At 39.2% G+C, this 261221-nt stretch overlaps 9 protein-coding genes across 9 annotated transcripts; 5 read left to right on the forward strand and 4 right to left on the reverse strand.

The window, feature by feature from the left end:
- Window positions 1–1515: 1515 nt before the first annotated feature.
- On the reverse strand, window positions 1516–5188 carry LOC135469282 (homeobox protein unc-4 homolog). The gene is made up of 3 exons (XM_064747898.1): window positions 4620–5188; window positions 3429–3631; window positions 1516–1981 (listed from the first exon to the last, which is right to left on the reverse strand). The coding sequence occupies exons 1-3, from the start codon at window positions 5062–5064 to the stop codon at window positions 1598–1600; spliced, it is 1032 nt and encodes a 343-aa protein (XP_064603968.1). The 5' UTR covers window positions 5065–5188; the 3' UTR covers window positions 1516–1597.
- A 10169-nt stretch (window positions 5189–15357) lies between these two features.
- On the forward strand, window positions 15358–36828 carry LOC135466535 (N-acetylgalactosaminyltransferase 7-like). The gene is made up of 13 exons (XM_064744075.1): window positions 15358–15487; window positions 16353–16548; window positions 19514–19706; window positions 20738–20876; window positions 22116–22282; window positions 22795–23002; window positions 24001–24174; window positions 25289–25406; window positions 25737–25856; window positions 26281–26502; window positions 26968–27069; window positions 29887–30012; window positions 30646–36828. The coding sequence occupies exons 2-13, from the start codon at window positions 16411–16413 to the stop codon at window positions 30781–30783; spliced, it is 1845 nt and encodes a 614-aa protein (XP_064600145.1). The 5' UTR covers window positions 15358–15487; window positions 16353–16410; the 3' UTR covers window positions 30784–36828.
- Window positions 36829–42905: 6077 nt separating this feature from the next.
- On the reverse strand, window positions 42906–51396 carry LOC135469396 (deubiquitinase DESI2-like). Its single transcript, XM_064748033.1, has 5 exons — window positions 51053–51396; window positions 50228–50300; window positions 47902–47995; window positions 47116–47257; window positions 42906–46366 (listed from the first exon to the last, which is right to left on the reverse strand). Exons 1-5 carry the CDS (start codon window positions 51089–51091, stop codon window positions 46175–46177), a joined length of 540 nt encoding a protein of 179 aa, XP_064604103.1. The 5' UTR covers window positions 51092–51396; the 3' UTR covers window positions 42906–46174.
- A 5-nt stretch (window positions 51397–51401) lies between these two features.
- Window positions 51402–61854, forward strand: LOC135469395 (2-oxoisovalerate dehydrogenase subunit alpha, mitochondrial-like). The gene is made up of 9 exons (XM_064748032.1): window positions 51402–51582; window positions 54578–54769; window positions 55321–55516; window positions 55832–55993; window positions 56300–56444; window positions 57457–57518; window positions 58422–58563; window positions 60102–60273; window positions 61131–61854. The coding sequence occupies exons 1-9, from the start codon at window positions 51496–51498 to the stop codon at window positions 61305–61307; spliced, it is 1335 nt and encodes a 444-aa protein (XP_064604102.1). The 5' UTR covers window positions 51402–51495; the 3' UTR covers window positions 61308–61854.
- A 4930-nt stretch (window positions 61855–66784) lies between these two features.
- LOC135466806 (adipocyte plasma membrane-associated protein-like) lies at window positions 66785–73573 on the reverse strand. The gene is made up of 8 exons (XM_064744508.1): window positions 73398–73573; window positions 72637–72735; window positions 71489–71604; window positions 71105–71197; window positions 70300–70588; window positions 69549–69683; window positions 68552–68744; window positions 66785–67912 (listed from the first exon to the last, which is right to left on the reverse strand). The coding sequence occupies exons 1-8, from the start codon at window positions 73505–73507 to the stop codon at window positions 67694–67696; spliced, it is 1254 nt and encodes a 417-aa protein (XP_064600578.1). The 5' UTR covers window positions 73508–73573; the 3' UTR covers window positions 66785–67693.
- Window positions 73574–73773: 200 nt separating this feature from the next.
- LOC135467749 (CDK-activating kinase assembly factor MAT1-like) lies at window positions 73774–81345 on the forward strand. Its single transcript, XM_064745582.1, is given in 9 exon segments — window positions 73774–73942; window positions 73945–73984; window positions 74350–74502; window positions 74881–74954; window positions 77028–77131; window positions 77479–77619; window positions 78424–78552; window positions 79085–79215; window positions 79785–81345. Coding segments are annotated over 9 exon segments (981 nt in total). The 5' UTR covers window positions 73774–73905; the 3' UTR covers window positions 79957–81345.
- A 6791-nt stretch (window positions 81346–88136) lies between these two features.
- LOC135468890 (potassium channel subfamily K member 1-like) lies at window positions 88137–113400 on the reverse strand. The gene is made up of 4 exons (XM_064747352.1): window positions 112702–113400; window positions 90797–90940; window positions 89072–89470; window positions 88137–88562 (listed from the first exon to the last, which is right to left on the reverse strand). Exons 1-4 carry the CDS (start codon window positions 112922–112924, stop codon window positions 88351–88353), a joined length of 978 nt encoding a protein of 325 aa, XP_064603422.1. The 5' UTR covers window positions 112925–113400; the 3' UTR covers window positions 88137–88350.
- A 9605-nt stretch (window positions 113401–123005) lies between these two features.
- LOC135468947 (leucine-rich repeat protein 1-like) lies at window positions 123006–128214 on the forward strand. The gene is made up of 5 exons (XM_064747438.1): window positions 123006–123120; window positions 124574–124777; window positions 125334–125432; window positions 126059–126783; window positions 127540–128214. The coding sequence occupies exons 2-5, from the start codon at window positions 124595–124597 to the stop codon at window positions 127793–127795; spliced, it is 1263 nt and encodes a 420-aa protein (XP_064603508.1). The 5' UTR covers window positions 123006–123120; window positions 124574–124594; the 3' UTR covers window positions 127796–128214.
- Window positions 128215–168462: 40248 nt separating this feature from the next.
- LOC135468883 (potassium channel subfamily K member 12-like) lies at window positions 168463–219896 on the forward strand. The gene is made up of 2 exons (XM_064747344.1): window positions 168463–168820; window positions 219005–219896. Exons 1-2 carry the CDS (start codon window positions 168484–168486, stop codon window positions 219889–219891), a joined length of 1224 nt encoding a protein of 407 aa, XP_064603414.1. The 5' UTR covers window positions 168463–168483; the 3' UTR covers window positions 219892–219896.
- The last annotated feature ends 41325 nt before the right edge of the window (window positions 219897–261221 follow it).

Below are 261221 nucleotides of genomic sequence, written 5' to 3' on the forward strand. Positions count from 1 at the left end.
ATTCTGGCCGCCTTCGTATAAGTCATATACTCTTCTGTACGGCGTAAAACACCAATCAATCAAATAAATAAATAAATCTTTAACTTGAACAATACAATCCAGCTATCAACTATGCTTCATACTAATACATATGGGAGCCACGTGAAAGTTGAAGAACCAAAGCCAAAGACCCATTTGACTAAAAGAAGGCGTTGTTCAAGTTGAAATGTGTTCAACGTGTATAATGACCGGTACTGGTTGGCTTACGGTAAATCACATCTAATGGTTATCCTAGAACAGATTTTTATGTCAAGAAAAGGGAAAAGGGACATCCATACTTGCAGATTGAACTAGGTGATATTTCAGATTAGTTAAGAGTGTTCAAAGTCGATCATTTCATAATTATTGATATACGACATGGGGATATATAGGACGAATAAAGATGGGCTGGTAATAAAGTGGCGATTACCACAGATAATAATTATGCAGAGGGTGTTTAAGGATTTTACAAAATTTTACTGTTACAGAGAGTATGCAAATGACAATCATCACCGTCATCATCGCCGTGTTTGTCCTCACTGTTGCCGATAACAGCCGCGGTAAGTGAGTTATGTATCTATCAGCTGTCAGTGGTCACACAACAGTTTCTGGTCACAAAACCGCATACTGTACATGTAAAGACCCAGTCTGTCACCAATGCAATCGTTGTGACTTCAAGTCCATCCCAGGCTTCCTCTCCCCATACCCATTATGAGCTATATAGTAAATAGGGTAGTGTATTAAGCACTGTTCTGGTCAGGGATAAACCTCACAACAATACAGGGAGCGGTTCGGCCCAGTTTGTTGAGAAGCTTGCCTATCAATCGCCATAGGTCAAATTCACGAGCCTTGGATTCAATGCCATTTTTCGAAAAGGGGATTTTCAAGAATCCCATGCTTCAGTTCATGTAGCCTTACATGAATTTCGCTGGAGACAACTTGCTATCAACCAACGTGGCAAGTTCACGCTTGAAAACTTCTCCGGCATATATAACTTGCTAATAATGTCCTATGAGTTGCTTCGGAAACTTCTGATTCCTATATGATATATGAAATATTCGTGAGTATGGTGTTAAATCAGCATGCAAATAAAGCAAATTTAAAATGTGCAAAGACGTAACCACAATTGCGGAACAGGACAACTTTGTTTGAATTGAATATATTATTTTTTATAATTATTAAACAATAAATATATACATGGGAATGCACTAACAAATGATATTTGAGTGCCTTTAAATACTACGGTGATTATGGAAATGATTGGTATACAAATCATGACGATAATGATATAACAAAACTTTGTCAGTCTGTTTCAACATAAAATTGAAATTTCCCTTAAGTATATGTCTATCTACAATATTTACAATATCTTCATACTTTAAATCTATATATTAATAGATGCTTGTCTAAAATTTGAGCACTCTTCATACTTTGGGTGGATGACGAAAGGCAAAGTCACTTAACATCGTCACTTACGTGACTTTTATATTTCCCTATAGTTACACAATATCATACAAAAATGTAACAGAATCAGTCACTATATGAGTTTTGTTTCAAATAAACCTGCAAAGCAGTTCCACTATATGGCGTTGCGTAAATCGTTTGTAGTAATTTTGTCACGATGGTCAGTTTGACCATTCGACTCCACTGCTGAATGTGGTTGTCTGTGGATATTCGGGTAACTCTGACTTTGTTCTGATGTCCTTATATGGGCGTCCGTGGAATCACGAGAATCAGACGACGACAGCGATTGGTTGTCTGAGTCACTGGCGAAGGACTGGTTTGGTGTGTCCGCATGAGGAGCAAAGTTTAACCTCTGTCGTTTTGATTCACGAGGTTCTTCTTCGTCCGAGACATCAATCTGGGCGGTTTTGGAGAACGAACATTTGTCAGCATCTCGGGAGATGGAGGTTGTGTCTTTCTTCTGTTTCCTCCATTTAGCCCGTCTGTTTTTGAACCATACCTATTAAAATAACAAAGTGACATAGATGTTACAAACGAGATTGACTATAAGACAATGTATTTGTAACTGAAGAAAAATAAGTTTATATTCCCAAGCATGAGGTTGTCACACTCAATGGCAAATGCAAACTAATTTCTTAGAAGCCATAAATAAAAACAAGAACAGAAAACCTTTAATTCTTTTGCAGGAGACTGGGAAAGTTTAATTATATTTTTCTTACACATTGCAAACGCACTAAAAATCACCTGCTGAGCCACTCCAGGTACACAGAGGCTGGCTGTGTTTTCTTAATTGGCAGGTGATAAGTTTGAGTGTTTTTCAGTAACAGGTGGGTCGTTATATATACTAACGGTGTGTCTTTTACCCAAATATACAAAATGAACCATTCCTGTTTCCCACGATTTCATTGGGATTTACACAAGTCAAAAGTTGTTGCTGTTACTGACAGGCGATAATTTTGCGCAAATTTCCTGCATACTAAAATCCTCTTCATAAAATTATTTGTCAGACGACAAATGAAAACACGTTTGCATTAGATTCCACGTCCGATAGAAAGGCACATGCATGATCAACGATGATTTAGGGTTATCACGACCAATGTGCAGTGCATGTGTCCAAAAATTGCAGAAAATAAAGAGTTGATATAAATCGGACAGGAGTAAATGAAAAGCTATCTGGATGTAATATGAAACAAATAGGGGTCAAATTTAACGTATACTTTAGTGGTTAATGACAGAGCGTTAACGGAACTGTAGCCACGTGAAATCTGACGACGGGAACTTGACATCGAACCTGGATGATCCCTATTTAACGCCTCTCATTTTACGTTTATCGACGGGTCTCCTTTCAAACCAAAGCCTTAAAAAGTTGTGAATCCATAGCTGAATTGGCCATTAAAAGCAAGGTGGCAGAAAGTGTCGGGTTTTTGGGTATAAGGTAATTAGTCAGCCGACCACGTGTCTGGTAAGGAATGACATTGCCGTTCCGATTAACGCCTCCAATCAAAGACTGTTGACAATCAGGGGTTTAAACTCAGAAACCCCGAACTGTTCACACGGGTTCACTTTTTTTAGTTTAGCATTTTTTTCTACACAGAAAGCTCGTTTCTTTCAAAATCTGTTTTCAGAATGAAACAACCGCAATGCATATGCTTGGAGAAATATTTTGAGTATGACTGGATGATAAGGGTATAGAGTGGGCGATTTTCAGGCAAACTATTACACACGAAAAAAATTGCTGTTTTTTTTTTTGGGGAGGTGGGGGCTGATGTTAAGAAGATGTATAAGATCAGTCGTTTCATCGTTGTATTATAAATGCAGTTTCGAACTTTCAGTCTTTTCAGGGAAACTGAGGCATTTTTATTACTGCCATTTAGACCTATTAAGAATTAATAACCTATTAAGAATTAATAACCTATTAAGAAAGATATAAATGCTATTAATCTTACCTCTACTCGTTCCTCTGCCAGATCTACTTTAGCAGCGATTTCTTCTCTCATCATAACGTCTGGATAGTGAGTTTCCTGGAAAGTTTTCTCCAGAACGTCCAATTGGTCCTCGGTGAAAATTGTCCGATGGCGGCGTTTCCTCTTCTGGGATCCTGGTGTCATATCCACGGGGTAGCTGAAGCCAGCGAATGGCGGGTACCAGGCTGATATGATAGACAAATCACACTGCTTAAATTCAGCGCTAAAATCTCATGGTTTACGAACAATTGTTGTCATACAAATCAGGAAGTCATTTTTTTTTCTTTCCCCCACCCTGCCGACCCAGGAATACTTTGCTTTAATCACAGAAAAAAGCAACTCGTTTGCGGGTATTCGAAAATCAAAATTGAATTTCGCTTACAAACAAGAAGGTTTTAAATGTTATTTGCATTTAATATTCCAGCAGAATCTTGATGTATACTACCCATTTGCCTCCCAAACCACTAAGGTAACCTTTTGGTCAAACAAAATGACGACTACTCCATATACTGATGCTCATTAAAAAAACCACATGTAGTAACAGGTGGAATTAAATAATTTAAGTACAGAAATCGCAACCCCACTAAGCAGTATTCAAACATCAGTCTTGTGGGGGCACGTGGGTTTAAAAGGGCAACTGTTTGGTTAAGTTGAGGATTGCTTTCCAGGAATTGCCTTAAATGGATTCGGTGTATTACGCTGTGGGAATTCTGCGGGTTTAACCCGACACCCCGCTAGGCAGTTGTATGGCATTGCCTTCGCTCAATTTAGGCCATAATTCCAATGGTGTCTTGTAATTTAGATCAGGGGCCAACTTTTCGATACGAACAGGCGAAAAGGAAGCTGACAAAAATCCGAGATGAGAAAATGGGCGAAGAACTTCCGTGAAGTAATAATGCCTCATTATCAGCTCCATTTACTGCATTAAGTTCCAATCTCGAAAGTAATTATCTTTTCATCGGCGAGGCAAATTTTCGGAAGACTTAGAAAGTCTATGGATTGATTAAAGTTCTAAATTTACCGAATTCATTTAAAACAGATTAATTTTCCGAATTCTGATGATTCTGGAAATGGCCATACTTTACTGATTTAGTCTTTAAAAAAATGTCTTTGTTAACTTTCTTCTTTATAACACTAAATGCTTGAAACATCCAAGAAAAAGAGATAACTTACCTCTCAAAGCTGGATATCCATGACTCGGAATTATCCCGTAGGGTATTAATGACGGAGCTGCAGACGGATACATCTGTGGTCTACGAGCTAATATACTGTCGATGGAGAAAGCGGAAGATGGTGAACTGCTGGTGGCAGAGGCAGAATGCCGAGTGCTCCCGAGTTCAGAGGGTGACGATGCACCTCGAGATGAATAGTAGGCCATCAGATCAAATCTCTGTTGCATTGGAGTCTTTGGTGGCTCTGGATACCGCACGTAATACGGGAATGGTGGCATTCCGTAGAATTGGGGCATGTATTGATGGGTTCCGTACGCAGCGTAAGGTGAGTTTCGATAGTCCGCCAATTGACCCTCCTCCATTTCGTCCTCAGACGCCGATCGCTTTTCAACTCTGCTTGTTGCATGATGGACCTGTTGAGTCGTATATTCCACTTTTGCTGACATTTTTTTTTCTCTTAAATACAACTTAGTAACGGTAGTGAGTCAAATGTTTTGACCTACAAGTTCTTGGTTACTACTTCAGGTTAGAAATGCTTAATGCTGGTTGATGTGAATACCTGAGCTGATAACGATGTCAATGACACACCTGACAAGCCAGCTTTATATACAGGTATAATCCGCAATCTGGTGCCCGCTGTCATCCTATCTGGGCAGCACGTGGGTCGCCCGGCAATCCACATGGGGGCGTAAAACACAGGGTATTTCAACCAATCAGGAATTGGCTTTGAAAGCGCCGGGTACTCTTGAGGCGGTCTGGCTGACTGTTCTCTTTAGGTGTGCCATTTCAAGCATGGCTTATTCATTGGATTGTTTAGGTTTGGGGTTTCAGATCGACCCCCCTGCGGAGGCACGGTGCTCCCGGGGCGGGAAACCCATAAACAGATGCGCGTGGCAAACAAGACCCGTTACCGTCAACCCATTCCATAGCCCTGCCTTGTTTTGACATTTGTTTGAAAGTAAACAATCTGTAACCGCTGTTGCAGCCCGGAATCGGTGGATGATTCGGAGCGTAAGTTAAAATAATACCCGTAACACTCAGACGAACTCCATGCTAACTCGTCCTTTGCCGCGCATGAAAGTAATCATAATATTTTTTCTATAACATCAAACCGCACAGACTGCGAGAAAAACATACTAATTTACAAGCAACGGCGTCAGCGTCGCTAAAAGCGCTTTAGTCATCGATCGGCTTGGTCATCTGTCATAATACATCAGCATGATCGGCCAACAGTTGGTGCTCACAAATATTTTATCAAATATATACGAAAATAAATCTTTTCGGAACAAAGACACCCGTCATATAACTCCGTTGTAAGAAAAACAGTCGGAACAACATGTGGAACACAAAATTCAACATTTTTGTAACTCATGAACTTTGTTCTTCGGCAGATAGGGTCAATGCAAACATTGTCGATTTGCTCTACTGCATGCAGTCGTCTGTATTTCTGCCATCCACATATAGCGAGACCTAAGGTTAAGCTACATAATCGAACGTAGGCTATATTCAGAAAACACTTTTCAAATTGGAAATTGGATTACCAGTCAGAACTTGACGAATAAGTATTCAATCCATGCGCTTGTGACGTTCGTGTTCGCAGTGGGATGCAATAAACCCTGAATGTTATCACTCCGATACACGCATCTAGGCATGTTAGACCACACAATATAGTTATAACGTGCATGTCTTACTGAGCATGCGTGTTCGTGAAAGAAGGGAAAAAAGGAAACCGGTCTGAATTCGATTTTTACACAACGAAATAAAATGCAACTGGTTAGAAATATGCCTCTATTGCAGGTGTTCATATGTATACCAATATTTAAAGTTTCAACGAATATCATTATTAATTGCGAAGTGTATGCCAGCAACCTGCGGATAGTGTTGATCGAGTTTCCCCTGGCTTTGTTCGGTTTCTTTCATACGTAATTAATGCCAGCCGCCGATATATAAGTGAAATACTTTTGAGTTCGGCGTAAAACACAAATCAAATAGATAAATTTATTGCGAAATTCACGCTAAATATATCCATAAGATTTAATCATATAGCGATGAAATTATGCCACAATCGACTTCTGACACAGGCATATATATGCATATATCGCAAAAAATGTGATGATAATTTATTTTACGAAAATTATTTCCAGTGTCTAATTTTTATAATCTGTCTGATATGTTCTTTTTGTTGGTTTTGACACATTTTGTAACTCGTTACTGAAGAAAAATATTCAGGTACACAATGAAAACAATTTTAACATGTTATAAACCATGGAGGGGATTAACTGGTTTAAAATTACTGATTGCCAAAAAGGGTATAATTATTGCGTCTCTTTTACAGGGGATTTACTCAGTGAAGGTGAACACTGAAAAATTAAGACGTAAAGAAACTATAAAGTCAACGTTTATGATCATAATACATTACATATAAAGAAATAGTATATTCAGATTATAATTAAAATAATCCCATTCAAAACTCATCATAACCTTTGTCAATTTTAAGTACACTATTATCCAAACATTACTGAGTTATTCTCATTTCAGTTCTATTTCTACAGAGATGTAGATTTTGTAAAATCCGCGTGACCTTTACTCCACTGAAAACCCAAGCCGAAATACTCTCAGTGAATATCCACAACTGTTATTGTTCGCAATATATGACATATCTCAAGATATGCAATATAACAACACTCTATTTGATAATAATCAATAGTGGCATTTTTTTTATTCATCTTGTTTTTTTGGGTTTTTTTTTTTTTTTTTTTTCTTCGCCTTTTGACTTTAATACAACGTCTACGTCACACGTGGGTAATCATACATTCAGAGAATAATTTCCTTAATGTAGTTCAATTTATTGGTGGATCAAAAACATGCATTTCCATGTAAAGTGGACACCCCTTGTGATTACAGTCGATAACTACACCAAATTGTTAAATGCTGTGGATCGAGGTGTGTGAATGTGTAACAATATCTAAATTAAAAGGTTATAATAATAACAATATTAAAGTAACAAAATCAGTCTAACTGCCAAAAGTGATCAGATTCGTTTTCAGATTTTCGTTGACATTTTCAACATATTTCACTGAGGGCGTCTCCAGAACATTGACGGTCACAACTGGGCTGATGGGTAATCGATAATACACTGATTGGAAATCACTGATCACCTTAATCAAGTGAAGTAACGCCCCTTAATAGCGAACGGCTAGAGTGGTATGGGAATAAGCCCCTCCTCTACCCTGCCTTTTTTTCTGTACAGACGGTGTAACAGGTGCGTGAAACAGATTACGACCGTGTCCACAAGCGCTGCTAATATCGTCCTATAGGCGTTGGTTGCTTGGTCTGGCCTCCATTTAGGCGATGCGACTATTGTAAGGTCTTTCTTCAGAAGCAATGGAACAAACAGTTTACATGAACTGATTAGACTGTCACCGATTCATATCGAAAAACACAAGGACCATATAACTTCAAATATGTCAGAAAGAGATAGGCATGAGTACTTTCTGCAGACGATTAACGCAAAGCAAATGTGTAAACTTTAGCGATCCATAAGCAATAATATACACACTTTTGAAATTTAGTATTTTTCAGAAAGTAGTATATACAACCTTCAAAGAGGAATATAGCGAATATGGCAAAAGTCCCATTGATTATCTAGGCATGTCTAACAAATTAGAAAAACTATAGTTATTAGCATATGTTATGTTGATTCAAAACACCGCGAGGTGCCGATAAATTTCGCACATCTTTGTGTAACAGTATATGCAAAATACAGCTAAATCTCGAAAACCCCTTTTTTTGGAAAACAATGAATGAATGGTTATTGTAAAGATTAGATTGCCGTTGGTAGATTTAACCTTGCACTGATTTGCTTAACCTTGAAAGTATGGCATACCGCATGTGCTTTGCGCTTGAATGTCACTTTCATTACTATTCCAACACGATAATTAAAATATTTTTGTTCCATTTAATACCAACTGAACCGATCAAAAATTAAGATGTTTTATATATGTTATGTGATAATTATGACAACCATGGCTTTATTCATTGCACGAAATGACGGGATTGTAACAGGTGCGAGTGTCGTCCATGCTGCTCTCACGTGCGCAACGAGAAAGGCGTGCCCAGTAACTTCTACGTCATCTGCTCTCGTGCAGTGTTAAGCCAACCAGGCACGTGTGCATAATCATGACAGCTAATTGGCTTGATTCACCCATTGTCCTCCCCTCTAGAGGTGTGTGCGAATTACTGGCTTCACTATGGTACTCTTTATTGATAGCTACACGCCAAAGTAATACAACACACAAGGTGCTGGTTCAATTCCAGCCTGCAACAATTTTATGAATATTCGAGGAGTCCTTCAGTCACAGGCCCTCGATGTTCTCAGGATTCAGAAGGCAATAGGTCAACAGGAGGATAGTTGGGAATCGTTAACATTCCACAAATAACACGCCGGCTTACACGTGGGCCTATACACACTGAATTTGTCCTGCGAGCGAGTTTTCCACATGTGGAAACATATTGAAGGTTATCAATTACTTCTCCCATGCATACAACCTTGCATGAAACTAACACCCTCCGATATATAGGTGTAATATTATTTTAAGATGGTGTTAAATACCAATCAATCAAATCAAATCAAAAGAATGAACGTATATGTAAAATAAAAATAGAAGTCTAAAAATATATGTTGCATATACATTGTATAACGCAGTGATTTAAAACAAATAAATAAATTTGCAACAGAGCTCGCGAGCTATTTCGCTATTTCGGGTATGTACACGCAATACGCTTTGAGTAGTATTTTCATGGAAAACTTCACTTCAAAGTTCATGAACTAAAGCTACAATAGACATGAGCAAACATTTAACAGTTATTCCGAAGCCACTGCATTCATAACAATCAAACTAAGATCTACATTTATGCACAAAGCATGATGTTTTCTTTACATTTTGGTGTATACAAATATAATACCAAAATAATCTGTTTATTTTTAATCGGTCATCCCAAGCTATTGGTTTTAATCTATTTTTGAAACAATAAATGAAGGATATACTTTTGGAACAACACTATGCGCTAAATGTTGATGTGGCTAAAATCTAATTGTTGTTCATACAATAGAATGTTTGATTGTCAAACAGGTGCGCCATTCTATACATACGTAAAAGTTGTGCTCGCAAACATAATTATGTAAATTTATGCCATGTAGTATCGAGATATTCCGTACCTTCAAAAAAAATAAACTGTCAATTTAAAAAAAAATTCTGTTGTGTGCTTGGAGTTTAAATGTTTTCTGTTATTATAACATATATATTGTGTTATATTCAACATAATATCTTGTTAATCCAATACTACCTTTATGTTATATTAATGGAATATGTGTGCTACATGTAAGACAACAATCTGCTGAAATAAACGAATGCATTCTAGCATCATTCATGAAACTCAGACTTTCTGTTAAATTTAACATTATTTTTAGAGTAAAATCCATCATTCTGTAATGTAAGGGGCAGGTAAATTAGACACCGTCATAACAAATTTGCTCTGTTACATCACCCGAGCACACGTAAGTATGCGTGTACAGCTATACAAAGAGATAGCGCTGTGTTGTGGATGGATGGGCGTGTTCATGTAGCTGCCATGAAGGAATACTGATAAGTGACACACCCCTGTAACATATTGGCTGCAACATGTATGACGCGTGAACGGATCAATACTGAATCCCTGTAATTGGTGCAAAACCCACCCCTTAATTTCTGACAGATATATCATCATCCGATCATCATCTACACACAGTAGCATCTCATCTGTTTTTCATGGAGTTTCAAAATCAAAGTTTAGTCTGTTATACTGATAAATATATATGTTATACTCACATAAAAAGTATATCCATGTAGGCACACACTTTGAAAGGTTATGCAGTATTTATTTATTTATTTATTCATTCATTCATTCATTCATTCATTCATTTATTTATTCATTTATAAGTAACAAATAGATAATAACTACTAGATAATCCCACTGAATTATAGACAGGCCCCTTTTCACGATCATTGTGAAATATGGTGCATTGTGCAATTCGTATGATCCCTATAGAGATATGATTTTTTTTTTTTAAATATTAACAAGAGTATATATGCACAGACTCAATAGATGATTTATTTATTTATTTGATTGTTGTTTTACTCAATATATTACTCAAGAATATTTCACTTATACGACGGCGACCAGCATTATGGTGGGAGGAAACCGGGCACAGCCCGTGGGAAACCCACGACCATCCGCAGGTTGCCACAATAGATGACGATTCACTATCGTATAATTCGATTGTAATCTAAACACCAATCATCTGTTTCAGATGGCTGTCTACATATGCCACCGTAGTCAGGTTTATGAGGTGGGTTATTTATTTATTTATGTATTTATTTCATCTGGTAAAAACGGTCCCACACGCAGTCTCGTAATGAATGAACGTAAAACACCCACATAAGCATGACTCACAACCCTATTCACGATGTTGTTAAGCTCCGTAGGCAGTGACCTTACTGTAAGTGAAGAACCATGGTTTATTGCCACTTGTACAGATGCATATGTTGAACGTCTAAAATGTATGGAAACAGACGTCCAACAAATCTGTCAATTACGGCAAATATCCCAGTTGACAAATCCCAAGAATTATTATAACCTGGGATATCTTATTTATTTGTTTGACTGGTGCTAACACTGTATGCTCAACGTTTATGAGTGAGGAGAACCTAAGTGCCGAGAGTACACCACCGCCCATTGAGAGGTACATGATAAACCTCCTGACTTAATTTAAGCCGAAGCGAGAGCTGGATTCGAACATCTGCAGCACGATCTCATAGAGCTTGAGCCTGCACAACAGCGACAGCTGGACACATACGAGAGGCTGAGTAAAAGATCAAGTCAACACACAACTGAATGAGTTCCAAATAATGTACACGTATATGTATTTATAGGACATATATACTCAGATGAACATTATGCGTTTCCTTTTACAGTTGTGACCAACCACGGCCCATAATCACTTATTTCATTGATGTTTTTCACCTTGCACAATTATTTTCATTCAAGTACATTGGATTTACATAAGTAACAAAAATTTTACAATATCTTAAACAGTTTGACAAAACGTCCCCAAATGTCACGAAATATATAGCTGAAAATGCGTTACTGATTAGAGTTGTGTTAATTAAATTTATTATTTTGTAAAGCCTTCTAACATTACCTTTCTAGTTATCATTTATTCATTGCACATTTTTATCCAAAAGGTTAACAAAAACCTACTGTACATAGATGTTTCATTCGACACCTAAAACAAATGAAGCAGCCAGTGAAATGGTTGTGAAACATTTTTTTTTTCATGGCATATAAATGCCTCCTGACTTGGTCCGTGTGCATTTAATATAGACAGGTTTATGAAGAGTCGCGTATTTAAACATCATATTTAAACGGCACTTATAGCAAACACCGACCCTCGCGTTTGAATTAATGGGAAACAACTCTTATGGCAAGAGCCAAAATGGTTTCTGCAATGGTTAACTCCCTTTACTTGCATGGTTTAGATTTGTTTGTTTGCTTTCCGGTGGTCGTTAAATGCGATCAACATTATTTCGGTCATGAATCCACGGCTTAAATATTGCTTCGAGAATTGTTTTGACGTCATTAATAGTAAGATAATGGAATTCTGTTGAAATGACAGATTAGAGGTCCACGCACGTTGTTGATCAAAACAAAAGTATTGATAATTTGAGTGACTCATATCTATGAGAGCATGTCGAAAATCGGTTTGTCATGTGGCGCGGATAACCAAGAGTAAACACCATCATAAAAAAAATCATTCGATAACAAGAGTATGTTGATACACAGTATACTATTACAATCTATTTATAATAACAGTCTGATCATTGATGCTGCCTCTCTACAAACTCAACTGTAGCCTATAACATCTAACTTATTTAGCTACACATTTGTAGGCCTACTGAGCAATAAAAGTACTTAACCGATACCCTGAGTTTATTTCTTGGAGGGGAAAAAAAGCATCTCGGCATTCATTTGTACGAGAAATTTTAGCTGGTTACCGAGATAATTAACCAATGGTAACGGGCTTCTTGTTTTGGAGCCGTGTTTGAAAACAGATAGGGGAGTCTATAATCTGTAACAGTGGTTGGCCACTAAACTCAAACCCAAACTTATTTACTAGTATCTCTGGATCGTAAACAGCCAATCATAACTTGCATAGAATTGCAGAACTGAACCCAAAGTTAACATTTTAAGTAACCGTGCCCACACCTGGATAGTTAAGTCAAGGTTCGAAATAAACCACGAGTCGTAAATCCCATTGTTTTGTTTTGTTGTTTTTTTTGTTTTTTTCGAGCAGAGTGCTGAATGTTTTTTTTACACATTTTCCTTTTTCGAGCAGAGTGCTGAATGTTTTTTACACATTTTCCTTTATCGGCTCCTTACACATGTCTGAGTTGTTTGATACAATAGAGAATATATAAAGTATCTGATATATATTAGAAATAAATTAATAGGCCTAAACACAAAAAATGAACACCATGAAGGACAATGCGTATTGCAGTTTCCAAGAAATGTAGGATATGCAAACTGCAGCCAGGCGACTTAAGGCGAAATTAAGGGAAAAACATCTATATCAGTTATACCAGGCGACATAGGACGAAATTAAGGGAAGAAAATCTATATGTCATAGCATTCAAACAGCACTCAAAAAATTCATCTGCCAGTTTTAACAGAAAGTCTGCTGTCTGGGTGATGCCAGAATGTATTCTGTTATTATGACACAATGCTGTGTTATATTCAACATTAATAACATTCTGTTAATCCAATCGTTATGTTGAATGAATAGAATTTGTGCAACATTTAACAGAATAAGATCTGCTGCAATAACAGAATATATTCTAGCATCACACGTTCATTGGTTCACTATGTTCATGTGAGATGTATGCCGCGGGTCTATATATATATACCTGACACTGACGGTATCCGAGATTCGCGTATACTTTATATAGCGTCATACCTGTACAAGTATATTGGTGTAGACCTACGTCCTGAGATTGAATTAACAGTCCCTGAAATTCATATTGCTTTATCTGTCTATACCGGAATGTTCGAATAACCACTCCCTGGCATAATAAGTATAGGCTTCTATATAGATGTATATATGAAGAGATCGACCCTCATTGATTTTTGTCCAGCGCAATATATATTCCTGTTAATGAATGGTGAATATTAACACTGTTGTGAATGTATGTTATGTAGGTATATATTTGTGTATGTAGTCTTGTCATATTGATGTATTTATTTGATCGATGTTTTACGCCGCACTCAAGAATGTTTCACTTATACAAGGGCGCCCAGCTTTACAGTGGGAGGAAACCGAACAGAGCCCAGAAAAAAGCCACGACCATCTGCAGGTTGCTGAAAGACCTCCCCCACTACGGCCGGTGAGGAAGCCAGCATGATCTGGACTTGAAACCACAGCGACCACATTTGGCCGAGAAGCTCCCGTGTTATTGCGCCAGGCTATATAAACACCTCGGCCACGGAGACCCCCTAGTCCTATCATAGAAATGTACACATGAATACACATACGCGTACATAGGCCTGTATATAGTGTGTATGTTTGGTGTTTTATGACGACGAGGAGTCATTAGGCATGTGTACATGTAGCTAACTGTACGTGTCTTCTTGTGGCAGGGCGAGTACATGTCGCCAAAGTGCTGCCGCCAGTGAAGTAGGCCTATGTCATGCCGAAGACACCAGACATGACACTACCTCTCCCATGCAGTCACATTACACTGATACCGGGCCAACAGTAGTCGTGTTTTATAATTACTTTTACCTAGTGGCATGCGACACAGCAACAAGTAGCCCACCATTTTTAATCAAGTCTTTGAGGCGCACTATATTGTGAATAGTCACGAACAATACATCTGTAGCTTACACGCCAAGTCACTCTAGATTATAAGCCTACGTCTCGACCAGGTTATCTAATAAAATGCTTTACCTACTTCTGTTTAAACCACATATGGTGCTATCGGAGGCGTGTAATTTGCTACCATGCAGCTTAGTATGAGGGATATCGACTGTCCAATATGCGAAAACTGTGCATTTCCACGGACAAGATTTTCTACATAGGCCTACCGATAGATTACAGCATCAGGCCCCAAATGGAAGATATAGGCCTACTTTTCTACACCATACAAAATTTTAATGCTTAAATAAATTTTTTTTCCCTCTATAGATAATCTAGACCTGCTTTCAAAGAATATTGCTATGGGTTGTGTGTTATTTTTTCGCGCAGGGATCGCTTTCGTTGCCCAATGGTTAGAGAGTCCGTTTCGAAGTCGGGAGAACCGCGATCAAACTCGGGTCGGGTACATCATAACAAAGACATTAGTTTCAAACTTCATGTTATTTTCAAGGAACATATTCCTTGAAAATAACATGAAGTTTGAAACTGCAGTTGGAATATAACAGAACGTAGAAAGTTACATATATATATATATATATGGCGGCATGGACTCGCCCTGCCACGAGAAGACACAGTAACACCCAAAGCATACATGCATACGTTTAAGCGTAGGATTAAGACTGGGTTAAATTTTTTAGGTACAATCGCCGGTGTGCCTAAACCAATCAACACGCCCTCTGTCTAAACGAAAGGGGAGATAATCCGCACAGGAAGAAATTGACGTGTGTGAGGAACCACTGTGGACACGGCGACAGCGTTAGAGCTTGTTTCTTCATGAAAGAAAAAATAGTGAGCCTGTACCCGCAGCCATACTCGGTGAGAGTTGTACAAACTCTGATGCCTGTTGAAAATTTTCTCCGGTATGTTGAAAAGTGCAGAACTAACTTTACGCCTACTCGTTGGCAGACGGTCATGTTCCCACGACACAAGTTATTTGTGGTGTCGTTGTTGTTGTTTTGCTGTATATCTAGTATTTGTACAGGTGTTGTGAAAGGATGCATCCAGTGATCAGGTTCATTTTTGGGCTGTTGTAAAGACCAGGGTTCCCCTATTGATACTCAGTGAGGTCCTTCTCAGATGTTCTTTTTTTTTTCACCAGGAAAAGTTAGTAGGCCTACGGGTGCTTGCAACTGCGAGTTAGTCCTATAGTGTACATGTAGCAGTCTGACCGTTTTCCATACTTCTGATTTGACAAGAACGATATAACTCAGAATCACGTAACTACTTCCAAGTAGGCCTATACTTGAGAGTGAGAGAGATTTTTTTTTCAACGAACCAAGTATCTTTTGATATACATGTAACATGCATCAATTTTTATTTAGCCACTCATCTTTCAGCTCTGTTGTTGTAAGAGGGATTCATAAACACTGTTTTTATGTAGCAATGGGATACCAGCAGAAGGCCTAAGTGGGATGTATTACGTCATTTCAGTGACGCTAGACATTCCACTGCAGCGTCAACAGAGCGACATCACAATGGGTAGACCAAGTACGTCATAGATGAAACTGCAGCATGCAACATGTTTTGCTTTGTGCTACAAAAGATTTGTGACATGCAAGTCCTGTGTCACACTAGCGCCACCTGCTGTGAGAGGAAAATCTGCCTGCACCCCTTTGTAAAATTGAGTTTAAAATTTATTGTTGGAATTGTACATGGAAACAATATTTCCAGTAAACTTGATTTTTTATATGCTGCCTAATTGTTTAAATTTCATTATGTGTCCAGTTTTCAGGTGACCACTGTATGAGTACAGTACTCACTGGCTGCCTTACAAACACCCACAATGAGGCTTCGTAAGGGGTTGATCCTCAAGGTTGGTGTTGTGGCGGTGTTTCTTATATTCGTCATACCATACCTGATTAGTTTGTTTGGTAGTCCAGAAGACCAACCAAAATCTCGGCGTAAAAGGATCAACTTTCAGGTATGCTTAACTTATTCCCGTACCTTTGTTTATAAGGATTTTAGGCCTCCGTGGTGTAGTGTTTATGTGCTGGGTTAATGTGCCATTATTCTGGGTGCTATCGTATAAGCCAAATATTCTTGAGTAAAGAGATAGGGACCAATTAAAAAAATAAGTAAACAAAATTAAAGTGATTGCAGTTATCAGACTTCAATCATTTCATGACATAAATGACTGGTCATGTTGATTTACTTTGTAATCTTGGGTTCCCTTGGTTTCTGCTCCCTTGGTTGCCCACTAAAGTGCATTTTTAAAGGTAAATAAATATCAGAAAATATTGTTTTTTATGCTGAAATTTACAATTTTCCTGTAGAATATTATTCCATGTTCCAAGCATATCTCAAAGCAGCATTCTAAACTCAGGATAACTCTCTGAATCAGGAAATAGGCAAGTTAGTCATGAACAAAGTTTATTGTCATGTAGAGTACTTGTAGGTTGTCAAGTCTCCACTATCAACCTCAACCAGTGAGAGTTAATTCTGGTTAATTGTTACTCCGAAAACTCTTCTCTTGTTGACACCCAGAGTACAGTCATCATTAAAGGTTGTGAGATGTCAGTATTAAGTGAACGTGATAAGCACACATGTGTACATGTACGTACATTTAATATTTCATAGAGTAAAGTACAAACACCTGGCATGTCTGGTGTGAGGCTCGACTTGGTACAGTAACACGTAGACAGGTTGCAGTGATGTGTTTACCTGTTGGAGAATCCTGACATGCCTGTCTAGTACTAGCTGAAACGCTCATTGTAACCAGTTGATAAATCCTTAGGTAAATGTTAGATAGCATTCCCCTAATGTTTTCACTGCTCTCCCAATCTGGGTACATGTACATATATGGTGTAAAATATTCATTAGATTTTGTAATCTATAATATACATCAACGTGTACAATTACACTATGACAACATATGCAATGTATAGCTCAGTTCACAGTTTCTCATGTACATCTACAGATACAGTAAATTCTGTTATTTTTGTATTAAAGTTTATGTGTGAATTAGATAGCCATTCACACCAGTGTGTTTAGCTTAAACTTTATAGTAATTTGCAATGCTCATTGTGGAGCACAATTTTGCTTTGAGCAGGGAAATCCATGGAGAAGCTGTAAACATCAGTATTAATCTACCTGACATCTGGCATACTAGTGACATATATATTAGATTTGTGAATTTCACAGTGTGGTAAGAGAAAGTTACAAAAGTAAAAAAATTTTTGATCTTAATTTTTCACCCCTGGCTTTCCATGCTCAAACAGACAAGCTGGGAGGGAAATTTAAGTGTTCTGGTAATTTGGAAATAGTTCATATTGTTCTACATTGTATGGTTAAATATGAAACATGTAAAACACATAAAAGGTATTGTTGTTGCATTCAATTTTTTTTTTTGGCTTTTTCTGTTAGTTTCAACATTTGTATTTGAAAGAACTGATGTGTTAAAAAAATGATGAGTAAAATTCTTTGAATTCTATAGTGGAAACTTACAAAGTAAACTCATAAACCATCTGTGAGTGTCTATGTTTTATGTGTCAGAATTTATTTGAACAGCATATTGATTTTGACTAACATAAAACTAACATAAATACACCTGGACAGGTAATAAAAACAGCTGTTATATTTATGAGCTATGCCAGATTCTGAAAGGAAAATCATTAAAAATATTGTCTTGGCATTGCGGTTTTTATGTACTGTCCAGATTTTCAGATTTCTATGCATTATGCGTGTATTTTCAGTGGGTAATACTGCACATATACGGATTATTCATCATTGAAAGAAAATGTCTGTCAAAATGCTAACAATACAAAGTGTATGTAGGTACATGATATAGATCTACATGTATAAATGGCATTAACAATATTGCTGACCCTTTCTCTGCTTGTTTGTCTCAAGCATATTTATTTCTCTAGGGTACATGTATATGGCATTAAATTCAGCTCCCACATGTGTACTTACATGTATTTAGTTGATTTTTATGATTGGTGTTTTACGCTGACCTCAGGGATGTTTCTTTCACTTATACCACAATGACCAGCATAGTGGTGGGAGGAAACCGGGCAGAGCCTGGAGAAATTCTCGACCGTCCGCTGACAGACTCCCACACACAGCTGGAGAGGAAGCCAACATGAGCTGAACTAGAAGTGAAGATGAAAGGGCTCTATATCATTGTGCCAGTTGAGCACGTTAACCACTTGGTTACAGAGTATATAGTTGGCTTGGCATTGATGGTTTGTCCATGTTTTGGTCTGAATCCAAGCAGGTTTGAGTGTACATGTACATGTAGTCATGATATCTTGATTTAAAATCACCAACATATGGTAACAGAGCATTCCATAGCAATGTTTAAGAAAAAGGTGGTTAGCGTGTCAGCACGGCACAGTGACCCATAGACCTCTCACCAATGTGGTCAGTGTGTTAAGTCCAGCTCATGCTGGCTTCCTCTCCGGTTTTACGTAGGAAGATCAAGGGTTTACCCATGGCCTTGCATTGCTTGGTTTATTCTCATCATAATGCTGGCGGCTGTCGTATGAGTGAAATATTCTTGACTGAATATTCTTCTGTACTGAGTACTGAGGAAATGCTGTTTTATGTCAGGCCATTAAAAGGGTGTTCTTTTATGTTTATGGGGCATTGGTAGCAATAAGCAGTTGATGTCTCTGTGACCACTCACAGTTTGTTAGATAAAAACCTCTTGTCTCGATATGGGATGCATATCAGGATGTCACACGTGTGAAAGTATGTCAGTAACATGCCATATTTTGGTGGTTTGTACAGGTAACACTCATTTCCTCCGTCTTTAACTATTGTAAAGGTGGAAAATTCAGGAGCGTGGCATTAAACAACAGCCAAATAAATAAATCTGACTACAGCATAAAACAACAATCATGTACTTGTAAAATATATAAATGTGTGTTTTCTTTCTCCTCCAGAATGAAGGCAATGTGCTGAGGTTTGACTCTCATGGAGCCGAGAATGTGATGCATCAGCCACTTCATGCACCATTTGCTGATGACAACCAGCCTGTGGGATTTGGAGAGAAAGTCTATGGACCACAAACAGTCTTCAAAACTGGTGTCCTGGGAAAGTATGAACTACGCGAAGTGAAGAAAGGCAGTGGACCAGGTAATTCTTCTATACTTATCCGATGTATTTGACGTAAAAAAATCCCCCCCCCCCCCCCCCCCCCCCAAATGCATTTTAGGTGCATTCATTACAAGAATTTTACAATGGATCATGACAACAGTTAATTTATACATTTCGTCATTGATTAATTTCACCTGGAAGATGTTCCTTGGTGCTGGGTTATGCCTTCACTCCTTTTGGGTAATACTGGGTATGGGAGAAGTTAAGTATGTTCGTCACTCAATTTGGACTTATATCTCTAGAGTAGCGAGTGATTTGCACATCAAAGCCAACATCTTCTGGTTTGGCGTTTTTCTCACGGCAAGGCCTGACTGGCATTAAGTTAATAAAAGAGCAGTGTGTTCATGTCATTGTGTTTCGAGGTAAGAAAATTGTGCCGATGTAAATTATTGTATTTATTTATTTGATTGGTGTTTTATGCTGTACTCAAGAATATTTCACTTATACGACGACGGCCAGCATTATGGTTGGAGGAAACGGGCGGAAACCCATGATCATCTGCAGATTGCTGGCAGACCTTCCCACATACAGCCGGAGGGGAAGCCAGCATAAGCTGGACGAACTCACGGTGACGGCATTGGTGAGAGGCACCTGGTTTGTTATGCTGTGCTAGTATTCTAACCAACTGAGCCACGGAGGCCCCGCCGATGTAAATTACACTTCTCAGCTAATTTAGGAGTGCATTTTGGTTCAGTTTTCAAGAATGACAGACTGTAACATATTACATTTGGTGCTGAAACTCGTTCAGGTTTCAGCAAACCTCAAAGACCTTGTAGAACTCTCAGAACTACTAAAAAAGAGTAGCTTGGTCAAGGATGAAATTTTAGGTCAGATAAAATTATGTACAGTATTAATCGGTTTGTCTAAATTGCAGACGGGATAGGAGAATCATAAAACTCACGGGTAACATTTAATATGCCAGTCCTCAAATGCAAAATCTCTCCTACTCTGCACTAAACATGCTAAATGGTTAGTGAATTTTGCTGATTCTCCTTTTTATCATCCTTCAGGTGAAAATGGTGAACCAGTTTACACAACGATGGAGGAGAAAGCAGCAGCTGATAAGTCCATCCGAGACTATGGCTTTAACATGGTGGCCAGTGATAAGGTGTCCTTGGACCGTGTGGTTCCTGATACACGAATGGAAGAGTAAGTTCAAGCTGGTGGTACCAGCCTGGATAGCACAGTTGGTTGAGCGTCCGCTTCTGGAGCGGTAGATCCAGGATCAATCCTGGGTCGAGTCACACCTAAGACTTTGAAAGAGGAAGTTGTAACTTCCTCGCTTGGCCTTCAGCATGAAGGGGATAGTGCGACGACTGGGTGACCCATATCAGTATAATGGCTCGGGTGGGTCAGCTTACTTGCCTTCGGGGGGCCTCCGTGGCTCATTTGATTAGCGCGCTAGCACAGTGTAATGACTCAGGAGCCTCTCACCAATGCGGTCGCTGTGAGTTCAAGTCCAGCTCATGCTGGCTTCCTCTCTGGCCGTAAGTGGGAAGGTCTGCCAGCAACCTGCGGATGGTCGTGGGTTTCCCCCGGGCTCTGCCTGTTTTCCACCCACCATAATGCTGGCTGCCATCGTATAAGTGAAATATTCTTGAGTATGGCGTAAAACACCAATCAAATAAATCAAATCAAATACTTGCCTTCGGTAAATCATCTCAGTGAAGCAGCACTAGATAAAAGAGGGGTGGAAATTTGTCCTGCAACAAGAACACATTACATACACCCTAAGGATTCCTTCGTCGTCATATGACTGAAAAATTGTTGAGTACGACGTCAAACCCCAAGCACTCACTCACTCACTCATTCAAGCTGGTGGTAGTCTTCATACTGAAGAACCTGGCACTCATCTCCTATAATACGATTCTTTTTCAGGCATGAAGAAAAAATTCAATTTTGCTACTTGTTACCACAACTCCACAGCCTCTATTAAACATGGCTTCCATACCCAGTGAAAGTGATTTGTTTTGGCACTAATTGTTGTGTTAACTTCAAGGTTTGTAAATATGTGCCCCACTACCTAGAATGGTGTAGTCTTCTGTACTTTGGCAATCCCAGATGTTAAGTGTGATTCTTTCAGGTGTAAATACTGGCAGTAACCTGTAAAGCTGATGTAGCTTGGAAATCTCTACTGTGGATGTGATACCTGTGATTGTTTCTGGTGTAAATAGTGGCACTACTAATTAAGTACCTGTCATTATTTCAGTTGTAAATAGTGGCACTACTAATTAAATGCCTGTGATTATTCGGGTGTAAATACCGACACTACTAATCAGGTACCTGTGATTATTTCAGGTGTAAGTACTGGCACTATCAATGAAGTACCTGTGATGATTTCAGGTCCAAATACTAACACTATTAATTAAGCACCTGTGATTATTTCAGGTGTAAATACTGGCACTACCCAGAGAAACTTCCGAAGGCGAGTGTAATCCTTGTGTTTCACAATGAAGGCTGGTCTACCTTAATCCGCACAGTTCACAGCGTTATTAACATGTCACCTCCAGAGCTTTTACATGAAATAGTCATGGTGGATGATTACAGTGATAAAGGTAGGCCTTAGGTTTATCACACTGCAGCTTATCCAGCTGGTAATAATACTGGATGTCTAGGACCATACATGTATGATATAATTACATTTGATTTTATGTACAAATTTCATATCTGACTATTGCCATTGTAACTTCTGCAATGGGAGCTTGTTTAATGATACGTCCAGTTCAGACAGAGACTCTGGCTGTTAACAGCACTTAATAAGTTAGCTGTGAAAATTCAGGTTTAGGTGTTCTCATGTAGCATGTCTAGGACACCTGCCATGTTATACTATGTGCATGTATGCTGTAACTTCCCATTACAGTCCATAAAAAAGACTGTTTTCCAAGTGTTATGTTTCAGAGGATTAAACCCATCACATAGGCATAAATATTGACATACTCTCATAGTTTTACAAAGTTGCATGTAGTGTCAACTGATCAGTTATAAGTCTGAAAAGTTGTTCCTTGATATTTTTTGCCAACCTTACCATCATGCCTGTTTTACTTATTTTACTACTTTTTCCTTTCAGAGCACTTAAAACTCAAACTGAAAAATTATTTAAAAAGATTCAAAGGGAAAGTGAAACTTTTCCGCAATGAGAAACGCGAGGGTTTGATTAGAACAAGAACTCTTGGAGCTCAATATTCTACAGGGGAAGTAATCATCTTCCTTGATGCCCACTGTGAGTGCAATTACAACTGGTTACCTCCCTTGTTGGCAAGAATTGCCTATGACAGGTATGTGGATTCAGGTCAAGAAGGTATTATCTTTAGGACACACCAATTTGAATTGTTGCTTTATGAGCAGAATAAATCTTTTTTTCATTTTAGATGGAAGGTATAAAAATCAAAGTTGAAAATCTTCTAATTTGTGGAAAATTTTGACTATCCTGGCAATTTTTCCTGTTGAAGACACATTTACATGCTGGGGAAGCTTAGAAGAACAGGAAAATATAAAAGAAAGCAGGGAGATGCAACAAAATAGAAAGGATTTTTAGTTCTATTTTTGTTGCATTTTTGGATTTTCTTTAGAGTTGGCTCGCCCATAAAACATGAAATAAACACCCAGAAAGATTATATTGAAAGTATATACATGTGTTCTTGCATCTTTAAGATCAGAATTCTTCTTTCTTTGTGCTGGCTTAACTCTTCATTATCAAAGAAATGTAAAATCTAATGGTTGACTGGAAAGTAAATGCAAGAGGGCTCTGTTTTTTTAATATTTCAGAGGAATGCAGAGAAAAAAATATGAAACTTGTCAATAATTGGTGTTGTGCTATCATTGATAGCATATGTCCCCGAAAAACTTTCTTCAGTTATTATGCATTAATAGTATGCTTGTTAACACATGCACATATACACTCAAACAGCTCTCAGCATGAACAGTATTTTTGTTATGCTCATCAGGTTTATGAAGGACATACAATTACCTTGTTAAAGACGGGTCATATGTTATGGCATTGATTATCCATCCGTCGCTAAAGTTTATATCTAAAAGAACTGCATCAGTTGGAGTTATAAAATTGTCGCATTAAAATTTCACATACTTATGTCCCTCATTTTGATGAATTGGTTTTCCTGTTGATTGTGTATTTGAATAACTCATTCGCGTAAGAACTTATTCACATTGGAGTTTAAAATCTGATGATCCTGTATATTTTGATCATTCACAAGCCTGATGGCATTCTCTATTATTCACTGATCACATGTCAAGGTTTTTCAACTCTGTATTTCAGGACAATTATGGCTGTTCCTATTGTGGAAGGTATCCACTGGGATAACTTCCGCTACGCGCCTGTCTACACCACAGACCATCACCGGGGCATCTTTGAGTGGGGATTCCTGTACAAGGAGTCCAGAGTGCCATCACAAGAGCTACAGAAGAGAGGACACCACAGTGCTCCATACTGGTCAGTATACAACCATTACTTTCATTCCTGTGCTGTGTCTTTGGGCTAGGTAATAGGGAGCTCATCCAGCTAGCATAAGCCTTTCACCAACTGGGTCAAAACATGTAGACATGAGCACCAGTTTATGTCTTATGATTTGAACATCTGTGTGCTTGTCTGTACAGGAATACTTGTACAACCTCTCTAAATGTATGTAGCACTGTACTTCAAGTGAGACGTTTTCATTTTGATGGATTCATAAGATTAATTTCTTATCAGAAAAACTTAAATATTGGAATAAAACATCATTTCAAGGCCTTATTGTACATGTAAAAGTGAATTTAGCTGAAATACAGTATCATATTTCCTAAGATATTTGAGGTTGTATCTAAGGGTAGAGGTGTGGTTAAGGTGCCTGTCTTTCAATTACTCTTGCACCTGAGTTGTGCACTATTTCCAAGGAGATGAGAAGAAAACACTAACATGAAGTGTATGTCAAACAAAAGACAATTAAACCCAGAAAAATAGTAATTTTTTTTTTTTAAACCGAGTAAAATTCATTTAAAAATTTTTTTCTGACCATATTGGGACCATCTAAGTCACATCAGGTTTTTGTTAACGTACGTAGACTAGCAGATTTCATCATTCAAAACGCATATATGTGTAGATCTATGTATGCATTTGCTGAATATACCTTAAAACGAACTATTTCAAACAAAACATATGGAAGTGATGCCAATGATACTGTCTATACACATAATACTAGAATCTAATGTATTTTATTCAAGATTTTTTTTAAAAATGTTCTTTTATCTGATGCATAGTATACTTCATTTTTTGTGTTTTCTTGGCCTTCCTGGGCCTTGACAGCATTAAGCCGTTGACAGCACTCAAACATGTCCTAGGATCACTATAAACCTTCCACCAACATGGAATACAGGTGGAGTGTGTCTCATGTGAGAAAATCCACATATTACCAACAAAAGACTGGTACATGGTTTACTCTGGCCCTCCTGGCTCTTTGGTTTCATATATTCATGAAGATGACCACCATTGAATACATAAATATTATTGATTATGGAATTAAGTATGAAATGTTGTTCAAGCAGCTTGTCTTGTCTCCATGTCATTTCAGGTCGCCCACCCATGCTGGAGGCCTGTTTGCCATGGACAGGAAGTATTTCTTTCAGCTAGGTGGTTATGACCCAGGTTTACAGATCTGGGGAGGAGAAAACTTTGAACTCTCTTTTAAGGTTTGTATGTTCTCATGCTAAGTTTGCATATGTATTTTCCAGCTGTACTCAAGAGCTGTTAATTCATGTGATGTTGGTTTGGAGAAAGTAGAAATGGAGTCAAACTTGAGGAAAACCAACAATCAAACCTAAAAAAAAATGGCCATGTTAAATGATGGCTCATTCAGAATAAAAACCAACCATATCACTTGAAAAAAAGTCAACTTTAGGTGAAATATAGCACATGTATATGAAGGGCTTGTAAACATGGTAAATTGTGACATTTTGTCTGACAGTGCTTATTGTTAAATGATGTTTGTGGTGCATTGCACAGTATTATCTCTGTTCCAGATTTGGCAGTGTGGCGGAAGTATAGAATGGGTACCATGTTCCAGGGTAGGACATGTCTACAGAAATCACATGCCTTACGGGTTTGGCAATATTAATTCAAAAGTACCAGTGGTTTTATTGGTAAGTTTCTTTTTTAAAATAGGCTGTACAACACTCATAAAAGCTGAAATGCTGCAGGTTTCACCAAAGTCTGTACAGCAAAGTAATGTATTATCAATATTGTACTTTTAATCTGAATAATCCATTCAGGCCCTTTTGAATTTTGTACTAAGGAATAGTCTTTCCAGACAGTGTACTACTTTGGGAAATTGCATTGTTAAAACTGGTTTTATGTGATTGATTTAAAAACCAAGAACCATTTGTCAGGTAAATTTCATTTTAACATCTTAATTGTAAGATTCCTCCTAATTATAAAGTGTATGCCTGTTATATATCATACTGACAAATAGCATAATTTAACCCCCATTTTGTGGATGGTTTCTTCAGGCAAAGTCATGCAAATAAAGAAAATGAAAAAACAAGCAGAAATATGTTATCTCTTTAGAATTATTTGCGAGTCGTTGAAGTATGGCTGGATGATGAGTTCAAAGAGTACTACTACAGAAGGGAGCCAACGATACGAGGCTACCCACCAGGCAACATCACTGCTCAGCTCAAGTTCAAGAAAGACCACAAGTGTCACAGCTTTAAGTGGTTTATGGACAACATAGCGTATGAGGTGTATGACAGGTTCCCACCACCACCAGCCAATCTGGCCTGGGGAGAGGTAGGGTATAAACACTTACCACCCACTTTTCCTACATGTTCACAACGATTGTATTGTTAAATGGCTAGTAAAGCAGTCATATTAACATCATCCAGCATGCACAAATCTACAGAAAGAGTTTAATGTCTAATCAAAATGTTTGGCATTATTAAACTTGTTGCTGTTGAAAAAGCAGTTTATCCTTTGTAAATGACAATTCATTGTTTTTCAGTCTTGAAGTTTTTGAGTTGATTCAGACAACTTAATCGAGTGACCACCAAATTCAATATCTGGTCAGAGAATAAAAATACCAGTTTGAAAGGAATTCCATGTATAGTATCATTTGAAGTTACATGTATGCTGAAAACTTTTTTTATTGAAAACAGAAATAAATTTTAACAAATCATGTGCTAAGTTTCTATCTTCACTTTTATTGTGCTATTTCTCTTGATATCACATTCTACATGTATGTACTTGTGCTTTTAGATCAAGCTGAAGGGTGGCAGCAAATGTTGGGACACTCTGGGTCAAGGTGTTGGGGGAGGTTCTATAGGTACAAGCGTGTGTCATCATTATGGTGGTAACCAGGTGAGTTTGATATCGGGTGAGAGACCTCTCATTCAGACTTCAGCTAATGACTTGTAGTGCTGGTTTTAAAGCCAAGCTTATACTCCACTGAAAGCAGTGTTTGACCCCAGGTCTCAGTGGTTTGTGGGCCTTGGTGATAGTAAGGGGTTGATGATGCTCGTGTGACTGCACAGGCTAACGTTCATTGAAGACCACCCATCTTCCATGACTGTGGTGTTCATATCTCTGTAATTAAATTTCCTTTGTGTTCAAGTGATAACAAACTTTTGGATGGGTCAATTTTTTGCGTTCATACCTCGAACCCAAAAAATATTTACGCTCCGCCCCTTCTGGACTACTTTTTACTAAAAAAAAAAAAACAGGACTATGCCCATGTAAAACATGCATTCCCCATCTGCTGTAGATGGATTTTCAACATAAAAATGATTTCAAACCACCTGCAATCTTCATCCAACATAAATTTTCACGCAAGTAAATTGACAACCATAAGTGGAAAACTCTCGGAATATCCAAAATATTGACACAAATAAATAGTTATTTTTAATCATATTTCCTTTATTTTTTAATTTACAATGGAACTCTGTGGGAGAAGGGAAATAGGTTGATTACAAACAATTCCACGGCTTCAGTTGAACAACAAAACTCAATGAAAACATCCCGATAAAACATCCACTGTCAGACAAAAATTTTGTCTGAGTACCGATGTTATAAACATTGGTAAAAATGTCAGGTGAAAACTAAAATTTAATATCAGAGTGGGATTGCCTCGTGTACGATAACGAGGAAATTATTCAACATTGCATGCTTGTAAATATCAGTTCCTATCTGGCTGCAAGGGATACGCGTACTGTGCTTCAAAGATTTAAGGTGTGCTGTGAACTCTCCATCCATTTTAAATGTTTTGGTCCCTCACGTGGCTGGGCTGGGATTTTCTTTGTTTTTACATACATGAAAACGAAGTAGAGTCTCAGTATGCCTTGATCCATAAACAGCATCAGGTTGTTTGCACGTTTCAGACAACATCATGCTGTAAAGTGCAATAAAACCTACACCCCATCTACAATGTAGGCTACAAACTGTCTGCACTCTACATGCATTCATATGGCTACAAAATTGCCAGTGGGGCGTTAAGCCATAATCATTCATTCTACAATGCTTTCAAGCAAGGTGTTACACAAGTTTACAGTTTCGACACAGATTGCTTATAAGTGGAAGTTCCTTGCGAAGTTATACAGGTGGAAATTTTCCACAGATCAGGAGAACATTATTTATTCCCAGCTTAGTGAGAGTCACACACATTCACATCTGGCCCCAAAGCGACAAACACTGCATACGAAACCCGTGAACATTTGTACATCATGAGCCTTCCCCGTCATTCACTCCTTGCATCACTCCAAACCCATCATCGTCTTCTATTCTAAACACAACAATTAAGCCTCTCCGCTATCAGGTAGCTACACAGAAAGTAAATTCCACTATTTCTACATCATCTTGATTCATCTTTAACTTAACAATAAAATAAAACAAAATCATCTCTACAACTCATGCAGTCGGTCAAACTTCAGCATGTCGCCGATAAAACTTCCAGCTGGTGACTAACTATGCTTGTGACGTTATGGAAGAACATTGTAGCGTTCCATTTGTTCTTGCATTTTATTGATAAAATTGTATTCTTGCATCTACTTCAGACAACAAACGCACCTTTAGGACAGACTGAGATGAAGTCATTGTACATGAACAAACGCACCCATAGGACAGACTGAGATATAGTCGTTTGTACATCATGAACAAACGCGCCCTTAGGACAGACTGAGATATAGTCACTTGTACATCATGAACAAACACGCCCTTAGGACAGACTGAGATATAGTCGTTTGTACATCATGAACAAATGCGCCCATAGGACAGACTGAGATATAGTCGTTTGTACATCGTGAACAAACGCACCCTTAGGACAGACTGAGATATAGTCGTTTGTACATCATGAACAAACGTGCCCTTAGGACAGACTGAGATATAGTCATTTGTACATCATGAACAAACGTGCCCTTAGGACAGACTGAGATATAGTCACTTGTACATCATGAACAAACGCGTCCGTAGGACAGACTGAGATGTAGTCACTTGTACATCATAAACGAACGCGCCCTTAGGACAGACTGAGATATAGTCACTTGTACATCATGAACAAACGCGCCCTTAGGACAGACTGAGATATAGTCATTTGTACATCATGAACGAACGCGCCCTTAGGACAGACTGAGATATAGTCGTTTGTACATCATGAACAAACGCGCCCTGAGGACAAACTAAGATATAGTTGCTTGTACATCATGAACAAACGTGCCCTTAGGACAGACTGAGATATAGTCATTTGTACATCATGAACAAACGTACCCTTAGGACAGACTGAGATATCGTCGTTTGTACATCATGAACAAATGTGCCCGTAGGACAGATTGAGATATGTCGCGAATCAGTTCACACAACAGTTTACACAGATGTTTTTTTTTTGTTCATACCCCAATGAACGGAAAAAAAGTTGCAGTCAATCCTTAAATTATATCACATGTGGAAGAGTTTGTCAGTAACTTGCCAAAGGTTGGTGGTTTACCATTGACACACCATGGTGGTTTCCTGCACCCATAAACTGATCATGAGAGTGGAAAATCCAATAAATAAGTACTTAAATAAACAACAGTTAATACTGCATGATCAGAAATAATTCCTGTGCCATTGTGTCGAGTAAAGGTAGAAATGAATGTATAACACTGAAACTCACTGAAACTCATCAAGATCTCATCATGTTATTTTCAGCTGTTCCGTCTCAATGTGAAGGGTCAGTTTGCTGTGGGGGAAAGGTGTTTACTGCAGCGGGGTGGAGACACCATCTCTGTACATGTCTGTGATGCGGAGCCCACAGGACCATGGGATTTCAACAAGGTAACGAGATCCACTTTTTGGCATGTTAAATGTACACAATCTGCATTGAATGCTTGTAAGAAAACATACAGAGAAAAAGCTGTTCACAGTGTTTTAATCATATTACTTTAGTTGATTTTGAAAAGAGGAAACATACTCGTGCTGAGAAAACGCAGCCTTTTTGTCAAACATGTAGATTTGAGGACCTTAATATAAAGAGGACTTGTCACTAGTCAGTAAAGTTGTTCGTTCATACATGTGTCTCTACTGTTTCCCCACGTGTAAATCTCCTTTCATTTAAAAACTGCAGGTGCAAACCTGACTTGTGACTTGTGAATAATTGTAGGTAATTTAATAAAAACAGACGTTATTGTTTGTGTGGCCATTCTTCAGCAATTTAGTGTGCATCAAATTACAGCCAATGGCAGCCTAATAGGATAAGCCATTGTATAAGTGGAAAGTTCTTGAGTATGACTTTAAAACGAAAATCAAATAAATAAATGTATAGGAGAATTGTTTCTAATAGTCAAGATTTTAACTGAATTATTTTGTGGAACATGTTGAAAATGTTTAGATTATCCACAGTATTGAAAAGTGTAAATCCTAAAGAACAGCTGTGCCTTAATATTTAAAAATCATGATTTATGTTGGTAGAAAACTGGGCAAATCCAAGAGACAAAACTCAACAGGTGTGCTGAAGTGGATGACACGAACCATTTGCGTTTAAAGATCTGCAACGAGGATGAGCCTAACCAGCAGTGGGAGATAAACCCCATTGTACCATGGCGGTAGCCCAAACATTCAAGGAATAGTTTTTTGTTTTTTTCCAAATGAGTGCTGGACATTACATCAGGAATTCATTTCAGTAGTGTGAAGAAGACAACTGAATCTAATTATTCCTAGTGTACATTAGTTGACTGATTATACAGCAAGTTTAAATGATGTTTACCAAAATTGTCAACATCTGATAATATTAAAGAGGCTGCAGTGTCTTGATTCTAAATTTCAGTGTGAATACTATTGTCACTGTAGTGGCAGTTTAAAGGGATTTCACACAACTCTTAACACATACTTACAATAGGGGAGATTTGAGATCAGACTCTTTTGCTGCCAAAGGGCTTGTCAAAAATGTTATGCAACTTTTTTTGACCTTAAGTTAGTGATCACCTGACTTGGCATGTTCCAGAGGCAGAAATGACATTCTTCAGTAAGTTATGAAGTTCACAAAGACTCAGCACCTCAGTTTTCTCCAACATTCTTTTAACCAAGCAACTCTGTGAAACTTTATTTAGACTCCCATGTTATTGTACATGCAATTTAATATAGTAGCCTAACATTTCTGACTGATCACATGTTACTATAGATTTTTTTTTTTTTGGGGATAAAAGCATTAGGGTGCAAGAGAACTTTGTTAGCTACCTACCTAGCTGTGGTAAGGGGAAAAAGCCAACATTAATAAATTACACTATGAAAAGTGTGACAAATTGTACTGGCCATTTGTGTTACTGTGATCCCTGTGAGAATGGCATGTTTTATCACACATGTAACTGCTGACAGAACTGTCTTGTAAACTTCTGTTGCGGTGAATTTCTGGCTATGTGATGTGACGACCTGAGATCAGGTGAAAGTTGATGGCAAAATGCTGACTTCAAAGTCTTGTGCCAATGTGTGATAAATGTATATAGGTAAATTTTAGATTTATGCTAACCTAATAAATGAAATCTTGCTTGTTTTTCTTACATTATGCAAAACTAGATTACTGTTTCATTGCCCATACCCATGTCTTTTGCTAGTATATATTTTAGGGTTATTTTTTTTAGATTTGTGTTAAAAAGATGTACATTTTACATTTTCTTGAGGCTGAAATATTTGATGTGCTGCAGTGGTTTTAAAGTAAAGTATGCAAGTCACTCCGAGAAAAGAGTCATAATCCTGATGATGGCCAAGTGAAGGATGAAATATCAATGTTTGCCAGCGATGCCTTTTACATCCTTTCTCAGAGTAACTTGGGGATCTAATGGAATGTAGTGGTTTATGTGTGCCAGTTTTATGCAAGTTCTGTAGTTTATTGGGAATTTAGTTATGCTGGCACAAATGTTGCGGACGCTGAACATGAAGTGACAGTATTCTTGTTTGATACTATATATATGTCAAAGATGTTTCTTTACTGCTGGTATGAAATATGTGTAGAAGCTGAATTTCAACTTCAAGTAAAGCTTTCAATGTAACCATAAACAAAACAAAACTAAACTTAAAACTGTGAATAATTTTAATATATTTCAGTTTAAACAAACATAAGTGTAAAGAGAAGTCTCAGAAGGGACTGTGTATTCACATATTTTTTCATGTCTTATGTCCGTCAGATTTGTTAAAATTTTCATCTCACTTCAGTGTAAGTTATTAAATACCAAGATTTCACCAGGAGCTGATATTCAAATGACAACATTTGAAATATGATTTAACTTGCATCTATTTTGTGAATGAATTAATATAAATCCAGATCGATGTGAAATTCCAGACCAAAGCATTCAAATACTTCTAACATTTTTTTTGATTGTGTAACTTGTGCATGTTGATTACATGCATCATTACTGCAGCCGGCCATCATTTAATGTTTGTTATTATTCACGGGAGAGGTTTTAATGTACAGTTATATATGTATATCATCATTATGGAAGCACTTGTTAAGGTTCAGCTCTCTGTCTTAAAAACTGATTTCATCGCTCTCATCACCTTGGCTTAAATGATAACGACTATAGTACACAGTTCATTTAACTTGCCATGGTGGTGGTTGAATTGGTCATGAAGATGAAGTCACTTTTTTGTAACAGTTCACTGAACATTTCACTTCAATATGTTACTGGTAGATTGGTGTAGCTCCAATATTTGTTCGAGATAATTCCATTTTATTTAGCATGGTTCAGGTATGCATCTTTATCTAGTCAATATTGTAGCAAAGGATAATCCCAATCCGTCAACAAGTATATATGGGATGGACTTGTCCTAAAAGTATATATGGGTGTTTATGAAGTAAGAAATCTGGTAGGAATTGAAAGTCTTTAATGTCTCTATTTTCATTGAATTTTCAACTTTTAGTATTTAAATCCCAATTCGTGCTTTCTTGTATAAGGGTTGTGCTTGGATTGAACTTGTTGTAAATACACTGCACATCAAAGTGATGATGGCATGTGTCTCTTGCTCACTGAATACACTGAAAAATTATTATATTTCCTGTATACTTGTATTTGTAACTGTACCAAAGGTTGAATTTCATCACTAAAATCTCATAGGTATAATATGCTTTTATAGGAATAATCTTTTTACTAATTACATTAAAATATGTACAAATACCCTAAATGGCCTCAAATTTGCCAACATTTTTAATAAATGTCACAAAAAATTATTTTTGGTGCTGAAACTTACAATTTTCCAGTAGAATATTATCCCATGTTCCAAGCAAACCTCAAAACACCTTTCTAAAATCAATCGAACTCTCAGAATCGGGGGAAAATGAGCAACTTAGTCATGGACGAAATTTATGGTCATTTAGGGTAATACTTTTTATGAAGATTGTGAGAAAATGAGATGAAATCAATTTTCTCCATATTCCTACACACACTGGTCAACTATACACTAACATGTCATGTAACAGTGAAGGACTTCTGTTGCAATTTTGCAGGCTTGCATAGCAAACAAGGTTTGTCCTTAAAACAAACTTTCCTGAATGTGGTCGTTAAACATTAATGGAATAAAATGAAACTGTCCACGATCGTATAAGTGAAAATTTCTTATGTGTGATGTTGAAGATTAATCTGTCCATTAATCATTCAGTACTTAAGCTGGGTGCTAATCCTTTGTCACTTGAAGTTGTACGTAGATAGCCAGTTTTCCCTAAACTGTTGTGGTTTAAGTTCAAACAGCATCAAATAGAACTTCTGTGTGGTCAATGGAAAGAGTGTTAGGCCTTATTCTAACAACTATTTACAATCCTTCAACGACTTTTTGAGGAATGGCTGACAAATTTCAGAACTCATTCAGTCCAGCTAGTGTGTGAATATTCCATATGTTATTTGCCCCTGAAGGTTGTATGTATGTATGTATATACATTACAGCCGGATCTTAACCATCAATCCTATGCCCATTGTGACCAGAGGATACGCTGACGATGCACCGTCATAATCGTACCGTGACACCATTGAACCCTCGGCCGACCGTCAGCAGACCGTCGGCCAATGCTCATTAAATGTTTTAATGCTAAATGCGGACCGATTTCCTGTGAACCATCATGTCTATTATGAACACCTTGATGGTTTGGAGCATATGTACTTGCTCACAAATTTCTCCGAAAATTTGAGTTTTATTAGCTAACTGTTTGGGACCTTAACTGTTTTGGTCTGCCACCCATACACAAGGTTCACTTCATTATAGGGGATTCAAGTTTATAACAGGCCCCTCAGGTATACCATATTTTGTTTTATTATAAATTACTTTACTAATTATTAAATAACCAGCCCTCTTAGAGGCATTTATGGCAGAGTTATGTGACGACAAATATATGTATATGCAACACATTGCTTTCTCTAAAGTCCAGCCAGGTTCAGTGTATAGTGGGTGCATGATATTCAAACCTCCTGACGTAGGGGCATAGGATTGATGGTAAGGACGGGCTGTACTGTATGTATGTATGTATGTATGTATTGAGGTTTAACGTCGTACACGTGAAGTTTGTCAGGCATGACTAGTTACGGTACTTAAATGTATTCAGTTGAGAATTGATGCCTGACAACATCCTTCTTAGACTTCTTATTTGAAGGAACACTGACAAGAAAAGCACTCATAAATGGTCTATAAATGTCATCTATCTGTTGTAATGTACTAGCTAATAATTCACAGTACATGTAGTAATGACCCAGGCGGGTGGTGAATACTAAATTTAGTCTACAGTAGTTGATTACTAGTTGCTTGTATTTAGTTCCATTATTTTGATATTAAAGTTCAACACCTAATCGTGATATATCAAGCCAAATTTAATTATTGCTTCATAAAGTTTGTCATTTTAAAGTTTGAAAATTACCCTTCTGAAGTCATCAGAGTGGGAAAATTGATTTAAGGTACATTTTGGATCATAAATCTACTGATTGTGTGGAGCTTGTGGTATTCAGCCAAATTCTCTCAACATGAACATTACAGAAATGTTACATATTCTACATGTAACACATACTAGTAGCTTTTTATTTTCATTTTGGCTTTCATTTAAATGTTAATGTTACATTCCAGTCACGGCTGTCAGATGATGAAACATTTTATATTCAGTGTTTTCGGTGTCTTATTAATTGGCAATTTACCACTAGTGGTCAAGGTCAATTTACCACTAATGGTCAAGGTCAAATTTAACATGCTAATTATATATGACTCATTTCAATGTTTCATTCTCTTAAATTTATAGAGGAAACTTTTGAATTTAAATGTTAAGTATTTTCTCTCTCTTTTTTTTTTAAATACATTTTATAAAGTTACAGGGATTCCATGACAAACACGAGGATGATTAAGAAGTGATTTATAGCACTGCTATTTTAACACCACCAGATCCCATTATGTAAAATGTTGTGCAGCTAATCGACTTGTGCAATGATGATCATCAAAGACTTTCTCGAACAACATGTAAGAAAGAACATCATGAGCCTATAAAATTTCAGCCTGAAGACATGATTTACCTCAGTGTCTGAAAGAAGTGCTAGCTCAAACATGCTTAAAGATCATCATTCAGAAAAGAAAAAAATAACATGTATTTAATATTTTCATAATACATTTATTCATTGATGTTCATTACATTTATCTGAGTATGTAAGCTTGGCAGGTAGGCGTTTACTTCACAGGACTAAACATGGGCGCAAATATGGTGAGATGTATTTTTCAGAAGTATGTAGCACACAGGTATGGAATGTCTTCAACTTTTCTTGCATTGGGTCCAGCAAGGGATGATCTTAACTTTGTATTGTCTGAATGCCTTTTAATACATGACGTAGGACGGCAAATTAGCAGGCCTCATCTGGTTTTATAGTCATTGTGGAATGGAGATCCTCCAGTTCTCCCCGGTTAGGAATCACACTCTAGTTGGTTTCGCTTCAGCTTTAAGTCAGAAGGTTTATATTAGAAAGTTCAGGGACTCTAATTTCTTCTAGCAAAAGACATTCTTGAGTACAAAGCTATCTTAGACCTAAGTCAAAGTTTCACCCTGAGTTTCTGAGTCTTACTCTGAATTTACATCGTCAGACAATCTTTTGACTTTGTTACATCAGGCATGTCAGAAACAACACTTTTAAAGTGATTTGAAATGAAACACCGTGCAGTGAAATAAACAAATACACGATATTAAATGGCATAACAAAATATATTTTTTATGCTATGTTTGACCATGCACAAATTCTATGGATCCTATTATATTGAACAAGATGATGTGATGCATCAGTCTGTTCTGTGTACTCTGTTTTAAAAAAAAAGAAAGCTCAATATGATGTAGATTTTAGGAGTGTAACTTGATGAATACCGACATGAGTAGCATGCTTATTCCTGGAATACATTAAATAAGTTTGTTTATAAACATGGTATGGATTGTTACATAGCTGTACTAGCTGGGATCTTGTAGTATAATGTGTGCAGGTCCTGGTTGGATACGTCTACCATTTGTGTTGATTTACATTATAGATTAATTGTTACTATGGTGGCTGATCATTATCATTATTAAAACATCGTCAGGGTGATGAGGTATTTTTATGTATTAAAATGTCAAACTCATTTCTGTGTGGGCGTTAGTACAATATGTTGATTGCGGTTCAAAAGCAACTGAAGTAGAAGTGTGTTACAAATAGTCCTTTAATCAATTTTGTTTTTATGAATACTTTGTTAAAGTAGAGTTGTATTAAGAGGCTCTGCTATATGAGGTGCTCATGGGATAGCTGAGACGCAGGCAACTGGCTGGTATCATGTTTATGTAAATTAAAATGTCAGTTTCTCCCTTAACAACTTCACTGCGTGCATGTTTTGGTTTTTTGGCTGTTTTAAAGTTTAAAACATGAACTAAGGTGCTTGCCTTTCACTGGCTGTAAGAACACACAAGATACAGGTTCAAAACCAGCCTTGGACAGAGAATTTGATGACACCAGTGTGACTGTTTATGTTGTCTAACTTGCATTAAACCTGCTTGTCTTCCGCCAGTGTGGAATGCATATTTGTAAGTCACACAAGTAAAACGCTTTTTGTGACATCACTATTCAGGAACCATAATTTCTCCCTCAGGAAATTGCGGCAGTCATACTTTCTTAAATTTGTCTGCCAGATTAGGCATGTGAAATTGTCTTGGTCATCTTGGTCATGTCGTCATACATAAAGTATCAGAACTAAAACATAGCCCCTGTGCTATCTGCTCACTTCGTATCCCCACTCCCTCCCACCGCTAAACACAGAAATCGTTTATTATGTAACACTAATGCAGCCGTTTAAGTAGGAGAAAGACCTTGTAACTGTAGATTCCTGGATAACAGTGTATACGTACAGTTACTCGCCCTTTCTAAACACCAAAATGTTTTCTCATCAGCAACTTGCCAAAAGTCTGTGCTTTATGCCACTGGTTTCCTATACCTATAAAACTGACCACAGTTATTTACTGAAAATTTGTGAGTAGGCATATGACATTAAACAACATTTAGACAATAAATGGTCCTGCAGTAACTTAGATCACTTTTGATATTGCTATCTTTACCAGGACTTGGATGATTTCAAAGGAAATTTATTATTTCACGTTATAAGATTCAAATTCATTGCTTATTCTTATGCCTATAACATGGTTTCATGTTTTAAACTGTCATGTCTGTTGAAAGCCGCAGTCAGAGCCAGGTGAATAAACCTTTCTCACATGTCAAGGACCGGCCCCGATAGCACAGTTGGTGGATCCAGGGTCAATCCTAGGTTGAGTCACACCTAAGACCTTAAAAGAAGTTGTAACTTCCACGCTTGGGGTTTAGCATGAAGAGGATAGCGCAACGACTGGTTGACCCGTGTCAGTATAATGCCTCAGGCGGGACGGCTTACTTGCCTTCAGTAAAGCGTCCCAGTGAAGTAGCACTAGATAAAAGAGCGGTGGACATCCATCCTGCAACAAGGAGGCACATTACATGCAGGATTCATGCAGGATCAGGCATCATATGACTGAAAAATTGTTAAGTACCACGTTAAACCCCAAGCACTCACTCACATGTCAAGGACAGCCTTTATTTCATTATGAATAGCATCTGCTGAAGTCCACATGCTCAACTGGCCCTTGAACAATGAAGATACAGACTAAATACAGCTCCTCTTTGCCTCCTTTCCTGGACCGGCACCGAAAGCACAGTTGTTAGAGCATCTGCTTTGGGAGTGGTAAATTCGGGGTCAATCATGGGTCGAGTCACACCTGAGACCTTAAAAGAGGAAGTTGAACCTTCCTCACATGGCGTTCAGCATGAAGGGGATAGTGAAACGAATGGTTGACCTGTATCAGTATAATGGCTTGGGCGGAGCACCTAACTTGCCTTCGGTGAGGCATCTCAGTGATAAAAGAGCAACAAGGAGGCACATTGCATGCACTCTAAGAATTCCTTTGTCATTTATACGACTGAAAAATTGTTTAGTACGATGTTAAGCCCCAAGCACTCACTCACCCCTTTCCTGACCTTGCCAGTTTCTCCACTGATGACCTCACCAAGTTTACTCCACTTAAGTCTTGTGACCTTGCTAATTTTCCGACACTCGTAACCTTCCCCGTTCCTTCACTCCTGACCTTGCCATTTTCCTCCATTAATGACCTCGCCAGTTTTACTCCAATAATTAATGACCTTGACATTTTTATTCCACTAATGACCTCACCAGTTTTCCTCCATTGATAACCTCACCAATTTTACTCCTCTAGAGTCTCACAACCTTTCCTCCACTCATGACCTTGTCATTTTTCCTCCACAACTGACCTTGCCAGTTTTACTTCACTTATGACCTGGCTAGTTTTAGTCCAGTTATGAATATTCAGCCATTTATCCAGCCCGCTAATGACCATGCCAATTTTCCTCCATTAATGACCTCACCAGATTTCCTTCACTCATAACCACGCCAACTCAATAACGGCACCATTTTATCACATTCATTGAAGATCACATATGTCACACACAAGAATGTTTGTACCCTAAATAACCATAAATTTCGTCCATGACTAACATGCCCATTTTTCCTGATTCTGAGAGTTCTATGGATTTTGGAAAGGTGTTTTAAGGTTTGTCTGGAACAAGGGATGATATCCAGCTAGAAAATTGTAAGTTTCAGCACCAAAAATAATATTTTGTGACATTTATTTGCCTCTAAAAATGCACTTTTGTAGGCCAAATTTTAGGTCATTTTTAGGGTGATTTGCCAAAGCTCACTGGAATACTCTGGGCTCTAGCTTTGGACTACTCCCCCCAAAAACTGACCTCCGCTGTTTAAGTGAAACATTTTCAGTATGACGAATTCAACAATAATCAAATAAATCATACATATGCCTCATTCTGGGAATAAATGCATACTGATTACCCTAAATCAATCTTCAACCTTTCCCACCCCTGCTGCAACCAATATTTTGAAACGTTTTAAGTGAACTATGGGGTGGAGAAAAATAATTGGCACAGATTTATGAAACTTGCATCTTTAATGATACAAAATTATCATTTTGAGGGTCATTTTCATATTAATTGTATGCATCAATTCCACTGAAAGAAATTGTTTTAGTGGTTGAAAAGGTTTGCAACAATCATGAAACTTATGTTTACTTAATGGCTGATATTGTGACTACAATTCTTAAGAATTAAAAGACAAATAAGACATTTCTCGGTACAACTACTTTTATTAACATAATCTTACATGTCATTCAGACACTACATGCAGGTTACAAGTATAAACAGTGATAATTTAGCCTTCCCCCAAACAGTTCTGCACAGAAATGACAAAATGTCTCTTATTGCACAAGTCAATATTGGATCAAACAAAAATCATGATTTACATGATGGCTGAAAACACTGTGTGTGCATTTTCATAATAAGTCTCTTCAGCATGTCCAGTACAGTAATAATGTCCTCCAAACTAATGCTTTTCACTGATTTTTGTTCTTCTACACTCCATATTTAGAATTGACTAGTCAGCTCTTGGTAGGACAATGAAGTTTGACTTATGAGAGTCACCACCATGATCACTTATAATTAATCTACATACAAGCACAATGCCGTATCATTAAAACTTTAAAAACAAAAAAAAAATGGAAGAGTGAAAACATTTACAAAATTTCAAGAAAGTTAAAATTAAAAAATTTGGCCAATACTATTTAAATGGATAATAAACATACCACATGTATGTATTATGCACAAAAAAACTTAAAGAATAAGACACTAACCAAGTGGAGATGACAGCATAATTGTAATTTTTAAAGACTAACAGAGAAATTCTTTTGTTATAGAAGTGAATGTTTGGCTTTCCAATGTTTGGAAGTTTACAAAAATCCACCGATCAAACTGGCTAGTCTAGCATTTTGAATGATCTGCATGTTGTCACACTGGTTTGACTATTTCAATATGCTGTTGTAGGCCTACATCTTCTCAATCACCTCGTTACAGATATTTGAATTACTCAATGTAAGTGTTACATCAAACAAATTTCAGTGATGCAGAGTAAATCAGTGATACATAAGACCGTATAAGAAGCATAGTATAAATCACTGCATGAGTATTTGAATTTGTATCATTTATCAAAACAAAACAAACATTACAGACTTACATTGTAAAAACCTGATATGTTGACACAACTATGCTATTATTACATGTATGTATTTTATTTACACAACACAGAAAAAACCCTGGACTTTTTCATAAAACATGTTCAACTGATCAGTAAAATATAACTTGGTAATCCTGGTACAATTCCATCAATATTGACAGGTAACAAATGTAGATTCACCATGCCAAAATTATTCTCAAGCCTCTAAAAAGCTAAAACATAAAAGCTTAGGCACAATGTATAACATTAACACGCCTATTTCAGCAAAGTTCCAAAAATCATGATGACATAAATATTATTCATTAGCCAGAGCCTTGGTTCATTCGCCTTGAGTTTCCAAGCGAACCTTTATGCTTCAGATAGTTGACAAATCCATGAGTTTACATGTACTTATACATGTAACTGGGGTCTAAACACATCATTCTGAGATCCAGCAACATACAATATTTCACAATTTTAAGTTAGCTGCATGTAACATTTTAACCCAATTTCAGCATAATACGTGTATTACCAGAGCTATTACATTGTAGAACACTGTAAAATTTGATTGGTGATTGACTGATGGATGTTACAATTAAGATAACTTTTTCACTAACGCGTACATGCATATGCTGACTGGCTGTCAGGTTTAAATGAGGTACCTTTTCTTGCACTATTGTGAATAGGACCCCAGCTGAACCAACTGTTGTTCTCTTGTTGTACAGGAGTACTGCATTACCATTGATCCCAGAAATGCAAAAGCAAGAATCAAGACTATACTACCCTAATTCTTCTAATTTTTAGGACAGGTATTAGTAGTGCTGAAAGCAAAGATTGGATTACATTTCTCTCCCAGTTTATTGGAAAAGTAAAAATATGAATATGTTGTTCATTAGATAGATGAACCATATGAAAAAATGAAACTAAACACTCCTTTCTGCTACAATTATATGTACATGTATATTGGCTAAAAACAGCAGATCAGATGTCTCAAAAATTAGAAGAATTATGGTACAGACATGTAGCTTATGGCTGACGTACTATAGGCTGAAAAAACATGGCCAAGGGAAGACCATAGGAGTGAAAAAAAAAAGCATACACAGCCACAAGTGAATATAACTCTGAGTGAAGCTGCAGGCAAAGATCACAGGAGAGTTTCACATGGGTATGATGTAAAACTGAATGACCTGATCAAGCTCTGTTCATGCGGCCATAACAATGATTTAACTAAATAGATCATGCATGAAGTAAAAGATATCAACAGCAATTAAGCATATGTGGATACACCGTACATGTACAGTAGACAGAAATTGGTACAAAACCAGCAGAGTAGGTCACAGTAATGATAAAAAAATTATACATGAACTAAAAGATATCAAGGGCAATTAAAACATATGTGGATACACTGTACATGTATAGCAGACAGAAATTGGTACAAAACCAGCAGAGTAGGTCACAGTAATGATAAAAAAATCATACATGAACTAAAAGATATCAAGGGCAATTAAAACATATGTGGATACACTGTACATGTACAGTAGACAGAAATTGGTACAAAACCAGCAGAGTACGTCACAGTAATGATAAACAGATCTGACAGTCAAATAACCGATATCATGAACCTGACATCAATGTGTATAAAGTAAAGGCTTCTAGCACTGTTATTACAAAGACTATAATGGACATATGAATTGTTTCATTCATATTTTTCAACAAAATTTATTGTGTACATATACATTGTGTATTAGAAATGAAAGTAATTTTAAGCTATATACACACACGCATATACTTACACTCATTAGCTTTTGTGCAAAATTGCCATCACAGAGGCTCATCGATGAAGGTGTATGTGAAAGCTTCTAGGTTGATCATTAGGCACCAGTGCAGAAATAGTTGAATTTATTGTTCATAGCAGACTACAAGCAAATCTGATAACCTGGCAGGGTTCGGATAGTGAACTACAGAACTACAGTATTGTGTGGCAAAAACACAAACACATGCTGCGGCAGTATAAAGAAAGCCAGATAGTTAGAAGCATACAAGACATAAAAGTAGTTTTATAACTCCAAAATATTGGTCAAATTGTCATGCTAACACCCATAATGTCCTTGAAGCAGATCAATACAAAGGTATACACACTAGTGCATGTAGGTCTACATGAAGATGATATTTGGACATTGCTCAGTTCATAACTCTTTGAAAATGTTTTGTAAATATTTTCATACAGCTTATAAATGTTATTAATGCCATTAGTATGTTTATAGCTAACATATATATGAGCTTAGAAGATTCCACGCTTTCAGAATGTTAACTTATACAATGCGACTTGTGGCTATATACAGAAAAAGCCAAAGATTGTTCATTCCGTTTCCACATTTAGACATCGCTGTGACGCGTGATGTATATAGCAGTACATGTATTTGCTGCTTAACTTTTCATTAATTCCAATAAATTTTAACTTGAAACAGGATAACAATTAGGCTTAACAGTCCCCTGAGTAGAGCTCAGTATTTTGGCACACAATAATCACACTGTTATCAGCGCATAAACTCTCCAGTAATACATCCAATTGGAATTACCATGTGACTCATGTCACTAAAGGTAGAAAAGTCCCCCTACTGTAGACCATGTGACCTGTCCAAAATGTTAAGCAACTATTTTTGATCACATTTACTATAAGATGGGCATCTAAAAAAGTTTCACAAAATGTAATTTAGAGTAGACCACCAATGGAGAAAGCTGAGGAACTGAATGTCTGTGAACTTGAGAACCTCCCATAGGAAAGAAGATTCATCCTGCCTCTGGATTACAGTGTGACAGTTAATCAGTAAATTAACGTCAACAGAGGTATCCTACCATTTTCACAAGTCACATGATTCAGTTGGACTGTTTTTACCTATAACGATAAGAGTTTGGACTCGAAACTTCCCTGTGTGTAACATCCCTATAGTCTCATGGGTCTCGCATTGTGTTATATGGCATGTATAGTGTCCAGCAGACAGTGTGGTAGCTTAACCAGTATTAACAATATCCACGTTACCATTGCTTTGAAAACAATGTCAGGCAATCCTCACTGGCTTAATAATACATTTTACAGAATGTCAATTTATACAATGCCTTGCAGTCATAATTTATACCTCACATGCCTCCTATGCACTCCATTAATGTGGTTTTATAATTTCACCCAAATTGGCAATATTTTATTCTACTGCAAGGTCCTCTACATTCATACCACTACACTTTTTAATTTTCCAGAATCAAATTACTGTTACAGTAATAACTTTCATGCCTGCTTATATATTGGCACCATTAGGCCTACATGTATATGATAAGGATATAAGATTGTGAGCATATGTAAATTGCCCCCCAAGCTTATCGATTTCAATCCGTATGTTTATATGTGACAAACAGGGTCAGGCAGGCACTGTACATGTATACTTTTACTATATTTAAATACATGCATATATGTGAAAGACCATAAACCAAACATCGACTTTGTAAGTAGGTATGCCCGATAAACGCCATAGATTCCCTGAGTTTGTCTATTGAGAGACTTAATATTGTAATTATGAAACTGATCACACTAGAATTACGAGAGAGATTTATTTGCTCAAAATTTCTTAAAAAGGATAAATAGACTTGGCTCTATTAGGTGAAGTGGAAGTTTATCCTTGCACATATGCAATGTTGGAATGGTTAGTCCCTCCAAGCACACATATATGTAGGTGCATATGAACAAGCTCAGTCGGGTTTCACTTTTGCCCATTCATGCATAGAACTATAGACAAATATCAACAGCACCCATGAGAAGTTTAAGGGCACCTCTTAGGCTGAGTTGTCAGGCTGAATCCATAAAGTCAGTTGTGAAGGGTTGCAGTCAAAATTCAAAATATGATTTTAACGACCATGGCGTCTAAAATGGGAATCCTAAAACCTGGTTATATTAAAACAATTTTTTTTCTAACATCATAAACTATTACATAAAAAAGAAGGCTTAAATTTTTACTTCAGTCAAAAATGGCACTGTGGAATAAGCTGGTCTAATGACTAAATGGTTCAATGCCCAGATTACAAAACTGACAGGAAACTACCCATTTAAACTATGTCATAAAGCTGGAATGTTTTCACACAGTATTTGGTTTTTGATATCATAGTGTAATTATTATACATCTGTATCATGATAAGATCCATAAATGAAACCGAAGTTTCACAGGCTAAGTACATGTATGTACAAAGTCTACACTCCACTCAATACACAATGATTAATTGTAGGGTGGTCCTGAAAAAATAGTTCTGATGATACCTTTTCTTTTTACAAAAAAAATGCGCGATCGTAAACCCATCTATTTGTTATTAAGATCATGAGGCCAAAGTTCTTGTGACCCAAATGTATGGAAGCAGTTACAACATTCCTACTGCCCTAATGCAATGTAAGTGACACAGGAGGCTGAAATTGAGTATGTGTACCCTATTCTTTGAATCCCCTCTGCTTGTAAGTCACCACACAAAGGAAACCAGAGTTTGCTCTAGTTCACAGCATTTGCTCCATGTGTCAGTTTTCTGCATGACTTTCCACGTATCCAGCTTGGCTTGATGCCAGTATTTTCCCTTTTAAACTGATACAAGTAGTTTTTATTTGGGATAAGCCAGTGGGTCACAAGAAATCATTCTTGAAATTATTCATGAAAAGCTCTGTATTATCAGATTAGTTTAGAAGTTACAATGTATAAAGTATACTGGTAAGCAGTTTTCCAATTTTTGATCATGTTTACAGAAATATTGAGCTGTATAATTATTTATGCTTCTTTTGTTGTTCTTTCTTTTTTTTTCTTCTGTTTTTGTCTTTTTTTGTCAATACTGATAATTAAATATTATTTTAGCAAAGTTTCAGGATTTACTTCTGCCAGAGTGCTTTTATCGATTCTACGAGTGGACACTTTCATACATCCAGAGATAATCTTGATAATGATAAATAGATGAAACTATACCGACACTATGATTCCACTCATAATAAAGATAGCTAGGCCAAGAGACAGAATTATCCCTTATACTGATGTTCTTTGTAAATTTGCATCAGGCTCATAAAGACAGCAGTTAACACTACACTGTGTACACGCGTAGTTTCAACATTAAAACTAACCCTAAAGATCTGATAAAATATAAAGATCACTGACAATCACCATCATCATCATAAAATGAGCCATCCTCAGACATTATTGCTGGTTTAAAATGCAAACCTTATGCCGGACAACCTGATTCCTAAACATCGTGCTGTCCAATGTTCCCAGCTGCCTTTTTGTTTCAACTTGGTCCTGTAGCCATGCCCACAGTCTCTGAGTGTGGTCTGGATAGAGGGACTACAGGTGTGACGGAGTGGTCAGTGATGAGTGTTATGAAGGTGAGGGGGGCGGTGATCATCGTCAGAGTCTATACTGGGGTCATGGATGACAGCTTGGAGGGCTACAGGTGTCAGCCATTCCTTCGGTAAGGCCTTCTCGAGGAATGGTATACAAGAGCTGACATAGGCCAGGCGATTTACCCAGCTAGGTAACTCCTTCCCACATAATGTCTGGTAGAAATTAAAAATTAAAAAAGTGTAAATTTTACAAACTAAACTTTTCTGTACCTACAAATCCATACCATGAAGACAATCGTGTGAAATACATGTACATTTATAGTCACCATACCATTTCAATAAAGGAAAGTTATAAACTGCAGTTTGTATGTCTGTATTTCTTGTTTCCCAGAGACAAAATATGGACTACTAATGCAATGAAAAAAAGTAACTGCTTTCAGTATGTTCAGTGCTTAGCAGACAGTCAAGAAACAAAAGTGTCAAATGAAAGGCTACTTTCCTCTAGTTGGTTAAATTTTTATGAACAAATTAAATGCGGTGAAATATAATATCCTAATTATGAATTCTAAGATGGACTGTATAGGCAATTTACAAATTGATAATGTAACAAACGTTTTTTTTTCCTTAAACAAACTATTTATTATTGGAATAGCTCTGTTATATTCATGGGTAGATAATACGCTAGCCATGGTAATAATCCTCACTACAATTCTTCAAAAGTTAAAAATAAAATTTGAAAAACCGAACTTGAGATCACTAGGTCTAGCCTAGAGAACTATAGAATTCAAAAAAAAAAAGTTAGAAAAACCAGAAAAAGTAGTTTCTGATGTAGTATTCTGTGGTTTTTCACCAACATTAAATTTTTTTATTTTTCTAAATTTAGGAGCATGGAAATTTCCTTCAGAAACAGCCACAAAATTAACTGCAAAAAACCTGTAAGACTTGAAAAAATCTTAGCAAACCTGAATGAGACTGGAGGTGAAATGGTTACAGTTCTTGTTCAGTAAGTGGTACTGGTCTCCCTTGTACTCCTTGCCCATCTGATCAACAATCTTCTTCACTTCATCCGGGGCAAAGTCTGTCGTACCCAGCTTTATCGTCTCTCTAGAAAAATGAAGAAAAAAACTGAATTAAAATCCAGAAGCCTTAAAAGCATTTTTATTTACTTGATTGACTGTTGTTATTTAAGGTGAAACTTAACAATTTTTCCCCTACACAATGCTGGTCAGTTTTGGGTGGAGAAAAATTAAGTGCCCAAAGAAAAGCATCTACTGATGGCAACTGACTGACAAAATTACTCACACGTAATATAAAGACTTGCATGTTAAATTGATGGAAGACAAAGGGTACTGTAATTCTTCAACCTTTTTGCCTGTGGTGTTTTTTGTTTCATTTGTGCGAAGCCCTGAAACTTTCCAATCCAACCAATGCAGTTTTGTCTCCAAAATCAAAATACTAATGTGCACGACTTGCACTGAAAGTTGCTCTTTCACATGCAAAGAGGTTAAGGAATTAGCTTGTTCAATGAACACAAGGCTGCATTAAACTGTTAGTCTAAGGCTAGGAATGAACTCTGTGAGCCTCATGGTTATGTGTTGTGTATCTTACTGACTGAGCTACATCCCACTGCGATTTATTTATTTGATTGGGGCTTTTAATTGTCGAAAGTACAGAATATTTTCAGGATTGGTTAATACCAGTAAGGTATGTAAGATTAGAGCCCTGAATGTTTGTATTGTAACACTTACTTGTACTTAAACTGGTCCCCTAAATCTTCAGCATCTTTTGGCACTATCTCAAACACACCACTCACTGGGAAAGGGTGGCCTCCATAGGCATACTCTGCAGAAAAGACAATAAAAAATTCACTGACATTAAAGGATTAGTGTCCAGATTGCTTATTTATTCATAATTAGCTACCCCTGTTTATATTGTTAAATTGAGTGTAAAAAAATATTGAAAAAAAGTACATTAATCTGAGTAATATGGCATTAAAATCACTAGATAATGAAACTGGGTTGATGCATTTTTTCCGTCAACGCTCGGTAGTCTCCTCCATATGACGTCATACATGTACAAGTCCAAGCTTTATGAGCTGTCAGAGCTTCCCCATTTAGTTCAGTGTTAAAAAGCCACAAAAGTGACAACAAGCATATCGAATTTCTCCATGAAATAGTTTGCTGTTCTGCATACGGCTGTAAACACAGGTCATTGAACAACACTGGAGTTAGTTTTTTCAAGTTTCCAGATGATTGTGCCCTCAGGAAGCGTGCATTTACAGCAGAAGACGAAAGTGTTTTACAACCACCAAACACAGCCAAATCTTTGTCAGGCAGGCAGGAGTTGGGATAAGAAATCCTGATTGGCAGCTAAATTTTAACAGCAGGGAGGAAAAATTAGGCTTTAAATATATGTATGTAAACTCTGTTGATAGGGCTTGGTGGGTTTAAAACAAAGCAGGAGTTCATTTGTCATTATTTTGATCAATTTTCGGTAGTGAAAGATACAATCACATGATGGCTTCAATTGAATGTCACTTTGATACACCCTATCCCATTGGGTATGTCTCTCCTGCGGACCAATGAGTGAGCTTCTAACAAATTGAGAACTGTGTACCACAACGCAATGGCCATTTGATACCTACAGCTATGCTATATATAATGGTTTCTGGTCAGCCACAGAGGACGATTAAAACCAAAACCAATCCAAAACTAATCATGCTGCTATACTGTGTTAATCAAGAATTAATGACTGGGGTTGAAATACTGGTTGTTGATTAAACTGACTTATCAAAGGTGCAAAAACAAGTGACATCTCTTTGAATACTGCTCAGGGTAGGTGTGAAAGCAATCTTACACAGTGATAATCCATCCCCCATCATTTTAATCTCTGATCCTGACTACGAGGGTTAGCAACTCCGCAGGAAATTAAAAGAGGATTAAAGCCACCCTTCATAATACCTGCTTGACGTGCTTAAGTAATTCTGGCCATAACATAACTAGGAAAATTAAACAGTTGTAAGACTATTTGTTCGGTATTGCCTTGATTAAATGCACGAACATCAATCCCTACGAACCCATATTTGAAGTATATCTACTCATGGAATAGAATGATATTTATTGTGAGGCGGACAAAAGGAAAGACAAGTAAATATTAAATCTGGTACACACATGAAATGTAGACCTACAGTGTAACACAGGATAGCTATACATGTAGCTTACCAGCCTGTATTGCCAGTGCAGTTGGAAATGCCTAGACAAAGATCAAACTCAACCTCTGAAAACTCAGAATCTAAAGTGTGACCAGAGATGTCCATGTCATAAATCGGAACTTTAACATTGTCCACTATGGGTTCAAATTGACTCAGCAGTATATTTGCTTCTGTGTAGCTAGAATCCATCTCGAAAATGACATCGTTTAGATACAAATTCCCAGGTTATATAGGCCAGCTAGATTTAGGATGGCCTTCTATCATCCGCTGAGCTTTACCATGTGGCCGGCTGGAGATTGGCTAGGGCAGTAAATTTATTGTTTTTGGTGGAATTAAAGTCATAATTATGTTTCTCAAAAGCCTTCCTGGTAACATACTCTTAAACAGGTTCTAATCTTTATACTTAGTACAAACAGCTAAATCTGGACACTAATCCTTTAACTGCGGTAGAGGCACTCAGTGAAGTATGATAAAGTAAAATTGTGCTTAATTACAGGGAAGTGTTTGACTCTGAGCTGACATATCTACATATCTCAAAGTCAAGGTTATGTAAAATCATTTGACAACTTAAAATTTTCCGATGATTTTATGTTCATTCATATTCCCCATAATTAACTTTAATAGTAATAGTTTAATATGACAGCAACCAGCATTATGGTAGGAAGAAATCAGGCAGAGCATGCAGGAAACCCACAACCATCTGCAGGTTGCTGAGAGACCTTCCCATGTATGGACGGATAGGAAGTCAGCAAAACTCACAGCAACCGCATAGGTGACAGGCTCCTGGATCATTCTGCCACGTTGACACGCTACCCACCTTGGTCACGGAGGCACAGTTAAGAGTTTAAATGCACCATACTTACCAACCCCATACACCTCTACACCAGAGTGAAAAACTCCAATTCCAAAGGCAGATGTGTATTCATTTATCCAGTACTGGAAAACAAGATCATATAATCCACTATTAGCCTTTCGTATCAATTCTTATTATTTCTAGAATTTTTAGCTCACAAATATATACTGATTGATTAACTGCAATCATATGATTTATGCATGACTAAGTAGATGTGGTATAGCTGTAACATGCAAAACTTAGATTTGGTAGCAACGGTACCAAACATCTTGACTGTAGGAGACACATGAGTGCAAAACTTCAGCTCAATACATTATGCACTGAAGCTGTAGATTTCGTAATTTAATCCAATAAATATGCACACAGTGATAATAAAGGGCTTATTTTCATTAATGCACGCCAGCAATCGGTGCATGCCAGAGTACTGGCGTGGATTTAACTTCATTCCACAAAATTCCCCTAACGGAGTTTTTAATTCAACGATTAAATGTTGAAGCAGGTAAGTATCAGAAATTGTTAAAAATAGACCTTGACGTTTTTTTTTTAATTGAACTACCCATCTCCGAGGTAATGCCTATACATAAATGTAAACAATAATTATATACCATACGTGTGCGTATTAATCATATTACCCTATTTGGTCTTTTTGAACACTGACTTTGTGAACAACATGCCATTTTCATTGTATTTCGGAAACATCTGTTTTCCTTTGGATAAGACAAGACATGCAGACATCAACAACAGAAGAGCAACAAGGGGTCGCTGTCAAGCAAACTACTATCTTTACTATGGCAGAGGTTCACTTATTTCATCTACTAAAGCATATTTAACTTACCATATCGTACACATTAACAATAACAGGTTCTCTTGCCATCGTGCCCAGCGATCACAAATCCAAGTGAGCACAAAACCTCCAAACACCGTTTTGACAGACGAACAACTCAAAACCAGATGAGCTACACCTCCGCCTTTAAAGGCAACAAAAGGATTCCACTGTATCTCTGTCACCTTTCCTCGATTTCTTGCGCGTGTAAGTCATTCTAACGCATTCCGTTGTTCCATTATTACCCAGCCATGACACTAATTTTTCCAAAATCCACCCGAATTTGACAGTTCCCACAGTTTCAGTTCTCTTAAACCTACACGTACAAATGACACAGCTACCACAGCTAAGGTACCTGTGAAATACGTCACTTCCGGAAATCATATGCCAAAACCCGATGACGTTTTGCGCACCTGCTGTAGAACAGTCGTGTGTTCTTGCAGAGGATAAGCGTCATGTCGCTTCTGAGTCAACGGTGTTTTCGACATTGTTGTCGCACATTTTTTCATCTGGGACGTGCAAGGCCGCCAAAGACATGGGTTGTAAGTAAAACTCGCAAAATATATGAAACTGACTTGCTCAGTGTCAAATGAGACTAACAAATGTTTTTACGTCGACCTGTTTTGCCGTTGACCTTTTGTAACCCGAAAAAATGGGAATTTGAAAGTAAGGTTACTATGAAGGGTAAAGTAAAGAGCCAACTAGTTTGTGACAACGAGTAGCTGAGAAGGGGCTCATTGACTAACAATAGGATCAACGTAGTCTTTGCATTTGCCCGAAAAATTCAGATGGTTGCAAGTAGGTCTGTAGGTTAGTTCAAGTAAATTATACGTTGAGGTCTTTTTTCGACAATTTCAGATATTTATCTGCCTCAACGTTCAGTTGTTGAATTAAAAAATGCGGTAGGTCCATTCCACAAGGCACTTTGTAGAACGAAGTTGACCTTTAAATCCACTCCAAAACGGCAGCATATGCCGATTTCTGATGTTCATTATAAAAGAGAATAGGACCTTTATTACTGCAAGTGTAAATCCATTTCCGAGTCGAAATGTTGTTGAAATCCACAGAAATATTTCCTTCTCACCCGTCAAAATAACTTTGTGCTGTCATGTTCTAAAATCTCAAAACTGCAAGCCAAAATATACGGAAATCAACCTAACATGACAAGAACAAGCAACCAGTTTCAAATGACAACTTTAGTGATGATTTCATCAGTCTTCATAGATGTAGAATGGAAATAATAATTTGCCCGATCAGTCTAGTGGAAAAAATGTTCCAGTCAAGGCTTGTGGCTGTCATGTGTGCATCTGCTTTGTTATCCATGTTTCCTTCCCACTGATACAATCCGAATTTTGGATGTATTTGATGCGTCATGCGTGCACACTGTGATTTTAAAGAGAGAAAAGTTAACACTTTATCAGATTTTCTGCATAGGTAGTCTGAAATTGATTTAAACGTGTATGAGTGATTGAAAGCAGCATTTTCTCTTCAATCCTCAGCAGAAATTGATGTGTTCTGCTGTTTTACAGTGTATTTACAGGCCCACTTGGTTCCGCAAAGTGTCTTGCGGAATTGACCTACCAGGCTTTAGAATTCAACAATTAAACATTCAGTCAGGTAAAAGTCAGAAATTGTTGAAAATAGACCTCAACATTTAATTTAATTGAATTAATCTGTAGGCCTACTTTTGTGGCATCTTCAAATAACAAAAAATAAAAATTAAAAAAAAATGATAAATGACACATATTAAATTTCGGTTGTTGACAGCTAGGTTGGCAGTCCACTAGTCCAAGATTGCTATGATGTTAGGTTTGGCAAAAATTTTGTTTATCCAGGGATGTCCCCAAGCCAATTAATGCCAGTGCACACTCCATTTAAACACCTGATGCACATGTCAAATATTTCCAGGCTGTCAGTACAGTGAGAGGCATTGAGCATCATAAGGAATCTCAGAACACACACTGCCAAGGAAATAACCGATCGACATTGTGCTTGCGATAAGCCAACAGACAGAAAGATAAAGAACATGAGTGTCTGCAAACTTCAGGCAGTAGAGATGTATTTGAAGGGTAGTTTTGAAGACTCACTGGCATAGCATATGCTTCAGGTTTTTAACTGGAGCGCACTGTGACTTCAGTTTGGGACCAGCCTTGGCATCACAAAATTTTGTCAAACCTAATGTCAGAGCACTTGAGGACTGGCTGTGCAATGGTCCTATATAATATGTTTTATTTTCTAACTTGACACAGCGTGATATTACCATGTTATTATTCCTGGGTGAAAAATATCTACCTGTCAACAACAAAAATGTGATCAGGATATCGAACAAATTTGGTATTGGGGTAAAGCCAAATACCCAAATCATCAATCCCAGTCAGCCTTTTCATCCATCATGGCAAACCGCCACTGTTTTAAGCTTAAGTTTTGAACCAGTCAAAACTGCTATTTTCACCTGATCACAAACTACATCCCAACATGGGCATTTCCTTGCCATTTTCTTGGAACGTGAATTTACGTAAATGTTTGTCAGCAGGAAAGGTAAGGATAAAACCATTCAGATATTAAACTGCATTGAAACAGCATGTAAATGTCAAGTCATCGTGCTGATCCACTTACCTGTTGAAATGCGAGTTTTTGGACTAGTGCAGTAAACTGATGACAATGACAATTTTGACTATTTCAAAATATCGGCTTGAAACCCTGGCTGTTTGCCATGATGAAAGAAAATGCCAACTGGGATTGGTGCCTTTGCCATTTGGCTTTACCCCAGAGTTTTACAGTATTATGGGTGATGCCCTGGGTACATATGGGTGCATGGAAAGAGCATATGTGGGGCTACAAGTTGGTACAATTTACAAATTTGTAACTTTCATAGTTTTTGACTTACAGGCCATGAACTTGCCTTACTTCAGAACCTTAAAATTAGTTTTTTAACTTCGTCTTAAAAGTTACAAACATAAACAAAAAACAAAAGCAGATTCGGAATCACTGGCCTGAATTACAGCAAAGTTATGTAAAAGTGAAAACTTAATATGAGGTCATATATCCTAAATGACTTTATGTTTCAGGACCTAAAATAGTGAGGGTTTTTTTTTTTTACATATATTTGCATTTAAAAATGCTCTTTTGGGGGCGGAATTTTGTCATTTAGGATATTCAACCATTGGCGAGCTCCTGAAGTTTTTAAGAGATTATAACGTCTGCTTGAAATTTTAAATAACTGGACAGTATCGCTCTACATGCATATCATATTATGGATTGATCCGTGTCTTGGCTCTAGAGGAGATGTTTAAAGGCTTTGCTTGAAATACATTATATGGAATATACTTCAAAACTGTAATAGATCATGTCTTTGAGAATTTTGCAGCCAAATTTCAGATACATGTAGATCTGCGCGATTTTTGCGTTTTTTTTTTTGTTTAGAAAAATACTGCAAAAGGAATTTATTGATAGACCAAGGAAAAGCCATGTTTGTCAACACATGCATTCTGTGATAAATTTTTGCAATGATCTCTATGTACATGTATTAACATGCAGGTACCAGTTGCATTCATACACGAGGACTCATTGAGTTCAAGGTTAAGTGAGGACAAACCAGTTTTTCCAGGGTCCAGGTCAAGTTGGACAGAAAAGTTGGAATTTTTGGAGCCTAATCGTTATGAGGGAATCCCTGTTTACAGAGTAATGAACACAAAAGGGGAGGTAATTGATCCCTCCCAAGACCCAAAGGTAAGAAAACAGTAATTCTGTTTCTGTAAGATGTTGGATCATTTCTCGTTCATTTATTACTGTGCTCTACTTACTACATTTTAAAAGATCCATGTTCAAGCTGGAATATTTTATCGAAATATATGCTCTGAAACTTGTGATTTTATTGGAGAGAATGAAAAGAAAAGTTTACATGTAACTTTCCCCAAAACTGTTTCAAATGTTTTATTTTCATTACTATATCAGACTTCATGGTACAGTAAATGTGCAGATCCAACATGGTCAGATGTATAATTATTTCATAGGCTTATTCTGTGATTGACTTTTGCACTCATTGTTTATACATGTGTTATTTCAATACACGTGACGGGCCTCCATAGCAGGTTCGTGTATCCGCGTGGCACAGTGGCTCAGAATCCTCTCATCAATATGGTCGCTGTGAGTTCATGCTGGCTTCCTCTAGGGTCGTACAGGACAATGTCTCCAAACCTGTGGATGGTTGTGGGTTTTTGAGTACGTTGTAGAGCACAAATCAAAGAGATAAATAAATCGTTACACATGTTTTGCTTCAGCTTGACAAAGACATGGTACTGAAGATGTATGAGAGGATGACACTGCTGAATACAATGGACAAGATTTTGTACGAATGTCAGAGACAAGGACGCATATCATTTTACATGACCAATTATGGCGAGGAGGGAACTCATATCGGGTCAGCAGCAGCCCTCGACCCCAAGGATTTGATCTTTGGGCAGTACAGGGAAGCAGGTAACCGCAGAAAACTAACAATTTCAATTCCGACCTGACGCAGATTTATCAGAACAGGAGCTCTGGAAACCCATGTCACAGTATTGTGGCAACCATGGAAAACTGAGATCAAGGACATGTAGCATTCTGTATGGGTCCCTATATATGTGTTTTGGTTTGTCTAAGTATTGAAAAGCTCTTCAAGTTTTTCAGACTTGATGCTGATGCAGTCCTTTTAATAAACTAAGGGTAATTCTTTGAATATCTTTAATTTTTTTGTTAATTCAGTTGTTTAACATGGTTCTTAATAATGATTCCATTTTTTTTTTGTTTCAGGGGTGTTGATGTGGCGAGGATTTAGCCTGGAAAGTTTTATGAACCAGTGCTACTCTAACGCTGATGATATAGGGAAGGGACGACAGATGCCTGTTCACTATGGCAGTAAAGAGCTGAACTTTGTCACTATTTCCTCGACTTTAGCCACTCAGATGCCTCAGGGTAAGTATGTATTGTGTATCAAAGTTGGCTTCTCTGTGGAATAAAGTCTCGTACCCTTGCTTTCATTTCCTCCCGTGACTTTGAGGTTGTCAAGCACGCCAACCATGATCAACTTCATACAATTTGTGTGAATTTTTGAAGTCAGATCTGAATCCTGCTCAAAGAGCAAAAATAAAAAACACTGGAATATTCAAGCAAGGAGGAATAATTCTGATAGCACTTGTTTAAATCACTAATCTCATTGTGTCTTGCACCTAAAGCTTAACAAACTGCTATATGAATATTTGCTTGTGTTTTTTTCTTTAGCCAGTGGAGCAGCATATGCCATAAAGCGGTCACACACAGACAAGTGTGTGATGTGCTATTTTGGAGAAGGTGCAGCATCTGAGGGGGATGCCCATGCCGCATTAAATTTTGCAGCTGTCTTAGACTGTCCTGTCTTATTTTTCTGGTAAGGTTTAGAACTGAGATTAAATTAATTCCTTACATATCAGCAGAAATTCTATGGGGTGGAGATGAGGGGGAATCTTGAAAGGCTGGCCTACAGAACCAACCAGAGGTACTGACTTCAGTATGCGAACACTATAATAGACGGAAATTTGTTTTATACTTGAAATTGCTCAATTTCTTGCTGTGTTTGTGTAACTAAGAGAAAGTTTGGTAATTAATTAATGCCATTTTACAATGCCCCAGGCTTTGTGTTCATGTAGAATATTTATTCCAAGGAGGCAGAAAAATTATGGATTTTGAGCCTTGAAAAGCATTGAAAAAGCCTGGAATTTTGAAATCAGGCTTGCTGAAATAGTTGTTTAAATGTCAAACAAGTTTTTTCCCTATGGTTGATGGGTTGTCTAGTACTGATTTTGAGCAGAAGGGAGCTAAATAAATGCATGGAATCACCTGGTTTAAATTTATGATATATGTGTTGACAGTTAATAGCTGTAGATTTAAATTTGTTTCAGTAATGTTGCTAAATTTCCTTGAGTTATTTTCATGCTTATTTTGCACTCTGTGCTTTATTTTATTGTTTCTGTCTGTTACAAATGAACTGATCTAGGAGAACATGTTGTGCTACAAGGATTAGAAATACTTTTTTAAATGATTAAAATTAGCACAATGTTAAATGTATCTGATTAGAACAGTTTAATAAAAACTGTTTGATCTCCACAACCTTACAAGGTATTGCATGACACCTGACAAGTCTCAAATTTTATAGCCCAGTTCCTTCACCCATACACCTTACATGTAAAACCCTCATTTATGTAAAATGACCATAAATATGGTTTAAAAAATGATCAAAAGAAATTCATTGTTGTCATGGCAAACTTGGTCAGGTTGTCCCCTTTGCCTGATTTCCTCTCACCGTAATCCTGTCCACTGTCATCTAAGTGAAATATTCTTCTATCAAATAAATGAATAAATCAGGTAGTCCCATCTTTAAATGAAAGTTCTTTGTTTCATAGCAGAAACAATGGTTATGCCATTTCGACTCCTACCCAGGACCAGTATAAAGGAGATGGTATAGGTAGGTATTTCTGGCTGGTTGATCATAATTATTATTAAATGAAGATGGTCTACAAAAATGGTTTAAAGCACATGCTTGTCAGGACCTTGACCAGTGAGGTTGCGTGTTTGGGTACTGCTCTCACTGGTTCAGCTGCAGTCAGGTGCCGGGCCAGCGGGTTATGTCAGGTGCCAGGCAGAAGTTGATGTTTTATCCTGGTCACTCATCTTTCCTCCACCGGTAATCCTGTAATCCACTCCACTCAGCAAAAAAATTCTTGACAATTACATTAAAACCGGATCAAAAAAATAAATAAACTATCTAGTGAAAAAATTGTCGAAGATTTTATAGTCATACAGCTTTGTCATTCGTCTACCTGTATTCAGGTGAGACAACCATTATTCTTGAACATTTTTGCAGGTTTATTCAAGCATATTCTGAAGGTATTATTCTGGGTTGACTGATAAAATTATACTTTTTGTGAGGCCCTGAAAATGGTCAATGCAACCAATGAAGTTTTATCTCCAAAATGAAATTAAGAGTGTGCTGAAATTGCTCTGAAATTTGCTCTTTCATTGCGAAACTGTTTAGGAATTTGGGGATAAATGTAGGTTTATAACGCATCTGTCAGTTCATCATGAAACAGTCTTCCTGATAATAAACTTTCTATGTGACTTAACGTGAAACAGTTACGCATCAGGTTTGATTGAATAGCTACTAGAATGTCTCAGCCCTCTGCTTATCTTAAACCTGTGATTTTTGGTCCACTTTTTCTAAGATACTTATTGTGCCCCTCAGAAATAACTTGTTCTTTGTCAGTCCAAACAAGACATAATTTCTTAATGTGAAATTTAAAGTAAAAAGGATTTACTCTGTGTATATGTCTTTATGAATATCACTTTAATATCTTCTTGCTTCACCCAGCCTCTCGTGGATCAGGGTACGGCATGACAACAGCGCGTGTGGATGGTAATGATGTATTTGCTGTGTACAACGTGGTGAAGGCTGCCCGGGAGATCGCAGTCAGGGAGAGCAGGCCTGTGTTGATAGAAGCCATGACATACAGGTGAGTAATCAGCGGACTTCGTGTAAGATCAGACTGCAGCAGTGGCCTAATGGTTAGAGCATCCACCTCAAACTTGGGTAATCTTGGATCAAACCTGGGTCGGGTTGTACCAAGGACTTTAAAAAATGGTTCATGTACTTGTTGCTGCCTCGCTTGGGCAGGTCGAAGATTTATAGTCCTGTAATGTAATGTCCTGTAATGTAATGGGGGCCTCCGTGGCTCAGTCGTTTAGCGCAGCGTAATGACCCAGGAGCCTCTCACCAATGCGGTCGCTGTGAGTTCAAGTCCAGCTCATGCTGGCTTCCTCTCTGGCCGTATGTGGGAAGGTCTGTCAGCCACCTGTGGATGGTCGTGGGTTTCCCCCGGGCTGTGCCCGGTTTCCACCCACCATATTGCTGGCCGCCGTCGTATAAGTGAAATATTCTTGAGTACGGCAAGGACACCAATCAAATAAATAAATAAATAAATAAATGTAATGTAATGTGACTGGGTGGGGTGTCATGTCTGGTGCCTTTGGCACGATGCTTCAGTGACAGCATGAAATCACCCTGCCACAAGAAGACAGTATATTTATACACACCTAACAAATCCTCCTTGTGATATGACTGAAAAATTGTCAAGTACAACATTAAACTCATCATTCATCTAAGACGGCTTACATGATTTAAAGTGACCCTGCCAGTGCTTTAGATCACTTATTGTCATATAAGCTCCGAGAAAGGGGCAGGAGGGGGAATCTTAGAGGATCTAGTCCCTGTCTGAGAAGTTTATGCACAATCTAGAATCTGAAGCTTATACACAATCTACTGTACTGGAGAATTTGTGTATCATGACTTGTACATATTTTTAATGAATATGCTAGTAGTACTTCTGCATGCTGTTGGCTTAGACAAATGTCTGCATGCTGTTGGCTTAGACACATGTCTGCATGCTGTTGGCTTAGACACATGTCTGCATGCTGTTGGCTTAGACACATGTATTTGAAGATGAATCAGAGTGTAGGTTAGAAAATAGCGTGTCTCTAAATTTTTGTGCGTCATGTACAAATGCTTGTGTCATGCCATCAGGACTTGTAAATAGCCAACCATAGTGAGGACTACAACCATAGTGAGCTACTACGTCGAGATCACTCATGACTAACCATAATCGATGTTGTCACCTGGCTGTCCCACATATTGGTAACATGTTGAATCTTGCGACATCACAATTGCTTTCAGTGAGAGGTAAACAGTAAGCGTCCAAATTAAGCAAATTTTTATATCTATAAATGGCAGTGCTCATTGGTTTTCATGCATATATCAATTTGGAAGTACATGGACTTAAAAAATTAATTACTGCATAAAAATAGGAAATCACAAGATACCAGTGGTGGCAAGGTTAAATTGCAAAGCTTTCATTTTATGTTCCGTGATGATGCACAAAGGAGTTTAGATTTCCGAGTTGTCAGTATTTGTGTTTTAAGTGTTCAGCACTTTATTGTACACACCCTAGAGATATTTTAGAGTTTAACCACCTATTACTGATCCTTCCTTTGCTAGGATTGGCCATCACAGCACATCTGATGACAGCTCAGCTTATCGCTCTCTGGATGAGGTGAGCTACTGGGACAAGCAGGACCATCCCATCTCCAGGCTGAGGAGCTACATGTTCAAGCAGGGCTGGTGGAGTGAAGACCAGGAGAAGGCCTGGATGAAGGAGTCCAGGAAACAGGTGAGTGAGAGTGGGGGTGATGGCAGGATGAGTAGTATAGGGAGGGGGTGACTTGTAGGTACCTGTAAGTGTCTCCAGACTGATGAGCCACATGTTCAGGCAGGGCTGGTGGAGTGAAGACCAGGAGAAGGCCTGGGTGAAGGAGTCCAGGAAACAAGTGAGTGAGGGTGGGGGTGATTGCAGGATGAGTAGTATAGGGAGGGGGTGACTTGTAGGTACCTGTAAGTGTCTCCAGACTGATGAGCCACATGTTCAGGCAGGTCTGGTGGAGTGAAGACCAGGAGAAGGCCTGGATGAATGGGTCCAGTAGGAGACAGGTGAGTAGGGGTGGGGGTGAGGATGATGGCAGGATGAGTAGAAGTGGGGGGGGGGGGGGGGGGGGTGACAGTAGGTACCTGTAAGTGACTCCAGACTGATGAGCCACATGTTCAAGTAGGGCTGGTGGAGTGAAGACAAGGAGAAGGCCTGGATGAATGGGTCCAGGAGGAGACAGGTGAGTTGGGGGTGGGGGTGATGGCAAGATGGGAAGTAAAGGGAGGACAAAGAGAAGAACTGTATGAAGGAGTCCAGCATGTGTAGGAGACAAGTGAGTGTTGGGGGGGAGGCGGGGAGCTGAGGTATTGAGGGAAACATGTGGGTTTGCAGGGTGGCGATGGGAGTGACTGGTACTAGTTCTTACTAATCACAATTATGTAGATAAAAGGAATAGGGGCTAGGAGTCCAAATGTATTTCAAACCTTTGCATGAGTGTCATTTACATGTTACAGTATATACCGTAAAGCTCTCTACCTGGTTCTTTTTCACTCTCCAAATGACAGCTTGATGTTTCCTATATTTCCAAGCTTCTATTTGCACAGGTTATGGAGGCGTTTTCAAAAGCAGAGAAGAGGAAGAAGCCTAACCCTGATTTGTTGTTCACTGATGTTTACGACACAATACCTGCGCAATTAAAGAAGCAACACCAAGAAATGAGAGAGCATGTGAACTTGTACAAAGAGCATTATCCTCTGAACAATCATGAGAGTATGTCTTAATGGGAGCTGATCTACAGTGTCCAGTGTACAGTAGACGTGTATTTATGAGCCCGTGAGATTGTGTATGTTGACATACTTCAGCTGGCAAGTCTTTGTAGACAAAATGCTGTGTACATACCTACAACTAAAATGTGCATACATGTTTTATGTTTGAGAAAGTGATCTTATAGTCTCATTGAATGAGATAACATGTATGTATAAGTGACAGACATGTTCAAATACATGTGCTAGTCTTAATTCCACAGATAACCATATGGAGTAACACATGGAAATGCCACTCACATGGGGCTTCTGGAATCTTTCTTGCTTTCTTGGGTCCAGATCTCAATGTATTCCATCAGTATTTTATTTGTTTACTTGATTGGTGTTTTATGCCGTACTCAAGAATATTTCACTTATACGACGGCGGCCAGCATTATGGTGGGTGGAAACCGGGCACAGCCTGAGAAAAACCCACGACCTTCCGCAGGTTGCTGAAAGACCTTCCCACGTATGGCCGGAGAGGAAGCCAGCATGAGCTGGACTTCAACTCACAGCGACCACATTGGTGAGACTCCTGGGTCATTACAGGACTCCTGGGTCATTACATTAGTGCTAGCGCGCTAACCAACTGAGCCACGGAGGCCCCTTATTCCATCAGTAGAATGTGCCCATGTTAAATTATGTAGCACATCATTGTATTTGATTAACAACCCTATGTTCAGTCAGAATTTTTAAAAGCAAAAGAACTGATTTTTTGGTTTCGATCAGCTGAGGTGCTCACCGCAAGAATCCTAGAAAACATATGGTTTTCACATTTGAGGAGTGGTGATAGGAGAAAAAGCTAAGTGTGAATATTATTTGTACAAGCATATGGAAGGGAATTTTGAGTTTGACCTCTTTTTGTACCATCTGTTCATAATGTTAGGCATCAGTTTTTGGTTTCATTTACTAAAACAGGGACATCTGGAAAAGTTACACAAAATGTTATTTAGAGTAGACGAATGATGGAGAAAATTGAGAAGCCAAATGTTTAGGGAGTTCCTGAACCAAACATGTGCCATTTACGCCTCCAGAAGAAAGCAGGATAGGTGACCAGTAAATCATTGTCAGTGAAATTTGCCTAACATTTTTCAGAAGTAACATCATACAGTAGGACTCTCTTTGCCTTTACTGATGAAAGAGTTTGAAGTGGGAACTCCCCTGTTCAAACTACAATACAGTTTTGTTTCTGTACTATAGTGCTATAGAGGAATTTGGCTAATGAGCAAGGAACAGTGTGCCCATTGGACATTCTGAAACGTGTTTGATTACATTACCTCACTCAGGGCATGTATTTGATGGACAAAACTGTGTGTATTTGACACAGAAAGACTTTGATATGAGTACGTATTCCCTCGTATAATTATCCTTTTTTTCCCTTTGAATTGATGACCATAAAAATGCATTATGTAAAACTTTTCATTTTAAGTGTTCTCTAATGATGTTAAGACATCATACTGACTTGCCAAACTACATGCACATGTAATAGAGAAATACAGGATGCATACGTACACTGACCAGCATTAAAATTGTGAATTGCTTGTACATTTACTGAAAAATGTACATTATTTCTGAAATTTGAGTCCGATGTTTATTTACACGTACATGCATTAGACATGACATTACAGCAAATGAAAACTTGTATGTGCTAGATTTACATGCATGCTTTTGTTTGTATCTGTTTGACAAATTGTCAGTTTATAACAGAGCTCTGTTTAAAAGGGCATCCTCAACAATCAGGTCACACAAGAGATTACATATCAGGGGTTGTATCCCTTTATTATTAGTGGTTATGTGGAAAAACTGTATTGGTTGTGTCGTGTAAGTACACTTATGGTTAATTTTGTTCTTTTCCATATGGAAGAGATATAATACCATACATGTGTATAAATGTATTAAGTAAGTTTTCAAGGAAAGTGGAATTCAGTAAAAACTTCAGAAAGGAAAAGTATGCATCTCTGGAAATATTTCCACTATTTTTCATTTTATAGGTTGGAAAGCATGGTGCTTTGGGTTTCATGGTGATGTTTTATTGGTCGGTAATGGTTCTCAGGACTTTCCCTTCTGGTATGTCTGGAAAATACTAGTAATGATAAGAAAATTTGGCATGAAATTTGCTCCAATTCTTTGAGAATTGATGTCCACCACTCTTTATGTGATTACAATTACTATGAAGCCTGGGTGGTACAGAATATATTTGTATAAACTGGACACGAGGACAATTTTGGATAAAAGAAAACCAACCATTCTGTAGATAATGTAACCATTTGTATTTTGAAGTTATTCCCTGTTATATTGAGACTGAGAGGGGTGGCGTCTTTGCTGTGTTTTGTACAGAGATTTCATACGTTGTTGTAAATAAAAGCATAGTGCATGCACCATGTGTATGTGTATAAAATATAAGTGTGCAATTTTTGGTGTGACTGACTGTTTTCAACAGTTGTAATTAAATGGGTTATGTGTATCTCTCAAGATATAAATTGATTATTTCTGTATTGATAGAGCTGACTTGTCCTTGTACCATAATCATTGCATCACAAGGATTTTGAAATATGTATAAAAGTTATTTCATTGGTGCAATTCAACAAACATGTACTGGTGCCCAAGAACATGGTGATACAGCTTATGACTTCTGAGCATGTAATTTCGTCAAAGATGACTCTTGTTTTATATGTGCCAGTCCTGTCCGATTGCAAGCAAATCTGACTAAAGTATGATTTCTCCTTACATTAATTTCACCTCACATTAATTTCACCTCGGAATATTTCTGTTCATTGTGGGCTGTCGGGCTCACAGGCTCACAGGGGGAGGACGCCCCGAGTGCCTATAGAATATCAGACTACCCTTTATTGGCACTTGTACCTTCTGTACTGGACAAGCCACCTGGCTTACAACCACATCTAAACCAGTACCATATGTACTGGACAAGCCCCCTGACTTACAACCACATCTGAGCCAGTACCATCTGTACTGCACAAGCCACCTGGCTTACAACCACATCTGAGCCAGTACCATATGTACTGGACAAGCCACCTGGCTTACAACCACATCTGAACTAGCAAAGATGTTCCAGCATTTTTAGTCAAGGCCTGTTGTAAAGACATTTTAATTCAGCCAGGCTTCATTTTGCTGCAGCTTAATACTGAGATGTTTTGTCAGCCACTTTGATAAGTTTGCCAGTGGTTGTGATTCTTGGGTTCTTATGTTAAAGCTGGCAGAGAGTTACTGTGGTGTGTTGTGGACAGAACTTTACATCACACACTTGCTGGTATTGGCAAACAACAATAAAATAGAAAACTTAGGTGTTTGGGGGGAACACATAATCTATGTGCATTTAGCAAGCATGAATATTGTCCTTTAAACACAGTAAATTAAATTTGCTGTGTGAGGTGAGTCATTACATTGACTCAGCACTGAGCACTTCACTATGGAAAGAGATGAGTATTCCACTGCAAACAAAAATAAAACCAGTTAGCATTGCTAGTATTTGATTATTTAAAATGCATTTGGATGGAAAATGAAATAACTATAAAAATTGTTCTGCCCCCAAACCTACATGTACAGCATGTAACAAACACAACATAAAAAAACAGTTATATATATACATATATATATATATATTATGAACTTTGTTTGATTAAAAATGTCCAAATAAGTGAGTTATATATGTCCTCTAAAAGGAGTATATGATTGAAGTAGTCTGCTGTACCTGAAAAAACAGCCTTATTCATTATCCTTTGATCTTAGGATAATGATCACACAAGGACTTAACATTGACTGGACATGCTGGAGGCAGAGGACAATAGCTGTCTCCATCAAGGTGGCCAGATTACTGACTCACCTCTTGACATTAGTATACACTGGCTTGATCAGGTAGAGCGTCTGCTTCAGGGGTGATGGATCCAGGGCCAATCCTGGGTCGGGTCACATTTAAGACCTTAAAAGAAGATGTAATTTCCTCGCTTGACGTTCAGCATTAAGGGGATAGGGCAACGACTGGTTAACCCTTCTAAGTATAAGTGCTCGGACAGGGCGGCTTACTTGCCTTACTTACTTACATAGCCCCTGGCTTACATATACATATGGATGAATTTTACCCACAAAAATGGTAAACTTGCATTTTCTGGCCTTGTATAGTTGTAACACATACATAAGTCCTCAACAAACCAAAACGATAACATGTTAATGTTGTTCACATCCCAAAAAGTCACACCTTGTGTACAATTTTCACACACCAAAAAATTTAAACCTGCATGTTTGGACTTGTACACAGAAGTCTTAAGTAAAACACAAACAAAGATGACATGATTTATAAGAAAAATTACACATAAAAGTGGACTTTGTTTAAAAGTTTGAGACCCTGACATGAGAAGTACATGTAAGCGTGTATTAACGATATAATCTGGATTACAACATAATACATTGTACTGGTAAATACTGTACATGCCGTGGGTAAAACTCCATACAATTTCATAATATCTGTCTTGTAGGATACAATGTGTGCTTCTGAACCAAAAACAAAACATTAATGAAATAAGAGAAAAATTACATGAATTTCCCCCCAAAGATGAGAAGCTCTTTCAAAACCATACAAATGAAGTAACCACCCTGATATCTTTTCAGCCAAGTTCACGTTTCATCAAGCATTAAAGACACTGAAGAATATGCATGTTAATGATACATGTATGTAACAAGTTAACACATCCAGTAAAAATAACTTCCTACAGATGTTTTCACACCAAGACTTCACAGATGTGAAGATTCTTGATAAAAAGTGTATCCTCTTTGCACATCATGCATCTATCCTTGTTACCTGTATCTGCCCATGTTACCTGTATCTACCCTTGTTACCTGCATCTATCCTTTTTACCTGTATCTACCCTTGTTACCTGTATCTATCCTTGTTACCTGTATCTGCCCATGTTACCTGTATCTGCCCATGTTACCTGTATCTATCATTATTACCTGTATCTACCCTTGTTACTTGTATCTATCCTTGTTACCTGTATCTGCCCATGTTACCTGTATCTGCCCTTGTTACCTGCATCTATCCTTTTTACCTGTATCTATCCTTGTTACCTGTATCTGCCCATGTTACCTGTATCTACCCATGTTACCTGTATCTATCATTATTACCTGTATCTACCCTTGTTACTTGTATCTATCCTTGTTACCTGTATCTATCTACCTGTATCTACCCATGTTACCTGTATCTATCCTTGTTACCTGTATCTGCCCATGTTACCTGTATCTGCCCATGTTACCTGTATCTAACCATGTTAACTGTATCTGCCAAGTCAGGATTCTTCGAGCAATGTACATGTAAAAGATAAAAACACTAATGATGGCTGCATGACTGTGGCCATCTTGAACTGAGCATACAGTATAATCCGCATCTGTATTGCATGTATGTACAGCACCGCCTACCAGTACATATAACAAATGTTTCCAGTCCTTAACCACTTTTACATACCCACACACAGTCTTACAGCCTTATCCTGTATAAATCATGTCCAGATGCATGTATGTAATTATATGTATAAAAATGTATTGATTGTATACAATATATTTCTCTCTTGTAACTGCCTTAGAAACATGTAAACACGCTTCGTAAACAACAGACTCATCGCCACATTATATTGTTTTACACACAACATCTGTTTAGATACAATACTTGTCAGGCTTGTTCGCAAGAACCATCTGATGTTCCCCATGCATGTTTTCATGAGACAGGCTGCTCGTGAAGGAATAAATGAATGATTAGGGTTCTACTAATGCCAGAGAATGGCAGTATGTCAGCCATTTTGTGACTAGAAGACGTTAACAGCCAGTATTAAAGGCAGCTTGTGAATTAGTGTGAGCATCATATTATGTGCCACCCATCTGATAACTGGGAAACACCCACTATAGCTGAGCTGCTCTTGATTCAGTTAACAGAAGTAATGAGCTCATTTAACAAGGCTTTGAACCCTGGTCTTTAATGAACTTTAACACATGTATTGAAAAATTTCTTCCTGCTCCTTATCAGTTTCACTTCAGTTTGACTACCCAGTACCTAGTTTATAAAAATTGGAGAGAATGTAAATCAATTGGCTGGCTACAGTTTTCCATTAAAAAAGAAAGACGAATCGGCAAGTTAGGTCTCGCACGAGTTCACACATATTTGCACGAAACAGGGTGGGGGGTGGGGGGTGGTCTCGCAATCTAAAGCAGGTGATTTTACAGTATTGGCTAGGTTGAATATACATGTACATCCCACAGTTGGGCCTGTCAGCTCAATGACGCCGTTAGCAGCTATCATACCGTAAAATCACCTCTCTTAGCTACGTTAGTTTGCAAGAGCCACCAATGTCACTAATCTGAAACTATGACTTTTTTGTTTGCTGCGTCAAATACACTTTGCCCATATAAGGTGAATAATATGAGCCTAGATATAGCACTCCGTCCTTGTCAGCCAAGTCACATGTACTTCCCACCTTCTCTCCTGTAGGGTCGTGTAAACTCCGTATGATTTTTCCAGACTGGTCAATCTCCAAAGCAAGGCCATACTTTGGCAACATCTTCATCATTACTTCCTGGGGGAGCTGAGAGAAAATAAAATAAGAAACACAGTGCCAGTTTCAAATACAATCAAATCAAAATTATTAAACCTGTTGTACTTTTCCTTTAAAGACAATATCTTTCCAAGTAAAACTTCCTATACTGTAAAAGTGCCATATGCCATACTGACAGACCACACTTTTAACAATCTGTGATAACCACATGTTAACTCTTATGCCAACTGCTCACAGGGATCATGGTAAGGTATGTGTGCATGCAGTTCATCAAATAGACATTATCAGAAAATAATAGCATCTGCTCCACAAAAAAACTCCACCTACTTTGCAGGATGACAAACAACAAAGCTTATACTTACTTCATATCACTGAATGACACCCACTTAGTCCCATTATACTTACACTGTTTCAATCAGCACCACCATACTTCATAAACAATTAGCTATAACACTGGTGCAACAGCATTTCTGCACCTTTACATACATAAATGTTTTTCTAAACCTGGCATCCAAGACATATATCTAAGCCTCAATCTTTGTAAACATAATGTAAACATTCAAACAGTCAGTCTCATTGGCTAATAACACAGTATAAGAAATGCTGTAGGTACAGTGCCTAGAACTTAGAACCTTGCTCTTCATCAAGCCATGCTTAATTCACGGGTACCTTGGCCATTAGACTTCTCATCCAGGGATAAGGGGCAGTGAACTCCAACATGGAAAATCTGTCCCTTGATCTTACTGCTGCCAGTCCTACCCAGAACCCGCCAGAACTACTCTTCTGTATGTTGTCTGGAAATCCAGGTAGGTTATTGTTGACAATCTCCATGGCACCTTTGTTGGCACCTGACAGGTGATACCTATAGAATCACAACAACACTAATAAAAAGCCCGAAAATAGTCTGTGTATTACTTAATACCGCCATGAACAGGGTTGTTACAGTCATGAACAAAACCACATTGTAATATTAAATTACTGAATAAATGTCCCATTCATGAACTGTCATCAAAAGCCATAAATTCCTAAAATTTGAACAAAGTCATAAACAAGTCTTGAATTTTCTATGAGCATCTGCATGTGGACATGTGCAGTATGTAGTGATGTTATTTAAATGACATATTCATTATGATATTGAAATAAAGGTATCTGAATTACTGTTCAATTATGCAATACTGTTTGTCAGATTTTATTTTTGACTTGGTAGAACTCCTGTATTATTTTAAGATCTGGTTATGAAAAGTCATGAATTGGAGTCAAATTTGGTCATGAAAAGTCATGAATTGGAGTCAAATTTGGTCATGAAAAGTCATGAATTCTTGTTTTGAAAAATCTGTGGCAGCCCTGAAATATGCGAAAGCACTGAAATACCAAAAAGGATTATACATGTAAAAGATAACAAATCACCACTTTGACATCAACATTTCAAATAAAGTTTTCATGAATATTAATGTATGCCATACATAAAATGCAACACTAATTACACATTTTAAACACACAGAAAAACAGCCGTGTGTCATAGCCCTCTTTCCAAACCTGAAACCAGAAAAAGTAAAATTTTTGGATAATATTAAAAACATACAAAAGAAAATCTACACAAAATGATCAAGCAATTAAGAATTAACAAAAAAAGCATTTCAAAAAAAACACATTTCAGACAACTCACTTCCACAGCCTAGCCTTTGTTGTTTCTGCCATTATCAAGAAGTCTTCACCCCTGGAGAGTTCCAAACCATTAGGAAAACTCAGCCCTGAGGCAAGTACAGTTGTGGTGTTATGGACTGGGTCATACTGTATCAACCTGTTCAAAATAAGACATTCACTGAAAATCACATATAAATATAACATGCAATTTTTTATTTATTACAACCCGGCACAAAATATGTCTACGCTTTAAGACATGTTGGTGTTTACGCTTAGACATAACTAATAATCCAACAGAATCCATTGTGAAGATGTCACTCCACAAGGGGACATCACTCTGTCGTTATAATGTCATATCTGGAAATATATTTCATGAATACTACATTATAAATGCATGAGATACAGTATAATTTATTTGAAATTTCAGTAAATCATCGAATTGCTGTTATCATTATAAATAAAGTGTGGACTGATCATCAGTCCAAAAGTATGGTTTGATTAAAACTTACATATGTGGGAGTAAGAACTCTATACAATATTAAAAAGAAAAAAAAAAGGTATACGAGACACACTGAGAGAGTTACTTCCCTTTCTATTGGACACTCAAAACCAAACTGACATGATTGATGTAGAACAGGAAGCAGACACTACTGGATACACATATTTTAAATGAAATGAATTAAAACTGCAAAACAGCAACTTAAAAAGCACAGCAATAGTCATTTTTTTCTAGGAACACCTAAGACAAAAAGGTTAGTTTATCCACAAAGTACCTGCCAGTCATATCTGCCTCTAAGATACTGAATCTGAAATGCCTCCTATCCCATCTGGTACTAGAATGTGTGAAGTAAATCATGCCACTGCTGGCAATGACCACAGCATTGAACAGTTTGGCCAATTCTCCATCAATGGGAGCTGTGTGTGGCCATAAAACATGGACATCTCCTGTGGCAACATTGACTTTGTGAAGGCCCAGATAAGCATCACAGACAATCAGGTAGCCATCATTGTCAAACCTCATCCCTAATGGCCGACCACATGTGGGCTCATTTTCAAAACCTCCTGAAACATAGATTAAGCATGCATTTTACTTAGCAGGCATATGACTGGTTTATGCAAGTAATGGAATGTGGAATACTTAGCATATACCATGCTAATATATTGCCAAGGTTTCTGGATGGAGAAAACATGGCTTTAGAAAAGCTTTGTCAACTAGTAGAACTTGTTAAATTCAAACACCTACATATACTTGGTTTTGGGACTTTTTGGTCCAATCTTCCTGAAGAGCTCTATCAAAAAAAATTCAATAACTTTTACAGTAAGTTGAAGATCTTCAACTTCAATAATTTCCATGAATTCTTTGTTCCTGTGAAATTAGAAACATTTTCTGCCCAACCTTACAACTGAAGAATTAAACTGGTACATATGCTTTATTTCTAATTGTAGATAGACATATTTTTCCTAAGAAATATCATTTCATAAAATACACAGCCCAACAAGAAAAGAAAATCAAATCAAATATACTTGTACAATTTCATATCACACAAATTTACATGTACACAAAAAAAGTGGAATTACCACATGGTTCTTGTCCAAACCTAGCCAAAACACGTATTTCTCCCTTGTGTATATCCAGTATCTTCCCATCAGCTGTGCCTGTGTACATGTGATCTGTGCAAATAAAATGTCAAGAGTTGTTCACTTCTAAATATATTGGTACTCAGGTTTATGGGTGGAGGAAACTTCAATTGAGGCAGTTCCCAGGGTATTCTCAGAAAGAGGGCCATGACAACAATCACACTGAATTGACACAAAATGTATAAGTCTCCTCAATATACAGGACTATCTCTCAACTAAATTAAAACTGAAAATTAACACAGAATGTTACCCTAGAAACAATTTTATTACATGGTAACTTTTCAATACATCCTATGAATCTACTGTGAACAAGTGATTTATTACCTCCCTTTATGACGATGGACTCCGGACCTAACACCTCATTTTGATACAGGTGCTGGGCTTTAGACAAAATGTCATTAGGTTTCAGAACACCCTCTAAAGCTGGAGCCTCTGGGAACCTGTTATAGATACACAATATAATCATGTTAGTATTGCTTAAATATAAGTTGCAAAGGAAAACAATTCAGTATTTCAACGAATCCCTTGTCTCTGGCCGGGTTTGATCCTCCGCCTTGCGCATTCTAGTGATTGAAAGGCATGTGCCCATAATCATTACACTACTACTTAGATAGCAAGTAACACAAAATCCATACTGCAATACTAAAATTACATATCTGTATCATTTTCGTAGTTAAATAGTAGAGGATTATAACTTGATCCCCAGAGGAAACTACAAACATTTTTAGAAATGATTTATAACCAGATACGATGTTACTTCACTTTTGACTGATTTCAATATGATGCGAAACCACAACCGTAACAGTTTACTGCAATCTCTTATGAATCAACAATTGCTCATACAATATAGACAATTCCCATTTATAAACACAAAAACAACATAGCAGGGCATCTCGTGGAAAATATACATTTTGTCCTTATTTATTTAATTATTTATTTAGTTATATAAAAATATATATAATATATAATAATATATAAAAATTTATACAACTTAAGTGATTGCATTGGTGAGAGGCTTCTGGGTCTTTGCACCATGCTGGCTTGCTAACCATCTTGGTTCCAGAGGTTCCCTGTTGTCCTTGGAAAGAACCTGCTAGCAATAATTATTTATTTTATTTATTTGATTGGTGTTTTACGCCTACTCAAAATATTTCACCTACACGATGGCAGCCAGCATTATAGCGGGAGGAAAGTGGGCAGAGCCCAGGGGAAGCTCACGACCATCCGCAGGTTGCTGCCAGAACTTCCCACTTAAGAAGAGGAAGCCAGCATGAACTGGATTTGAATTCACAGCGCCCACATTGCTGAGAGAATTCTGGGTCATTTACACTGTGCTAGCGCGCTAACCAACTAAGCCCTGCTGGCAATATGCCAATGTGGTTTGCATTCACACTTGTCGGTGCGGTTATAATAAGCCTTGAGGCTCTGCGTATTACATGTATATTTTAATTACTGAATTAATTCAATCTCACCTATGTGAAATGGGATCGATTGGAGAGGGTAGTAGAATGAGGATGAGAAAGGATGCAAACAGCACCAGCACAAAGATTTTGAGAATGGTCCATGTGCAGCTGTAAGAAAATCAAACAAACCACAAAATCATAATAATAATTATCCCTTCACAATTAATGTAATAAGTTGGGCTACAGAATATCATTATGATTAAGCTTATAATAACAGCTAAAACTATAATATACATGTAATGCATGCTAAAATTCACTATATACGAGAAGGAAAATCAGACCATGTAAGTGAGTTATAATTCACTTTTACGAAATCACTTAAATGTTAATTATTACTAAACATGGCTATCACGATTTAAGGAGCACATGTTAATTCAGGTATGAATCACTCTCATGAACACAAAGTGTAGAAGGCGAAGGCACGCAGATGTCTGGTTTTACCAAACTATTAGGCAAACTGACAATCGTCTACTGAGTTATCATATCAATGTACATGACCCAGGATATATTCCACAAACCAAGTTTTGACTCAAATGTCATGAATGTATTAAGCTACAATAAATTCAACTGGTTGGCTACTGCACAGTACTCATAGATATTCAAATTATTTGTCTTCGCTTAAGACGCCTTCAGAGTTCCAAACTAGCTTTGTGGAATCCTGTACGTGACAGTGACAGTGATAGCGGCAGCAAAAGACACTTGCACATGCTAGTTGTCACTGGCTGGAGTAGCAGTATACATTGTACTGTACACATTCAAAAATCCAGCACCTGTGAGATTCCACCTCAAATTCGTCCTCCTCTATGAATGGACTTGTGGATTTGTTCCCTCGTTGTGAAGAACCTTTACTTTTTCTATGTCTAGCTTCCTGGCCAGCCATCACACTGCCACTCTAAACTACAACTTGTTGTAGTTTGAAGGCACTTCATGTACAATGCGACACAAACAGTTGTACAAGCCTACTAGGGTCACATTGACCGCACACAGAATACTATATTCTTGTTTAAAAATTGTACCCACATTGTATACATAGATGGCGCTTCTGTTTATACAGTCGACAGTTTCCATCCAGTTATGTTGTTGTGTAAGGTACCAAAAATGCCTTTTGTTTGGCTAAGAGTCTTGTAAACTCTTATTAATTTACGAAATAGTGTCATTTGAGAGCTGGATTGGTCCTCGACAGATGAGTCGAGAATCGGTTGTCTGCTGAACAAGACGTGGGGATTTCCATTTTCCACTTTTAGTTTCTGGTGTTTATGCCGGTTCAGTGCTAAAACAATGGATGACCAGGGGTGTCCGAGATGTAAAACGACAAAAACAGAAATCCATCGCTGGTATTGATGGTAAATGTGTGCGGGTCACACGCTGTAAGTATACCCATGGTATATTAGGGTGTAAGTCACCGAGACCCCAGTAATCGTAATTCCAACACTAAACTTAATGGACGGCCATCGCAAAAGCAAAATCATTTTTAGCACGGCCATGCAAATAAATAAAAGTAAATATACATCACGTAAATTTACCAGTAATAGCAACCAGTGTTGTATCATTAGCTGGCCATGAGTATTATGTCACATGAGAAAGTGAGAATTCGCACTTGAGATGGACGGCCCTTCGTATCGGACATGTACAGTGTGTGTACAACGTATGTATTGGCAATATTGTAAGTCAATAAGCTCTGGAACATTATCTCTTACTGCAATGTAATTTTCAATTATGCAGATGTGAAAATTGTGTGGATCTACTATTTTTGCGAGGGACTGGAGCATGTCCAGTATGCAACACACCTCTCCGAAGAAATGATTTTCGTGTACAGCAGTTTGAGGATTCTGCAGTGGAGAAGGAAATAGACATCAGACGGAAGATTCTCAGAGAGTAAGACCCCCTCCCAAGCATTTCTGTAGCATAGATGCTTTATACCATACTTCAGAATATTTCACTTATACGACAGCAGCCAGATGGTGGAAGAAAACTTGGCAGAGTGCAAGGGATTCCCATGACCATCTGCAGGTTGAATTTTAAACTTAGGAAATAGGAATCATCATTTTTTATTAGCTTACTCATTACATTTGGAATTTCATGGAAAAGGTTTTTTTTTTAAATATATTCATTCAACAGATTGAGTGTATGGTTGATGTAATTACACATTTTAGAGAAGGGTAAAAAAATAATTTGTTGGTCTGCCGGTAATTTCTTTATCATCATCTGCATGCATCCGTCCTCATCTGTGTCTTTGTTTTTGTTTTTTTTCAGTTTCAATAAGAAAGAAGAGGACTTCGCTAGTGAGAGAGAATATGATGATTATTTAGAAATGATAGAAAATATCAGTAAGTTGAAAGAACCAGTGCTCTGATAGGAGACATTTTGCTGCAAAAAAATTTCAGTCTTGTAACAAAAAGTTGTTTCTTAAGAAAATCAAGCACTTTGAAGAGTGAGGAAACAGAAGATGGCAGCTTTCAAGAGTTTAAAGCTTTCAGTAATTTCAAAACGTCACAGCAGTAAATCTGATGTGGAATGAACACAGCTTTCATGTCGCCATTTTAAGGTAGGCTAGCCACATAGGTTAAGACACCCTTAAAGAGCTATTTCGGCCAAGGTTGTTCTGTTGATGAATGGAAGAAAAAAGGTATCCTGTCCAGTACAAAATGCGTCCATTCATTTACTATGCATGAATTTTCTCAGACCTTCAAATAATCCTACTTATATCAAGTGCTTACAGAAACAAAATTTTCGTGCAAATTCCTTGAACGACATCATTTTCCCAGGGCGACGTCATTTTTCGTGGAGTGATGTAATCTGCAGCTCATTCACAGATGACATGTTCTTCTGAGCTATACAGTCATGGTAGTGTCACATAGTTTAATATGATGTCACACCAGGAATTTGTATGGAAATGCCCGAATTTTATTTTTTGCACTGAATTGTGCTACATGGCCTTTGAATTGCCCAAGAAGCTTAACATGCCTAGATGTGATAACCATACTATGTACCCATGTCGTGTACTAGCAATTTTTGTCTGACATGTTTATGCATTGGAATGGTTCTTTAAGTATTTTGTTGAAAGTAAACAAGAGAAAGATAGGGAACAGAAAACAAGTGCATTTAGGACACCATGATTTCAGTCTAGCTAAGTCTATGCTTCCGCAAAGATATAGTGTTCCCAGGTTAGGTTTCTATAAGTATAACTTATGGCAACCAGTCTGTTTTGATTACATGTTTAAGAAGATATGCACTTAAGCATTCTGGCCAGTTGAAGAGTACTTGGCCTCAGGCCATTCTTCAGAGTTTCTTTGTTCAACTAGGTATAACCCGGCCCTGTCAGAAAAAAATAGGGTTGGTCAAGTTGGACTTTCTTTACTTTTTTATTCTGGCTAATTTAAAAGGTAGAAGCTTTAATGAATTTAACATTGTGAGAAAAAAAATAACTTTTATCGTATTCCGAATACAATCTGTGTAGCCGAGCCCTGTTTTCTAGAGTGGGTTAGGTTAGCCCCAGGAAACATATTTTTACTGATGGCGTTAATGCAGTGTTCACTATGCAGCACTATTGTGATTTTGTTTGCAGTGTAGCACAGCTAAAAGATGATGATTGCATCTAACAGTTCACCTCTCATAACACTTCCCTAGGTTTTCTGCATCACTGGGTACAATCTTAAGTTCTGAAAACTCATAAATATCATCAGTTTGCTCTTCTGGGCAAAGTCATCTGTTTACGGTAACAACAGATGAACATTTTAATTTAGGCTTCTGGCTGAACATCTGGCATTAGAGTTGCCTTAACTCCACTTTATTATTTTATTAGTCTTTTATGCTGTTTGCAAGAATATTCAGAAAGAACCATGATCATGTTTATGGAACCCTAGCTAGGCTGTTTTGGAAGAGTGCGGCATCCCGCCATGGAAATGCGCACCCTGCCCCTTGAGTGGAGAGTACCTTTGCTTCATGCTCCTTTTGATTTCTAGCTATAGGTGTCTGTGTGGAGGAAGCCATCTTAAACCCATTGTTGGCATGCAAACCGCAGCAGCTCCACAGGTACATGACAGCTCTCATGACTAAATGCTGTGCCTAAACAGACAGGGAGGGTTTCAAGCAACATTGTTTGTCATGAGCTAGTGAAATGTCACAATACATGATAATGTTTGTACATAATGATTTATAGTTGTATTCACATAGATTGTGCCATTGACATTTGTGAAACGTCTAAGATGAAGTTCAGTGCATGTCCACTTAATAGTGGTAAAGGTTATATTGAATAAATTAGATGCTTGGGAAGACCGAAAGTTGGTTTTTAATTTATTTACATCTAACATTGTATACCTAATGGCCATATTTTTATGCTCTATTGCTATGGCACTGCACATGCCTTATGTAAAAACGAAAGATTTTTGTGTGCATTCCAGTTTACAATTTAAATAATAACATTGATGTGGAGGCCACAAAGAGAATGGTAGAACAGTACAAGAAGGAGAACAAAAAGCAAATAGCCCAGAATAGACCCAAAATGGTAAGTTCACAAAAATTACATTCTACTTGTATTACACTCAATTATCGTAAAATATCATTTGATTTTGTATAATGATCTTATTGGGTATATATTTTGTTTTCAAAAGCAAGACAGATTACTAGTGATTTTATTCACGTCTAACCCTGGTCCGATGACAAGATATTATCCAAAAATTGAATCTGGTACTGTTGTTTCCACCACTCAGGGACTGCCGTTGTTAAAGTGAAACATTCTTGAGTACGGTACAGACCTAAACACTATTCAGATTAATTAAATTAAATTAATTTTATTCCACTGAAGAATTTTGCTTGACCAGTTTTATTGATGTGAACTCTTTTCATCGACAGAGTAAAGATGATGAACTGTTAGAAATGTTGATTGAGGAAGAGAAGCAGTTAGCCAACATGAGATATGAGGAGACGAAGCAGGAGGCCATCCAGGAGAGGCAGATGAAGAAGAAGAACAAGGAAGCTCTGATAGATGAATTGGTGAGTGTGGTTTCGTTGATGAATTGGTGAGTTTGTTCTGATAGATGAATTGGTGACTGTGGTTTGGTGGATGAATGGGCAAGTTTGTTCAGATAGATGAATAGATAACTAGTTTGGCGGTTGAATTGGTGAGTTCGTTCATGAGATGAATGGGTGAGTTTGTTCTGAAGGATGAATTGGTGAGTTTGTTCTGGTGGGTGAATTGGTGAGTTTGTTCTGATGGTGAATTGATGAGTTTGTGCTGATGGGTGAATTGGTGAATGTGCTTTGCTGGAAGATTTGGCAAGTGTGCATGGGTGGATGAATTGGTGTGTGCTCTTCTAGATGAATTGGTGGGTGTTCTCTTGACAGAAAAATTGATGAGTGTGCTCTGTTAGGTTGATTTGTGGGTGTACTTTAATAGATTTGTTTTCTGTGCTCCGATATTTGAATTTGTGACTGTACCCTAATAGATCTTTTGTGGGTGTCCTCTGTTAGACGAATTGGTGTGTAATGTAATAGTTTAATCGGTGAGTGTACCTGAAATATATGGTCATTGAGTCATCAGACATCACATGTTTTTACTAGGGTATGATACATGTAAATTTAAGCTACACATATCACTTGTCACTGACTCATGAAGTAATTTATCACCTATCTGTTACACAGGATGAACCTGCACGATTGAATGGGAAAATAACTACAAGTAATACAGTTTAGTGCCATGTTCTAGTTACATCTTTATTCTTGTGAAACATGACATATCTATATATATCAGCCCTTTATTCAGTAGTGTTTTGGTTCATACCACATATTTCCTTCCAGATGTTCTCTGAGAGTTCGGCCTCCTCTATTCTGGATCGTCACAAGGCAGAACTAGACCGGCAGGCAGAAACAAAGGCTGCGGCAGCCACAAAAAAAGCAGCTACCAAGTTCTCTACAGGAATTTCATTTGTGAGTGCATGCACATGTGAATCACGGGGAGACTAATATGTTAGAGACAAGAAGTAAATGACCTCAAATTTCACCCATAAAAATGCATTTTTATAGGCAAATATGTCAGAAAATGTCACTTTTGGTGCTAAAACTTACGGGTTTCCAATCGAATATCTTCCCATGTTCCAAGCAAACCCCAAAAATTTTAAACTCAGTAGAGCTCTCAGAATCAGGAAAAATGGGCAAGTTTGACATGGATGAAATTTATGGCCTTACATCTATATATCTGACAGATGTCTCCAATAAATAAATCTAGCATTATTTGTTTACCTGGCTTCTGGTGGTGTTGTTAATATGTTGCCAAAGTGTAGCAGCAGTATAGTAAAGGATTCATGTTCTGTAGATGTATATTCTGTTGTCTTGGATGTGCATTTTAATTTTATTAATAAAAAATATTTTGCACTTTACGTACTGTAGATGTATATTCTGAGGTTTTGGTTAGACATTTTAATTCTGTTTGAAATGTCTTTGATCTGTTTATTGTTGACAGTTTTCACAGTCCTCTGGTGGAGACTTCATTCAACCTAAGAGAGAGGAGGCCCCACTGTTCTCACACACACCTGTGGACTTTGAAATACTGGGACCAAGACTACCTGAAGAGGACGAACTGGAAACCATGGGGTACGTTAGCAGTAGGCAGAATACAACACACACATGTATAATCAAGGAATTCAGCAAATGTGTTCAGCAACCATATTTGGAAACTGGCCAATTTTAGAGCAGCAATTTGCAGATGTCTCTTAATATCAGTTCGTCTGCATGGCATATATATTATAGGGAATGATCAATTTTACGAATACAGCACATAATGGGAACGTTTGCCAGTAACTTACCGAAGGAAGGTGGTTTACCTTTGGCACTCCATCCATTGAACAGGCTTTCATGAGTAAGGTGTTTAACAACAATCAAATATTTATTTATTTATTTATTTATTTATTTATTTATTGGGAGAAAATTGAGCAGACAACAAATAATATATGAGCACATGTCTGTTCACACATGTCTGCACAAGTTTATTGTTGGGGTTTTGTCACAATGTGAAGAAAGCCTTACAACCCATGAAGGTAACTTTGGGAATTGATTTAACTTGTCATTATGTATTTTCATGACTTATTCATGATTTCATCTGATTGTCCCATGGAAATTTCTGTCTGATTATGTATCCTGTGTTTTATTTCTTCCTTTCCCAGGTACTTGTCAAATATTCGCAAGGCTACGGGCTCTGACATGGGTGGTGGCTATGAGGCCCGGTATGCCTGTGGTAGGGCACTGCAAGATGCTTTGTCTGGACTGTTCTTCATGTTGGACAAGTCACAGAAACCAGGCCCATCAGGAGACACAACTGTGCCTGGCACGGGGTAATTGTGGTCTGCAGACAAGCTCCAAGTGCATCAGAAGATACAGTTGTGGACGCAGACAAGCTCCAAGTGCATCAGCAGATGCAGTTGTGGATGCAGACAAGCTCCAAGTGCATCAGGAGACGCAGTTGTGTCTGCAGACGAGCTCCAGGTGCATCAGGAGACACAGTTGTGGCCACTGACAGGCTCCAAATCCATCAGGAGACACAACTGTGTCTACAAACTCTTCGGATAACTCTGCCGATGAGTTGTTCTTTAACCTACAGGTCTGGGAAGAGAGCACAGGTGTAGTAATCACATCTTTGTCCAGCTTAAACACAACTATTGTTCAAACTCATTATCCAGGGTTAAGCCCAAGAACATTGATCTTTTTAAAATTTGTGACAGGATCCAATCACATGGGAGAACTGTACAATGCCACCCAAAGCTGAACTGTGTGGAGTTTCTCTCCAGTTAGAAGGCATGATGCCGCATCGTACTTTGTTATCAATGATGGATATTGCCATCACCATTGCATTGTCACAAGTTAAGACCTTGTCAACACAACATTGCCAACAAGTGACAAATGTCTACATGCATAGATGGATCTTCTCAAATGATATGGAGAGAACCTGGGCCCAGTTTCACAAAGAAGTATGCGATATTTATTTATCGTACATTTGTTGTACGATATTTTGTACGTCACTGTAAACATACCATTGTCTTATATGTGCGATATCGTACAAATGCGACATCTTTGTGAAAGTGGCCCCTGGTGAAAGGTTCCTCTAGGTCCCATGCTGTGTGCTGTTTTGTCTGCTATATTGTTGCTGTATTGCTGTACTGTTTTTGTACATGTATGTTTTGCAGTTTGTGTATTGTTCAGTTTGCTATTTTGCTACTTCAGTACAGCTTTACTGTTTCCAGGATGATTTTCCGTTTCTGTATTCTTTCTGTATCTGTTATATTTCACAGTTCTATAGTGCACATGTCTTGCACTATCACACTTCATTTGGAGAATAATACATACCTCAGCTTGAGACTGAGGCGTTACCATACACACACAGTGTATTCATGAAGGTGCATATTTAATGCAGGTGCGTGTTTCGTGTGATCCTTCCGTAGATAATATATATACCAAATTCAGATCGTCCTTCATGTGTATTAAAAAAGGATACCAGCTTTGCTTACTTATCAACAAATAGAAGGTATATATGTCATTCCTGTCACCAGTATAGCATTTATTTGAATCAGTCTTTTTGATCATTAACCAAATAATGTGTAAAAACCATTTCTGTCACTAAAAGTTCTTAATTTAACCACATTAGCCACATTTGAACTACATGTGTTTGGAGAACATTTTCCACTGTCTGTGATAGTTTGATACATACATGGACATATTTTCATATTAAATATGTGGTAAAAAAATATTGACATGGGGTTGTTGTGTTCTCTTGTAACCTGTCTCCCATAATTGTTATTGCTGGCAGACTGGACAAATGAGATATTGTAGTAGGCTGCTAGCCCATGATCACTTTTGATGATGTTGTCACTTGTTGAGCTATGGCCAGGCTTGTCAGAAAGTTTATCAGTAATTGCTTACCTTTTGTACTGGTTTTTCTACCCCATGCCTTCATCTACGGCCGACTGGCCCCGATAGCACAGTTGGTAGAGCGTCCGCATTGGGAGCGGTAGGTCCAGGGTCAATCATGGGTCGAGTCAAACCTAAGACCTTAAAAGAGGAAGTTGTAACTTCCTCGCTTGGCGTTCAGCATGAAGGGGATAGTGCAACGACTGATTGACCCGTATCAGTATAATGGCTCGGGCGGGGCGGCTTACTTGCCTTCTGTAGGGCGTCTCAGTGAAGCAGCACTAGATAAAAGAGCGTGATAAAAGAGCACTGGACGGAAATTCGTCTTGCAACAAGGAGGCACATTACATACACTCTAAGGATTCCTTCGTCGTCATATGACTAAAAAATTGTGGAGTACGACGTTAAACCCCAAGCACTCACTCACCACTCACACATTACTCACTCATCTACCGGCGAGTATCACACATTTGGTATAGGCAAAATAATCTGTAGTAACCAAGATATTGTAATTGTAATTGTTTATTTGTTTACTGAGGATTTCCCACAGCTCTATAGCCACGGGAGGATCTCCTCAACATAAAATCAACGTATATACATAAAATAACATAGAAAACAAAGAGAACAAATGACATGTACATGTACAGAATAAGGTGATGGGAACAAAGAAAGATCAAAATCAAATCATATTACTGCTGGGCTTGGATGGTGAATCTATTGCACATGCTGATAACATTATGTACAGATTTTAACATCAATTGATTATTATTCAAGTTTAGTTCAGGTGAACCAAATAAGGGTAAGGTACAAATGTGTTTAGAACAACAACAAAAAATCTCACTTTCTATATGAATAGAGTATGGTCAGGCTGCAGAGTAGCAAAGTGAATGTGGTCTTAAATTCAGGGAAGAGGATGGATTTCTCAAGATTATGCAGCTGGTTCAACAAATATCACTGACAGAGTTGGTAAGAGAAAGTATATGGCTTACTAGACATGCTAAAAACATGGAGTGTCTTCTTGTATAACCTTTGCATACTGTGCCATGAATCCTATTTTATAATCCTTGAAAAGGCTACAAGTATGTATGCGAGTAACACACGCAAGCTCAATAGAAACCCTGGGTTCTAGTGACTAGCAATAACTGCTCGCCCTGGTTTATCTGAAAGTCTTTTTTACCCATAGCATTCATAATTCAGCAAGGTTTCTCTTACGCTACACAAAAAAACAAAACCAAAAAAACGTAAAAAGAGACATGCAGGTGACCTCCCACAGTATGCCACACAGAGTTTTCATGGAATATTTAAGCATAGTTCACGTCAGAGAATCTTGTTGTATTGACAATGAATCACTTCACACTAAAGAGACCGAAATGTTGGTGTTTTTGCTCCACACACTGAACGCCAATTTACCGCTGGTCTGACCACAGGTCTGAGATCTGTTTTATTCTTCCCAGCTTAGCTTTCAGATATGCATTTAAATGGCCTATAAAAATGGCTTCAAAAGTACTTTTCTATGAAAACAGGCCCACCTGACAACTTAATGTGGAAGGTAAACAAGGAAAATGGCCAACCTGTCTCAGAGCTAGTCTGACCATATTGTCGTAATTACGAGAGTGGGACGACGGCAAAAGCTGCGCTATACGAATAGTACACGAGCAAAACCGACCTGTATCAGCCTGCCACCTGTTAACCTGAAAAACAAAATGTAGGACTATAGCAAGGCTCTTTTCAATTTCAGTCGATTGCAAAACCGATTCTCGTAACATTGTACCAAACGTGTAAGGCAAGGCTGGTTTTATGTGATGCAGATGCCATGATGCAGGCTGCAATGGAGCCATGGATGTGCTTTGTTGGAGGTAAACGTTGTTTTCCAGAGTATTTCGGTTACTTGGTGACGCAGTATCCTTGGAGCAGGCTATTACCATGTTGTAGTCTGACCCAAGCTATAAAATACGATATTTGATGATTTTGGACCTTCATGGGTAGGCTAATAATGATGTATACATCCATTGCCTAGTGAAAGTGCCGCTACTTTGTAATATACCATTCCTGACACCAGATAGTGGCGAGATGGCCGAGATGGTTAACGTGTTTTTTACGTCATGCTTAACAATTTTGCAGTGATATGACGACGAGGAGTCATAAGATGTGAGTACATATACTGAGTCTTCTTTTCGCAGGGCGAGTCCATGTCGCCAAAGTGGCCGTCATCCGGTGCAGTCCATGTAGGCTTACAGTTCTAACTTTCCTACGAAATAACGCCAAATGAAATCCAAAGTTCTATACAAAACATTTAACTTCAGTAATTCCTGTAAGAATTCAGTATATAGCTGTTGCAGAAAAGCTTTAGAAATCGAAATATCCCCTTTTGAGAAAAAACTGAAGTCATTGTCGTTTTTGTACAACGGTTTAATTAACTACAAGATGGACGTTCTAAAGATCTGCTTTATCCCCTTTGGTTCCAACGAAGGTGCACATATTTGCCTCACTGTCTTGGTTATATATAGGTTGTTGTCGTAAAATGGCAAGGGCTTTGAAAGTGATCATTCATGTACACTGGGGTTCGGGAAAGGACACAGCATTACGGTATCTGTATTGTCAAATTTCAATGGCTTATGGCAAGAACCATGGCAATTTCATTTTGATTTTTCGTACTTATTCTGCATATGTTGTTCTACCAAGTATATGTATAGAAAATGTACCATTAACTAAAATTGTGCTGCCCCAGTATAAGTCACCGAAGAATACCAGTTCGCGTGGTTTCATGGTATTTGTCGTTAAGATTAGCCTACTGACAAGTATTTTTAGCAACTCATTAAACATAGAATCATCCGTGCAGAGTTGTTAATTTATTACATATTGATTTTTGGCACCATGGCCTTTTAAGCCGTATCGGTAAACAAAATATTATTTATTGGGGAAGAACATAGAGGCTCAGCGCTGTTTTCCAAGTCAGCGTTAGGTGGATTTGAAAACGCGATCTTGGTCATGCACATGTGGTCAGAACCGAAACACAGGGCATATAAACTTCCCGGGCAGTGAGGCATTATAGCTTCTAACGTCAATGGAGGAAGAAGTATGTCAATAGTGGTACAAAGACTAAAGAAAGCATAAGTTAACATGTCTCGTTAATTTAATTAATTAAAATTATTTGATAGTTGTTTAAAGTCATTCTCAAGAATTGGTAAGATTTATTGGTGGACGAAACCGACATAAACCACCGACCTCTGACAAACTTTCCTGCAAAGCAGAAGTAGATAATCAGCAGAAACACAGACAGAAAAAAAATGCCGACAATGTTTTGTTTCACATAATATATTTTATTGATTTTGAAGGTAACAAGTATATTCATAGGACATAATAATGTAAACATATTTATAGATATAAGACCGAAGATAATCCATTGTTTCAGAATAATTTCAAAAGTCATTCGGTATTGTTTACCTCTTCACATGGTATATAACACCTGGTACAGTAAGTGTTATGGTAATGTATACACAACATATTATTCACAACATATATCACACAACACTTGAATGTAAAGGCAAGAAAGTATACAACGGTATATTGAGATACAGTATCACATCGAATAACATGATTTACATTGTTTCAGCTTAGAAGATTTATCCTGTGAAATATATTCTTAAATTAAAGTTGTGAATCGCGAAATTACTCAAACATAACAACTGGGTTGTGTATGCAGCAAGAGTAAATATATCCGTGTTATGCTAAAATTCAAACACATGTTTTAGAGCCTACATATAAGACGACGCGAATGGGTTGTATAACATGGCCCAACGGCATAGATATACATTAATTTCCCTACTTTCAGTATCACATATAATGCGTCACAGTATATTAAATTAAAGAACAATACATATATGTAAAGCTGGGAAAAGCGTTATAAATGTGAAGCTTTTCAAGCTTTTTTTTCATGAGTACAATGTGCGTGAAAACACATGAACGAAGTATTGGATTGTTGGGCGGCCTAACATGGCCGACTGGAACACTTTCTGTGATATGACGCGTCGATTGCCTCTGTGTTCCTTTACATAACGTGTTGGCCTTTAACTGCTGTTATTACCGGTATCAAAATGTCATAATGCTGTACAATCCTTCATTTTTAAATACTAGTGGCCATACTAAATATCGTCCAAATAAGAGTCCGCTTGGTTTAAAAACAACACTGTGTCGGAAGGGAGGTTCATCGGGGCCTAAATATTTCAATGTCTAATTAATACCAAAGAAGAATTAAATAAACCGACATATTAGTTGTTTGAACTGGATAAAAGAGAAAAACACTCTCTAAATGCTTATAGGATCTTGAACCAGCCTTGGACATACATGAAAACAAGTTATCAACATAAATATTAAGTTAAAACATGTATAGCTAAGATTAGGCTCATTAAACAGTCCTCGCGGTCGTTATCGCTGATTAATTGAGGGTAATTTGATGTTAATGTTGATCGAAATGTCAATAAAAATGTTTGTAATATTCTGCACAAAGTTTCCATTCATTACTTGGATAAGGACAACTCTGTGGCTATGATTTTGTCACGCGCCTCATAAAAAAGGACACATTCTGACGCATGATAATGGGTTAAAGTTAATTCGGTGTAACACTGCAGCTATACCTTCACGACAATTTCTGACAAAGTCCAAATATTAAGATTGTTTAAATTAAGTGAGCTAACTTCTAGCAGTGGAAATATTAGATGATTAGCTCGATAACGGTTTATCGAAATAATGATATTTTTACATGCAATTTGGGCGAAGGTGGTTTAATATTCAATACATGTGGTAAGCAATTGATCTCCATTTCATATACACAATATATGGCCCTATAATTTGGCGTTATCACTTCATGGCCTGTAAATCTCCTGAACAGACCGGAATTCAACTGAAGTTTACCAAAATAATTCCAAGTTTTAATTAATAGTTATTTTTATATTGGACATGCATTTTTTGCGGAGAAAAAATTAATTTTGCCAAAAATGTTTATGCTTATAAGAGATCCTCCTGTCTTACTGGCACAGGTGTACATTACACAAGGAAATCGATCGATTGCAGGACTGCTCGTCTCGCTATTCTTTTTTCTTTTTTTCTTTTTGTTTATTTTAATAATTTTTTGCAACAAATTTATTTATTTCATTGTTGTTTACACCATACTCAGAACTTTTCCCTTTAACGATGGCAGTCAGTTTCGTGGGTGGAGGAAGCCGAAGTGCACAGAGGAAACAGGAGTGCACGGAGGAAGCCAACCGTAAGTTGCTGCCAAACTCTCCCACCTGTGACACATCGCATATTAGTGACACATGGCATATTGGTGACACATGGTATATTGATGACAAAGCAAGTTGTTTCCAGTGAACTTTATAAGACTTCACCGTCGACTGCTTCTTGCCCCCATGGCCCCCAGAACAACGGTAGCAGGGAAATCTCTAAAATTCCATGTCATCTAGTGCGACACAGCCACCTTCTTCAACAAACAGAATGTATATATATATATATATATATATATATATATATATATATATATATATATATATATATACATGGGTATACGTAAACATATAAATACGGCTGCTGTGGACATTTACACTGAAAGTGATATACGAACTACATGTACCAAGACACAAAAATGAGTTGGTCAAAAAATAGGAAACGGAACTACTACATGTTTCATATCAGTATGTATGAAATACTACTTAGTTCATAAATACTGTCTGTGTTCATTTATATAGCTTTTCAGCCATAAAACGAAATTTAGCTACGTACAGTCTCTAGAACAACACCAAGTACCTGTATAGCGCAACGACAACAAGATGGTCTAATTACACTCAGCGGCAAACAGGTATACCGAGTTGTCAGCTTATGTCATCTTAGAGCTCATAAACATTGATACATTCATTAACAACAACATGTATATGTAAATATAATGCCAATGAAAAATTAAATAAAAGGACATATTAGTTGTAAACCAAACTGAGTATCCACCTAAAGGGAATGTCTATATCCTTTACGATATTTAAATTGGATAAGAAAAAAGCACTCACGAGATGCCTCGGATCTCAGCATTGGACACAAATAAAAAAATAAAAACAAGTTTAAACGTTCGGGAAACCTAAATTTCTAAGTTTGTGTTTGTGTTTACCAAAAGTCTTCTGACAATTTCTTCCTTCTGGTCAGAAACGGTGAATACCATAAACTATATAATGACACAAAACATTTCTCCGGAAAAAATGACTTCTCACTTGCATGACATTATTGTGTCATATATCCATTCCAGTAAAAAAAATAATAGAATCCTGATCGATACATGCGTCTAGAGCCATGACATTTGTAAATCAAAAACATGCAGTCTTTAACAACTGTAAGCGAGCAATCTGCTCATTTAAGTCATGTGAACAAATATAAATTGGACGCATACAACAGACGAAATAATCCGCCTTGTAAGTAAAGGTAATATGCCAAATAATTTAAATAAGATAGGATGAGCAAAAACCAATTATATGAAATTTATGCGAATTTAGGAAGGAATGTTTTGGCAATATTTTATCGGTGTTTTTTTTTTTTTTTTTTTGCTTTTTTTGCTGGATGGATAAAATGTTCTCATAATGCTTTTGTATCACACAATGCGATGGTCTGCCAAAAACGTTTTTTTCCAAACCTACTTCCACCAAAACGTCTTGCCGATGACAACTAAAATCCAAATCCGAATCCTAATCCAAACGTTTAAACATCTCAATGCTCGTCTTAGTCGCAGAGTCATGCTCCTGGAGCCTGTACTCTGACGACATTTCGAGCTGCGTGGAGATTACTTCCTGTTCACGGCTGGTCGCCAGGGTAACCAGCGTTAGACACTTCGTTGACCTGCTGCGTGTATTTTGGACCGGAAGTGTCGCTGGCACGCAGTCGCATTCTCTCGTCGTCCTCGTTTTCATTTTTCAGGTAGAAATGAAAACCTATATTTAGCTCCGGTATTTCATAGATAACCGCAAGTAGAAGCATCATCATGATCAACCCAAATATCAAATAACCTGATAAAACAGAGAATCAAAACCAAAATGAACACCAATTAATCCATTCGTGATTGGAATCATGATGGAGAGACTGATTATATGATAAATCGGTTCAATGACTGTTTCACATACCTACTAATAGATCTGCATGGGTTATGCCAAATATTATAGACAAAGCTAGAAATCACCAGCAAGTTTTCGATGGGGTATTAAGTTTCTTCATCTAAGGAAATTCCACAAATGTTTCAATTTGGGAATTATTAGCAAGGTTAATATGCCTGTTAATCACCTATCTGGCATGTGTTTTTTTTAGTAATGGATTAGTTAATCCTGCAGATTACAGAACATCTGAAAAGATTATATCCCAATTAAATTACTGATCATATCTTAGGCCTAGGCCTATGTGTATTTACTCTCAACTGGTATAAGTATTTCATATATCTAACTCTGAAGAATTAAAGCACCTTATGTTTATATACAAAATGAATGGAAATGTAAAGAAATGTTATTTTTGATAGTTTTCTCACCTGTTGTAGCCACTTTGTATAATGGTCGGTAGGGCTGATAAGGATTATCACCAGGTATGTAATCCCCCAGGCCGATGGTTGTCATGGAGATGAAGCAATAGTAAAACGAGTCCAGGTAATTCCAGGTAGGTTCTAAAGCAGCGTAAATTCCAGCAGGAATAAGGAACACGAAAATGAGCACAATGACGAAGATCAAGAAGAGATGCAGCAGACGAATGTGGAAAACCTTGTACAAATGGCCTAGTTTCCGGAGCAGCAGATCCAATAATTTAGTGACCGGTATCATAATCCTCTCAACTATAGCAGTGAACATGATTAGAGTCAGCGGTATTCCTATTATAGCATACACTATACAAAACCCTTTACCGGCATCAGACAAGGGCGTTACTCGACCGTACCCTGAAAAAAATGAATATAATCAAAAGTTTGCTTTATTATTTTTTTTTTATTTTGTTTATCCATTTTTATAAATACATGTGGTATGGAATCGTCATATTTATAAATGTTTTTACTAAACTCATCCAGAGACTCAGGAATCGAGATGTGATCGTGATGTATAAGCGTAAGGCTATGTGGTGGAAACAATAAGAGAATTTAAGCCCAATATTTCCTCATTGGAATGACGGTTAGCCGGAGAAGACATGATGCTGCTGTTTGGGAATAACTCAGAACTTTTTTTGTTCTGGTGCAATATGGTAAATTAACAAGAAACAAAAACACGCTATCCACAAAGAGCAGAAGTAGAGAGGTGCGAAATGCGAACACGATATCTGATTGCTATATATTTCAATGAAAAAACTCTAAAAGCTGTAAATTTCACAAGCATATAGAAAATGATCTAAATTGCTACTACTTGCACAAATTAAATAATCCCAGATCGTGAAATAATTGAGTATTACATAACAGCAAAAGATTTTCCAATTGGTGTTCTAAAACTGGAATGCACAGATTACGAGAGAAACGGGAATATTTTTTTTTGACACAAGCCTCAAGCAGTGTTCTGCTGAAATCTCTGTTTCCAACAGCTACTTGTGCATGTCGAGTAGAAGAAACGGGCTGATCGATGAACTAGTCTTACAACGGTGTGTTGAAGAAAGCAAACGATTGCTAAGGATATGCAAATGGCAGGCATCTTCACTAACCAATTCTATTACAATGGACAACACACATTTTAAACACAGATGAAATAAATCAGTCCATTGCCTAACACTGTAATGGGCCTTAGGAATGTCAAAGCTCCTCTATTACGGTCTCTATTAGCCACACTCCTCCGAGCTTTTCCAACCAACATGGATTATTACGGTTATCGCACGTAGGAACTTTCTTTTGAAGGAAAGGGTTTTATGGATGTCCAATAATTTTTGAATTCATAATTTCCATTATCACCAAGGAAACAACACCCACACAGATATTAATGTAACGGCTGATTAACGCGGAATTATACAGACGACATGGTGAATTGTTCATTAAAACTCATGCCAACTCACGCAGACACCCAGATTCGGTAGGCTTCTAGTACTGATTTTCTATTATCATTATTATCACGATATCGTCACTTTGTTCATTATACTGCCATTTATTGTTCATTATATACCGCCAATTCACTGTTCGTTACATACTACCATTGAAAACTACCCTTCATTGTTACTTATATGATACTATTTATTGTTCGTTATATAGTATCATTTGATGTTCATTACATGATACCATTGGTCGTTCACTCACCTATCGTAGTGAGGATAGTTGTGGCAAAGAACATGGCTTGTCCAAAGCTCCAGTTGGACTCGGACATGGTCACGTTCCTAACAGCGGACACTCCCCGGTTAGCTCCCCTGACCACTTCAATGATAAAGTTCTCCAGTTCTTCATCTGCAAACATAAAAATGATAGTATTAGTGATAGCGTTCGAATATACACAATTGAAAGTACGTCATCTGAAAAAGTAAAATACATGTGTGAACTCTCAGTGGTATATACGTTACGTTTATATAATCGTTACGCTTTAAATGATGTGTATAAGTACTTTGTTTGTACCGGTTATAATTAGCCCGCCCTGAATCATTTAAAGATGGTGATTTTACCAAGTCGAACAATGCCTTTGTGAAACCTACAAAGAGTCAAAGTGACATGTGCTCCTACAGGTGCTGATCCCGTATCTTTCATCTTGAAATGATATAAACTTTCTACAGCAAAAAACAACATTCATTTGATGGATGGTCTTATTTATGGATTCGAAGTGACGTAAGTTGGACTGTAATAATGAAAATTTACTGCCAACCTGGAAGCCCTTGAACAGTCAAGTTACGTTTATTCATGATGTTTTCAAAAATAGGCTAATGCCATAAAAGCGAATTTGGGTGACTTATGTCAGCCTGGAATGATGAGTAATGTCCCACAAGTGTTTTTATCCAAGATCACCTGACAGTATGTCACCGGAAGCTGTAGAGTTTCAAACGCCGATACATCAGTACTGTTATGTAATAGGCCCATATATGTGCGTATTCATTATTCATAACTTGTAGCGGGATTCAGATATACATCATAACATTATGGCTTCTGAAGGTACCCATGTATAGACATGAAGACATAACACAGTGCGCAATTTATCAAAACTTTTGTCTTTCTTTTGTTTGGCTATATGTTTGGCGGACGTGGCATTTGGACACATATGGCAATGTGACAGCTAGTGGGGTGGGGTGGGGGGTAAAAATAATCACTGGTATGGACAGGCTGGATTTTACTGATGTATGAAAATGCTGTACACCCGATATCTCATGCCTACATTTCTAACTACCAACAGGATGCATTCTACTTTATGTGTTGGACACGCTAGTTTAGCTATCGATAATGTAACATATTTTATGCTCGTGTGGAGCACGTAAACAAGGTATGAAACCAGAATATCTCATCCTATTTTACTACTGATCGTAAACTATAACGTTTGAAACCTAACTGGTTTACTGTGAGTTCCACAACAGTTGTTGCCTAAGTGCATGGACCATAATGTCATTCTAGATGGCCACATTAGATCAGCTTTCTGATGATGTCATAGCAATAAATAAGACTGTCAACCACGACATTAGCAACACCAAGTAGTTTTAACTTATTCAGTTACGCAGCTGGAAAACGTCAATGGGAACCGGGAAAAACTACTCGAACGGATCCCGACAAAAGCGCAAATGGATGCTAAAAATGTAATTATTTCAATTTGGCAGTATTCCGGTGGGCGTGAGAGTGTAGGCCTATCACCATCACCGTTGTTGTTTTTCCCAGCCATGAAGCTTCTATCTCTATAAAAACCAGGTTCACGTGGGCAATGATCTTTTGGTATTTATGTGGATGTTCCGTCGCTGAGTTTCCTTAGTCATTCAAGGCTCGCGTCGAAGCTTAAGAAAACTTAAGACGTGGAGTACCCGAGTACACCGCAACAAAAGGCATTGTATTTTTATAATGAAATATGCTAGTAGTTTTGGCTTCAGTGCATTTTTCTCTAGACAAACGGCTCTCTCTCTCTTGACTCTAAATATACAACCAACAGAGCTGTCACCTAAGAAAAGAGCTGTAATTGTAAAAATACATTGTCTCCTGTTTTTTCGCTGCCAAAATGCTGTAACTAAACAAATGCCAATGAAATAGAACGTAACAGCTCAAATAAGTATTCGCAATTCAATGGTAACTTAATGTTGTATACGTGGAGCAGATACTTGTGTTTGCACAGCATTTTTTGTAGATCTACGACTTTGTCTTTGTAAAGTATTCACAAGGCATTGTACTCATGTATCGGGAGAATCCAGACAGTGTGTGATACGATAAGATCCGTGTTTCTTCTTAGGGAGACAGGGAACAGTAAAGCAAACGACCATGAGGAAGAGAGAGAAGATGGATAATAGAGCGTGAGAAACTGGCCTGTCATAAGCTGGACGGGTTCTCACAGAATACAGGAAAGATGCCATATCTATATCTCAGGGCAATGTTTTGATGCATATTAATGGTCTAGTCAGATCCAAGGCTCTTTCAATAAGTCTATAAAAAATCATTTTAAATACCTTTGTATAAGAGAGAACATTACATGCCCCTTATGCGCGGGTTTCGCATCAAATTGGCAGCGCAAGTTCCTCTTGAGCACGATATATGTCAATCATTCCCTGTTTTGAATTGGTCGCTATAGCTTGATCTGAAGTAAAACCCATACCCAGCGAGTCCGATGACCCATCTTCAAATCAACGGGGAGATCACACTTAAATAGTATCCATCAAAAAATTCGTTTCAAGACGCAATTCCTGAAATTAAACGAACTGAAAGGCCCAGTTATCTCCCAAATCAGAATTTGATTGCAAGAAAATCGGGCGTGTTGTAATTAGTTTTACTTGAAGATCTAAATAAAAGGACTCTTCATTACACGGCCATACTATAGATTGATTATACTGAGTATGGTGAGGGCCTAATTTTACTGACTGTACGCTTCAGACAAAGAACTGTATTACGGCTTTTTATAACATTTGTGTAAGTGGGAAGGTCTGGCAACAACCTGCGGATGGTCGTGGGTTTCCCCCGGGCTCCGCCGGGTTTCCACCCACCATAATGCTGACCGCCGTCGTATAAGTAAAATATTCTTGAGTACGGCGTAAAACACCAGTCAAATAAAATAAATAAATAAATATAACGTTTGTTCCAATATGTCTTCTCTCATTATTGCTTTTCATATTTCCTTTCACCAGCACTTTTTCTCACTTATTGTTTTGGTGCTACGGAGAAAGACAGTTCTGAATTTATGTTAACCTTCATTAAGTAATAAGGATTCACCCGGATTAATAATAATGTTAAAATTTTAAAGAAACGTTTGCCCTATCCAGTCTGAGAGTAAGGCATCGTAGATGCTTATGTACTTCTTTTCGGAAAACATAACATAATTTCGTAGCCAGACCGGCGGGTGGTGGAATCAAGTAGCGATGTCGTACGACCTCGAATGTATATTTATATACCCATCAGCACAAACGGAAAATTCATCACTGGTCATTTACCATAGCCATTTACAGTTCTTACCACAACAGAAGCATTCACTAAAAATAATGTGCATTGGCGTGTTTTTCTTTACCCAGGCCAGGTCGATAATTACTTAACTCTGCTAACGCAGATAAAATACACCGGGGAATGCGAAGGCGTATGCGGTGTTTGCCCAGAGGCATAAGCCTTCCACAGGATACATTTCAAACAGTCATACATCTTTCCATTTCTAAGTAAAATGGATTAATAAAACATTCAGTGTTGATTTAAAGGTTTCTAATCTGACACACAGAGAATGGAGGTTTGCTTTAGGGCCACCAGAGCAAACGGTACGGTGCACGGCGTCTTCCTGTGAGCTCTACAGATCATAAATTCATTGCTGCTCCCGAAAGCTTAACACACGATTTTCACGAAAAATTCCTGTTTGCTTCATATTTTTTCTACTCCTTTTTTCACATTTCACTTTACCTTAGATGCATGTTTTTTGCTTGCTGCATGAATGGGCAATTCTTCCATAGACATTCGAGCACACTATTTTTGTAATAAGCAGAAAAAATATAAAAAGGCAATCTGACAAGCATTCATAATGCACCTATGTACAACAGAACTGTGTGAAGACTGGCAAAGGCCAGCTCACTTTGGTTGATGACTGTCAAAAGGTGTTGTGTGTTCTAAGGCAAAACGTAGGTCATATATACCATGTATAAATATGATGTTCGCTCCTTATTATGACTAACCCTACAACATCTACACTAAAAATAATCTGTTAATTTTAACAGAAAGCCTGTTGTCTGAGTGATGCTACAATGTAGTCTGTTGTTGCAGCAAATTGTTATATTAAATATAACACACATATTTTATTAATTTAACATAAAGATTCTATTAGACTAACAGGATATTATGTTGAATACGACATCATCCTATAATAACAGAATACATTCTATCATCACGCAGACAACAGATTTTCTGTTAAAAGAAAAAGATTAATTTTTTGAGTGTATTATGTTTACAGGGCTTCATTTTGTTGATCTCTTCCATAATTAATGTCTTCATGTCTTTGACAAATCATATTATGTAATTTGGACAAGAATGCATCCAGGAAGGCACAAATACTACTTTTAAAATTAATGCAGCCTTATGTCTGTGACAAATCTCTCCAATCAATTTAGAAGACAATACATTCAGGAAAGTGCAAGTAATCCTCAGTGTGAAAGCGGACAAATCGTTTTCACTACAAAGCCAATATCAGCTTTACCGGAAACAGCATTAGCTTATTGCTTTTTTCATTGAGATTTGAAATCCTGGTAATCCCAATGTGACATTTTGTAATCTCTAAACGTCAAACAAAAAGCGCTTATATCATAAAATGGCGCTGTCCTTATTAATATAACTTGCAAACTTCCACACGACGAATAACTTGCGTTTTCATGCATCAATTTTCACTTGAGAGTGAGAAAACTCACTCTGGGCATACTCTAAGCAATGCTTTTGCGCATAGTTTTTTCTGCAAGAATGCCTAAACACCAGTAATATTAACTTTAAGAGCCTATACCATTTAACGCGCAACCATGAACATATAAACTGAACCAGATTAATTCTGTAACTATAGTGCTATAAAGTACTATTTTTTAACAGAAAGAAAAAAAATCGGAATACGCACTGAATGTGATTTAGGAGTAACAGATGAAGACTGAGGCGCATTATCTGTACGTAGGAAACATTAATTTCACTCGATTTATTTATTTGATTCGTGTTTTACGCCGTACTCAAAAATATTTCACTTATACAACGGCAACCACCATTATGGCGGGGAAACTCACGACCATCCACCGGTCGCCAAAAGAGTTTCCCACTTACGGCCGGAGAGGACTTGATCTCTCAACGGCCGCACTGGTGAGAGGCTCCTGGGTCATTTCGTCGCGCTAGCACAACAATGTCACCCAGGTGGAATTAATGTCAATATTGCATTTACTATGCCCCTTGCAATAATCTGGTAATTGTGTGTCAGCCTACTGATAGGTCTTCCGATGAGCCACATGATTTGGCTTGGACAAGTAGGCCTATTGTTCAATAATCCCACAGCTTGCGCCGGTAGGCGTTTTGATAAGACGTTAAGATCCCGTAACTTCCTTTCACCTTCCTGTCTAGCAAGTCAGAGCGTGTCAGGTACTTGTCAAGTGGGTGAGAGAACAGGTTCTAATTAGATGTTTGATTTAATATAAAAGGCCTTACCTCAACTTGGTAAGGCAGATAGGAACTTACTGTCACATTGGTAGGTTTGTGTACTCCTACACTGCAAATCCAGAGTAAGTTTTGGTTGGCATTAGGGAGCCTATTTCATGTCGTTCAATTGGTTGTATTAGAATGTTTCTACCATTAATAAATTGTACATAGTTGTTGTTGCGTTACAACACTGTCTCCTGGATTTATTTTTGTGATCATTGAGCCACATCCCCGCTAGTTACCGAAACAGGAAAGCGGCTCGGTGATAACTACCTCGGCTACGAGGAACATTGAATTCATTTAACTTATGTTCCTGGGAAGCATATCTGTAAAACTAAATGACGATGAGAATTTTCCAAAGTAGGTAGCAGAATTTAACATGGAGATTACTTCATGCTATCATAGCATACTTCCAGCCCATCTCTCTACTTGATTATAACATTGTTCCCACCCATCTCTCTACTTGTAAAGAAATGCTCCGCCAATCAAACAAATTACAAGAGAAAACCAAATTTAGCAATAAACACATCCCAAGATAATTAGAGACCAATGAATATTCATTAACGCTTCTGGAGTTTGAGCTTACGGTGTGTGTACTTCCTATAACTTTCTTACACGTGTCACCGTTTATCGTCTCTTTACCATCGTGTTGTCTCTGCAAGACATCCATAACGTCATTCCATCGTCAGTAATTCAAGATATATTCCTTTCGCTGGCGAAAATGGAATTAAACGGGACGGTCTGAAACGATATTCCAGCGATGTATTAAAACGTCAATAGTTCAGCTGACAATAAAGGATCAACGTCGGTGAGATACATTCCAGAGTCTTCAGATGCCGTGACAACCCTAACGATCAGCCGCAGCACCTGTGACTGACGAGGGACAAGGGAGATGAGAATATGACCGAGGTAGTCCTTAACCGACTGGATCAATGAGATCAGATAAATCTACCAACAACGGACACAGAGTTTTCTATTATAAATCGTAAGGCCTGGGAGACTCAGTTATACTGTGGATATTAGCATACCTATCTACGTCTACTTTTAGAGTTGCTACAAATACACTAATCAGGTTCTAACTGGACTTACAGCCTTCAAAGGCTACAAGAGATCGTAGTGATCAGCTATTAACAGAATAATTGATTTTATGTAGATTAAATACTGCGTTGTATTTCGGATTCATACTAGAGATGTAAGTTTGCAAACTCATTCAAGTGATTTATGTAGACTGAATACTGCGTTGTATTTTGGATTCTTACTAGAGTTGTAAGTCCGCAAAATCATTCAAGTGATTTTATGTAGATTAAATACTGCGTTGTATTTTGGATTGTAATGTACTTCTGCGAGCTCTAGTTGTATTTTACAGTCACACGTTGGTGTCACTCCTTCAAGGATAGGCTACTCATCATGGCGGCTCATCATATGAACGCACTTCTCATAGCTAACCTAGGAAGAATGATGTAACAGGACATGTTCTTAGACAAAGGCAACTAATCGACCAGGAAAGTATAATGGAATGCGTTTTTCGTGGTTATACATCCCAGAAGATCTAACCCGCCAGATTACATTGCTTCATGCCTTTATACATCATAAGTGCAACCATTCCCTTAAACAGAACGCGGAAGCAAAACCTCACATCTAGATGTAACAGTTCACGTTTAGCTTTATGTCCAGTACTTATTCTTTTAACTACATTGAAGCCATGGAAAAGCAAAACAACCATCGGTTTATTGCAAATACCGCTAATAAAAGCCATGTCACAGACAACCAAATGTCACCTAACATGCACGCCAGGTACAATAGCTTGAGGATCTATAAGATCTATCTATATGGATTTATAAGTTTCCAAGTGGAGATCAAGTATATGACAATTCACTTAATAGACTGCCTGTTATACTGTTGTCCTCAGAAAACCATGAAAACAGACTTTGTAGTGACCATTTGCCAACAGTCACACTGACAGTCTTCGTGACTCTCTATGCTCTAAGTCTTTCTATGTAGTTTCTTAAGCATACACATGAACGATCATAATAAAACCATGAGGTGAACTGAAGAGTGGCCGAAACTTACCGGTAATATGTGTAACCGTTTGTCAACTATTACACTGTCGTCACTGCTTCGATTTATTCTCTGCTGTAGTCTTTTGTATTATGGTAAGGGACGCACATGAAAATTACGCTTGACACGTTCGTAAGCCTTGGCTTACAGCACCATGACGCGTGATTCTCTATATCAACCTCTACATCACCCTGACTTGAACTCCCTATTTTACACATCTATCAAACAATGTAAACACCTCATGTTTATCTAGCACAAATGTTGGTTAAATGCATGTCCAACATATGTAGGTCAGTGACCTTATAGAGTAGTACTTAGGGCAACACCTGTGCATAAATGTATGTAATATATGGCCTATTGAGATCACTGCGCCGCAATGCGCAATCACAATGAACTCTCTGTACAGGTATCACTACAGGCATTAGCCAAAAGTTTCATGTATATTAACCCAAATCCATTTGCCAACGAACTGGTCATGGTTAACATATTATTAACAATTAAAATGTACAAAAGCTTTTATCCCTGATTATTAACATTCTTGTATTTATAGAAATAGAGATATATCACATAGCATCCGTTAGGAACATCTAGGTCGCGTGTTCGAATCCCGCTTCCAGTGGCTCGATTACCACGACACATCTGGGGTTCAGGCAAATACGTGGCGAATTACGAGGAGTGCTTCCAACCCCTTTCCGATTTGCTAACCCATCCCGATCTGGCCGTTGTCAAATCGGTGGAATATTTTTGAGAACGACTAAACCTTCAAATAAATCACTAATGAAAAAAAAAATAATGATTCATTGCGCATTTGGCAAGTCTATTTTAGTACGTTATAGGTTTTGCATTGTTCTGTACACAGTAAAATAAATATGCACAGATGGTTCACTAGTCATCTGATCAATACAAGCGATATGCTCAATCATAGGGTAAATCAGCGAATGGAGGCATATATACTATAGGAAATCAGATCCTTTGAAATAGATAATTTAAGCTGGACGCACAGCTTAAAAATTATGTAGTTCGTGAAAGTCAGAAAATTGTAAAGCATTACATAAGGCCATACCAAACCTCAATTTCCTACTCATGCCTAGACAGAAATTCCTTTGTGCAGCTTCGTATATACCTGGGCATTGTATCTGCCTTAATGCTAAACCAGCCAGACAGGAGTTGTGGTTTAAATCTAGGAGTTACGACAATATATATCTCTATGGGCACAGTTAGAAGCGATTTAATCTGGCGGAAGAAAAAATAATTCCATTTTCCATTACAATATCTTTCTTGGGTCTACTGGGACTTCTCCTCAAAATACAGAGAACAGACAGCACTTCCCGCCTCTTATTAAACCGTTACATTACCACAAGGATCAAAGTGACTGGGCAGGTAATATGGTAACTCCACCCTCAAACCTAGTGTCATATATATTTACATGCCCATTACTGTGGCATCTGGAAACATCGCCCGGAGCTTTGCCAGACTGCATGACTGTTAAATGCACTTATTTACGTAGTGTCTTTAGGTGCCATCATAAAACACTTAATGCCCTTTTACACTTAATTATTTAACCTCACACACATGGTAGTAAAGTCCGATTCGCGCAAGCCGTATTAGGCTCAGGAGAAAAAAAAAGTAGCCCACAGTTCGACAGTAAAACTTTTCCCCTTGTACAGTCAAAATCTTTACATCGACACAATGCAAACTAATTAATCCGATGTTAGGTGAAATGACTCCGACTAACATCTGTCGCCAGTGTCCACTAACTGCAGCAATATCTGCTGGGTGGTGGGGTGAGATACACGTAAGTGGTACTGCTCAATCTAAGCTAGTGAGTCCAGCCAGCGATTTATAAATCATTCTGGCGCCAAATGTCAATATTTGAAAAACGGAAGATAAAGGACTGTCTACCAGTCAAGTCGAAGAAGCCCGTACGATATAGAGAGCTTCCTATACTTTTGAACTCATTAATTTGATCAGTATTTATAATTCATCTATACATAGATTGGCTTATTCAAGTCAAGAACCACGAAGACATTTTACTTTTGTATTTTGATACATGTGTATCAATTAATGCTGCCTATGCACAGATGCAATATACTATCCTCGAGTAATAAGAGGACAAAAGAATAACTTTTTTGAGGCAAAATAATTAGGGTACAGCTATGTCTTGTTAGCGACAGTCATCAGTTAAGCAATAAATCCAAACAGATGCGTGTTTCATGATACCCTATTTACTCTTCCAGCTACAGCCAACATAAAAGGCTCTCTGTGTTATCATTGTTTGACACCATACTTAAGCAATACTTCCGCTAAACGTTAATAGTGAACTTCTATTAATGCTTGGTTTCTATCAGACGCTCTTGGTATCGTGGAATTTCAGCAAAGTGATAAAATGTCCGTATTTAAAATGACGATGTCTTTATCTTGAGAGAAGGATCCCCGTTATGGCTACCACAAGGCGCCTGAATCTAATGCAGCGGAAAACACATTTATGGTAAAGAGCTTGGTTCACATGAACATGGACACTCAGGAAATTAGCGTCCAATTTCTCAGTGAGTGGGCGTCAAGAGATCGGCCCAAAACGGACGACATAAAATCAAAGGCAGCTGACAAACACAAAAACGCTCAAGTCAATCGTAGGGTATTAAATCCAGTCTCCGGAACACGATCAAGATGGTCCGAGTGATTTTAATACCGATCGGGTTGTCACTTGGCAACACAAGGTCAGCTTTAGACAGGTTATACAGCTTTAAGTAATTTACTTATAAGGCCTCGGTACTGTGAGCTTTAGTCTAAGAGGGCCAGATTGGTAATTTAGGCATAATCTACACATATGCTTCAGGAAAATGTTTGAAGCATGATGAAACTATGCTGGTAAATCAGCACCACTATGTGTTAATGTTACGTGCGACTTTAAAAGACAGCGAATAATCGAATCGCACTGGAACTCAATGCTTACAAGTCATAAGTGCGCACGTTTGCCTGTGTCAGTATAGCTAGCAGTTTCAACCACATTATCGTGATTTATGTGTTCAGCATATCTAGTTGATTGAGTTTTGCGGCGAATGCGAGAAAGTTTCATATAAACCAGAAAACGCTCATCTAAAAAGAAATCCGGCCAACCCCTGAAGGACAGACATTTTTTGATGTCTGAAAATGGCGCGGGTCGCACTAGGAAGAATTTCTTCATCGATTAGTTAGCCGAAGCATACATTGGATATAGCGGGCAAACTCGTTCGGTGGCTTGATAACCGTTGTCATTTTACAATCCTACTGTCAGCTCAGTTCTTCGTCTCTTTGAGCAATTCGTCGCCAGAAACGTCTAATAAATTGCAGTTATCACCAACAATTTTTGGTTTTAACTAAGTCTGCAGTAATGATGCTACATGGGCGTTTGGGTTGCTACGATTTAAGCACTTACATGGAAGTATTAAGACGTCGTGGTAGGGGGTAAGCCTTCCATTTTGGTGGAGAATTCAAGCAGTTTAACTCTGGATCTAGGAGTTAGCTATACATAAGCTGTGTAGAAGATAGGATGATGAAGGCAAATCCAGCCAAAAATACTTATTGTCGGTTTTTTACTTTTCTAAAAAATCTAAATCATAACTATTTTCCATTCTTCACGCATTTTTTTTTTGTTTGCCAAAAACCACCAACGTACAAATAAGATCTGCTCATATATCTGCTTACAAAGAAAATCTGAAAAACACATTTATATTATAAACACGTTCATTAATTATATAAAGGTGAAATGTCAGGATAATACAAGTTCAGTCAACTTCAACTTTACGTTACACAATAAGACACGACGTCATACAAGATGTCATATGCGTCGTCATGCTATATACATAAGTCTGTGAAGGCCTACAGCTAAAAACATTGCTTAAAGTTGTTCAAATACTCAAAATCATGACATTGTCAAAATATAAATAATAAATAGCACATTGCACAGTGAAGGTTGAATATCATAAATACTTTTTTCGTGAAAGGTGGAAATGATAACCTACTCGGCGCTTTGCGTCTCGAGGATTATCATTTTCACCTCTCACTCGAAAAACATTTATGATATTCAACCTTCAATGAGCAATATCCTCTATATATTATTAAAATATCATGGTCTTAATTTATGGTATATCTGATTGTCTTTAATCATTTCTGGTCTTAAATTGAGAATCTTTGCATTAATATCCGGCAAAGACGGGATCAAATTCAGACGAGTCTTTATTATCTGAGATCAATGTTGAGATAAAACAGTGATGACTTTGATTTCGTTTCTCTTCCAATACTGAACTCAACAGTAGCAGTTATGTGTACGTTTCAAAATGCTGCCGCCTCTGAATTATCATGCCAAATACACCTGATATGACATTACATGACACCCAATTCAGTCACATTATACTGACACCTGACAACCAGTTCCGTTTCCTCGCTCTAATTTCTCAATACTGTGTGCCAAGCGAGCAGCAACAAGTAACCCGGACTGACCGGGTTATAGCTGTCCTAACGGTTATACTTCATTCAAACAAAACACATATGATATACCTGTGACGCAGCCCTGGATATCCAGGCTAAACTTCTCACGTACTTCCTGGAGGAGGTAAATATCCCGGTCCTGTTCTGGATCTTCCAAAAACTTGATAATCCAAGCCCCGCAGCACACGTATGCGAAAAAACAGACGGCAAGATAGTAGAGCCGTATTTTTCGGTGCATCAGAAGTTCAGACATATTCGGGCGGGGATCCTTCTCGGCCATGGTAAAACATGTATAGCTACACTACCACCAGCAAACCTTCAAAGTTACAATCGTACGACTTAGCTACCTTGATCAAGCAGTAGTCTAATGAATGAAATGTAGTCTATTTTTGTATTGTCGTTCGCTAAAAGACCACGAGCACTTCTAGAAATCAATTAGGTTGACTTGTACCCAGGTCGTCTTCCATGAAGGCGTAAGGGCGAACAGTCCGGATTGCCTCACTCAACGAGTGCCTGCTTTGGCAGTGGGACACTAACTTCAATGCGCTAAATGGTGCCATTTATCTGTCTGAATGTTATCAGCTGACACCATTGCAGGTCAGGCACACAGACTTAATGTGTCTGATTCACTGATGTTCATACAGCATCTGCGGTGACAGATTGAGGTATGATGACTGTTAAAGATACAGTCATGCAAATTAAGTCACACATTTAGGTATGTTGTACAGGTCGAGGAAAGTGGGGCGGGTACGTTTGACTCAATCAGGCTAAAATACATACAACTATAGCACATACGATGAAAATGTTTTTCTAGCCCTTATACTGAAATTTATATTTGTTACTCCACAGAGTGTTGTCTGGGGGACTAATATATTCCACACATGACTAATGAGGTCACGTATAACAACAGACTGTAGCATGAAGAGTAAAATCAGAGCAGTGACGACAATATGCTCGTTTGCAAATGGTCACAGGCAACCGGTGAAATACGGCCTGGTGTAAATTTATTTCAGTTAGAGTTTTATTCTAACTGTTCTTGTAAATAATTAAATAGCAGAAAATCACGTACCCGAATCTTGCTCTCATTGTTTTTTGGCTGAGGTTTCATGTCAGGAGATATATTAGATATTTGGCGAAGGGCGCTGGTTTCCATCGGGTTCTTAACATGATGGATGGTTTTGATCTTGACATTGGTAATTATCCTCATATTCAGATAGTAATATACCGAACCTCCCTGCATACGATGTGTTCATATCCCGTTCGTAGCATTTGTACAGATATTGTGACTCTCCAGATGTTACATTTTACCTGGACCTATATTTGTACAAAGACCAAAACGATTTCCTCTCTCGCAGACTTTACGACAGAGGGATAGTTTCAATCTTGACATTGTCAGTTACCCTTACATGGACAGCAATATACCCTTTGGATATATGAACAGTTGCATTCAAAAAGCAACTGAGATACGTATTTTGTTTTCGACAACTGATATTCTAGCATGGTACACAATTTGAATACTGATTTCATCCAATCTCCTAGGACACAACTTGCGTCTTTCCAACATCATTAAAAGCTTTTGACGGCTTCTCTTTGCATGATTCCGCCCAATTTTCGGACTTTATATACTTTCTAAATTCTTTGGTGGTTTGTGTCATACGTCGTCTTGGGAATTGGCCTTGCGGTTGTTGACCTGGGAAGTCTTTATTGGTTGACGGCTGGTACTCGAATGTCTGTTTCCACGCCTCGATTTTTATTGTATGCTAAATTGTGAAATGTGATGAACACAGCACTTTGACCAATTCCAAACTAGTAACATCTAATAAAATGCGGTTAAGATCACTTACTTTTTTTATCCTATTTCTACTTTAGGCATGGTGCTAAGGAGAGTGTAATTTGCTACCGTTTAAGCATTTACCTGAACAGTTAGAACGAAACACTAACTGAGGTGAACAGACAAGAGGCCGTTTATCACCGGTTACGTGTGACCGTTTGCAAATATCACACCGTCTTCGCTTCTCTAGTTTTACTCTGTGCTGTGAGTCTTGTATTACATTATATAACGATTCCAGTCAACTTCACAAGATATAACTACAAAAACTAGTGCGTCAACAATATTCCATCACAAGTATAAGTTTATTAGATTTTATAATTAGGACAACATAAAAGACCACATCATATGAAGCGAAAGCATTGTGATAGTTTGTAAATGGTCACATATGGAATCCATGAAATCCGGTCTATTGACTGTTCATTTAGATGATTAAATAGTAGCAACTTATTTGATTGGTGTTTTACGCCGTATCAAGAATATTTCACTTATACGACGGCGGCCAGAATTATGGTGGGAGGAAACCGGGTAGAGCCCGGGGGAAACCCACGACCTTCCGCAGGTTTCTGACAGACCTTCCCACTTACGGCCGGAGAGGAAGCCAGCATGAGCTGGACTTGAACTCACAGCGACCGCATTGTTGAGAGTCTTCTGGGTCATTACGCTGCGCTAGCGCGCTAACCGACTGAGCCACGGAGCGCCCCCCCCCCCCCCCCCACCCCATTTAATAAGACGTCACTGTTCGAGAATTTTTCAAAATACTGTTGTCACATTTAGGAAACAGTAACACGGAAACAATGCTAAAGGAGTAGTCCTCGGTGATTCTTAGTCTACAATCAGAATCAGGTTACGCAGGCAAACAATATAAAATATCACCACATTTGCATTATTTCTTGAGAGCCTCGAAGGAGCAAATATGGGTGGTGTGTCGAGAATCTATGGGGCTCTGCCAACAAAAGTAGTGTCACTCCAAAAAGGAAAACATCATTTTTACTCAATATTTCAGCATTTTATTGTTCCATCATCACAGTAATTTCATAGTTATATGTATGATGGCGTAATAAAATGCTGAAATATGAATCAAAATGAAACTTTCGTTTTTCAGAGTTTACCCTGCCTGTGTGTAACGTAAAACGTGGATCTATTCTGGATTCTGCTTCACAACTGTGTCTAACAATGCTTAACCCAAAGGACAGGTATATGCATCGTTTTGAATAAAATCGTTATATTGGCTATATAACAGTTACAATAACTTAAAACGCGGTAATAAAGTACTGGTGAACCTTTCAAGTGTTAGTAGGCGAACTGTCGATAAGGTTTATAACACTGGGGTAACTTTTGCAACACAGACCTGTGTTTATTTGCGTTAACTCCATGACCTGCAGAGGCTGACCCTCGATATCAATGGTGAATGACGTAATCTATGCACGTGTGAGTGACATAATCTATGCATGTGTTAGTGACATAATCTACATGTCACGCGGGCCCGCTTAAGCTCTTTTCTCAATACGTTATGCAACAAAGAAAATAATGGTCAAACAAATCAGGTCCTGCCGTGGGTGAACGCGTTTGAGATAGACTGAACCTAACATTAGTGCTTAGTTTATTGTATTACTATAACTCAGCCAACATGATTTCCACGCAGCCCTTATGCACAGTGGGTGGTAAATGAAAGAAACATGAAATACATCTATATAGTCTCTTTAAAATATGTATCCATTCCACAAACACTTTTAAACTCTAGTTCCAACTTATGACGCGATTAAACCGCTTGTTTTTTCCATCTTAAACACTACAAATTGGAATAAGTAATGATAACACAAATCCATCCAACGTTTAACGTCGAGGATCTAGAGCTAGGCATTAAATGTGAGCTACAAAAATCCAGATTCATATAAAATCCTCATTTAGACTCAAATTAAGTATCTTTCAAACACGAAAAACCGATGTTCAACGAAAAACGGAAAAGTACAACGAAAAATTACACATAGACGATTAACCAAAGTATATGAGAAAGAGTTCAACTTATCCATGATGTCCGTGCTGTATTAAACCAGACTTCGCGCGTCATGAATCGTTTAAACATCCTCACCTGAGACACAAGACTGGACATCTCTGATGAACTTCTCACGAACAGCTTGTAGTCTGCGAATCTCCCTTTCTTCTAAAGGAAGCTCGTAATGTCTCATCATCGTTGCACCGAATATCACGAAAGATGCAGCAAAAGACAGGAAAAAGTAAAACCTGCTTCCAGTAGTAAGACAGCGGCCAAAGTATTGCTGATGTGTGCTCATGCTTACTTCTCTCAAGGAAGGTTACGCACTGAGCGATTACTGTCACACCCCTATCTAATACCCAAAAGTACTGCCCTCCCCTACCCCCCACCCTCTCATCACTGACATAGCGTGACCTCAAGAAAACATGAGCTCTTTGTCCACTTCAACCAAATGGTTAACCTTTGGCAAGGAGCCCTTAAGTTCAATGCTACCTGTGTATTCTTGCATCCAGACAATGATAGCATAGAGAAAAAGACACGACGTAAAATGTGTTAAACAAGACAGATACGAAGTTGCGGCTGAATCGCTATCAGCTAAGTTCGGTAATACTTTTATGACTGACTTCGGTATGATGAGATTTGTTGTATGTAACACACCAGTGGTTATATAATTCGAAAATCGCTACAGTGGCAGAAACATTCATTTTTAGGACATTCAATTATAAAAACACATCATTCTGTCCAGTGAAAATCTAGCCACATCCACGGAATTACCGTAAATCAATTTGTAACACCTCTCAATTCCAAAATGTTTCCTCTCTTCACATACCGTAGGAAGCCAAATTTTCCCAAGCTAACCTTTTTTTCAAAAATTTAAAACACATCACCAGCATTTTCTGACTTGTAGTTGATTGAAAAAGAATATTTCCCTTGATGGGATGTTTCTCGACGGCGTCACACATGGCAGGCTTCTGACAAAAGAAGAAATCTGGGAGGTAAATCCAAGTTTTTGTATGATGACACGTACGCTGAAACAGATTTATTTTTTACAAGTGCTGACTAGAATGAATGAATGATTATGGCTTAACGCTACATCGGCAGTATTGCAGTCATATCGTGGCGATGCTCACTAGAGAGTGGATTCATTCGTGTATATGACGTATAATGCTGTGACAGATATTTTTTGTTCCTGCTGCGAATGTATTTCAGAACAGGGTTAAATTCTCAGAGATAAACATATACAGTTCATCTCTTTGAAATACTGATATAGTCCTGGGAAGAGCCCGAAATAAACCCTATCTCTGCTTTATTTCCTTTATTTTTAGCTGTTTAATCAGTTCGCCGTATGGTTTACTTGTGAAGATGTCACCGATACCGATGGTTCAATATCAGAATCGCTAAACCAAGCCATGCAGATCACGCCAGTATGATATAAAACGAAATCTCCAAAAACCTGCTGACGAGATCATAGAAATCATCACTGAGACTGGGTGAGAGTTTAGCGTAGAAACAGGAATATGATATGGTTTTTGTAAAATTTACCAGAACATAACCAGCCGTAATGAAAAGATAATAAAAGAGAAATCGGGTCAAAGTAATTACGGTGTAGGAGGCTCCAGCTAAAGTCACCGGCCGCGGTTTGATGTAGGCGTGTATAGGCCTACACCAAACAGACCTTCCGTGGGGTTCATATCTTAACGTACAGTGTAGAAGCTCAAGGTGGAAGTGCAGATCCTTTCTGCCGTTTACGTCCGGCTGGCAAAGAACGAAGAGCAGTATATAGCGGAAGTAATAAATACAACGTTAGTTAAGAATACGGAGTATTTCTATGAACATCAGTCCGTACATGTATATACCCCAATGAACAGCGGAGCTGTCGACTTGCAATGGTATATCTTTAAAGAAGCAATTAATCCGTAGTTGTATGCAACTATGAAAACCACGTATTTAAATACAGACATGTAGCCTACACCGATCTGGTCAATACAAGGCTTGTATGTGCATGATGTTCGACTTCCTAGCTTCCATCGTGCGGCCGATATCTCACGCATCTGAAACCAGCTGGCCACAGCAGTACAGATAAGGCCTTCATCTATAAAGGTTCAACCGATATACAACGGGATTAACAGTCTTTCCCCAGCTCCATTAATACCATTCTGGTCTCTATGAAACCTGACTCATGCACCATATATACGTATGCTCTATCGCGCTGGATTTTACCATCACATGGTGTGTAAAAGTGACTTTATGGGCTTCTGCCTATGAATAGCTCTACCAAATCGCATCGCAGTTCTATCAAACTGCAGTGTTTCAACTTTAAAGTGACAATGTTGTATCAGGCTGTTTGTATATAATATCATAGCACCTAAATAAGATTTTTGTTCCTTCGCATGTAATTCCATACAGGGAAAACAAGGAAGCTACAAATTCCTCTTTTGAGGTCTTAGGTGTGACCCGACCCAGGATTGACCCTGGATCTACCACCCTCGAAGTGGACGCTCTACCAACTGAGCCAGAAACTCGGCCTCTTGTCCGTTTACTTTATTTAAGGATGCATTCTAACTGTTTTTACAGTTCGGCTTTCACGGCAGTTCAGAACTCAAATGAACTCAACTCGACTGTAGTGTCGTGCCGCGATCGCTTGCGCATGTTAAATAAGGACGCGACTCAACTGGAATCGGGTTTAATTGTATACTCAGCATGCCATTCAATGTTAAAGACGTGTGCCCATCCGCCACTGGGAAGAACTTTGTACGACCAGTTGACTTGCATCAAGTTCTTGATGACGCTGACTTTTACAGGAGTAGAAAACATAAAAATGATGCCAAAGTCAGATGAAAGAGCATCAAAACTTATTTGTAAATATGATCTTTAATATTTTTTTGGATTTTTTTTCAAGAGAAAAGGGTATTTGAAAATATTTTTGTATGGTGGGTATTTGGGGCCAATTTTTGGTATTTATGGTTGTTGCATAATAATGTTCTAAATAAGGATATGATGCTTGTCTAATAAATTTATTTGAATGTAAATTTGTTGTTTATATCGAAACATATGTATTTAACCCAAATTATGACAATGTTTATGAACATATTAAAAATATAAATATGATTCAAATTGAGGTTTAATGCGTTCGTTAGCTGAAAAGAACAAATTCTAGTGCAAAAATATTTATTAAACCTGTGTTACATCCTCATTTATGACATTATTAAACAAAGACTATAAATACCAAAAGGTGGTCCCAAATACCCTCCATGCAAAAATTATTTTCAAGTGTCTTTTTCTCCTTAAGGAAAAATCGGATAAAATATTGAAGACCACATTTAGGAATAACTTTTCGCACTCTTTCATCTGAAGTTTATGTCATATTTATACTTTCTCCACCTTTAAGCTGATTGTACCAACGACTCAAATACCTTGGATACGTTGTTCAAAGTGAATTCACTGAGATATCAAATAGTCATTTTAATCTGCCAATCGTATCCCCATCTGGGGATCTAGTTTGACATTTAGCTCTTTTTAAATGTTGGTAAGTATCTCCGAACTGAATCTCAAATGTCAAACTAAAATATCAGTACTATCAAATGTCATTCCTAGGATGGGCGGCTTTGCCTCTCCACCCCCACCCATCTATGAACCCAGCCCTGGTCATCACTCTCCCACTCTCTACAGATACAAATAAGGAACAGATATATAACATTATTATAACCGTAAAATAATATATACCCTACATAAACACGTGTTCCAGAGATACATTTAAGTCAGCCTTCGGCAGGTAGAATATTAGTTATATATAACAAGAACGAGAACCAGGAGGAAAAATCTATAACGTATACAGCAGCTGGCAGAAATGGATTTATTAATGATAAATTGCATTGTATAAAGACTTAGAAGATTCTCTTTTTTTAAATGAATTCACAAGAGAAAAGTATTATTTATTCCACCATTCAGGCAGGAAAATGTTACGTGGCTTTAATTGTTGCAGTCTTAACGCAACAGCTCAACATTCAATTTAGATAAATATGAATGACTTCGTTTACTCATGCGACAGACTTGTTCCTCGTGTCTTCACTGTGAGGTGAAGACCGCTTCACTTTTCCAGCTTTATAAGTGGTTATTTAATAAATATTTTAAAAACTTTCCCCACAAATAAACTGTGTTGAACTGTCCGGACATAGACTGGAATGACCATGTCAGTGGCAAAGTGCCTATATACAAGAACAGTCTTGACTTCTCTTGCTTTAGAAAGACGAAAACACCAAAAAATCATATTGAAAGTCAATTTTACCTCAGTGATGAGACACAAATGAAGACGAAAATACCAGAAGCAATGTAAGTATTTAAGAGGATACAGTCTCAAGCGAGCAGGGAACGCGTTCATTTAAATACATGCATGTATGTATATCGCGTGGATTTGGTCACATTTAAAGGCTTTATATGTAGAGCAAAAAAGAGATAGAAATAACGTGTCACTGTAGGTTTATGACAACAACGACATATTTACTATGCAACTGGATTAATATTAATTTTCCCCGCCATCAAGCTCAGACACAGTTTGCGGTGGATTAGTTATTATATATGTAGCCTTAGTTTGCTCGACTGAGCTAAAAATGCATTCCTTCCAGCTCTTAGCACGGCATGCTGGTTATAATCGTCATGACACGATAATTTAGCACAAATGATTTTTTCTAGCACATATCCCGCAAGCAGCACAAGGGCAATAGATTACAATCCTGCTGCGATGAACGCTATTTATGATCACGACAATGACATTCCATATAACGATTTAATGAACGCCTACAAAACATGAAATTCTGGCTCTGAGAGAATTAGATGAACAATAGAGAGCGACAGTAGCTTATTATCCATATTGGAAAATCGGAATATTAGATTATAAATCAAAACGAAATCAACATTAAGAGAATATAAACATTGTATGTTTATATTTTGTTTGCGGATTTTGAATTATTTTGCCTCTTTGGTTCACAACAACCCCTTCCTGAATGGCATCGACAGCTTTGATTCTGTAGCACAGCTATATTGGCTGTGGAGACACAAAAGGATAAAGGCCTAAACAGAATATTGGTTGTGGCGACACAAGGATACTGCTTCACAAGAATTAAGATACTGACTGAGGGGACAAATAGGGTATCTACCACAACAGAATTAGGGTATTGGTTGTGGTAACACATGAATACCTGTCTCAGAGCCAATGGAATTAAGCTATTGACAAGGCGACCAATAGGACGCCTGTCACAACAGAATTAAGATATTAGTTGTGGTAACACAAGGATACCCGTTTCACTAGAATTAAGATCATGTCTTCCGTTGCCCAATGATATCTTCTCCTACCGAATTAAGATAATGGTTGACGTGGTAAATCGACACCTGTCTGAGTAGAAGGCATCCGTTGTTGTGACACGAGAATGCACATGTATTCATCAGCAAGGAAAAGTGCTTTAATAGAATTAAGATCTTGATTTCGTTGCACAAGGGTATCTATCTTAATATCGTTAATATTTTTGCCTTATAACCAAAAGATTTAAGATCTTGGCTTCAGTGGCGCGAAAACGTCTGAATTCTGTTTGGAATTAAGTTAATGGCTTATAATATCACGACAATCTCCATCTCAAGAGAATGCAAATTAGGCCTTCCATGAAACAAGGATACCTGCATTAACAGAATTAAGATCTCCGCTTCTGTGTTACAACGATCGCCGTGTCAACAGAATTGAGGTACTGCCATTCACTGCACCGTGACTGGTGTCTGAACAATTAACACAGAGATTGTAGCTAAAGTATATCTTGACTAATACCACACGAAGATCTCAGCTATTGTAGCATAGCATGGAGATCTTACGCCCTAACGAACTGAATTAGCAAAAGAAATAAAACCTAGGTATATGATATATACATATGGAGAACTTAGCATTTTATTAAAACACACGTGTCAGCAAAAACTTGCATAGATATATATATATATATATGCTGTGTCAGTTTACGACATGTAGTACGTACTGGTACTGCCTCTCAAAACGACCAGAAATTAAACATTTACCTGCTATGCATGAATGGGTATTACGTCGGAATGTATCTAGGACATCCCGGAGTCGGGTGATCTCCTGTTGCTCCCAGGGATCCTCCAATACCTTGAAGACGCCGGCGGCCAGGCAGACGTAGGCAATCAGGAAAAAGCACAGGAAGAGTACACGTCGGCCGGACGTCCTGAAGCCTGGAAAGTACCTCTGGGGGCTACCGCCTTCAGGTGTGGCCTCCGTCATTTTTCATCGGCCCAAGATTAAAAGGCTCTCCACCCCGCTCTACCTGTATCGGTAACGTTGGTTAAACATCGGTAACTACGAGGAGGTAGTCCTTCTCAGGACAGCAGTAACATTCACGGTGACTCTCACGATCAACACCAAAATCTCAATGTATCGGAAGACAATGTGATGTTCTCCTGCAGTCTACATTTACGCTTGTCCTCCCCATCACTATTTGTTATCGTCCACAAAACAACAAGCGGGACATCTGGCTGCAATAGTATACATAACAATACACGGCGCAAATCCTTTTATCGCTCTGATATTAGGCCTAAGCCATATTTGACTCTTTAAATCAATACACGAACTCAGCTGTCAGAACAGCTTGTAGGTATATATATTCCTTAGAGTGTGTTATTTGCACCTATTTACTCTCTGCTCGGCACTTCTCTGTGCGTAGTGGGTCGCTGCCTACATATAGGCCTACCAACCTTCAAATAAAGCCTGTCAACAGGGGTATGTGAGATCCTGGATAAACCCTGTATAATCTCTCTCGTGTTTCCCTGTTCAACGATATGTCCCAGCACAGTTATTCTCACTGCATGTATGCCTGTACAGCCTTCGCAATCTGCGCAACGAAGTAACCTCTCCTGCATGCGTTAACTGTCACACACGGTTGATTTCGAATGCTGAATACGGGCAAACTGGACCCTCGGGGCATTAAATAGTTCCCTGTGTTATTGTGGAAGGGAAATAAAAAAGTATTCAAGAGATAACAAAAAAATGGCAACAGGAGCAAAGCTTAACGGACTTCATGAACAAACAGCCATTTCGATGAAATTCGTCACGTCATGTGGACGTAAAACTCAAAGTTCGGGTGGCGATCACGTGACCAACCTTTTCCTTTCTCGCTGAGATAATACGGGATAATACGATCCCCTCTATATATAGCAATTAAATCACGTCCTGAACGTGTTGTCAAGGCAACTGTCACTTTCACGGGGTACAGATACATGTCGACCAGCTTTCAAATACAGGAAGGTCAGTTATAGTGTTGTAAAAGCTATCACTTGGTTTCGTGAATACAGAAGTTATTGCACACTTTGAAATCTTGCAGTCGGTATTTTCATAATTAATAAATACTAGGTCATACAAAAATCATGATTTATTCTTTATGGCCGTTGTTGTCTAGGCCATGGTTCCTGTTATTTGATGTCTTGGAATAACAGAGGTGCTTAAGTCATATATACCACTTGTACACATCCCCTGGTCAAAATATAACTTAAAATTTACCATCGGCTTTGAAATAGTTTAAATTCATTTTGTTTTTCTGCTTTACGTGGTAGACAATCCAACCCGACTTACAGAAAAACCCATCTTTGTCATTCAAGGAACAGTATGCAAGGGTACCGTTCTTAAGTCGCCTGAAGACTGTACACAGGTGTTGCCTGAATCAGGACTGGTATACAAGGCCTTGTAAATCATTCTGGAAAGCGTGACTATAGATATAAAAACAGATTCTGTACCTTAAATCTTCATATCTCAAATGGCGATGGGTAATATTTACCCCACCTGCAAACTGGTACTGTGATTAGCACTGCTATATCGTACATGTCATCTGTTTGGGTAACTGGAAAAAGTCAGTGATTAAATATAAATTAATAACTGGTGGTATTGATTTTTGTACTACAGATACATAAAAAGATAGAGAACAATCTATGAAACGTGCTGACACAGGCGGTGATAAACCATTTCGGTACAACTCGTGAATGCCACGTAAATGTAAAACAACCAATGACTTTGTATTGTAATGAGTATTAATTGCGTTAAAATGTCTTGTTTCAAGATTAATGTACACTTGTTCTTGATAAAACCGCTGCAGGTTAACATCCTGATGACCCTTACAAAATCCACAGTAAAAGCTTGCAATTCCAAGGTGCTCCGGAGAAAACCTGCCGTATTGGCGTGCACCGCCAACGTTCTTTGCGCGAAATCGACCGTCGCCGTTTGCACCACCAACGTTCCGCGACAAATCTCACCTTCACCGTTTGCACCACCACCATGCTTTCGACAAAAACCCACCTTCACTGTTTATTTTACTGATGTACTTCGGAGAAAATCCACTGTGGCTGTTTGAATCACCACCATGCTTCAACGTAACTGATTCGAGGTTGTAACCCCACCAATACGCCTGTTACAAATCCAACACTGCCGTTTGCATCACCACCATGCTTCAGCATGGCCTTTTGCACCAACAATGTGCTTCCAGAATAAATAAAATGTAACAGTTTACACTACCACTGTGCTTGTGACAAAGCCAACTGTAATTGTCGGTCCCACAAAACCCACGGTGACCGTTTGCACCATGCACCCAACGTGCGCGCGACAAAACCCACCGTGTCTGACTATTCACATCCACTCTGTGCTCCGAACAAAACCCATCGTGACCGTCTGCACTACACGATCTATACCGTGCGTGACTATTCACACCCACACTGCGCCTAACAAAACCCATCGACCGTGCTTTTAACACTAAATACATGTCTCTTTTGCAGCGTTGGTGTTCCTGAGAAGTAACTGTGGTTGTAACACACCAAAAATCCTGCCTTTTGCATCAATGCTTAAACCAAATTAAATCTGGTAAAATCTTCAAACGCTTTTAAACAAAAGGGCACAGTACAAACATAGCCGTTATTCTTCGTCTACCTTTAAAAATCTAAGAATGCTATTGATAGCTTCTGTGTGAACGCAAACAGTTTGGTCTTGGAATTCATCTGAGATTTTACAGGAAAACAAACAGAAATAGAAAACAAGTCTTCCTTGGTCGATAAGTACAGAGCCAATGCCTCGGTCTAACACTTGCACATGTCAGAGAAACGCGCTTGTTATCCAAGCAGAACAATTATTTTAAGGTTCAACATCCATGAATCCACATAGCAGTCATTTACTGAATAACAGATGGTCTCTCTGTGTAAATACAATATGGAACTAATTAACACTAACCATGATGCTTGCAGTGAAATCACTAAGCACTGTGCTTATAAGCTTGCAGATGTAGGCCAACATGGGAATTTGCACACTTAGCACTGTAAGTAAATATATAATGACAAACGTGGACTGCAAGTGTTGTCATGGTAAGCTAATACATAAGGTGCGCCTAGAACTACGAGTAGGTCTACATGTGCATACACATCCACTTGCCCTTCCATTGAAATATGGCGCGCATATAGTAGGAGACTTTGATATTCAACTATATATAAGATTATTTTCAAGGAGACTGATGGTGAATGCTGTAAAGTCATTACCCAAATGCGGGATTCTGCACCAAATTAAGACTGATACTACCCACACTCTGCTAACACACTTATAATTTATTCTCTGAACACACGCCTGGCGTTACAATCCAACGGGAGATCCACTGTCAGCAATAATCGTGAGCTATTCACCTCATTATTTGATCGATTGCTTTGGTCTGGCGGAATTCGTCCGACCGAGACGAAATTCCTTTCCCCACAAGACTTGACTGAATATTCGTGTTTCGTGCTATCACTTAGAGTTATAACGTAACGTCAAGGGGGTGTTTACAAGAAGTGCTCGAGGTATTAGTGTCGACAATCAGAACTGGAGTTGATTCAGTAAAGACTTACACAACCAATGAACATCAGTTTGTCCTCTAGCTAAGTGGAATATGGAGGTGGCATAAAACATCGTCCACAACTATTGTGGTGCGTGTAACCATAACGACGGAAACCTAACCATATTCTATATTCAGTAACAAGTATCCGTTGAACACTAGACGTTTTTCCCAGGCGGCTGTCATATGGCCTTAGTTCGCATACGATGCGTACAGCATGCATGGATGATCACAAAAGTACATGTTGCCTTAATTAGTGCACAGAGCTACCCAAATGGCAACGGCGCTACCGCGTATTTGAAGTATAGGGCTACATGCAGTATGCAATTACAACGGATCCAGACATACAAGGTATGCCTGAAACCCTCAACAATTACGTATGTGCGGGGTGTTTAATGAGCATCAGGAGAATCGGCATCATGCAACCCTGTGGAAAATAGGGCCTGTAAAGGCCTACAAATTCAGTTACAATATGGGATAAATATAGGACATATTTTCACCATGCGCAAAGGGTTACAAGAGCGCCAAGGCCTATGCATGTTTAAACCCCGTTAACCTGTTTCTTGTATTTATTTGTTTACTTAATTCGCTTTACTGAGCATTGATAAATTATTTAACCCTGACAACCCTCCTAATTCAAAGTCAAAGGCGAATAAACGAGAACTGGATTTGAACCAGCTATCTCATTGATCAGGTTGCAAGTCTGCAACGAAAGCACATGCAGAAGGAAGCTTAAATTTTAGCCCATGGAAGACACAGTGGAACACCTCGGGTGTATGAAAACGTAAAACGTAAGCTCTATACGGACAGGTGCCTGTCGTGCATAGTGTATATAGCCACGGTGGAAGGCAAACAAATTTTTATGAAGGTAGAGCGCAATTATTTATGGCATGCAGAGACAAAGTTTCGCACAATAATCATCAAACACTATGTTATTAAAGCGCGACGAGGCCACAATTTTGAACTCATCTGTGAAAATACAGATATTAAAAACAATATATATTCAAAGGATCATAAAATACATATGGCACGTGATGTACAGTTGAATACATATGAACTAAATCCTTTCTGTAGTAGGCCTATATAAATGTTGGGGCACAAAATTGCTTTGGTTGAAACTAAAAAAATTGATTTTGAAGTTCGCTTATTACTAATGGATGTTTATTATTCTGACGCCGTCGATCATCCTACCAAAAACAGGGTATACGAACAATACTCTGAATGTTCAATTGGCATGACATTCAAAAATTAGATAACGAATGACGGATTAAATTCCCCTTTTACTGAAGTTCTTTCAGACTGCACTTTGGGATAGCATGTCTTAGTTCGCATTTACAGGAAGACGTGCTATTTCTTCTTGCATGTAAACTAAGCACCAGTCAAACGCCCTGGATTTTCTTTAATGATATAGAAGGATTGTTTTCGCAGAAGACATATAAAAGAAAAAATTTCAATTACAGTTTAATAATATTGCGGGTGGCGACTAATTCGCTCTGTATTACAGACGGACAGTATTATTGAAATATTTTTTGGCAAAAAACCCCCTGAAGTCAACAGATTAAATAAAGAAATCCTAAAGCGTAGCCCCAACTGTACCTTACGTGAATGTTGGGTTTATCTGGCCTTTATTGTTGTAGGCAGGAAACAGGAAACTGGGCATACGAACAGTTTAAAGTGACAAAAAAATGACTCACTATTGGAATTTGTATGAGGGGTCATAATTCCTATCCTAAAACCCTTATGTTCTGGAATTTCCTTATTCACTGCAGTGAGTACGTGATCTGTAAAACACACACATTCCTTCACAGGCTCGGCAGTAAGTGTCTTAAAGTAAGCAATTCTTTTTGTACCTAAGCATGTATTTAATTTGTGTACAAGACAGGATAGTCTCATAGAAGATGGTGGCTCAAATCCAAATAGTTGCAAAAGTACAGGCTGTAGAGAGGACAGACTAAATCCTCATCACAACCAGTTTAACGGTGCCTAGAAGTAACTGAAGAGTTTAAATCGACTTAAACATTCGCCTCATACCAAGAAAGAACCAAGAGCAGATGCTGGCGATCTTGTAGATTATCCACATGGGAATCAACATTTAATTGGAGCTTAGCCTATGGTCTTCAAAGGTCAGAAGTCGCAGCGTATTATTTTCGCATCAAGGTTGGACGCTACTTTCAAGGACGTGGGTTTGAACCCAAAGGACCTTTACAGAATCGATAATAATACTTCAGGAAATATGCCCGTGTGGAATCTCCCGAGCCATCTGAACACCCACTTATAGGGGAGGTCGAGTAGTTCAGCTGACTTCAGACTTCAGGCTCTGATCGGCTAGATCGATGGCCGGTTCTGCAATCGTCTTGTACACCAAGCCGACAACTGGTGGCTACATGCTAATCTTCGTGTTGCTTCAACCTGTACGACGCGAACGCCTAACTGCGTGAGATCACCATTGAAACATCAGACTTCTTCGACAAAACAGAATGAAAAAAAGCAGAATCTATTGACCTGCACTTTGGATATTGATCACTCACTCCCAAAGGCGAAAACAAAAAATGTCAGTGTGACATTGAAGGCATCGTATTATACAACTGTTTAATTGATAGCCTAACAAAGAACTGGGATGAGATTAGTGCTTCATCAATGCTAATGACACATCCGGATGAATCAGCTTTTGTTCCGCTGAACGAGTCGGTAGACAAGGTCGCTTTGGTCCCAGTCACTCAGACATGGACTAAGGGAATCTGTGCCGTTCTGGATCTTTTTAACCGGCGACAGAGTATTCTCAGCCAATAACGTCTTCCTGCTTTCGTGCTATTATATACGTCTGGCCTTCCCCTTCATGCCAGTGGCAATATATCCTCGACATTTGAACGTCCTATTACTTCACACATTCACGACGCCTTAGTATGCACGCATGTGACGGTTTTCTACCATGTCTATGGTCTGGCGCCCATGGCGAAGTCCCGTTCCGGAAACTGGAGTACGGAATCGCGTTAGCGGGGCGCCGCATACATCATACGAGTCATTTACGTAAGCTTCCGTCTACCGAGGCATTATAGACACAAGACACATTACAGAATAGACGCTTATATGGAAACATCTGTCTCAGTAGCAAACGAAACGAATTTTATGAGTGATAATGTTGACAGCAAGGCTGTTCGCATATATATATATGATTCAGAATACAAGCTTGCCCCACTATGCTATTCCGCAGCAGGTGTTCTTATAATAGATAGGAGATATATAACTCTATAAATCATATATGTAAAATGTGACCAGTTGAAGATACAGGTCTAATGTGTAATGAATGCAGAGGTGTGTTCCCTAACATGTACGTTGTTAACTATGTAATACCAGGCATAGACGTACCGTCAACGTGCGCGTATTACATCTATTATACACAGGACGGCACATCCTATCGACAAGGCATAATTAAGTCATCACACCTTTTCGATATGGAACAAAAATCGGAATCGGATCTCATAAAAGCTTGGATTGCCCCCACCTACACTACATGCAAATCTCCCACGCAGAGGATGCTTGAGCTTCGCTGAACTGCGGCCAATATATCAATCCCGACCTTAAATTATGTAACTGGAATAATATCTTCACAAGGATTGGAGAAAAAAAATCAGTGGTTAATTAAAAATGTGGAATGAATAGAGCTGAATAACAGCCAGTCCCTATGGGCTTTGAAAACAAAACCCACCTTCATGAATGTGTGATTCTTCATGTCCTATTCCGGTTTTATTCAATAAACAAATATTGGCCCAAGTATGCTGGAAATTATTTTAATGCGCTGTGTTTAGACACTAAAATCCACTTGCGTATCATGCAGCGGTACTGTGTGATCGATACGAGGAAAGTACTGTGTTCGGACCGACAATCTCCCCAAATGTAATTATTTCATTTATTTATCACATACATGTAATAATGTCGCACGATAACATTATGTGTGACACAGCTGCCATGTTCATTTTTCGACAAAAGACGCACGAAACTGCAGTGAATGTAATTGTTACTTCCACTGGGCTAGTCATACAATGCCCAGACAGTTGTCTGCTGTCTGTAGCCTTTTTGTCTTGAGCTTTCAGAATAGGATTATCGGAATGGTGAAGGTTGCCATGGTATAGTCATGCGAGGTTCATTTCAGTTTGCATATTCATGAGGTGAGACAATTTCATCAAGAAAGTGCTTTGTCGTCCCACTCTATCAGTCGCACCCACTATAGCAGGTATAACGGTTTGTGTGACCAGCGAGCGAAAATCAATACACACCAGAGCTGGTTGTGATTCTATAGACCGGCTATACGTAAGCTTCTGTTATTTCTCGATTCAGAGCTACTTGAAATTAACGTGACAATAATCCAAAGCGTAAGAAGAGGTGATTCCATTCATTTCACGAAAAGGTAACAACCGATCTTTGCTAATAATGGCCTTTGACACTGAAACTCTTATATACCCTCATGTCAGGTTCCGCCATGATTTAGTACCTCGGCTATGGTCAAGGTCATTCTCCACCACTCATTCATTCCTGGTCTAAAACACAAAGGCGTGCTAATTCCACTTTAAAGCTGCTTGAGGTGAAGCCCCTCGGTTGCCATGGCGGTCTTTCTATTCCTAATCCGGGCCATGAATGCCCGATTTTATTAACAAACATTTGACAGGTCTTTATCCTAGTTAGCCCATGAATTGTTCCGCGAGTACAACTGCTTGAAAGAATGCTGTTCAGTCACACTCTGGTCTAACCAAAAGCGACTTAGTGAGGGTCTCGCTAGAAAACACCAATCAAATAATAAACAGTACCGTATGCCAAAAACATTTCATATAATTAAATAAACGGTGGGACACATATTAATATCAATGTACAAGCCATGGACGGTCTAGTTTTCACGACGAACAGCATGTTACACTATTAATTAGTTCCCATCATTAGCGGATATCTTAGTACGCGCAAATTTATTTTAAGCCTGTCTTTATTATCACACGAGGTTCCTAAATATCATAGGCTCTAGATTTATACCAGGCTTGGACGCATTATACACATTTTATACATTTTATACATTTAATATATATATATATATATATATATATATATATATATATATATACCCAGAAGAGGAAACCATGATTGTACGAGAATGTCGATGATTATTTGACACAATGGCATTTACCTAAGTAGTCCATGTCAACATGCGCTCTCCTTGTCAGGGGAGATAATTTCTTATCAATACGAGAATGTTAATTACATGTACCTTTAAATGGTGGAGTACATGTATTTCACTGATATATGTCATACATCATTTATGTTTTGATATTCATGAAAGGTATATCTACATGCCGCCAGCACACACAAATGAATAAGGAAGAAAGGACACATCTTCAAGCAAAGGAAAATGTTTCTAAATTATTCAATTACCAATTGGATCTGATCAATACACCGGTAAGTTATAACTGTTTCAATATTGCATTGCGAGCTATAGCACCTTACAAGAAATCTGTGAGTATAATTAAAGACATATAATTGTCAATGTTACAAGCATGTATGTGGAATTTCCACTGACACGTATACACATAAAAGTTTAACATTCGTTCATGTAAAAATAAAGATAAGGGACATTCATAGTTCACGATGCAAGAACAAAAAAAGGCGAGCTTACAAAAAAGAAGAACAGAAAACAACGATACTTCAGGACATGACATAACACTTGGAAGTAGATGCCGTATTGCATTAAGCACAAGTCTAATTATTGTGCATTCAGTAAACAAAATACGTCATGAACACTAAGTAGAATCACAAAAGTCAGGCAGGCGTGATCAGGTGATAACACTTCATTTTAATAAAGCCAACCACAACATTTGCATTCTCAAAGTAACCCATCGAGGAAAGGCTAGTACAGTACAAAAAGAAGAAAAACTTAAGGGAAAACGTCATCACGATAATTAGTGACAAGCAGAAATACCTGTCAAACAATGTCTGTGTGCATCCAGGAACTTAACACGCTTTGAGCGCAGGTTTTTAACCAATACACGTTCCTGGGGTCCTTCAATGGCCGAATAGATCGAAGCTCCAATGACCAAATAAAGCACGTAAAAGGCAACGAGCAGAAGTAACCGTATGTTACTTTTGCTTAGGCCAATCTTCTCCATGCCTGTAGCTATCCTGGATCGGACACTAGGATGATCCAGGTTTCCCGATAGCATTTAGCAGATCGCTTCCCGAATTTGACAGATGGCGGCGGAAGTAACCTAATAACAGCTGAAAAACGCGACCATGCGCGATTAGACTGGTAGTAAATAGTGCCAGTATTGAATGCGACCTTTTCCTTATACATTGTGACTTGTTGTGCATGTAATTCAGTAAGTGTATGGTATGGCATGGAATTAAACAGCAAAAATAAACTCATTTCTCTGTTCTCTTATCTTAATTCGACCTTATTACATGCGCAGTGATTTACAGGAAGTGGTTGTTTCGTTAAGTGAAGTGATTTCGCCGATGTTGGCGCTTCATTTAAAGTGATTTTATTAGGAGAAGAATTAATGCTTATCATCACAACTTGATTATTTCACTTTTACGTCCATGATCGGTAAGGATCGATAAGGGTCAGTCCCTAAAGTGCTTCATGGTATAAGAATTTTCATACTAACAGTTCGAAGAAAAAACAATAGAATTAGAACAACAACAACGTGGGTCTCGCAGTACACTGTTATATCGGATAACATCAGTTCGTGCCTTTACCACATCATCTAAGTTACTTCGTCATGCTCATCACACTGACTAAGCATGAACATACTTTCGTTGTAATAGTCTGTATTGTGGAACTCGTCATAAAATACCAAAACATTGTAAAATACCATTTATTGTTTAAAAAATCCACCATACTAGTTCATTGTTAATACCGTCAAGTGTCATTTATCTACAGTAACAGTTAACTGTGATATCTGTTCAGCTACCCACAAATAGTGTAACCTCTGTTGCAGAAAATCAGTCAAACTCATGCTGATGACGAAACAATCGATGACACGTTAAAATAGGTCTGAGCACACGATTTATTTTGGACAAAAAGTTGACCGTATACTGGAAATTGAGCAACCTACATTTCGTAAACGGCAATACTGGTGCTTTACTTTTCTTACATTAGCTACATTTATATAAAAATATGGATAAGAGTAATCATGTGGTAAGAGATGATATGGTGCGAGGTGACTATGGTATGAGTTGACTGGGGGCCAAGTTCTTTAGGTACGCATAGGTACACAGTCCAAACATGAAACAAGCCAGCAGTCACTCAGGGCTGCAGATAGTACAGGTTCTTGGCTTTAATTTCAATCTGACAACTTTTGGGAGATAATCTCTCGATGGAGACAGGCAGATGATTTTTTTAAAAACTGCTTAGCGTTGTGGATTTGCTCCAATAACACAAACATGCTAATTAGAAATTGTTAACTTCACTCTCTAAATAACTTGGCCCTAAGCCCCCTATTAATTACAAGTGGTATGTATGGTGAAATATAAATATGGCCAGTGAACTGCAGCTGTATCATTTGCATAATTTTACTTTTTCAGTCCAAAAGATACGCCTTCTCCAAGTTTAGTTCCATGGGGAGATAACTCTTCCTGTTCCACTTTGTTTATACTTGTCTACAGTAAGAATTTGAGATTTCTAAAACTTAGTTGGACAAGTGATGCTTACTTGTTCTATTGGTCTGAGGAAGGAGTAATGGGGAATTTGTCAATCATCTTCCCACATGTAATAAAGTAGTTCAAGCATAGCTCTATACCCACAATATCTTTTTCCTGCGCAACATCACACTTTTCAGTGCATGTGTGCTCATGAAATAGTTACATGTAAGTTTTACACTTCTGTGTTAGAGCATCAATGTAAACAAGAATGTGTTTTTATGGAAATTTGGATGCTTGTTGTGTAACTCATGAGTTCCTTAATGACTACTCAAGACATCTGATATTTTAGCCGATACTTTGCGACTTCATTGTTCTTACATATGAGATAAATGACTTTTTGTTTGTGTCTCTGCCAGGTTTACACTTCCGCCACTAATATGAGGTTGACGTGTGATGTGGATGTTGTAAATCGACTGCTCCCCTCTCATAATCTGAAGAAATCCGGCCGCAGTTGTCATTCTCAGCTGTCCATTGGGAAGAAAACAGGCATCCAGAATAAGGATGGAACTGTGTATTTGATGATATGCACTGTTAAAGACAGAAATGGTACAAAATTTGCGGTAAGATTCATCGCCTTGACATATCTGACATGAAGACGACAACTTTAATGCTGTTTATCATGGGAAATTATGAATATATGTAGCAGAAAGGTACAAGGTTAGCCCCTTTAAACACTTATTAAGTCAGTAATAAAAAAGCTTGTACAGACAAGTTAAAGTTGGTATTATATAAGCCAGAACGGATATACCAATAGGGTTCTTGCATAGACCACAGTCTTAATTAGTGCCTATGAGATATTCATCTGGCTTTGACGCATAACATATTTCGGGAGACCATCAAATAAATGATTAGGTTGGGCATTCAGTTAAAGCTCATTCTACATAAACTACATGGTGTATTTAGATTTTGTTTTGTTATTATTATTTTATCAGTATGCAATGTTGGCAAATGAAAATTGGATTCTAAACTTAAACAAAAACAACCATGACAAGTAACCGCACTATAAATTCTCATTCATAATTGTCTGTAACACTCAGGACAAATCCCTTGTTTTGCTCTCCCCATTGTCTAAAGTGTGGACCTGAATTTGCATATGTATATATATATTATTTTCAGTTGCGAGATAATGTGGAGCAGATTTTTGGCCGATTTATTTGTGAAGGAAAAGCTACAATAAGAATAAAAGATCCTCCGAAGGATCTCTGTCTTTCAAAGGTGGGTGATTGATGTAAATTGCTTTAATACACTCAATGGAAGAAAATTCTTTGATGCATGTATTTAAACACATGTACATGTAGTACATGTCAAATCCTTAGATTTCATATTGTATACTGTGTGGAGGTCAGGCTCAACTATTACATGCACTATATATTATAGGGAGTGGTTTGTGAAGTATATGACCAGGTGGTGTGTGATGGTTCTCAGCTGCTAAGTTTTCCAAACTTGTAAAACCTACAGCATGGTGCTGTAGGTTTTACAAATTGCTGTGGATTTACCATCTTAGGGTGGAACAACTGAAACTATCTGCATGTGTGATACATCTTAGGATTCCCTTGGAGTAGTAATGAATGAATGAAACCTTTGTTTAAAGAGGGTAACTCCGTCAAATTGTGCTATTTGCTCTTCCCAGAGGAACATGTGTAATGATTAAATATAATACTAATCTAACTCAACTGTAGCCTTACATCTGACACTCAAAGTTCTTGTTTTATTGATTCATCAATACTCTTGTTGTGAGGATTTATCAAAAGTTCTGGTGTTTTAGCAATGCTGCATTGATTTGATTGTTATTAAGTACTTTACATTAAGTTCATTGAAGCCTGAATCTGATTGCACTGCAGGGGGACCCTCTCCAGCTGAAAAGTTTCCTAAACCTGGTGAAAGTTGGAGCCCAGGGAAAAGATTTGGGTAAAGTCACATTATCTAGTCTGTCCATTCCCTCTGCAAAAAAGGTTGAGAAGCCCAAAACCAAACTTGTGATTCTGAACAGAAGGGACTATCCCATGACAACAAACTTTCCATCTTCACTGGAGCAACTGCAGGTGTCAAAGTGCAGTGTAAAAAGAGTGGACTCGAGGATTCTTCAACTGAAACATCTCCAGGTATTGAATTTGTCAGAGAACTGTTTGAAGGAGCTACCTGATTTGATGGAAAATTTAAAAAATTTGCGGGAGCTTAACCTTAGTGTGAACCAGTTGTCACACTTCCCTATGGTTTTGTGCAAGCCTAAATTGGCAGAGGCTTTATCTGTGCTAGATATCAGTCACAATGAACTGACGGTTCTTCCTCCTCATCTCTGTCTTCTTCGCCACTTGGTTCATCTGAAACTGGACCACAATAAGCTCATCACTCTGCCAGTGACAATAGGGCGGCTCAGTCAGCTCAAGTTTTTAACGGCGTCACACAATGAACTCCAGTGCTTACCTGCCAGTTTTCTTCGCCTTCAGCTGGAGAGCCTGGATATGTTTTGTAATCCGTTCAGTGCCGAGGAACAAACACCTTCACAGGATAACGTGGAGTTTCCTACCCTGATGGAAATCACTGCCAGAGCTATCAAAGCTAAAAGGTATATCATTGTAAATGTATTCTCTGCTGAGACCTAATATTTGGATTCTTCATGACATGTCATATTCTTGTTTCAGAGTCAAGTTCAAGTCCTGGAGGGGTCATACTAAAGATTTTAACAGTACAAATATAGGTTCTTCCTTCCTTGGCACTGCTCACCTCAAAAGAGGATAGACCAAGTGCTGGTTGGTTTAGTATGGGTATACTGTGACTGGCTCCTCATGTGTGATGTCCTCAGCATGCTATTTCATTGTTGGCACTAGTACATGGGACACCTGCATCACTTAGTCTTATATGATGAGACTAGCATTATGGTGGGAGGAAGCCAGGCAGAGTTGCGTTGAGATTTTTCTTTATATGCTTAGGGTTACCATGTTCATTTTTTCGTTTTCACCTTAAAAAATTGAGTGTAGCAAAGTCAATTTTGAAGATGATTTTTGTGCTTCATAGCACACTCTAATCTAAATAAAAAATGACATACTGATATCCTAATAATCATGAATAACTCCAAAAGTGTATGCAGCCAGCTAATCTGAATCTTTTGGAAATTTTCTGTAAATGACCTAACATTTCATACCTGACGAAGATGCTCATTTTGATTCTGAGTATTGTATTGGTTTTAGAAAGGTGTCTTAAGGTATGTTCGGAAGGTAGGATGATATTGTACTGTTTCAACATCAAAAGTAATGTTTTAAGACATTTATTTACCTCTACAAATGCACTTCATGTACTCTTTTATGTTCTTGTATTTCTTCAGGTTGCTATATGATGAGGAGAGCCTTCACGGCCACTTGTGTCAGTATTTAGACTCGGCCCGCACGTGCTGGTGTGGAGGCTACTGTTTTCAGTGTGCTACCCGCTATGTTCAGAAGATGGACATGTGTCGAATCTCCCCTAATGTCACATCAGTGGATTTATTTGGCAGAAAGGAGGCACCTGTGGAGTCCTACCTTTGCTCACAGAAGTGCTTACAGAGATTCCGTTCAAACCCCTATGCCTACTGGAGAAAATGAAGTTTCTTGTTCCTCCTAGACTGAGGCTGTACATAGCTTTCTGGACTGAATTTCAAGGACAGCGATTGATAGTACTTTTGATTATAAAAAGGCCTTATGTGATTGACTGTATGATGATAATGTTATGGAGATATCTTAATTATACTATGTAAAACTTTATTTGTGTACAAAAGTGCAAAAAAAAAAAATAACGATTAAAATGACTTAAAATGAAACTATATGATGATGTACATGTCAAATTTTACTACTTCATTGTGCACGCTTTTCAAGGTCAGACAAATCTTTGAATTTTAGTTGATAGGTAGAGTTATCTCCCTTGTAATGAATAAGGCTACCGACCACTTGTCTTCTTTAGTTTTTAACCGACTGGACACAAATTGTGTGATTTATCCACATATATCATTGCATATTATACTGGGGGCCGAAGTAAATGAACTTTCCTGAAAGGTATTTGTCTATTGCGTGTCTTAATTTTTAGGACTATGCCGCTTTTCCTGTGTATTAAGGATTCCTGTCCAATCAACAAGTAGCATTTCAACATCATGTCGTATGTTCACCTTGGAAGCGGGATGTGGCACAATTACACGTAAAATGATATTTTCTCCAGTTATTAAAACGCTTTCCACGTCTGTGGACCCTTCTTGGCAATAAACTGTGTTTGTGGGCCGTTTGGGCGGCACTCCTACGTTATTTCGCCTAGATAGCCCGAGAGGTAACCACTCACCTTTTGCACATTACTCATCAACGCACAGTCTGTAACGCCTCACGACTTCCACGAAAGTAACAATGCATAAACGGTTTTCCCGAGCGCCGTCGAGTGCACGGTGCCCACATGGCTCCTGTGATCAATGTGTTCAATGAATAAAACAAAGTCCATGTCCAAGGCTGGAATTGAAACACAAACATACCCTTGATTAAAAAAAAAATGAGAAGTCAAAAAATTAACGACGAAAACAGATTTTCCTCTAAGTTCATTGTGTGTAATGCGCATGTACATATGAAGATTAGTGAGGGTATTATATGTGCGTTCTGCTTCGACCGTTTTATTTCCTTATTTGTTACCTGTTGGGAGTTATGGCAACACTGCCAACTCCCTAGGGCATATGATTGAGTTTGTTGTGCAGTTGTATTATGTAAAGATTAAATTGGGGTGGAGTGTTGGTCAGCCCGCAGGAATATAAATTAAGGTTCAATCAGAGATCAGGTGTTAGAGTAGAATACCGCTGTCGACGCTACTGGAGAAGACTTTGCTCACATGGGCGCTAATGCAATAGTTACGCCGATCGTAGTAATTTGGACCGAGCAAGCAGCAGTGCAATTACGTCCCGAGTGTTGGGGCTATGAACAATTGTAGTCTATCTCGGTGTCATTAAGGAGCGTAATGGCCCGTACTAGTCTATATATGGTTGAGCCAGTTCTCAGTTATTAGATCTATGGAACCAAGACGACTCCATTGTATAACGTATGCAGTTGAGACTTGAATAGGAAGGCGTGCTGTATGCGTAAACACTGATTCTGATTCATGTATTTTTATCGTATGGGTTTCGCCTATGTCAAGAACGAATACGACTGCCGTCAAATTTATGGATGGAATTAAGAACGAATAAAAATGTTTTTTGTTAATTATTGGTGAACTGTATTCCTGAAGACAAAAATGATGAAACGCTACGCCAACAGCAAGCAACAAATAGGCCATGCACTTGCGCATGAAGTCTGGTTAAATCCATTGTTTGTTAACCTTAACGTTTGATACACTTCTCCCTGGGACTAAGATAATGTCTGGAAATTCGTCCGTGAACGTAATTGTTGTCTTCGCGTCTTCGTGGCACTGGTCGACCCAGCATGGTCCATGTAAAAGAAACAGTTCTGCATTTTTTTACATCGATCTGTAACCTGGCCAATCCCTCAAGAACTTTGAGAGGAAACATTAATTAATTATGTGGACAACATAATATTATGCTGTCCTTCTTGTAGCAGTACGTCGGCTGGTTCTCAAGGCCCGCGGGACTGTCGACTAGCGTAAACATCAATGGCTGATCTGAATGATTACGGCTGTGATGCCGGGCATTGGAAGAAAACATTACAAACCTATGATACATCAAACGCACAGGAAGTAACCTAGAACTATACCTTATAATACACTTTTATCAGCTATGTGAAATTTTCACACAACAAAACTAAAACCTCCATTTCTGTATATACCATTGAAGCCATTATAGCTATTTTACAGTCAAGTAAAGTCTTTTAAAACAATGTCGATCGTTGAGTTGATCGATTAGTCGTTGGGTACAGACTTGATAAACAATTAATAACATTTTTTTAATATATATTTTGTATTCTCATACTTAGGGAAACTGTGGATTGTCTCCTAAATACTCCTGAAGATTAGCTTGGTTGCGATTCCGTGAACATGACCGTACTATAACTCTACGACATCGAAACCTTTCGATGTATAAAAGGGATAATTTTATGTTTGCATAAATTTCGATAGTATCATATAAATGGCTATATGAAAAAAATCCCAGACGGTCAGTGGCAAGAAAGGCCCCAAGTAAAACTAGCTTTCATATTCACGTTTACTACATGATACTTGAAAAGAGAAAATGGAATTCATTTGTCTTCGGAATAACAACCATTGCCACCAGCAAACGCCATGACAGTTATAACCAAAAGCAAAATTAAATCAAATCTGTTAGCAAAATATTAGATTAGATTCAATTTTTTTCTGTTGATGTATTTTCATCTAAAAATAATGAAACTGGCTTTGATGTGCAAAATGTACACGGAACTATTCAGTCTGGTCAGTCTGCTTGTTGCCCAAATAAAATGATCCAGACAGCGGTTTGGGTATCTCTGTCCGTTATAGAAACAGATACTCACGGTCATGTTCTTGGTGGGGAAAGGTACACTTTGTGAAGGATTTCATCAGCAAATATTGACCTATTTTTTTTAAACCACCTGCCTCCCATCAGTATGGCGTGTAAGATAAAAGCATCGATAGACTTGTTTTCATTGTGACACTTTTTATATATTTCGTGTTTATGGTCAGATAAAATCCCATTTTTAATTCCGTGCGCATGCGTGAGTATCTGCCCTATTTGTAGATTGTAATTATAAAAGACACGTATAAATGTAGTCTACAGAATGTGGATGAAGTTTTCTTACGTATATTTCAAGGGTAAGAGGGCCGTGGTCCAGTGATAGATGGCGGCTGTCCTTTAATCGCCAACGCATGCGGGTTCAAACCCTGTCTGGGACTGGGAATTTACAGATCCTTATGCCCTCACTGTTCGTGGGGCCTTGGTTACAAATAACCGGTAGACAAGGTTTTTATGGCCGTTTGTACAACCTATAACCTTAGCCATAGTCCACTTGTCTTCCACCAACACGGTGTAGACATATCTGTACTTCACATTGGGGAAGTTCGTCAGTAACTTGCCAAAGGTTTACACTTTGCACTCCGGTTTCCTTCCGACATCCTTGAAACTGCCCGCCATTGTTGAAAACTTCTTGGGTTGGTGTTAGGCAAAAATCAAATAATACTTTTACTTTTTTACTTTTTACTTTTTTTTACCAATGGCCGCTTAACTATGGGAATGCAGACATGCATTCAGTGCCGCTTCCTGGCATATATCAGTAATTGATCATGCAGTTTTGGGTAAAACCTTTCATTTCGCACCGAAGCGTATTACTGTGGTGTTCTTGGCGATATAATTAGGTTAGGATGGTGCTTATTCTGATTTAAAACCTTTCCTTAAAACGCGGTATGTCCATTTAATGTTTAGGTTCTTGGACGATCTGTCATCGTCAGACTGCTAGAATGTAGGTTAAACCGGCTGACCAGATTAAAAATCTCACAATAGCCTGTCGGCTATTTCAGAGGACGTGCGAATGATGCTTGACCGACTGATCCGTGTAATCGCAAACAGTTCCTTCAATGATTTGTCACAGATGCGACTCTACTTGACATTATGACAACTAGACTGTTCCAATACAGAAACAGGGTCAAGCTCTGTTTCATCATGTCTTAATTACAAATCGATGTCCGAAACTGCTCATATCGTTACTGTTTTGGTACTGAGGTTGTTGTGCCGGAGAACATTTATATATATAACCAAATATCACAAAAATCAGATACAACAGTTGTCTACTGACTATATAAATATGTAAAGGCCTGTTTCCCTTTGCTTTTGTTTTATGCTATTGTTCTTTAATGTGATGACCACACAGAGTTTTAAGTAATTGTAGGCATCTTTAATAAAAAAAATTGAAAGTAACAGACAGATATCGATGCCTTTTTGTTTGACCTAAATCTTTTTATGTCATGGTGCACGTATATTTTGATATACAGTTTAAATATTGATATGAATAGTTGGAATAAAACTCTAACTGTGGTAAACCGATAGGAGGGCGTACTTAACCTGGTGGCGTGTCACCATTTGCCAACTATCGCCGCGTCGTGGCTGCTCTGGCTTTGTTCTCTATGCTGTAGGAGTGTCCATGAAAATTGTCATCTGTATTCAGACTGAGAACGGCACGAATTGCTTTTAGTGACAGCCTTGGCGGTCATATAGAACTACTCCGAACAGTTACACACTGTTATCGCTGACTTTCCTTAATTAATCCGATAGGCAGGTAATAAATTGGATTTGGTCCCGTGTAAGTATATGGGCGTATACTCAAGTGTTCTGGCTGGCAACTGTCGGCTCCAGCTTCTGTCCACTAGTCCGGACAGCCATAGACATTCGACCCAACGTAAATTAAATAATAGAATTATCCAGTACAGAAGTCGGTGATTATTTGTATGCGATTATCTACCAGTGGGGAAGCCTATTGTAGCAGAGACGGCTTGAGGTTAAATCCGGCTACATTCGACTTGTCCAGCACCATATAGACGGAAGCAATACTACCGTATACCCTCCAAAATCTGGCGGTGGATAAATATGGACTCGATGTCATACAACTGTCCATTCCCTCAGGCGCATTATAGCCGCTGCCAAGTGTACTTTGTACTGAGACAAAGAAATTTGCTTTTCGTCTCTGATTTGTCTATAAGCCTATGTAGATATATGAAAAGATTCAATGCACATGGCCCATTTTTTGAAGCCTTACGTAAATGCACAATGATTTACCTAGAGCACCACACTATGGTAGCTGATAGCCTCCATTTTTGACCGCGCCGAACCGTGACCTCCGTGCTTTCCACAACCTTCGCGGAGGCGCTGATGGCGCGGATTGACCGCGTGGCGCGGATACGCACCCTCCGCGACTTCCGCGACCTCCGCGACCTCCGCGTGTTCCGGTTTAATTTTATGTGATGATATGCATGGGCCGCCAGTAAAATGGCAGTAATACCAGAAAGGATGAAAAGGGCACTTGCTAATGTACTAGGTCCAATATTGCCTGCAGTTTTATGTTGATTAAAATTGTATCTGAATCATTAAGATTTAATATTTGTCTTGTAGCCTTATCTTATGGAGACATTTACTATTTCTTTGGAAATAATATGTCTGAACACCAATCATACAGCGCAGATACATGCAAACGTAAACACCGTTGAGCATACACTACCTTACCTATAGTCCTAATTCTTTTAGAGAGTTTCATATATTCAGCCTTTAGTCAGTGACACATAATAACACAAGCTCTACACACGGGTATGTTGGAAGTTCATATTCTTGCAAGGAAAATGAAGTAAGAACACTTTTTCTAATTCATAATATTAAAGCCCATAAGCTCAATTTCGACGACAATACACATTGCCTCAATTCATCAGAATTGTTCAAGTGGCATGGTGGATATTGAGCGGAGTTCAACATGTTTGACGGAGGACGACACGAGTTACCCAAACTGCTACTGACTTACCGGTAAACCCTGTTACTGACACGGCTGTATTGGAAATTATTTACATGCGTTAGTATAATATAACCTTGATAAATCAGTTTTATTTTATCTCTTGTAGTACATGATCTCACGGCAGTATAGATTTAGAGATGGATATTGGGAAATCAAAGCGATGTAGTCTATTCGCAGACACAGTAGTAGTGGTTGTACTACTGCGAGGAATTTGTTCCAACCACTTATTGGTGCAGTCAGTGTAAAACAAATTACTCTCCACTCCCATTGTCCTGCATGCAACATGCCTTAGAATAATTATGATGTCACCCGAGGTAATGAGTTCTTGGTGTCGAAACGAAGCTTATACAGTTTAACATTATGATTTAGGAAAAGTATTTTAACTGCATTTTCTTTCCAATAATATGGATGTTCAACATATCAATGTGTAGAGCTTGTGTTGTTACGTGCGACTGACTAAAAGGCATGGCTGATTTTACAGACAGCTGAATACAGGCGACTCGCTAAAAATTAATAGGCTATAGCAAATAACCGTCTGTTTCTATGTCTTTTGCTCAGCAGTGTAGAAAACTGTCAGATCAATACGCATGTGCAAAAATTAACAAGAAGACGCGGAAGGCGAGGATCCGCGATCTCCGCGCCTTCCGCGACCCCCAAGACCCCGCAGGGGCGCGGAATGCGCGGTGAGTGAGTGAGTTTAACGTCGTACTCAACAATTTTTCAGTCATATGACGACGAAGGAATCATTAGGGTGCATGCACGTGTAATGTGCCTCCTTGTTGCAGGACGGATTTCCACCGCTCTTTTATTTAGTGCTGCATCACTGAGACGACTTACCGAGCCATTATACTGATACGGGTCAACCAGTCGTTGCACTATCCCCTTCATGCTGAACGCCAAGCGAGGAAGTTACAACTTCCTCTTTTAAAGTCTTAGGTGTGACTCGACCAAGGATTGATCCTGGATCTACCGGTCCCGAAGCGGACGCTCTACCAACTGTGCTATCCGGGCCGGTCGGAATGCGCGGTGAAAATGGCCGCTATCAGCCATCACACCACACAACATTATTCCGATGCCCTTGACCATGTCTTTGCGTGTCTTTCCTTGATGCTCAGGGAAAAGGCCAAGTGTTGGTCGACCACGTGCCAATAAACTGTGAATGGGCTGTACGTCACGTCTGATGCATTTGGTGTCACGTCCAAGTGAAGTATATACTTAAGTTGGCCTGCTACAGCGACGAACGTGGCAGAAATAACGTTAAAGCCAGTTCAATTGTCAAACAATAAACCAAACTTACACGTGATTCCACCTTTCTTGCAGACCTCACGTTGCGTATGTCCGCGCGTTTCTCATTAAAAACATGCACATGTATCTATGCCTTTTGATTCTTTACCTCAATTAATTTCTGATGTATGAATCTTGAGGAATGGTTCACTTGATAGGAAGACTTTTTTCAAGTGTCTTCCATATATAATTCTTCTGGATGCGAATAAAGCTGACCAATCAGAACATACTCTCTTGTTTCTTGTATTTTTAATCGTTTCCTTGGGTCATTTACTGTGGAAGCTTTGTCTAAGTATAACCAGCTACATCCTATACAGTATCATGACCTACTATTTTGAACAGATTGAAGGATTACATCAGCACACTACGCACTATATAGCTAGTATTGTGAACATCTAGTCTCCAGCATGTACTTAGTCTACACGACCCTTGGGCATTTTAGGAAGACATGATGTGAAGAATGGTCATACGTGGGAAGGTCTGGTTGAGGGTCATCCTCCCCCGCGGGCTTTGTCCGGTTTCCTCCCACCATAATGCTGGCTGCCTTCGCATAAGTCAAATATTCTGGAGTAAGGCGTAAAACTTCAATGAAATAAATAAATAGTAATAAATTAAAGTTGTTTCAGAGTGAGGTGAAATCACATTTCTGTGTGCATTGACTCGGACATTTCAGTGTTGTATTTGGTGAGTGATTGCAGCGATGCTATATGTTATACGTACGAATATATGGTGGCTGAACACGTGTAGAGCCCAGTTTGTATGTAAAGAATTGACCAAATCAGTAGATTCCTCAATCCTCGACATCAAAGCTATGAGAAATTGCCTGTAACAATATGTTCTGCAAGAGAATTAACATTTCCAGCTGAAGTAATCTTCTCTTAAAGCCAGCTCATGGTAAATAGTATTAATCTTTAAAATACAGAGCAGGTATTTCCTACAGCTACTTCAAAGGGTGTACATGTAGACGACGCGTGATGTTGCATAAATCTGCGAGAATCTCGCGTTTAAGGCACACATGAGGAATGATCTGGGGCGTGTCATAATTCTTATTACTATCAATTGATCCTTAATTGACTGGTCGATCAAAAGTGTGTAACTAACAATATGTTTTTAGAGGGTTTTGTCTCACTAGTATCACATTTTTACTCTTGGCTGTTATTAAAGACGGGTCCTCCGTGGCTGAGGGGGGTTAGCACGGCGCAATGACCCAGGTGTCTCTTGTCAATGCGGTCGCTGTGAGTTCAAGACCAGCTCATGCTGGATTCCTGTCCGGCCGTAAGTGGGAAGGTCTTCCAGCATCCTGCGGATCCCCTGGCTCTGCGCGGTTTCCTCCCTGCTGGCCGCCGTCGTGCAAGTGAAATATTTTTGAATGCGGCGTAAAACACCAATCAAATAAATAAATGAAATAAATATTAAAGGCGATTCAGGACTGCAGCTAGATGCTTTATGCTGGTCCACATATCTTCTGACTTATGATCACCAAGTTACCCTTTTAGCTAATTATTCACGTTGATTTACCAGCTTTACCTTCCGGTGAGTTTGCCTAAGCCTCTGCCAGGTAAAATGCGTCGTTCTCCAGGGAAGCTGGTACAGGTAGATTACTAACTGATTTTCTGATTTCCAAACCACTATTCTCACAACAGTAACTAACCAATTATTATTCAAATCTAGCCTTTCTTGTTACCAAAAGTAGTTGACGTCATTCAACAAACACAAGGTTGATAAATGATATCAAGTTTATTGTATGAACGACGAGAAGTCACACTGATTAAACTTGGTGTTTAGATAAGGACCATTCACATCGACTAAATTTGACGTCTGTCGTCAATGCCTTGAAACTGAAAACTTCCTGACTTTTGTCGTGACAAGAAGAAAGCCTTTCATTGTGTCATGGGTAGATCGGTGTGTTCAACATGCTTTTATATTATAAGATTTTGGAAAGTGGCAACTGCAAACTGTGGGACCTGATGATGGGGAAAGTACTCTTTGAATGCTTGTAATATAGAATCATGCTATACAAAGTGTTTTTGTCGCATCATTTCCCAATAGATTTGTGAAACCTCTCCATACTCACATCTACATCGGTGTGTTCGATTTGATAGACGGACGTGGATAAATTAACTAATTAACATTCGTGAGCAATTTAATAAAAAGACTTGACCGTACTTAGGTTTTATATGGCAAAAAACTGGCCTGGCCAAATGAGATATAGGCCTACTGTGCTGAAGAAGACAAAATGAGAAGAAATTAAGCGGCGAGTTTCAAGCAAAATCCCTTCTAGGACTATTCGTTTCCTTCTCCTGAGATAAATATTAGCCCACGTTATCCATGGATAATACTTGAGTTGATGAAATGCATATTGTGAGATTAAAGAGAGTGGTTGAATACCACTTCCTGGTATGTTTCAGTAATATGAGAGTTTTGAGTTTCGACGTCACGACATCATGTTTACATCTCTTTGTTGGCTATACAGCACGCGAGGGCTAATCACTGGATTTTATCATCTGCGGGGTAAATATGAAACTTAGTCACAATAGAAGAGTTTAATTGATTTAATTACCTAAATAAATCAACTAAACTGAATATTTAAGGTAGTAAAATGCATCGGTTACGGATAATATTGTGTATATTTCCCCATGTTAAAACGTACTGAACTCGCCGTGACGTAAGACACGTACGTCACGGCGCACAGGGCCATCGCCATGATGTGATAACTTCGAATCTCAAAACTCACGCATTGAGTATGCATTCAAGTATTTTGTACAAGCTTTTATTTTGTTTTTCCACCTGTTTCACAGACAACCTTGCTACTGTTTCCTCCATACCGATAGACCTTGGTTAGGCTGACCATTTCATGCAAAGATAACGTGGTACGTGTGCAGTAAAGCGAAGCCGTCACTTCACGAAGGCACGTCAGCATCAGGTAACGTCGAATCTCAAAACTCCCGTATTGAGCTTGCATTCAAATATTTTGGTAAGATGCTTCATCTCCTTTGCCATCGAGTTCTGTAGAGAGCCTAATTATTATGTCCATCATAGTGACAGATTTCTGTCAGACTGCATGGTGCTTAATACTAGCACCATTCTCTTAATTACGTTATGTTCATGGGTTGTTTAGGTTGTTGGACGATCTCTTATCGTCAGACAAAAACCTCTCAACAGCCTGTCGGTTAATGCAGAGAATGTGCGAGTAAGAGTTGACCGAGACATCAACGTAATCGCAGCAGTTCCCTCAAGACCAGCGGTGATTGGTCACAGATGCCTACTTCACATCATTGACATAGATAGGGGCAGTCCAAATTCCAAACGATCGTAAAGCAGAGAGTCTATGCCATCATCTCGTTGATGAGAATTAGGTGATAATGTCAATACTTTTTTTGTTTTTACTGTTTTCGGTCGGAAGAACCAGATGTAATAATAGTGTTACTGAATAAAGCACAAAACAAAACTATTTCCATTTACCTGCTTAAAGCTTTCAACAGATGACGGTTGTACGGACGATAAAACTAAGGTGTCCATGAAAATCGCCATCTCGATATCGCCCTCGATATACAGGCCGCATATTTCTTTCTTTCTTTATTTGATTGGTGTTTTACGCTGCACTCTGGAATATTTCACTTAAGCGACGACGACCAGCATTATGGTGGGAGGGAAACCCAGCCCCATTCGCAGGTTGCTGCAGACCTTCCGACGTACTGCCAGAGAGGAAGCCTCATAGGAATATTCTCCGTTTCCATTGGTGGAGAGACGGTCACATGATATCCCGCAAAGCATGATGTACAACGATTATGCATCCAAGGAATGCACCGTCGCGCTCACAAAGAAATATCTAACGTTCTCGAAGCAATATCCAATGACCCCGTGTTAATATTCAACGATCACGTGCGTTTATTTCACAGCAGTTATCTCCGTTAGTTAGCTCTCCGACGTCTGCTTGTTCGTTAAGTAAAGAAAGGCTTTTCGGCTATAGCTCCGTTATCGAAGTACAAATTCCAATGTGGCTTCACCCACGTTGAATATAACTTCTGTCGAACTGACAATTCCTCATATCCCATCCCACAGTATGCACTATCTGTACATTAGACGGAGGTATAACCAAGTGTTCTGTTTGATAACTGTTGGCTGCCAGCTATTAGAAGGACGTATTCCCAAAGGTTCTGGCTGGCAACTGTCGGCTTCTAGGCTATGTCCACTTGTCCGTACAGCTGTAGACATTCGACCCAGAATGAATTAAATAGAGAATAATTCGGTCTACAAGTCGGTGAGTATTTGTCAGGGACCATTTACCAGTGGGAAAGCCTATTATAGTAAAAGTTAGTCTTTAACGTGTAAAAGGTTTGTAGGTCATGTTGGTGTCGCTGGTATTCCGACCTAAGGAGTAACGACACGAATATATCAGTGCGGATTTAGACATCGTAAAAGACATTCATATATCTGCCGTCAACTATTATGGACGTACAGGCCGATAATCCCAAGGCAAGTTTTCAAAAAGCACAAAAAACTAAGAAGGTCTTAAAAGTAAAAAATTATGTCTTAAAGTTAAAGTCATGTGAAAGATGCAGTTAACAGTTTTAAATGATGCCGGAAAAACATCGAAAGGATAATTGCAAATGTACGGACGGGGTTCGTATTGATTGCAACTGTTTTAGTCGACTTTAAATAAGGTTGGTAAGAATTCTTAGAGTAAACCAGTTTACACCAATAGTTATGTTTCTACGGAAAAAGTGATAACATATGGTATTATAATGAAAGGTAATTTAAATGCCACAGAATGTGAATGAACTTGCTAATTGGATCTGTGAAATGTGCCCATGGATGTGAATAAACTTGCTAATTGCATCTATGAAATGTGCCCACGAATGTGAATAAACCTGCTAATTGGATCTGTGAAATGTGAAACGAGACAATATATGATGGAAAAAGAATTTATAAACATGTGGCTTTTCAACGAACGCATCGGTTGTCACATGATGGAACTGTAATGCGATGACTGCATGCTAACAGTGTACCAGTAATGACCAGTAATGCCATTCTGTTAAATATGATCACAATACAAAGTATTACCTCATGTTAGCATTATACCAAGTACAGTGATTACGACATTTAACGCTATCCTTTTCAGGCCGAACTGACCAGTACTTGTCTATGTGAGGGTAAATCCATGTCACCAAAGTGCTGCCGCCACTGAAATATCATGACGAAGACACCATGACACCACTCCAAGTCACATTATACTGACACCGGACCAACGAGTTCTGGGCCCAGTTTCACTAAGCTCTCTTATCGTTAAGAGCTCGCAACTACCATGTCGATGTAATGCCTACAGTATAAGTTGCCGTGGTAGTTAAGTGAACGTAACGTTAAGAGTGCTTCGTGAAATCGGGCCCCATTTCCCTGCTACAACCTCTCAAATAAGCAGCAAAAAATATCGTTTTTAACGTCTTTGGTGTGACCCGACCTGGGTTTGATTCCGTGTTTCCCAACATCGAAGTGGACGCTTTAACTATTAGGCTACCGGAGCGGTATAATACTTGTATAGATGTACTTCCTCTCCGTCAGAGCGCTTTTTAAGGGCATGTATCACCAGTACGATGTTTTTGTTCTTTGTGGCCATTTAATGCTATTCTAAACAGAGTGATTAGATGCTTTCTATGGATTCACCCATTTTCATATTTTGACGAAAACAGTCATCACCATCATTATCATCATCAACATTATTATTATCGTCGATGACATCACCATATTCATCGACGTAGTATTCATCCAAATGTATATCTGATTCACTTGCTTCGCCATATATACGATCAGATTAAGACAGATACGCACTTGTTAACCTAATTAATCATCCAGGTTGTGAAACCAACTTAGCTACCTGTGGGTTTGCATAAGCATCCTTCGGTTAAGATACATGGCTCTCTAGGGAACCCGGTGCTCTACAGACAGGTTACTAATTGATTTTCTGATTTCCAAACAACTATACAGTCAACGTCATTGTGACAAAAGCAAGGTTAATAAATGACTCGAAGGCTATCCTGAATATGGCGAAGTCACACTGATAACTTGGGACTTAGATAAGGATAATTCACATTGACTTAATCTGGGGCCAGCCATCCATGCCTTGAAGTAGAAACCTCCTGACTTCTGTGAAACGCCTACCAGAGAGTTTGCGGTGAATGTGTTTGCCAAACTCAGTCTTAAATCATACAAGTGTGTTTGTATCGCTAAGGCTTTACTGACAATTCTCTTCGAAAACAGAACCGCTCTGTTAAGACGAACCAAGACACATACAAACGCATATAACATTTAATTCATTAGTGGTATTTAACTTTGTACTCAATGATTTTTCACCTATACTAGGTAAAAAATTTGTGCCTGTGCAGCCTGTGTAACACCACACAGATTCTTGTTCCATTCGTTCCCATTTCGATGTGTTTCATGCCGACTGCGTGGTTTAGCAGCATTCTCGAGGCAAATCTTAGGGCAAAAACGAAAACACCTCCAGGTGGATAAAAATCAATTTTTAAAAATTTGCCCAATCCAAGCGGAAATAAATCACGTTGCCCTAGCGCCTAAGCTTCCGTCTTAGCATGAGTTGACGGTGTTTTTCACCGAGGATTCCGGTGTCCTTCATCAATAAAACTGACCAGGATGGTATACATTAAAAAATCCATTTTTTTTAAATTCGTGGTTAAACATTTTTGGATTGTCTACGAATGAAATAAATGAATACAGACCCTTGTTATAACATGTAATCTTTGATTCAACTGACCCTCACTACGGGGGAATGATATCTATGTGTGACAATGAAGAGATGTGTGACAATGAAGAGGTGAGTTTAATACCATTCCCACTGTCAGAAAGTGATGAATCATCTATGCATTTTGGTAAAAACCTATCACTTGGTTCGTACACCAAGTTTTATAGAAAGGCTTCTTGGCGTGTCATTCACAGCGATAGACCTTGCCGAGGTTAATGTGGTGCTTCATCTAGTTAAAGCAATTTTCTTAAAATTATTCTTACCATTGGGCGATATTTAGGCGTTTGAAAGATCTCTAATCTTTAGATCATTAAAATCTAGGTCAAATCGGCTGACCAGATCAAAAACCTGAAAACAGCCTGTCGGTTAAATGTAAAAGAAGTGCGAAGAAAAATTTACCGATTCATCCATGCAATTGAAGATAGTTCCTTCTTGACGGGCGGTTATTGGTCACAGATGCGACTCTACTTGACATCGCTGACCTGGATACTGTCGCGGTTCCAAAATAGGGTCAATACTAAAGTCTGCCATCATCACTTTAACAAGAAGTGGGTATGTCCTAAGCTTCTCCTACCCATATTGTTTTGAGGCCGGCTCAAGGTGTCGGGGAAAATTTACGTATTTCACCATTATGTTAAAAGAACAATATATAGCAGTTGTATACTGAATGGTAAATCTGTAAACGTCTGTAATGTAACTGCCTATATCATAGTAAACCTGTCAACAGATAAAACGTGCAGTTGCACGGAAGGTAAATCAGCATTATCTAACGTTTCCATAAAAATCGCTAACTGTATTCAGACTGAGAAGGGCAGGAACTGCTTCCCTGATATACAGGCCGTATAGAACTACTCAGGACACTTTCACAGTGTTAACAATGATTTTACTTAATTAATCCAACGAGCAGGTAATAAATTGAATTAGACCCAGTATAGGAATATGGACGTATACCCAAGTGTTCTGGCTCAGCCCCAACTATTGTCCACTAGTCCGGACAGGTATATAGACATTCGACCCAGAGTAAATTAAATAATAAAATTATCCCGTACAGAAGTCGGTCATTATTTGTCTGAGACCGTTTACCAGTGTGGAAGACTATTGTAGCAGAGACGGCTTGAGGTTAAATCCGACTACACTCGACTTGTCCAGCAGGACATAGAGAGGAACAATGCTACCGTATACCCTCCACAAATCTGGCGGTGGATAAATATGGGCTAGCCAGCATTCGACAGTCCATTCCCCCCGGAGGCATTAGAGCCACTGCCAAGTATGCCTAGTATAAGGCAAAGGCATTATTGATGTTGCCTTTGCTGTCTACCCTGAATATACAAATTTGGAGGGAGATCTGAGCAAGGGACTCTTTGCGTCTTTATCTGAAGAAGGGCACGACTTACATCACGATCTTAGCCTATAAACGCTCAAACCGCAACTGATCCTAACTGATCGGACTTACTAAACACGGTTCATAAACCGGGGTTTATAATTTGGGTTTATCATAAAAATGAAGCAGAACTCTAGAGATTCTGGTCAGTCCTACCATATTTCCTCTCAAGAGACTTATAATTGGCCTTCAAAAGTGCAATATGGCTGGAATAATGTTAAAAGCAGCGTTAACTTCCAAACAAAGGATTAAACAGACGATTCCACGATTCTTGCAGGCCACACTTTATGTATCTTGACACCAGAGATATCCATGCAGATAGCAGCATGTGGATGGAATTATGGTATCCACACTGTGGCCCAATTGCTCGATGCTGAATAAAGCCTGAGGAATGGTTGAATAAAGCCTGAGGGATGGTTGAATAAAGCCTGAGGGATGGTTCACTTCAGCTGAGAATGTTTTATTTTACGTGTGTGTTGTGAAGACTTATTGTGGTTGTGATGTGCGCTGCTTTCTAAAAATAATGGATTCATCAGTCCATTTTCTCCTCCTTTTGTAGACCCTCTCTAGAGGCATTGACTGTAGATGTACTGAAGCATGGATTTGGGAAATTCCATTAGCTCTTTGACCACAGAACTTTCAAGAAGACATTGTATGAAGGGCTGTTTTATAATCATGCGAAACCATGCGTCATTTGTGCTTCAGTCGCTAGGACACACGGAATCCTGGTTCAAATCAGGCGTCGGACACGGATTTTACAGATTCTTTTGCTGTTTGTGGGACTTTGATAACAAGAAGCCGTGTGCGACTCTCCTATGGTCGTTTGCGCAGTCTGACATTCGTTGGGGACAAGTTTTCTTTCATCAATATGTTGTGCAGTTCTGTACGTGACATAACAGAAAGTTTGTCAGTAATTTGTCAAAGGACGGAGCTTTACCCTGGCACTCCGGTTTTCACCATTCATAAAACTGACCGCCATCGTATAAAGAAAAGTTATTAACTAGGCATTTGCTAGCCTAATTAATTATTCGCGGTGTGAAACCAGCTTTAGCTACTGGTGGGTTTGCCTAAGCGTGCGTCAGGTAAAATACATGGCTCTCTAGGGAACCCGGTGCTCTACAGGCAGGTTACTAATTGATTTTCTGATTTCCAAACAACTATACAGTCAACGTCATTGTGACAAAAGCAAGGTTAATAAATGACTCGAAGGCTATCGTGAATATGGCACACTGATAATATCGTGAAGTCACACTGATAACTTGGGACTTAGATAAGGATAATTCACATTGACTTAATCTGGTGCCAGCCATCCATGCCTTGAAGTAGAAACCTCCTGACTTCTGTCGTGACAGGTGAAACGCCTACCAGAGAGTTTGTGGTGAATGTGTTTGCCAAACTCAGTCTTAGTATCATACAAGTGTGTTTGTACTCAATGATTTTTCGCCTGATAAAAAAAGCGGGCTTGGAGTCAGTGTAACTCCACACAGATTCTTGTTCCATTTGTTCCCAGTTTTATGCCATCTTCGTAGTTTAGAAACATGTTGGAAACAAAGCTTAGGGCGAAAAAGAAAAAAAAAACAATGAAAGCTCTAAGCGGATATAAATCACGAAGAATTAGCGCCCAGGGTCCCATCTTCGTGTGAGTTGTCGGTGTGTAGGTGTTTCAACTGGGATTTCGGTGTCCTTCACCAATAAAAATGACCGCCATTGTATAATTGCAGAAATCCCAATTCATGGTTCAACATTTTTGGATTGTCTCCGAAAGAAATAAATGATGTTATAATATTTAATCTTTGAATCAAATGACCCTCACTACGGGGGAATGATATCTATGTGTGACAATGAAGAGATGTGTGACAATGAAGAGGTGAGTTTAATACCATTCCCATTGTCAGAAAGTGATGAATCATCTATGCATTTTGGTAAAAACCTATCACTGGTTCGTACACCAAGTTTTATAGAAAGGCTTCTTGGCGTGTCATTCACAGCGATAGACCTTGCCGAGGTTAACGTGGAGCTTCATCTAATTAAAGCAATTCTCTTAAAATTATTCTCTCCATTGGACGATGTTTAAGCTGTATAAAACTCTGAAATCTTCAAACCGCTAGAATCTAGGTCAAACCGGCTGACCAGATCAAAAACCTGAAAACAGCCTGTCGGTTAATGTAGAAGAGATGTGCGAAGAATACTTCACCGATGCATCCATGCAATCGCAGGTAGTTCCTTCATGTTGGGTGGTGATTGGTCACAGATGCGACTCTACTTGACATCAATGACATTCACATTACCAAACTAGAGTCATTACCAACGCCTCCCATCATCGCTTTAACGAGAATTGGGTGTGTCCTACCAATATTGTTTTGAGGCCGACCCGAGGTTTCGGGGAAGTTTTACGTGTATTACCAAGTTATAGTATGCTAAAACACCAGATATAACATATATTATATATTGTATACTGAATAGTAAATCTGTAAACGTCTCTTATCTAACTGCTTAAATCATAGTAAGCCTGACAATAGAGATACCATGCAGTTGTTCGGAGAGTAAAACAGCATTATCTAAGGTTTCCATGAAAATCGCCATCTATATTCAGACTGAGAAGGGCACGAACTGCTTTCCCTGACAGGCAGGATACAGTTAATCAGAACATTCACACATTATTGGCGGGCGTCTATGGCAAAGGGAGTAGGCACGCCAGCACCTCGCAGTGACCCAGGAGCCTCCCACCAGTGCGGTCGCTGTGAGTTCAAGCCTAGCTTAGCTGTCTTCCTCTCCGGCTGTAAGTGGGAAGGTGATCTAGCAGCCTGCAGATGGTCGTGGGTTTCCACCCGGTTTCCTCCCACCATAATGCTGGCCACCGTCGCGTAAGTGAAGTATTCTTGAGTGTGGCTTTAAACACCTATCAAATAAGTAAATAAATACAAGAACACTGTTATCAATGACTTTAGGTAATCAATCCGACGAGCAGGTAAGAAATTGGATTATACCCCTTATAGGTATATGGACATATACATAAGTGTTCTGGCAGGTGGAGATTGGCGGGCAACTGTCGGCTCCAGCTTCTGTCCACAATCAAGACAGCTATAGACATTCGACCCAGTGTAAATTAAACAACAAAATTATCCGGTACGGAAGTCAGCGATTATTTGTCTGGGACTATCTACTAGTGGAGAAGCCTATTGTAGTAGAGACTGCTTGAGGTTAGATCCGGCTACACCAGCAGGACATAGACAGGAATAATGCTATCGTAAACCCTACACAAATCTGGCGGTGGATACATATGGACTCACCCGCATACGACTGTCCATGCCTTCAGAGGCATTACAGCCACTGTCAAGGCAAAGATACTATTAATGTAGCCTTCCGTGTCTAACCTGAATATGAAAATGCGTAGAAATTTTGAGGGATATTTGTGCACGATTCTCTTCGTCATCTGGAGACAGGCACGACTTATTACACGATCTTAGCTACACACGCTTAGACTATAACTAGTCATAGATTGGACTGATTTAACGCGACGCATACAGAGTCTCCAGAACGGGGTTTATAATGTGGGTTTATAATCAGAATGAGGCAAAACTCTAGATATTCTGGTCAGCCCTAACACATTTACTCTCCAGAGAATTATATCTGGACTTTCTGGACTTACTGTCGCTCACAATATGGCTGAAATAATGTTGAAAGCGGCTATATTGTTAACGACACTATGGTTTTCCATATTGTGGCCCAATTGCTCGATGCTGAATAAAGCCTGAGGGAGGGATGGTTCACTTCAACTGAGAATGTTTTATTTTACGTATGTGTATGTGAAGGCTTGTTGTGGTTGTGATACGCGCAGCTTTCTAAAAATAATGGATTCATCAGTCCATTTTCTCCTCCTCTTGTAGACGGTCTCTGGAGGCATTGACTGTGGAGACCTTTGTCTTAGAATCAGCAAATAGGTTAAACACCAGTCTAATAAATAAATAGAGGTAAATACCCACAATGCCATAGAATACATGTACTCAAAATAATGTAAAAGTAAAGAAAACATAATCTCTTAAACTTAACAGAAAGTATGTTATCTGAGTGGTGCTAGAGTGTTGTCTCAGACTGGTAATGTAGCAGATTATTCTATTAAATATAGCACAAATACTCTATTAAATCATCATAAACACTAGGCTAACAGGATATAGTGTTGAAAGTGACACAGTATTATGTTTTAATAGCATGACAAAACATATTAAAATTAATAGATTGTGTTTTCAGTGAATATGTTTCCTGATCGCTTGTACAGCTCGTTGAGTGTGTCCTATCCCAATAGTCCACCAAATCAATAGCTTTGTCACACAAAATTAAGTTCTACGACAGAACATTTACTGATTCTGCATAAATCTGCGAGAATCTCGCGTTTAAAGCGCACGTGCCGAATAATCTGGGGCGCGTCATAATTCAAATTATTATAGAAGTTTGGCCTTGATTTATCGGTCAAAGGTGTATAACTAACAAAACGTTGTTTGAAAAGAGCACAAATAATGAATTACCTAGCTTTTGAAACACGATAGAGGTTGGGAAATACCTACCATTATAATATCTGAGCTGATCACACAACACCGTACAGTGCAACAGGATTTTTTCAGTCGTTTCCTTGTCGACATTCAACATTTTGCTTTAATAATTCAGCATTTACAGCGATGTAAAGAAGCAGTTGTCTGTTTGACCAATCACTGACATCAAACGGAATGCACCGAACACCACGATATTCGCTGATCCCTTCAGATCGAACCGACTAATTCGATCATATATACGTACTCTCTTTCAGGGTGCATTTTTAAGTGCTTTGTCATCAGCATATTTTTATATTTTGTGGTTACAATGGGTGATTCGGTGTTGAGCCTAAATGCTTTGGTTAATGCATTTGTATTATTCATAATGACAATCATCATTTTTGTAACTACCATCCGCATCATGATAATTATCATCATCGTATTAAAGTATTTTATAACTGGTTTCACCATGTCCACAATCAGACTGAGATAGACGTAGTTAATTATTCACGCTGTAGAATAACCTCGGTGGGTAAACGTGGGTTTCCTTAAGCCTCCGTCAGGTAAGATACATGGCTTTCTAGGAAAGCTGGTACCGTACAGGTAGTTTACTAGTTGATTTTCTGATTTCCAAACCACTATACTAACAACAACAGCTAGCCAATTATCACCCACAGCTGGTCGTCTCTTGTTACCGAGCAAACCTGACCTTACTTAACAAAAACAAGGTTGATAAAGAACACCAAGGCTATCGTGTGAATGACGTGAAGTCACATTCAGATAAAGATAATTCACATCGATTAAATCTGACACCCATCGTCAATGCCTTGAAACCGAAAATTTCCGGACTTTTTTCGTGACAAGTTGAACGGGCCTTTCATTGTGCCTTCCGTGGATTGGTGATTTTATCCAATCTTTCCCATGGACAGGCGTGAATAAAGGAACTGACTGGCATTCTGGAGTTAAAAAAAGACATATACTATGAACAGATATGTCGAATAACAAAGAACTTGTCTATCCAAATGAGAGATACCACGTCAAGGAAAGCAAAGGCATGATGACAAAAAGTCAAGGCTAGCTACAAATGAAATCCCGCCAAGACACATGGTTAGATTTCAGCGTTCATGATTGTCTATATAGTACACCATTATAAACACGTTAGATCCCCAACGACCTTATTTTCACTCTAAATGTTCCCTAGACACAATATTCACGCTATGTTAGTCTGTAAACTGCATTTAAAAAAATGTTATGTCAACTAGTTCCATGTGAAAGAAAAAAACATTAAAGTTGGATCTTCTACCTGTCTTGTCGACCGGGGAGCCCTGGCCAGGTGACGTCATGCCGGTAGGACCTGCCGGGACCTGCCGGGATTATGTATTGATAAGCCCTGCAAAGCATTGCCGAATCCATGCATCAAGTGTGCTTTTCCAAAAGCCTATAAAATGACCTAATCTATAGTTATCCCAACGTGTGCAGCACCATGAAAATCATTTAAGTTTTACAACAAATATTTTGAAAGATAGGCTACCAGATTTGTATTATCATGGTAAAGCTTGTACAGCATAGCGACTGGGCGAAACGATGACCGATTTTCGCTCACATACAGGACACGTAGATAAGACAAACGTGCTCCCGCCTGGGTTGTCTGACACGTGGAGAATTTGGCACGGTTTCGCAGTCCACACACTGCAATAATTTATAATTTATAAATGGAGTGATACTGGCCAGCAGATTATATGTTGCACTGACGACAACAGTCTGTCACTCAATAACGGTGAAAGTAACAATCAAACAAGCATATAACTAAAGAACTTCTGCATTCCGGGAGTGAAAATCTAGACGTCTTTCCTTACGCGTTTGCCTCTGTTTGGCGGGATGTTATAGAGCTCGTCCTTCGGCCTTTTAGAAGGCATGGCTCATACGACTACGATCGAGTCCCCCATAATTCCAAGGGTGTTTTAAATGAGATCTGGTCTTTTTTCTTTTTTTTAATCTGTGACATTTTTAGACCATATATGTAACTTTATCGTATCCTGACTTGTATTATTGCAGTCGTAAGCCACATTTGGACATGGAACACTCTCGAAATTAGCTGTATAAGTATAGCGATTGTCTCCTGTAGCGAAGCTTCCAATGCCTGCAGCGAATGTACCGCTGAGATGTCACAAGGTCAACGGTGGCTCGATCGTGGTGGTGTAGATTTTCTGATGTTTGATCACCAAATTCTGCCGTTTTTCTTCCGTTTTCGACGTTTTAAATAATCAGAATCGATCCAGGGGACATCAAACTATCTGCCTGCAGGTTGGAAAGGTGCAGCACTGTGGATCTACTTTAACATATAAAATGAATACAGCATTTAATCACATTGCAGTGATAGGACATGTGACCGTAAGGTTGTACTTCTTTCTTCCGCTTTATATTAAATTAAGGAATGAAAATGTTTTGTTTCAGGTTTGTGAATTTAATGAAACGTGTGTGAACGATTGCTGTGTGAGTAACTTCACGTTTAAAATTAAGGTCGGTCTGCCGCCAAACTGCGGATGGTCATGGGTTTCTCTCGGGCTCTATCTGATTTCCACTCATCATAATGCTGGCCGCCGTTGTGTAAGTGAAATATTCCTGAGTACCGAAAACACCAATGAAATAAATAATATTAACGTTCGGCCAATTGATCAGTTTTCATTAGACCATTTAGAAGTCGACAGATTATGCGAGCAACAAAACACAAACGAAAAAAAATAAACCAATAAACACTAGAGCACTCAAATGCACGTGAGATATTATGGATCATACCTGACGGCCCCCAAAACGATATAAGCCAAACCTTGATATTTGTTTTTTTTTTTTAATAAGTGATTGCAGATAAGGTAACACTCACAGCGATCATAATGGCTCAGTACAATAATTGTACAGCAAGCACATTTTTGTTTCGTGTATAGGTCTATTTTAGTTGGACAAATAATCGTTTGGCTAATCATACAAAACAACCACCACCTTCCGGCGGTTTGGATACTGATTTATTTAATTCGTCTAGGATATTTCTTGCGTTTTCCCCGTCATCATTGAAAACTGATTCTCTTTGCGTTAATCCGTCTGAGTTTCTAACTTTGTACATTTTCTTAGGTCTTTGGTGGTTTGTGTTGAATATTTATTTTGAAACCTGATCTGGCTATTATTGACCTGGAACGCACATTTTGATGGAAGTTTGGTATACGAATATCTGTTTTGACGCCTAGATTGTAATTCTCCAAATTGTGGATTCACCTTTGGAAGAATGGACCAGAGAGTGTCCTTATGTTCCGTGAGTAAATAGGTTAAAACTTGGTATTTAGATTGACGTATTAAATATTCACTCAGCCATCTCGGAGACAATAGTTATTAACTGCAGTAAGCATCGTTTTACCTTTCTGATACAAGTGTTAAAGCCTCCTCACGGAGATCCGTGTCTCTGTCGAAACGACTGGTGTTTGCCAGTGGCGTCACACGCAAGACGGCCGATCAGGAAAACATTCCCAGTCAGGAATAATACGAACATTTATGAATATTTATAAACGTAGCAGTATCTTGTGAACTCTTGGCTTCCATTCAAAAAAGAGCTAGACGTGAGAATCCGCAATAAAAAGAGAACTTATTTACAATTATTCAATAATTGATTGTCGGTGTATTTACACTTTGTGCGTTAGCTATTGAAAGCAAGGTGCCTGAAATAGGTATTCCGTGCCGTGGAGGATCGAGACGAAATCAGATTTTACTTTTATATGGTTTCGCCACCACCAAGTCACGACCTGGTCTCTCATCAGTAGATGGCGTCTCATGTCACAATTATATGACCATTCATCAGCAAACCCGTACATTGCCTGCAATGCACCTTCGCCATTCGTATACAGTCAGAAATACAATCGGTGTTGCGTTGAGCTAATGTTCGAAACTATGGCCCTCTAATTCTGCCTTTTCTACTTTATAGGAATGCATTTTAACTGTATAGTAATGCTACAGGAAGCTCGATAAGAGACACTGTTTTGTCAAGTCACAAATACACATTCAAACTACCCGGTTTTCTCCCACCATAAAGCTTGCTGCCGTCGTGTGAACTATTCTTGAGTACGGCGTAAAACACCAGTCAAAAGCACGTTGATTCAGATTGTTGATATAAGCGTCAAGTCCGACATTCCTATACCATTCGTAGTCCGTAAAGGGCGTTCCAAGTCGATAATCGCAAGATCCATTTCCACAACAACGTTTAACACTAACTCCCGAAGACAAAGGTATGTAAGAAATTATACAAATAAGAAATAAAGCCGGTAACACACAAGAGAGAAGCGGTCATCAGTTTTCAATGATGCCGGGCAGACAATGAATATTCCAGGCATGAATTCCATATCAAAGTTCAAATTCGTAGTCCATGAATGAGTTCCATGTCAAATAACAGCTAAACAAGTATCTCAGTCGCGCTTTAATAGCAACTGTTCATAAAGGCATCATGCTGATGTAATTAGCATGGCTATCTTTACAGCCCCTAGCCCCAGGTTAAGCGGCATTAGATACAGTTAGAAAATGACGAGCGTTACAGACCCCAGATTATGATTGAAAAGTAACGGACGATTACGTCTTTCCCGTTGATATGTAAAGCTCTCATGCTACAAGAGGCGCCATCTATGATGTTACACATGACGTACAAGATAGACGGTTACACTGGGCAACAAGCGCCATCTATGTTGTTAAATACTATGTACGTGATAGATATGTACATAGGGATAACAGCGCCGTCTATGTGGTTGATCACAATGCAGATCGCCAGAGATTCTGATCGCTCTGTCCATACCTGCCAACGAGAGTGTTATACTCATTGTAAAATTTGAGAAACTTAGAATGAAGGCGTTTGATGGAGTATCCTTGACAAACTAGTTTTTGAACTAGCAACTTGTGACCCAGATTAAAGTCATCACAATTAACGCAAGATCTGACAAAGGCTACAAGGCGAGATATGTATACGCCATATGCAGGACCCTTTGGTATATTGCTATCTAAATAAGGATAATTTACAATATCAAAATTGAAATTATCCCTTTTATCGTAAAGGCGGCGTGAAAGGAGACCTTGTCCGTCTTTGTACAGATATAGATCCAAATAAGATGTACCATCAGGACTATCTGTTGTCTCCTTTAAATCCAACGAAGGCGGATAGATTTCCTTCACCGCTTCAGCAATATGGGGATTATTTATCGCCAGTAGATCATCAATATACCGTTTGGTAAATGAAAAGGATCGAGCTTTAAAGATATTAGGCCTACTTTTAAGTAATTTCTGCATATAGTCGTATTCATATGAAAACAGGTATAGGTCTGCCAAAAGAGGCGCACAACTGGTACCCATTGGAATACCTATTCACTGTTGGTAAATGGTATCTCCGAATTTCACATAGATGTTATTAATGAGAAATTCAAGTAATTCAATAAATAATGTAACATCCCAAGAGTGGTAACCTTCAAAAAGAGTAGAACTAAAGCCTTATTGCTTCTGACGGTGACCTGTTTTAGTAAATACCGAGACAATTAACGACGATATTCTTTCAATAAGATCTTTGTGAGGAATTGTAGTACATAGAGTACAGAAATCCCATGTGGATGCGTCTTTGTACGGTATATGCATATGAGCATCGAGTTCTTCTGTAAGACGTTTGGAGTTGTTAAGAATCCACATGCAGTTGACATCTGAATTTTTTGTTATGGCACAACAATACTTATTCCAAAATGACTTCACTTCTTGTAACGCTCTCGTAAGTAGGGCCTACAGGTAATGTTGCACTGTATGTTTGAAGGTCACATCTTCAATATCAACTATAACAATCTATGTGGAATGTCCATTGTGACTCAGATCAGCACAGAAGAGAACAAAGAGGCAATTAACAACAGTCTCCTCTTATGCTGATACAATATTACTACTTCCAAACTCCAGTATATATGTATACGGTAACTGCGACAGCTGTGTTGTTGCCGTTACCTCAGAGTTCACAGAATGGAACTATATCGGTGACAAACTGTTGTATAATTCATGCGCTGCCACAGACTAACAGCAGGCTGTGCTAAATCGTGCCAGGCGGAGGAACTGAGATTGCGGCACCTATGTGTTTGCATACAACGTCAGCCTGATAGATGGATCTTCACTTACACTGGAGTTATTTTAGGCAACAAAAAGCATTATCTGATAATTGGCTGATTGATATCAGTATACAACACAACATCCTTTAGTGACATTTCATAAAGGTATACGCTGATGACAAATAGAGACATAGATTCCGACGATTCTGAACCGAATACCTACTTCTTAAATCAGTCACAGAGACAATGTAGATTTGAAGAAAATAGCCCCAAACCGGTATACAGATAATTTTAATGGTAAAATGTTTTGTTTATGATGTTTTGTTTGTTAAGCTTGACCCACCACTTACCGTGTAATTTATTTCTTATCGAAAAAGCAGCGGGTCTTGTCACAGACTGCATTTCTATAACCCGGGCAAAATGCTTATCGAATTAAATTACAAAGACTGTCTTATATTCATTTATTCAATTGTTGTTTAAATCTATACTCAAAATTTTGTGCCCGTGGTAAAACACCTACACCTTTGGCAAGTTACTGACAATCTTTCCTGTGAATGACGGACAGCCTATATTCACACAATAATGGTGGAACACAAGTGGTCTTCAACGGACAGTATACTGTTCAAAAAGCAACATGAGTCGTCGGCCACTTATTGTAAGCTAGGACCCACAGCCAGTGAGAGTAGGGATCGTCAGCTAGTGTATGGTGGAGGAATCTATTCCCAAGGCTTGGTTTGATCCCGAACCCCGAGTATCTTAGCCATGTATAGCGAGGCACCTCTAACTACTAGACCATGACGTTATATTCCGTTATAAATGATCACATAATATGCTTATACAATGATTGGCACACACATAAAAACTATTCCCCGGAATTCACATCATGTGAACTATACATTCCGCGTAGAGCGAAATTAAAGATCAACACAAGCTATATAGCAGATAGCCTCTTATACTAATCTGATGGCTGGTCATTGGTCCATTAAGCTGACGGCTCCTTTTTGTATATAGTCTCTCAGAGAGATTCCCAATGACCAGCAGCTAGAAGGCATCAACTGCTCGCGGAAGTTCCGCTCGTTCTATACTTCTGTCGGAAATAACCTCTCAAAGCCCTGTCAGTGCCGAGCTTGGAATGTAGTCTTAATGAGTTCATCTGCCAGCTCGAACCCAACGTAAACCACATCAGAAATTAGCGTTACCATCCCAATTGTGAACACTTTCCCTTCATTTTCACCTGCCAAATTTTACACGACTAGAGTTACTTTATGCTGTATTGAGCCTATAAAATGGCCTAATCGCAGGGAATCTTGTGTTGACCGTTGATCTGTATGTGTTTTTCTGTATATACACCTTCCCTGCTTTTTACTTCTACCATGTTCAGCTTATAAGGTCATTAAGTTTAAAAAGTCATTAAAAACACAAGTGCACAAAATGTATTCGGAGCCATGTCTACATTAGCCCAAAGTTTAGAAATAAACGTTCAAACAGGGCTTGAGCACAAATCCAGCATTTAAATTAACCAGTTCAGAAACGAAGGTTGGGAAATATTCAGAACAAATATGGACCACAAATATGGCAGTATTGCAGCCACATCATGGCGAAGTAACATTGGGAAGGAGGCCTGATGCTAACCCACATCGCTCTAAAGATTGATGAACCTTGTCGAACTGCAGAAGAATCTAAAGCTTTGATGACAACAACCTCGAAAATGAGTCTCAACCTCTCAAGCCGTGTATACAAACATATGTATATTCAGCTTTTCAAATGTGTAAGCGTCGAACGCGTTTTACATACATATATTTAGTACAACACACTTGCCTCCTGGCATGTATGTTAATTGTGTTACCTATATTGTTCAATTTCACGCATGCGTAAAAAGCCGATCGATATTTCACGCCATATGGTTTTTAGCTAAGTCTGTGAAATGACCGTGTAGGTGAATATTGGGCCGTGTAATGTGGTGCTAATATTGATGACTGCCGCCTGTAGGCCCCTATAGATTTCACCCGTAGAATAACCTGTGTACTTGGATGAATGCACGCTATTCTGATAGTGATTATCTCTGCCATATGTGTGCCTTATACCTGGCATCAGTCAGCTGACGGATTTCATCGATTAAAATCAGTATTTACATTTCAATATATCCTTCAAAATTGTGTCAATATTTGCCTAGGATATGTGATTATCGGAGTCTCGGAATAGTCGTCTGCCGTCAATAATCCGCTGACGTCCGTGTAATAAATCACGTGACTGAAGCGAGTGCTATCCCCCACTCACATCCGGTTTGTTTACTCTAACATTAGCAGACGCCTAAACTGTTTTATGTCCGTAAACACGTTTTCACGTCACGCTGGCATAACTCTACGGAGTGGACAGCCCCCTCATCTGGCAATATTTAAACAACAATAGGATATAGTTGTTGCTGAGGCCTCCATGAAAATTCGCTGCGGTTGACTTAATCCCTGTAGAAAGTGATCGTCAGATATGGCTGATTCAGGAGCGTTCCCTGCTTGTGTTCAAATTGTTCAGATAGTGGCTGCAATCAGTCTTAACATGCATTGACAGGTGGAACAAAGATGGAACCCATCAGTTCAATAAAAAAGCCGATAATCAAAATATCCGACATGTCCAAATAACTGTCAAGGTAGAATATCATAACAGACGACAAAATGCACGGAGAGTAAAACCAGAGCAGTAACGACGGTGTTATAGTTGGAAAATGATCACAGGTAACTGGTGAAACCCCGCCTCCTGGCGTTAAGAAGATCTATTGCTTGAAAACAAGCGTAATGGGTTTATTTCTGTCGTTTAATTTGCCCCTAGGGGTTTTAATCCGGCCAAATATTTAATTACAACTTATGTTATCCATTGAATTTATACATATATTTAAATATGCAGAATTCACCTGAATCATATTAATTATATATTCCGGTGAAATAAATGAAATGAAAACTTCTGAGAACACGAAAACACTTAATAAAAGGGCACTCTATTGACCACCACCTTTGCATTTCACACACCCAGGTTAAATTTTGACATTTTCTCTTTAGCGCAAACGTTCAGAATAAGATTAAGCTTACCGTCTTCTTCCCATTAATAAACGACCTCCGCTATAGGTGACATTACACATATCTTACATTAATTAATTATTAATGGTTCAATAATCTGTTTGCCAAAGGTTTGGAGAATAAACAATGTCCAGCAGAGTAAATCCAGGGTATAATTCGCAATTTCTAGAAGCTTTTCTACAAACCGTGTGATACGATTCCTGGAAATGCCTCATCGCCGTCACACATAAAATATTGATGCACTTATTGTTGAGACCGATGAATAAGTGAGTCTTAAACCAAATTCTTGACGGAACCCGATAAATGGAACTGGAATAAGGCAGAAATAACAGCCTTGTGAATTTTCCAGACAGTGTAATCTGTATGGATTGTGAAATGATAAAGGACGATGAATTGGCGCTCCTCAAGTGTCATCTCCGGCCCTCGTTCTCATTGTTAACATCATCACAATGTTGTCTGTTCCGCTAGAATTCCACATTTTCCACTATCTCGGCTTGATTCCTGTTTATTTTTCTGGCTTAGATTCCCTGGTGATTGTATAGTCTCAGAATTACATATCTTTACAGTCAACATGTTTAATCTCTTCCGGCAGAAGTGATATTGGTGATCACATTTTGGAAAAACGTGCCACCGTATGCTAACATTATTTTTAAATAAAAAGTAACAAATGACGGTTGGGAAAATTGTGTTCCAGTTCAGGAAGTGCAGTAAATGCCTAAAGTTGTGTAGAATTAATGCCCTGGCGTATTGGTATGTCGCATTTTATTTGTACGCGTACCTGTGTTTGTAAACATTATCTCAGCTATATGAAACCATTGCTTTTCCGTTTACACACAGTTTAATGTGGATTTCAAGGCTATCTCAATCACATGAAATCATGGTTATTCGGTTTACATGCAGTTTAACGTTTTTTATATCTGGTTTTGAATATTATTTCAGTTGTATGAAATCATTTCTGTTCACATATAGTTTACGGTGGTTTTCAACATTATCTCTTTTTCTGGAATCATATATATATATATATATACGGTTTATATACGGTTTAATTTGTTTTAGGATTATATCAATCATATGTACCATTTGTACAGGCCATATCAAGTGAGGACATATCTATTCTGATGCCTCATGCACAAATGCACCATGTTGAAAACGGCAATATACTGTCACCGAAGTGACACGCACATGATCTATCCCGCTATGGTGAGCGACATTTTAAGGATGTGATTTACAGCCAGTCAGGAATTCTTTTACTCCTACGATGGTGGTAAATTTTGTGTGTGACGTAACCAAGAATTCCCGGCGTAAACCATCGACCGTAGGCAAGTTACTGACGAACCTTCCCACATATGTAAGACACGGACATGCTCAACATCTTGATGAAAGACAAGTGACCTTAACGAACGTAAGACTGAACAAGCCTCAACTGGAGTGTTGTTGACCACTTAGTGTCACCTAGGCCTCACAAGCAGAGAGAAAGGAATCTACAAGTTCCTGTCGACGGCGAGATATGAGCAGGCATCCCATTTGTCTTGGTGATTATAGTTCCTTTCCACTAAATCACGGCCCGACCTGGAAATTGACACTTGGGTTCGAATACTTAGAGATTCTGTGGTAAGAGGATTGAATTTAGCGACATGTCACGGTAGTGTGCATGTACCGAGAACTACGTCTAGCCTTAAGTCGCCCCGGCAGAATCCTGGATATACATCGCCAAGTGGACGGTTGACTTGAACTGTTGGCGCATACACCATTGTTGACTACGGCTTCCCTTCTGTATTGTGTTCACGGAGTTCCATTATTGTCTCCCTCGATACAGCATTCCACCAGCTAAATCACCAGGCGTATTCTCCGTCATAGAGGTACTGTTAGAATTAAGCATCTTTATTTTGAACGATAATTCTGAATTGTCCACGTTGTTCAAACCATTAAAGACTTCAGTCAGTCACCTTTACTGGTCAGTTTGACTTTCTTGGAGCTCATATCTCCCTTCCAATATACGAAATGTTTTTATTTAAAGGAGAATTATCATTAATATCAGCCCTACACATTTAGAAAATGGTAGTACTTTTAAATAAATTTTTACAAGCTACTATAATATGAGTTTTTGTGTTCGTTTTTCATTTTTGTGTTGGTATCAGAAGCAGACATTTTGTTGTTCCAAATTGTTGTGATTTAAAATTTAGCCCACTGTAGCGACCTCATACTCAAGTCTCATCCGTGTCTCAACCGAATCATCCGGGTAATTTAAGATCACTTAATGGTATTATTGACTACAGCTTAAACTAGTCAGACAGGTAAAAATACATGCTGAAGAACATTTCATTTATGCTGCGGCGGCCAGCATTGTGGTGAGAGGAAACTGAAAAGAGACCAGGGAAACCTCACGACCATCCGCAGGTTGCTGGAAAACGTTTTCACATACGACCGGAAAGGAAGCAATCTCCTGCCATATTGATATACAGTTTATATAACAACAGATCAATTCGACAGTGGTCAGTGTCATATCGACCAGTGAGGAAGCCTTTAATCGTTGGTAAAAATGTGGCCTGTATGGTGACCATTAGAACTACAGATGAGCTGGGAATCATAACAAGTCATTACTATCAGAAGGGCATTGTGTGCAAGCCTGTTAAAAACGGCGCATAAGTAACACAGTCTTTGTGACATACGAATTGTACATAGCCTCGAGCATAGTTTCAAATCGAAAGCTAAGAATTATGCTCAAACTGAGCTGACTCTTAGGCTGTCATCATGCAGCCTCTAATGTTGCTGGCAAAAGAAAGCATTTCATGACCATATGCCTTTACTTACGACTCTTGTGACAAACGTGTCAATTTCAGCTTGTTTCTTTACACAGTTTACTTGAGTACATTGATTTTCCCTACTATACATGCAGTAAATTTGTCAACTTCAACCCCCAAAATATGTATACCCTATCTTTTGCAAAGTGCCATGTCATACCGCCGCATGCAGCTTGCGTTTATTCCACAACATATCAACAATCAACCTAGCATGACTCCCATTTTTGAACTATTGTTACTTTAAATGAAGTCATAGCATTTTGTCACCTTGGTACCCTCCAGGGTTGTGGGTAGAATCATTGGGTATATGGTTTTCGGTTCAATTCATATCAGACAAAATTGTGGCATATTTTTACTTGTTGTAAAGCTAGAATGCGGATATGAGAAAACCACCCTCCCACCCTAAACGTTTCCAAAAATAAATAAAAAGATAGTAATATATACACACTGCAATGTAGATCTTGAGTACAAAATCACGATAATGAAATGTGTCTATAGCTTGCCCAGACGGATAGACAGGTATACTGACCACCCACTAGTGCAGATATTTATAGAGTATCAACAACCTATAATGTTTGTTACCCAATCTCTGCCTCAGTACTTTACTGTTCGGAGGCAAATCTTGGACCCAATTGCACGAATTGTGCACATGTAGCCAAGCTACACACTTTATGTGACTACGTTACTTTGGCCATGATGGTTTATGTGAATGTAAGCACTATGCTGTGGAAACCTGACTCAAACTTTAGAATTTAAGTTACCGCTGATTGATCAGAAGTTGAGGATATGTAATGATGCAGAATTGTTTCAACACAGCCCACTTTTGCTTTTTCTTTAGAACGATAACGTTCAAATACCAGTCCTGCTAGTTCTGAAGCCAACGAAAATGTGATTAAATATACTTTAATACATCGATATGATAAATAACAGAATTGTTTCGAAGCCGAAAATTAACATGCTTCTGCAAAGTTCCGAAAGGTCAAAAGAGATTAAATGTGTATTACCGTTATTTCAGCGATAATATAACATCGATTATCCGAAATGATTGGTGGTTTTGGGGGTTGGGGGTCAATGTACTCTACCATATTAAGTGTTATTACGCTTGCCAATCGACTTAAAGCTAGGTCATTGGCCTGGTTCCATAACAGAGAACGAGTTAAAGATGTACTTTGTGTTCTGACTAGGACCTTAAACTACACACAAATGGCTTTCATCAAATACAACGTGATTTATTTCAGTATTTAATTGTTTTAACGAGGGATTAATTAAGCGAGATAACAACTAGGTTCTGTACAGTCAGGGTAAATACGAAAGTATCGCGTGCTTCTTCGTGCAATATCAACACCCCTCATCGGGCGCACGTGTTTGAATAGCCTGCATATACAATCTTTACAGGTGAAATGTTGTATGACGAATGGATATAGCGCAAGCTCAATATTAACAGCAGTACACGGGATTTGTATTGATTATACAACTTGAACAAAGTCGACTGAATTACATTCTCGGATAACTTTAATGGTTTTCCTTTGAACCAGTATTTATTAATTTTCACGGTAATTGAATATATTTGCCACTGATAAATACCAGGGGATACAGACAAAGGTAGTGATGCTATCAAGAAAACATCAAAAGCAAACAGGATTTGTTTTCGAACAACCGTAGCCACATGTAGATGTGTTTTAGGATAACTATTTCCCCAGGCTAGTTTCCTGTATGTTGAATGCAAAGTCAGTCTAAGCACCTTTATATTATAATTATTCATTTGTAGGTCAATTGCCTCCTCTGTAAAATTCTGTGCGAAAGAGCTGCAGCCTTTAAAAGGTATACATCATTATTATTTGGTTTCAAATGTACAGTAAGAGTATGTATGTATGTTTGTGTTTTTATGTCGTACTTAACAATTTTTCAGTCATATGACGACGAGGAGTCATTAGGAATGTGTAGGTACATGCACTGTGTTTTCTTGCCACAAGTCCATGCTGCCAAGGTGATGCCGTCAGTGAAGTATCATGCCGAAGACACCATACATGACACCCCACCCAACCACATTAAGCTGCCACCCGGTCAACCGATCCTATTTCTCTGATCTTATCTCTCAGTGCTCAGCACCAAACGGGGCCACAACAAGTACCATTTGTAAAGTCTATGATATGACCCGAAATTTAGGAATGGTATCCGATCCTTGATTTCAAGCATCAACGTATATATTACCTTTAGTCCATTTTGTTATAGATGCAGTGCGATGATTGCCTGCGTGTATCTGTCCACCTTTCATTTGGCTCTCGCCTGAAGATACGTATCTGTCGACGTTTTCATTGGCCCTCCCCTGAGGATGCGTATCTGACTACCTGAGGAGGCTTGTCCACACAGTGTGGTCGCGTATCCGACTACTGTTCCACTTTACCTCACATCAGAAGGCTTGTTCACACAGTACGGTCCGTATCCGATCACTGTTTCACTTTTCCTCTCCTGAGGAGGCTTGTCCATACAACGTGATCGGGTATCCGTCTATTCCTCCACGTGCCCTCACCTGAGAAGCCTTGTCCGCACAGTGTGTTCCGTATCAGACTATTGTTCCACTTGCTCTCAGCTGAGGAGGCTTGTCCATGCAGTATGGTGACGTATCTGTCTACTGTTACCCTTGACCTTACCTCAGGAGGCTTGTCTACACAGTATGGTAGTGTATCCGTCTACTGTGCCAATTGCTCTCCTCACCTGATGAGGTCTGTCCACCCGGTATGGTTGCCTATTCCTCTACTGGTCCACTTGCTCTCGCCTGAGGAAGCTTGTTCACACGGTATGGTCGCTTATTCGACTACTTTTTCACGTGTTCTCACCAGAGGGTAGTTGTTCACACAGTATGGTTGGGTATCCATCTACGGTTCCACTTGTTGAGGATGGTTATCCATGCAGTATGGTCGTGTATCCATTTTCTGCTCCACTTGCTCTTAGCTGAGGAGGCTTGTCCTTAAAGTATGGTCATGTTACGAATCCCGTATGTAAACATTGTATTATACAATTTTCCTACATTTTTCTCTCAGTGTACGTTATAGCCTGCACTGTAATCCAGTCCAGCCTTCTCGAGGTTTCGGTGTTCATGGGTTTAACGTCATTGTAAATAGAGTGTACATTCTGGAAATATGTATTGGTGTTGTTTACGATCAAACCATGTAGAATTTTCTTTTACGCTGGTCTATAAATATGAGCGTTGTGTAGCTCGCAGACATTCATTCAAGTCCACTGGTAAACAGTCATTTACTCATTTAATTGAGAGCAATCATATTTACTGTCATCCACTGTGAAGGATTTTACCGGGTTTGGAGATATCGGCTTTCACGCCATTCGATATTCGTCATTTATACTCCATTTTCTGTACAGAGCACTTTGTGAGCTTGTGTTTCGTCACTTGTTATTTTTGAAGACGTTATTTTGAGGCTTGTATTGCTCATTGTCTCTTAGTGCGATTACGTACATTTCATCCCAGTTTACCCTGAAAGTGACTTTGTGTATATTTTCGAGAACGCCTACATCGACAGCTCGACATCACGGTCAACCCGTCCACACTGAGAAGTTACACATTCACTGGCGGTTAGGGAATAAACCACTTATCGGACTGTCATCCGTAGATTGAAGAATTCCTCTTGACTCGGGGTTCTGTATTAACGTACACTGACTCGCCTTTGGAATCCAGAATATTCCCTCCGGATATATACGTTATAATCAGTTAAGAGACCATAAATTTTGTAATTATAGTGGTACCCTTAGCTATTAGGGTCGTGTCCGGGAACTAAGACCTGTTTGTGTTTGATTATAGCACCTTAATTGTCACCTTGTTTAGCTGTAGCTTCATTGTACACTATATTGTGTCATTGTGGCTGAGGAATTTAATGTAGATTCATTCCCTGATAGTGAGGATATGTCAGTTGGTAAGCTGAAATGGACCAAAGGTTAAGGAGGTAGGGCCAACTCCAGAAACATTCTGGGGCTTCATGTCAGATGATGTGGTTACTGGTAATGGAGTTACCTCCCTTGATCGTATACTAAGGAATACTGGGGCTAATAATTCTTTGATATTGGTCGATATGATTCGCGTACGTTCTGATGAGGCCAACAGTCATGTTTTGATCGAGGGTATTAGAATTTTTTTCTGTTCCATTATTGGAGGTTACCCTTACTTCTGATTTGAACAGTCGGTTAGCGCGCTAGCGCAGCGTAATGACCCAGGAGCCTCCCACCAATGCTGTGAGTTCAAGTCCAGCTCATGCTGGCTTCCTCTCCGACTGTTAAACAGCCAGGTCCCGAATTAAGGGAATAAAGTAAGTCTGCTTTATCTGTGGAGTAAATAGCTGTGGTACCCGAGGCGTTCATCAGGCGTATTCATCTACAGTTCCACTTGTCCGCAGCTGAGGCTGGTTGTCCAGGCAGTATGGTCCGTATTCTTCTACTGTTCCACTCGCCCTCAATTGAGGAGGCTTGTCTACACAGTGTGATCCTGTATTCGTCTACTTGCCCTCACCTGAGGATGGTTGTCCATGAAATATGGCACGTATCTATCTACTATCCCACTCTCCCTCACCTGAAGAGGCTTGTCCATACCGTATGGTCGTGTTTCTGTCGACTGTTCAACTTGACCCTACCTGAGGAGGCTTGTCCACACATTATGATTGTGTATGCAATCATTGTTCCACTTGCTCTGACCTGAGGGGGCTTGCCCATACAATATGGTTGTGTATCTGTCTACTGTTCCACTTGACCTTACCTGGGGATGCTTTTTCATGAGCTTGTCCGACTACTTTTCCACTTGCTCTCACTTGCCAGTTTCACAAAGCGGTCTGCAACATTATTTTATCGTATATTTATCGTACGATACTTTGTCCGTCACTAGTAATGTACCATTGTCCTATATGTTCGATCGTCATACATGTAAGACATCTTTGTGAAACTGTGCTCTGAGGCGTCTTGTCCATGCAATATGATCCGTATTCGACTACTGTTCCGCCCGTCCTCATCTGGAGTATGGTCGTGTATTTGTCTCCTGTTCCACTTACCCCAGCTGAGGAGATTTGTCCACATGGTATAGTCCGAATCCGACTACTGTTCCACTTGCCTTCACCCGAGGAGGTTTGTCCACCTAGTATAGTACGTACCCGCTTACTGTTCCACTTGGGCCCTACCTACACTCACAAACCTGGTGACCCGAGGATGTTTGTCCACACGGTATAGTCCGTAACCGACTACTTTCCACTTGCTCTCATCTGAGGGGGATTGTCCATTCAGTATGACGGTGTATCTGTCTACTGTTCCACTTGTTCTTATCTGAGGAGGCTTGTCGATTCAGTATGATTGTGTATCTGTCTAGTGTTCCACTTGTCCTTATCTGAGGAGGCTTGTCGATTCAGTATGATTGTGTATCTGTCTACTGTTCCACTTGCTCTCATCTGAGGAGGCTTGTCGATTCAGTATGATGGTGTATCTGTCTACTGTTCCACTTGCTCTTATCTGAGGAGGCTTGTCGATTCGGTATGGTCGTGTATCTGTCTACTGTTCCACTTGCTCTCATCTGAGGAGGCTTGTAGATTCAGTATGATGGTGTATCTGTCTACTGTTTCACTTGCTCTTATCTGAGGAGGCTTGTCGATTCAGTGTGATGGTGTGTCTGTCTACTGTTCCACTTGCTCTTATCTGAGGAGGCTTGTCGATTCAGTATGGTTGTGTATCTGTCTACTGTTCCGCTTGCTCTCATCTGAGGAGGCTTGTCGATTCAGTATGATGGTGTATCTGTCTACTGTTCCACTTGCTCTCATCTGAGGAGGCTTGTCGATTCAGTATGATTGTGTATCTGTCTACTGTTCCACTTGCTCTCATCTGACGAGGCTTGTACATTCAGTATGGTTGTGTATCTGTCTACTGTTCCACTTGCTCTTATCTGAGGAGGCTTGTCGATTCAGTATGATGGTGTATCTGTCTACTGTTCCACTTGTTCTTATCTGATGAGGCTTGTGCATTCAGTATGATGGTGTATCTGTCTACTGTTCCACTTGCTCTTATCTGAGGAGGCTTGTCGATTCAGTATGATTGTGTATCTGTCTACTGTTCCACTTGTTCTTATCTGATGAGGCTTGTCGATTCAGTATGATGGTGTATCTGTCTACCGTTCCACTTGCTCTCATCTGAGGAGGCTTGTCGATTCAGTATGATTGTGTATCTGTCTACTGTTCCATTTGTTCTTATCTGATGAGGCTTGTGCATTCAGTATGATGGTGTATCTGTCTACTGTTCCACTTGCTCTCATCTGAGGAGGCTTGTCGATTCAGTATGATGGTGTATCTGTCTACTGTTCCACTTGTTCCTATCTGAGGAGGCTTGTCGATTCAGTATGATGGTGTATCTGTCTACTGTTCCACTTGCTCTCATCTGAGGAGGCTTGTCGATTCAGTATGATGGTGTATCTGTCTACTGTTCCACTTGTTCCTATCTGAGGAGGCTTGTCCATTCAGTATGGTTGTGTATCTGTCTACTGTTCCACTTGCTCTTATCTGAGGAGGCTTGTCCATTCAGTATGATTGTGTATCTGTCTACTGTTCCACTTGCTCTTATCTGAGGAGGCTTGTCCATTCAGTATGGTTGTGTATCTGTCTACTGTTCCACTTGTTCTTATCTGAGGAGGCTTGTCCATTCAGTATGATGGTGTATCTGTCTACTGTTCCACTTGCTCTCATCTGAGCAGGCTTGTCGATTCAGTATGATTGTGTATCTGTCTACTGTTCCACTTGCTCTTATCTGAGGAGGCTTGTCCATGCAGTATGATGTGCATTCGTATATTGTTTTACTTGCTCTCACCTGAGGAACCTAGTGCATTCACTATGGTTACCGTGTGTAGGTCTGTCAGCAGTCTGCAGATATTCGTGGGTTTTCCCCGGGCTCTGCCCGGTTTCCTACCATCACAATGCCTACCGCCGTATAAGTGAAATATTCTTGAATACTGTGTAAAACACAAATAAAATAAATAAATAAATATGGTCGTATTGGTCTAATGATCCACTTGACCTCACCTACACCCACAACCCTGGTGACCACCGTGACTACGTACAGTGAAACTCTTGTTTTCCTCCCATGCCAGTCTCCCTCATTCCCCAACTAAAATGCACTATCCCAGTTTGAACAAATTGTAAACCTATATGTACATATGATTAATTTACGAAAAAAATGGGGCGGTTTTCCTGGGAAAATGTAAAGCACGATAACTGCAGCTGTTATCATTATTAATTAAGCCCAAGATCCACTCTAATTCTAGTGATTTTGTTTTCTGCGGAGAAATCTACTGATGGTAATCACTGATTGTAACACAATGGGGCAGCACCTTGAGTACAATCAGCTATATTTAATCTCTTTCTGGCTTGTCAGCCTGTATAAAAAACTGCCAAGTAACAAATACAAATACTAATTTGATTGGAACTGGCTTCTCATTCTATGAAAGTTAATGTTTTCTTCTCTGCTTAAATTGAAATTTTTTAACTCACCTTCAGTCATTTTTTCTTCTCAATTTATTTATTTATGTATTTAACTGATCTGATTGAATCAATATGTTTCAACAACAGTGCAGCCACAGTTCCATTGGTGTACAATTTCAGCTGACTGATGTGGTCCAATCAAAATGTTGCTGCAATAGTCGCAGTTCCGCGGATGAACTGTTACAGGTAACTAATGTGGTGGTTTCAAAATGTTACTGCAACAGCGACAGTTCCGCTGATGTACTGTTACAGCTAACAGATGTGGTGATTTCTCACTCTTCGTGCAATAATAGCCACCGGGTGTCAGATCTTTCATAAGCTTCTTCCACATGACGAATGTTACGTAAACTTCCCGTACGGATGATTACTCTGGACACAGGCGATATTCTCTGCGTGGAGAACGTCGTGAACTCACAGCGGGGTTGTTCGCAGCTTAAACAACTCGGGCAGGCCGACGGGCTAGCTACGCTGATCACTCTCTGACACTCTGTGCTACAGGCGTCTAATCAAGCACAATGTGCATTTCATAGTATATTGACCGAGTCACTTGGCTGGAGGTGTTGCTCTAGCATCGCAGGCTTGTTTTTCCTTGACGACTATAACAGCTCTACAATTCGTTTAGATATCCAGCGAGAACGCCAGAGATGAGTTGTTAAAATGAGCCGTGGTGATTCCGGGAAACTCGAATTTGCACAAAGAAGAAACGTAACCTCAGAAAATTGACAATTGTCAGTTATTTGGATTTTACAATTGTGAATAGTTTTGAACGCGACCGCAGATGATACTATAAGCAGGCATGCATACAGTATATGCGGTTGGCAATCTCTCCATTGGATTAGTTTATCAATGCGCGACAATCTGATGTATAGCCGAACTATATACAGGCTTGACAGCTGAACGACGCGTCTGCGATATTTGACAGGTGGATCCACCTCTGCACTTCCTGTGCTAGCTGACGTGGTCTGATTGGACGCCTGATTCTTCACAGTTTGTCCCGAAGTTTGATTTACCTGTACAGATGTAAAGGGAATATGACTGGAGAAAATGAGATCGTGTGGGGTGGGGTGAATACGGATAGCGGTGAGGGATTCGGATTCCATGGTTATTATTGTGTGGAGTGAGGTAGAAAGGGCGACGTAGCGGTGGTACAGGGGCAAACTGCAGACCCCTGATAAAGACAGGCCTGTGCGCAGGCACTAGAAGGCTGATGCTCATGAAGCGAAGCGTCGGCCCCTCTGAGTTCAAGATGTATACAGCGCTCAGGGTTGGACATCGTTTGACAGAAGTTATCCAGATGGATTTATCTGCAGTTTTGTACGTAAATATCTAGCACTGTTGCTGACGGGGTCTAGATCGAAGACCACGTAAGACCTGGGGTAGTTTTCGGGGGCGCGTGTGACGGTATGGCTAGAAACCGTCACCGCAAATGCTGTCGGTTCCGACTTCGTGAAGATAATGCCCGATTTGTCCTTCTGGCCGTGGTTATGGTGTTCTATATGCTCTGTGGTGCCGGCATGTTCATGTTGTTAGAACGTCGAAACGAAGAAACAGAGAGAGCCATTTACGAGGGGGTGATCAGGGATTTTCTGGCACATAACCCGGGAGTGAACCGGACAGATTTGGAGGTATTACTCAAGCGACATGCACAAACCGATGCAGCAGGATTTGTTGGTACCAAACGCCCACGATGGGATTTCGCGGGATCTTTTTATTTTGTCGGAACAGTTGTGTCTACAATAGGTAAGTGCAAATAACTGAAATTGAAATGTTGAATTTAACGCTTTCAGGTCTTAGCATAATTAGAAAACGGTTACTTACGGGAGATGTTTAATCATGATTCACGCGAATTTAGTATCGTCAATTTTTGTAGATTTATCATATTATATAATTGTATGAACGTAACGAATGTATGCTTGTAGCTGTCACACGACAACTTGTTACGTGCTTTCGGTTCGACACCGTTTCTAAACACAGTCCTATGCGATGGGAGGAAACAAAAGCAGATGATATTAAACATGAAATTCACGGCAGCTGGGCGATCCTTATTGAACCGTTATCATGGTCAATGAAGCAAGTACTTCTGTAATCAAAAGGTCGACATTAAGCTAGTCTGAGAGTAACACGTATCTTTCATTGTAAAAGGTCATATGTAAAATTGAATTGTACGCATGGTAGACTTTGGTAGAGTGGATGGGGCTATAGCCAGTAGGGCCTCTTCTTACAATCAATACCATGCTACCCAGTTGATGGCACGTCTGAATTAGAAACAGGTTGACGTTCGGCGACTACTTCCCAGCAAACCATTAACCATGTTGTGCCTCCACGTAATATACAATTCTGTCCTGATTTCTGGAATCCCAGATTGCTTTATGAATTGATTTACAGATCTCTATAACAACACAGTGCCTGCGGCGGAGATTTATAATGAATGCAGTCATGTAACGACTTCTTTGGCTACCTCTCCGTGTATTCATCCCTAGAGCTCCTGTTCTCAATGAAGTACAAGCAAAAAGTATATGAGTTGATATAAAACTAGCCGACAGACGGTGAGATGAAATCAATCATGCCTAAGGCAGAAACACTGTGAAGCTAGTAAAGCTAGTAAATCTGACGATCTCACTTGGATGTGTAACAGTTATTAGTTCTGTACAACCACAGAAGACTAAAATAAATCGATTACTTTTACATGTGACATGAATATATCTTCCCATTTATGGACATATCAACTATTTGTAATTCTCAAGTGCTTTGTATACAATATGTGGAATGCATACAGTCATGGAGCGGTTCATAATGAAGCGGGAACAAGACATAACCTGAGTTGATAGTCGTTTCTCCACATATATATACTTGAACAAAAAAAACAGTGTCTAGAAAATTATTTGTTTTGACAGCAATCGGATGCACCACTTGTCCAGGCAGTAGGATGTCCAGGTGCTGAGGAAAATTTGTACAATATTTCTGCTGTGATTAGATGGGAAGTAATGATTTCTTTTCTACCGCTAAAACTCCATTTCAGCCACACAACGATGTGTTTCTTAGCAGAATACTATCCAAATCCTTCCTGGCAAGGCCACTAAAAATCGAGAAGCACGGCCGCCATAATTCATTATTCCAGAGGCACTAGTATAATGAGTCATTATTTGGCAGGTAATGAAGTGAGGTCAGTGGTTTTGTCACTGTCGTATGATACATAACAAAAACCATAACCCTGATGGTGATCTCTTTTACCCAGTGAAATACCAACGGTTTAATTTGAGGCATAGTTAGATCTTGTTATATATTTGAAAATGTCTGTACGGAAAATGCGTGGTAAATTTTGATGTGATAATAATTTACATATGATATATGGCGGTCACACCGAGCTTGACCTAGGCCGATATTCAGTCGCTGTAAAGTGTTTGGGCTTCACTAGCTTGGACGCCCAAACAATTAAGAATGATAGCAAATGTTTAAGGTACCAGTAATATAAAAATAACTGATTTGTGATGTGTAGAACTGGTGTTATTTTACCACATTGTGGTATATTGTCTCCAGCTGGGATGGAAAATTACGTGTTCAAATCAATTGAATATTAGAACGTGTTCTTTGGGCGCCGAAACTTTTACCCTAGATTAGACACTGTCATGCTAATCATAAAGACATACTACAATGCTTTATACAATCAATTGTGTATGTAGACTCGATGGAAACAACTTAGCACGAACATTCTCTATTTCTCCCAGACTGGCATGTGTAATAATGATCCCCAGTAAAGGACGACTGAAGTTCTCTATTGTAGTTTATGGTCACAAAACACAATTCATCATATTGAAGTATAATTAAATAAGCGACAAGTTTTTCCACATACGGCTGGAGAGGAAGCCAGTATGAGCTGGACTTGAATTCAAAGCGACCGCTTTGGTGAGAGGCTCTGGCACTCTTAGCTACCTCGACCACAATCTTTGCCATGAAAGTGATGTGCAAATTCACATGTTTTTAAAATGTAGGATGCAAATAAGCCTTTACAGTTTTTATTTTATTTATTTCTTTATTTGATTTGTGTTTTAAGCCGTACTCAAGAATATTTCAGTTATACAACGGCGGCCAGCATTATGGTGGGAGGAAAACGGGCAGCGCCGGGGAAAACCCACGACCACCTTCACAATATACGCCGAACAGCAATATGCCACCATGACCATATATTGCACGTCTTCAACGTATTGCAAGCACCAGTCGGAAATCATTCCTATATATAGTTAATACGGGCCGTAAATTTGCAGCTTATGATCCAATTTGTCGTTTGCTGTCCATATTTCGAATGCTTACGAGCGTATATTTTACCTGGTTTCGTGTGAAACGGAAAAAAACATGCCGGTTGCTGAGGATTAATTTATGTAGCAGTAGTCACTATGACACATGTTCCAGGCGACTACGTTTGTGCTTAGTTTGATACTGGACGATATTGTCGATATTGTCGTTACAATTAAAGATTTACACCATAGAGAGCAAAACCAAACTGGTGACGACAGTGTGATAGCTGGCAAATGGCCTCTTGTAACCGGTGAATATACAGTACAAATAATACTGTACCACAACTGTTGTGAAAAGACCACCCGTAGACCAAATGCATGTATGCTTCGGTAAAAGCATACCTTTTATTTTTGTGATGTTGAATAAGCAAGATATGGCAGTTCAGAGTCAGCAAAATCGTGCACATTGCATGGGCCGCAATGGTATCAGTTTTAACCAATCAATCAAGAGTTATTTCTATAACCCCAGAACACAGCTGATTCAGGTATACGTATTTCTTCCAGCATAGGTAAATTGTTTCGCATTGTATTTTACGTGCTGTTGATTGTTATATTGTCCTTTCTGAAAATGGGTCATACAGGTTTGTATGAGTAAGAATTAAATGGACTGAACTAAACAGAGAACGTTAACGTCCGGTGTGTGACATGCCTGGGATTACGGACGGACGCAATTAACTGTGCAATACTGCCATCTGTGACGTGAGAGCAAAAAACAGAACTATACGCGTATATTACTCTTGAATCATTAATAAGGAATCGAGCAGACATCAAAGGAGCTTGGAGAATTAAATATCAGGACGGATCAACCATAACATTTAACAGATTTTCCCCAACGCACAATGATAATGTATAATTTACGAAGCTTGTGTTAGTGTGTAGAGGAGCGGTTTAACAATTACAGATTGAGCCAATCGCAGTATGTCTTCCCTATATGGCATAGATCTGCTGTGCAATAGTAATACCAATATTGAGGTTGGTAGATCACATTGCAGGGAACAATTGTCTTTTGTGTGGATTATTCTAATCGAAACTGGGTTCACCACCGTTAATATCGACGTCGTTGTTGTCTCTCAAATAGGTAAAGTACTGTGTATATAACGGTTGATTGACCGCAGTGGAGATGTTGTATCGGCTGCCGAAGAGATCCGTATCTATGAGCTTGCATGTCGATGTACCGCACCGAGTACTGACCCTAGCCGTCTTCTGACCACCTGCAATAAATCATCCGCAGCTCCGTATCGCGACCCCGATATCCAGCTCTAGCAGAGTTACAGGGTGGGTGACACCGGAAGAATCAGATACGGGGCCACCATCGAGCGGACCCAGCAAATGAAATGATGATTACTTGGCAGTTTGGCGTGGTTCAACCTACTGGTCGGTGGGTGCAGCTTTGGAAAATATCCAATAAACAAGTTTTAGAACGTCTAAATTAGGTCGGTAACGACATAGCCCTCATAGGTATTGGGCATTTGTCCGTCTTATGTACATCTACAATGTGTGTCAGTTCTGAGGAGCGTTAATCACTTCAGACGGTACTAAGAAGGGACTTTACTTTAAAGGGGAAAAATCGCATAAATGAAGTCAACACTAGTAGAAAGATTATTGAAATCTTTTTTATTCTGCATATACTTTTACTATTTTATGTATTTGTTTTATTGAAATAAATGCATTCACGTATTTTGATAGTAACTTGCATGGTCTTTATGGAGCATGTTAATAGAGTATGTCACCTCTGACGTCATGACCACTTTTCTCTAGCCCTAAAATAGATATTTTGATGGTCGGGAGTTTCCCCCGGGCTCTGCCCGGTTTCCTCCGACCATAATGCTGACCGCCATCGTATAAGTGAAATATTCTTGAGTACGGCGTAAAACATCATTCAAATAAATACCTAAATGAATAAAACAGGTATTTATTGTCAGATTTTTTGTGTGTGTATAGACACACATTACATGAGTAAAGTTAACAAGAATTTTACGCAGACTTGAACATAAACATGTAGAAAACTTGCAACGTCATTTGCGAAATACGTAAAAAAAATATATCGCCCTTAATGCTTTTAGATACAGTTTTCAACGCTCTTCCTCCTGGCTCCGGGATCACAAAGCAATCTTCGACTTTAAATCACTTTAAAATTGTTGTCTCTTTTATTACATGGTCAAAATATTTGCTTGAAAACGTAAAATCTGGGTAAGTTATTGTACAACAAATTTCAGCTAAAATACGGAAAGAAAAATACCAAATTTAATGATTGAAATTTTGACTTAAGTCTAAGATCGCTTTGTGATCTTGGGCCCTGATGCCCACTTTTATTTTACATCTTTTTTTATTTAACTATATATATAGGCTACGTTCATTCTGACTTATCATTTTAATATGTTTCTGTTAATCCTACAACAAATTTCTGGTTAACTGCAACCAGTGGGTTAGTGACGTGAAAGATTTCTTGCCCGTACAATTTAGTATAATGAGTTCTTCTGGTAGGATTTTGCATGATTGTGTTGCTAGATACGGAGCGGCATTTTCCGCATCTTCTTAACTTCAAGCATTTTTATGTTGAGGTCCATGCCCTATGAATGTCCAGATAACTTGGGAAAGCTTGGAGGATGAAATTCCTTGTGTCTTTTCGATATTACAGAATAATACTTAAGAAGTACGTAACACTTGTCAGCAGCACACATATTTTCTGTCGCCAGTATTTTAAGATAGAGCATATTGCTTTTGAATGGCAAGTTTGGAAACCATTGTTACAGTGTTTTGATAATGAGTACAGTGAAGAATGATTTGGTATAGCTAATTTGCAGAGTGAAACTCTGATACTGCTAGGTAAATAAAAAAATCCATATTAAAATAATTGATTCTTTTTTTTCTTCTCTCGCTCAGCTTTAAGGTTCTTTCATTACAGCTAACGTATAAGGTGTTCCTGCCTAATCAGCGCCCTTTTCGAGAGCTATGTTCGCTGGGTGTACCTACAGAGCGGTCGAAGTGGTGTGATTTTCATCGTAGATAAGGGATAAGCTAGCAAACGTTAAAGGATCGATTCCCAGACGGGGCCGACCGTTGTAAATCACCGATTGGCACTAGGCATAAGCTGTTACTTGAAACACGCCTCTGACCTTTCCCATCTCCATTGACATACCGAGATCAGATTGGCCGGTCGCAATCACCCCCTCTGTTCTCGACAGAGTTTAATGAACTATAGGTGTGGCTGGCCCTACAAAACAGCGGATATCTGCCTTAACCTGTGGGGTCGTTAGTCCCTGGGTGGATGAGCATACCAGTCCCCAGTGTATACATGTTTACGAAGGTCGATTGCCCCGATCAAGGACTGATGTATGCCAGACATATACACCATCCCCGCTTCTGATACGTCTCATCGTTATCTGCTCTCATGCCATTAAAAATATTCCACACTTGTTTGTGCCTGTATGCAATGCATTCGTGTCAGGCTTATTTTATGAATAGTCTTGTCATTTACATTATATGGTGCAACAGCTGGCCATTTGTTCTGGTTGAGATATAGAATGATGAGACTGTACTTAAATCCCGGATTTTTTTCCCGGACCAGATGTCGAGAAATACCTGACCTTGATCTAAGCACGACTGACACATGTTTATTTTCGCCGTGATAAAGACATTATTGTAATATTGAGATGAGAGCCTGTCTGATTTTTTTTCTGACAAGCGCTTGAACACCTGTGTTTGACACTTACACGATGTCACGCAGTGAGCGGTGTTGTCTAATCACTTGTCCACAGTTGGCCACAGTTGTCGATTGCCTTGTTCCCGATGACAACCAAAATCATTGTTAATAATAATCTCTGCTCGGATATTACTCCATGTTGCGAAGTGTCAGCGGGCTAATCAGTGTGAATTTCCTATCTGTAAAACTGTTGATTGTACAACTGTAAAATGTCATATAGATCTCAATAAAGGTGTAGAAAACCGCATGACACTAGCCAATTTACACTTTGTGCTATCCATACTATCAAATGTCATGTCAATCGAACTAAAGTCTGCCTATAGCGTTCTTCATTTAGCTGTAACAAGCAGCGTTTGTCATGCTCCCTTACGTGTGAGGTCCGTGGATCTGTGTATCATGCGATTATCTTTGGTATTTCTGTATCTCAACACAAGACTAGTCTTGGCTACCCAGTTCATGTGAGTGATATTCCCCATAGCTACCAAGGAGGGCGTGGAAACGTGTTTCATTAACACTTAGGATAGTAACTATACTTTTCTTCTGTTCTTGGTGTGTATGTTACAATATTTAGACAATTTGCGATTTGTATTGATATGTATGGGTGCAAGCCTGATAAGCCTACATGTCCAGTCTCATCTGCGCAGTATGATATTTCAAATATTGGAAAATGACATGATGGATTCAAAGCCCTATTTCTCAACAGTATTTAGACTACTGCGATTTGTATTGTAATATGTATGAGTGCAAGCGTGATATATGCCCTGTTTCATCTGTACGTTATCAAATATTAGCAAATGGCAAGATGGATTCAAGCCCTAGCTCACTGTTATCTACAAAAGACAGTCCATATACAAGGTGCAGAAACCTTTGCAGACAAATTCTTCTTATTATTTATTAACCATATAATCCATATCCAAATGAAGTAAATTCTGATCTGGGATATTGACGTAAACTCCTTGTTTCTGATAATATTGTCTGTCATATTATATGCTACGTGCCCCCGAGCGAGACAGTCCCAAAACTTTTGTCCCTTAAGGCGAAATCTGGCCCATCCTCATAATGAAGGAATCTGGTAGAACGACATAAAGAAATTACAAAAACTTGTCTCAAGAAATATTCCTGGTTGCTGAATCTCATGCGACCTGACCTGAGAACACAGTATGTCTATAACTGTTTTGTCAGTGGCTGTCTTTTACGGCAAGGATCAGCCCGGTTCATTTTAACTAGGAATTCCAGGTTATCGTTTCGTTTGCAATCAATAATCGTTTACCCCTTACAAATAGGTTGAGCTCTTAACAACGGATGTCGCTATCGCTGTTGCCTTTGGTGAAAGGGCAGATATCAAATGTGATGTTGGGGGGGGGGGGGAGGGGGGGAGGTTATGGAGGTTTGCTTGGGGGCAGTGGCGGTCTGACGTTTTCGGTTGGTCGTCGGACATAACATGCGCAGACCTCTATTTCTCTAGGTAAATATGAGCCCGACACTTGAGGATGGCGAAGACGTGAAACCATATTGCGGGTAAATTGAATTCCCTTCGCAATCGTTATCACAAGTCGGCGTATCCTAACGACTACGAACATCTTAAAAAAAAACAATAGTCTCGTCGAATTTCTCGGCGTGTCAGAATGACGATTATCTCAAAATGCAATTGGAATTTTGTTCATTTATGGCGAGTTCCATCCGTGATACAGAAGAAGGTGGCTAGTAACCACGAGCGGTTACCATGGAAACCATGTGTTGATATATTGGTGGCAGAAAGTGAAGGAATGTTGTAAGAAAAAAAGTGAAATATTGGCGATGCTAGATGAGTACAGGTATACGGAATTCGGATCACATCGTTGTTTTAACACTCTTACAAGCCAATAATGGTTAAACATGACCGCTTCATTGCCCATTTACTTTCGTTCTCTGGGTTTAATAGGCTAGCAATTTGACTGAAGTTCGTATACAGCATCCAGGTGGAGGTCAACCCTTCGGTGCTCGCCCCTCTCGCTGGCATTTTTCAAATTTAAATTGCATATTAAGTTAATCGCTGGAAAACGTTTTTTTTTTCTTGTCAGACTTCATCAATGTGTAATACCCTGTTCGAGGTTAAGAAAGAAAAGATGTATCGCCCATTTGTTTTCTTTCCACGATTTTATTGGAATGGAGACTCGGCAATGTTGATTGAAGTTCTTAAAGTCAATGAAGGTCAGCCCTCTGGTGAATACCTCACTCGCTACATTTATCAATTTCAAATTGTTTTTTAAGTCAGAGACTGGAAACATTTTTTTATAATATTTCTTGTCCCTCTTCGAGAATACTGCAAAACATGTTTTAAAAAATTTAAAAAGGAAGTGAACCTTTGATACCGAAGCTGGAACCACGTAGTAAAAGATATTACTTGACTTAAGGCCATGCTTTTTCTAAGCGTAACAGATACTATAACAACAACATGTATAGTAATAAATCATTGAAGTAGTAGTAGAAACTCTAAAATAAATGTCATCAGGATCGAGAACATCTCTCTCCCAAACTGAGTGGTATAGAAATTTTTGACAGTTGATAAAGCGTTAAGAGCATTTTTCAAATCTCTTGTCGGCATGTAAAAACTCGGATGGGTCGGATGCGATATTTCATCTGAAGCTAAGAAGTCGTTGGCAGTGTTGCATTCCGGCTGTGAGCAATGTGACAGTGATAAAGATTTATTTGAGATATTCTCGTCTTGTCCCAGTCGTGGAGGTTGTCAGGCTATGAATGACACACTTACTACCGGCGTATTCTCCCGCCTAGTTTAGTCTAGCCTAATATATTCTCTGGAGAGTCCAACTCCGTCCACTGAATATAGAAAGGGTTTCGGGACGCTCCTATGTGATAGCACCATGGCTGGCCGCACGTGACTGTTACATGCAGGCTGCATTATTATGGAAGGGGATAAAAAACCGTATGCGCGTAACTTTGAACGTTGCCAGTTCTACACTGCCGTGTAAGTCTGCAGCTTCTGTTATGTGTCTACCGACAGTCGTCTATGTGGCTACCGAAATGTGGGTAAAATGTGTAATCTGAGCATTGTAAATTGTCATGCTGCAGGTTCTATCTTTCGATGGCGTGCATTTGTTTCCACCATTACAGTTCTGGCTATGAATGAGAACGCATGTGCCAGTAACACTATTAGCCACATGCACGTCTTACAACACTGCACTCGTCTGTCATAATGCGCCATTATGACAACAGGGGGCTCTGTAATCAACAAGACGAAAAAAATGATAATCGCTCCCAATCCTGGAAGTACAGTCCACTTTACGGCAAACTGTTGAGTAGTTGTTGTTGTTAAGATAATAAGGCGTCAATCATGGATGAGTTATGCTAATTACACAAAACAGCCAGGACTTTTTAGTAGTTTTGCTGATGATTTCATTGCAAATGTTATGACAATTTTTGAAAACTCTTTTGAATTTGTAATAATATTATGAGGGTTGCAAATATTTCAGCAGTTGATTCAAATTTGTTGTTGTTTACATTTTGGTCGAAGTAGTCCCTAGTCCCCACCATCATCTTGCATCGGGACAATCACAGTCAGAAGTTGCCCAGCAGCCACATGGGTTAAGGGGGCCCCTAAATGTACACTGACATTCAAAATGTAACATTGATGTGTTTTTTGGATTGTTGTTTTGTTTTGTTTTTTAATTTTTTGTTTCTTTGTTTTTTTTGCATATGTGGCAGGTGACAATCCATATGTTTGCCCAGGGGGCCATGATATTATTATGCTTAGACATGTTAGACTAAAGACGTACAGCCCTAGTACCTAGGCCATGAATCCGATATAAATAGAAACATTTTAAATAAGTCCCCTTATGACATTGACCGTCCCGGATAGCACAGTTTGTAGAACGTCCGCTTCGGGAGCGGTAGATCCAGGATGAATCGTAGGTCGAGTCACACCTAAGACTTTAAAAGAGGAAGTTGCAGCTTCCTCGCTTGGCGTTCAGTGCAACGACTGACTGACCCGTATCATTATAATGGCTCGGGCAGGGCAACTTACTTGCCTTCGGTAATTTGTCTCAGTGAAGCAGCACTAGATGAAAGAGCGGTGGAAATCCGTCCTGCAACAAGGAGGCCTCTCACTTACACCCCAAGGATTCCTTCGTCGTCATACGTCTGAAAAATTGTTAAGTACGACGTTAAACCCCAAGCACTCACTCACTTACCCTTCACATTTGCTCACTGAGTATTACTTTCGCTTTCAAGGACAACGACAACAACAACTGTGCACTTCCATTATATATTGAACCCAACGTCAAACAGAAATGAAAGCAAGTTCTACGATTATACATGTACTGATTGGAAATCTTATCAGAAAAGCAATGGTGTATTTGGAGCAGTTTGCTTGTAACTTTATTTAACTTTTATTTGAACTTCATGAGAGCCCTATCATTAATACCAGTAAAGTTATATGGCCCGTTGATGTACCAAGAGTCATGAGAGTACTAGCCAACAGCCAACACAAGAATACATACCAAAAATAGTCTCGGGGCAATAAAATTTTGAAACATAAAGTCTAATAAATTTACCTTTCACCAAAAGAAAATATTTCTTATGAAGTAAGAAACAAAAGAGTACACAACTACGTCAGAACTTGGGAAATGTTCCGATGCACCGTTATGACACCAGGGGGCGCTAATTCCTACCTTGAAATTTCAATGCGCTTACAAACTTTCTCGTTGGAAAGACAGAACCTACGGCATCACAATTTGCAATGTTCAGATTACATACCATACCCACATTTCGGTAGCCACATACCAGAAGCTGCAGACTTACATAGCAGTGTAGAACTTACAACGTTCAAAGTTACACGCATATGGTTTTGGTGGATATCCCCTTCCATATATTATATATTAAGTTTTATTTATACATTTTTCACATATATGATCTAAAAATTCTTTAGAAATGAAGGCCATGTAGGATAACTATCTAAAAAATTTCATGGTCTAGTGCACGCAGGCAAAGGCACACCGCGGGATAGACAATTCATTGTGTTGGAGCTCCAACATGGCTGCGAGTGCAAATTATCTATTGGTAATGGAAAACCACGTGTCCGGATTAAACCCTGACCTTTGATGAGCTACTGGCAAACTCTCCCATATGTGACATACACCATAGTGGGGGCAAAGTGATAATTATCAAACTTCATATAATAGAGCACCATCGACCGTTCATTGTTATCAAAGACCCCAGAACTATAATGCTAAGGGTATTAATTTACGGATGTATTGATAGACCGATGACCTTTTTATGCCCTTAACAAAGTGATACTTTCCAATGCATCGCTGTGCTTCCGTCGAAGTTTGTATTTACCCATGTTGCAATATCATTTACTGAGTCTTACAGTCATGTAGTGTGTACTGTGCGCCTATGCTCTTAGTATGTTGGTAGGTTGGAGAGCCTTGTATGTACATACACTAATGTAGAGGTGAAAGTTGCGATGTGTCACTATATGCTGTGTTATGTGTTGGCATGTGTGATATACATTCATGTATACATGTAAGCACTAAATATGATGTTATAGAGCAATGCATATATACGCACGGCTGTAGCGTTATATGTTTCGATGCGTCATAGTCATGCCAGGGACATATCGAAATGCGGTGGGTCTTGAGTGCGGTAGTTCTTGTGTGTGGTGGTTGTTAGGTGCAGTGGTTCTCGAGCGCGGATTCTTCGGAGCCGTGGCTCTTGAATGTGGTGGATCTTGAGCGCGGTGGTTGTTGTGTGCAGTGGCTGTTAATTACAGTCTGTGAATTATTCCATTGAACGCCTTAGGTATCGAAATATATAGCATTTTAATACTTGTAAATATCTAAGCTGTGATACGAAAGGCAATAATTGGTGTAGACCTAAGGGTTGAAGCTTGATCGGGTGGGGGTAGATGGTGGTTGACGTCAACCTTTAGCACTCATGATACCGCACATTATCACATAGGTATGATATACCGAAATTGTCAGCTGACCCTATACTCTTACCCATGTGCTCTCATCGCACAACAATAAGGCTGAACCTGGAATATTCATTCATTCAGCCCTGCGCCTCCCCCAACCCATACCTCACAAAAGAAAATACCAAATGCAGCAGTTAAGCTAAATCAGCGACCACAGTGTGATAATCGTTCCTACGAGTATTTGACATTTCTACACCAATATTGTGTCCATTGGTTGTATTGTATTAATAGCCTTGTTTGGACGGAATTAATTATATGAAGATGCGCAAAATGCGTGAAATACGCAACCATAATGCCTATATGTAACCTTTTCAATGTTAACTCCAAAATTTTGGCGGTGGCGGGAGAGGGAAGCATTTATAATGTTAGATTAACACTATTTAAATTTAACACTTTACAAAGATGCTTAGAAAATGCTCTAAACACTCTCTTAGGCCAGATTAGGACTTTTGAGTGTTCTGATCCGCGTTAGAAATGTTTTTAGCAGCCAGCGGATGGTCGTGTTTGCTGCCACCAAAATGTTAATCAACTTCGTATAAGTGAAATATTCTTGAGTACGGCGTAAAACACCAATCAAATATATGAATAAATAAATAAATAAATAAATAAATAGTGCAGACATGTATGATGCCGAGTTCGTCTGAATAAGCCATCTTACCCTTCACCTTGATCCCTGGGTCATCCTCATTACGATCTTAAAATGAGCTCATACTTCGGCCATGATATTTCCCAGTCATTGTTGAAGAACTACAGTGACAATTTATCTCTATGGTGACTGGTTTCCATTAGTTACCTGGTTAGCAGCAGTTTGCCGGGGCTGATGTTGACAAAACTATTTCCATGCTTTTAATGGTTATATTGTTAATCGTGTGCGTTTTTACAACAAGGCTACACTCACAGATTTCTATAGCATGTTATTTATATTTTGCCTATATTGTAAAATCACGCATAGAACCTGTTCGAATTGTTTACTTCATTCTTATTAACATTTTTTCATCTGGTGTAGTTGGGTACATGCCCCCTCTAGAATGCCCCCTCGATGGTTACTACATGTGGTACACTAATCTTTTACAGCATGAAACTGTCGTTAGCTTGAGCAAAGAAGTGTTAGTAAATCACCAATCAAAGTAAATAAATCAATAAAAAATACCGTCAGTTATGCTTTAGTTTGATTAATGAGGTCATTTGTTGCATCGATTTGGGTTAAATCACGTGTGTTGAACAAACGTATGTTAATCAGAAGAAAAAAATATGACCTGTTCTTTTCTTTCAGTGGAAGACAACACCCATTGAAGTGGTGTCCCATGTTTTTTGTTACTTATGGGAAAGTATCTTTTGAGTTATCCTGTGCAGTCACTGAGCGATTGAGTGATTAATGTATGTTGAGTGTGGATATCAAAAGCTCTTTTGTGGACAAACTTTCTTCAACAACCGTCACAGTTTGCTGGACAGCTCAATCAAACTTGCAGATTATTGAGGCACTTTTTAATAACAGTGCATGACTTCGAGGTTCAAACAGTCATTTACACACACTAAACGGAAAATATCATGTGATATATCAGATAGTCTTGTTGCTAGAGGCCCGCCTTGAAGTGTTCGTAACAGTTGCTAGTCAGCTCAATCAAACTTTCAGATAATTGAGGTACATTTTAATAACAGTGCATGACTTCGAGGTTCAAATAGTCATTTACACACACTCCACCGAAAATATCATGTGATATATCAGATAGCCTTGTCGCTAGAGACCCGCCTTGATGCCTCTTGTCATTCAAACGATGCAGTAATAACATACTAGCTACAGTAACATACTGGCAGTTTGACCCGTCAGCTTTGCCTTGAACGGGAACTTTGCCCGGAACCAAACTGCCAGAAGCAGCTGAAATGTCTTAACTTTCCCTCGCATGTTCCGTCTCCCGAATTCTATAATGTGCTGTCAGGCTACGGTTTGATGGTAGGATCATTGTTCAGCATTCAGCAGTGCTAAGTTCAGCTTGTTTCTTTGTGCATCCTGACTACTTCGCTAATGAGGTTGGGACAAGCCTTTTCAAAACAGGCAACAAAAGATCGCCACCAGCCGCCATAAGCCGTGAGCTCTTGGGCATTTCTACCATGTCATCTGCTCGATTCCAAATTGTATCAGCTAAGCCTATGTGCGTCTGTACTGCGCTAACTGCGTGCAGTACCGCCAAGGCCCAGTTCTGTGTAATTAGTCGGACGGAAAAAACCAATCCATTGAAGCAACATGACAATTTCGTTCTTTATGCTGATGAAAAAGCCTAAGGTTATTTGCCTGTTTGTCTTAGAAATACCACTAAGGAAAAATGATTTCCACTAAAATTATATTTTAGACGATGTAGTGTGCGCGTTTATGAGATTGTCCGTACGTTTACTGTAGCCGAATTGTTTATTCAGTAAGTCCAGTGCCTTGTCGAAGCCGTGCGTTTACTGTTACAGCATCATTAAGCTTATTACAGCATAAGCGTGAAAAAGTTTAGCAAGTTTTACAAACAGAAATAAAATTATTTTTTATGGAATGTGTTAACTTGCACTAAGTGTCAAATCAGTATATTTCCTCCATGCAGCTCGCGTTTTATTTTCACCTGAAAGGGCATTGACCCTAAAGCTGCGCAGATTTGTTCAGTCCTAACGATCGTTAGGATTTGTTAAAGCGATTGTTACTATGCCCTTATTTCAATCAACATATTTTAACTGTATTTTTGTCAATACTTTCTGTGCGAGCCAGTCATTTTATCGAATGCTATTCTTATTAATAGTTGGGTATTTATATTGTTCGACCACTTTGTTCAAAGATGAATTTAGCTATTAAAACGTTAATTTATCTCAGTTGTTGAATATTTCCTGAAGATGTAGACCTTTTACAGTATCATGCCATGACTTATCATGAGACTGTAACTTTCCTTCCTCATTGACATTAAAGCGGCATTGAATCGTTAATTTTAGTGGATCTTCTCAAGGTATATTGTGGCAGTCTTGTGGAATATTGAGCCATTTAGTGTCCAAAACCAATGGGTTTTGTTAGTTTCCATAGTTCAAACATTTTTGTGTATATTTCGTAGTTTGAAGACCAGTAGTGTCATTTGGAGTTCATTGGAAGCTTTCATGAACTCTGGAAAAGTCAGGATTTTTGAGTTAATTACCAATCTACCAAACCAACGACAATTATAAGCAGTGATCGATTCAATCAACTAATATACATCACTTGTCATATTTGGATCGATTCAATAAAGTGGCGTTAAATTAGATTATGGCTCCGCTCTCCTGTGGATTTCTACGGCACCAGATAGGTTCTCCGCTCAGAAGAGACGGCAACAGAAACACTCTATCTCGTTGTCAAATTATCGGACGACAAATTCAATCCTAACACTTCGTCATCTCGCCTTCCTTGTTTGCCAGCTTGCAATGAATACGAAATTACCGGAATTCTAGTTTGTTATGGAGCACACTGTATGAATGGTGGAAACGGTACTTAATGCGTTTACTCGAGGTCCTATAAAGCTCATTCAAGACAAACAATTCTCCAAAAACTTATGACCATGCACCTATATTTGTCATAATCCGTCACTGAGCCTGCGTGGATATACTGCACAAAAGCTGTACATTTCATCAAAACTCTTAATTCAACTTTACTGTAGGACGGATTGACAGTTATTCTCTTGTCGTCCGACCAGCCCTTATGGCTCAGTGTCCGCTTCAGGGGCGGTTAATCCTTGGTCAGGTCACACTTAAGACCTTAAAAGAGGAAGTCGTAGCTTCCTCGCTTGACGTTCAGCATTAAGGGAATAGTGCAACGACTGGTTGACCCGTATCAGTATATTAGGTCGGGTATGGCGAATTACTTGCCTTCAGTAAGTCGTCTCAGTGAAGTAGCACTAGATAAAAGAGCAGTGGAACTCCGTCCTGCAACAACGAGACACATTGCACGTACATGCATTCTAAGGACTCCTTCGTCGACATCTGACTGAAAAATTGTTGTGCACGACGTTAAACTCTAAGCACTAACTCACTCACTCACTCTTGTGATTTGTAAGCATTACGTTAACAGTTTACGGACAATTCGCCACCGCAGATGCAGAAGTGAGCAGTGGATAACACTAATTTGGCCAAATGCGCTTATGGCGTGACTCAAGGTTCTCTACATGGTACCATCTTTCTGAAAGGATGTTCCTGTTTGTTGACCCTTTATGCAACCCCAATCCTGCTTACACAAGTTATGTTTCATGTCATGGTAAATGAAGTTCATGGAAAAGGTAACATGGATTATGTTTTACTTCTAGTTATGCGCTGCTTTCCATTACGATCTCCGGACTCTCTGTTTGTTGTAGTAGTTGACATGACTTTCAGAAACAATTGTTGTAATAGTTCTTTATTCCACTGCTGACATTGTATCCCTAAGAAATTTACAACCCGACAGAGCTTCTTGTCGGCGAATGTCGAGGATTTGCATAGAGAAGGACTATAAATTCGAAGGCTTAACTTGGATCCTGTTCAGAATCGCGTTTCCTCAGTTCTGTTTACTGTGACGACCATGGTGCGAAGTGCATTTCCATGCTAACAAATGACCGACGTCGAGGATGCGAGGTTCGAGGACTATGATAAATGCTGGTTGACGTAGAACGCTGTTAAATTCCGCCACAAACGGCCCTTTTGTCTCGTCCCACTCGTCTCTCACGGAATATCGACCGTCATCGGGAGTTTGGCCCAGTGAATCGAAGCTTTCGGATTCTATAGGGCCTATCTAATAACATAAATAACCGGGCGGCTGATGCTAATGGCAGCGGAGTAAACCTGAATCTCGATATCATACAGGGTAGCAGGACATAGTAGACTGCCTCCACATCTCGCCCTCTTAAGTACGGAGGACGCCACCTCAGAAGGCCCCAGTACACATGTACACGATGGTACGGACTAAGCCTACTCAACGGTTATTTGCATAATACTGGCGGCATTAAAAACCAGGGCCTGTAATTATCGATCAATCACGTGGCAGATAAATATACATTGACGTCAAAAATATTAAAACAGATACGGTTATCCTGATTTTGTATAGCTGTTCATTGCCTAGAGCAACGCAGTAATTTCTGCTCGTATCCCGGGTACATGTACAATACCCACACCAATGACGCATTGTCAGTAACTGGTAATTGGAGATTTAGAAACATTAACTTTTGGTTATTAATGGTGCAACTCATTAGTGTCTTAGATCCATGTGCATGCTAATGGAATCTAGTGCCGGCCTAATTGCAAACTATCGTAAGGGAACCTATTTCCACATATCGTGTCCTTTTGTCGTAGTCACATTCTGACATTTAATATCCATGCGTTAAAGGAAAGGGAAACATTTGTGCATAAATAAGTACGATGTTTACAGTCGCATACAAACGAGTATCACAACCAGGTTAAACATTGTTAAATTCTATCTTTTGGAATGTTGCGGGAGCATCCATTGTGTCAGTATATTATCGTCGTTGATAAAGACCAGTCTAATTCTCCAGGTGACTTAGATCTGTTGTGCCACAATACTCAGAAGAGGAAATTGACACATGAAGGATAATCAGGGAAGAAATAAGTGGCTCTGAAGGTGAACACTCACTGACATTGGTCCAACTCTTTCTATCGTCCAGAAGGTTGAAAATGGAGGCAGTATTATTGGCCAGGAGTAAAACATCAACGGAGACATAGTAGTTTGCATACACGACTGTCCTGTAGATACAGACTTGTATTAAAAACTGATTTCATCATTTCTTTTAAAGCATATACTGGGTAAGTATGAATACCCACCTGCCAGAATAAACCCTCTAATGCCGTATAATATTAAAGACTCACAGCATAGAGAATAAAACCAGAGCGACGACAGTATGATATTTGGCAAATGGTCACACGAACTGATGAAGTACGGCCTCCTGTCAAATTATTTGAGGGTTTCATTCTAACTGTAAATACATAAATAGTAGCAAATTACACACACCCTAGTACCATGACTTAAGCAGAACAGGGTAAAAAATGCGTTGATGATAAATGGAATTTATTAGAGAGCATAAGTTTTTCGAACTATTTGGAAGCACTTTCAGTGATTTAATAACGACTACTAGTGAGTTACGCATTCAACTCAATCTAAGTTAGCGCACATTACGAAAGCCTGTTGAAATGGAAATGTAATTTGTTTATCCCTCGGGCACACATATACTACTTCTTCCTTGCGCCCCCGCCCCCTCTTTCCTCAAAATGGTAGCCTAAGAGCTGTATCTTGTAAAATGGTTGTTGTTACATAACCTAACAGTGTACGCCAATAAGACATTGCTCGCTTGACATTTCAAAGCGGGGATGGGGTTGCTGGAGAAATGAGGCCTGATGGACGTATATATCACGGTTGCGACTTTGTCAGCTCTTCAGGACTGTCTCCAGGATGTAATTACTGTGATCTCAGCGATAAATGTCCGTTTTGAGAAGCTAAAATCGCTGTGGCGCAAGAGCATCAGTTAATATTAATTTATCGCGAGATCCCTTGTCCTTACAAGGATCTTGCCTTTCTAAGACAGCACAGACAAATGAGCGGGTAAGATCGGTGTACTTGAAGCGTCAACTCTTAATCAATCACATTAAGAGCGACTTGAAATGCATCATCGTCAAGGGGTACAATGTATGTCTGTAAAAAAAAGGTCCTGTTGATCGATTTTGTAGAAAAGGAAGTTTGGCCTCAAGTAGATAAACGCCACCAATAACGGAACATAGAATCTGAGTCAATGAGATTTGGCCTTCATCCTATTACCAATTTACAGCTCTCCAATTTCGCTAACTTGCCTATTACGATTTTCCTATGGACTAATGATCGATTCCGAACTTGGGAGTAAATCTTTGGGAATTTTTTCTTCTTTTACTGATTCTGTTAACAAGATATCAGAATAAAAGCCTGCAACTATATGACATGGGGAGGAGTGATAATAGAGTGTCCATGATGTTGTAAAATGTGATACCATCTTCCAGCTATAGCGTAATATGTTTGGTCGATGATCATGTGTGCGCAGCAAGCTGGTTTTTTTTTTCAGATGAGTTGCGTGTTTGAGCGTTTACTCTGTAACTGAAATCGGTTCGAATCGTTTAAATGTTTTGCCTCGAAGATTTAACTGCAGCAATACCTAATTTCTCTATGCACTGGGTAATGAGAAGTCATTTAACGGCGATTTCGGTATAGCCAGAGGGAAACGTGTTAGGTGATTATTGGGCACTGAGCCCTGTTCAATAACCTTTTCTGAATGTTTTTAATGTAAAACTTTCTCATTATACAGCCATCCTTGTCCTTTTGGAAACACTAAACAGTACGCCAATTCACGAATACGTGCACTGTTCACTATATTCCCTTCTTCCTGCATGTTTACCGAAAGGCAGAAATGAACTTCTTGGTTGAGTCGGGGTCATGTGAAAATGTCTGCCGAGTTTTCTGACGTTGATCATATGTCACCTTCACGCTTGTCTTGAGGGATGCAAGTCGAAAGGAAATGGAAAGTTCTTCAATCAATCATCCAGCATCAGTAAGAACTTCGAAATTTTCTTCTTCACTCACATTTGTGCTAACGGTTCTGATGGCGGAAGTGGATCTTGCAAATGTATCTGCCATGGAGTACTAACATAAACCTTTATATGAGACTTGCATAAACAACAGAATTCATGAATGATGCAACGTTTGCAAGATAAATCCTCTTTATACCGAGTCGATCCACGCAGTGTGTATGGGATGCACAGACAGAGATTAGTCAGTCATTATTTAAAAATAAATACGGTCAAACTACAAGAGTTTTGCCAAATGCCTCTATAAATGCTTTTCAAAACGTTTATATATTTAACAAAAAATCCTGTGAACAAAAACGGTCTCGTGGTAGTTAACTGATACCACATCATGTTGCTACACTGAAAACCAAGTCTTAATTTTTGTGATTGCAAAGCACAGGATACGTATATATGTTCATGTGTGTAGATAGCATTTTGCATAACCATTAAGTCACTGTAAGACATCCCAAGGCAGTATAGGAAAGAGTATGGAATGGGTAGCCTGCTCCAGTCACACTGATCTTTTTTTTTTTCATTATACACTGTAGCATTGGGAAAATCACTGCATCACAAAATGTAACTTTCTGAAAAATTATTGAGCACGCAGTCATGCACCAATGAATTAAATACATATATCACAAATGTTCGGCCTGATATTTCTGCCACGCATAACATGTTAATGTTAATGATATCTAGAGGACCACATGTGCTCTCGACAAGGATTCACATGTGTTTTCCCTGTAGTTACCACTCATTACGTAATACCATGGATTATCCACTCTACTTCATGATAAAACTTATTTAATGCAATACACCGAATATCTTTACTCACACAATAAATATGTTGCCAGAGAAAAAAATAACCCCATAAAGATTCGAAATCTTCCTTGAGGTGCAAGTAGTTCTCCATAGTGACTTCGTTAGTTCACTGTACTATGAAGGAAAACTGACACATTATGAAGTTTATTTTTTTACATATAAAGACAAAAGTTAACGAAAATAAAACTTTGACAGCACGTAGAAATACACACAGGAAAGGTTCATTAAAGATTTTTTCTGGTTAACATTGATCTTCATACTGTAAATAAAAAACACAGTGCCTCGTTTGAATGAAAAATTGGCGTTTTTAATCGAGAGTGCATTTTTGTGGAGGGTCATTACTAAGCAACCATCTCTTTTATGGCATCATAACTTTCATGAGTGTTTCGACCAAGTTTTATACTGCTAATTCGGAAATTTATAGGCTTTTGTGCTTGGATTTGAAATTTCCACTTTCTTATCGCACCTCTCTGGGGCCGATTCTCCGCCTTACCGTACCAGGTCCTTTAATACAGTTTTAATTATTCAGGCAAAACGTATTTTTGGTGAAGAATACGGCTGTCGTTTTGTCCATGTTCTTTTGCTTTCAGGAGCATAACAATGACGGTAATTGTGTCAGAGGTCAGGCACAAGGTGACCAAGTGGCCATATGTTTCGTGTGATTGTCCAATGAAGCTTCCGTTCACTCCGACTGTGGGCATCACCAGTAAATGGCTTTGCTACTTCAGGTGAACCGAGCATAGGTTCCTTAAGGCATTGACCTTTATGTCATCGACCCGCGTATTTCCACATGATGTCAGATTATAATGTCACTGTCACTTGGTTCACTCAACGCCTTGAAGTAGGTAGTTTGTTGGCTTTTTAGCGCTGGCCATTCCTTGTCCAAAGGGATTGTGGGACCAACCTGGAGGACATACATCGCCATGATTTTGCATGACATAGCGGTTGTTTGCTCCTGGTCTCGAGTCGGAATATTTTCTTTGTTTTTATAAAGGATTAAGTACATAGCAACTTGACTTTTTACATCACCAGGACAGGCATTTCTTCAGCAATTGTATATTTTGTTCAACACATTCTTTAGTTGTTTAAAAGGAGATTGGGGACGTGGGGGCTGAGGACGGTCTGGGAGTGGGGTTGGACGCGAGGTTAAGATACCATCTTGCCTTTCAGTTGCTTGAGAACACTGGGCACTGGTTCAAATCCGCACTAAGGCATAATTTTCACATTTCCCAGAGATCGAGTCACTGCGATCGAGAGCACGTATGCTTGCTTTGAACACGTTTATACCTGCAGTGGCAGAGTAATAAAAATATCCACCTTTACTGCATCCACGAAACTGACTGCCCATTGTATCAGTGCTTTATTCTTGAGCACGGCGTTGACGCCAGTCAATCAAACCTTACATGTAATTTTGTATACTTGGTACATAATTTTTCGCTCAACGTATCTGAGAGTGAAGCGCTGTTTTCTTTCTAAGGAGTTTAATTATTACCTGTTTGCTCATATTTTATCTAGCAATTGTGACAGGGAGTATTCTTTAAAGTTACAGTTAATGTTTTTCTTTTCTTTTTCTGTACTATGCAGAAACCATCAGCACGCTGTACAAGTATACCGTGAACGTTTCATTTATATGCATTGCGACGATACGGCCGAAATGTTGCGGACGTGGCGTTGTCGTGGGGTGGTGTTATCATTTATTTCATTTACATGTAAAACCAAAAGAATTTTGAGAAACTTTAGATCAGAACGTTTCATGAAGTCATCACGTTTTCTGGGAAAATTTTTTTATGTTCTATTTATTCGCCAATCTCTCCTCGCTCACCCATTCGGTGAGAAAGTTTTAATGTTGAGTACAAAGATCACGTCATTTTCTTCAAAGAGTAGCCGTTATGCCATGAAAGTGGTAATAAATATAACACAATCGATTCTTACCTTCAGCGTTGTGCTGCAAAATAATGGTACAGTTGTTCTTTGTCTACAGTGCCAGGGAAACACGTTCCTGAGTCAGCACAGCTCCACCCATAAGACTGTAGTTATCACTAAAGCTAAGTAAGTCTAAGTAATTGGCTTTTAAGCCACCATCCATCAACCCAGAAATTGGAGGCTAGACGAACATATTACCGTGGCGTGTGGCCAGCAGCATGTGGATATTGACGACTTCACAGATGTACCAGATAATGTCAGTGGTCTACCGAAATGAAAGTCTATATTTTGGGTATTCAAGGCAGTATTAATGATTCAACCTGCCTCACTTCTATCTATATATATTGCTTGATGGTGGACAATACCTGAACCGACGGATACCTTTAGTTAAGCAACTACCTGTATATCGCAGGTTTAAGTTATTGATGTAACTGGCTGAATTCTGAGATAAGCTATTTATGTGTACAACCACATCTGTTCTCTGTTGTTTGCCTACGCTATCGTTTCTGTTACCTGATTTTTTGCGGGCATACAGACATCACATGCCATTAGCTATAAAAACCTACAAAGCTGTCAGGCTAAACTAGGGAGAGTTTATATGTCAGCACAGCTTCTAAATGATAACCACAGATACAGAATACCACAGGTTAACAGCATATAGAGACAGTGGTCTTATTTTCAATGGGATGACGACTACTATTTTGCATGAGGAAATTGTTGTTTCCAGGATCTAATCGCTATAACCAGCCTTGATTTCGCTTTTTCGTAGTGCCGTAAAGAGATGTTCGGTTTTTACGTGACACGTAAGTCAGGATGTTTGCTGTAAAGAAAGAAAAACCGCTGAAATCTACACGACCTTTACCATTCTTTTATTCACCATCCAGCAGGAGAAAACCAGTGTTATACGTCGCTGTAACCTCTAAGGGTATGGGTGTTTATTCTCTGATGAAGGCCCCGTTTAATGCCCCGCCCTTGTTGATTACAGTGTCGCCATTTACGGTATGTGTTTGGTTTCGCGGTACTAAGGGTAAGTCGATCCCTACGTTCGTGTGTATGGCATGTTAACGGCGTTTGGCAAATGTGATCTCGGTTTGGGCGGGCTTTTGATGTGCTTGGAATCCCCCTAACTCTCCCAGACCGACGACAATTTTACCCAAATGTCAAGATATCGAGTGTCTGCTCTTTTGCAAATCGAAAATGAAAGATCGATTATTCCTACTAGCAGGGGGGTCTTAATCTAATAAATTACAATGTACTGGCTAATCACGTAAGATATCGATCAAGGCATTGAATGGTAGATTTTGGACATCGATTCTGAAAGTCCACTGCTATGTAGAGACGGAAGGTAGTGGACCATATGGGCTTTCTTGCAGTCGTAGAAATGCGATTGTAAGCCACAACTGTCAGAAGAATCCCAATATGTCATTCTTTAGAGTTCCTCAGGCTTATCATTACCACCCGCAACCAATTACGTAAGAACTGAGATTTTCTTGTGAAGGTAACGTTTAGCCTCCGAGGTTGGTTCATGGTACATCATGTAGTGCGTTTCCTCTGATCAAATACTTGTCCTGACTGAACTAGTGATCGAATAATAAATTAATTATAATTGCTGTCGTTTTCAGTGATTTTATTGAACGCTGAAAGAAATAGCATCTAAGTTTGCCGAAGACGATGAAATTACTCTTCTGATCTTGAAAGTCAGAATTTGTCAGTTGCTCTAGCGACATTAGAGGTCTTTCCATGACTAATTGACAAGGTTGGTACATCAGAATTGACGGCATATTGTGGGTAAATGCAAATAACTATAATTAGCACAACCACTGTTATGCCCTTCACTTTATGTGACAAACACTTTTAAACATAATTTTTATGACTAGTATATAGCTGCCTGCTCACAGGCCAGACAACATCACATATCAGCAATTTTCATACTCCATCTGCCAAACACTTTCCCAGAATCAGCTTCACATTACAAATTTGGCTTCACAATACAAACTCCAAGAATGAATATCACAAACCTTTGACCAAAATACTAGTATTTACAATTGTACTTCTTCTGTGAATAAAATCGCATGAAATAGCCTGCCCTGATATCAACTTAAAACTTCATTAGTTGTAGGTAAACAAGGCATCATGGCGCCAGCGGTTGCAAAACGCAGGGCATTCTCTATAGTTGAAAGCACAGCGATAACACATAATGATTTATGAATAACAATACTTACGAGGGCTGTTATAACAAAACAGTTACCTAACACAAAGGGTATGTTAAATGCCAAAGAATTTGGTGGTTTCCAATAGGATTTGGCATTTGTCCATTACCTTGGCAGTTCATCTTGGTATTCAAAGTTTGTTGCTAATGGGAGATGAAAAATGTAGCTGGCTCGACATTAAGACGCTGAAATCGCCCTCAATTAACTACCGGTTAACGCAGAACTATCTGACTGCTCCGATAAATCAATCACCTGCCAATACTACTCGGAAGTTCTCAGCAGGAGCTTTTTAACTCCCGTTTTAAAAGCCACCATCGATCGTCTCGTCAATGCTAATTTCTTTGTAAGAAAATTACACAGCCAGTGAGCGCTTTTGTTGTCCGGAGGTATTTGGGGCGTTCAACTTAGCCAGATTGCTGGGATTTGGCTTACAGTTAGATGCAGTGCTGCCTAGTACCTTCCTCTATATTCAATCCGCTTACTGTATGAGCTTATTTATTTTCCAAGATGAAACTTTTGGGTTTGTGAATTTGAACTTAAACACCATATCCTCAAGTATATTGGGCCATAAATGGCAAATCGGATTTTAGACTTTCTTTAGCATTATTCTCTACACATTAGCAGGGGAAAAAACAGTTAACCATTCCGCCACTCAAAAACTCCGGCGGAAATCACAGAATGGTTCTGCTTGAGTATTTAGCAAACTGATAGAATATCTACTCTTTCTGTTTTGCAACAAATGCAACTAAATGTATGATTTGACAGCTTTCTAGGATTTTGAGACTCATTTTTAGGGGCTTACTAAACAGACGCTAGGAAACATTCGCCAAGTATTGTTTTTCTTTCTTTTGACCACTACTAACAACGATTCCAGTGTACTGTTTTTCTTGGGACGACATTTCTTAAGTTGTTTTCTTCATGGAAAACAAATCGAGTTTTTTTTTTTATTGCCTGTTTGCGTACATTTAACTTTTATTTGTATACGCATTCCCTTTTGGTTCTGCTGGTATGTGATGGCATCTTCTTGATATAACCGGAAACTAATGGCCTTAAAGAAGAAATATTATATAGTGTTGCCAAGATAGCCTCTGCATTAGATGGTGCCAAATTTTAAGCCAACGGTTTCAGTTGAGTAAGTAGTATTATTCGCTTAGGTATTGAAGATACTGTCATTTTTTTGACAGTATGAACTACCTATTACCTTAGTTTTAGGACGACACTAAGCTAATTTTCCCGTCAGATTATTTATAGTTAGCATTGCATTTGTCGTGTTGTGACAGTGTTCTTCTACTGACTACATCGACACTATATGACCTGATGGACACTGGCCAGTTTGCTTGCCCTCTGACCTGACCAAACTGTTATTCTTGGTCTTGATGTATTGACAGAGCTCCGAAAAGCCCTTGGGACTTCAACAGCTGCCTCTATTGTTCAGTGAGTTTACCTTGAACCACAAAACCAATCGGTTTGAAAACTAATCAAACAGTGCTTCCACAAGGTTGCTGCTTTTCATGGTGGACCGCCGAAACGGTTGAATGCAAACCTGAGAGCACAATGCCATAAAACAGCGGAAAGCCCTTTGCATTCTCATCGGGAAAACTGTTCAGTGACTCCCCTGGCACAAAGCCGGACAATCTCTCTGAAGGAACAGTTGGCGGCCGTTTCCTGGTTCATTCAGGAACATAATAATCATATATTCATGTCAGCAACTTTCAGCTCTTACCATGTATCTTCATGGAGGGAAAATATGTAGACGTTTCGCAGAGTCTTTAGGGAGATAAGTTGTTGATTAGCGGTTTAGTAAAAGGTCAAAGGTTTTATGAACCAGGGCTAATGTTTCCATTATCTTTTTAATACGTCAATGCGTTTTAGATGTTACTGCTTAAACTGGTCTAGAGCGTGGTATTCATTCAATCGCTTATTTTAAGGAAGTATTCTGCTGAGTCATCTGGGATTGTCTGTACAATAGAGAGGTAATTGTAACGTGTCCGGAAGGTTTAGTATGGACTTAAGCCCGCATACTGGTCGATGGTGTGTTACATGTATAGGTAAACAGTGGCCCGAGGGCTAGACTCACACTGCCATCGATCCATGCCGGTAAGTGACGCTAGTTTTAACCTCTCCCCGCACCTAATTTTGGCCGGGGGTGGAGGGACTCTAACCCCAAGCAAGAGTTCATCGCGGGACATCAGCCCAAATCACCGTCTTTTAATCAAATGTACTTGAAGCTTGCTTAGTTGAAGACAAAAGTGAGTGTTAATAGGCCCGGAAAATTGCTAATTATTCGTGGAATCTAAGTCTCACTTGTTACTCAGTATCGTCCAGATAATGAAATAAGTCGGAGAAATTTGGTCCAGAAAGCTTATGGACAGAACCACCTCTACATGGGCGGCTCGGTGATGTAGAAGTGGAAATCAGTCTGGTGGAACTTTTTCACTGTGAGAAATTAATGCTCGTAATTCATGATTGTTGTCGTGAAAGTATGAATTGTAATTATCTATTGCCCACGTTCGGCTAGAAACTTGGGCATAGGCATCCACTTATTTTACTAAGATACATGTGCACAAATATCAACTTATAATCAACTTTGGCAAACGTTCGTTTGTTTCGAGGATAAGGCTGTTTCATACCAATAAGCTTAAAGCTACTCTAAAAAGTTGTAACTAAGACAGCAGAATAAATCTTTAAAAGGTCTAGCTGTTCTCGACGTGGAACACCCCTTCATGATCTACAACTTGTATACGAATGCCGGACTTGTTTTAAAATGATACAGTTAAAACCTAGCGGTAAAACGTTTAAACTATTTGTTGCCTGAGAAGCCGATATCACCGAATGTCATTTTTGATGGCTCAGTTTGTATACTATAAAATACAGCATGGAGAGTAAGTGACGACAGTGTGATAGTTGAGAAATGGTCACATGTTTAGTTATTTGAGCAGAATCGTTTCATTTTTCAAATTTACCTGTAGAACTACTCTGCAGCTTGCAGAGTTACCGTTTTTACTATACTTAGTCTCTTCGGTGGAAAATATTCGTTTACGGTGTAGATGTATCGAGTTATTTCGTGTCTGGCTGCTTTTAAGGCATTGGTTTGCAAGCTGTTCGTATTAACGGTTTCGAGGACTAGCAAACTACACTATCTTTCCATAGTTCCTATGTTATCCGGTATATAACACCAATACCTGACCGCCGTAGTGTTGGGATTATGGGTAGTTGTTTCATCGTTCTAATAGCCGTGCGTCGCAGATAACTTGTTGAGCAGATTGTGCGCTGTTAGCAGATTCATATCTGAACCTTCAGGGAATAGGTAAGATAGCCTACGCCATTATCATGGGCAAAACTCGACTCCTACAAAAGGGAACACTGTCACCTGTCTGCGCTAAAAACGGTAAACAGGCTGTTGTGTTTGTGATCAGAAGATTAAACATGACCATAAGCGTTTCGTTCGGAGCGTTCGATTAACATTAGGCAGGATAGGACCTCATTGTACCAGATGATATTCGAACCATCCTATTATGTGTTCACGAACAAAAAAAGCAGGATGGTGTAATGTAGGCTGTGTATTAAAGTGGCTGCAGTTACTGGACATATGGAGCCATCTCAATTACCTGACCAGGTTGTCTATTTGCTACTGCATACAAAGCTATTCATATTAGCAGACATGGATTCCATTAAAGCTACAATTGAAAGTCGATGGTACATGCTTTTGAGTAGAGGCATATACATCGTCCTGGCATTCACTACACACGATATTCCCAATATCTACGATAGCGTGTCTAAGGGCTGAGTGGGTTTTGCGCTAACTACATGGTTTCGTTCATAATGAAAGGGATGCACTAACAACTAACTGCAGTCCGATAGCGCGACATATATTGACTTGACTCTCGGCTCTCGTTAATAGATCTAACATCAGAATCAAATTAACCTAGATGCATATTAAACAGTGTCCAATCAGCATCAAGTTGCATAAAGGTTAATTGCAAGACCAGCTCTGGCTATCCGTTCGCACAAACGACTGCTAAGTCGGATGTCGCAAAAATAGCTCGGACAATTGTACGAGATGAAAGCGATGTAACGATGCAGCAAATCGCTTTTTCGATGAACTGCGTAATCAGAAAAAGTGCCCCTTATTTCACAGACCTTCAAATTTATTTCTATTCTTTCCGGAGATTCAATTTGCCAAATTGCTGTGCGGTCAGTTCAGCCTGACTACGTTTGATCAACCGGTGTTCGGTATAGACGGGACCCCCTTGCCTGGGCATCCCTAGAGATTAGCCTCGTTATGACTTTCATTGTGACTACACGTCCTTCCGGTGTAAGGGGCCTCGGGCATTTACCACAGGCTCAAACAAGGGTTAATAGTTATCTGGTCTGGTAACAAAAGTGTAATCAGTTTACGTATATGTGAATTCACCATGTACAGGCAGACTTTATTGTGTGGGCGTAGTGCTATGATTCCTCTGGATAACTGAAAGTCTCACACATTGTATTTTCGATGCTGGCTTTATAGCGGCCACCTGTAATGTTTAATATACGATATACACACTGTTAATTATTTCCGATGAGGTTATTAGCTGAAAATGTCTCGAGCTCCTTATGCCTGACCGAGATCAGGTCATTTCCCTGAAAAGATTGGGAACGAATGGTATTATTTTGAGCTAATGGCCGAACTAGAAGTAATTCACTGTTTTATTATGCAGAAATCCCACTTCAAGTACATGACTGGCGCCCACTGACTGTGTTTCTCCTTGGAGTGACAGCCACATCATCTGTCAATGCTTCCATGAAGTCTAAGGCTAAACAGTCATTTTGTTTTCATCCTCACAAGCAGGCGGCAGTCACGAGTCTCTTTTGTGACTCAATGCTTCCCGTGCGGTTTATATATTCAGTTATATCTTCCTTTAAGGTGATCTGTTTCTCCCATCTGTGGGAATCTCAGCTATCCTAATTGGCATAATGACCAAAATTAAATAAAACTTAAATCCATATGTCTCTTGTTAACACAGTGATAAAGAACAATTGTCTCTATGCCTCTTGTGTATATAGAATATGGCTGCAGTATTGCCGAAGTACTGGTAAGCCAATAATAATTCATTCTTATGTTTACAATGATCCATTTCCGGGTAGCTGGTAGAGAATATAGTTCTTGGAGTGTTGTATGCATGTTCACGTGCTTTGAACACATAGGTCGGTTCACTTGGTGCAGATACCTTATTCATTTTACACCACGCTCGTTCAATACTGGGCATGCTGGGAAGGACTATCAGTATTTGCAGGAGTCCATAAAGAGTAACAACTGTGATTCCAAGTGCCACAATGGCAGAGGTTCCGGTAAACTGCGCACGTTTCGGTCTCTCTCAAAACATCCGGTTGTCATTCGATATGCCGGAAGTCAGTCGGATGGCCACCATAAAAATTGCTCGGCAAACCTGGTTGACTGCGACATTTGGCACTTGCGTATTATGAATGCAGAGTACATAAGGTAAGGTCACGCACGAACTTAAAGTTATGTGTGGCCAGGTGTCGTGAATTGCTAAGCTAACTACGTGTCGATGTGTTTATTGCTGATACTGACTAAAACGATCAAATGAAGCAAATGAAATAAAATGAGTGCAAAGGTTTCTGAGTACATAAAGTATAGATGAATGTGTAAATGGAACAAATATAGATCGAATCTTGAAAGGAAATGGAAATATCGTCGATTGTCAAGAATAAAATGCTGTGAGAAATCGATAACAGGTAAATCGATTGCTGACTTATACAACATTGCCTTACAGACGTGGTAGCAACGGTGTAGGTTAGACATTATAAAAGTCGTATTTATCAAAACCACCAATGCGACAATGAGTGTACGTCAGTCTGACATAATCACAGGAAGTGGCAGTCGCTGATAATGGGACTTTCTCTTTACGCGGAGCATTCACAAAATCGGCAGCTTACCCATGAAATGGAATCAGCAAGAAACAAAGCAATAAAATGCCATCCCACCTTATTGACCTGCATCTCCTATTGGTTCACACAATCTCCCTTGCTTTTGAAACAAATTGGAAGTAATAAATATGCCAGTGTGGAAGTATTATTTGTCACGATCCCCCGGCCATTCCTGAGAGATCCGTATATTTGATCTTAGAAGAGGTCAGAATGGTAATCTTTGTTCCCACAGACTCTAGTCATTAAATTATATCGGACCAGATCGATGTTGATCGAGAACAATGGTGTTCTGTCAAGAGGAGTATAACCTGGCACAACAGGATCCCAGTAACCTAGCTCTCTCGTGATATGGAGAAATAAACAAAGCTACAAGCTGTCATAAACCTAGCTTTACAACGTGTGCTACCTCAGGGGATAAATCCTCAATGAATAGCAATGGAAACAGCGTGACCGGTTAAATCGGGTAATCCCGATACAAGTGGGACTTATCTGTACCCTGTCTTGACCAAAGAGACGTCAATGCGCTGCCCCGACCCACACCACTGTCGACCGTCTGCATAAAGAGCTAATTCAGTATTGATCCACGTATAAAACACATAGCTGACCACTGTCCCAGGTAAAGATTATTAAGATATATATATATATATATATATATATATATATATATATGTAAATTTATATCTCAGTTAAAGATTACCACTGGGAACTAAGAATTCCAGCAACTGTCTTGAAGAATTGTGTACCTTCGTGTACCAGGGTTTCCTGGATAGTCTAACATCGTGACCTGGATAGTGTACGAAAGCATTCTGGATAGTGTATCATTGTACCATAGTGCCCTGGATAGTGTCTCATCATGTCATGGACAGCGTGTCATCATGTCATGGATAGTGTACCATCATGTTGTGAACAGTGTATCGTCGTGACCTCTATAGTGTACCATTGTGCCCTGGATAGTGTACCGTCATGTCTTTGATAGTGGACCATCATGTCCTAAAAGGCCAGTGTTGACCTACGTACATATTATTGCTTTTGTTGTATTGTGAATGTTAGTAGGCCTTACACATAATCTGTTTTAATCTGGTCTTGCAGTGGAACTGTAGGCTTGGTGATCACCTACTGTTTTAGTCCACCGCAACGCTGCATATCAGGACCAGTCATGTACGTTATTGTTAGAATTGTATGTCTGTAAACCTTGTTAAAACTTGTTTGTTACTATGCTGTATGTTTTTGTATAAAAATGTATTGTCACTTGTCAAGTAAACCCAGAGCCCCGGAACCACCGACTCTGCGATACAATTGTGCCATAGCTGAAGTTACACCAGCTAGTGTGAATCTGTCTAATTTATATGTGCATCTTTTCCTATCGTTCATAAAGTGTTCAGTACATAAGTAAATCCTGTCTTGAGTGTTCCTGATTACAAATTGTGACCAGCATCAAAATACTTTATTAAAAAAGCAAAATTGAAGGCTAAATGGAAACAAAATGCGTTTGAGCATGAGAAGAGCACTTCATTGCCTGGAGATCCCATGTTGGAGGACAAACAATATATGTTTGTGTTCTGCGTTCTGTTGATATCTGCGCAATCTGTGAATCTGCCAGTTAAATAGCTATGAACGCTATTACAGGGATGACAAACATTTGTGCAGGAAATAAGAGAGATCTATTTGAAGCCGTAACAAACACTTGTTACTTGTGAATATACATGTACGTTTCATTACCAAGTTAAGCAGTGAATAATAAGATGGTATTGTGGTCGACAAGCAATAATTTGCAATTAATACATTGAAGTTGAGAAGCGTAACTCAAAATTTAAAGGGCATACATGAGGAAAGAACTGTTATTGGTGCAAATGCTATAGAATTGGTCAGTGATGGACATTCCCATTTAGAGTCTAATTTTAGGCGCAGTGTGTGTACATTTATGGAAAATCCACCAGTTATAGGCACAAGTGGATTGTTTCATTTTCAGTGAAAATTAGCATGCTTTGTCCCCTGTATACGAAGCAGTATACCGTCATTGTTTTCGTAAGACTAATCCCTAGATAATGGAATGATACGGGTTTTTATTGGCATCAGCTGCACCGTACTCTGCCTGCGGTATAAACCCATTATAGTGGCAAATGTTAACTGCGCAGTCTTGTTGCAGGTCAACCAGCTGCATTGCTATCTACATGAAGCACTGGTTAGACCTTATCATCCTCCATATGAACTGCAAAATTACTGCTTAATTAATAAATAATAAAAGCTCCATATAATAAAACCAATAAAAACGATAAAATTTGCCGCGGGAAGACCCAAAAGCTGAACATTGTTCAAATAAACATGAGTTTAACAGAGGCACTGGATGATTTCCTTTATTCTGTCAACTGTCCTTTTGTATGCTTAAGAGATCGAACTGGAAACCATAGTCTTGATGTCAGTTTTGTGAAGAAGGTGTTTTATCAGTTTGCCTTTTTTATGTGAAAGCCATGTAAAACAAAAGACAAAGACTGACTGAACTGTAATGAACATTTCTGTGATACTGAACTGACATGAATGAAAAGAAAACATTAGATTTGGCCGATTAGGTTAGAAATGCCTCTGTACCTTTGATGTATGACATATTTTAATGAGACACCAGTTGTCAGCAATGCCCTTAACTTAGGCGGAAGAATAAAAAATATTTCCAGCATTACTTGCCCTGGATGACATGGTAATATATTGTAAGATGACGGTAGAAGAACCTATTTGTGAACAGTGCTGATTATTTGTGAAACTCTACACGGGTTTGGACATTTTGTTATATTACCGAAATGCCTTTCCGCTGTACTATTTATGATCCTTGAATTTTGTTTTTTTCCAGAAGAAAAATGTCATCGTGTAAATACGGAAGCAGTATTATATTTAGCTTAAAAAGAATGTAATACATCAATCTGTCATACCTTTTGTGGTTTAATTCATTTTGAGAATGTTCTTCAAAGGTTAAACTCTTAAAAAAAAAATACACCATTACTCTCTCTTTGGATAAAAATTAATTAGAGTAGGTTTAATATGCATTAATGCTTCCATTTCTAGAAACAGCAAACAGAAATTTAGTATAGTATAGAGATGTCATATCTCATGAAAACTCAGTTACGTGGGAGTCCGTTTGAAACAAATGGGTTTGTGCATGCATCCCTAAAATAAGAATAAATAATAAGAAACATTTATGCCCAGTTTTGAATGTCGAAACTTGAATCAACGCCTGTAGTAAATGCCATAATTTGTCTTGTGATGAAATCAGAATGGCTGAGGAAATAAATTGATATGCTAAAGAGCGGTATATCAAAATCGAACGCAAATGCAGTGCAAAAGCATTTGTTCCCTTATAATGATTGAACCAATATCCGAAATTCAAGTCGAATATATAGCCTTATGAATCCATTACAGATTAAAAAATCGCACTAAAAGCATGCACTCTTATAATTGTGACAAGACGAAGCTTATCCATATAAAAAGCAGTAAAAGCGTTTTGTGCACAAAAAGCGTTGGTGTCATAGATTCAGAGAAAAAATAAGAAAGCATACAATTAAAAAAACTATTTAGGGAAATATTTCTGCTTTCGATGCAGTCGCATAAGACAACAATTGTAAACAAGAAAACCTTTAAAACACAAGCGTATTTCATAAACGGACATTAAAATAACGACCTTTTCATGCCGTTTTACCATTTTTGTCCGTTTTCCAGGTAATGTAGTACCATGCAAATATGTTCTTCCACTTTTTACGTGTTTTAATAGATTTAGAAATGGTATACACGAAAAATAATAATCCAGTTTGGCGATGTCGGAATATAAGTTTTAGTACAGAGGAATAGCTGGTGGATGATATATTCTGGTGCACACGTTTTACCAAATTAACAAAAAGAAAACACAAAAGTCCTTTATTGGGAAACAATAGGGAACCGTTTTCCCCCTAAAGCAGTTCGGACCCAGGTTGTTTAGTGCAGTGTTCATTCCTGCTCTTGTTATGACAAGCGGCTAAGGTAGTGCTTATATGCAGTTCATTAACGTGTGTGCCTGGTGTTAAGGAATAAGGATCTTTATTCAAGGTTGCAGTGCAAAGCGGTAAGTGTTAATCCAGTGTTTGCTTAACCAGGATAAACCCGTTGATCGAGGGTGCAACGCAAAGACACATGTATTTACACAGTCATATCCAGAGTTTCCACAGTGAGGCTGTTCTTGTGGTCCTTGGGTTTGAGTAGGAGTTGAGACGCCCAATAAGTAGTCAGCGATATTATAAAGGAGCTGACTAGAGTTCTCTCAGGCAGGGTTTTCCCTAGCTCTGGTCCCTCAGTGTGCAGGAAGCATACAAGGAATCACAGAATTTTCTTGTTTCAAGAGTAGCTGAAGATTATTTTAACCCCCTCTTCTTATCGAGCACGCTCGTCTCCCTAACTGCTGTGTTTTGTCAAGTATGTCGATCCCCTATCCCCCATACTCTCATATCTCCCATCATCTCTATGAGAAAACGTGAAGGAGTGATACTCTGTTATATGCCAAACGCTCAATTTTAAAACTCAAGACAGTTCATTTTTGTTCGGAGCTTCCAAAATCGATTTTGTTCTTCCGTATGGGATTGAGTAAGGTCCCCGGTGGGGTGCGCTTTTAACCCTTTTCCGGTACAAATCAATGGCTTTCCAGTCACCCGGGACTCGTCCTTCTGTGATTGTTCTGCTAGCGATTCCTTCAGGTTTAGGGCTAATTTCATTCTCAATACGGCTATAGTTTAGATGAGGCAGTAGCGTTGTGTGAGGCACTTTTCTACCTCAAGATGGTGAAAGGGCTCAATCACAATAAAGTTTTTAATAAAGCTGGATATGTTCGCCCAAGGACCTTCTCAGACGTGGTGAATATTTCAAGGAGCAGCGGAGCGAATTATATTTTTTCGCGGCATATAGCAGCAACAGTTGTCTTATTATAGCCAGGCCTATGGTGTGTACTTCCTTGTATCACCTTTGCAGGCATGCGCTCGCAAACTGCTCCCTCTCCTCACTTAACCCTCTTCACGAGTGCACGTCAATGTGTTAAAGGTTCTGGTTTTTAGTTGCTAATCTACTTCTCAGTTCACTGATGCCCAGTTCAGTTTCAACATTACAAACAGAAACAAAGGCAAATGTTACGTTTCAGATTTTGGAAGTTTTAGGAAAATGGCCACTGTTCATTAGGATGGTGAAATTGGTGTAATGGCGCCCTTCCAGGCTGAACCAGTACGTGCCTGTTGATATATGTTAAGTCTGAAAGTCTCCCACTTATGACGATGGTTGTACGTAGGAATAGTTTTTAGTAAAGCTGGATAGGTTCGTTCAAGGAACTTCTCAGGCGTAGTAAATAGTTCATGCCGCGTTTCACACCAAGGATTCCAACACAAGCAATGTGACCGCGGCCATCTTTTATAAGCTTACTGGATTCGCTTAGCTAGGATCACGTAAAATTAGTTGTGATAATTCTGGGTATTAGTTAATACTTTGATAGAAATAAAATAACACGTGCGATTTGTGTCAGAAATGAGACGTATTTCATATCTTACCTTCGGACACTTTGGTGGCATGAATACGCTCTACCACAAAAAGATACAGGATATGTATACACACGTACTGACACGTTCGTCGTCATATGACTGCAAAATTGTGATGTACGACACAAAAGCCATACATACTTACATACATACGTGATACACACATACATACACAAATATACATTCTTTCCTTCGGAATATAGCTCAGTTGGGAGGGTGTCCGCTTCGGGAGCGGTAGATCCAGAATCAATCATGGGTCGGGTCACAGCTAATACCTTAAAAGAGGAAGTTGTAACTTCCGCTTTGCGTTTAGCATGAAGGGGATAGTGCTACGACTGGTTGACCCGTATCAGTGTAATGGCTTGGTCGGGGCGGCTTACTTGCCTACGCTAAGTCGTCTCAGTGATGCTGCGCTAGATAAAAGAGTGATAGAAATCCGTCCTGCAACAAGGAGGCACATCACACACACTTGCACTCTAAGGACTACTTCGTCGTCATATGACTTAAAAATTAAGTACGACGTTAAACTGTCAGCACTCACTCACCCATTCTTTCGGAACATTTTATTAATTTTTTTCCGTTATTTTTATGTTTGATATGAAGGTTCATTCATATTCATCCAAAAGCAAGAATCGATATCATTCGCTAAAATGTTTAATCTGGTGCTAATTCTATCCTTTTTCTTAAAACATAATAGCTTATCGTGAATTTTACCAAACTGTTTACCGTTCAAATTTTCGATCTTGGGGAAGGCCTTAGAATTTGAGCATCATCCATGGTCCAGATGCGATTTACATCGTTATGACATTTCGTGATTGCGTAATTTTCCAATCTCATCTAAAATTTCAGATCATTTGGAGCTCTCTTCATTTGTGCTACCTAAGGCGCTTTTCTACTATCCAACGGCCGTTAGTTATTATTTAATTAAGTCAGTAACGATGTGCCTGAGGATTAGCGATATTCAAATGAGGAATGTCATTTTGAGATTACGTTAACAAGTATACCGTAACTAATATTGGATTTCTTCACTGTGCTTTTCGTTCGTAATTAGATTTTCGCTCTGCTGTATTTCACATGAACAGTAACATAACCTTGAGTGGGATTACAGGCTTACGGTGATTGTCATCCTTTTGTTGGTTGTTGCAGTACATCTCTGTCCAATGGAGCAAGGGCTTGTGTAGGATGAGTGAGGTAATGCCAGTAAAGCGTCGGCAACTCATCCCAGTTAACAAGAGATAACCAAAGGAGCTTGAACTTTTGCCTAGGAAAAGTGCAATCTCTTAAAATAATCTCATTTGAAGTCGCCTACACCAACGCTAACAACAGTAATCGCGCTATTTGTTGGTAGACACCAAATATTGACGCCAATAAAGCCGAACCGGCGAATCCGATCTTTTGATACGGAGAGAAAAATCGAAGTTTCCACTTGCTGGCCTAGTGATGTACCTGCTTGATTTATGGTGTGCTCAATCTGAAGTGGCTGACCTCCTTCATCGTGCTTACTTTATTAGGATCGATTTCCTTCTCGCAACTATTTCTCGATAAGAAGCTGGGAGCAATTTACCACGTATGCATCATACAGATGATTGCATCACTGTAAACGCTTTCCCCACTCAGCACGCCAAATCACCCAAAACTGCATCCCATCTCACACCGCTAATTTAGCAGCAAACCTATTTGTGAAACATAGTGTGCCCATCCATTTGAAAGCTTTCGAGCGCATCCTTTTTGGAATTATTGTCGACTTGTATTTTATCGCATCGTTGTAGTCTAAAGCTTGACACAAAGGCTTACAATTCTGAGGTAAATTGATCGAGCGAAGGTGCAGCGGAGCGAATTATATATTTTTTCTCGACGTATGGCAGCAACACTTGTCTTATTATAGCTAGACCTGTGGTGTAAACTTTGATATTACACCTCTGCAGGCATGCGTTCGCAGTTGCGAACGTCTCTTCACGAGTGCACGTCATGATGTGATAGTTGACTTCTTAGCTCATTGATACCCAGATCAAGTTCAATCTTGTAAATAGAAACAATGGAAAATGTTAAGCTTCAGATTTTAGAAGCATTAGGAAAATGGCCCACTGCTTCTCAGGATGATGAAGGTCTGTAATGACGCCCTTCCAGGCAGAGCCAGTCCGTGCGTGTTGATATATGTAATGTCCGAAAGTGTCCCACTTATGAAGATGATTATATGTATGAGTGACGGGTTACCACGTTTGGTATAAGAGTCGCGATGTGTATGGTTGTTCCCGACGTTCAAGTGGCTGAAGGCCATGTGAAAGTGCGGCTTTAACCAAGATGTTTCCTTTCATCGACATCGAATGATTAAATATTTCTCTCCATATGTTTTCCTTAGTTGCAGATGATGTGTTGAAATTATCAATAATAAATTGTTACATACCATATGAGTTTGGCAAGAATGGTATAATGTATCAATTTTGACTTCTGAGTATGATAATACAGTCCAGTACGCTTAGTGGAATAAACATTTTCATGTAGAATGACGCCATGTCCTAGAGAGCAAGTGTACTCGTTTTTATGGTTTGGTTTACGCTTCAATCGCTTGTAAATGCATGGCTTCTTTTCTCTTTTGTTGAGCAACTCCCATCTGATCGAGCTTGCATGTTTTTAGGTATCGATGCGTAGCTGTTGTAATCAGTGGAGTTTTTATTGGTCTGGCTTTTCTTTAACAGGCCACTTCTTTAACAGAACTCAGAAGCTGTAGTAACGTATTTGTCTCTAAATGTCAAGTGATGTTAGTTTTTTGCCTTAAAGCAGTGGGCGATATTGCTTTGTGGAAGTCTCCATGTAGAAGATTCTACTGTAGAAAGGTATCGACCTTGCTAGGTTTTCTTCCATGGACACCAGCTCCCTCGACGACTTACCCAGAACCGGGTAGCAGATTTGAGCTGCACAACAAGAGAATTCAACACGATTGCTGCACGGAAATCCATTTCGGGTTCCGAATATGAAACCCGCCAAATGTGGTCATTTTATTCTTCAAGTCGTTTGTCAACAACACATTTGCTTTCCAGGTACTTCACGTCCTTTGTTTGCCGTTTGGATTTTCCCTGTGAAGTGTTAATTTATGTCCCTTCGACCGTTAGGGTAAACCGGTGGCCTTTTTCTGTCTGGGATATCGTAAATTAAACCGTCAATAATACACCTACGAGCAATCCGGACAGGTGGAGATCGAACACACTGGGATTACATTAAACTCTTTAGTGTATCTTTCTAAAAACAACCTATTTTGGGACGAGTGTTCAACCGTCAGAGCCGTGTGACGGTTTAGTTGATGGTCAGACTTGATTTGACCCTTGTCTCTGTGGCTGTGTCAGCTGCTGTCACTTGACTTGGAATGACGGCCTTGTGTTGGTTTAACCCATCTTAAGTCCTGTTCTAAATGCTTCTAAGTGCAGTCTTGAGTGTTTGTCGATAATTCATTCTTGACCATTATCCTTGACCCCATTAAGACCCCAGTCAGTTTACCCTCTATGGAATTCATTCATCCATTCCGGTGTTCTATTTGCGTAATTAACAGCTTGCGAGACCTAACACGCCAGGTCAGTAATTCTAATGATTGTTGCCTTTACAGGAAACATTAAAGAATTGTTTTCTTATATTCAGTAAATCAAAACTTTGTTAATCAAGCATAACTTATCATAGAAATGCAACCGTAAGTTTAAAATGCATCGCTTGCAAAATAACCAAACAAGTAATTTGTGATCTTAGAAATCGTGTTTGTTCCAAGTTTTTTAACATAGCACATATTGATTGTTTGAGTACATTATGAATATTTTCATAATTTTTATTTTTTGTTTGTTGTTTTGTTAACAGCATTATTATTATTTTGGATTTAGCTTTTCTGGGAATAGTACCACTGGCTCTGATATTCGACTTAGCGACCTCTGAGTCGTCAGCAGTACATGTCAGCCGTCTAGACCATTTGGCCAAAGGTCCAGTTAGTTCTAGACGGCCATCATGTGTTTCTGGCGATGGGTTGCCAGACGCTGATGTCGCCCATTCAAATCTAAGAGGAGTCTTAACAAATTTCCAGCACAGGATACCATACTACTAAATTCCAATTTATTATTTATCAAAACAGTAATACTCCTAAAGTCGCTTTTTAATGACATCCACCAAATCTTTAGTGTTTGGTGTTTGTTTCTTTGAGTGTTTGGTGTTTGCTGTTGTTTTCAACATTATTGTATAAAAACACTATACTAGAGTAACAGACAAGGCGCCCCACCCGCTTACAGTGTTGTTTAATATACCCGGCCGACCAGTAGAGCCCTAGTTGAGCGCCAATCCAGGGTGTATCAATTTCCGAGAACTGGAAGACATACACAAGGTACTCTGCTACTGCTTCCGCGGACAACCATTCGAACGTATCGAGTCTATGATCTGTCGAAAAACAACAGGATTTCGGATACGAGTGAAAAGTGGCGTAATCCATGTTAACAAAAGCTCAATACGAGCAATATACCTTGGCACATGAGTACAAATTTTCATTGACCGAAGTGGAGAGGCGTCTTCCTTAATATTCACATTCACTTTCTCAGAAGCAGGGTGTCGACTAGTCTCGCATTTCCAAGGGAATAAAATCTACTTCAGTAATACCTAGAGTAATTGATCGCCCAAAAGTGAGCCATAAACAGCATTCATAATTAAAACCCGATATCTAACAACGAGTTGGGTAAAATTTTGGCCCGTATTTACCCTTTCACTTCAATGAGCCACAGTAACATTATAACAACAAGGTGTGACGACTTACGATGTTACGATCGTTTTCATTGGTCATTCCGGAATATGTTAATTAGCCATCAGATTTGTGAGCTTTTTCGGCAGAGGTAGTAGATGGACGGCTACGGACCTCTGTAAGAGGGGAGCAGAATTCTGCATAAACACCTTCGTTTTTAACATGTATGTTTTAATGCTTACCACCTGTTCTCAGACCCCTACAATAAGGTTTTCATAATCATCCGTCCGTTTAGACTACAACATAGATTTGCTGGTACCTGTATCATTTGTGACAAAAGAGAAACATATTAAAAATTGGCTGTTCTATTTCGGGTATCCTCTGAAGAGTCGAAGCCTTCATTTTTGCATGTCTCAGATAGCGGTGTATGTCTCAGATTGCGGTGAGGAATCAGTCGGTAAAAACAAATCAGTTATACCGTTCGAGAATAGCAAAAGTAGCCCAGAAGTCGACAGGTTGCATACTCCGCCAGCCGTCAAGCTGTCAAGGTAATATATGGCTCCAAGCTGCACCACGATAAACGCAAAGCAGTAGCAGCAGTCGAATGAGGATGGCTCTTTTTAACCTTACTCCCCTGAAACAATTGTAACGTTTCCCGAAGAGATCTGTTCACGAATTCCATCGACGTTTGACTATCATCCAGGGACTAAAGGTCCTGTTGATTTGTGAGGGGAGTGGGGGCGGGAGGGGGGAGGGGAACTAGTAGCTCCTATTCAAGCTATCACATTAAGAAAAACCCAAGGGGCCCATGGTATTAAGTAGTCGCTGTGGCCAGTCTCTGTTTAAATAGCCACGTACCCGTTCTGTGCAGGGTTAAGGTTGTTGCGTCTGGTCTGGCGGAACGACATCTAGCGGAAGATTCTCCCCAGCATTTAATTATGCTTCGAACGTTGTTATAAGGCATATAAGTAGTGGCCTCGAAAACCATCTAAATGTTAAAATACCGTTTTAGATAAATGAACTCTGTCCTTTATTTTATTTTGGGTTGGTTTTGTTGTAATGTTTAGTGAATGGTTCAGTAAAAACATAGAATGTCTGTCTATAGAATTAGTGTACCAAGGAGCTGACAATACTAGGATTCTGAACAATGGTCCATGGCCTCAGTTAAGCCTATCCTCTCAACATTTTTTAAACTGATTATTGGAATCGATAATGTTTGTAATGTTTTATGTACATCACATGTGAGAAGTTCTTCAATAACTTGCCAACGGTCGATAGCTTAACCAGGAGGTCCTTTTCGCACCCTCTATAAAACTGACCGCTATCCTATATTTATTTTAGTTATTTGATTGGTGTTTTACGTCGTACTCAAGAATATTTCACATATACCACGGCGGCCAGCATTATGGTGGGAGGAAACCTGGCAGAGCCCGGTGGAAACCCACGACCATCCGCAGGATGCTGCCAGACCCGCTATCATATAGGTGACACATTTATTAATAAAGCGTTAAGTAAGAATCAAACACGTAGTTGGACCATGTACTTTATTATACCTATACCAATACTGCATGAATTAATACCACTACTTGTTATAAATACGTTACCATGTATGCGGGCTTATGTCTTGGTTACTCTCTCTGTTTTTAGCAAATGATTTAATTTTTGCACGTTTATAATTCTAGGTTCAAACTAGTTTATCTAAAACGTAGCTTAATGCTGTATATCTGCTCACGATACACTCTCAGAATTTATCGATTTACAAGAAAATAATTTTATTATGTCACTTTTTGAAGGTAGAACATCGAATTCGAAACAGTCCCTTTTCATTGTCATCATTCATATCTTGAGTTTTGCCCTTCACGAGTGTAAAGGGCAAAAATGATGGTAGGATTATTTCTCTTCTGTAGATTAAAATTACGTAATGTACTGTATGATTTGTAATGCGCGGAACTTCAAGTTCTTCTCTCGGACTGGTTTCAGTCATACTTCCACTTTGTTGAGATATGCATATTTTAATTATGTATGATTACGCCACACCAATCGGCTTGGCGGAAAGGGTACATTAGGATAAGCCAGACATTAGCCCTTTAGAAATACCAAAGGTAGCAACTGAAGCCCTAAAAACAAATGACAACTTTATAAAAAATGACTGAGGAAAACGAGAAAAAGTGTCCGGAAGTAAGGGCTGAAGCTGATGCTGTCTCGTTCGATAAAGACTTGCATTTGTCCGATGACATGCCTGTTGACAGTAACCTTTTGTAGTCTCGTGAGCTAGCATACTTTCTCTCGGGTTATCGCGAGCTCCTATTACTCAATCCGGTCGACTGGTGACCATGTGCCACGCTATTCATTATGAGGTAGGACGTCGATCGGCATTTGATTGCCTCAGATTTCAAGCGCTGCCGCTCAACCTGCTAAAGAAACCCGAACAACGTGGAGGGTAGTCGCCAGAGGACATCAGCCACGACCACGGCCTAAAATACACAGGGCTTCATGCTCCCTTTCAGATAATGAAAAGCCCCAGCTTCATGCTATGTACATGGTTGCTTAAGAAGACCATTGCTGGGCTCTGATTGCCCGACTATTTAATGCTCCCTAGACACCGACTATAAAAGCTCCAATTTCTCTTACTTTCATTTATCTGTTTTTACGAGAGCTTTGCAAAATTTGGTAGACGGCGAAGAAACCTCACGAAAATGGCCTCGGACCTGGCATTAATGAGCAAGCGGTGCTAAATTATGAGGCCGACTGCAGAGCTCTCGGAGCTCATTTCCTCCAAAATAAACTCACAGGGACAGCTCAGTCACTCCTTTTTTATCTTGTTTGATCCCGACACCTCTGTTTAAAGTAGGACATATTTCATGAACCGCCACTGAGCGAGTTAATGACTCCAATTACGATGAAGAATCTAGAGCTGTGAAGAGCAGTCACTGTTTATATTATAGATTCATAACCGTTGTGTTTTATTGCCATGCGCATGTGACGTTCAAAAAGAAGATGAATTCTGGAGTTGGAATGAGAACTATCTAATAGGCTCTCACCAGTGACAGCCATGGCCAGTTTCAGTACTATCATGGCTGATTTTAAAGATATTTGTGTAAATGGTTCAGAATAAAGGAATTCGTAAATACTAATGTCCTACTCTTTACTCTGGGGCTTTATTCTTCCAGTTTAGCCAAACGCATCATTTGTGGCTATATCAATGTGGAACGTTATATAATCCGACATTTATGGCTATGAAATCCTCCATGCGCTATTGTGTATTTTAGCACGTTGTACTCAAGGGAAAAACGCTCCCTTAGGGTACATTTGTTTAAATCTCCGACCGAACGGCTTAGGTAGCGTTAAAATGGTCAATGGATCCTAGCAGTAATGTTTCTTTCAAGACAAATGAATTCGATAAGACAACACAGTCGAATCGATGCGTTGTCATGGTATAGTGCAGTGTTATCTCTTCTCAAAATCTTATAAGGTTTGTCACGGCAAAAAGATTTTCTCAAAATATATACTTTTTGTCCACAAATGTAAATATATTCACATTCAGAGGAAAGCTTTGCGTTTATCGTTTTAGAATCAAGATTATATGGTAGAGGATGTTTTTTTTACTCATGATGACTTCTCTTGTCAAACCCGCTTCATCTCTCTTTCTGCTCGATCGAGAATTTTCCGGTTGAAAAACTCGTGTATGGTGCCAAGGGTTAGTCTTTGGCTCGTAGCTTAAGCAGCCGCATTCAGCCTTCATTCCATGTGATTGTGAATAACAGTCGTTGTAGCTATCGAGATGCGGTATCCAAATTCAAATGCTGAAACCGCAATACGGTCGTTAGACAAGAAGACCGCCCAGGCTTTGCGGTTAGCCGTACTGGATACCATCCTATCCTTCATTTCCTTTCATTTTGGTGCCGACTGTAAGCTTTTTTCTTTCAAGCTTGTCACAAGTGTTTTGTTGAAATGCCTTGAGATTGGTTGGCCCAGATGACCTTCAATTTTGTCAAATGTGGGTACATCGATGAAGAGTTGCCAGAACCGCGCACAATCGTTTTTACGTTTGTGAAACGTCATAATTTAATGGAACCTTGCGTGTTCGCCTTTATTCAACAAGGCAAGGTCCACCGCGGCACCAAGAACCATAAATCAGCCGAAAGTAGACAATTATAAAGGCTAAACCCCAGGAAAAAGCAAGATGGAGATCAAAGAGGAATCCACGCAAGATGTTTAGTGTAAGATCGGTTTTGGAAGGCAATCTTGAACAGAGTAAGAATAAAATACATCTTTTGGACACACGGAAATTAGATTTGTTTTTCATTTTTGATTATGATATAATCTGCCAAAAAGCGTATTGCCATGCAAAAAACGAATTACGTCACTCCAACCATCACGAGCGAAACTTACAGAAAATAGTACATGTACTTTTAAAGTTATAGTATTTTCATTTACTGGTTTTATAGCTTTACTGAATCAAATCTCATTTTATCTCCGTTCACCTTTTAGTTTGTGGTACAAGCATACCTGGTGATATTCATGACATGCAAGGTTTGGTCATATTAAGCTAAAAATATCTCAATCTCGCTCCATCTGCAAATCGATGAGCCGTTAAAGTTGTCGCAGCAAAAGATTTTCATTGGCTAGCTGGCAAAAGATATAGATGGCTGGTGTTGATATGTAAAAGTGAGAAATGACAGGTTTAAACAAAGGATTGTATTGATTTTTCTAGTTCAATATTGTTCTACGCCTGTTTTTAACGGCAGTTTACGCATTACTTCTGTGTGGCACTTACTTGAATGCCAGTGTGTACACATTTTACTTTGCATTCTCAATTTATTTGTACCTTCATTTTCTTGGCATTGATGGCTGATCAGGCTGGTATAATGCACCGTACAGCAGCAAGTATGTCAGTCATATAACGGTTACTGTAACTCCACAGTCATGCTTGAAATATTGCTTGGAGTCTAACGTTGTTGTTTATATTATTTTAGTCAGTTTATTAAAATAGCTCTCTCTTAATAGACCAATTTCAGTGATAACACATGCAATATGCTGCCTCACTTAGAGCTGCTATGAAACAGCTGTTATGAAATCTGCCTTGCCATTGTGCATTTGGAGTGTCGTTTTATACGTTGGCAAATGGTTTAGGATTACCGGATACCCTCGAGTAACACTAGATGGCGTGGGTAACTGTCTTGACATCACAAATGAAATAATAGGCTAGACTGATTCATCAGCACAGTGTATGTCTGATGAAGGAAATGCAGCTTTTTATGTAACAAAGCCAATATTGACAATACAATCTGCTGGCGCAACACAGGTGATTTCTAACACGGCATATACATCCTTCACGGAAAAAATCTTTTTACTGACGCACGAATAGGATATTTCTTGGCAACCTCAACAGATCCAAACAAGATTCCTGAAAGCCTTTACATTTCGTCTGTGAGAGACAAACACATAGAAGGTTGGCGGACGTAGCGCACTTGATTGGTGTTTTGGTGATATGGTGACAATGTTCCCTGGTATAGCGAAGGGTGTTGTTTCAGACGCCAAACTTTATGGATTGATATGTACGTGTGCGCGGCTTTATTCGCGATATTTCGGGGGACTTCGATAGATTCAAAGTTCACTCATTGTAATACTGAAGGCTTGTATCATCCCAATTAATTCGGGTATCGTTCACTTCTTCATCACGTCAGGCATGATAGCAGAGCTCTGGAATCCACATTTTTTTCACTCCCAGAAAACAGATCTTAAAACTAACCCCTGAATCGAGCGTGACTTCCCCCAATGTGCTTTTGTTATTAAGTAATCAGTCAAAAGTTGCTTTATTCGTGTGAAGAAACTGTATGTCTACAGTCAAGTTTTCTGTAAAATTATATTGTGTCTTTCCTTATATAATTCAAAACCAAGCCATTCATTTTAGTCAGTGCAATGAAACCTTGGGTTGTTCAAAGATCAAAGTGTCATTTTCATCGCCAGCAATCGATTCCAGGGTTAACGCCCATTTGTCATCTTTTATTCGTGTGAAATCTGCTGATACTGTCTTTCTTGTATTCTGTGAAATCTTCTGATACTGTCTTTAGGATATAGGATGTTTGCCATGCTTTATCTCTGAAAATTCCCTGAAATGTCCGAAGAACCTTTATAAGCCGTGTATTTGTACTAGTGTCTTGTTTCTGTGTTTTGAGTTCAAGTCGTGTGCACAAGCATTTGGTTAAGTCGACATATATTGTTTGCAGTGGATAATGAAGTGTGCGTTAGCAAAAGACGATGTTTTCAGAATCTATCGATTTATATTTTAATGCGAGGCCGTATTGGCGATTTCAAAGTGATGATGCTATCTGACTAGCCTTTGATGTTGTTTACGTATCTTAACATTGCGCTGTAAATATAGATGAAATGTAGCGTTTGCAATCGTGATGATGGCTGTATTTTCCCATTCTTGTTTATCAAGTGATTCACGCCAATATTATATTGTACGGAAGACCATTTGCTTTCCGGGCAGATGTCCGATTCTTCTGGTTCATGGTAAGCCAGAGCAGCGTCGGTAGGGTGGTAATTGGAAAATGATCAACCAGTAAAATCCCAGACCTCTTTTCAATTTAACTCATTTAGTGTTTTATTCTAACTGTACATGTAAATGTTTAAATAGTAACGACGTACCCCCAAGTATCATGTGCTAAGCAGAATCAGGTTTTAAAAATACACTGATAATATTAATTGCCGTCTAGAATAACACTACTCTAGAATTATTCGAGATTTTTTGTTGTTATCACATTTATTAAACAGTCACATGAAACCATTGCAAAGGTACCAAGCCTCAGAGGTACTTAGTCCAAGACCCACTGTCATGTGACGGAGATATAATGTAGTCATCAATTCAACAAAGTCACTAACAGTGACTGTTTTGGGAGAAGGTTGTTGCATGTAAACTTAACTGAAAGAGACGAAGTGTGATAATATTGCAAAACATTTTAAGAAAATATAGACAATCATGGACCCATTAACTGTGTTTGCGGAAAACACTCCTACATTCTCCTCTGTATAAGTTTTCTAGGAGTGAAAACATACGGTCATGGAACAGCTGAATGTGTCTAGAGTAGTACCCGCTGCTGGGGACTTTTAAGTAAGATCCATGTCGAAACTTAAAACTCAAACAGATGTAGTTTCCAATGGAATGCATGATATAACGGAAATATCTGGGTCCTTGGCACTTTGACTACTGATGGCCCGAGCTACAAATTCGCCACCATCTTGTTGCGTCTATTTTCCCGTTAGAACGGGGCGTTTTATGATCCAAACGCATGTATTTTGAAAGGAGACTAGACTACATCCAAATTCTGCACTTCATAACACGGATATAAGGATCGGAAAGTCGTATAGGTTGCCTTTTTGGTCATATGTAACGAGCTAAAAAGCTTGTTTTGTGCCAGGATTCTGGAGACGTTTGGGCTCTGACCCAAGTCTGTCCACACATCGCTCATGGCTCACCCGAGGAAATGGCCTTGGCCGCCCTTTTGTTTGGCATACACGACATTGGAAGTTCAAGGACAAATGTACTAATAGATAGCTATTTGCGTTAGCACAGAGATCTGTTAACGTATTCATCGTTGCCGCCATCGTTTTTGATCGGTATCAGTGACATTCCACTTAGCCAACAGTACTAATTGCTCATTGTATAAGTGGAGAATTATCACAAATTAGACAACACTGAAATGTTTGTGATGCCCCATTGCGCAAGGGTTGGTGAAAATCCCATGGGTTGTATTTATAATAAGCGCACAGTTTATATGGTCTGATCTGTGTGGCATTTTTCAACTGTTAACTTGGTAAGCATTACCGACCGCATTGTTAATAAAAGTGACACTTTCAAAGAAACTATACAAGTAACAAAATTGCAATATCCCAATAATACAAAGATTGCAAAATAGCCTGAGCGTGTTTTTGACATGTGCCTTTTTGTGTGGCAAACTGGTTGATTTATTAGTATGTAACACGCAATGGTTTATAGATGGTTAACGTTTGGTTTGGTTTTAAAAATTGCCATTGAAATTGTTTCATATGTTTCAAAGATTGATAAACAAACGAGTTCCTAGTTAAATCCAATATGAATATGTATACTTAGGATCTTCTCGCAGTTCCTGTATTTGCAGCAAAGCAAGTTTTTCGGTGTACACAATATAACTGTCAGACTTCTTCGCAGAATCATCCATTCTGCGTCAGCATATTGCTGCCGCAAGCATTATCAGATTCATCATTCAAGACCGAGACTGACATATTTATTGAACGCATTCGGACGACTGAGCAGTCTGCATTCTTCTCGCTGCCTTGACATTACACTCGCCAATAAAATGGCTATTGTTAAAAAAAATACCTCGTACTTCTGCATACCAGCCGGTGCCTGTACAACTTTTTATATGCTAAGTGGCAGTTTTCGAGAGAAGATTGATTAAGGCCGCGAAAAAAGACAATCAGGATTTCAGATAGTGATTACCCGAATTGCTGCCACCTTAGGCACCGATACACCCGATTTAACAAGGAACGGCAGTCGTGTGTAGAAGCTGTCAATGTGTTAGTCAGTATGATTCTAACCTATCACTCCGCTTTTAAACGTACAGGATGCCTTTTTGTATTTCAGTTAACAAACCACCAACTTGTCCATATTGGCCTCCCTGCTGATCAGATCATCACTGGTCCTTTCAGGTTGGCCATACCGCTGTCAATATTAGCATTGTGCGGGTTTTTAGATATTCTAACCTATCACTCAACATCCAGTCTTGTTCACATACAGCATTCAGATAATCTCAGTATTTTTTCCTAGCCCTTTCCATGCTCTGTATATGAAGCATCGTGTCCGTCGTTCAGATTTTATTGCGGTATTCACTTCTTGTCAAAGGTATGGCAGATATGTATGCAGTTTGATTCGGTCATTGGTTCGAGGATAGAGATGTCCTTTTCGCCCGCATCCAGCAGTATCCATATGCGTAATAGTGAAGGGTGAATAATTATTACACACACTATCATCTGTGGAATAAATATGAGACCGCACTTCGCGAATATGCAATCTGGGCATCGGAATCTGAAAATTTATGGGCTTTCTTACCCCTGGTAAATTTGAAACGGGCCAAACATTTCTCATGTACTGGGAATACACATATAGTAGCAAAAAGTAATTGGGAAGATGGAGAGGAGGTTTGGGGAGAGCGGGGGGGAGTGTAATTTCTTCTACTGTGGATTTATATGCTGCGAAATAAAAGTTTCCTATTATTTTTTTTTCTTCCACAGGTTTTGGAATGACTACACCACAGACAGTTCCGGGGAAAATATTTTTGATATTTTACGGATTTTTCGGTTGTGCCGGAGCCATCCTGTTCTTCAATCTCTTCCTGGAGAGGATTATTACATTCCTGGCTTACATCCTGAGGGCGGTTCACGAGCAAGAGCTTCGCCGGAAAGGACTGACCAATGGCAAGCACGGAAAAGGTCGCCGGGGATCCCAGGCTTCCGATGACGACAGTTTGGACTCGTGGAAACCCTCCGTGTATTGGGTCATGCTTATACTTGTGCTGGGCGCAGTTTTCGTGGCGCTCTGTGCTTCAGCAATGTACCAGCCTGTGGAGGAATGGAGTTATTTCGATGCCATTTATTTCTGTTTCGTGACCTTTGCTACCATTGGGTTTGGTGACATCGTTGTTAGTCAGAAGTCAAATTACGATTATGTTCACCTCTATAGATTTGGCAATTTTGTCTTCATAGTTATCGGATGCTGTTGTATATATAGCCTTTTTAATGTGACTTCAATAGTGATAAAACAGATTCTGAACTGGATATTACGAAAACTGGACGTCCGGCAGTACCGCTGCTGCTACCGACCCAAACCCAGACCCCGGCGGAACGCAATTACGCCAGGACATATAAACCGCCAAGCTAAAGGTGCTGTGACAGTGTCGGACGTTGAAAATGACAGTGACTCCGAGAGGAGAAACTCAGGGGAAATGATTTCAATGAGAGACTTTTTGCAAGCCAATAAAATTTCTTTAGCAATGATGCAAAAACAACTGTGGGAAACGGCACAGAGGGGTGCTATTTCCAGCTCCAATGGCGGTGGTTTTCAAGGGGGTGTGGGGCCTTTAGCTATACTGAATAAAAAATTGGGACAAGAAGATGTATAACGACGATGGATTATATAGTGTTTATGTGTGAAGCTATACATTCCCTGTGTTTCATATCCGGCAATACGGTATCGTCCGACAGGACCATTTCAGTGACGACAGTTGGTGCGGACAAGGTATGTGACGCAATATCAATGACTTGAGCACTAAGCGTCATGAGCACCAATCAAAAAGCTGTAAAGGCTCGCTTTCCGGGAATCGTCCGTTTTGCTGGGGTAAAAGACAGCTGTGATGTAATAGTGTAATGTACGTATGTCAATTGTATGCATGTTCTATTCAAATGGCTATTACAAGGTTTCAAGCAATCCCCCACGCCTTGCTGAATAATACCTCTGAGGTGAATCCGCTGTGTGGGATTTGTTAGTGGAAAGTAGGTGACTAGGTAAGGATAAAAATTGCGTTTGCGGCCAACCGCCGAAGCCGCACTACTGATTTATGTAGCCTAGAAATAGTAAGCAACAGGTGCGAGATAACGCCCCCTGGTGGTGATAGGGGAATTACTCTGAAGCTACATACGATCTGCTAAGGCCAGTGAACTCGCACTGATATAACAGAAAAGTCCATCGCTGTTTATGCATCTCACGTGAGGAGAAGGACAAACGAAGCACAAACTGACCTGATGTATTTGTCAGAAAACTGTGTTTAGAGTTAACATAATACCATGTCGTATTACAGGAGATTGCATGTGCCGATTTTACCCCAAAGGTGAACGTGTAAACACTACAGAGACTGTAGAATGGAATAACCTAGACAGCTGCTAGACCAGGGTGACTTTAACAACTGAGAGTCACGTATTAGCGGATTCACGACCATGCGGGCTGTCCTGATCGTCTAATCCGCAGAGGGACTTACGTCCAGTCGAGTTCTTAGTGCCTTTCTTTGTTACCGAACTACAAAACCATGTTGTTTTTTCTAGAACAAGGAGAGTGCATGATCTTTCACCAATAAACTCGGTCGTGTTATTTTTGACATACATATTGAGTTAGATGCTTTTCAAGATTAAATTTGCGTTATGTTCTGTTTATATGTATTTTTACTTCGAAACAATGTGTAAGCCCTTGTTACAAATGCTGTGTTCATAACTGTAGCGATTATTATAACGCAGCCTAGGTTTTCAGATGAGGTATTAGGATATCTTTGCATACACATGCCTTTGTGGTAAACTACGACATCAGGCTAGGTCAGGGAAAAGAATTTTATTACATTTACTCATTGTACTTCGCGAAAATTTGAAATTCACAAATCAAATCATTCTAATATTTTGCATCGAATCTTGAGTAATTTTCCTATTTCTCTCCAATTTGGCTGAGCTCTGCCATTATTTTATATATAGTTTGACGTTGTCATAGTATTGGTGGCCCAGCTTCATTGCCGTTTGTTGAACCTCATCATCTTGTACATACTTGTATCAAGCCAGTCTGTATACCTTCTTCCAAGAGTTACTCTGTGATATTCTTCTTTTAAAAAGGAACTACCATCACGTGTTGGTGTCATATGTTATATTAACATCAGCTTTATCAGAATTTTATTTGCACATGTATCAAAGTTTAGTCGTTGTGTTTAGAAATGCTTCAGACTATGAAGGAAGACAGTTTTCCTTGGTCTATAATTGCTACAGAGCACTTGGGTTTTTGTTTAGATATTTGTGATTTTATGTGTTTAGATCAAAATCGTCACTACCTTGAAATTCGGTTAGTGTTAGCGTCCTTCTGGCGGGAAGAATGTGTTAGGACGCATTTCTTAAACAGCCTCTAGACAAAGTTTCATCTTATACTTTATAACCCACAGCTTCATAAGTGCACACTCCAACTACAGCTTGTTCTTTTACAGATGACCATGTCGTATTTAACTGAATTCAAACATCAAAGCTACTGTAAAATTCAGATTTTGGTTGTGTTTGACAAGAGAGTGCGCTTACTCTTCCAAAACATCTCCAAGAAAACAATGCATGAACCTTACAGAAGGATCTATTCTTATATCGTTAAATTCATTCTGTATTGGCTTGTCATGTAAAGCCATGTTTCAAGTAATATTCCCTTATAAGACGGCAGCGATATTTATGGGTGAAGAAAACCAGAGTAAACAACAGGTTTTTGCCTTTTACCTAACAGTTTCAATGACAAAAATAAAGTTGGCGTATAGTATTCGTGTTGACGAATAACAAAAGATTGGTCATCTAGTGTGGTGTGTGACGTACAATCCAACGGTATGCCATACATTAAAATAAGATATAGTCTGGACAGACAGACACAGTTTTGTGTCGACCCAGTATGTACTTTTATATATTCAAGAAGAAAAAACATTCTATTTAGTTAAGGGTTAAATTTGCATGGTACCATTAACTCTCATGGGTTTTTATGTATTTGTGTATTTATATCCATGCTATTAACTTTTCCATTTCCAAACACTGTGATCTAAACGACGATTTGATTTGACATATTTAAGCTCAAATTCAAATATCTCAGTTTGTTTTTCATATAATGATTGGTGGTAGGAAATACCTTGAACAGGTCTTTTGTTTCTTTTTAAGCATTAGATCACTTTAGTTGATAATAATCTTCTCATATGGACGTGTGTCTGAACGAAAAATACACAAACCGATTCATGATCTTTGGTATGGAGGTCACTGTGATTATTTATTTCCATCCTCATCAAAAATTGTTCTGGGAAATACATCTGGGCCCGCACTATCACCATGGTTACCAGACACCGGAAGTGTTGAATATCACATGATTACCATGCACTAATTTGTCATATCGTTTTTAATAAAATCCGTCACGTAAAGATTTGTTTCTATCTGCATGTGATCCTTTTCATTCTGTGCCATACATATTTCTGTCCTGCTTTGATACAAACAGAAAATGACGGGAAATGGTTGCGATGCTCATGTAATTGGATGTCACTCAATGTGGCTTTTGTATGAATGAAACTTTTTTAACTTTTCACATTCAGGTGAGTCATCTGACTCAAACAGGAGAATTTAATACTGCACAGTAGATCATGATCATATAAAGTGGATAAAGTGAAAAAATGAATGCTCGTGATATAGTCGAAATAAAGCTGAGAGCTTTAAGACCATGGGTAAGCATGACACGAACGCTGCAATTGTTGAGGAAGTTACCCTGTTTTTGTTTCAATTTATCACAACTGTATGATTATACACAGCTGTAGATAGACACACTGATAGAGAAAGACAAGTAAAAATAGGAGAAAATCAATTCATCCCGCCCACTAGATGACTTTGTGGTCGGGAATCCACTTTGGGATGGATTCGAACACGTAACTTTATTATTCCAGGCCAATTTGCCAACAGTTGCCGAAGGCTGTTGGCAACGTGGCAAAACGACGGGAAAGACCACCTAGCCAGCACAGACAGAAGACAAGCTTTTAATCAACTTGCAATTAATCTCAATGTGCCAAATCAATGTTGCGTACAGTTGGAATACAGATTTATACCTACCATGAAGGTGTGACCACATATTATAGCGAACTCTCAAAGCATTTTTCTGTGCTATTTCGCAAACAGATAATTGGTTCATTAACATCAACTTTACGATGGTATCAAAAGTGTTGCCAATCTGGGGTAATTCTAAATCTAAATCTAGCCGAATCAATATTCAGGGAAGAAATTGTCGGCTTCACTAGGAGATTTCCATTTACAGGATCTTCTCTGCGGTGCTATAGACGTGCCTGTTTCGTCTCGCCTTTTTCACTCACTGGTCCACAAATTGTCGCGGAAGGCTTAAGGGATTTCAAAGCCTTCAAGACCCTGGCTTCGCTATGCATAGTTAATGGTCGATGGCTCTGGCAAAGAGACAACCAACTTACATCGACTTATCCTGATACTGATTCGTTAACATGTAAAATTTACGATATATTTAAAGGCACCAGGTATCTTTTCGTGAAAACGGATAAACTTGGTGCTCCAGGAGTGTTATTCTGAACAAAGGCGAAGTCCATATCACATGTAGTCATTTCCACATTAATTTGTATGCCAATGTTGTCTTCATTGTGGTATTTTGAATGTGGCTTCAAACTTTATTCTTTATAAGTATTTTTCTGAAATGTATTCGTCCTTTTAGAAAATTATGTCAATCCTCTCAACTAAATCTTTCCTTTTCAGCATTGCAGATTATACAGAACGATCAACAAATTTACCAAGCTACTACACTTCTCTAAAAGAAAATGTCACAAATCACAGATATTGAAACTGAACTTTACAATTGCCATGAGCTCAATTATTTGCCAACCTGAGGTAAAGAGAGAATGATACACTCCTTAGAAGCACTGGAATTGTCCATGAAACTTTCTCATTTATTTGTAAATGAAATTAAGGCGCTGATCCTATCTTTAATTCCGTTAATTGGCTATGCTATTTCTGGCTGCCGCAATGCCTTTGCGATCCCCAGAACCACCCTGATAACAGATTTTCGATAGGGTGATTCTCAGCTCGGTGTATTTTATGGAAACATCCCATACCGGTAATAGACTATTCACAGTTTTCGTACGGAAATTGTCTGGTCGGTGCGAAAGCGATCAAAAGCAGAAGCTGCTTCCAAAAACGCATCGATTTTTATTGAAACATGCATCATTCGAGACGGTTAGACATTTATCTAGATTTTCTGAACCATGAGAGATTTCTAGACAAAAAAAAACCCCCTCCAAAACGGCCACAAACCCCAGCCAGATTTTCTTCGGCAATGTAAGCTGTTGTTGCCGAAACCGATGTGCAATTTATCTTCCCTAATTTATCGTTAGCGGACAGCTTGGGAGAAACTGTCCTGTGCCGAACCTGGCCCTCTGATTGGACGAAAACACTTTAACTACTTAACACGGCTCAATCGGGTCTCTGTTTTCTCAGGATAAATCTCACAGGACTTTGCACGGGGTGAAACAAATCCAGCCCCAAATACATTTTCGGGTCCTTTGTTTGTAAGCTCAGGTGTATTCACGTCTTACGTATCGTATCAGGCTACTCAAGAATAGCGCGTTTGTACCGTGTACCGATAGGCCACACGCTTTCTCTCCAAATAATTCCAAACAATTCTTCAGAGGTTGCTTATTGAGAGACTCTCTCAGCAATTGGCGGTGAATGTTATGGAACCAAAAGTAGACTGAAAACAAATACCAGTTTTATATAACGGAATTTCCAAAATGTAAAGTGCGTATTTGTATTTTTTGCCTAGAAACTATCCTCGATCACCCAACCACCACCTCCCTATCCCACCTCACAAATAGCAAATTTTCTCTTGACCAAGAACGGCGAGGGGTACACAAGTGCTAGTTGGTTGACGGAACAATTTCAAACGCTCTATCATTGAAGTCTCGTTAAACTAAACCAGCTAAGGCTGATTTGCGACTACTTTCTATTATAATAGCCATTGTCCTCGCTGATCACCGAGGCGCGGTAACAGTCGTCTGCTCCCGTCCAAAAATTTACCATATAAATTCACCAGGGGTCAATGTGTACACTGGTTCAGAGAAGATGATCGCGACGGATAAATTGGAGATAGGCAAATGGTTGTCAACAATGAAAGACGTAGCCGTAATGGGCAGGTTAGGTTTTCGGGTTCAGACACACCATTGATCATTGAGTTAAGGCATCCATTCTGACACGGGCCGCCAACGGAACGATAGCAATATGGAAGGACAAACTGAATGCACCCGTCACAAGAAATTGCCAAAGAGTCGCGTCTTTGAATTTTGGGTGATTAAAATTTTGGACATCTGTGTAAAATAAATAAAACATGATATCCATGTTATAATAATCACTTACGGTTACGGTAAATTTAGATGTCGTGACAGACAGTTGTTCATCACTCGTCAACGATAACAATTACCACATCAACGTCCAGCGTAAACAACCAATGGACTAAGAAATTATGCAAGTAAGACATTAGGAGGGAGTCATGTGCATGTAAAACGAAGCAGTCAGCATTTTTAATGACGCAGGACAGACGCTTGTAGGAAGTAATACTAACGTGGAACTTTCCATTCTTTCCAACTTATTCCATGAACTATGTGAAAAATATCAATCCGCTTAAGAAGAGAGCAGCTTTCTCCTAGGTGGCCTTAGTTCGTTGCATCACTGAAGGTCACTTTTCTCTCCCCAGACACTAAATCACAAAGAGCTGTTCGCTAACGTATATAGGGTTTGGGAGCATGGGAATGAGTCCCTCGGAGCCCGGATGCAATCATAACCTCATCACTTCAGTTTAGACAGCAGCTAATTATTTATTTACCGTTGTAATACAGCGTTGTCGTTTGTATTATAACGGAAGACACCGTTGTACAGCGCTGAACCACAACATTATATATGACAACACAATATAGAAAGACAGAGCTAAATGCATAGAAACAATACTCAGCAGGGAACAACCTGCTTGTCATTCCTTATGCGGGTTATTTAAAAGCTATGAAAACAAATAACACAGAGTTACCAATTGCATCTGTCTATTGAAGGAAAATGTATCCACAGTTATAAGGCATATTAAGATGAGCCCACCTTACAAAGACATCTATCGAAATGTCGTAATTTGGAATAGAAACTGTTTCAGAGCCCGGATGTAACAATTTTAGTGGTAATTTAGTTCGTCGTGATTTATCTTGGTAAACTATCTAGGAGCTATGATTTATGTGAACCAAATTACAATAGGCCTACACTGTGAATTTTATTGATTGGAACGGATTGGAAGATATTTTTATTCTCTGAATATGAGAAACCCCTTAAGGCAATAATTTATTAGAAAAGTTCTTCGGTTAAATTGACTATACTTTTTTAGAACCTAATTCAAGAAAACTAATTAATCATTCATGATCCACATTATCGAGACGGTATTTTAGCCTGTAAATAGGGCAAATAATTCATTTCACTATTGTATTGTGTTATTGTATTCTGTAAGTACATATAGTCACATTGCTGCATACTTGATACACACAATTATTGCATGCTGAAGAGTGATGTATCATGACTTGTATACTCGATTCCACTGTAGACAACAAATTTTCTGTCCAACATGCAATATTCCTTTTGTAATGCCTCGAACCTAATACTGCATTTCTAAAAAAGTTTTTGAGACCTCCTGTCGATCTTCTGCGGAAACTAGTTAGTGAGCGTTGTATGCTGACGTCATTTTGCAAAACCTGCAGACAGTGAGGCCTTTGGGTATCCTTAGTTTCACGTGCCAAAAGACTACGTCAGAGGGGATAACTCCTGTACAACAAAAAACTCATCTTAAAAGGCCGGGGGTGCTACATCATAAATTATTGGTCTCTCAAGAATCAGTGTATTACATGTATATGTACGTCATAATAAGACCACATGATTAGATTTAATTTATTCCCGAAATAAAAAAAGACTTGTATGTGCCAATGATTATATTTGCTGGAGAACATTTGTAAGGTATAGATACTTAGATAGGTATAGTTTTATCCCACACTCTCAACATTCCATCCATATCAAGGCGGCAAGGCGTTACACAAATCTTGAGAAAAAATCACCGCTAATGAGACACTTTAAATACCAACAAATACCAATCTTTTCAAATATATATATATATATATATATATATATATATATATATATATATATATATATATATATTATATATATATATATATATTAAACACAGCAATTAACAATGAGAAGCAGTCATCTGTTTTCAGTAATGCGAGCTATAACACCAAAAGCACTGGTACATTTCAAAATCGTATAGTTCGTGAATAATTTCCAGGTCGAATGCCAACACCTCTGATTTAACTTCTGTCAAATACATATACAAATACACTGATGTGATTTCAACACCAAATGCGGAATTAGTAAAAACAAAACACTTGGTGCTTGTAGTGTCAGTCATGTACCAAAGGGCACAAGAACAGATTAGAAGGACTTGCCTTTTAGTTACGTCAACCATTATCCGATACTCATTCTCGGGTCTCGCGCTAGCTTACTTTTTGTCAGTTTTCTTCTTTTCTCTGCCGTCTTATTGTTGAGAGTAATTGTCCATTTATTCAATTCTTAGAATTACAAAGGCAAATCTATTTATGATATTCCAGAACACGAATTTGTTCTGCTCGAAATACATTATGTGAGAAGAAAATGTAAGAGGACGATAGACTAACACTAGAGCGCGCATGCTGCAGTCAATACCACGCCATCAAGAAGCATCAGTTAGACCCTTTAGCTCAGTGATTCACTGTCACGCAACCACTTATAAAACACGCAAAACTAAGTGCCGTTTGAATTAGCTGTCAGTAGTTTAAATGTGCATGTCAAACACTATTCCACTTTCCAGAACCTAATGCTTATGAATGCTCTTTTATGGACTCGTCGCTGCACAGAAACATTCTGAACTTTAAAAGTGTTTTTTTTTTGTACTGTGCAATTTTCAAGAATGACTAGATAACTATCAATAAATTTAAACCACGATTTAATGTTGAAGCAATGGAGTTGTTTGCTTAATTCTTCTAAAGGGCAATTTTGCATGATAATATACACATCGTTTAACAAAGCGTGAGATTTACTGAAAAAACACTGCCTACAAAAATCTGTTGGAAATGGTCACAAGCGACCTATGTAAATGCCTAAATAGCAGCACTGGCAGGCGCATCGCAAAGAATATCGTTAACAATGCAGTGATGTCAATGTGAATTTATTAGACGTCACGTCAAAATTACTTAAACTCTCGTATTGTGAAAATAATGGAAAGATAAGAGAGTTTGGGTTCATGCAGGTATAATATATAAGTGTGCTGCATGGAGAGTAAAAGCTTACAGATGGCGGACAATGGATGGGTCAAATACACCCGATGTCCCACCAACCCTTCTCGAGACAACATTACTTTTCATTCCATTTCCGGTGAAAGCACTTGTGACTTAATGACGTCGCAGAAAGCTTGAACATTTGTAACCAATGTGTGGGACATACGGTTGACCTATTTGCAACTATATTGTCTATGCTCAGCGGGATTTGTTGTCACGCAAATTCAAAGGTTCTGTTGTGGACGATTGCTTAAGACAATTGTCTTTCTATGGCTAGGACATGATGTGTTGGATAATTCTCAGCCTCTGACAAGGATTTATCCAGATTTCCCGAGCGCCTTATTTGCACCAAATGGTTCAGGTAGTTTTAGATGAGGTTTGATGGAGATTACTTACCTTCCATCCGTATGGCATGCATCCTGAGATTGCTATAGGGTGAAAACCTTTCTTACACTTGTGATAAATTATCGTCAGTTAGATACTTGCCATAGTTTGCCGGTTGCGGAATATACTTCATATAATGCGAAATTCCGCTTCTCAACGTGAATTTAATTCAAAATGATGGGACTGACAGGTGAACATGAGTCTATCCGATGATTTGCAAACTTCGCTCTAAAGCGTAATTTCGCGTTATATGACTGATACGCCCGGTTGGCCACGGGCATACCGGTTTCCTTCGTCCATAAACTGACCGCCGTCGATAATAGGGAAACAAGTCTTGAGTAAGACGCACACACGGGTTCGAACACACGATCTCATTGGCCAGGTGCCGGCATCCGGGAGAGTGGGCGGTGACACTTTTCCACAGTGCGGTCCTTTTTCAATAGGCAGGCTCTTGGGACCCCTTCTTAAATCATTTCTTAGCACCCACTCTCCACCCTCATCTTTGGAAGCGCTGTTGGCCACGGGCTGTCGTGACAACCAGATCCACATCACAATACAGCTCGATTGCTAGTTTGCACACACAAGTTTATCAGATTTATTTGCACACTTATAATTGTTTGATATCTAATCTTCAGTGTCATTGTATCTAGTACCTTGTACACCATCTATTTTATTCCAGATCAAAGGTTTTCATGTTGACACGTGTTTTCAAAGAACTGGCGTCAAAAGGCTTTTTGACAAACATTTAAGAAATGATGCAAGGTTAGAAAAAATTAGTTTCCTTATCATTCCCAGATTTGAGGTATTCATTACCAGAGTCAGATGTACTTCTTGAATAGAACGAATTGTGACTGACAAGACCAATATTGTACAGAGTGTTCCATGATAAGACAAAGCCAGTGTAACACCTCAAAGTCGTTTTTGAAGTCGAGTGAACCATCTTGAAAGCCCTCATTAACGTCCGCCTTAAGGCAACATACCTTTGGCATTTCTAGACGTTCGTACATTCTCCCCCGAGAACTTCAGTTGCTAGTCGTTCAGATATCGACAACGGATACTTGACATTTGTACAGAACACATTCTAAAGCCATTTAACGACGACAGCAAATGGAAGGAAGCAGGCAACGTGACAGAAATTTTAATAACCCCAGTTTGTGTAATTGTCGTTTGCCTTTCACATTTTTGTCAAGAGATGGATTGCCCTTTCGTGGGTAATGCCGAGTTTGGGTCATAGCATTATCTCCAAGTAAAACATGCCGTGAATTTGATGACACCCGGCAGAAATAGCTAATATGAACTCCCTGCTGGATAGTTAAAATATGCACTGAAGAGCTGCCTTGTATCAAGAGAACACCGCTTCCAACAGGCAGCTGTAATAGCGGACCAACACACTGGATTATCTTGATATTAGTGAATGACTATGACTTAACGGCCCTTCGGCAATAATGCAGCCGTACCGTGGCCAGCCTTGATGTATGTAAAGATAAAGCAGACGGATTTTTGTTCGATATACTGTTTCTGTTTATTCATGCACAATAAAACCCAACTAATCCCTGTCAATAAATGCTATCATTAGATAAATGAGATTCCTATGAATACTCAAAAAGTTCCAAAGTGTTATAACCTTGTAGGACTCTCTAGTGCTGGATGCACATAAGACAGTCAGCAGCACATCTGCAAAGGTACAGACACGAGTCTCTTCTTCCATACAGCATAAAAAACGACTACAGCATAGAGACACGACAGTTTACATGATTAAAACAATTGACACCTCCTGATACACAGAAACACGTGTCATACCCTTTCACAAAGGCACGTGACACCTCACATATTAACCACCTCACAATCTAGCACAGAAACATGTGTTTGTTGTCAGCTTACACAATACACACACGAGTGTAAAGCTATACCAAAAAGTTGATAAATAACAAAATAAAATTTTGTATATATTTTTCCCTTAACGCATACAAATTATTCTTAAAGAAGTAAAACATGCTGATGTTTTTCTGTGTCTATCATATTCAAGATTCTTGACTCATAAACGATTTCATACCACAGGTTTTCTTTAGAAGGATTTATTGCTATCATCGAGTGCCTTGAGAAGAGGCCACCGGCACAATTTTTAAAGTCTTTGGTGTATGATCTGGTTCTCTATATAATATTCAGTAGGACAAAAACGCTCACTGGGTTGGATGAAACAGGAACAAATCAGTGCAACACAATTTTGGATTAGGAGCCAACTTAACGTCATTGAAGAAAAAGTCTCGCAAACATGGTGTCATTTTAACACTGTGGTGCATCCTATCGCTGACAGGGGTCGTGGAATAATACTGCAGTGAAAGGGTGCAAAAATAACAAATACGATCAGTGATGCATTTTGTCGGAAGTGTTGAATTATTTATGACAAAACGCATTGGTCCATTTGGTGATTTAGAAGACAAGAAAAAATGTACATCGTACGAATGTTGATTAATCACTATTTCCCTTTTTCTCCCGCCTGCCGCTTTACCTCGAATGTAACTTTTTAATGACTGTTACTCTGTAAATTGTTTTATTTCCAATTCAGGACAATTAATCAGAGTAGAGATTAACTTAAATCACGTCACTGAGGTCATAGTCTTTTCTTCCCTACTGGGTAAAAAGAAGTTCGATAAATGAGTGTTTGATATATAAATGAGTATTTCATATATAAATGAGTATTTCATATATAAATGAGTATTTTATGGTTGAGGTCAATGTCCTATATCTTACGGTAGCCGGCTGGCTTCGAGTGGTGTTTCTTAATGTTCGACTTTCTCATCTCCTTCACGGGCAGATCACAAACTGGCTGTCATTTTCTTGACAACAATCAGGACTCAGACCTGTCTGCCGCAGAATTTTGTAAACCTGCCATTGGATGATTTAAGGTTAATGTGAAGTCCCTTGTCATGCTGCCCAACGAAATCAATCAGCCAATGAAAACCCTCAATGGCGCGTCCGATACGACGATTTAACCATATGCATACTCTAGTCATTGCCTCATAGACCGCAGCTAAATGTGTCTCATTGATATGGTGCGTGAGCCAAGACTTTGAGATTCGCCTATAGGAGGAGATACTCCATATACCGTTATAAAAAAACCTTGAGACCATTCGACGCCGAATGCCTTTCTTTCTGCTTCGTCTTTTGGCATTTGTCTGGACACAACGCCATTTATTCTTCGGCACACTTCACTGCCTTGCACGCACGACCGCTCTCTGCCTATTATTTGGGATGAAATGGAATGAACGACTGTGAAGAGTTTGCCAATATGGAATGTATTAAGGAATGAGCTGAAGAATCTATGAGCTGAAGGAATCTACATGTTGATATGTAATTAAGCTATAAGCACAGGGTAAAACCCACCATTGTTATAAACCATGTTGTGCAATGGAGGTTTATTAAACAGAGGTAAATGTTCCTGATCTAAATTACGACATATTTGTGGAGGGGTACCCATAATGCGAGGTAGTTTCCCTTGGCCGTAACAGCCACTTTAATTTGTTATAAGCCGTCACATGGTGACTTCATATGTGCAATGGAGGTTTATTAAACAGAGGTAAATGTTCCTGACCTAAATTACGACATATTTGTGGAGGGTACCCATAATGCGAGGTAGTTCCCTTGGCCGTAACAGCCACTTTAATTTGCTATAAGCCGTCACATGGTGACTTCACAGTGCAATGGAGGTTTATTAAACAGAGGTAAATGTTCCCTTACCTAAATTACGACATATTTGTGGAGGACACCCATAATGCGTGGTAGTTCCCTCGGCCGTAATAGTCACTCTTTATTTCTACCTCTCCCTTTATGTCTAGAGCCATTCAGTTCTCAAATTCAAGCCCTATGTGTAAGTTCACACTTCTTGGTGAACTCACTTCTAACAAGCCTGTGGTACATATATCCCCTGCGTCATATTGCGACTTGGATTTACTATGCGTTACGAAGACCAAGCAGTAAGCTCCCACATAGCTCTGAAAGGGCTTCCCCGTTGGGGATTCTGTAAGTTGGCTTTAAATATCACAGTCTTAGATCAACCAAGTTAAGTGGCCACCCAGACAACCTGTTACATCTGAACACCAAAATTATCGGCACTTGGTTTGATCAGGCGGCTGTATTTCTGATCAACCGACTCGTATTATCGACCTTGTATCCCGCAATGTGAACACGGCAGGAATTAAGTCCTGATATTAAAGGACAAGATGAGCAGATGGTGGCGAGCGTCCAAGACGACAGAAGCGAGCGCCAAACACACAACACAAACTGGGGGCCACGAACGAGTTTCCATCGACTCAGTCAATATTCCCGGGAAAGTCCTGTTTGTTTTTGGAGCACTTGACGGTAGATTCTAACCACTCGGCCCACGGCTTTGAATACCGTGGGAAATATGCATAGTCATCCCACTTAGTTTACGTCATCCATATTAGTTTAGTCATATATTATCTTCATCATGGATACAAATGGTTGATTAAGAGTTGTGTTTGCAGAGCAGACTAATATTACGATGATGTGGAGCATCATCCCGCCAGTCTGTGTTAAATGATTTATTTATTTATTTGAATGGTGTTTTACGCCGTACTCAAGAATATTTCACTTATACGGACGGCGGTCAGACTTATGGTGGATGGAAGCCAGCATGAGCTTGAACTCTCAGCAACCGCATTCATGTGAGACTCCTGTGTCATTACGCTGCACTAGCGGGCTAACCAACTTAGCCACGAAGGTCCCTGTGTTGAATGATGAGTAACGGTAAATTAGCTGAATATATACTACAACTGGTGCAGGAAAGGTACATGGCGTAAGGGTAAATAGAAACGTGTAGTTCTTACACCAATGGAAGCAATTTACTTCTACTTTTAACCCTCCTTCCCCACAGACTTCGGTTTTGTGCAGATTTGACCGACTGACGACTTGATATGCCGGTTCGACACATTGCCCACAGGTTCATCTGCAACAATTGGTATAAACCCTATATATATGTGACCAAAAACGCTTAGGCTTCTTACTGCTTTTACAGTGACCTATGAGATCCTTGATAAATGCCACATCATCACAAGTATATGAGGTAATGCTATACAGATGGTGATGGAGACCGCGTATTGTTTTTTAGCGCCTTCACATGTAAGCCTCCTTCGCTTGTAAGATGGTGACCAGTTTTATAGATGGAGGAAGCCGCAGTATTGACATAAACCATCATCCTTTGGCGACTTACTGAGGAACTCTACCACGTGTAACACGTCAAACTGGCTAAGAGGCAAGTGTTCATGGCCTTCAGCGAACTTTGTGCACAGGTGACCCATTATTGCCAGAAAGGCCTTTATTAATTTATTTTTTCCATTGTTGGTTTACGCGGTACTCAAGGCTATTTCACTTATACAAAGGCGGCTAGCATTACGGTGGGAGGAAACCGGTCGGAGCCGCGCGGAAACTCTTGATCATACACAGGTTGCTGGAAGACAACGTACCAAATGCCTTCATATATTGTAAATATAAGATGATATGATATAATATACATGCTATTACGCTCCATTATATTTCGTGTTATGTGATTGAAGAGCGGTATGCAGGTAAAGAGATGTGCACGGTTTAATAATGAGTTATATACAGCTGACGAGTGGTATCCTGCTAGTGAGTAAAGTACCGCTGACCCCTATGCATTATTCTTTTCGCTGTAAATGGCTTAAACAGATAATCTGGGAGATAAATTCAGTGGAAGTGGTTTATCACTTAACAACAATCTAACAAATTGTCACCGTTAAAGACGTCACAGGTAACAGATTGGGCGTTCAACCACTTTGTAACATGCACTTTCAAAGATTAGCAGCAGAATGATCCAGTAGTCTATCAACAATCCGACTGGTGTGAATTCGTCTAGTTCATGCTGGATTCTTTTCCGTTCGTACCCGAGAAGGTCTGACAGCCACCTGCCGATGGTCGTTAGATTCCATCCACCATAATACTCACCAATTCCCACTGGTCTTTCAATATTTCAGTGTAATCTATCACAGACAAAAATTGATATTTCGTCTAATCAGTCAGTAAATTTGTTCAAATTGTGTGGGGCTGCCAATTACAGATGCACATTGTATCTGCCAGTGGAAGCCTTCGGTCCGTCGGATATTCATGACATTGTTATGCACACAACCGAAAAATTTAGCTTCTCAGTTTGACAAAATCAAGAGAAGTACAAGTATTTCATGCACTGCATAAGATAAACAGTCCAAATTGTTTATGGATGCTAACAACAGATGTGTGTTGTTTCTAACGAGTATCTATAATCGTTCAGTGCTTAGGATATCCCTGACATTGCCCTGTACAAAAAAAAAATCTGGCCTCTTGGTTCACTTTCAAAAATATCCTCTGTATTACAAGGTGCAACTCTTGTGGCCATGTTGTACATTACAACTGATGCCGTTTTGACGACTTATCTTTCATAAACTGTAAACCACAAAACCAAACCAAATAAATCGGATGAATAGCTATTTGCAGTAGTTTCTACTTGCATAAGAAACCTCTGAAAAACAGATATCATAATGGTTTGCATACTCCCCATCCTGTATTACTTTGCGCACTTAAGATTACTCGCAGCCTTTAATTGAACAAAACCTCAGGAAACAGTATGGTGTCTGTCATTATACTCTGACGTTGACAGATGACCATAAAAAAGTAAAATGAAAACCTTGATTAATGGACGTAACACAGAACACCCAGATATTTAAAAAATGATTGGGTTTTAAATAACTGTAGAGATGCTGAACTGATGCTACTCCAATCGTGGATGAAGAAAGAATCGTTGATTTCCAGGAGCATCAAACCACAGGAGCGTTTTTTGCAGTGGAAAAGCATTTATCAAATGGCTAGAAGGCAAAAGAAAAATATTTGGAAATTGAAGCTTTTGCCGCACGCGCTAGGTTTGATCAGAAAGACGTTGTTTGAAGGGAAGCCGTTTAAATAATAGCACAATTTGCGTCGACTGTAGCATATCAGAAATCTCAGAAAGTGGGTCATTTTGTTGTTGTTGTTATTTTGGAGATAAGGTAGGCTAAGTTAGGTGTGGCTGTCTCAGGAAATGCGTATACTACCGAAACGACTACTTGTATCTAGCAGGTAATGTTGGCTAATAATTAAAGCATACAGAGACTTTATGCTGATGCTCTCAAGAGGAACTAACAGCGAGACTTTTAATTTGCTTCCTAATATTAAGTGTCGCATTCCATTATTACATTTGCAGTCATCTGTATCTTTGAACCCTTTTCTTACTCCATCTATATGTGTTTCTGGCATCAATATTTGTGATGGACAGTCTATCACAGGTGGCAAAATGAAGCCTTGATAGCTTTTGCAATAATATCAGTTACGATCGTATACCATTGTGTTATGATATGTCAAGCTCAAACATCCATTTTTCATTGGAAAACGGTGCATGAATTGTACGCATGCCTGGAAGATCATACAACAAACGTGCAAACACCAAAATGTTCTGCTGGTTAACACTGAGCCTTAAAATTAAAATATTAAAGAATGATAACATGTTAAGTTTGTCACTCAGAAAAGAATATGCAATTATTGATATATGCTGCCTGAAATGTTTGAGGTACATAATCAATTACGTTAATAGGGTTCATTTATATTATGTAAGACACAATTCCTCACCTATGCTGCAGGCTCATAACAGACACCAATGTATCATTACTGACACAACAATGGCAACACCGTTTGAAGCGGACCGTGGGCTTCAGGGAAAATAGCATGCAGTGTATTATAGGTCAGACGATAGCAAGGATTAGAGCGTTTACTTTCTGTGCAGGGGAGCCGGGATTCATTCCCAGTTGGGTCATACCAAAATCACTGAGTACAATGGGTCAGCCAGGTGTATACAGTATAGTGTGAGTGTGAGTGTGGTATCAAGGATGGTGTCTTTGACATGTTATCCTCGTGAAGCAGCGCTACAGGTAAACCAGCAATACATCGACCGCCCACATGTCAATCAATCAAAGAAACCCGATGTACGCATAAATCAACCTACCTCACATTAAGTGTATTCAGTTAGGTCTACATGTAGTCAACGAAATGAAGTAAGGGAGGGAACTCACTGGCCTAATCGACCAACACATGCTTTTTCAGTTTTTCTCTCTATTTCTCAACAGGCCGTCACCTTACGTTCTCGGGAAGCCTGTTATAGGACGGTGGTCCTACGTAATCAACTTAATACATTCACAGATTAACAACAAAGACATTTCGTGTCTTCAGCAAATCTGCTCAAAATGTTTTAAGCCATCTGCACACAGTGTCTTCTTATTACACATCCATTATTTCCTGCAAAAGTTAAAGAGGGTATACCAGAGATCTCTGTCCAAGAATCTATCAGCACAATTTCATTCGATTTTTACCATTATTTGAGAATAGCTCAAATAATTATCTTTGCCAAAATATCAGCCTGATCTGTGCACGTGTTACCGTTCAAAATCGGTAATAAAGTTCCTGAAATTTATAAAGCGGGTCGCATTATAAACTTTACACCACTATTATTGGTACAGGTAGGAGGCAATAATTTGAGCTATACAGAAAATTTTATTTTGATTTACAAATATGGACTTTTTGCCCTAAATCTCCGGTATACCTTCTTTAAAGCACCCGTATCAAGAATACGCTGGTCATTTTTGCCACCTGTTTTTTGGAGGTGGGGGGGGGGGGGGGAGGGGGGAGTGGGGGTCAGGAACTACATTTCCGCCTGAATGTTCTTGGTGGCAGATTTGTGGATGGTTTATAATAGAAACGATGACACCGTCAATAAAGTAACGGCAAACACAGTCAGGATTTATATCCCCTTGCCAAGAGATATTAATTCCTCCACACCGATCCTGGAAGAATCTGTTTTACGCGGCGCCAAATACCAAAGGCTAACTATACATACGTTTCTGTCATAATACCTACCCAGCATAATCGATACAGCGCAAATACCCAGGCTATTCTTATATCATACAACAACTTTTCTGTGAAACCATGTATCACATTGCAGATTATAAGCGATCGTTTGTTAAGTCCAGGGATAGTTGGTTCCAGATAACATAATATCAGGTTAAATCATGAGTGTGCGGCATAGACAATGACCACAAAGGCGTTTTTCACTCTGCCTGTATTGCTCGTACTACACAAAAGGTAAAACGATGTCAGAGATTCAAAACAACACACTATCCCAGAATGTAGTTGAAGTAGGAGGAAATACGTCAACAATCACAGTACTTGACTCTTGTGAGCCAAGAAAAGTCGAAAGCCACATGGAATCGATGGCTTGCACACAATACTGATATAACACTGCTGTCTTCATACTTTGCATAGATTTATAGCTTTATTCAACGTCAAAACCAAAAAAATTGAATTTCATTTATTTTGGATCTACGCCAAGTCAGTGGGCCGGCTAGTACATGTGTTCTGACTTCCCTTCTGCTGCTTTCTTTCACGGTTATACTTTCTTCATAAAAAGCTCACCCTGGCACAAAAAATTAGTTCATGATATAACGACTGCCCTTAACAAATAGCTTTACCCTTGACAAGTCGTCAGATGACAAAATGAATTTGTTTTCCCCAGAGCTTTGGTTGCAATTTTGTTTAAATTTTGAGTTATCCGCTGCAACATCGCATAATACATTGCATGGCTACACAGTTAAAATTAACCAATCGACAAAACCCTATGACTAGTGACGGGGAGCAAGATGGTAATATAGGGTTGCAAAAGATCACAATTTTTTCATGTAAATAAACGGCTTAATGGCTATCAGACTGTCAGCTAAGAGGTAAATAAGGAGGAGCTTAGTCAGTTTTGGCAATACTTGCCTTGCTTGGTCCCGCCTTGTGATAATAAGTTGAGGATAAAGGAGGCTCTCAAGTGCTCTCAGAATGAGGAATCTGTTGACAAATCTCCTACGAAGGGGGCCTCCGTGGCTCAGTTGGTTAGCGCGCTAGCACAGCGTAATGACCCAGGAGTCTCTCTCGCTGTGAGTTCAAGTCCAACTCAGGCTGGCTTCCTCTCCGGTCGTACGTGGGAAGGTCTGTCAGCAACTTGCGGATGGTCGTGGGTTTCCACCCACCATGATGCTGGCCGCCGTGGTTTAAGTGAAATATTATTGAGTACGGCGTAAAATACCAATCAAATAAATAAATAAACCCTAAGAAGGTCGGCTCATGCCACAAAGCCATGGTAAAGAAATTACATGATTTACCCCCCCACCCCCCCACCACCACCAAATGGATTTAAGCCGGATAGAGGTTTATACTTTAGATTCACTTGACATATGGTATCTTGCCATCTGTGAACGGTGTGTCACAAGCTCGAGGTCAGAAGAATTACACTGAAAATCAAGGTAGAATATGTTATTCTCAGTATGATTTATTTTGACATTTTGCTAATATACCAAAAACAGTGCTGTGATAGAAAAGGATTGCCGGAGCCATGTCGAAAGGGGAAGTTATACATTCTTGGTCCCACCTTGTGATAATAAGTGGCAATTGGAAGTGAAGATGTAATGACGTCGATTTGACAGTTACAAAACTATGTGTGTTGATTAGAAGGGGAGATGCAATGACGTCGCTATGACCAGCTGCATGCTCAGTTACAAAACTGTGTGTGTCGATTGGAAGGGGAGCTGTTACGACGTCGATTTGACCAGCTTCTCAGTTACAAAACTGTGTGTGTTGATTGGCAGGAGATGTAATGACGTCGATTCGACCAGCCGCATGCTCAGTTATAAATATGTGTGTGGCGATTGGAAGGAGAAGATGTAATGACGTCGACTCGGCCAGCTGCTTAGTTACAAAACTGTGTGTGGCAATTGGAAGGGCAGATGTAATGACGTCGATTTGACCAGCTGTTCAGTTACAAAACTTTGGGTGGCGATTGGAAGGAGAAGATGTAATGACGTCGACTCGGCCAGCTGCATACTTAGTTACAAAACTGTGTGTGTCGATAGGAAGGAGATATGTAATGAAGTCGAAGTGACAAGCTGCATGCTCAGTTACAAAACTGTGTGTGGCGATTGGAAGGGCAGGTGTAATGACGTCGATTTGACCAGCTACAAAACTGTGTGTGGCGATTGGAAGGGGAGCTGTTACGACGTCGATTTGACCAGCTGCTCGGTTACGAAACTGTGTGTGGTAATTAGAAGTGGGGAGGTAATGTCGCCGATTTGACCAGCTGCATGTTCAGTTACAAAACTGTGTGTGGTAATTAGAAGCGGGGAGGTAATGACGTCGATATAACCAGCTGCTCAGTTACAAAACTGTGTGTGGCGATTGGAAGGGGAGATGTAATGATGTCGATTTGACAAGCTGCATGTTCAGTTACAGAACTGTGTGTGTGTCGATAGGAAGGGGAGTTGTTAAGACGTCGATTTGACCAGCTGCTCAGTTACGAAACTGTGTGTTGTAATTAGAAGGGGGGAGGTAATGTCGTCGATTTGACCAGCCGCATGCTCAGTTACGAAACAGTGTGTGTGTCGATTGGAAGGGGAGCTGTTAAGACGTCGATTTGACCAGCTGCTCAGTTACGAAACTGTGTGTGGTGATTAGAAGCGGGGAGGTAATGACATCGATATGACCAGCTGCATGCTCAATTACAAAACTGTGTGTGGCAATTGGAAGGGGAGCTGTTACGACGTCGATTTGACCAGCTGTTCAGTTACAAAATTTTGGATGGTGATTGGAAGGGAGAGGTAATGACGTCGATTTGACCAGCTGCATGCTCAGTTACAAAACTGTGTGTATCGATTGGAATGGGAGATGTAATGACGTCGATTGGACCAGCTGCAGGCTCAGTTACAAAACTGTGTGTGGCGATTGGAAGGGGAGATGTTACGACGTCAGTTTGACCAGCTGCTCAGTCACAAATCTGTGTGTGTTGATTGGAAGGGGAGATGCAATGACGTCGATTTGACCAGCTGCATGCTCAGTTACAAAACTGTGTGTATCGATTGGAATGGGAGATGTAATGACGTCGATTCGACCAGCTGCAGGCTCAGTTACAAAACTGTGTGTGGCGATTGGAAGGGGAGATGTTACGACGTCAGTTTGACCAGCTGCTCAGTCACAAATCTGTGTGTGTTGATTGGAAGGGGAGATGCAATGACGTCGATTTGACCAGCTGCATGCTCAGTTACAAAACTGTGTGTATCGATTGGAATGGGAGATGTAATGACGTCGATTCGACCAGCTGCTCATTTACAAAACTGTGTGTGGCAATTGGAAGGGCAGATGTAATGACGTCGATTTGACCAGCTGTTCAGTTACAAAACTTTGGGTGGTGATTAGAAGGGAGAGGTAATGATGTCTATTTGACTAGCTGCATGCTCAATTACAAAACTGTGTGTCGATAGGAAGGGGATATGTAATGAAGTCGATTTGTCAAGCTGCATGCTCAGTTACAAAACTGTGTGTGGCGATTCGAAGGGGGGCTGTTACGACGTCGATTTGGCCAGCTTCTCAGTTACAAAACTCTGTGGCGATTGGAAGGGGAGATGTAATGACGTTGATCTGACCAGCTGCATCCTCAGTTACAAAACTGTGTGTGGCGATTGGAAGTGGAGATGTAATGACATTGATTTGACCAGATGCTCTGTTACAAAACTGTGTGTGGCGATTGGAATGGGAGATGTAATGACGTCGATTTGACCAACTTTCTCCATTGCCTATTCGGGCCACAGTCTGTTCTTCACCACAACAGCGAACAGCAGGATCTTTAACTAGAAGATGAGTAACCATGATTATGGGGTATCCAAATATTTCGCAACCTACTAGTCAGTGTATTCGGACTAGAAAACAAAACGGAACAGGTACGCTTGGCTAGGAATGGCTCAAAATAGCGTTCCCCAAATCCACGTCCGGTGTTCAAATACACAAAACATGCAAACAACAAAAATACTGAGTGTTTAAATAAAAATATTTCAGAAAAGCAACACATTCTCTTCGTTAATTCCTTATTTTCAACGAAATAAAGAAATACCATAAAAGAGTCAGACGACAGAAAACACGTGCGGGGAGTCATGTATGTGGAGAGTTCTCTAACGTGCCCAAACATGAAGATTCTCGTGAGTACAGCTGAGTGGGCAGACACCTGACTTTTTGTTGTCAGGTGGCGAAGGAAGAATAAACGGCAGAATGGGAACTGATAAATGGAAGGATGAGTAATTTATCGGACATTTGTATACCAGCCATTCACCACGGTGGACTTTCCGTGTCAACAGTCACCTGATTAATTTCCAGCAAAACGTTCAACACAAACAACCAAACAACTAAATAATAATATAAATGAATGAATTACGACTTATGAATTGTATTCATCCCTAGAGAAGCAATCAACAATTTTCACAATTGATGATTAATGTAAATCAGTATCGAAAACGCTGCACCATGCTAGTTCATAGAGTTACGACTAATGTACAGACTTAACACGCCTAGAGATTGATGTGTTAAGAGTATAAGGTTTATTTATATAACATAAGGCACACTTCCCCATTTGTGCAGTAGGCTCATAACAGACACTAATGTATCATTACTGACACAACAATGGCAACACCGTATGACTCCGTCTAGAGGACAAATTTATACAATATGTAACATATTGAAGAATTATCAAATATCGAATTTGTTATCAGACGTTTTAGGCCATAGACATACACTTTGATCACATGCCAAGAGATACTTAGACGAGACGGTCAACTAGAGATTGCAACGTCCACCTCCTAAGCCGGGGACCCGGGGTTGAAACCCGAGTCGGGTCATACCTAATTAATACACTGATCATAATGAGTGGACAGTGTCAGTATATTGTGACTGGGTATGGCATCATGCCTGGTGTCTCTGACAAGACATCCCCGTCGTGCAGCACTGCAAATATACTGACGAGCGAAGAAATCTTTGTGATGCATATAGCAACTTGCCCAAGCTCACATTGGGTGCATCCAGGCAGCAAAGCTTGGTATATTGTGGAAGACACCCTGAGGGAGAGAGCTCAATAGCCTGATGCACAAACACATTATAATAAGTCTTGCAGCAGAGAGGAACCCAGAGCAGCGAAGACATCAAGTGTGATAGTTGGCACTGAAATTCTCACAAATAAATACGGCCTTTTGTCAATTTACATACTACACTACATTACATGGTCCCTTGCGTTTTCAGTTTTCCTATACCAGCCAATATTATTTTATTATGTTTCATGTTATCGAGATTGCACTTACTGCCGGCCCAGTTCAAGTACTTGGCCACTTTTTTACATTAACAGATTAACAACTAAGACACCTTGTCTTTTAAACAAATCGGCTCAAATGCCTTAAACTTTGTCTGCTTAGGCACACATTGCCTTCCCAACACACATTCATTGTTTCGCACAGACAGATCGAATGTTACAGCATCCACATCAACAATAGGCTAGTCCTTTTTGTCCTCGGTTTTCACAGGAACTACAGTTCCGCCTGAATCTTCTTGATGACAGATTTGTCGACGGTTTATAATAGAAGCGATGACACCGTCTATAAAGTAGCGACAAAACACAGTCATGATTTATGTCTCCTTGTCAAGGGATGTTAGTTTCTCCCCAGTGACCTTGGAAGGGCCTAGATCTGCTTTACACGGCGCGCAATATCACATGTTAACCATGGAGGTGCAAATATCACATGTTAACTATGGAGGTACAATATCACATGTTAACTATGGAGGTACAATATTAAATCTTAACTATAGAGGTACAATATCACATGTTAAGTATGGAGGTACAATATCACATGTTAACTATGGAGGTACAATATCACATGTTAACTATGGAGGTACAATATTAAATCTTAACTATAGAGGTACAATATCACATGTTAAGTATGGAGGTACAATATCACATGTTAACTATGTAGGTACAATACCAAATGGATGCTTGAGGTTTTACAATGTTTCAGGGGAATAATGTAAAGCTTTCTGTACTGTCCACCCAGCGTAATCAATACAACCATAATAACCGGGCCATTTGTATATCATATAAACTTTCTGCGAAACCATCTACGACATTGGATGTTATAATCGCTTTAACCCTCAATTAGATGACAAAGTTTTTGATAGCAGATTGAATACTATGTGTGCGGTCTATATATACAATGAGGGGCTTCCGTGGCCGAGGTGGTCACCACGCGGATGAACCAGAAACCTCTCACCAGGCTCCCTCTTCGGCCGTGCGTGTGAAGGTGTGCAAGCAGCCTACGCATGGTCGTGGGTTTCCACGGTTTCCTCTCGCCATAATGCTCTTGAAATATTCTTGAGTATGACGTAAAACACCAATCAAAGAAATATAAATACAATGAGCGTTAATATGGTTTTCACAATGCCTTCATTGATTACCCCATACAAGAGTACGAGCATTCCGAATAGCTTACTTCTGGAGAATATATGCGATGTTAGCTTTAGAACGACTGTATTTGTAAAGCCTATCAAATGTTATATACCGGCCCGGATAGCACACTTGGTGGAGCGTCCGCTGCGGGACCGGTAGATCCAGGATCAATCCTTGATCGAGTCACGTTCAGTATGAAGGGGATAGTGCAACGGCTGGTTGACCTGTATCAGTATAATGGCTCGGGTGGGTCGGTTTACTTGCCCTCGGTAAGTCGTCTCAGTGAAGCAGCACTAGATAAAAGAGCGGTGGAAAGCCGTCCTGCTACAAGGAGGCACATTACACGTACATGCACCCTAAGGATTCCTTCGTCGTCATATGACTGAAAAATTGTTGAGTACGACGTAAAACCCCCAAGCACTCACTCACTCACTCAAATGTTATAAGCACACGATTACCATGGCGACGTATTACCTACAACACTGACTGCATACAGTCATGACACTAAACATTTCCAGGGTGTATCTACCTGTAGGTTTAACTCATTCACTCCGACGCGCGGCTCAGGCCGCATGCACAATGCTCTGTCTTAACCCGAGGAGCGTGTATATCCGCGCGGCCGAGAGGACCTCATTTCCCGAGGAGCGGCTAAACCCGCATATGACACCACTTCTCACTGGGTGCATATTTTGCTTTCAAATGTTTTGTTTAAGTATAAATTAGTCAAAACACACCTGTCTAGATCTCTTAGGCTTGTATTTACTGGTATTTTGGCGGTTTCTGTTGGCTTGAATATTTTGGAGTTTACAATGTGGAACAGAAAGTTAACAATGTAAAGAATGGCCACGTAGTGAAGTCTTGCTATCTATCTAAAGTATTACCAACAGCCATTCAGAGGCTTTGATCACAATAGACGGTCGACGGTGGGGCTGTCATTTGCACATTTGTCTTCCACCTCTTCACCTTTTAGACACACACCGGCCCCAATAGCTCAGTGGTAGAGCATCCACTTCCACCCACCATAATGCTGGACGCCGTCGTATAAGTGAAATATTCTTGAGTACGGCGTAAAACACCAGTCAAATAAATAAATAAATCAAAGTGTACTGACAACATCTGGATGGTAACAAATAATGTTTACTTGTCTGTATGGCTATAGTTTCTTCATAAAACGCTCACAGACTGATACTTCATAAAAATACCGTTAGTGGTAAGACGAATTCTTTACTTAATCCATCCCTTTGCCCTTGGATATTGGCCATGTGACGAAACTAAATTGTCTACCTCTGAGTTCTGGTTGCAATTTCGTTTAAACTTTGAGTTATCTGCTATGGGATCTACACATTTAACATTTCCAAACTGATAAACTTATGCCACTGGGAGTGAGGGAAACATGGTAGTAAAATATGACCGAAAAAGATGACACGATTTTCATGTAAATAAAAAGCACTGTAGCTATCAGGCTGTCAAATAGGACTTACATAATGAGGCAGATAGCAAAGTTGGGCAGTGGTTTTCTTGTTTGTTATAATAGAGCAGGGACAACAGAGGCTGTCGTTTTCACACCCCGTGTTTTATGAATGAGAAATCGGTTGGCAAATCTCCTAATCAGGTCGGCTCATTTCACAAGGCCATCATACAGAAATTACACGATTTACCTAACCTACGCAAAGGATCTTAACGGCCCAAAGGGAAGAGGGGTATAGTCTGAATTCACATTTCGTATCTTGGGATAAATGTACAAAATGTCAGAAGATCGAAGGCAGAAGACTTACAACGATAGTCCAAGTAGAAGATTATATTCGCAGCCTGATTTATTTTGACATTTTTCCAATTTACCAAAGACAGCGCTATAGTAAAAAGTTTGCGCAAGGCATACTGGCGCCATAGATGAAGTCCCACTTAAACATTCCACTGTGTGTCACTGGTTCTCACTGAATATTCCAAAGCTGGCGAATGTAAGGTTGGCTTTAAATCTTGGAAAATCTAAATAACAAATACATTTTACAAAAATTAATCTACTGGCACGTTCAAGACACTCCTTTCTTTAAAAGTTGGAACATTGTTAACATAAAATCGAAAAGTAAATCAAAACGTTTTGTACACATCGATTGCATTTACGAAGATATTAAATACTATTTAGTTTATTTCCAAAGCATGACTTTATCTCTAATTCAGAAAACATACCTAACAAGAGTTCAGGTGAACACAACATACGCCCCAACAAAGGCATTTGTTTGAAATGTATAAAAGAACGGCAGCAGCATTGTGGCGAGTATAACCCCTGAGGGGAATCTTCATGGGTGTTGATGATAGGTAGCCCGAACACGAAATCTTTTCTATTTATATAGTATATGTAAAAAAAATGTCTGTCTGGTTACCATGACAACCGCAAAAATGGACAAATGTGAGTGACGAGACATCATCATCTGTGTATCTATATATCCACCAGAAAAATAAAACTTTGTCTGGAAAACAGTTGGAGTTATAGCCCGGGCTCCGAAATCATATCTATTTAAATAATATATATAGGGAATTGGCAGTCTGGAAACCATATATAGTATACACAAAGAAATGGCTCTGTCGCTACCAGTAACAACCGCGGAAATAAACAAATGTGAGTCGTGACACATTTTCATCTGTGTATCCACCAAAAAGTACAAGTAGTCGTGGAAAACAATTGGAGATATAGTCCAAACACGAATACGGACAGACAGACGGACAAAAACAGGAAATCCAGAACAAACAAGTCTGTATATGATGGCGGTTCTTACGAAAGCAAAACTAAGATCAAGTGGAACCAGATTAGAAAGTAGTCCTTCTTAATGTATCTCTACTCAGTGAAGCAGTATAAGTGTCTGTTGCATTGAACTTAACACTAGCCAGTGAGGCAGGAAAGTACCGTGGATTATGGTGAAATTGGTAAATCGGGAGGCGTATGATCTACCAACATTAGATACCGGTACCACGGTAGCTTTGGCGGCCAAAGAAGGGATATTTAACTCCTTAGACACACGCGATGTTCCGAAACCATCATGCCCAATGATCATCATATATTTCATCTGTCAGACTGGCGCTATTTAATGTTGCGCATGCACCCGTGAAATGACCTCGTTACTATATTATAGGGTGACTGACCACAATTCTGTGTCCATGAAGGAATATACACTACTGTGTATAACTGTTTGTTTACTAAGCGTGTTAACGATGGTCCGGGCTAATTCAGCTGCATCCAGCACTGTTGCGTTCTCGTTGATTTCGACATCAACTTATTTGCGTCAAAAATGTGGTATTTATCTTGTCTTCGAAAATCAACATTTGAGGCTGATAGAAATAGTACCGCGTATGACTAAATCATCCGTCTGGATATACAAGCGCGATTCCGTGAAACTAATGTATATGTATACGTATTAAGCCAAAACTCAACCCATAGTGATAACGATGGAGGATACAAAGGAAATCTGGAGTCTGAAACGCCTTACAGGGGTGAGAAAGAGCTAAAGGTCCACAGCCACCTTGTTCTGGCGTGCTTGGCAACTCTTTCAATCAACTTCAAATTCTTATTAGGCCATGTGATATGCCATGTCGGAGAAACCGGAAAAATGATGTCGCGTTCATCGTACACAAGGCTCATATATGTGTTTGCATTACGTCAATGTAATCAGGGGCTTTCCTAGGGTTATTGAAATAGCTCGTGCCGAATAGGTTAAAATTCAAAACATGGTGGCGCTTTCCATTTTCTCCACATGCGCGATTTTCCTTACTCTAAACTACGCTACAAGAAATAAAAAGGTATACCTTTTAAATTTTAAGTGGCACACTTAATCAGTGTTTAAATACACATGGACTAGTGTTTTCTTTTCCTTTAAGTTAACCACTCACTACCAGAGATTTAATCCAAGTCCAAAACCAGATGGAATCGATGGCTTGCAAACAATACTGACATGAGTAACGACTGTTGTTTGTACAATGTACACAGGTGAATACCTTAATGGAATCGGTAAAACTAAAATTCTGTTTTTATGACTTTGGACTGTCGCCAAGTCAGTGGGCAGTATAAGTGTCAAACTTTCCTACTGATAGGAACTCAGTCCTACCGACAACAGCTGACCTACTCTGTAACAAATACTTTTTGTACACATTTATGGCTTGATTCCACGGCGAAACAAAATAATTTGAATTGCTTTTAATTGTGATCTATACCAAGTAAGTGAATTAGTATAGGCGTCCTGACTACGTGAGTTGAGTGTAACAAATACTTTTGGGGATGGTTATACTTCCTATATAACAAGTCTGATACTTCAGAAAAAAAACGGCTAATGTTATTAACTTAATCCATGTCTTTTCCCTTGGCTATTGACCTAATTGCTAATCGAGATTGCCCACCTGCCGTGTTCTGGTAAACTCGGCGTTACCTTATGGAACATTGTATTAGGCATTATTGAATGGCTACGCATTTAACATTTCCCTGCCACTAGTGATGGTGTGCGCAAGATGGTGAAACAGGGCTGCAGAAGAATTTCATATATCATATTTTTATGGTTATCAGACTGTCAGCCAGAACAAAAATAATGAGACAAGGAGCCAATCTTGGCCGTGATTTTCTTGTTTGGTTTCGCCTTGTTGCAACAGAGCGGGGACAACAGAGGCTGCCATTCTGACATCCCATATTCTCTGGATAAGGAATCTGTTGGCAAATCTCCTATTCTGGTCGGCTCTTGTCACAAAGCAGTTATACAGGAATTACCTCCCCTACTCAATTGATCTTTACAGCACAAAAGGAACAGGGCTGTACTCTCTGAATTCACGTTCCATTTCGTATCTCGAGATCAATGTAACAAATGTCACAAGATCGAAGTCGGAAGAATGACACTGAAAGACAAAGTAGAAGATGATATTTTCAGACTGATTTATTTTGACATTTTTCCAATATTCCAAAGACAAATAGCTTCCACAACGCTGACTGAAGCCACGCAAAACGTTCAAGTTTGCTAATGCTCCATCTCGCCAGTTCTCATAGATCCCAAAGCTATCTGTGACTGTACTGACACTTTACAATAGTTATCACAGACTTACATAAGACAAAGTTTATGGCCTAAGCAAAATCCGTTTAAACTAATGAGGAAAGGTAGTACACAACAAACAAGCCTGTAAATCATAGCGTTTCTTAAGAAAGCAAAACTAAGACCAAATGGAACGAGATCAGAAAGTTGTCTTTCTTGTGACATCTCTCAGTGAAGCCATAGGCCCCTACAAGTGACCGGTGTGCTGACACTAAATCTGACCAGTGAGGCAAGAAAGTATCATGAATTATGGTGGAATTGGCACATCATAAGGCGTGTGGTCTGTCAAGGAAAACCGATCGGCAGCGTTAGTGGCCAGAGAAAGGTGATATGAATAATGAAAAATATGCGTTGTTCCGAAAAGATCATACTCATTAATCGTTATATATTTTATCTGTCAGACTGGCACTATTTGATGCTGCGCATGCACACGTGAAATTGTCTCATTACCCTATTATAGGGTGGCTGGCCACAATTGTGAGCCTTTGCATGAATCCAGTACAGTTTGACTACTTGTGGACAGATTCTCACCAAATTCTCATTGCGAAAATTTTCCTGACTAATTCGATCGCGGCCAGTGTTATGGACTGTCGCAGATTCCAGTTAACAGTTTGAACAACAATATTCATTATATCGTGAAGAGTTTGCCTGAAATGCTTAAGCAAAAAGTGTTCAGTCGTTGCAGGGTGTAAAATAACAAAATCACATGCTACGATTCTACGTAATATCTTAAACATTCTACTGGGCTTTTTTCAGTATACAAGTCTCCTGCCGTTTACTTCTTTCCCTCTGTGAAACAGGTTTGGAATCTATGTTAGCAGCTGAAATTCATCCCACCTGGGCGACTCACAGTGACTCGGGCATCACATTTATTGTAGCGTAGCGTGACGATAGGTGTAATTGACTCTTTCTGGATAGGGGGGGGGGGTCCATCATCGAAGGGGTTAGCAATGACTCAGGAGCCTCCCACCAATGCGGTCGCTGTGAGTTCAAGTCCAGCTCATGCTGGCTTCCTCTCCGGCCGTGTGTGGGAAGGTCTGGCATCAACCTGCGGATGGTCCTGGGATTCCCCCGGGCTCTATCCGGTTTCCTCTCACCATAATGCTGACTGCCGTTGTATAAGGGAAAAATTAAATAAATGAATAAATAAATAAATAAATCTGGATACGTATGTTAGTCGATGGCACAATACATTGTGTCTACAAGACAATGTATCAAGCAGTTTTATTGACCCCAAATATCATGCACAGAATCCTGGAATCCTCTGTATCAATGAAAGATTTATAGTCAAACCATTCTGCCTCTTCACAAATGTGTTTAATTTCTTTATTCTGAAACAACAACAACAAAAAGAAAATTTTTTCCTTGCGGTAAAACCTTTTAAAATCTTTTCTATTCGTAGAACGCACAAGATATCTTCCGATCTGGAGTCCATTACCACCGATAGAAGACTGAGTGTTACAACATTTGGATTTTTACTATGCGTATGTCGTCTTTACGGCCAGCTTCTCTGGGACACAATCTCGCCTAAATTACCGTTGCAAATGACAGATGTGTGGACAGGCTCAGAAACAGTGACAATATCAATAGACTGGTGACAGAATAAAGCAATGATTTATGTCCTGTTATCACGGTCAGCTAATTTCTGTATACAGACTCTTTAAAGGGACCAGCTCGATTTAATGCGACAACCAATGATAAAGACTAAATGCACGCCTTTGGATTTCATATCCGCCTGACGTAATCGATGGAAGCTATCAAATAGCTAACACAATCTTACATCATGTAGCAAAATTGTCTGCTTAGCCATTTGTCAAACTGAGCTTTGTAAGCAGTCCAATCCACAGCTAAAGTAATAAGAGCAATAATGCAGACATGTCTGTTATAGCAAGAACTACCATTTAGCATTAAATTAATTGTTTGCGTTCTAGAGTGTACCAGAATTTGTGATCTTCGTATCCATGCAGCTGTTCATACGTTCAACAGTTATCATGGTTCACATGCTTGTGCTTACTAACTACGTTACTTGTATTCCTCTGCGTACTTGTTTTAGTTTATCATTAACGAAGCTTTGGGTTTATGGTGAAGAGAGAAAAAATCATCAAATGGTGGCCGACATAACAGAACTAGGTCGAATGTTCGGACGTCAGTTATCCTTTATACTGCTATTTCATGTTTCAGTAACACGAACGCCATGCGAGAGACGACGACTTATGACTAGTTTGCCGCGAGAAAAGCATACCAATTGATACTTTACTGGTATGTAGTTGTTAATTCAGTTTCTGATACTGTTGTTACTGTTGTTAATACAACAATTAAATTAAACTTAGTTTGTGTCTAGTTCTCATTGCGGGATAGTGCGTCCACGAAAGAAGCTCGGTAATCCAAAATACGAATTCTTGAAAAATTTGATAACTATGCGTTATTATGCCCTCCATCACCGTACAGGTTCTAGAAGTTAATGTTAATGTTATAAAACTGTAGAAACATCACCACTGCACGACAACAAAATAAGGAGATATTCATTCTCGATCACAACAAGAGACGAAGTATATTCTCTAACCGTGTAAGCTTCGTTTAGATTACTTTTAAAACCGACCTCATGTCTTTTATGCAGTTTTTGTGCATTCAATTTTTTTTGGCTGATTCACTTTTTGTCTGTATGGATCGAAAATACTCACGTGTGGTTCGTCAACAAGCACTTCGCCAACTGGTTCCGTTACATGTCACACTATCTTCACTGCATGATGCCCGTCCTGCTGAAATAATTTTTTGGCAGTGTATAAAAAAGTAATATCTGTTTTCGCTCTTGAAGTAAAATTCATCCTGACATTTCAAGTTAAGTTGTTTCCAAGTTATTGACTTCGATTATTCCTCTGACAAAATAAACACTCCAACATTTTTAATCCAGGTTCATGTTTGTTTAAACCCAGTGATACTGTAATTAGAAAGTCATATATGTTCATCTGTCAGTGCTTGTGGTGCCTTAATTGGTGAGACTAAACGGTCGACCACGCTCGTCTGGCCATTTGCTCTGTTAACGTTCGCTGAAGAACACTCGGCTTCCAGGAATATATGATGTGTATAGTCTGTACCCCATATGAGGGAAAAGCGTCTCGGTAATTTTTGCCAAAGGTCTGTGGTCATAGATTCACAATAAAAATTTTCACAATGATAAAAAATATGCTTTGGTCTTGGCTGATGCAAAATGAGATCACTGAAGAGGATTGGGTTGTCATATGTACAAAAGACTCTCCTTATAGGTGAGGACAGTAGAGCATGTTCTTTAACATGAAGTGTAAGCCGAATTAGGAATTTGTTGATAAAGCTGCTAATCTCATAAACTCAAGCCACAATTTTCTATCTGATTCTATCTGATTGATGTTTTACGCCGTACTCAAGAATATTTCACTTATACGACGGTGGCCAGCATTATGGTGGGTGGAAACCGGGCACAGCCCGGGGGAAACCCACGACCATCCGCAGGTTGCTGGCAGACCTTCCCACTTACGGCCGGAGAGGAAGCCAGCATGAGCTGGACTTGAACTCACAGCGACCGCATTGGTGAGAGGCTCCTGGGTCATTACGCTGCGCTAGCTCGCTAATCGACTGAGCCACGGAGGCCCCCCCCCCCACAATTTTCAGTTATACATAAAAAATTGCACGATTTACCTCCCTTTACAATTTAGACACATCAGCTCAAAACAACGATGTATTGATGTTAACTGCCATTATTTCTTTCGGTGTAAGTCGGTGTAAGACTTATCACAAGAATGAATTTGAAAGAAGTGCATGTAGTAGATGATTTTATGAATCTAATTTATACGCACATTTTTGAAATATCACAAACACAGCCATTTAAGCTTGCACTACATGCGCCAAAGGAAAGATGAATTTACCCCCGTGGCGTGTGATAGTTCTTACAGCTTGCTATAAGTTAAAAATTTAGAACTACAGACACATTTCATATTTTGAAATATAGGCATCATCTGTGTACTGGTCATGTTTCTATGAAAAGTAAATAAAGTGTATGTGTCAAAGTAGTTTAAAACAAAAGGAGATACTTTTCATACACACAGTAAACGTATATAAATCAGTCCAGGACATATTTTTCGTGAACAGTCTAGCGCCCCGATATTTTGTTACAGTGCAAAATGTTTTCGTTTTTAATGTAAGAGATTCGGCACTCTCAACGGTTACTCGTATCCAGAATAAGCCAGCTGGTATAGTAAAATGCTTGGACGTGGAATAAACATGGGAATCAAATTCACGGGCGTTTAATAAAGCTGCAAAACCCGACCTTCAGTCACAACTAGCAGAGCGACTGAATTTCTTTCACTTCTGTACAGTAATAATAATAATAATAATAAAACATGTACTTTGGTATCTGCCAGCACTGAGAGGTTTGAACAAGGACACAAGACTGATTTGAGTGGTGCTAGTATAATGTGACTGGATGAGGTGTCATGCCTGGTGTTTTCAGTATGATATTCAGTGGCGACACCACTTTGGCGGCATTGAATCCGCCACAAAAAGACACAGTATATGTACTCATGCACAATGATTCCTTGCCGTCATATGACTTAAGCATCGCTAAGTATACAGCGTAAAAACCCAAGGAAACATACATATACCTATCTGGCATTTGCTTCCAATAAAATTCTTTGAGTATTCCCAAAAAGAAACCTCTGGCAGACATTGATGACGGGAATGTAAAGCCATGCACAAGGCTTAGTATACAGGCGTGGGAATTAAAAAAGAGGTTATCGTTCTGAATCTGGAAACAAGCGCCATTAAGAGCCTCACATCGCCATGTCACAACACGACAGCAAAATGCCCATTGGCCTGACTCTCACTATTTGACATTGCACGCATGTCCAGGAATGACCTGTTTATACACGATGTAATATCCGAAATGACCTCATTATATACGATGTCACATCAGAAATGACCTGGTTATAAATGATATCATATTAGAAATGATATCATTATACCTCATATCACCCCTGAGCGCAGCTGTCGCCCCAAAAGGTATTCCAACAGACGGTTGCAAACAACTAAAAATCTATACCGTCTTCGGCATATTGCTCTCAGGGAACGTACAGTAAACGTCAAGACAGGCATATCCGCGTTCGGATTTAGCGTGTATGTATGGTACCCATAAGCTGTATGTTCTTGGCTTCTGTTTGGGTGATGTCAGTTATCTAGTCGTGTTATAAAATCGATCCAAATAGCCACTGGCATTATACATGTGCATCAAACAAAGTGTATTGTAGGGATGAAAGTTTAAACTACACAAAACCACCACTCACGGCCATCCGAACTTGGCCAAGCTAGCATGTGGTACAAGAACCAAATTCTGGATCACTGTACATGCTAACACATTACGGCAAATTTCCGCACGGGTTAATAAAAAAAGTTGACATGACTTACATCCCCTTGTCAAGAGAAGTTAAATCGCCTGTTTTCATAACCAGTCCATTGTTACACTATATACAGGAAATGGCATGGTGACCCATCAATCAAATTGAACATAACCATAATGCCAAACGAAACCATATATCTGCGGTGTAGCATAGGGTTCCTTTCCGTGTAACAACTCCAATGCTTCACCTTCTATGGTCGTTAACTTGTGCTGATTAAGGCTTGATATACCCTACTTATCTTAAGAATTTTTCCGGGATTTTTCAGAGATTGATCAAGAATATACTCAAGAACAACGCTGTCAAATAATTATCATATTATCAATGTAATGATAATGATTATTCTCAAAGTATATTGAATTTAATCATTTGTTTAAGAAAAAAGGTTGGATTTTCCGAGTAAAATGCCAAATGATATTTAACATAGCAAATGCAGTGAAAGCTTAGTCCTTCTGGAAATGAATGTATTAAAAATGTAAAACTGTGTTGAAATTTCATTGGATTAGAATAGAAAGAGGCGTCTAAAGCTTGCGTTCGAGGCACGTCCGTTTGTCCGGCATTTTTCTCAGGCAATTTACTCGAGCGTTCATCGCCTTCTGTTCCTGTTGTCCTCTTACACGTTTCGTCATCATCTCTTCATTTTGTCCTCTTGCACGTTCTCCACCTGCTGTTCATCTTGTTCTCTTGGACTTTCGCCACCTGCCGTTCATTTTGTCCTCTTAGACGTTCGCCATTCTCTGTTCATCTTGTCCTCTAGACGTTCACCATTCTCTGTTCATCTTGTCCTCTAGGCATTCACCATTCTCTACTCATCTTGTCCTCTTAGACGTTCACCATTCTCTATTCATCTTGTCCTCTTGCACCTTCACTACTATCTGTTCATCTTGTCTTTTTGCACGTTCGTCGCCTTCTGGTTCTTTGTCTTTTTGCACGTTCGTCACCTTCTGTTGCTGTTGTCCTCTTGGGCCTCCTCCACCATCTGTTCATCTTGTCCTCTTGGACGTTCGCCATTCTGTGTTCATCTTGTCCTCTTAGACGTCCGCCATTCTCTGTTCATCTTGTCCTCTTAGACGTTCACCATTCTCTACTCATCGTGTCCTCTTGCACCTTCGTTGCTATCTGTTCATCTTGTCTTTATGCACGTTCGTTGCCTTCTGTTCATCTTCTCTTTTTGCACGTTCGTCACCTTCTGTCCCTGATGTCCTCTTCCACGTTCGTCACCTTCTGTTGCTGTTGTCCTCTTGGGCCTCCTCCACCTTCTGTTCATCTTGTCCTCTTAGACATTCACCATTCTCTGTTCATCTTGTCCTCTTAGACGCTCACCATTCTCTATTCATCTTGTCGTCTTGCACTTTCACTACCATCTGTTCATCTTGTCTTTTTGCACATTCGCCACCTTCTGTTCCTGTTGTCTTTTTGCACATTCGCCACCTTCTGTTCCTGTTGTCTTCTTGCACTCTCGTCACCTTCTATTCCTGCTGTCCTCTTGCACGTTTGTCACATTCTGTTCCTGTTGTCCTCTTGCACTCTCGTCACCTTCTGTTCCTGTTGTCCTCTAACACGTTCGTCACCTTCTGTTCCTGCTGTCCTCTTGCACGTTCGTCACCTTCTGTTCCTGTTGTCCTCTTGCACTCTCGTCACCTTCTGTTCCTGTTGTCCTCTTGCACGTTCGTCACCTTCTGTTCCTGTTGTCCTCTAACACGTTCGTCACCTACTATTCCTGTTGTCATCTTGCACATTCGTCACCTTCTGTTTCTGCTGTCCTCTTGCACATTCGTCACCTTCTGTCCTCTTGCACGTTCGTCACCTACTGTTCCTGTTGTCCTCTTGCACATTTGTCACCTTCTGTTCACCTGGTCTCCTTGTTGTTATATTGCCCTCGTGGACGTTCGCCACCTGCTGTTAATCTTGTCCTCTTGGAGAGTCGCCACAATCCTTTCGTCTTAAAGTGTCCCCTTGGACGTTCGACACCATTCGGTCATCTTGTTCTTTTATATTAAGAAGTTAGTCATAAATTCTGGCAGACTTCACGTTGAGGGATTCACGATCAATAATACGAGTCGGTTGACTGGAAATACAGTAGGCCCTATAGTCTATAGACAACAGGCAAGCTAAAAATTGCCGTTGCACATGACAGATGTGTGGGCAGGCTCAGAAACAGTGACAATATCAATAGACTGGGGACAGAATACGTCAATGATTTGTGTCCTGTTATCACGGTCAGCTAATTTCTGTATACAGGCTCTTTAAAGGGACCAGCTTGATTTAATGCGACAACCAATGATAAAGACTAAATGCACGCCTTTGGATTTCATATCCGCCTGAAGTAATCGATGGAAGCTATCAAATAGCTAACACAATCTTACATCATGTAGGAAATTGTCTGCTTAGCCATTTGTCAAACTGAGCTTTGTAAGCAGTCCAATCCACAGCTAAAGTAATAAGAGCAATATTGCAGACATGTCTGTTATAGCAAGAACTACCATGTAGCATTAAATTAATTGTTTGCGTTCTAGAGTGTACCAGAATTTGTGATCTTCGTATCCATGCAGCTGTTCATACGTTCAACAGTTATCATGGTTCACATGCTTGTGCTTACTAACTACGTTACTTGTATTCCTCTGCATATTTGTTTTAGTTTATCTTTAACGAAGCTTTGGGTTTATGGTGAAGAGAGAAAAAAATCATCAAATGGTGGCCGACATAACAGAACTAGGTCGAATGTTCGGACGTCAGTTATCCTTCATACTGCTATTTCATGTTTCAGTAACACGAACGCCATGCGAGAGACGACGACTTATGACTAGTTTGCCGCGAGAAAAGCATACCAATTGATACTTTACTGGTATGTAGTTGTTAATTCAGTTTCTGATACTGTTGTTAATACAACAATTAAATTAAACTTAAGTTGTGCCTTGTTCTCATTGCGGGATAGTGCGTCCACGAAAGAAACCCGGTAATCCAAAATAAGAATTCTTGAAAAATTTGATAACTATGCGTTATTATGCCCTCCATCACCGTACAGGTTCTAGAAGTTAATGTTAATGTTATAAAACTGTAGAAACATCACCACTGCACGACAACAAAATAAGGAGATATTCATTCTCGATCACAACAAGAGACGAAGTATATTCTCTAACCGTGTAAGCTTCGTTTAGATTACTTTTAAAACCGACCTCATGTCTTTTATGCAGTTTTTGTGCATTCAATTTTTTTTGGCTGATTCACTTTTTGTCTGTATGGATCGAAAATACTCACGTGTGGTTCGTCAACAAGCACTTCGCCAACTGGTTCCGTTACATGTCACACTATCTTCACTGCATGATGCCGTCCTATTGAAATAATGCTTTTGGCAGTGTATAAAAAAGTAATAACTGTTTTCGCTCTTGAAGTAAAATTCATCCTGACATTTCAAGGAAAAATTCAGTTTGTGATAACCAGTTTCCAAGTTATTGACTTCGATAATTCCTCTGACAAAATAAAAACTCCAACATTTTAACCAAGTTTCATGTTTGTTTGTCTTTTTGCACGTTGGACGAACCCTGTTCCTGTTGTCCACTTGCACGTTCGTCTCCTTCTGTTCCTGCTGTCCTCTTGCACATTCGTCACCTTCTGTTCCTGTTGTCCTCTTGCACGTTCGTCTCCTTCTGTTCCTGTTGTCCTCTTGCACGTTCGCCACCTTCTGGTCCTGCTGTCCTCTTGCACGTTCGTCTCCTTCTGTTCCTGTTGTCCTCTTGCAAGTTCGTCACCTAGTGTTCCTGTTGTCATCTTGAACGTTCGTCACCTACTGTTCCTGTTGTACTCTTGCACGTTCGTTACCTTCTGTTCCTAATGTCCTCTTGCACATTCGTCACATTCTCTCTTCTTGCACGTTCGTCACCTACTGTTCCTGTTGTCCTCTTGCACGTTCGTCACCTACTAATCCTGTTGTCCTCTTGCATGTTCATCTCCTTCTGTTCCTGTTGTCCTCTTGCACGTTCGTCACCTACTGTTCCTAATCTCATCTTGCACATTTGTCACCTTCTGTTCACAAGGTCGCCTTGTTGTCATATTGCCCTCGTGGACGTTCGCCACCTGCTGTTAATCTTGTCCTCTTGGATAGTCGCCACAATCCTTTCATCTTGAAGTGTCCCCTTGGACGTTTGACACCATTCGATCATCTTGTTCTTTTATATGGAGATGTTAGTCATAATTCTGGCAGACTTCACGTTGAGGGATTCACGATCGATAATACTAGTCGGTTGACTGGAAATACAGTAGGCCCTATAGGCAACTTTGTCTAGTAACTTGACAACTGACAATGCCTTTGTTCTAAATGACAAGAGAAAGGGCATTCTTTTCGTAGCAGAAAGTTTTTAACTATATTAATTGTTTTCTGTCAAAACGTTTAGATATCTCATTTGGTAAATGATCAAATTGAGGAATAAGTTAACAAATTTCAGGTAGTGTGGTAGCAAATATCCCAGATGGGAACAAATCATGTCAGATATCCTACAAGTATAATAAACTTGACGCCATAACTCTTCCCATTTCTTTTCGATGCAGAGACATTGAAACTATATTTGACGATCATTAAGAAAACTGACAAACATACGTTACAATGGGAATCGAAAGGAATTACCATTCACATTGATATATAATGCCGTTCATTTCATATAATGTGCAGCGATTAATGTCTTTATCCCTTGCTTTAAAAAATCGTCATGCATGAGTTTATTCCGACATGTCTTTACCCTATATACCGATAACTCCGCGTGATTTCCTCTGAAAGCTCTTATCTACTTTTCATGCTCACCCAGAAAAGGTGTTCATTGCCATGTATGGTAAAAAAAATATGTTGACTAATGTTATGCGGATTATTCGTCAGTTTACTCCATGCAGATGCTACCAGTCATAGTTAATTAGTTAATAGACAGATGTCGACTGGCCATCCATCAGTGAATCTTCAGGCTGCAATCAAGAAGTCCACAGAACCTGGCGTCTGGCCAAAACGACATACATGTTATCCTGAGCCTGGCCAAAACGACATACATGTAATCCTGATCCTGACCAAAACGGCTTACAAGTAATCCTGAGCTTGGCCAAAACGACATACATGTAATCCTGAGATAAATCCACAGTCCAACAGCGCCAAATCTTTGTACATTCTGTAATAACGGAGTTGTGTTCCCTCGTGTTGTGCGTTGAATTTGAACTAAATATAAAAAATCAACCCAATCATATGTACGGGATGGTCTCCACAGTATCCAGCCCTTCAGTTGAATTTGTAAGAATATCACTTTATCATGTTAGCAGGGGTAATGAAAACTACACACCGATACGTGCAGACGTGTTCAACCCAAATACAGAATGCTAGGCTAACATCTGGACACAAAGACCCCCCATTACAACTTCCGTTTTTCGGGAGGGGAAAAAATTACGATGGTAACTGTGCATTTTAGAGTGTAAAGTCTTTTTTTCGCTGCCAGCCTGCCGTTTTTGGTGTACAGGTGCATGCTTGGTATCAAAATGTCAAACTGTCCAAGCTTTGGGCAGATATGAGTTTTAATGATGAAAGTTCGAAATTCTGGGCGAGAGGACACAGGGAGACAGGTGGTGATCCCTCCCAGCTGCCGACATAGAAAGGTCCAGATTTTGACGGTCAACCTATTTTTATGGCTTCTTTCTCACAGTCTGGGCCAGGTATGCACCAAAGCTTATTGGCCACGGAATGTTTGGAACTGAGCTACGGTGCTAAACGTTAACATTGTCGCTTATGGAAAACTAATGGGGTCTGTGGCAATCTACATGTTTGCATGCAGACAGAAGAGGTGTTCGTCGGGCTTGAGCGCCTTCGTGATCAAGGGGAGACTACTACTACTACACAGGTAGATACTCGCATGAATAATAAACACGTTGTGCTACCGCTTTTCACAGTATCCAAGTTCCAATTATTTGTTGAACACACACACAGACAAATAAATGCGTATAGCGTATATACATAGTTTTATGAATACTGATACACACGTTACCAAACTTATGGTTGGCATACAAACCAGCATATCCGTAGTATTATCCTCTGTTTAAGGAAAACTTACACAGCAAGTTAATAGTACAGCGCTTGTAAGATGATGGCGGGACAATAAATTCTATCTCCATGATAAGATATGGTCATCTGGAACATCATACCTTTTACATTCCGAATAACCTGTGCATAACCACCTCATGATCATTAAGTGGAGGATGGATATGATTTTGTGGTGGAAAAGATTAACATTTTTTGCCTATATAAAATAACATTGCATAAATATTGAATGCAGAAATACAATAAAGACATGT

The sequence above is a fragment of the Liolophura sinensis genome, chromosome 6 (assembly GCF_032854445.1).
Source record: "Liolophura sinensis isolate JHLJ2023 chromosome 6, CUHK_Ljap_v2, whole genome shotgun sequence".
In the NCBI taxonomy this organism is placed as follows: domain Eukaryota; kingdom Metazoa; phylum Mollusca; class Polyplacophora; order Chitonida; family Chitonidae; genus Liolophura; species Liolophura sinensis.

What these genes read in the sequence shown, in the direction of transcription:
- LOC135469282 (XM_064747898.1), bottom strand. Translation starts at nt 5,064, where the DNA reads ATGTCAGCAAAAGTGGAATATACGACTCAACAGGTCCATCATGCAACA. An exon ending in TGGATATCCAGCTTTGAGAG is followed by an intron (nt 3,632 to 4,619) that starts GTAAGTTATCTC and finishes CTATCATATCAG; the next exon opens with CCTGGTACCCGCCATTCGCT. An exon ending in TGGCAGAGGAACGAGTAGAG is followed by an intron (nt 1,982 to 3,428) that starts GTAAGATTAATA and finishes TTATTTTAATAG; the next exon opens with GTATGGTTCAAAAACAGACG.
- LOC135466535 (XM_064744075.1), top strand. Translation starts at nt 16,411, where the DNA reads ATGAGGCTTCGTAAGGGGTTGATCCTCAAGGTTGGTGTTGTGGCGGTG. An exon ending in GAAGAAAGGCAGTGGACCAG is followed by an intron (nt 19,707 to 20,737) that starts GTAATTCTTCTA and finishes ATCATCCTTCAG; the next exon opens with GTGAAAATGGTGAACCAGTT. An exon ending in AAGTACCAGTGGTTTTATTG is followed by an intron (nt 25,857 to 26,280) that starts GTAAGTTTCTTT and finishes TTATCTCTTTAG; the next exon opens with AATTATTTGCGAGTCGTTGA.
- LOC135469396 (XM_064748033.1), bottom strand. Translation starts at nt 51,091, where the DNA reads ATGGCAAGAGAACCTGTTATTGTTAATGTGTACGATATG. An exon ending in TGTAGAGGTGTATGGGGTTG is followed by an intron (nt 47,996 to 50,227) that starts GTAAGTATGGTG and finishes TCTTTTCTGCAG; the next exon opens with AGTATGCCTATGGAGGCCAC. An exon ending in GGGGACCAGTTTAAGTACAA is followed by an intron (nt 47,258 to 47,901) that starts GTAAGTGTTACA and finishes TCATTTTTCTAG; the next exon opens with AGAGACGATAAAGCTGGGTA.
- LOC135469395 (XM_064748032.1), top strand. Translation starts at nt 51,496, where the DNA reads ATGTCGCTTCTGAGTCAACGGTGTTTTCGACATTGTTGTCGCACATTT. An exon ending in TGTCCTGTCTTATTTTTCTG is followed by an intron (nt 56,445 to 57,456) that starts GTAAGGTTTAGA and finishes TTTGTTTCATAG; the next exon opens with CAGAAACAATGGTTATGCCA. An exon ending in ATAGAAGCCATGACATACAG is followed by an intron (nt 58,564 to 60,101) that starts GTGAGTAATCAG and finishes TTCCTTTGCTAG; the next exon opens with GATTGGCCATCACAGCACAT.
- LOC135466806 (XM_064744508.1), bottom strand. Translation starts at nt 73,507, where the DNA reads ATGGCTGGCCAGGAAGCTAGACATAGAAAAAGTAAAGGTTCTTCACAA. An exon ending in TTTGAGGTGGAATCTCACAG is followed by an intron (nt 72,736 to 73,397) that starts GTGCTGGATTTT and finishes ATTTTCTTACAG; the next exon opens with CTGCACATGGACCATTCTCA. An exon ending in TGAGAAGTCTAATGGCCAAG is followed by an intron (nt 67,913 to 68,551) that starts GTACCCGTGAAT and finishes ATTTTCTCTCAG; the next exon opens with CTCCCCCAGGAAGTAATGAT.
- LOC135468890 (XM_064747352.1), bottom strand. Translation starts at nt 112,924, where the DNA reads ATGACGGAGGCCACACCTGAAGGCGGTAGCCCCCAGAGGTACTTTCCA. An exon ending in TACCCATTCATGCATAGCAG is followed by an intron (nt 90,941 to 112,701) that starts GTAAATGTTTAA and finishes TTATGTTTGCAG; the next exon opens with ATGAAGAACTGGAGAACTTT. An exon ending in AACTATCCTCACTACGATAG is followed by an intron (nt 89,471 to 90,796) that starts GTGAGTGAACGA and finishes CATTTTTTTCAG; the next exon opens with GGTACGGTCGAGTAACGCCC.
- LOC135468947 (XM_064747438.1), top strand. Translation starts at nt 124,595, where the DNA reads ATGAGGTTGACGTGTGATGTGGATGTTGTAAATCGACTGCTCCCCTCT. An exon ending in GAAATGGTACAAAATTTGCG is followed by an intron (nt 124,778 to 125,333) that starts GTAAGATTCATC and finishes TATTATTTTCAG; the next exon opens with TTGCGAGATAATGTGGAGCA. An exon ending in AGAGCTATCAAAGCTAAAAG is followed by an intron (nt 126,784 to 127,539) that starts GTATATCATTGT and finishes GTATTTCTTCAG; the next exon opens with GTTGCTATATGATGAGGAGA.
- LOC135468883 (XM_064747344.1), top strand. Translation starts at nt 168,484, where the DNA reads ATGGCTAGAAACCGTCACCGCAAATGCTGTCGGTTCCGACTTCGTGAA. An exon ending in AACAGTTGTGTCTACAATAG is followed by an intron (nt 168,821 to 219,004) that starts GTAAGTGCAAAT and finishes TTTCTTCCACAG; the next exon opens with GTTTTGGAATGACTACACCA.